The sequence below is a fragment of the Corvus hawaiiensis genome, chromosome 3 (genome assembly GCF_020740725.1).
Source record: "Corvus hawaiiensis isolate bCorHaw1 chromosome 3, bCorHaw1.pri.cur, whole genome shotgun sequence".
NCBI classification, from domain to species: domain Eukaryota; kingdom Metazoa; phylum Chordata; class Aves; order Passeriformes; family Corvidae; genus Corvus; species Corvus hawaiiensis.
This window is the reverse complement of record NC_063215.1, coordinates 57,563,018-57,849,309: the sequence shown is the minus strand read 5'-3', so window position 1 is coordinate 57,849,309 and position 286,292 is coordinate 57,563,018. Positions and strand designations below refer to the sequence as shown.

General features: G+C 40.9%; 10 protein-coding genes, 1 long non-coding RNA gene and 4 other non-coding genes across 30 annotated transcripts; 9 read left to right on the top strand and 6 right to left on the bottom strand.

Moving 5' to 3' along the window:
- Positions 1-53,116: 53,116 nt before the first annotated feature.
- On the bottom strand, positions 53,117-110,226 carry LOC125322877. 2 transcript variants are annotated; one of them, XR_007202259.1, is made up of 5 exons: positions 107,585-110,226; positions 88,829-89,461; positions 87,359-87,505; positions 58,844-59,014; positions 53,117-53,672 (listed from the first exon to the last, which is right to left on the bottom strand). It is a non-coding gene; the product is annotated as an uncharacterized LOC125322877 (long non-coding RNA). The 2 variants fall into 2 exon arrangements; XR_007202258.1 differs by lacking the exon at positions 107,585-110,226 and having other exon boundaries at positions 88,829-89,805.
- A 6,270-nt stretch (positions 110,227-116,496) lies between these two features.
- On the bottom strand, positions 116,497-116,581 carry LOC125324270. The gene has a single exon (XR_007202910.1). It is a non-coding gene; the product is annotated as a small nucleolar RNA SNORD100 (small nucleolar RNA).
- A 321-nt stretch (positions 116,582-116,902) lies between these two features.
- RPS12 (ribosomal protein S12) lies at positions 116,903-120,892 on the bottom strand. Its single transcript, XM_048297197.1, has 6 exons — positions 120,837-120,892; positions 120,646-120,697; positions 120,116-120,232; positions 118,315-118,417; positions 117,749-117,850; positions 116,903-116,992 (listed from the first exon to the last, which is right to left on the bottom strand). Exons 2-6 carry the CDS (start codon positions 120,657-120,659, stop codon positions 116,930-116,932), a joined length of 399 nt encoding a protein of 132 aa, XP_048153154.1. The 5' UTR covers positions 120,660-120,697; positions 120,837-120,892; the 3' UTR covers positions 116,903-116,929.
- On the bottom strand, positions 117,316-117,450 carry LOC125324268. The gene has a single exon (XR_007202908.1). It is a non-coding gene; the product is annotated as a small nucleolar RNA SNORA33 (small nucleolar RNA).
- Positions 117,918-118,004, bottom strand: LOC125324269. The gene has a single exon (XR_007202909.1). It is a non-coding gene; the product is annotated as a small nucleolar RNA SNORD100 (small nucleolar RNA).
- LOC125324260 lies at positions 119,314-119,386 on the bottom strand. Its single transcript, XR_007202898.1, has one exon. It is a non-coding gene; the product is annotated as a small nucleolar RNA SNORD101 (small nucleolar RNA).
- An 86-nt stretch (positions 120,893-120,978) lies between the features above and the next one.
- SLC18B1 (solute carrier family 18 member B1) lies at positions 120,979-143,607 on the top strand. Of its 3 annotated transcripts, none has more exons than XM_048297195.1 (14): positions 120,979-121,075; positions 127,661-127,800; positions 128,854-128,949; positions 130,642-130,715; positions 131,476-131,623; positions 135,046-135,202; positions 135,588-135,724; positions 137,407-137,508; positions 138,284-138,375; positions 139,516-139,611; positions 140,185-140,259; positions 141,709-141,802; positions 141,901-141,947; positions 142,755-143,607. In XM_048297195.1, the coding sequence occupies exons 1-14, from the start codon at positions 121,060-121,062 to the stop codon at positions 142,828-142,830; spliced, it is 1,350 nt and encodes a 449-aa protein (XP_048153152.1). In that variant the 5' UTR covers positions 120,979-121,059; the 3' UTR covers positions 142,831-143,607. The 3 variants fall into 3 exon arrangements, with proteins under 3 accessions (XP_048153152.1, XP_048153153.1, XP_048153151.1); XM_048297194.1 differs by lacking the exon at positions 120,979-121,075 and adding an exon at positions 127,109-127,229; XM_048297196.1 differs by lacking the exons at positions 120,979-121,075; positions 141,901-141,947 and adding an exon at positions 127,108-127,229.
- Positions 143,608-144,978: 1,371 nt separating this feature from the next.
- On the top strand, positions 144,979-150,884 carry LOC125322798 (pantetheinase-like). Its single transcript, XM_048296968.1, has 7 exons — positions 144,979-145,239; positions 145,326-145,456; positions 146,320-146,512; positions 147,021-147,312; positions 148,366-148,739; positions 149,914-150,084; positions 150,463-150,884. The coding sequence occupies exons 1-7, from the start codon at positions 145,027-145,029 to the stop codon at positions 150,580-150,582; spliced, it is 1,494 nt and encodes a 497-aa protein (XP_048152925.1). The 5' UTR covers positions 144,979-145,026; the 3' UTR covers positions 150,583-150,884.
- A 756-nt stretch (positions 150,885-151,640) lies between these two features.
- LOC125322797 (pantetheinase-like) lies at positions 151,641-162,682 on the top strand. 2 transcript variants are annotated; one of them, XM_048296965.1, is made up of 8 exons: positions 151,641-152,066; positions 153,855-154,096; positions 154,201-154,331; positions 156,095-156,287; positions 157,723-158,014; positions 159,172-159,545; positions 161,804-161,974; positions 162,353-162,682. In XM_048296965.1, exons 2-8 carry the CDS (start codon positions 153,884-153,886, stop codon positions 162,470-162,472), a joined length of 1,494 nt encoding a protein of 497 aa, XP_048152922.1. In that variant the 5' UTR covers positions 151,641-152,066; positions 153,855-153,883; the 3' UTR covers positions 162,473-162,682. The 2 variants fall into 2 exon arrangements, with proteins under 2 accessions (XP_048152922.1, XP_048152924.1); XM_048296967.1 differs by having other exon boundaries at positions 151,641-152,078.
- Positions 162,683-162,869: 187 nt separating this feature from the next.
- On the top strand, positions 162,870-174,560 carry LOC125322796 (pantetheinase-like). Of its 2 annotated transcripts, none has more exons than XM_048296963.1 (8): positions 162,870-163,943; positions 165,733-165,974; positions 166,079-166,209; positions 167,973-168,165; positions 169,601-169,892; positions 171,050-171,423; positions 173,682-173,852; positions 174,231-174,560. In XM_048296963.1, exons 2-8 carry the CDS (start codon positions 165,762-165,764, stop codon positions 174,348-174,350), a joined length of 1,494 nt encoding a protein of 497 aa, XP_048152920.1. In that variant the 5' UTR covers positions 162,870-163,943; positions 165,733-165,761; the 3' UTR covers positions 174,351-174,560. The 2 variants fall into 2 exon arrangements, with proteins under 2 accessions (XP_048152920.1, XP_048152921.1); XM_048296964.1 differs by having other exon boundaries at positions 162,870-163,955.
- Positions 174,561-174,747: 187 nt separating this feature from the next.
- Positions 174,748-186,529, top strand: LOC125322794 (pantetheinase-like). Of its 2 annotated transcripts, none has more exons than XM_048296958.1 (8): positions 174,748-175,821; positions 177,611-177,852; positions 177,957-178,087; positions 179,851-180,043; positions 181,479-181,770; positions 182,927-183,300; positions 185,559-185,729; positions 186,108-186,529. In XM_048296958.1, exons 2-8 carry the CDS (start codon positions 177,640-177,642, stop codon positions 186,225-186,227), a joined length of 1,494 nt encoding a protein of 497 aa, XP_048152915.1. In that variant the 5' UTR covers positions 174,748-175,821; positions 177,611-177,639; the 3' UTR covers positions 186,228-186,529. The 2 variants fall into 2 exon arrangements, with proteins under 2 accessions (XP_048152915.1, XP_048152916.1); XM_048296959.1 differs by having other exon boundaries at positions 174,748-175,833.
- Positions 186,530-194,964: 8,435 nt separating this feature from the next.
- Positions 194,965-203,296, top strand: LOC125322795 (pantetheinase-like). 2 transcript variants are annotated; one of them, XM_048296962.1, is made up of 8 exons: positions 194,965-195,129; positions 197,329-197,560; positions 197,665-197,795; positions 198,841-199,033; positions 199,635-199,926; positions 200,804-201,177; positions 201,325-201,495; positions 202,817-203,296. In XM_048296962.1, exons 2-8 carry the CDS (start codon positions 197,348-197,350, stop codon positions 202,934-202,936), a joined length of 1,494 nt encoding a protein of 497 aa, XP_048152919.1. In that variant the 5' UTR covers positions 194,965-195,129; positions 197,329-197,347; the 3' UTR covers positions 202,937-203,296. The 2 variants fall into 2 exon arrangements, with proteins under 2 accessions (XP_048152919.1, XP_048152917.1); XM_048296960.1 differs by lacking the exon at positions 194,965-195,129 and adding an exon at positions 195,374-195,469.
- Positions 203,297-209,927: 6,631 nt separating this feature from the next.
- On the top strand, positions 209,928-221,345 carry TAAR1 (trace amine associated receptor 1). Of its 3 annotated transcripts, XM_048299882.1 has the most exons (4): positions 209,928-210,093; positions 213,856-213,983; positions 214,599-214,779; positions 216,116-221,345. In XM_048299882.1, the coding sequence occupies exon 4, from the start codon at positions 216,151-216,153 to the stop codon at positions 217,219-217,221; it is 1,071 nt and encodes a 356-aa protein (XP_048155839.1). In that variant the 5' UTR covers positions 209,928-210,093; positions 213,856-213,983; positions 214,599-214,779; positions 216,116-216,150; the 3' UTR covers positions 217,222-221,345. The 3 variants fall into 3 exon arrangements, with proteins under 3 accessions (XP_048155839.1, XP_048155838.1, XP_048155840.1); XM_048299881.1 differs by lacking the exon at positions 214,599-214,779; XM_048299883.1 differs by lacking the exons at positions 213,856-213,983; positions 214,599-214,779.
- Positions 221,346-222,866: 1,521 nt separating this feature from the next.
- TAAR2 (trace amine associated receptor 2) lies at positions 222,867-223,902 on the top strand. The gene is given in 2 exon segments (XM_048299903.1): positions 222,867-223,447; positions 223,449-223,902. Coding segments are annotated over 2 exon segments (1,035 nt in total).
- Positions 223,903-238,521: 14,619 nt separating this feature from the next.
- Positions 238,522-270,594, top strand: STX7 (syntaxin 7). Of its 7 annotated transcripts, none has more exons than XM_048298426.1 (11): positions 238,531-238,600; positions 241,886-242,109; positions 245,026-245,166; positions 259,133-259,202; positions 260,757-260,847; positions 262,542-262,679; positions 263,334-263,386; positions 264,060-264,150; positions 265,465-265,537; positions 266,525-266,607; positions 269,195-270,594. In XM_048298426.1, the coding sequence occupies exons 3-11, from the start codon at positions 245,085-245,087 to the stop codon at positions 269,285-269,287; spliced, it is 774 nt and encodes a 257-aa protein (XP_048154383.1). In that variant the 5' UTR covers positions 238,531-238,600; positions 241,886-242,109; positions 245,026-245,084; the 3' UTR covers positions 269,288-270,594. The 7 variants fall into 7 exon arrangements, with proteins under 7 accessions (XP_048154386.1, XP_048154383.1, XP_048154388.1 ...); XM_048298427.1 differs by having other exon boundaries at positions 238,581-238,651; XM_048298425.1 differs by lacking the exon at positions 238,531-238,600 and adding an exon at positions 238,832-239,052.
- The last annotated feature ends 15,698 nt before the right edge of the window (positions 270,595-286,292 follow it).

Here is a 286,292-nt window from a genome sequence, read left to right as displayed (position 1 = left end):
TCTGTGTCTGTATTTTCAATTTGCTATGAACATACTTCATGCTTTCAAGACAAATGCAAAATGATGACACAGGCAGTTAAATAATACTCATAAACCATCTGTCATTCATTAGGTAAATGAGCACTACAGAACTTATGGTATAATAAATCTTCATAACACATTCCTGCTTTCTTTCTCTCCAACCTAAACTTGGAAACCATACAAGATATGTTGCATTGAGAGATTTTAATTATGAACAGAAAAGAATATCTCCAATTAATCAGCATAATGACAAGTGCTAAACTTCAGAAAAGTAAACAATATAGCAATTCAAACCAGCCTTAAAACTTCTGAGATGCAGAAGGTTTAAAAACGAATATTTCTTTTGGTGGGATACAGAAGTCGTGATGAGATCATTTTATATGGTCAAGTATGTGATTGCACAGAAATATTGCTTCATTTATTCACAATGGGAAACATCATTTTCAGTTAGAAAATTTAAAAGTTATCATTTCAAATATATGTTTGAGGAATACATTCATAATCAGTTCAGAAGTAATTTCTGATGGAGACAGATCTTCTGAAAAGACCCATTTCAATCATTTTTCTGCTATGTAAAGAGTTCAGTATCTACATATGACAATTAATTAGCTACATTCCATCTGACTATTCATTTTGTGGAGCTTGAAATAGTGAGGAAGGATTGTTGTGGGTGGACTTCAACTTTCCCTTAGAATACAGAGTTGGGGATAAAATTTTGGGTTTTTACCTAAAAAAGAGTACAAGCAGAATGAATATTTCGTCCCCTGCAATTAAAAGCTTGCTGTTGAGTATGATCCTATTCTCTCTCCTACTGCATTTAAAATCTTACAAGAGAAATTCAATTCACTACCAAAATAGTCTTAAGTAACACTTTGAGAGAACTATAAGCTGTCCTTCCCCATCTTCCATCTGCAAATGTGGTTGGAATATAGTTTTGAGCAGGATGAAGGATTAAACAAACAAAAAAATAATGAAAAGTGAAAATATACACATTCTGCCAAAGCGTGGTCAAATACATTTTGCCTTGTATAAACTTCACCCAGTCTACGTGGGTTTTAATGTATTTCCATGACTTTAAATAAGAAAACATCTTAAAGCACAGCCCATGGGAAACCCAAGCTTGATTAGTTTTACCTTTTAGTATAGCCTGCAGAGTGTAAAACACAGCACATCAGAATTGAATTTGTCATCTCCAGACCTCACAAGAATTTTAGGAACTAAATGGTTAGGAAGCATCCTGGTACTTCTCTTTGCTTTAATCATAGTAGAAGTTTCAATTTAAACATTCAGGAAATCTCCCTTATTTAAAGCAATCAACTCGTTGCTAACAGGGTCTGGTTTTACTGTGTTTAATTTTTTGGCATCATGCAAAACTTGATTGGTTACAGCCAGTGTGTGAACAGGTCCTCTCTCTCCCCCTTCTCCCTGGAAAACATTAAATATCCCCAGATCTTTGCTGCATCCTTATCGGCCCTATACATCCTAGTAACTGCTCAAACCAATGAGATATTAGTGCAAAACCTCAACGAAAAGTGCACTTAATAACTAATAGAGCCAAGGAAAACCTTGCTGCCAAATAGCTCTCCTACATCTTTCAGCTGCAAAAAACTTAGAATCCAATTTTTTGTCCAGTTATTTAACTTTCTTGACTGTGCTTCTTCTCATCTGCTTAGCTGTATATCCACAATACTTTCCTAAGATTGTGGCCTACTCTGGATGAGGGAACAAAGCAATCACCTTGCCTTCTTTGAGCTGTGGTGTTGGTATTCACAGAAAATAGGTTATATGCTCAGACAAAGAATCTTTGGTAAGCCCTGAGATGGCTATCAGGTCTAACATTTTAAGATAAGCACTGACAATTTACCACAAAATAAGATGTAACTCCCAGCTAAAGACAATCGGTAGGCTGGACCATAAGTAGAATTTAATATGCCACTTCCACGCTTACGTCATCATAAGTGTCTACAGTCAAATCTCACACAGAAACCACAGAATTTCAAGAATCCAGAGAGGTTGATGATGCCTTGGACCAGTCTCCTCCTACTCTGAATTTCACTTACAAGACCCAGGTCTGTGGATGTTAGTCCATCATAGCTTGGGTGAGCTCATGCTGGAAGAGCTCACACTCAGGGTCAGGGAAGGATGCCCTGAAACAGATAGGTTTTAAGATACCAAGCAGTAAATCAAGTTTGAGCTTTCTTCCTGGCATATTTTGCCACAGGACAGGGCAAAAGGTAATGGTACAACACACGGCTATTCCCAAAAGTGCAAAATCAGGTTGCCCACTAACTTTTGCGGGCAGCTGTTTGGAGCGGCAAATTCAATGTCTCACACAGGAAACCACTGATCTGCAGCAACCAAACTATGGCAATGTCATCTTTCCTCTTTCCCTCATGACACTTTTATTTTTAACAAGAATAAGGATTTTTAAATGTTTTTTTCAGCCAACATCCACCTTGTTTTGAATCCCACAGAGGGACAGAGAGTGATAAGCAGACTGTGTTGCTGCTCACAGTGACCATATTATGCTTCTATAACACTTGTCCCCTGCTGAGTTTTACTCAGGTAGCAACTAGGTTCAGGCAACTTTTTCTTTTTTCAGGGTAGGAAGGGATAATTGAACAGTTTTATTTTGTGTCAAAATGTTTGGGGTTTTTTTTCCCACTCATTTTAGTATGTTTTAATGTGACTTTTCTGATGCTGTTTAGGTAATTGGACAGATAGTCTCACAAAGTAGGAAAGATGCTGGAGAGGACATTAGCTGAGAAGTAAGCTAGTTTTCTGAAGAATATTGCTTCAATTTTATACAACTAACACTAATTAGAAATGATACTTAAATGTTCAAGTACTTAGTGCTTACGGATAAGGATTTCACTGGATGATGTTGTCCCAATAAAAAATGCACGTTTTCAGATTCATATGCAGTTTCTAGTATTTCCAAAGTCTAGAAAAACTCTGACTTGCTTCATTCTCACTTGTGAGCATACTTACCTCAGAAAGCTTAATGGGTATTAATGCTGAAGTACCCATCAGAAAGAAATCACTCCTTCTTCCTAAATATGTATGGACACTTTTGAGACCAAATTTACTCCGGGAAGTTGTTGCAGTTCCCACAAGTACTTCCAATACAGATTTTTTCATTAATGTATTGACTTATATTTTTCCTCAACTTCATCCAGACACCTAGATCCAAGTACAAAACCTAGGACCAGGAACATGGAAGCTATGTGTCTAACTTTGAAATACTTAAACTTGTATATGTATCTCTGAAAGCTACTTTCTACTACAGGTAGGAAAACTCTTGCCCTTTAGTTGTACTGGGATTGCTACAGATGCTACAACTTATAAAAGAATCAGCAGAATTAAAGTTAACATCATAAAATATCCATAAAATGGTAAATATTGGATTTATGCAAAGAGTAAGACTGTAGGCCCTATATCAGGAAAAGCTTTCATATTGACTGCTTAGGTTTATTTCTTTGGTACCACTTTCCCAGTCTAAAACTGAACCATCCTCGACAGTGCTTTGAACAGGGAATCTGTGCTTATCTGATCAAAGCTAAAAAGCTGATGTGAAAGTCAGAACAGCCCTTAGGCTTGTACTGAGGAGTTGACATTTCCTGGTGCGAAACTGCACCACATTTCTCACCTTGTAGCCGTTCCCTTGCCTACAGCTGCAGTCTACCAAAATGGAAGTAGTATTATGTATCCTGAGTCCTCTCACACTTCTGGAGTGGAGATGAACCCCCACATAAAGCTCCTGCTTTATGACTCTGCAGATCAGTGTTGCATATAAAGTCCAAAATCAAGAACAAGATGAATTTAGGTTCTTGTTTGCAAGAGGCTTAGCCTCAACTTCTGCTTCCAACAATTTGGTAGCTTGCTATTCTTTATTCTGGATCAGCAGGTTTTGGCCTTAATCTCATATAGGTAGTCATTTCAAATTGAAAGGTGTGAATCTGATAGAAAAAAACCAAATCTTAGCAGAGGTTTTAGGCAGGATATGCATAGTATGAGGAATTAAACCTGTATGGAATGAAGATTTGCAGTGTGGTGTTTCGATGAAGAAATATTAAATAACTTGAACTTTAGAAAAACCTTGAGTCTTAATGAAAGCTAAAAAACCCTCACATTGTAAAGATGGAAATCTCTCAACACGAAGACCTATGAGGTCAAATTCCAATGCTTTCAATAATTATTGTATAAATCTGGATTAAAGTCTTTGAAATTAATGGACTTGCTTTATTGGCACAACTGTGGAAAAAATTGACCCACTGAAAAAACAAGGTTCATAAACATCTATCTAGGCAATTTTAAGACGAAAGAAAGGTCTGAGACATTAGATGCAATCTCTTATAATGATTAATATATGAGAAGATTTATAGGTTCAAGCTTCTAGCTCAGATATCACATTTGGATTCTAGAATAATATCAAGAAATTTATTGCCAATACCCAAAGTTTCATATTGTTCCTGAAGATTGCATAGAGAATAGTATAACATATTTTCAAATTCTTTTGTCATATTCTTTGCTGTACTGAAAAAGTTGTTTCCCACATTACACAGGCAACCAGCAAGACACGATGCAGAACATTTGCAATCTACAATCATCCAGAAAGGAATGACCAAGTTGAGAGAAAGCTGAGAAAGGGTTAACACAGTGAAGATGTATATTAAAAAATCACCGCATAACTGGACCATGTTATGTCATTGGAAGGCCTACTGTAATACTTTTAGATATTTTCTGCCTTTTTAAAGTTTCCTTAAATATGTGTATAAATAAACTGATTTATTTACTGCGAGTTATGTAGTAAACATAATTCAAAACAAAAATACAAAAATCCATTTTAAACACAAAATAGACAAAAATATTTTATGCAATAATTTTTGTGGTTTTCATTTAACGCTTTAGGATAACAGCAGGGTTTCCTACTGTGCACGGCTGAATGTGTATTTGCTCGCTAGGACAAGAGAGAAATTAGAAATTCTTAAGTAACGTAGTAGACTTGTAACTTAAGTAGCTAAGTAGACTTGACTATCTGTGGAATTTATTTCTCTATGTATTATGTCCCTGCTGGAATTAAATTTAAAAATACCCTAACAAAATATACTTTTCCCTTTTTTTCAGATCTGTTTTTTTCTTTAGTTTCAGACTGTTGTGTCACACTTAAAGCTAATTTTCATAGACCTTGTTTAAGTTAATTGACCTTGCGGAATTTTCCACTGGCTTCAGATTGTAGCACTCAACACCTCCAAAATGCAGGCTCTGAGGGTCTTGCCTGAATTAAGTCATCTTCAACAGTCAGACATGAAAACTCCCTCGCATGAAAACAGAGGCTTTTCAATGGATTAAGTTAATGAGAAGTATCATCATCAGTGACCAAGTTTCTCAATTCCCTTAAGTGCCAGTAACAGTAAACGAGGTCCTGAAATCCTAGGATACCAGAGAGAGGAGGATTTCTGTAAGGAGCTGTAGACCTTCTTGCTGGAAACACCGTCAGAAACAAATTGGAGGTACATGGGTTTGTGGAAGCAAGGCTGGGGTGGGCATTGCTTTGGTCTAGAGGACAAATCCAGAAAGGGCTATGTCCTGAACCTCTGGGGATGGCAATTCCACAAACACTTAAGTTACTCAAAGGTGTCTTTTTTGACACTGCTTTGGCCATGAGATCTGAGCTGTATGGTTTTCCCTATGTGTTGAACTCAGAAAGCAAAGAATCCAAAAGATGGGGACACCTGAAAAATTTGGGTCATATTTCTCTGAACACAACCTTTGCCCAAGAGGTCCATATACTAATAATTTTCTTTGTAGTCAGACAATTTTTATTAAGGTCAAAATAGCCCTGGAAAAAAATATAAATCTTTCTCATAATGAAGAATAACGTCAAGCAGGGGAATAAATATAAACTGACACATAAATTACAATCACAATATATGTATAAAATCAGCAATACAACATGATTTATGAGTACAGCTTGTGATCCGAGATGCTGGTAGATCCAACAAGCGCACGTAATTATAATAAAGCCAGGTTTTCCAGAGTGGCCTCTTTGGAAAACATACATTATTATTAGGTTGCCAGTGCATTCACTGGATGTAAATCAATCTCTTCACTCGATGTGCTGACAATGGCAGCTCTGGACATGATAAAATTTTATGATATCAGAGCATCAGCACTCCCACCTGCAGTCTTCATTTATTATTTGTATGTTTGAGTTTTTGACCAAGACAGCTCCCAAAAATGTTAACTTTCTGCCATCTCAGTGTGGCCTTCCCCTTATTATACAGCCTTTTCCTTTAGCCCTCACTCTATTAATTCCTGCTGCTTTGCCTGTCATTAACTTTCCTTCTACATTAGACAAAATCACAGTCAGGTTTAAAAGACTTTTAGTCCTTTTTTTCATTACTGGCCAGAGAGGTTACAAATTTGTTAGCTGACAATGAAGCATGTAACCCTGCTATTTTACTACAATGAGACCTTGAGTCCAAGGCAGGGTTGGATGGGGCTTTGACCAACCTGATTTAGTGGAAGGTGTCCCTGCATGTGGCTGAGCGGGGCTGGAACAGGATGATCTCTAAGGCCCTTAGAGCCCAAACCAGTCTATGATTTCATAGAATCAAATTCTATAGAATCTATATTCTGTGTTATGTTTGAGAACGGCTTTGGGGAAGTTCTGTGCCTACGGTCATCTGAGGCAATGATGCAAATTATTCCTAGGAGGTTTTCTTTCAGCAGGGCACAAAGAACTAAAGTTTAGCCCATTCTGACAACCCATTTTGCCAGGATGAATGTCTTTGTCTTGCCTGAGTCATGAAGTTTTGGCAGGAAGGTTATGCAAAGGTGTGGGAACTGTATGGACATCTCTTTGTGTCTCATTTTTAGAGGTTGGGTTTTCAGGCAAACCACAAAACGCATCAGTTAGAGGGATGAAACAATTTAGCTATCATCGGCTTCAATCTCATCTATACTAGAGGTTTCTTAAATTGCTCTGAATTCCTGCCCAGTGCTTGCAAGTGAAACAACTCTGTGTACAGTTCAGGGGAGCAGTCATGTCACCAGTATCACTCCAGCGTGACGCAGAGGGCAAATGAGACAAGAGAGCCTGCAGCAACATCCAGGTAGGGATGAACAGGAGGAAGATCTTGGGCTTGTGATGGTGATTCCCAATGAGTTCATTGACTCAAACTGGAAAAGAAAGAAGTCAAAAAGGTCAGCCGGTATTGCTACTTTCCTTATTATCCCATGTCTCTGGAATTGTGATATTGTCTTCATGTGTTATGGTGAACGAACACAGTAAATTACTTATGTCATGCCCTAATTAGTGCTTCCAAAGGAGGCTAATTTAATTAAATTACAAGACAAAGACATAAAGGGGACACATCCTTCCCTAATTCAGAACAGTTATGAATTTCATTAGTAAGTTTTAGAATGGTTTAGAATTCTGTGCTTTCATTTGAAGTTCTGGACAATATCAAAAGTCAAATATAAAAAATATTGAAAGTCAAATACAAAAGCCATTTTCTCATCTGAATAGACCCTCATCTCAGCTTCCAATTGCACATCAAAAGATCCCATAATTTCCTCTCAAAAAAAAATTAAGATCTTAGGTGTAGAAAACATTTTTTCCCCTCCTCATGTCCCTATAAGCCCCTCACTGCCTCTATCGCTGGTTTCACTGTCCTCCCTGTACCTGGACCAGCTAAGCAGGGCAGGGCAAACTGCAGCAGCTTGCCTTTGGGGGGCTTGATAGGTGACCTATGGACCTCATCTGTTTTGTTTGGATCCTTTTAATTTTGTTAGAGGCTGTAGTGGATCTCCATCTTATTATTTTAGGAAAAAGGAGTTGCTCTTTTGTATTTCCTCTAAAGTTTCACCAATGAAATATGTGAAAACAGAGTGAATGAAGATGTAGATTGGGCAAACTGATAACGGAAACTCTTACATGACCCCACAAAGCTTCATTTTCTCCCCCACTCCACATTTTTTCTTGTTTTGTCAAATAAAAGAATTTATTTCTTTCTTCCTTGTTCCTACTTTGGAGTGCTTTTGATTATCTTTTTTAAAGGACAGCTGTTTGTCCTGTTTGTCACACTTTGAAGGTTGCAGTTGGACTTAAGCAGCTTACCCTGCAGAATGAAATGTGAGGATCTTTTCAGTACACAGACAAGTATTTTATATACTGTGACTTTGGTGGGAGGTTATTTTTTTGAAACAGTTCATAAAATGACTGCATTGTGACCGGAAATTATTTCTAGAAGTCAACTACTAGGTAATTTCTTCCTCCTGCTCTCATTTATATTTTCTTTATAAGTTTAGTGAAATTAATACTGTAGAAATAACATATTTTTGGCTTCATTAATAGGAACATAAGAACAAATTAACTGAAGGTCAGTGAAGTTTCACTGTGTTACCCATGGTTCTGTCAATCTTTCTAGTCTTTGGGTTTCCTCTAATTTCATTGTGGGTATTGTGATTTTCTTTACCTTATATTTAAATCTTACAGCAACACAAGCTGAAGGCACATGAACAGAACTTTGAATTCACTCTGAAGAAGGACATCTTGTTTCCATCTTTCTTTTCCTTTCTGATGATGATGATCTCACTCCTTTTCTGTAGCTGAAAACCACATTTGTGACTACCAATCAGTCACAGGCTTTAGGCCAAGTGTCACTCACATCTTCAGCCTTCTACGCCACTAAAGATCCCTAAAATCCCCCTGGGGTTGCAATATTTACACCTTCACAACTAGATAGCTAAGGAAAACTGAAACAGGCAAAGCCTGCTGAATTATTTTGGCATTTAAGCTACTTTCCAGCACTGGCACTGCAGGCATATCAGTTCCACTCTGAAGAAAGTTAGTCAGTAATGAAGTCATCAGTCTTGTGTCAGTGCAATGCACCAAGCTGTCAAAATGCTGTCTGCTGTCTCTTGCTCCTCTCTGTTTCCTTTGTCACTGTTCCTTCATGTTCTCCAGTTTCCTTTCCACTCTGATGATCAGGGCAACTCAAGGTAAAGGCTGTTTCAGAGACTCCAGCTGTGCTACTGAGAGGTTTACCATCTTCCATCATCCCAGACATTGAACTGGATGAATAAAAACATGATCATACAGCAAAGAGAAGAAAGGGAAAACCTCTTGGAAGGTTTGTGCATCTGACAGGGACAAAGAACTTGCATGCTGTCCATAATTCTCATTTAGTCAGGACTTGGTCTAGAGCAGGCATAGCCTCCTATGGTATTTTGTAATGCACAAAGGCACAGATCTACTATCTCTACCAACACAATCTTAATTTTTTTTTTATTTGGAGCAAAGAAAAACAACACATTTGCACGTGACTTTACCTAATTCCCTTGTAGAGAATTCTAAGGAGCTAATTAAAATTAACACAGAAAATTTTGAGAAAAAGCCAACAGAAAATAGAGCGCCAAGATTTAAAAAAAAAAAATTAGGAGGAATCTTAACTAAAGGAATTTTCGGTCACTCTGGAGTCATTTAACAGCAGCAAAACCAATTCTGTTTGGTAATTTTTAGACTTGGAGAGTTACTGTGCTTTGGGAGATAGGAAGCAGAAGAAATGACAAAATCATGTGCTTAAAATTATGTAAAAATAAGTGAGCAAGTCTTGAAAAGAGAAAGACACTTTCTACCTGCCATGTCCATAGTAATTTCCTAGATATGCTCTTCTGAGAAGGAATCAAGATCCACAGGGTGGTTTACCATGGCAAAAAAAAAAAAAAAAAAAAAAAAAAATTGACACAGACAGATACTTTGTTGTTTCCATTATATTATTAAATCAATTTAGAGCTGCTGCAACCCCCTTTGCCCAGGGAAGGATGTATTTCTCTGCAAGTCTTGTTTCCTAGTTTTATTAAACTGTGAATACAAGAATCATGCATGACCTGCAAAGGATATAAGGTCATCTGGGTTACATCACTTTTGGTATGCGAACCAGCTGTCAAAAATGCAATAACAGTACTCTCTGGGAGATTATGGAGCTGGAGAGCTCTAACATCAGCAGAGCACAGAGAGTGATTTTTCAAAGAGGTCTGTGCTGTCATCGACGTCGGAGAGCGAAGCAACTAAATTCCTTCAGCGGCTTTTGAAAACATACCTTGCAGCAGCAAGACGCACACAACATTCTTAGTTAAGTCTCTTCATTTAAAAATGGCAACTTTTGTAGGAAGTTTTTGATACTTTCAGCTTGGTAAGTAACTGAGCCCTGGTATACAAATTCTCTGCGCTTTTCAGGTCATACTAAGCCCTGTCTCCAAACTATTCAGAATTCTGTACTACTTCTGCCACTTTCATACTGTAACAAACTCAGCCAACATCTCTCTGCTAGTTTACCCAAAGTGTATGACAATTTGTGATGCATTTGCAAACTATTTTGATCGAACATACAAACCCCGTACAACCAAATTAAGAAAATTCCTCCTTAATACTTAAAGATTCAGTGTAGTAATAGCCATAATAATTATAGCAGAGTGGAGAGTTCAATGAAAATTAGGTGTGTAAATAGATAGTAAATGCATTAATTAGGCCAGAACCAGAAAGGTTTTTAGGGTCTTGCCACTGGCCAATCATACAATCATGTCAGCCATTCATCTTCACTGAGGGAAGTACTCCATGTGGGTGCTGGAACTCCAAGACGACTTTTCAGAGTTCTGTGTAAGACATTGTAATTTAATTTTTGCTATACATTAACCATTGTTTCAGAATGGGTGCTGTTACTTATGCCCTAAATCACCCATTTGAAATGGGGCTTGAATTTCTCAATTTGCAATCTGCTTCACCAAGCTGTTGTTTTCTGAGTTTCTTCTTGCAAATACAGTAAAGAGACTGAACAGCATACCTTAAAGTGTTATGCAACCTCTATTAAAATCCTGATCCTTTAGGGCAGTGCATTTTCTGTACACACACATGTATCTCACTAGCAGCTGTTCCCAACTATATTGAAGTCTCTTATTTTCAGGTTTTTCCAACTGCTTTCCCATGCCTTTCTTTTTTTTCCCTACTGACAACCATGTCACATAAAAATGTTGTCAGATTAGCTTCTAATGGCTTTGAAATGTATCATAAGAGTGAAAAAAAAAAAGAGCATTTCAAGAGACTGACTTGTTTCTTATGTTAGTCTGGTATTGTTGGCAAACAAGTTATGAAAAAACCAACCATGAATCTGAATTTTTGTTGCATGAATGACAAAATACAAACCTCTATAAAAAGTACGTATTTTTTGGGAAAAATATTTCTGCTACAAAATGGAGATAGAAGACTGTGTGGAGGTAGAGGTGTATATGATGAACTAAATTTTTAATAAGAAAAATGTGCATCTTTATCAGAGTATTCAGTTTAGAAGCTGCATAAATCAATAAATGAACACTGTTACCCCACTAATGATTTCCTGCTACAGGAAAGAGAAATGCCAAGTACTTTACCAACATCAACATGTTAGAAGTTTCAGGTCCTCCATTTGAATGAATGAATGATAATAAAACATAAGGCATTAGTCATACCAAGTACCTTGTAAATACCATGTAGAATCAATTGCTGGAAGCTCTTTGGTAAAGACTATAAACAAGAAATATATTTGTAGAAATTAGACTGTCTTACTGGAAGAAAGATGGGCTACATTTGTGGGTATTCTATTCAAAGGATCATTCAACCAGCTGTACCCTGTACATATTCAATGTTAGCATGTATCACTAATGTGTACATGTAGCAATGAAGTGTACTCTGGGGAAAATGAAGTTTTATAGAACATTTGCTGTTCCGTTTTCTTTGTCAAATTACTAAATGTGATTCACTCATTTTAAGCTCCAACTCTTTGCTAGAAATATTTGGATTATTTCAGCCCATTTCCCAACAGTAGTGATATTCCAACCAGATTTGTGAGACTGTAAAAAGTACCTAAGAAAAGTAAATGTAATGGCAGATGAACTAATTTTACTGTGCAGAAATTCTGTATTAGAAGATTTTGAGAAAAGATCCAAATATCAGAAAACAATGATTGCTATTACTGTATCAGTAAGACAGAAAATATATCCAGATCATAGTGCTGTTTATCATGAAAAAGTAAGATTGATTTGAGAAACTCAAGATGGATAGTTTCACCACAGAACAGTGGTGATTTTTTTCCAAGTACTTTCAAACACACTTTCCTCACAAACTGGACTATACTTTTCTTATTTTCATCTTATTCTTTCTCTTGGTTCTCTCTTCCATTATCACAGTATCTCCACTCTCTTCAGTGTCATCTCTTTTTCAGCATTTGCAGTATATTATCGTGTCCCCTGGTTAATCATTACCTAGACGTAAAATGCTGGTAGTATTTTAGGAGAGTCCAAAATTTCTCACTGTAGGAATACTCCCAGCTTCGTTCACCAAGAAAAAATCTTCAGGCGTTAACTCTGGGTTTGGCTTCCAAATCCTCTTGCCTTGTCACAGCTTTCAGAAGTGCAAATACCTACTGTAAATATTTCAGTATTTCAGTAGCGCAAATACTGATTGTAAATACCACCATCATTGTTCATAATGATAAAGGATTGAAGTCTTGAAACAGAGATGTTTCAGACTGGCCTCCAAATTACATGCCTCTGACAATATATTTCAGCAGACAATAAATTCAGTGAAATAAATTTCATTTATATAAATAAATAAATAAATTCAGTGAGGTTTTTTTGTACAGTGAGAAGTTTAGTGTCCAATTATGAGACTGCTTTTGGCCAAAATATTGGGAAAAATACAGCGTGTTAAAGCACTGAAAAGCTCTATGCACGGTATTTTTTTTTTTCTGAATTCCACCAATATTTATAACAACCATCAAGGAAGAAGAAGAAAAAAAAAATGCATTATCCTGGTAATGATACAGCGGTGAGCTGAAGAAAACTTTTAAGGTTTCTTATCTAAATAGCTGAGTTACAGTCCCTAAGTTCCCAAAGGAGACCTGATCTAGTGTCTATGTGTATATCTCTTGCATCTGAATGCCTCAGAAGCAGGAATGTGTTGATCTTCAAAGTTCCTGTGAGGAAGAGGAGTATTACTGCCCCTTTTTACAGAAGGGATGGTGGGGCAGAGAACACAGTGGCTCCTGGTTCACAAACTCTGCCAGTGATGGAAAAGCATCAGTCCTTCCTTCCTCTCATCCCACACCATTGTTGCCCTTCTCTGTGTGCCACCAGAAGCCACCATCAATCAAATCCTGAAATGGAGGTGTTCCTGTGTTAAAAATGAATTTTTTTCTTCTTTTGTAGTGGGGGAGACAGCTGAAAGAGACCTAGCACTTGCATCCCCTGCCTTGTGTCCTGGTGTAGCTGACTGAATTGCTGCTTTTGGTGGCAGCTCTGGACCTCCTTAGCACAGAAAAAGAAAATCCTGTGTTAAATCCTGGGTGAGACTCCAGTGTGCTTTGTGCAAAGATGACTCTGGTAAAGCAAGGAAGCTGCAGCTGCAGGTCCCAAACTTCAGGCAGTAACTAATGGCTGCATTAGCCTTCCCTTCAGTGCTGAGCTGGGAATTACCCTAACATAAAGTATAAGTTTCTAGAGCTACAAAGCATGCAGCAGTAGCCAGCAAAAATTTATTAAGTGCATAGGTAATATGAGTAATCTTATTAACATCCTTCCAGGGCTAACTCTTGTATTACTGAATTTACTCTATGCCAATAATATTTTAAAAAGTACCTTTAGCTGGTCCATCTTTTGTTTGTAAAAATAATAAAAAAACGCAAAAACCCAAAGGACAAAGGGGAAAATAGAGCTCATTATAGGAATTGTCACTGGAACAGTTTAAAAATAACTGAACGTGTAGCTGTGAGTATAGCCTACAATGTAAAGTAGCAGCAGTTATAATATTTCTTCCCTCTAGGGAAGATAGAAGGGTGGGCTGGAGTGAAGGCAGTATGTACCTGCCAGCATTTTGTTGGCACATACATATACAGAAACATCTTTTCCATCTTATCCTGAAACTGTGGGCATTTGGGAAGAGTGACTTGGCCATATAACAGCCTCCTGTAACAGTATGTCTTCGGAGTGGAGTTATTTTTTGACTCTTATTTCAGCTCTGCGTTTTACTTCATTTCTCATGCCCACACACAAACTCTGATGCTGTCAGTCTCTGAAGGATGATGAAATTGGAAAGAGAAGTTAGAGACAGCTTTTCACATTCATTCAGTGTTCTCCTTTTCCCTGTTTACTGATGAGGACCTAGCTCAAAGGAACAGAGGTTTTTCAGAAACAGCTAGACCTCGTAGAGGCGTCACATTTGTTCCTTGGTTGTTGGCAAGTGACCTTAAGCTATAGGAGCCCTCTCCAATGCTATGCCATGGTCATTACTACCCACTCTTTGTTGCTACAGATCCAGATAATGTCACTGATTATTTCATTATTATTTAACTGATAATTTCCTTGAAATGATTATGGTTGGGCTATGTAATTCAGCTATTCGAAAGGTGCTCAGGGTCTGAGACAAAATTACTTAGATTTGAGACAACTCCATGCACTGCAGAGAGAAAGGACTAAGTGAGATACCCTGTGAAGGCCAACAGAAACACCCAAGGGAGCACCAAGCTAATGAGGATTCATTAGCCCAAAATAGCTTGGCAGTCTGGCTCCTTGCACCTCATCTCAGTAAAAGCTGGTACTCAAAGCTGAGGGTCAATATACAGCCTGACTCTGCAGCGAAGACATGCTTAATGGGGCTATTACATTTTCCACATAAGGGAAATCCACCACTATTTATATCCAGCTTAGTACTTTGGATTCAGGCAGAATGCTTCTGAAACTACATCCATCCAATATTAATAGCATCTGTCTCGCAGATTAACTATCACATTGTGTTTTTATTTAAACATCATCACTGACCAATCACTCACTAAATTATTTAAAGGAAACAACAAAAAATTGTTTTAAGGTCACAAGAAGGATGTCAGTGAGCCAGTATTACTAAGCATTTTAAAACCTGGAAGATTTCATTTTAAGGAACTGTAATAATGCCTTTCTTTGGCATATGTAATTTTGTATTTTATATTTATGAAGATCGACATTTCTGAAATGTTTAATGAGCAGCAATATAGTTCCTCAGTTTAAATGCAGAGCCTTATACTATTTTTAATATTATCCAGTAAGTAAGTCAGTGCCATATGCTTCTGTAGTTTGACTGCCAAAGAATGCAGCAAGTTGCTTCGGAGGCTGCCTCCACACCCCAGCCAAAACCATGTTTGTGGTACAGAGCTATTGATGTCCTACCAGCGTGGAACTTAAAAATGGCCCCACAGAGAAGTTATGCAGAGGTTCTGCTAACTCCATTGGACAGGATGTGGCTTGGACCAATGCATGGAATCGGGGTAAAGCTTTAATACTAGACATGCTATACTGGAAAAAGACAGTACAGTCTGGCAAACAGCGAGGTGCTTACTCTGCTTGGTTGCCAGATGACTTCTGGTCCCCAAAGCATAAGCCACATTCTTAACTTTCATGCACCATCCTAGCGTATATTAAATATTTTAGACTGGGAAATGGCAAGAGAGCCAGTCCACTTCTAACTTCTGCTGCCTCCCTCTCATCTTGGGCAGGTATAGGTGACTGAGCTAGAAATAAATGCATGAAGGTTAGAGAATGGGAAAAGACAAAAAGAAATTATCATCAACAATAAAGTGTGAAAATGAATAGAAATTGAAGATATCTGTTGTTTGTACACATACCTTTACTTTGTTGTCCTGCTGTGCATTATATTGGCTATTTAGTACAACGTTTACCTCTTATGTTCAGAATGCAAATCCTTACTTTTTAATTGTTTGTCATACTTGCTCAAGATTAAGCTCTCATTTTGCACTGACTGGATTGCTTCCATAAACTGTAACGAGTAAGCACTTGCATTCCCATCTTATTTTCTTATTTTCTTAACACCAGAATAGTTCTGCTGTCTGGTAATCATGAGGATCTGCAAAAAATTCCAGTGTTTTCATTCAGCACATGGGTACCCATTGATCACCCCAGCACTAATGGGAGTCCCAATAATCTAAAAACCAGAGCCCAAGATGCATACCAGGACCTCCTTAAGGTGCAGCTCCCAAGGCACTGTCATCCTGTGAGGATTGTAAACATCAAGAGACTCATCAGAACAAGAAATTGCTACATTTCTAAATCAGTTCATTTTGTTGTAGTAGAGCTGATTTGATGGTAAAAGTTTGATGGGATGAGGACTCTGAGCTCAAAGCCTTGTGGTGTTTTTCTGGCTGCAATAACTGGTCTGTAAAAAGACAGATACTCTCTACAGACTTTGCTTTGTTAAATGAAGACAGATAAAAATATTTTCTCCCCTTTCCACAAAGCAGCTGAACTGCCTGTACTTAATACGACAGAAAACAACAATTAAAATAAAATTTACCTCACACATATCCCAGTCATAGCCTATTCGGATATTTTCTATACAATTTAATATTTTCAGCCTAAACAAAATAAGGGTTGAGAAGGGACATAAATGGAAACAAAGGAACAACAAATCTGAAACAGATGTTAGGAAGCACTCCCAGCACAGGAGAGCTGATGTGCTGAAAAGCTACCTGGGGGTAGGACATTAAAAGATGCCTCTCAAGAAAGCCTGTGAGGAAGAGCAGAACAATGGAGGAAGGCTGGATTCAGATACCTCCTTGTCCTCTACACCTCTCACGCCACCACCACAGGGAATTCTGCTTTTCTTACCCAGCACGATTCTGTGGCTCATTCAAGCCCCCTTTAAAACAGAAGCAAAAACATGAGGGAGAAATTTTGAGTGAATTTCAGGTTAAAAGAGTAAGAAGGAGTAAAATAGATATGGACAGAAGGATTCACCCCAAGATGGAATTATGTCCTCTATGCCAATACACATAAGTTAAAGTGCAGTTCATGAAAAGGTGTTAGAGAGAAGGAGAGCTGAATTCCACTGTTACAAAAGATATGCATGTAAGCTAGATTGTAGGCCAGTTCTTTATGAAAAACAGTGGAAAACTGTGGAATAACTGTGGAAAACACAATTTATTCACAATGTTGAGATGGAATAAGGGTCCCCAGAGCTCCCTACCTTCACAAGCTACCTAAATCAAGGCTGCAGTCCAACCAAAAATTAATTAGGATTTTCAGTGTGCCCCAGTCTCCATCAAGTTGCCTGTAAATATAGGGAAGGTGTGGAGAAGGATATGGGAGCGAATGGAACAAGCCCTAAATAAACAAAAAGATAAACAAGCCATTAAGCCTACGAAAGTAAAAACAAGTTAACGTGCAATGCCCTAAATCTGCTCTCTTGAGCAGGTTGATCAGTGATCTCCAGTTTTTCATGTTTGGTGCCACATGGTGTATGCAAGCCATGACAAGACTCTGAGGAATCAGGGAAGCTGGAGTCTGGCTGGCATATGAAATCATTCCTGAAGTGCCACTGCCTGTGACATGAGGGATCATTCCAACATCTTTGCTTGCCTTCAGGACCTTTTTCTGACAGGTGCAGCAGATGAACTTCTCTTACAGCCTTCCTTGCGAGCATGAGACCAACCCACCACCAGTCCAGGATGCCAGATGATGGAGGAAGGTGGCTTTGCTCATACTCACAGGACTCGTGACATTCTTGTGAATGAGCAGCAGGGACCTCCTCTTCTGCAGAGGGAAGTGCTGAGTGCTCTGATTTACTGCCAGCATGGGACCAGGAACAGGAAAAGCATGAGCTTCCCAGTCTCCCTCTGTCCTGACACATGAACTCCACGCTGTCCTCTGCGCCGAGAACCACCCTGAATTTCCAGGCAAAATGCTACAGCTGGGACTGGAAATCTCTTGCATCTCTGGAGTCATTTATGTGCCCCAAATCCTGTAGTGACCTCATTGATTCAAATAGGGGGGAAGGATTAGCTCCGGCTCAAATTGTATCTCTCATGGGAGGAGGCAAAGGGGCTGCTGAGTCAAGTTGGCCGGGGCAGTGGGAGTCACAGCTCTGGTCTGAGGTGGGTGGCAGGGAGCCAGCACCAGCCTGCAGGACCCTCACTCCTCTGCCCCTCACCAGTTCCCGAGAGAGAGAGACAGAAATTGTTCTGGTCTCTGAGGGGCAGCTAAGTCAGACTGTGGAGAGCAGGCTTAGGTAATGGTACATGGAAATGCTTCATAGTTCAGCTTTACAAAAGGTTGAGATAAAAGGGACAAGGCTGTGTAAGGACAGATAATAGCACTCCTCAATAGGCTGTGTGGATGGTTTAATGGATGCTTTATCTGTTCCTCAGTTTCTGTTAGTTGCTGGAGTTGTGACTTTAAAAAAATATGCACAAAGTGTTGATGACTATTTTGTCACTTGCTTTTTTAACAAAGACTTAAAACCAAGGATTTTTTTTGTAAAGAGGGGAAGATACTGAAGATTAATTGAGTTTTCTTCTTAAAAATCACTTGCACCAGAAGCAGAAAAGGAAGGAAAATGCCTATATTTTCTAGCTAGGAATAATATCCATAACTACAGCAGAAATCCAGAAAGAAGGGTTTGGTCCTCAGAAGAAAAAAGCCCATTCTTGTGGTTTCAATCATAGGGAAATAGTGCACACACACACAAAAATCTTTCATCACAACCTCAGCACATCTTGGATGTGAGAAACAACATTCGTTATTCAAATGTTTTGCAGCATTTTACAGATTTGGGGACTTATTTTCCCCTGTCCTTCCTGAGACCCTTCTGAGTTAAAATAATGGCTCATTATCTGGGCAGCAAAGTACCCCTGAAGAGTGTTTTCTTTCGTTTTGTTCGTGAATTACTGATGGAAATGAACAGCTAACAAATTAAGTCACCCTGGTAGTTGGGGGTAAAAAATAAGCCTTCAACTTCAAGTTCAAGATCTGTGTACAGGTCTTTACAAAGGGAATGGTTTCTCTCTACTGTTGTGTACTAACCTTGGTTCACTGTTCATCATCTGCATTTGTACTTTAGGACTCATCTGCATTGAAAAAAGGAGTGACAGAAAAGCCAAAAATATTGAGTGATCTGGTTACAACATTTTTTTTCGTAACTGTTTAAACATGGCTTTGCACCACAGCATGGACTAGAGCTAACCTGGTTGCAGCTTTGAGGCTATAATTGAAGATCTTTTCTACAGTAAAATACTGAACTATTCATACTATGGAAATAGCAGCTGCATTAACGTATGTGGGTGTTGTTGTTTAAAGACCAAACAGGTTCGATTCATGTGCTAGATGAAATGCAATTTTTGGTAACACAAGCCTACAGCTTGTGTCAGATAGATATATATTTATATAAAATATATATTCAAATAAATGACAATATTTGATGCTGGTGGTATATATTTGCAGTTGTTTTCAGTGGGAGTTAGTTTTTGAAGGAACACAGAGGAGCAATAGTGAGACACTGAACTCAGCCTGAAGGTAAACTAATACCATATATATATACTTCTTTTTCTTTTCCTCACTACTGCTGAAATTCAATAAATGACTCCTTATTAGCAGATATTAAGAACTGTTACAAAGGATACAATCATCTGGCGAGGCTGACAAGTGTGCAGTTGAGCCATCAAATAGCACTGAAACAGGTCATTTCTAACAGAAGTGTGGATCAGAGGCAAGCTCTGTTGTGAAAAAGGATTTAACCCTTTGAAGTGTCTCATCTCCCCCTTCTCAAAGACGAGCATGAAATTTAAATGAACCCAAATTCACTGCTATTAATGACAAGCTAGGTTTGGAAAAACTCTGAAAGATTTTTGTTTTGTTTTTTGCCTTTGCGTTTATCACAAGTTCATATTTCCCATGGTGAGATTTAGTCCTTCCGCTACAAAATAAGATACCATGGTAAAGAAAGAGGAAAAGAAAGAAAGAAAAAAAGGTTTCCTGAACTCCTTATAATATTCCCAGAGAACACCTCAGCATCAACTGGAAAGTTCCACAAGCTGTCCATGAACATCAGAGAGTAAAGGCTCATTTGAGCTGTGGCTTTGGTGAACCAATCTGCTCACACTTCATCAGGAGTGTCAGGGGATCCTGATAAAATGATAACGATGCTGTGCACTGGGAAGAGGAAAACATAAATAAGCTACTGAATTCCATTTGTTTTAGCATTTCTTTATATCCATATGCTTGAATCATATCACACCAGCCCAGCCTTTGTACTCAGAGAGTTCCTCTGAATTGTATTAGGTAATATATTGAAAGCTGTATTCCTTGAACTGCCTTTGGGTTTTGTGTGTGCGTGTGTACAATATTCCCCTGTGATTGTGTTTTTGTACATGCAGAAAACAATTAAACTATGTTTCTCCCAGTCACTTTGCTAGAAAGCAAGGTCATCCCCTGAGAGTCATTTACTGTAAAGGTTTGTGATGAATAGACAAATTTATGTGTAAAAATCTAGGAGTATTATGGAAGAGATATGTTACCATTTTATTTTGATGCAACAGACAGCACTAAGTAAGCAGTCAGCAGGCGGAGCATGGCTCCACGTTAAATGAAAGCTTTGTGATAACTCTTCTCTCCCACTGGGAAGACACTACGGACAGCCACCAGCCCTCACGCTGCTCTGAGCTGCTGAGGAGAGGGCAGCACGGGAAACATTGCACCTCTCCAAATGCACAGGAGACTACAGATACAACTTGCTTTAGCTTCAGAGAAAGATATCTGACTTTTTTTGTCTTGCCTAGCTGATGAGTATTAAAGGTAAAACTATCCCAGGGAAAGATTGTGTCCTTCAGCACCTTGAGCTGTGTTCCTCTTAGCCGTCATAGCACAGCAGACATGTTGCCCATACTTCTTACACTGAATAAGCAAGCTCATCATGGAAGGCTTGTTTTTCTGAGATATCTGTAAAGTATCTGATTTTCTTCCAGTACATGCTGGTGAATTAACAGTAGTCATTTTGATTTCCTTCTCCTTACTTCTGGCAACCAAATGCTTCCATACAGACAGGTATGATACTGTGTACCTGATGGTTTACATATTAAATAAATATCTGCAGATCCAATACCCTGGACATTGTTTACTACTCTCATTTAGTTGGCCCAAGTTTTTTCATGTATTATTTCATAAATTCATTTTATACAACTGCCTTATGCACAGCTCTGGCCCATGCTCTTTCCTCCCATGCAGTGCATACCCAAGCAGTGCAGTCAGTGAGAGGGAACAAGGGTCAGGCATATTGCCCTTGGTCCATGTACTTCGAACTGGCACTGACCTTGGAAAACAGAGGAAAGGAAAAAATAGGAAGATTTCTTTTCTCACTCCCAGAAACTGTTCCATAATTGTGCAGTTGCTAGATCAGATGCAAAGGGGAATTTTGGAAAATGCAGCTGGGGATCCCAGAAAAAGTGGGGCCATTCCTTTTGGGTAGCAGCCCATCGTTAGATCAAATTATGCTGATCATGAAACTGTATCCTTAGACAGGAACCCACAGCTGCAATTGCAGAGAGAGTCCTGGAGCATGCGCAGAGCAACTGGAATATTCTGGAAATGTAACAGGGAAAATTCAGGAGTTCACAGCTGAGCATGTGCAAAGTGAAGTGAGTCAAAGGTCTGAAAATTGTTAACACTTTGGGAGGATTTCCTGAGGAAGCCAAAATTAAGCAAACCACTAAGGCAAACAACTTTTTCTCTATCATGTTTCAAACTCTTCTTCCAAAGCATGGGACAATATATTGGTCAAAAAGAAATAGATATTTTGCCTAAAGAATAGCTGAAATAAAACTGATTTTTTTCACTGTAGCTTCCTAGGAATTCTCATCATGATGTTATCTCTTACATTGAAAACTTTATCTGGCACAATTCAGTTTAGGCAACAGAAGGCTGTAGAGAGAGAAGTGGTGGCTTGTCTACCTGCTTCCAGGTTTCAGATGCCACCTGCCCCATCTGCTGTGGTTTCTGGTTACCACTGGCTCAGGATTCTCGAGCTCCTGGAGGCCAAGAACCTCAATGGGAATAGCGTGCTACCCTGACAAGTCCTTCCCTTCCCCTTCAGACAATGAACCAAGACTCACAGAAAATCAGCTTTTGTCAGGCTTTACATTTATGGCAATTCCATTTTTCCTCATCTTTCTTCTCAGTTCATCATCTTCTAAAGCACCAGTCTAATATTATTTGATTGTGACCATGTAGATCCATAGTGATGGAATCATAGAACCATAGAATGTTTAGGTTGGGAAAAATCCTTTAAGGTCACTGAGTCCAACTGCAAACCTAACAGCACCAAGTCCATGAACAAGTCGTGTCACCAAGTGCCACAAATGCAAGTCTTTTATGTCCCTCCAGGGATGATGACTCAACCACCTCCCTGGACAGCCTGTATCAATGCTTGACAACCCTTTAAGTGAAGAAACACTGAACTGGACTCACAGCTCAAGGGAAGGAAAGAGGAATTTGGCACTTTTTCAGGATTTTAACAGATATTGGCCATGGCTGACCTAGAAGGCATGGTAGGACCAAGGCAGGGAGAGGGACTCTGCTCCCCAACTACTCTCTCCCTTCTTACTGTAGTTCTTTCCTCAAAACACACTGCTAGACTTGTGTGATTCAAATATTTTGGTGTCCTAATAGTATAAAGACAATTGTTTTGATGCCATTTTTTTCTTCCAGTCTGAATGGAGTAATGCAAAAGGAAACTCAGGAAAGGGGATCCGTAAAAAGATGATGAGCCATCGCCAAATGCAAAATGTCCTGCTCTCAGTTACAGTAGGATCCCTTTATGCCATCCTGCATGTGGAGTGAATATACTTGTGCAGAGAAAAGAAATTTCTTGGGAACAGAATTCAGGTGATTGCTCCTTATATCTTCACTAAAGCCTAGTTAAATCACATTTTATAACAGCCCAGACTCTTATATGTCTATTCAGATAAGTACCATGTTTTAAATGACTAGGATCTTACCCTCTCACCTCTTAACTAATTCAAGGGCAAAAAAAACCCATATTTTTTAAAAGCCATTTCTCACTGAAAGGGCTCTGTGCCTGGTCGTCACAGAACTCTGGAGTAACACACTGCATGATACAAATCTAGATGAAAAAATATATGGGCAGCAGGATAGAGGAATCAAATGCATTGCAAGAACAATGTGGATAAATGCTATTTCTACAGAAAATGTAGCAGGTGAATTTGCCTTAGTTAATGATAAATTAGAACTGAGGATTGAGCCAACATCAGTTGCGAAGTTCCTAAGCATACAATAATTTTTTTTTTTTTTTTAACAAAAAACCCACTTAAAATTCAGTGCTTGTTCTGCTTTTCGAATGATGAAAGACTGTGAAATACAAACATGCAGAATTTAGGATGTCTGTAGGTACTGTTGTGATTTGAACACCCTGGTGCTAAGTGTATCAAAATCCCATGGACCTCTATAATGGTTCTACACAGTCCATGTCTAGTATCTGTAGTACTTGGCAGATTTAGCACTGGTATATTCCCAGTATGCAGGCTGAGGTTTCAAATTACTGATGAGGCGTTCTGCTTCTTTAAATGTGGTGTTAAAAGTACATTAGAAGTCTGAGCAATATCACCCTTTTTTGGGTTTGTCCATTCATCATAATATTGTGCAAAGGTTTCTTAGGTAAACTTGATTGACAGACACCCATCTTTATCCTCTGCATGGCTGGAGGTCAGCACTGGTGGAAGGTAATGCTTTTTTAATTAGCTGCTAGGGTATTATATTTCCTTTGTGTGGATTGCATGTTGCATTCCTGTGAGTCACTATCTGAAGAGATAGTCTTTGCATTCACTGCTAAGCATAACACAGACAAGTGGAGAAGATTTGTAAAAGATTCATATCAAAGATGTTTATAAAAAGTCTTGGATCTAGGCAACCTCCAGGTTTTCCAGCAGTCACTGTAAGAAAAAAAACCCAATAGAATTGAAATGATGACAGAACCAAATCCAAAGACGCTCTTTGCAGTCTGCACTGGGAATCACAAAGCCAAAATACTGACTATAAATTGTGGATTCCACCTAAAATCCTTCACAGATATGACTTCTCAGTCAGAATCAAAATGATCGAAAAATTGCTGTGCAGATAGGGACAAGAAGTCATCTGTTCAAGATGACAGCAATCTGTGGAATACCTCTGTAACTGGATTTATGTTTACCTAAAATCACCCTGTGGAAAAATAGATTATGGCAAGAACTCTAAAAGTTTCCAGGAATCCTCTAATAATGTACAGGTATTTGTTTGAGGAAAACAGAGTACATGTGAATCTTTATACAAGACTGTTTCTAATAAGCTTAGAGTAGACTAGAGGTGAAGAGAAATTGCAGAAGAAATGGAAAGACAGGGCTTCCATGAAGATTTCACATAGGTAATCAACACGTTCTCCATGCTCCTAAAATTTATCTAGAGTCATTTGTCATCAGGCAAAGTAAAAATATGTGAAGTTCTGCTAGCAGGACTAAGCTAGGCCTATGACAAGGATTCTTGTGAGACTCCAAAACTCAGGGACTTCCTTAGTAGCAGTCAGTCCACTGCAGTTTAAGGAGCAGTAGTAGGTCACTGGGGACATCTAGTATTGAGAATACTCTTCAAAATGGGGTTCACTAGAACAGTTTACTTAATATATGAATGAATGCAACAGCAACATTTTTGCAAAAAGGTCCCCTTTCTTTTCTGGTTGGAACTTCCACCTATAAAATGTTATCATAACTAAGTACTTGCTCCTGGAACTAATTCAGTAAATCTCTCTCTCAGGCAGGGACTCATTTACACTTAGATTATCCCTGCAATTCAGAAAAAGTGGAACAAAATGAGACCATACATTCCGTGCACATAAACAGTGAGATCTGGCCTCGGTCCAGGTGGTGTTATATCCCATAGCATGTAGAACTATGTGCATATGTTAGGTGTAAACATTCATAAATATCCTTCAGTCTTCCCTTCAATAAGCTGACTCTCTAAGTGTTTTCACTTAAACTGGGGAATTGCTACTTGGAATAACACTTCCAAAGATAATGTCCCAGTGAGAGGCAGAGGCATAGGCTGATGATAAATCTTGCTTACACACAAATTGGTCTGTATGGAAAGGAAAGGGCATTGCAGACAGGACTGGAAACACTCTGAACTCTAGCTAGGCCCGGGTGGTCTCAGCCAACTTAGTAGCTACCTTGCAGAAGACTAAACAAAAACATGTAACAATGTCCAGGATAACCAAATAATGATGCAAACAGGTTATTTTGAATCAAACCTCCAAGGCTTTCAGATAAGTTTGTAAATTTCTCTGTTTCTCTGAGCATATCCTGTGTGAATAATGTCATGTGTTATGTGTCATGTGGGAAGACAAACTTTTGTAAAATACTGCAAAGTTTTATCTGAAGTTGAATCTGCCTCACATTTTCCTCTTTTTACACATGTACACACAGATTCCACTAATAATCCTTATTAGTAGAATCTGTGTGCAAAATTCAGGGTAAACTTCACTTTTGTGTATGTATATGGTGATGGGAGAGGAAGATACAAGTGGGGGAAATAATATCTATGGGTGATTGCCCTATTTTTTAATAATATGGTGATCATGATTTTCAAAACAAGAAGTTATTACTTATGAAGAAGAAAGAAATTAATAGAACTGTTAATTTTCTATTCTTTTATTTTTAATAAGATGTTTTAGAATTTTTAATTTATTTTTTATGGTTTCAGAAGTTTATTTCATTGATTTTCCTGCTACTTACCTTTCTAACCTGTCTGCTTTTGTACAGTATGATGACAAGTAATATCTGTCATAGCAGTAGGCACTGATTTCTGGACCTTTGGTTACCCTCAGTGTGTGTGTACAGTGTGCAAAACATGGTGTTTTAAATATATAATACACTATTCGTTTGAAGATGAGCATAGACTCCAAGACCAAAGGCAGCATTTCAGTGATAGGGCACTAGATTTTTTTACCTGTTCTTTCTGTAGTAATTCTAATTTGTGAGAGGAGAAAAAGAAAAGTTGTCTTTACTTTTCCATCACAGTTAATTGGCTTGTGTAAACAGCAGGAGTCCCGCTCAAGATTTATAAACAAATACACCATTATGTTCCTCATTAGTTTGAGGAATACCTGGGTAAGTGGTAGCTGTCAGATATACAATAAGTGCCCCCCTCCTTTTTTTCTTATATAATAATCCTAGCATTCAAAAGACTAATCACTACACACTGATCTACAAAGCATCTTATTTCCTTGTCAAATTTCTCTGCTGAGCTTAGCCATGCTTGTCAGCTTCCCAGATCCCCCTTTCAATAACTGGTTTATTCTTAGCATCTTGCCAAAATGCATTCCTAGGAGTAAACCATGGAAGAATGAAGTTCTAATTTCTTTATCTCAGTCAAGAAGAGGCTTCTACCCATACTCATGGGAAAGGTCAGAGGCAATTTTTGTTGCAGGTTCCCTTGAAAGAAGCAAGCATGTACAGCACATTGGGGCCCTTTGTCTACAAACACAGCTGGCCACCAAAGGAGACTGGGAATCACAAAGCCAAAATACTGACTATAAATTGTGAGAGGAGAGGAGAGGAGAGGAGAGGAGAGGAGAGGAGAGGAGAGGAGAGGAGAGGAGAGGAGAGGAGAGGAGAGGAGAGGAGAGGAGAGGAGAGGAGAGGAGAGGAGAGGAGAGGAGAGGAGAGGAGAGGAGAGGAGAGGAGAGGAGTAAGAATAAAATTAAGAGGAGGAAAAGGAAAAGAAATGGGAAAAAATGAAGAAAGAAAAAACAAGGAAAAGAAGGAATAGATGAGAAAAAAATGGAAGAAAAGGAAAAAGAAAAAAGAAAGAGGAAAAAGGAAAAAAGGAAAAGGAAAAAGGGGCAAAGGAAAAAACAAAAAGGGAAAAAGGAAAAAACAAAAAGGAAAAAATTAAAAAGGAAATGGAAAATGAATGATGAAATTGATCGAGGAACTACATGATCTTCTATTTTAGCACAAATGTCAGTTATAGCTCCTAGGTAGTGCTAAATTGAATTTCAAAGATAGAAACTGCCCTGTCCTCTAACCCTTAGCTTTTCTGGTGTTTTTCTGGTCAAAGTTGAACCTCCCCTTTCTTCCCCGGGCAGGGAACCATGGTGAACACTGTGCCCAGCTCACACCCAACACAATGCAGAAAGCCAGGCAGCTACACATAAATGGTCACGGTTTATCTTGATGCCTTTTCCTGGTCTTAAAATCAAGAGTCAAACACAGTTAGAAGGGGAAAAGGGATTTTACCTTGGTATTTATTTTAAGGATCCTTAGGTGCACACGTCCAGGTCAAATGCACCTCAATGCACACCACAATGCACACCCCCAAAAGATCGGGTATAACATTATAGGTTTTACTAATTAGCATATCTATCAAAGATTCCCCAATGAGAAACTCCAATGAGCCCCCCTCCCCAAGGAGCCTTCCCCTGGATGGTTCTATCTTAGTTTACAGAATGTGTTCTGGAGAGGACCTTGGGGTCTGGGGCACACTATCCTCTACCTACGAAGCTTCTATGATGTTTAGTCTCCTAGCTGAACAAACAAGTCCAAAAATGTAGGCAAAAAGCACTAAGAATACAGAAGTTGTAAAAAAGATATAAAAGGGGCACAAAAGAAAAGGCAAAAAATCTTCATGGCATCAATCTGTTCTTTGGATACATGTGGCTTGCAGGTTCTGATGGAGCAAGAAGCACTATGCCCCAGGTCTGTACTCATCAGCAAGTTTAAACAAATCTACATCATATTGAATGAGTACATCCGTTTGGAGCAAGCGCTGAAAATGAGCATTTACTGACTTTCTGAGCACTGACTAAGTGAATTAGGGATGGATTGTTAGATCCACTAACGAGAATCTGACTTGTCCTTTTTTGTAAAGGCTAGCAAACTTACCGATTTTACATTTTTGCCTATTCATTTCTGATGTTTCATTCATACTAAACCACTCATTTATTATATGTTCATATATGCAGTAAATGACCCTGTAAAGAGAACAGCAATCAAAAAGAAAAGCTATAGCATTTCAGTATTGTTTCACCTCCTGCTTGATGTCTGTCATGCGTTTAACACAGTAAGCTCTGCATCAGCTGAACAACCTGAAGCGCAGTCCTTAGCAGGGTAAGTCTAAGACACCATCCTTCCCCATAAATATGCCTGTGGTAGTTCCCAAGCCCACACTTTTCTGTCACATTGCAGGAAAAACAATGCAGGATTTCCCAACTCTGACATAAATAATATTATTTTCTCCGGGTGACAGATACAAAAGACAAAGCATGTTATGCTGCTGTATTTTTCTTTGTTCTCTAAGTTTGACTTTTACCTTAATTTTTTGTACTAAATTCCTAAGCAGGTCCTGTATATTAGTTCACTGTATCAGAAAATATATTACTAATTTTATCCAGTGATAATAAAACAATATTCTCTGCTTTAAACCTACTAAAGGAAAGGGAACTGTTTTCAATAAACCAAATAATCCTGGATTAGATTGGATCAGAACTTTGCTGTTTTACTCAGCGTGATTTAAAATTATATTCACGGTATAAGCAATGATCTACTTAGAAAATTAAGATGACAGGATTTTACAATCAGGGATTTGTGGTTTTCTATATAAAATTACTCTCAAATCTTGACATTTTATTCTTCAGTAGGATGAGTCTAGCTCTATGGAGATCATGGTAAAAAGGCCAGGTTAATTCACAGTGTTTAGACTATGTATGTGTGGATAATGCTTCTGGCTGCCAATCCATTTTAAAAGGAGGAGACAAGATAGAAAGGCTGCTTTACTGTTGTTGAGGTTGAACAAAAGAGCAGTACAGAGACAGAACAGCTCCTTCACAGCTAAAGACCATTCTCAATTCTCCCTCTCTCTTGTTCTTATCTCCCTCTCAGGTTACTGCATTTTCTGTTCCCCTCCTGCCATTGCAGTAATGCTGAGGACGTGAGATAATACTTGGCCCAAATCCAGGCAATCATTTTGGAGTAATTAGTTTAAGTACTGCACACCCAGCCCATACTTTTTTTTTCAGGTAGGTATCAAGTTGCTCACATTACCTGATTACCTGCCTGCATGTGGATGGCCAGCCCCAAGGTGCAGGTAAAGCTCATCACCAGTAGCAAGTGAGGGTTTAATTGAATGTATCAGTTTGTTCTGGGAAATTTGGCTCTGCTGCAATGACTTATTTTTCCTCATGCTGCTGCATGCAATCTCCCTTTTGCAGTTCAGCCTTTTTGGCACTTTTAGCCCAAGAGCATTGTCTATGTTGTGATGACCTTGGAGTTGTTGTTACTTCTGACGCTGCTTTTTTTGTTCCTCCATTTATTTGGAGATCTGGGAAGGAGCAGTGTGCATTTTTAGGGCTGAGCAGTTTCTCACCCTGAGAAACTCTGGGCACAAGCAGCTGGGTGTGCACTTTTCAGGTGGATGCTAGGCTTTTTAAAGATACACAAACTGCACATCTCCTGTCTTCCCACTGATTTCACAGAAATTCAGCAGTCGTGTGTCAGAAACACATTTAGTTCTCACACAGGAAATATTGGATAGAGACAGAGGATGACTGACATTGGCATGCACTGTCTGCTGATGGCTTCCTTGCTCAGGCAACACTTTTGCACCTTTTATTCTTTTCCTGCCCCATCCAGTGATTCCTGATCAACCCTTTGCCATGCCTCCCCATGCACCCCTCTAGCCCAAGGTCCTTCTGACCTAAACTCCTTTCCTGAGTGTACCTGGAACAGCAGTAATATCTTGCCCATGACTCTTTGGCTACGCACATGCTCCCTGACCATGGGGACCCTTCAAAGGGCAGGAAGGAGCTATGTCTCCACCTTGTCCTCACCTCACCTCTCTGCTGCAAATGTGAACAAGGGTGCAGCTTTATGCCAGCTGTGCAGGTAGCCTTGGGCTATGGATATATTTCCCCCAGGAATTGGTGCGAGGCTGCTAACAGCTTCACAAAGACAAGAAAAAAGCTAAAGAGCTGTTGGATGCTAAAGGCTTCCAGCCAATACTAGCCTGGATCAGATACATTTTGGCGGCCTTGAGGTGCATGGCTCCAATTTCCCATTACCAATTCCCCTGAGCTGCTCAGTCTCCCATGGTGAAAACTCTAATTTAGGAGAGATCCTGTAGGGCTGCCTTGTTCTTTTCCTCTTTGCTTTGTTTCCAATTTTTAGCAGCAAGTCCATGAAGTCTTGCAGCCAGATGCCCACTGGCTCTCAGGTGAATGTAAACAGGTGTCCTGAGAATAGTTAGCTCAAGACCTAAAGCTGCAGTCACTATTTGTATTCCTAGAAATCAGAGAAAATAACAGTATTCTAGTCCCATTTCACCTAGCTGATTAGCTCTGCAATCAGTGCGTGAAAGAATTTGAACTTGGCGGCTACTCAGAACTCTGAATAGCATAATCCAAGCAATGGGAATAAAGCAGTGGAAAGAAAATTATGTTCCTTTATACAACTGATTGCAAAGAGAAAGATCAAATATATTTTCAGTTAGAATTTGATTAAAATGTGGGCAAAGAGATTCAAGTTGTTCTTGCAAGAAAAGGTGACTATGTGCATACAATATTGTTCAGGAGGGGTGGTGTTAATTCAGTGTTATTTGATTTCTTTAGAAGAACGCCAGGTTCTGAACTGGCATGAACAGATTATTTCCTTCAAAGTTGGCAGAGCTGTGATGATTGCAACAGCTGAAAGTCTTGCTCTGCACTGCATCAGTGCTATTATAATCACTGTTTTCATCCAGTAAAACTAAGTAGATCAACATGGTCACGGCTGGCTCCAAGTTTTTCAGCAGCGTATCAGAAACTGGATGTCACTCTCCTGTGGACAAGGGTCTAGGAACAGGCTCCTTCTGCCAATGGAGGCATTAGGAGAAGAATGGCATGTTTAAGATGGAGAGATGAGGGAGCTGGGCTTCCTGCTGCCCTTGCAGCAACTGAAGGAATAAAGGGTGTGAGCCCAGGCAGTCTCTCCAAAACATCACTCCCATTATCTGTAGACCAGCACCAACTGGATGAGCACATTAACATTATAGAGGTGCCTTTGCCCCATGCTGGGTTTTCTGGGCTGTCTTTATAACTGGAAAAAATGGTGAAGCAGGCTCCTGGTGTTACACACAAGGCATCAATTTTGCTAATTTTTTCTAGCAAAATAAATGCTGATGATTTCTCTACTCCTTTGTCTCCTTTCTGAGCTCTTTCAGTTTTCTGAAGAATCCATGCAAATGCATTTGGTGGATGCATTTTCTGGCAGAATGTTAGAAAGATAAAATAGAAAGATACAGGTGCTGTACCTGAAGCACAACTAAGAAACATCAAGATAAGTGCATGGACCAATGAAGAAATCTAGAAAAGCTCAAAGACATATGGAAGTGTGGATCTCCTTGCCATCTAACCCACTACATGGCATGATGTCAAGTTAAATTAGTTAGAAAGGTAAGACCAGGATTTGTAGTTTAAATAAACAGAATTAGCAGTGGATAATCCAAATTTTGCCATTGATGTTAAGAAAACCAGCAATACAGTATTTTTTTTCTCACCAAAACCAGTGTTTGCCTGTGGGGAAGATATACTTCTTGACAAATAATCTGAATGCAACCAAAATATAATATATACATTATTTTGGATATTTATGATGTTAATATTAATGGCACATGGGTGGCATTAATAATTACGAGCAGTTTTCTAACTGCTTGTAAGGATATACTATCATGACTGAATTTGGTTTTGCAGCAAGTTTGACAGTCCAGAACATTATATTACATATATTTTACTTTTTTGTTAACCTACAATTCAAATAGGAGATTAGAAAGGAATGTAAAAATCATCCGACAGAAGGTTTGACAAACCATTCATCTTGACACCCTGTAAAGATAATTCTCAGCCATCTAAGATGGATACTGAAAAGGTTCTAGCAGATAAACAGAGTGGCAATAAAAATCTCTAGAGAAACATTGATTTCCCATCATTTTTAAAGAAACAAGGGATTACAGAGAACAACTGGTTACACAGGTGTACCATCTTCAGTACACTATTTCACTGTTGCCCCTGAAAAGAATGAAGTTTGTTGTTCCACAATAAGGGAAGTCATAGACAAGCATAGGTTTGGTCAGGAAAGAGAAAAATACAACTAAAATTTTGTATTTTAAAACCAGACACAAAAATACATTAGAAGTTTTCATGTTGGCTGAAAATGTTCAGAACAAATTTGATGGAGAAAAGAACTGTGAATAGACAAACACACTCTGAGACACTATTAATCACTGATATCTTCATGATGGGTTGGACTGCAGCTGCACTTTATACCTGGAGAGATGTTGTGCAGCATTAGGAGCTATATGGATGAAAAATTGTCACCTCGAGAGTTACAGTTTTTTCTGTGTGCTTTTCATTTGCTGCAAAAAAAGAACCTCACAGTTACTTGCTTGTGGTCCATATTTTGAAAATGGGATGGAGAAGGACTGCCTGTCACCTCCTGCCCATTTGCTGTGTTAAAGCAAAAGCAGCAGCTTCATAATGAATTATCTACTGCACTCCTGTCTCCACTCACTCATCAGCATCCACATCTCATATAGCTCATGCAGGGAGTATGAAGGGACTCCTTTTAAGCCCAATTTTAGCATGTAATCTGCCCATAGTTAATTTTTTTTTTTTTTTTATCTGAGTGTATGCAGTAGGGAGTTTTTGGCCACTTTTCAGTTCCTGTTCAGTTTTTTAAAGTTCAGAATTAATCAGCAAACCTGGGGAAAAGCAAAATTAGGATGCTTTGGAGCTAACTCAGTCATCACTTTGACAATGAATTAGTGCCTGCTCTGACAGCTTCCTATGCCTTCTGTCCTAAATACTTTATCTACTGCATTTTCCTCAAAAAAGTCATCTCATTTCATTAGTCCAATATAAACATGACTCTTCTCCTCCTTCTTAGGTCAGAGGGAAGTATTTAACTTGCTGGAACTTACCAGCACTAATTACTTTATTCATGAAAACAATAATTTTGACAGCAGAGAGAAATGGAGGAATCTTGTGAATGTTTGGAGTCATTAAATGTATACCCAGGCACCTTCATATCTACTATTACCAATTAACAAAATCCTGGCAGAGTACTGAGGAAACTTGCGATCCAATTCTGTAAATACTCACCCACATGGGAAGGGTTGCACAGCAGAGTGGCCTCAGTGAGTTTACTGCCAATACCCATGTGCATTAAAAGTTCCCTACATGCTTAAGTGCTTGTAAGAATCCTAATCTTTGCCTGTGCTGTTTGTAAGTGTCTGCTAGGAAGAACAGTTCTGAGACATTTCATCACTTGTCAGATTTTTGTAAATTATCCTAGGTTTTCATTATTCCAGTAGTTTCCATGTTTACATGTAGACACAGCAGATAGGTCATGGTATTTGACTTTGCACTTCTTTTTTAATTAGTTTTGCTGACCAGGGACCCACTGTTGTTGAAACAGATGTTGCAGCCCAATAATAGCTCTCAGCTGCCAAGAGCAAACTGCGGAACTCAGCCTTCACCATGCAGAACAAATGAGTGCAATAAGAGGTCCATGAGCTCCAAACAACAGGAACACTCCACAAAATGTGTGTTTACCAGCTCTATCTGAAGGCACATAAAATTTTAAAAATACTTCTCTTTCTCATCTAAAATGTAACAAATGAGGAACTATTTCTCAAAAATGCACATAGCCCCATAGAATAAATGCATTCTCTTTGTTCCTTTGTCTTGCATATTTGTTTCACTATCTTAATTTGGCTTTGAGTCACATGCAGCACAGATCAGACAGGCTCTTCTAGACCTGAGAAGATCTAGTGAAACTCAACCTGAGTTCTCAAATCAAGCTTCCAACCAGTCATGTCTGGTTCAGACAGGCACAAGAGGCAAAAATTAATTAGCTCCCCTATGAAAAAAATGTAGTTTTTCTTTAGAAGGACTGAGTTACTCAGCCAAAGTGATGATGATCTTAAATCAATATCCTCTCCTGTACAACAACCAGACTCCCCTTTTTTCTGTCTTACATATTAAATTATTACTGCCCAGCCCAGTGTTTCTTTGCAACCTGCCTAAGTCTTTTATACTATGTCTTTCACCTATGAGTTATTGAGTACTATTAACCCCTCTTCTGTATAACTCATTTCGTAACATTAATAAAAATATTGCATAGATCAGGCACATTGTTGATCTCTGGACATGTCTTTGTACCTATTTGTCTTTCAACAAGATCATTACTATCTTTCTTAGGTTGAATGGCTGAATGGTATATTAATTTATTCTTAGACATATTGGTGTTGTAGAAATAGTGCATTTCTGTAAAGATTTCTAGCCCATCTGCAGAAGTAGGACTGTCAGTAGGCATGGCTATTTAACAACAGGAGAAAGCAGTCTTGAAAAGCAGTGATGCTCATGCAGTACTGGTGGAGAGAAAATTAGGCAATAGCTTATGGTATAACATAGTGTAAAATTTCAAAACAAACCAAGAACCTATAATTCACATGGTTACAAAAATCACATCCACACAAAGTCTCAGGTATGGTTACTGTAAGGTTTAACTTAGGAAACTGTTCATTTTTTAATTATTTTAATTTATTTTGTATGTCACTGTAATTCATCCCAAAAAGTTTTCTGGGATCTCAACATTACTATTTAAAACTATCAGAAATATTTAAAGCAGATAAACATCAGGGTGAAGAAAGGTCACACAACACAGACCCAGCTAAAGGGATAAAGGGATAAAGGGATAACTCCATCATCCCATCATCTCTTCCCACCTCATTCCTTGTGCCCATGTTACCGCTCCATGAATGGCTGCTTACAAAGGATTTAGGCAGACCAGCAGCCTACCCTGGCTCACACAAAGACCACCCAGTCTCTGAGGACAGCATGAAGGGAGCACCTACACAAACAGCCAAAGGAACCATTCATGGGGACACCTTTCCCTGCCAGGGTGTCCTTGGTGCTCAGCAGCAACAGGAATTCATCCAACTGAATGAGGAGTCTGCTGCTTTCTCACATCCTCTGTAGTGGAAACAAGGTGGCAGTAATATTTGTATATCTATTAGATCTGTGAGATCCTGATTTTAATGGGCATTTGTGGGCACAGTAAAGACAATATGAAAAGAAAAGGATTTACAACAAATACTGGCTCAGGAACCTTCTCTAACACATATACAGTATATAATTCTCTCCAGTAAAGCAAGTACCTCATAGATTAAAAAGCTTGTTCAGTCCTGGTCTGGAAGAAGCACAGCAGACCATGGAAGCCACAGCCTTTCCGCTCTTCCTGACAGTTTTCCCTGCTCACAGTGAATGAGAATGCTGCTCCAAAGATCATTTGCCAACCTCAGTGTTTTGATCATGTTACAGTTGCCTCTCTTTTCCTCTCTGCCTCACCAAACATAAGCTAGCAGGCTTCATTTCACAGGCCACTCTTGTCGTGGAGTCAGCAGTGAGAGCTCAACTCTCCCCTAATTCCTCGGTTTTGAATTTTTTCATTTGTAACCAACCACATCTGTGTGACACCTGACATTGGGAAGAGTTTGCTGTAAACATCCACAAAGTCAGCTGTTTTCCAGACTTTTTCGTAAAACTCCTTTGCCCTTGTGCTTATGGCAGAAACCAGTGAGACTTCTGATGGTCTGAGACCTCTGCTCATCTGTCTGGCAGACCCTGCCTCCACTTGTGCTCCCTCTGCAGTGTCTTTATTCTGTGGTTCTTACACTTGATAAAACAGTCTTAACATTGGTGACAAAGCCAACCAAGGGTGCTCCTGCTTTACCCCAGACTTAAGCAGGAATGAGCTCCAGATCAGTCAAACAATGTAGTTTCCCACTTGTAGTAGCTTCCCAGGCAGTAGGAGCCTACAACCCCCTACAAGCCAGATCTCTTTCAGGTAGCCCTATCTGTAGGTCCCAAAGCATGATGCATTCCCTTGAGAGGGCAATGGCATTTAGACAACATTTTGAGACACTGGCATGGAAACAATCCGCACTCCATATTGTAGAATGGAAAGCTTTGAAATGAACTGTGGAACTTTCCACTCATGTAACAATTTTCTCCACTGTTCTACAAAAAGAAGCAAACTCGTTTTGCTTGGGAAAGACTGCATACATGCATGCTCCAAAAGAAAAAGAGTGAGAAGAAGAAAGGAAAAGGAAAGAAGAAAGGAAGAAGGTGGGAGAGAGGGAACGAGGTAAAGAAAGAAAAAGCGAAATTAAGGGTATCTTGCATATATCTGAATGTCAGGAAAGCATCTGGGTCATGTCTGTAGCAGAGAGAATAAGGATCACATTCCCAGAGACACAAAAACATTACTCTTAGGACAGAAAGTACGATTCATTTTTCTATCCAAAAAGGAAAGGTATCATTTGGCTTCCCTGCCAGCAAAGTAGACAAACTGTATTGCAGACATGTAGGTAGAAAAACAGTTTTCTTCATTTTGCTGATGCTTGCTGATCATGTGTGGGGATGGCTCCTGGAGCATCCCAGCAGATTGGCTGCTCCTGGAGTGGGCAAGCACAGAGGAATCATCGTTGCATGCCAAGGTCGAGTGTTGGACTGTCATGCAAAGTAGTTTAACACTGTAATCTTAGTCTACCAATAATTGGCCTACTGCTGGGCAAGTCTGACACAGATACTTGCCTCTGCAGGCACACTTCTGCAGTTTAAAAAGTGGTAAAGGATGTCAAAGGGAACGTAATGCAGCAAGATGGGAATGGGAATCAGTGTAAAATATGAGGGCAATACATACTTGCTCATTTTTGCTTTTCTAACACAGAGCTGCAGCAGCTTTTAAAGGTATGTAACTTGTTTCTGCATATGTGTGCTTTTAAGTGCAATATATGCTCTTTACATGCATGCATTGAGCAGTTAACTTAAAAATCCATGCATTCTTGTGTGTCTTGCCTATTAAAAGTGGTTTAGAAATGAGCTAAGCTTTCCTGCTTTGAGTGTTAAGACAGTAACAAACTGAAGGCAATTATGAAGAATTCTCTTTTATTGGCAAACTATTCCCTTAATGTCTTCCTTGAAGCTTTTGTTTTTTGGAGGGCCTTTTTTTCCTTCTTGCGGAGCATCTGGAGGAGGTCAGCCCTGCAGCCAGATTTCAGCCCAGAGAGTAGTGCAAGGCTGTTCTGAAAAGGCAGTCTCCCTGTTCCTCAGAGAATTGTCCACATTCTTCTGTGCTACAGCTAGGTGTGCAGTCAGGCATTTTTATCATTTTTCCCTAGCACTGTATTACAGAACTTCTGCATTTTTATATTTTGAAATCTATCCTGTTTCCCTGGTGCTGTTCCATTCCCAGTTGCTGGCATCTATGAACACATGTAATAAAACCCAGGAGATATTTTTCAAGGACACTTGTTTTTCTTCCCCGAACTGCACTCTTGCAATTATAAAACCTTCCTTTTCCCTCCTGGCTCTGCCATGATTTCACAATACATAAGGAAAACAGTGATATAAAAGCATCTTTTCATTCCAGCATTTTCTCTGCACGGCATGCCATGGCCAGCCAGAAAAAAAGCCAGAATTTTGAGTTTTTCCACCAGAGGCAGGCTCCAAGATCACTCTAAATTGCAGAGAGGGACTGAGCAGGAAGAAAGCCAACATTTCAACTGGAGGTGAAATCCCTCAGTTAGGTTAGAGGGGCATTTTCTTCAGGAATTTTGGTGAAGGTTATCTTGTAGGCATAATGACAAGAAAATTAAACAGATCATAAAGAATAAGGTGGCAAAGTGTCTGCACTTGGATCCCAACAATCCTAGGCAGAGCTATAGACTGGAGCAGAATGGCTGGAGGGTGGTCAAGTACAAAAAGACCTGGGGGTGCTGGTTGACAGTGGCTGAACATGAGCCTGCTGTGGGCCTGGGAGGCCAAGAAGGCCAAAGGCATCCTGGTTTGTATCAGTAATACTGTGGCCAGCAGGATCTGGGCAATGAGTGTCCTTCGGCACTGCTGAGGCCAATCCTCAAGTGCTGCATCCAGCTTTGGGCCCCTCACTACAAGGAAGACATTGAGGTGCTGGAGCATGCCCAGAGAATGACAGTGAAGCCTGGTGAAGGATCTAGAGATCTTATAAGGTCTTAAAAGGAGAATCTGAGGGAGCTGGGGTTGTTTAGCCTGGAGAAAAGGAGGCTCAGGGGAGGCCTTATTGCTCTCTACAACTGCCTGAAAGGAGGCTGTAGCCAGATAGGAGTTGGCCTCTTCTCCCGGGTAAGAAGTGATGGGATGAGAGCAAATGGTCTCAAGCTGCACCAGGGGAGGTTCAGGTTGGACGTCAGGAACAATTGCTTCCCTAAAAGGGTGATTAAGCATTGGAACAGGCTGTCCAGAGAGGTGGTGGAGTCACCATCGCTGGAAGTGTTCAAGAAAGACTGGATGCGACGTAGTTTAGTTGAGATGGTGGTTCTTAGTCAAAGGTTGTGCTCAGTGATCTTGGAGGTCCTTTCCAGCCTTAAAGTGTCTATGATTCTATGCTATTCTGAGAAAATTCTAAAGGATTTTCACCCACCCCCACCCTCCCTCCTCCAGTGCCCATCAGGGAAATGTTTTTATAAATCAACTATTTTTTCTTATTAGAAGTGACTTGATCTATAGAACATGTAGGCCTGGGGCAATGCAGAGTTATGTGAAAGTTGATATTAGAAAGCCAGGGAAAAGAGAAAATTAAAAGCAAGATGAGGGAAGTAGATAGGATGCCAACTGTTTATGTGGCATGCCCGGTGGAAGCCAATGGGTCTTTCAACATTTATCTAAACCATTTTTATTGGATTTTTGAATTAAATTAAACAAGCCATGTTTTGTTTTGGGGAAGGCACACTGAACTCACTGTCTCCATCATACCAGCAGAATTAATCATAATTAAAATTTAAACATGAGATATGGTCTCATATTAATTCTTGGAGAAATGACACGCAGTTTTCCCTTCTGAAAATGGAAGTGTCATACCCACGTCTATAGATAAATTTCTGTTGCACAGAAACACAATGCAGCAAAGGTGCTTCCTTTTTCTCTTCTACAGATCTCCCACTACAGCCTGTCCAGCACAGCCACAGCCATCACCTTGCATTTTGGTCGTTCTGTTGTGCCCACAGAGGGAGAGCCACACTCAGGTATCGCCTTGCAGAGGCACACCAGGTGGGGAATAATGCCATTAATCAATAATGCCATCCAGGAAAGAGCTCAGAATAAAATATTACGAGGTCCAAACCTCACCCAAGAGGAGGTTTGAGTGTGCTGTCTGCTGCCCTGGGCTGCCCTCTGAAGGCTGAAGTTGAATCCACAGCCCTGGATGAAAAGCTTTGGTCTGGCCCTGAGCACATTACTTGGAATGAAACTCCAAAGTTTTGCTGCTGGGGAACACTGGACAAACAAAACAAAGAGAGTGTCATTTGCAAAGGTTTTCAAGAAAAAAAAAGATAGCCTGAGGGGGACTGTATGTGGGGCAGCTGCTCTCTGCCCCTACATTAACAAAACTCTGTGACTCCAAAGAAAACTGAAATATCAAAAACTGTTTGTCTGACATACACTTTTTAAAAAGTGATTGTAGAGATTGTGAAAACAAGGGTTACTTTATAGAAAATGTTGGCACTTTATTAGTAAGCTAAAGTGTGCCATTCTGTTTTTTGTCTGCTTTAGGCTAAGACAAGTTGGCACTTTATAAGAAAATCTGACCTGTATTGCCCTGACGCTGTCCTTGCCTATGACTGCACTGCAGAGGAACATCAACTGTCCACCCTACAGCAGGTGCAGGCCTCTTTGTCCCTACCTACCTGAACTCATCTATAGGAAGGCTTTGTATACACTTACCGTGTTCATTCATCCTTTTTTCCATTCATGTTTCTCCTTATTCACATTTGTAAAAATAAACCATTTCAGCAACAGTCTGCTCATCATGAAAACAAAAGCACATATGTTTCAGTAGATATCACACGGGCTTATCCTCAGCCCACATTGCTGACCAGCTATTCTACGCTATTAGAAACATGACTGAAACCATTAGTCCAATTTTAATGAACTCCATGTGCAACTTGAGGTTTTTTTTCCTAGAAGAAAATGTCTATCATATAATCGTACACAACATAATTGAGATAAATCCCAGTTTGGGCCATTTCTCAAATTTTTGGTTTAAGAGAATCCTTTCTTAAAAGACATTTGTGAAAAATAAACACAATTCCATATACATTATTGGTTCTGCTTATTGCTTCCAGTAGACATTAGGAAAGGTGTGTGCATGTGTGTTCATTTATGCAGTGATGCTCACAGCTACAGTGAATTATAGCATATTGCAGCCTCGAGTGTACTCTGAACCCAACTGCTTTCTCAGCCTGATTTCCTAAGGAAATGAGTCTTATATCAACATGAGATACTTCAGTAACTTCTGAACCCTTCAGCCTACTTCAGCGAAATTTGACAAAGATGATAGAGATCTCAAAGGTAGCAAAGTTCCCACTGGTGTGGGATAACAGGTAGCAGGCTAAAAGGAAAACCTATTAATACCCTCATCCTGGGTATGCTGAAGCATGACCTTGCTGCATATTAGACTTCAGAGCATCCACGAGGGAGCCCAAATCCTGGGTTAGGCACCCAGTCTATTGGAAAACCCACCCTGAGTTTTGCGAACTACCTGCTTTTGTTTCAAAATAAATTATCAACTATCTTCTGGTGTTCTCTGTGACAAAGCCTTTTTTTTTCTCTCCATTAATTTATCTGCCAAAATAAGATTTCTACAGTTTACTTGCACCTCCTTTGCACAGCATGTAGGATTAAACTAGTGCTTCTGTTTCTGCACTATGTAGATGATACTAAGGTGCAGAGAGATTAAATGTGCCCCCTTGAAGTTTCTAATGGTTGACACCATTAAAAACAACATTAGAAGCTGGATCCCAAGCCAGTGATGTCTCTTCTGCCTAGTACAAGGATTTAAGCCTAAATGCTGTCTTCTGAACCTGATGGGGAAAAAGTAATGCTTTAGAAAACCGCAAATGTTTCTGGTTTGAAAAAAATCTCCTATTAACTTTTGCCCATGTGGATGTAATTTTACTTCCTCTCTAGTCCCATCAGCTCTGATAGCAACCCACTACACAAAATTGAACAGTTTGAAGTAGGTTTTATGTATAATTTCAGATGAAGGGTCTAGCTACTCACCGGTCTACACTACTGGTGAGCTAAACCCTCTTGTTTTAACCCTAAAAAACACTACAGTTTAAGATGCTCTCTGGGGCTGACAGGTCCTTCCCCACCTGGATCTCAAGGCAGGGGAGATTTGATCAGAGGAACAATATTGGAGCTGGTGTGTAGGAAACACAAAATAGGATCCTGCATTTTCTCTTCCCACTGTTGTTTTGTGGACTAGTATGGGGTACTACTACTCCTATCAACAAAGGCGTGTCATAAACAGCAGTTACAAGTCATGGAACTTAAACTACAACATGAAGCATGGTAAGACTCTTTTTCATGGGGTTTGGACCTTGATCTGGGTGTCTAAATGCAACACGCTTGAATTTCTCTGTTTTCAGTAGGATATTGTATTTTCCCTCTTCTGTTACAGAAATTAATAACTGTTTGCAAAAGGAAACTATCTATAGATAGCAGAGTCGTTACTAAAAGCTAAGGAGGGAGAAATGCCTGTAACTCTCTTAGTAGCCGACAGGTATCCCATTTGACATGTGAGAGCATAGATGTGTTCAGCTGCACATAAAACTTCTCCCTTAGTTAAGGTGCAATGATCATTTAGAAAGCAGCAGTCTGACCAAAGCTGTGCACTTGTCAGCTTGACCTTAAGGACTTGAAAAAATATTTTACCAGCAGAAGATAATGTGTCAGAAGGTTGTTATAATTCAGTATTTAACCTATTTTTTAAATTACTATGACTTCAATTGCAGTAACCCCAGCTGAGATGGGGCCCAGAGGCCAGGCACTATACAAACACCTAATAAGAAATTGCGGCTGCTCTAAGTCACATACATCCTGATCCTGCAAATGTTTAGGACTGTGTGTAACTTTACTACTGTCAGTATTAATGGAGTTGCTCCGAGAACTAAAGGTAAAGAGAAGAGACCAACAAGAGCCAGAGATTTAGAGACTGAAGTGTTTAGGTGTCTAATTCCCAATGGTCTCAAGATGTTAATGTGCATCTGGCCTTATATGACTTACTGACATTAACAAATCTAAACAGACTCAAAGTCAGTGCACACATTCACATCCTTGTCTTCTATACCAGTGCAAAGTCATTTCTAAAATGTCCTTTCTAAATGTCTCTGCATTAGCTTATATGGTAATTTTTTAACTGAAGCACCAAAAATACTTGAATACTTGTGTGCAATTTTCTTCAGTTTCTTTCAGGACAGGATGCAGTCGTGTCCCTAAAGCCATTTGCTCAGCTCTCCATGCCCTGAGATCTGTTGGTTACTTACCAAGAGAGTGAAACACTGCTCTGTTTTACTGTGCTTATCATTACCCAAAGGAAATACCTTCATTGCACTGAGGCATCAGGCAGGGGAGAGGCTCTCCCTTGCTAGAGCCACTGCCCACAGTAGTATTTCAAAGATCGCCATGGATTAAGACAGAGGAGATATTTCTTTCTCTTCTCCTGTTCTCATTCCCCCCTCTCCCTTCTGGTGAGGCTGCAGGCTGAAGTCCCCCTGCTAGCCACATTCTCCTCTGTTTGCTTCCTCTCTTCTCTCACTTTTTAAAAAATATAGTTTTCTTTCAAGTCCTCTACAGTTACAGTGTTTTGGCCATCAAAGTCCCCTCCCAGCCATTTTCATTTACCTTGTGACTCTGACCCTTTGTAAGGCTGAGGATTTTCAGAGTAAACCGATCCCTGAGGTCCCCAAGGATGTTATTCTCATTTATTCACTCAGCCCTTTGAATGGAGCAGCCTGGGGTTGGCAGCGGTTCAGCAGCCCTGCATTCAGAGAGCGCGCAATCCTTTTTCTTTCAGGGGCCTTTCAAAATAAGGCCCAAGGTTTGCCGAGGAGCTTGAAGGTCTCTCAGTCATGCAGCAAGCTGCGTTTCACTTCCAGCCACCACTGAAAGTGAAGAGCAGAGAAGGGATAAGAGCAAGAAGCCCACAGTAAATGAAAAGGGTGATCCCTCAGGACTATGCCTTCCTTGCCAGTGTGGCACGTTCTGGGGACATCTATATCTGCTGCTACCAAGCTCCCCACCAAACAGGCAAGGGCCCTGAGCCCCAGGACCTGGGCGGAGAGTGGCCCCTGCAGGACACCCCCTTTCTCCAGGTGGTCAGTGGGCTGAGGGAACACCTCCAGTGCCATCTGCACATCCACCGGCAATTATTACCTCTGACAGCTGGCCCTCCTTTTCGGGAGGGAAAAGGCCCCTTCTTTGCATTTTCATTGCAAAATGTTTGGGAATGGTCCCCTGGGACTGATAAGACAGAGACACGTCTGTGAGTGTCCCAGAGGGAGGGAAGGCTAATAGGAAAAGACTCATGGTTATGTACCACTGTACCTGCCAACTGGTGTGTCACAAACGGCTAAAATTACCAGCCGGTCAATTATCTGATTAAAGAGAGCCTTTCATTTGAGATTAAAAAGAAAAGAAGGAAAAAAAAAGAAAGGAAAAAAAAAAGGAAAATGAAAGAAAAAGAAAATCCTGGCTGAAAGCAATACCTCTGCTGGGTTACCAAACTTAGTAGACATTGCGTTCTTTGCTTTTTACTTTTGGCAGTGATGAACAGCAGAGTTTAAAAAAAATCGAGGAACTTGGGGAGAATAAATATTTTGCATTAATCAAACATTTTTCTACATCTCATTCCTCTAACACAGCATGTTCTCGTTTATCTCCCTTTTCACAAAAAGGCCTTATATTTTAAAAGAAAGAATGACTGCTCATTTTACATATTTCCATTTTAGTTCAACTGATTAAATAAGGAACCTTCTCCAGGAAAGTTATTCAGGTTTCATTAGTTTACAGTTGCCTTGGAATCCCTTTGAATTACAGCGAGCATAAATTAACATTCTGTCAGCTAACATCAGAAGTACCTCTTTAAGGCTCCTAGACTCAACAACGGCTGCTAAGGTTTGGGAATAAATGTACAATGTGCCGGGGCTTCACCAGCTGGTTAATGACCTGCCGCAGTAGTTATAGGGCCCAAGACGAAGCTGGGGAAGATTAACTAATCTGGCCAGTCACTGGTGTGCTGGCTCGGAGTGCTGAGCAGTGTGGAGTGCGTGATTGTAAATTTTATTGTTTGACCTCTGCTGAATTAGGAGCTGGGGTTTTGGGGAGGGAGAGAGGGAGGGGGCTTAATGTTTTATTAATAACGTTTCCAGCGTTTATCCTTTCCTGTTTGAGTAACTGAAAAGGTAATTTCCAAACACAGGAGTCAGCAAAGCTGAGTTTCTTTCAAAAAATGCCATTTTCTCTACACACAAATCAAACAAATATGGTTCAAGCTGCATATTCCTGCATTGCAACAGACAAAACTGGGGTCCAGTGTAGATGTTCTTTTTCTTTCATGTCTGTTTACACGGTTCATCCTTCAATTGCCAATCACCGAGCTACAGATGAAACCCTCCACAGAGTGCTACCTCTGCAAGCCACTAGCTCCAAAAACCCTCAAAGTTCAATAAAATCTGAAACTTTTCTGGTCTCACCCATCTCCATTGCATTTGATTTCCTATCCAGGCAATGTGAAAGAGTAACAGGAATGGAGAGTGTTCATACAAGATTGGCATGGCTATGAAAAAAAATAGGTATGTTATTGTAGTTACAGTGCAGCTAAAATGAACTCCCTTTTAACACATCTTAAATCCTTTCTCATTCATGCAACTGTTTACTCTGCTACCCAACCAAGGACACAGCGACAGTATCTCTTAAGCATGAAATATTTTTATAATGAAACACTCATCTTCTGGATTTCTTCATATGAAGGGGAAAAAGTATGTCTGATGTTAAACATATTTTCCTAGTTGGTTTCTACTTTGGATAGAGGAAAAGAATTGGCAGAAAATATATTAACTTTTTGGTGTTATTCAAATTGTTACAAATCCTGTCTCCTGTCTTTCCCATGGTACTGACCAGTACCAGCTTGGGTGGGCATCTGTGGGGTGACCCACCTAATGGAGAAATTGCTTCCAGTTCCAGGAGTTGGCTGCACAGATGAAACTTCAAAGCATATATAAAGCTTCCAAAGTTCCTGCATTAATATTTCCTATTCAAACTGAATGTTCCCATTAACTCTAGAAATCTGATTTCCTTTTTTTTTAATCCTTCTAAACTGTTTACGTTATGTTTCAAAATCCCCATGAATTTTAAAGTAACTAAATTCATGGCGGAGTGTCTTTAAGTCACATTCAGCTGCCTTCTCATTCTGGAAGGCTGAGTCTCAAATTTTAAACCCTTTGATGCCTGCACTGCTACTGGCAGACAAATACTCTGCCCTTCATCCTTAGTGCCCAGTGTTGTCTTGATGTTCTCTGCAGCCCAACTGGCTAATACAGTGGCTTAACCAAACCACAAGGACATCCACCCAACATCATGAATGTCAAAGCCAGGGGCTGAACTGCTCTCCTGACATAGGAAGTGCCTGGATTCAAATCCCATCTCCAGATGTCAAGATCCCATTCACCTTCCGTGTAATGTTCTTTTGTGAAAGGGTTTCCCATTGTACCTCCATTCTTTCTGTAAAAGATGAGGTGTTTTGGTGTTATTTACACAAGGTTGCTTTCCATGCAAACTGAGTGGAGAAATGCACTTAGCTCCCGAGAGTTCCCTGCTTGACACTTCCAGCTTGTTAACCTAACTGGTTTTCCACTCCAAATACAGATCTTGGTGTGGTTTATTCTTTATTGTATTACTCTGCCTCTGTGCTAATCTGGGCTGCTAATCTGGACTGAGCTCCAAAGAGAAATTTGTTAGGCTGGCTATTGCCAAGGTGCTTGAATGACGCTGTGAAGAACAACAACAGGAACTTGCAACACTGTCCTGCAACTGGGTAAGTTTAAAAATTATTACTAGCAGAAGTATAAGGTATGATATCAGTAGCCAGAGAAAATGAGAAATTGCAGGGTTTTATTTTTCCTTTTCCCACCCAGGATGAGTACTGTATTAGGGATCAGATGCAACTCCAAACAATGAGAGACAGAAGTGCTGATATGGATGCAACTAATGCATCTCATCTTTTCTAACTTGGGAAAGGGTGCACCACCCATCTGATTTTCACAGCTTTCCCTGTTAAGAAATGGCTGTCAGAGATATGCCATTTCATACTAGTGTGACCAAAAGCATAAGGCTGTCTTGTTGCTGCATAAACACAGACAGGCTTTTCAAATCCCTACTACAGAACTTGGGAGGGATAACCATATTGTGCATTGAGAAGAGTGAGTCGCAGGAGTTTAGAATCTTGGGCACTTAAGGGAAAGGTCAAGAGTTGTTTGCATGGTGAAAGAAAGAAGGAAGGGAGGGACAATTTAAGATCACAGCCACACTGTGGAAAAATGAAAGGTTCTCTGTTACTGGGTAAACAAACGGAACTGTAGAGGAGTGGGAAAGAGCATGTGAGCCCTTAAAAGAGGAACCAGAGCAAACTCAGGGAGTGAAGGGAGCTGCATGCAATGGAGATGAGGACCAGGAGCAGAGAGTTACCCAGTGTGAGAGCCAGATGTGCTATGGGCAGGGGCAGCTCTAGGTTAGATGAGAGGAAACTGTGGGAATACAAACAGCAATGAGCAGCACCTGCACATCCTTCCCCTTTCCACCTGCTACACACATAGCTAGAGAGAGGCAGGATAATGTCCCCCAGGCACTCAGAAAGAGTCACATGTTTATCTAAAAAGTGGAAAATGAGGCTGAGACAGCAAAAAGACATCCTTCCTTTCCCTGTCATGCCTACATTGAGCCCTGCTCCTCTTCTGCCTCCTTTTGATTTTTATCCAGTCTGCCCCTTTAAAAACTCAGAGAGCCCCGTCTGAAGCTGAACTGGCTGTGGGAAACTGAGATATTATAGAAACCCCTCACTGCCAATTTATTAATGTTACTGAAACGTCTACACTCAGAATAGATATATTGCTACAAGGGAGGCCTTCATGCAGCCAGAATCAGTACTCATGGCTCTGCTGAGATGTAATCTACCACTAAATGCACCGCTTAAACAAATGTTTGCTCTGTAGGGCAGGTCCCCGCTGCTGGCCACTACAGCAGTCCAAAAAGCAGCACTTTCAATCCAGACACCCATGGGCAGATCTGGAAAATGATCAACTACTTGGGAGTATTTAGTCATGGTTTTCTAAAGCCAAGCCCAGCTCTCTTGTGATGCAATGTGGCTGAAGGGTGACATGCCCATCCGTGTCACCATGCCATGGCACTGCATGCTGGAGTGTGCCCAGCCAGCTCCCAGTGCCCAGCTGGGGCAGCACAGGCAGTGCCAGCACCAAAGGGTGTCTGGAACAGGAATGGGCGCATGGTGCTGGAGGTTATTTCACAGCCTACCAAGGTGTCTTGGCTCTTTCATCTATGAGACGACTTCTGAAGAAGGCCAGGATGAGGAGAAAGAGGCTGTATCATTCTGTTACTCTCAGGGATGAACAGTTGCACAAGGAATTGGCTCAGGCACAAAGTGACTACCCAGGAGCTTTGTTTTACAAAGGAAAACTACTCTAAACTTCCCCAGTGGTAGTCCCTCACATCTTGGAACCATGAGTTAGTGGCAAACGCAAAACTGAAGCTCACTGAGGGAAAAAACATGTCCCAGTAGCGGCCAGAAAGATTATAAGATTTAAAGAGTCTTATGTATGGAAACATATTGTCAATTTTTCAAAGATCCCATGAAAAAGAGCAGGGCTTTATCAAAACTGGTTCTTTATAGCAAAACACCTGTTCCTCTGATCACTTCTTTTTATGACTCCCTGAGTTAAGCAGAGATTGTAAGTCCATTGCAGAGATGAGCATCAATTCTGGAGATGGATATTCATGCTCACAAACTGGTGTAGGATCAGGGCCTCTTTCTTGTCTCAGTTCTCTCACACTGTGCAACTTTTGCAGTTTCTGTCCAAGCCCTTTGATGTTTCCTCACTGATCTCTTGAACTTAAGACTAAAAGGGGTCATTAGATGTCTACTTGACTTCTTGACTATAGAAGACCTGAAAATTTTACTGCCTACATCTGGCTTGAACTCAGTAAAATGAATATGACTATTATACATTTTCCAGAAAATAAAGATCCATGCCTAATCTGAAGTTGGCAAGAAACAAACTCTTTCTTCCCTTAATAGCTTCTTTCAGTGGTCAATCCCCACCTTCCTTAAAAATCTCCTCTTGTTCCTACCTTCTTTTACTTTAAAACCATTGTCTCTTATCCTATCACAGCAGGCTCGGCTAAGGTTATTTTTTATAATCCTACAGTGCCATTATCTGCTTGTTCTCAGCTCTAGGTGTGCTTGGATGGGTACAGACACACAGGCAGTACAAGGTTTGTAAGTTGAAATGTGTCTTTCCTTAGGCAAACTACTGTAATCGGAAATGGCTGACAAGCCCCTCTTTGGTCTGAAATAGAAGCAGCAAGCTATAAAATTAAATGTAAGTTGAGAACAATTATCCAGAGCACAGGAGGAGTTCAGAAGTCCTTATGCATGTGAGAAGGGCACTTTTTCATATGGTTTATTTTCTTTTAAATATGGGAAAAATATGGAGCAAAGTAGAGTTATGTTACTGTAGCCCTCCCCAGCAGCCTTGCAATGCCAGAGACAAGGAAAGTCTCTACCTTCGGTGTAAGCCTACAGCGGGCTGTGCAGCTGGGATTTGTCAGCATGTCAAACAAAACGCAACCACACGCCTTTCAAACTCATTCCACGGGGGCCTTTGTCTCTCAGTGGCACAGCCACATCCAGGCAGGGTGGTTTGCAGGGGGAATAGTTGGCAAGCTTTGTCTAGGGCACACTGCTGAAGAGCCGAGTGCCATGCTGCTACAGGCATCTCTCGTGCAGCTCACTGGTATAGGATTACTGTTAATATGCTTATTCTGTCTCTGTTTCTCCTACAGCAGCCTTGGGATCATAACCAAAGCAATAGAGACAACACAGAAAGAGAGGATTTGGGAGGGCTTGAAGGGCAGAAGGCTGATGAGTTCAACATGGGAAAAGTCAGACTTTCAGAAGTGCTTTTGAAAATCTTGCTCACCATAGCCAATGCTGCAAATCATGTGCTCTCAAGGAGCTGGCCACATGTGTTTAAGTACACTGCACTTAACTATTTTCAGTCATAAATATGTTTAAGATTGGTGTTACAGTAGCCAGCACCACAGTAAGAAGATTGATCATTATGATCTTATGTATCTTAGGTAAAATATCTTATGTAAAGCACGGTAAAATCAATACCAATAATCAAGTATTCACACCAAGAACCTATAAATAGCGCTTTTGTAGTCTTTATTCTGTAGTAAAAGCAAAAGGTAAATTATCATGCTGATAAGACACTGTTAGCAGCTCTCCTTTCCTGATGAAATCAGAACTGAGAAGCTTTAATTCTCTGAGGTTCTTATTTGTTGTTTTTTCTTATTTTATTTCTCTTTTATTAACCTCGTCCAGCTGTCACAATTTATGACAGGCTTAGAGAAAGTCAAGTGTAACTAAAGGCTCTGCCAGAATTATCTCTGTTGGTCTCACTGTCAGTATGACACTTTTCACTTGATTTTTATCTGACACAACCTGTGGAATAGACAAAGGAAATCTCTAGCACTGAAATTCTCTGACAGGAAGTATCAAACTGCTTTTTTATTTTCAGAAGAGACTAACAGAAACTGTAGACAAACAAAAGAGAAATATTGTCCTATTAATTTATGCTAACAGAATCCAGTTAATTTTCCACTTAGATGGATTTTATTTTGCATGAAGGAGACCAAAGATTTATCTACTGCAAATGGACTTCTGATAGGATCTTAACCTGCTGAGACTGAAGATACTGAGAGGGCATATGATCCAAGGTAGTTTTATTGTTATAGCACAAAACATAGCTGGAAATGGCAAATGATTCCCTGTGAGTTCTTGCTGCACAAAAGTGACTTGACCACACATGTAAAAACTCGGGACAAGAGATAATAGCAAGTAACTCTCTCATATGGGTTTTTTTTCATAGTTTTTCATTGTGTTAACCTAGCTCAGAGAGACAATCTTAATTCCAGTATGGTTTCACAAAAGTTTCGTTAGCAGGCCAAGGAAAGGCTGATCTGCTGTCTCTCATAACCTCTGACAGCCTCCAAATGATAATCTTCAAACTTAGCTTCACTGCCACGGAAGCTGCATGCAAAATTTCCACTTTGTAAACATTTTTCTTCTGCAGATTAATATTAGAAGTGAGGCTGGATTCAAGAGCTGACCTATTTCTCCTTTTCTTGACTATTAGGGAAATTAAAGTCTGAACTTAGAATCTGTTCCCTTGACTGAATCAAAGCCACTGAACAACAACCACATGGAAAGTTTTTGGATATGGATGAAGATTGTGGCTCAGGCTCTTTCCGCAGAAAACTGAGTGCTAAGTAATTGTGCACAAATCTCCTTTTTCTCTTATCCATTCCATCAAAATACACTTTAACAATCAAAACTAATGTTTCATAACTACACATTGATGAAAGGCTTACTCCTATAAACAATATCAGGGAATATCAGGGAACATCATCAACAACATTGTTTTACTTTACAACAGATGTGTACATTCTAATACCTTTGGATGAGTCCATAACTCTCCTGAAAAATAAGAATATTGTTCTCTAATTTTAGGTTGCACTTCTTATTACCAAGGTTTTTTCTACCTTTGAGAAGATGAAGTCAGTCCTCATAAAGTTGTGTCCTTAAATGTTCCCGACTTTACACTTCAAGGAGATGCAATGACTCCTGTTAGAGCTTTGCAGTGTAAAGCAGCCAAGATACTGCTGTGTCCCAAACCTTACTGCACCTGTGTCAGGAGGCTACCTAGAAATTTCCAGGTGCTAGAGAGCTGATGGTTCCCCCTTCACAGTGTCTTAATCCCTGATGAATGTTTAGCTTCTAAAGTGAGTAAGAAGAATAGCTGACTCCAGCCATGGCTCTAAACCAGATGTGATTATGTCTCACTAAGATGTATGATGTGCAAGGTTTTAGCACAGTGTTTTGAGGGTATTCTTACAGAAGGAGGAAGGTAGAAGCCAGGAACACGTTATAAAAACCACAATAAATAAGTGAACCACTCTTAAGCAGGAGAGGAAAAGAAATGGTCTGGTCCCTTGCAAACACACTCCTTAGTAAACAAGGCAGGATCACTCCTCCCTGAGTAGAAAGGGAGCATGAAAGTGGCTGTTTCAAGTTGTTCCACTGTTAATAACAGAGACAGGAAAGATGTGACCAAAATCCTCCCAAATCCATAAGCTGCATGAAAAAGTGAAGCAGCTAAGGGGGAATCATCACTGTCAAACACAATCCTATCAAAACAGATGGGTAGGGACAAAGCTGATGTTATCTCCTTACACACACGGGCACTTGCACACACACATGTACATGCACACATGCACATGCACACATTCATGCACGCTCTGCCTTCCCCTCCCTCAGGAGGGAAGAAGCCACTCTCCCAGTCGGGATGCTAAACAGTGATCAGTACTCAGGGCTGCCAGCAGCTCCGGGTACAACCTGTGTGTCCCCCTAAGCTGCCATGCTGGTCTTCATCCTTAGGGGGCTGCCAGGCTCCACCTCAGAGCCAGCCTGAGCACTGATTTTTAGGATAACTAAAATTTTTTAATGTAACATTTTTAATATAACTAAATTTGGTCATTTACTTTGGAAAAGAAAATCCTTTGGAATAACATAAACAATGCCAGCACTATATATGAAGTATTGGTAATATGGTGACACTTACCTTAGATAACCAGCCAAAGAAAGGACTGACAGAGCTGTGCTGCTTGGTAGAAGAGTTTTTCTGCTACTCAACAGAGCTGAGTGAATAACTGAATTTTTGTTTGTCTGAACTCCTAATTAAAGCACTGCCGAAAAGGGGAGGAGAGTGAGAAAGGACAATATTTTCCTCCAAATGAAATTGATTTTTAGGAGATTCCTGCGAAATTGAAAAACTGAAAATATTTCCATTACAGTTTAGTTCTTTTGAACAGAAACAGGGCATTTGAAATAAAAGGCAATGTTTTGGCACCATGTATAAACATGCCTTTTTCTTTTTTCTGTTTAGTTCCATAGAAATTAAGGGAGCATCTTCCATACTGAAGTATATTAGGAAAAATTATTTTGGTGAAGTTGTCATCCCAAGGGAAAAATATGGGTGCCCTCACTCTGAGCATCTCAGACTCGATTCCTGCCCTTTGCTGAAGGAATGGGAACATCATCATTTCCCTGATGTGTATAGGCACAGTGTGGTGGAACTCGCCATAACCAAGGGAGACTGCTCCAAAAATCACCACTTTTCCAAACATTGGTACCATGAAGCTGGATACCAATGAACTTGTTCAAATAAGGCAGTTTAGCAAACTCAGATTAATAGCAGCAGAGTGACAAACACCCTTTTCTGGTTTATTGCTAGCAAAAGGAGACCCTGCCCAAGACAGCAGCATGTCCAAAGGTGTTGTGAGATGGTCTCTTCAGGTGGGTACCATCAAGTATGAGCCACTATCTGAGCTGTATTTGTTACACATCTGTTGCAAGTGATACTAACTCCAGTGTGTTTAGTGCATCCTGGAAGGGCCAAGGAGTTGTTTTTGGAGGCAGCTGCTGAGGCAAGCACAGTGTGACTCACCTGGCAGTAGGTTGGTGGATCCACACTCTCCTCTGTCCTTTTTCCAACAGCCTATGCTGTCCAGGCTTCCCCTCTTTTCCATCTCCTCTGTCCCTCTCACAGTGTTAGTGTGACATGAGAAAAGTGTTTTAAAAAGCTGGCACAGAGTGTGAGATTTTATTTTGTTTCTTGTTTCAAGGAATCATGACTATAATACAGCGGGAAAGCAACTTAAATTTTTTTTTTTATTAGTTCTCACTGGAAGACTTATTAAGAGCACAAGTCAGTAGAATTATTGCTTGTGCTGTGTAGACATCAGTCAACTAGACAGTAGAAATAGCTCATTTTACATTGGCCCCAAATGAAGCGGTGGCTCCATTCTGATTATATGGATGTGAAATATCTTCAGTATGGCACATTTGATTTTTAAATGTAGTGAATGAAAACACAAAGTAAGCTCAATACTAAAATTAATCAAGTTATTTTATTTGGACAGGAGTTAAATTCAGTGTGGAAATACTTCCCATAATACAGTAAAATATAAAAGGAGTTTTATATAGCAACATATCTTTTATGTGCATAAGCATATATGCACAAACATATCCAAAGAATGCATATATGCATATATAGATATAGATATAGATATATAGATATATATAGATATATAGATATATAGATACATACATACATACATACACATGACTGCAGAAATATATAAAATATTGAGAAGACAGGGAATTCTTACTGAACCTTAACAAATGCACTTTAATACAAATATAATTGCATCTACACTGGACAGCTTTGAATACAAAATCTACTTTCTAACATGGATCTCTCTTCTTGCCAATTAAAATGAGAAATCTTCTTTTGAAGAGTATCCATTTACACCTCAAGTTGCTAAGTTACAGAACAGAAGGGTACTGTTATACACATCTTGTTTTCAGAGGCCACACCTCTTATCCAAGGACACCAGCAAATATTGGTTTAGTTTTTACCTTTGAGAGCCAGTCGTTTACTGGAGATCTTGAAATCCTATTCAAGCAGGGGGAATTTTGCTATTAAAAAATAAAAAAAAAAAAGAAAAAATATTTTATTCACAATCTATATTGTATACTGGCTATAACCTAATTCTATCATTCCAAAATGCAACAGTAGAAAAACAAAAGTGTCTTTTGCAGTTGTTTTATTTTTTTTTCTACACAGGCTGGCACCCTGGTTCTGTCACACTGGTCCTGCTCTTTTCATTTCCCTAGAGCATTTCTGCAATGGTTCACACCTAGGGAATGGCTGACCCAGTGAACTGTAGCTTTGACTCCTGCTACCTCTTCTGAGGGGAACCAGAAGTGCACTTCTAGCCTATTAGCATCACTATTAGCCAGCCCCATAGAAGAAAAACATGACATACCTGTGGTTTTAAAAGTAAATCTCAGCTACAGTCCTTGCAGAATGATTATGTGAACAGCCCTATAGGTTTTAGTGTCTGCATCACAGAGAGCCACAACAATGTATAGGGTTCTTCCAGATTTCACCCCTAATTTACTGGGAATAATCTGCATAGATGAGGATTAGTGGATCTCACTCTGACACAGTAGCACAACTCAATCTAGAAGCTGTAGCAGCATGGTAGTATGTGATTCACTGTAACTTAGCTGCTTGCAATGAAACAGACATTTAATTTGTAGGCTAGAGGAAGCTTATTTGCCAGCTCGAAGGGAGGAATGGTCAGTCTGGCCCTCAAAGATACAATAATAGATTGTGTGTACCAGATCCACAGTCCCTGGGTACCTTGTAACTTCTGCTAGATCTGTGGTCCACACACAACTGATGGCTGCAGAGTATCTGCAAGGGTGATGGCCACAGCATTGCGTCACAAGGTGCTGCTTTACGTCTGTGTCCCCAGCTGCTAGACAGCAGGAGAAAACTGATAAATGTGGGTGAGATTTCTTCGTGCTCTATTTTCACTTGCTTTACTTGCTATAGAAGCAGTAGGTGATGAAAAGGGCAGGATGAAAAGTGATGTGTATGGTTGTGAAAGAGAGAGAAAAATACAGCTGGGCATCTCTAATGAGGTGCAGTCCAGTTTATTAAAAAAACCTAAAAATTGTTGGGCTGTGCGCCCTAGAGCAACACAGACCCAGATTCTTTGCAAACAGGAACTAATTGCTAAAAGCTCTCCAGAGGATTTTTTTTCATTCCTTTCAGTTAGCATTGGCAAAGATTTAGAAATTTCATCAAGAGGAATGATCTCTTATAAGTCCTTCTTTCTTAAATCTTTTTTCCCTCTTTACTGATGTGAGGATTGGCACCAATTTAAGCAACTTCTTTCATCTCTGAACATGGGCTTCCTTAAATTGGTTTAACAATTTAATCCATTTAGCTGAAGTCCAATCCAGTCAAATCCTTTCAAGAATTGCATGGAACAGACCCTCAGTGTTTTACCCAAACCACTGCTCCACTAGCAACTTCAGTCAACGAGCTCAGGTTGCTCCTTTTGCTGCTAACACACCCTGACACCCTCAGCTGACTCTGGGATGACTTAGGGGGTCTTTTAAGTTGGTTTACAGTGAGAGAAAACTCAGTGTCTCAGAGGTTGACTGTGGCTCTACAGGTATGCCGCCTTTACTTATACCTACATGAAAGCTGTTAAAACAGAGGCAATCACAAGTGGCCTCCACAAAATCTCTGTAGCATAGGGCCTGCACAGCACAGCAACACCACCATTCCAAAAAGTCATCTTCCTTCAGAGCTGTCCATAAATATCACCAATATTGCAGGATTTTATTGTGGGTTTTTTCCCAATCAATTGCTCAAATAGTAGAAAAGATGACTGTCACCCTGGTGTTTTGCCTGTGTTATAAGGAAAGAAAGAGAAGGGAATTTATAGGTCTGCTAATGTTTTGCCTGGTTGGGCAGCAGCACTCTGTGAGCTTTGCTGGGTGCTGAGGCACGTGGGAAAGCCCATTGTCACTGGCACAGCTTGGGACCAGGCTGACCCTTTGGCTCTTCCCATCTGCCCCTTCCAGCCTGCAGCCTGCAAATTACAGGCTGCTCTCCCACTGCAAAACACACATGCTCCCATCCCCCAAGCTTGTTATGTTATTTTTATGTTCATGAAAACATAAAAGTCAGGGTAAAAGGGACAAATAGTCCAGATTTGAAGATTTTCCATCTAGACCAAAAAAATGCTGCATGGCATGTGTGTTTAGCATTAGCAGGAAAATAAATGTGCTGTTTTCAAATTTTTGCTTCAGGGTCAGCCAACATCAGTCTACCATGTAACAGCTTTGAGGGGGGAAAAAAAAGCTTCACTTAAGGATACATCTGCCAGAGTAAACAGTGCCTCAAACCAGGGAAATCTAAAGCACATGCCTTATTGTCAAGTTTGGTTTAACTTGTTTTACAAATCAAAACAGCAGCTCAGTTTTTAAAACCTATTTTTAAGTCCACTAGTGTTTTATCAAGGAGTATAAAGACCTACATTACTGTTTCAGTCCTCATATTTTAAATCAAATATGATGTCCCAATTTCTTTTCCATGAATTAATGTCTTATCCCATTCTTACGTGCAGCTCTTCCTACCTCTTCATCCTTTCTCATAAATCAGAGGATAAGATTCCCCATTTTAACTGTCCTGATATACCCTGTGCTTTGTGGGCAATCTTTCTGCAGCCACTGGGGCTTCTCGTGAAGTATGTTAGTGCTCCCTGTAGGGTGAGAGCAACTGGTCCTCAATCCATGCTGGAAAAGCACAACATTTGCATGAATTTGTGTGAATAGGAGGAAGTTTGTGCTCATTATTGACTTCTCCTTAGGAAGCAAAGCACATATCAAATGAGAAACCTCCCGCACTTAGGGTATGTGCAGACAATTCTTCTGATTAATGTGGGAGTATTTGCATGCATATCTGAGGGAAGAATTTGGCTCTTCACAGTTAAAATAAAACACTGAAGAGTATTTAAGGAGCAAAACCAAGCCTGGAATGTTTTGAAGGCATCTCCAAGAACCCCTTAGAAAGGAAAAAGTCTTTGCCAAACAGAGACAAACCTCATCAAACCCTATAGCTTCCTTTCAACATTTATTGTTTCTGTTCCCCCACAAACCAAGCCTCAGCAGGTAATTCTGCTTTCTTGCCTGTGGCTGAAGTTCCATGATTATTTTATTCCAGTCTGAGCCATGTTGAAAGAAGGTGGGTAGGGTGGTCCCTTCCCCCTTTTTCATCTACCCAAAGCTACTTGTGCCCTTGCAGATGTGAGTAATTTTTTTGGTTCTGCAGGGAGCTGGACCACGGAATAGATCCAGCTAAAAGTCTGCTTTCCCTCACCCAGCCCTCCACTGTGCCTTGCTCCTCCAGCACTTCTGGATGAGCAGCAATGTGAGCACAAGGAAAAGATGTGGATATGTGACCAGATTAACAGGAAAAAGGAGCTGGCATTTTCTTCACAGCCCCTCTACACAACACTGGCTGAAGCAATCATACAACTTGGCCTAAATCTAAGGATAGTAGGTTAGTATCAGTCTCACTCAAGAACTGTTCTAAGACGAGTGGTGTTTAAACACTCTGCAGGTTTTCCTTGAATATAAACAAGGTCCTTATTAAAAAAAATTATATTTAAATATTCTATTTCTATGTCTGAAGTGTCAACAACACACACTGATGCACAATCAATAAGGGGAAACTTAAGTGGAAATATATTCCTATTTATTGGTGTATGTGGTGTTGAATCAGTTATGTGCAACATGGCTTAGCATATCTATTGGGAAAGACCAATTTGGTGATATCAAATTAAATTTTCTCTTTTTTTAGTGTAAATTTTTACATTTGTTAATTTTATATGAGTAAAATATACATAGTTATCAGGCAGTCTACTTCACTATGATTGTGTGTTTTGATGTCATGGTGGAGCACTGAGAAAGCATTGGATGTCACCAGAACAATAATAATTCAGTTTTAAAAAACCTCTAAATATCAATTATTTACTATAAAATATTATCCAAAGCAAGCAAATATAAAAGATGGCCCATTTTATACGAAAATCTATTAAAACTGAAGCCAGCTCTCTGAATATCCAAAGCATTACTTAACTGACATAAGTTCAAAAGGTAAAGAGAATAAAGCCATGCTTAATGGCCAAATGTTGAAGTTCATTCAAATCTGTGAGCCATTACTAACTCCAGCAGGGCTGGTTATGTGTGAGTGACTGCTCACCAATACCAATGTGTGTCCAGCAGGTCCCATATCTTTCAATAAAACTGCAGCAGATGCAGTCATTCAGGTGTGAAGCTGGAGTGAGATCAAAAATTTGGCTTCAGCCAGTATGTTAGCAGGAGTGGTAACAGAAGTATTGACTGTAGCGTGCAGCTGGGTGCAAGGAACAAATGCAATAAAGGATGCTGGCATTCTGTGAGATGTTCTATTATGTTGGCTGGCAAGGCAATAGCTGTGGCTATTGGAGTTTTTGCTGTGGATCTGACAAGTGGAGGATCTGATTCCTGCCCAACATCAGCCAGACTGTTCTGAGATGGGAGGAAATGTAACTTTTTAAAAAGGTTGGTGTTTGAAGTGTTTTGTCTCTCTTGGGCAGCAAGAACGACTGATTCATCTTCCCAGCATTCTTGTGAAAATTGCTTAAATGACACTTGTTGGGGCCTCCCATGAAGGAACTCAGGAAGGTACATAACTCTCCAGGAGCACCCAAAAATGAGTAACCTCACCAGGAAAGTTCCAGGATTTAAACAAAGGGGTCTACACAGACATGATTCTACGGGAGGGAAAGGGGAGATGGGGGTCACAGTTAAGTAGCAGTTTGGAAGGGGTGAACGCTCAGTAGGAGAGGAGATCACCACCTCCTGGGGCAGCTCTCGGCTCAGTGCTCCCCTGGCTGGCTGATGAGGTCACCAGCAGAGCCTTTTCTTGCCCCTGCTGAGGTCCCAGACAAAGCCAGTGTTGGGTGGCCATGGCTGGGAAAGGAAACCTCACCCGGCTTCTCGGGACAGTACCTGTCAGCCTGCATGAAAGATGGGGCCATGCCCTGCCCAAGCAGATCTGAGGTGGCCCAGCCATCACTCCTTATCACCAGGGCTCAGCATTTGGGTGGGTTTGGATGCTCAACCATGTTGAGCTTCTCTTGAGAACTGCCCTGGGTGTGCTTTGGCTCCCTGCAGAGGAGTGGGTGACCCTGAGCACTCACAGACAGTATTCATATTCCAAAATGAAGGTCATCCCTCACCAGTTCCTTTTTCCTTTTTTCTGTGTTTTTCCTTTTCTTCTATGTCTTCCAGTTTGGATCTTGTACTTCAGTCCCAAAAGCTGCACTTCCTGCCTGGAGGCACCATCCATCCCATGCATGGGTGAAACAGATGGTGGACACAGATGGTAATTTCACCCCATTATTTAGCAGCTGTAAAAGGAAAAATTACCTCAGCCAATTGCCTGCATACAAATGGCCCCAGCTTACCCACGCAGTTCCTTTTATTTACTAAAGATATTGGCAAAGAGCCGCTTCCCCATCCAGCAAGTCTCCATCCATCTGGAGGTCTGGGCTGTCCTCACACCTAGTGCTGACAGCAAGTGTCTCAGTCTTTCAAGGTTTCAGGCCATTAAGGACTCCAAAGAAATAGAAACTACTTTCAGGGCAGGCTCAGTTTTGTCTGTCCAAGAACAACACAAATGAGGTGTGGATCCGATCAGCTACATACATTCCCGTCATGATGGTGTCATATGTAAACAGCTTGTTCAAATCTACTCATTGACTGCAGTCTTCTGTCATGTTTGTGGAGGAGGCTGTGGAGAACTTGGACAAATGTCTTGCAGCAGTGCCTTGTGGAACAGGATAGCTGAGACACCAGCCCACTTGGATCCCTGTGCAGAAAGCCTTTGTTGTCAAGAGCCAACATCTCTCATTTTGCTTCAGACTCAAATTTAATATGCAGACATTCAGGTCAGAGGAAGCCTTTTAACAGCAGCTGGCCATTTTAATTATAGAAAGAATATAAACAATAAATTTCTAATATTAGATACATTTCTCACAGTCCTTGTTTCTGAAAATAATGTCTTAGGACCATATCCAAGCCCCACTGAATCAGTGGAAAGTGTCCCACTGACCTCATTGTGATTGGATCAGGGCCTTAGTTTCTTAAAATAAAATTTTACAAGGTACAGCCTAATCCTATTTCACATATTTTTAGTTAAATGGCTGAAAGGGTTTTTTTTCTCTCCATTAAGTTCCATAGAAAACCAAGACACAGCCACAATCTTGGCACCAAACATCCTATAAGGAATTTAAATACAAATAAGGCGTGGGGTTGAAATTGTTTTACACTTGGGCTTCAAAATGGTGGGTTCAGGGCACAGGTCCTGGGAGCAGCCGTGAGGGCCCAGGTGGCTGGCAAGGGGTGGCTCACCTTCCCCTGTAAAAGCAGCAGTAAGCCAAGAACAAAGCTGCAGGCTGTGCTCCAGAGTGCTTACCAAATTCCACCAATATTTCATTTGCTTAATTTTTCATATGTAGCCAAGCTCTAGGCAGCTGTAAGGAGCTAGAGCTACCAAAACACTGACAAGCTATGCCTGTGGTATGTCCAGCCACATCAAGCCTAGAAAGCAATAAAGCACTCCCAAGAACATCTGATTTTGTGACTTTCCAGCCCATAAAGTTTCAGATAAGCCTTAGATAAGTAAATGGGGGAGGCAGGAGGAAGATATCCAAACACAAGTATCAACCTGCTCCTTTTATTCTATCCCCATCCACTGGTGCAAACTGAAAAGGAAATGTATTGGAAAAAGCAGGGAGGTTGCTAGGAGCAAGCAGAGTCAGTCAGATGCAAAGAGGTTACCCTCCTTCATCCAGAGGAAATCCCCACCTTCATCACTGCAGTAGCAGCCAGGCCAGCAGTCAGAGACCCCCTGCACTAATATCTACAGCATGGCAAAAGTTGTCATTTTTAGAAGATTAAAAGCCATAAGGGTTTTTAAAGAAGAGAAAGCAAACCACATGAAAAAGAAAATCATGAAAGTGAAAAAATATAGGTGACACAAATGGAAAGGTAATGTTCCCAATACACCCAGTTACTGCCACAATATTTCTGCTTCGCTTTGGTTTGGTTTAGTTTTAACTCTATGATCTCATGTTACCTCTTGTGAAGTTTAAGGACCCTGTTCCTAGCTGTATGAAATCCTGTACCACCCTCCTGGCAACGCTGGTCAGCCCTGCACACTCAAAGGCAGTATAAAAGCTGGGGCAAGAGTGGTACTGTGCCCCAAAGCAGAGCTGCCCCAGTCAATGCCATCTTTAGAAGGCCTGGTACAACCCTCCAAAATGCAGATATTTTAATGGTATCTGGATATGGAGTTCAGATAAAACACAAGCAGCCTGGGTTGCAATTAAAGTGCACTCAAACCTGACACATTCAAAGAATATTTTGACACATTGGTGTGCAGATATGAATGCCATCGGTTAGACGAAAGAGAAGGGGCTAGAAAAACACCAGGAAGACAGAATGAATCCATGACAGCACCATCCAATTTCACCATCAGGAATAATGTATTTATTTTATTCCTCAGCCAAGATTTAAATTGCCAACAGCTTTGTCATCATACCCTTTCACCCCTGGCTCACTTTTGCATACAGCATATCACAAGACACAACAATTCATTTTCTCCTGTCTCACTTCCTGTCAAAACCTCCTGCATGTTGCGTAGGGATTTCTTGCCCCATAACTGGGGATTAAATAGGCAAGTGATCCAACAGTGCAGTCCAATGCACACTTTGTTTGATATTTCCAGCTTGTGTTAGCCTGGTCTTGCCTCCACTCCCTTGGCCTTATGAACACATGATCATATTTTAAAATCAATTTTAAGTTTGAAAAGTATTTTCCCCTAAGCTGAAGAAGATCTGAATGGCTGCTCCTAAACTGGGGCCTGTTCTAAAAGTAGGCAAGTCTGCCCGGGGAGCCCTCCAAGCATGAGATGCTCATGGGCTTTTTCCTCTGCAATATCTGCATAGACCCACTAGGGCCTAACAGAGGTGGGAAGAGCCCATCCTAGGAGCTTGTCTGCCCAGATCCTCTGAGGCAGCACTGAAGCAGCCCCTGCACTTCATCCTAAGATCTGCCTCTCCTAAGCAATTTAGGAAAGGAGTCATATAAACAGCAGAAGGGCTAAAAAATATCCTTTAAAATAAGATACACAGAGAACAGATTCTGTTGTCATCAAAAAGAATATTAAGGGTGACTCTTGTAAGATGAGGCACTGATGTGGGGGTTGAAGACAGAATAGATTTTTAGATGACCTTGCCTGGCAGCCCTAAGATTAGCTCAGCTGGTGATGGCTTGGTGCAAATAATGCCAAGGTTGTGGGTTCAACCCCCAATATGGGCCATTCACTTAGGCCTTAGACTCAGTGATCCTTGTGGGTCCCTTCCAACTCAGAATATTCTGTGACTTTTCTCTGATACTTCTCCTGAATCAAATTACCTCTCAAATTAATCCTGACTTTGTGTCAATGAGACATTACTATTTCCAAGCTTATTTGGGTGGTTGGTATTGAACAAACAAATTAATTAAGATGGCAAACAAATTAATTAAGATTTATTCTTGACACACATTCAAAGGTTTATTCAATGATCATGAACTTGTGGTTTCAGGAGAACAACTGGTCACTCCAGTTCCACTGTGCTGCCCCAGTTCTTGGATTAGGTGACTTAACCATCCTTAAGCTTTTTTTTCCATGAAATATTTTCATTCAGTTGACAAATACATGTTGCTATGCAAAAGAAGCAGGTTTGCAACTCTGCTAGAACTGACCCTCTGAAAGATTTGTGCAACCACAATATACATTTGCAGAGAAGTGCACATTAAGCAAATGAAGATGCTTGGAAATGAAGCCATGGGAAAAGGTTTCTAGATGTCATTGAAATGTCTATAAATAGGTTTTCTCACTGCTTACCCTAGCGGTTTAGCAATCCAGACTGTGGGTAACATTTTATGTCCGTGTAAACTATACCATTTCCATTGGCATCACAGGGGATGTGACACTGAACCCAATGCTAAATTTTGCATTTTTGTGTTTAGAATTTGCAAACAGGAGAACAGACATCTATTTGTAGTTCTACTCTAGCCATTTTTAACAACAATGTGCAGAAAATTTAAGCTATCCATATTCATCAGCAAGAGGAAATGCCTCATAAACTCAAAATGCTACACTAAGGACTCTTTCAGTTTTACTTCTCTAGTTCCTTAAAGAATGCTTTGTTTCCACTGCTGTCTTGTTACCATTTAACCCTGAGAAATACAACCTGCATGCTTTACCAGTCTGACCACCCCCAGGTACGCTTACAGCCAAATATTGCTTCCCCTTCCCTTTTCAAAACAAACATCCTCTCACTGCTCCCCGCTTGCTGCTCAGAAGACCCTACAGAAGAGACCAGGATACTTTGCAGATATTTGACAGCCAGCACAGCAGAGGCATGGTTTTTTCAGAGGAGAACCTACAGAAGCCTGAAATGTGCTTGGCACTAGAGTACCTGGCAGGATGGGGCTCCCACCAGTCCCAAGGGCCACTCTTGAGTGGAGGTTAACCTGGGACCAGAGATCCCAGAGCTCTCTTGAGCACTCTTCAGACCAGCCATAAGGGGAGCAGTGGGCAGCAGGGAAGGACAGCAATTCCAAGGGTACTTTGATGCTGCAGCCAGTAACAGTTTCTGCTGGGAAGGGGTGAGACAGGCAGGACTGACAGCCACCAGGCTGTGGATAGGCAGTCTAGGTCACCATGGTTAGGCTCACAACTAGCTAATGAGCTTCCTGCTCCCCTTAAAAGTATCTTGGTTTTCTGCTGTTTATTTTCCATGACCACACAAGCTTCTAGTTCTGTGAAATAAGGACCTCACACCCTTTTGTCTAGCTCAACAAGCTCAGTCCACTAGTTACGCTCATGAAAACTATTCCCTTGGCTTTTATACTTCTTGAGGTATTTCAGGTTTGCATGTCACAATTGCCATCCATACCAAGACGCCATTTTCAGCCCAAGAACTGAGTTGCTCACGTGTCCATTCAGTTATCAGTCTTAGAAGTGCTTTGAGGTTTAAAGGCTAATTACAGAAACAGTAAACATTAAACCAAACTGTGGGTGACCTCTCCATGAGATGTGAGCAAAGTCTGCCCATTGTCAATCCAGGTTCAGCTCCTGAGCTGCCCACCAGCAGCGGGGGTACAAGAGGTGCGTTCCTAGAGTCACAAGTTAAAAGGGCACCCAAAAATCAATGTTTAGTCAAAATAGACCACCAGAGTTTATAAAGGCCATACTTTTATTCCAAGGTTGGGATTTCTACTCTTTGAGGTCTTGCAGCTAAAATTTTATCATATGGACTTTCTTCTCTGAAGTCCCATCTTCAACAACATCTAAAAGAGTTGACTCTGAAGATAGGCAAGGGGCAAACCTGCATAACTATTGGAACTTAAAAAACAACAATACATGTTTGGTTTTATGGCTTTTGACACAGTTTTGAGCTCCTGAGACTTCTTGAGCTGCTGAGACTTTGCTCTTGAAAAGACTATCCAAAAATTTTTTGTCTTAAAGTTCATAACTAAAATACATTTTTCTATCAGTGCTGCATAGGGAGTTGGGTGGGTTCTACTTGTTCGGGACACGTAAATCATTCACTTTGATTGTATCACTGATGCAAGTGTTAATCTGTTATTTCCTAATTTGCCCCCAGGTTCCCCAGAACCACCTCTCCAAATGACAGGAGGAGCAAGAATGGTGAGCACCTGACACTGTTGGAAACCCTGGAACGTATCAGATCATGCAGGGCACACACCACTTAACAGTGTAAATACAGCCATTACCCAGGGTCACGCAGCTTTGGAGAAGGAACTAAGTGTATGCGATAGCTAGCAGTAAATACTCCCTTGTAAATGATGCCTGTTATATGTAAAACTTGATATATATGGCATTTTTCTCTTCCTTGCAAACAAAGCAGAAGGCTTTTTCCTCATTTAAATAGTTATTGCAATAATACTTAGAGCTGATGATTTCTCTGGTCTACCTCTAAATAGTCATAGAATGGTTGGGCTTGGAAAGGGCCTAGGGACCATCTAGTTCCAACTTCCCTGCCACGGGGAGGGACAGCTTCCACTACACCAGGTTGTTTAAAGCCCTCCAGCCTGGCCTTGAACACCTCTGATAATGGGGAACCACCACTTCTTTGGGCAACCTGTTCCAATGATGCACCACCCTCATAGTGAAGAGAACCCAGCAACTAAAAAGGAACTTAAAAATGAGAATTGGTTCAGGGAAATACCTATTAAGTCTTTAACAGACTAGCTGATGTCTACCTTAATCAAACTTAGCAGTGCATTTTCAAAAACTGTCCCCATTGGTATTTATAAAATGCATACCCATGAGGAAAATTTAGTCACAAGTATTCCAAATTTTCAGCAGCATTCATTTGCATCTGCAGTTCAACTAGAGGTTCAAAAAGAAGACATATATTTGGCAAATAAATAGCACATTTTCAGTAAATTTAACCTATAATATTGGAGAAGATCCCTTTGGATAGGGCATTTTGGGTAGGCTTACAAAACTTGGCACCAATTAATGCAATGAAATAATGTCTTCATATCCCACTCAGTTGACGATATCCTTTAAATACAGGTATGATGCTAATGATAATGAGCTTGGGAGACACATTTTGTTGATTTTCCCAGAAAATACTGTTTGTATAGGAACAAGATATTTGTTCTGGGCTGTTAAATGAAGGGGAAATTATTTACTTAGGTTTCTCTGTCACTTATGATGCCGCCCCTCAAAAAAATAAAATTTTCTGGAGCCTAGCTTAAACTTCAGAATTTTGGGGGGATTTGTTTTATAATTTGAGAGGATAAGGTGTGTACACCACTGATTAGCAGAGACTGACCTCTTTGCTGGCACACTCTGATGTGAGGAAGAACTGTCCAGGTTAAACACCAGCAGATGATATATCTACAGGAATGATCCACAAATCTATAAAACCTATAAGACCTGAGTTTCCTTCCTGGGGAAACTGGTGCACAGTGTAATACATTATGTCCTCTGTAGGGACACAGCAGAGTGTTCACACCCGATCTCTGAGCAAGGAAATTTATATATCAGCAGTAGTCCTTCCACTGAAAAATTCACATCATTATAGCCTACAACGAAGTCCTGTGTTCAGCCCCGGGCTCCCATGTATGAGAAAGACAGTGACATACTGCAGTAAGGCCAGTGAAGAGCTGGGATGACCCCTGGGATGGCCAGGGCTGGAGACCCTGCAGTGAGAGGAAGCGCAGGGAGCTGGGCTTTTTCAGCCTGGAGATGGCCATGGGACATTTATTGCTGGCTTCAGCTGCCTAATGGGACCGGGTGTAGAGAGGACAGAGCTAGGCTATCCCCAGACGAGCTCATCAGTAAGGCAGGGGACAAACAGCACTTGTTATAATACGAAAAAAAATCTAATTAGATAGTTGGAAAATAGTTTTTCCAGGAGGGTGATTAAACACTGAAACAGGGGCCCAGAGAAGGTATGGGATTTCTGATCCTGGTGATACCAAAGCTTGGCTGGATAAAGTTCTGAGCAACACAGTCTAGGTTGGCCTTGCTTTAAGATGGGGATCTGGACCAGGAGATCCCTGGAGGTCCCTTCCAACCTAAATTAATCAGCGATTCAGTGAGAATACATCTAAGTTATATCAGCAGAGCTGTGCCTCCACTATTAATTGTCAGGAATTTTAACCGTTACATGAGAATTTGGAATTAACTGGATATATAATCGTCACAGGAAATTAGATTTTCCCCTTTAAATTAAACTGTCATGGTAGGAAAGAACATAAACAGGAATTGATAGTGCTCTGCAGTATATTGTATAAAAGCAACTGCTATTGTTGTTTTTTCATTTCTGGGTAGAACTTTACCTTCCCAAGAGCAACAAAAAAAAGTATTTTAAAGCAATATAAAAGCAGACAAGTAAGTACTCCTTTTTATTTTCCTTTTGTGTCTCATAGCTCTGCCTTCTTCTATGAATTATTTGGTTTTGGATCACATGGACCTAAGAACTGTTGTCACTGCTCCATTCCCTCAAGCTGCTATATCTTCTTGTTCCCTTTTCTTTCACTGACCTGGTTCTTGCCCCTCCCTTTTCCGCTCTTTTGCAAATGACAGTAGCTGCCTTCAGCTGTACTTGATCTACAGAGAGCAGAAGAGCCAGAGGGTAATCTGAGTTCTTTTGTGTCTGGGGAATTAAACTCATTTTCTATATGAGTTGCTAGAAATAATGGCAGTCACTGTTTGAGACAAGATCACCAGGACCTGTCCAAAACCAAAGCAATACCCCAGGAGGGGCCTGGGACTTGGACTCAAACTTGGGCTCAGACTTGGAATCAGATCATAATTTGGGAACCAAGAGTCTACTTTTCAGCAAAATGGCTGTTTTGGTAGGCAGAGGAGCATTTGTGACAGTCAAATACTTGGGATCCAGTGGAGAGAGTCCTACAAACTATTTGCAAGAAAACTGCTGCCGTTTACTTTCCTTGCACTCCTCAAAGCAAGGTTTGCATGCATTCCTTGTTAATATGCTGAATTGCCACATCACTTCCTTCTCCCAATGGACAAAGCTTGACAAGCCCATGGATGTTAGCTAAATCCCTGCATTAGCATGGTGACAGAGCAAGTAACCAACACAGCAAGCATGTTTGACCTCTGAGAGAAACCTCTCCTGCAGCCAAAGATAAAATTAACAAAACACCAGTGTTTAATATTTAGCAGGTGTAAATGGGGTAATTCTGAACCTCAGTGCAATAAATCTGTCCTCAGATTATTTTCTATATGCTTTTAAACTTCAGCACTGCGATGGTTCTTAGAAAACTATGCTAAGCTCAATGCAAAATTCAAAGTATTTAGGTACATACTGGAATTAAAAGTTTAATTTTTTTATGAAACGCGTAACTACAGCATCACATTTAGAATGAAAAAATTTAAAGTACCGAAATCAGCAAACAATATAACAAAATATGAAAATTCAGCTGTGAGGAGTGTTTGGGTTACCTCTGCTGTCACAGTGATATCACTTTTTATTGACACAATCTACCTGTAATTCTAACTAAAACAAGGTTCACGTGTATGTGGTTTCACCTGTGTGTATAGGCACATACAGAATATATCTATGCACATTCATTTTTTCAAACTATCTGTGTTTAAGTGAAACCAAGATAAATTTTACATGTCTTAAATAAAGACATTAAACTTAATGATGAGCTAATCTGAGATTTACTTTTAAAATATCAAATAATCAAATAACGCATACAAGGGGAAAGATTCTGAGCACTAAAGGAATATGACTTTTGTGCAACCTTTTCCAAAGATAAATTCAAATCAGCTTTCTCTGTAGTGTATTTTGCTGCAGTTGTAACAGACCTCAGGTAAGAGTTAAAGCCAAGTTCCTTCACAGAGCTTTGCACTTAAACAGGTAATTATCATTTGGTAGTATGTACAGAAATAAGTGGAATTTTTATAATTTCCTGCTACAAAAGTTTGGTTTAACTAGAAATGGGAAAAAAAAAAAAAAAAGAGTAATCTTTGGTTACTATAAAACAGTGCAGTTAATAAGGGATAGAAAGTTTTGGTTCCTCACCTGAGATACTAAGTTAATATTGGCAGTTCCCAAGCTATTGCAATGCAGATTAAACATGTTAGCTGGAGCTGTCAGTGCCTGACAGGCGGGTGGGAATGCTCCCTTTCCTTGGAATTGCAAGGGAGGAGTAGGAAAGTTGTAGGAACTGCAGCACCTCAGCTAGATACAGGACATTCCTCAAATGCACTATCATGTGGAATTGAATAAGCAGGGCCTAAATTCGGAACACTTTCAAAGAAAACTCAGAGTGGCAAATAAATCTGAAACAAAACTTAATTTCCAGAACAAAAAGTTCACCTCAAGAAAACCACATAAGAGAAAGATCCTTGCTTTTACAAAACACACTCTGTGTGCATGCACGCACACATGCATGTGTGTGGTTCCTGTGGTTATGGTATAGGAGGCCATTGAATTATCAAACCAGTAATTTTGCCATTAGTTTTTCAGTTTGCTTCTTGCATGCATATTCTGTGGTCAAATCCATTAGTAAGTTAGAGTGATAAACACCTGGAGTCTATCAAAAACAAAGAGAGTCTTATTCTATACGTACAACCAGCCAGGCGTACATAACGAGCAAAGACTAACTGCATAATACAGAATTCAAACAGGAATATGTTTTTTATGATGTGCCAGCATAAGGGAGATCAAAGACTAAAGCCAAATAAATAGCAACTGGGTACCAGCAAAGGAAACATATTTAGAACTTAAAGTAATCAGAAACAAACCCAGTGTATGCCAACACCCCCTGAATTCAAAAGTAACATTTTCCTCCTTTTCATAAAAGGTTCAAGGGCTGGTAGATTTTATTTTCTTTTTCAATCTACTGTTTTTTATGACTGGAAGGGAACTTTCATTTCTCACAGACAGTGGAATATGAAGAATCATCTCCTCACCCCATTGTCTACTTCCTTCTGGTGTGTTTTGGGAGTTACCACACCACCACAACCTCCCTGCTGCTGTCTGATTGAATTTTCCTTGGCTGCTTTGTGGAATTTGCCAGCTTACATTAAGCATTTCTTGAGCTCAGCTCCTTATCTCCAACATCGCCTGGCAAACTGCAACAATCTGTCTGGCACCTGGGGATTGACAGGGCAAATTTTTCCAGGTGGTACAAACAGACACCCAGAATTACAGGCCAACACTATTTTGTGACACAGTTTCATCTAAAGGGAAAAGCCCAAATGACTAATTTCCAGTGTCCTGTTTAGTACCTGCAATGTATCTACATAAACAGTTCTAAACAATTACTAGTACTAAAAAAAACCACTTGCAAGGTGGGAAGGGTGGTGGAGAGGTTGGAGGAAAGAGCAGGGAAAAGATACAAGGGTGGCAGTGAATCGGCAAGCTGAGCCTGGGGGCAAACAGTTACATCTGTGCTTGATTTGTCAGGGATTTACATTAGTGAAACTTTAACTCTTCAGATGATAAGTAAGATTACACTTACAGAACAAGTTTATGCAAATAAAGCTTAGTCTATAGAGCGTGTGAGTCCAGACACAGTGGATTTGGCAGGTTTCACTGAGCCTGGTGGCTGGGTTTAATAAGTGCATTTACATAAAGGATTAGGACATCTGGAAAAGTAGCATGGTAGTTTACTGAGACATAAATAATGTTAATTGAGAGGTCACAATATGTAAAACACTCCATACATGTAAATGAAAATCATGGAAAATGATGGGGCAGAGACTTGAATCTTGCTCTTGGTTACGTCAAGCTAATCTTTATGTACTAGCTGATCCATGCCTTTCTTAATCCTGATTTTAGTCCTCATTACCTAACCCCACTTCATGACAGATATGACCAAAAACAGTTCCTTTTTCTTAAAATTCCAAACCCAGAATCAGTGGTCCACATAAACTAGCATCAGGAGATATCCAGAATTCAAAGAACCTGTAGGAAATTACTTAAATACTGTAATCTAAATAAGCAGTCTGTTAGATAAATCAGTTTTACCCCAAAGCCCAATAACATGCTCCCATAGCAACAAAAAACATCTCTTTTCAACAACAGAACTAACACTGAAAATGTGTTTATGCCTGATTCCAACTTGCTCTAAAAGTTGTGATACATACTAGTATTTTGGCTTTGCAAAGCAGCATACCTGTGAAGTGGTAAGAATGGGATACCAAGCAGTTTGCAAGAGCTATACAGTACCCCTGAATTAATTTATAGCTTGGTAGGCAATTTTAATTCATTTTCATCATTCTCAAAAGTATAAAATTACTGTTTCTCAGCTTATACAACAGTTCAACCAAGCACAGGCAGACCTTTTGCAAAGTACTATAATGTCCATGTGTTTATATTTCAAGCTCTTTCCAATAAACATTTTTTTAGAACAATTGAAATGTTGCTTATACAGAGCTAAAAAAAGCTTTCTTTGGGTTTTTTCCTGTCTCCAGGTTTTTGGTAAGCTTTGCTTAGTTTTGCTTTTTTTCCAAGCTATTGATTACATGGAAACAAAAGATTTGTCTCCATGAATGCTCATTGAGACATTGCACCACACACACCGCACTGAGGTGTACAAGGGAACAACAATGGTAAACTCATCTGCAGTAAGGTACTGCTCTTCTGGTTGTGCAAAAGCCCTCTGCAAAGAGACTTGGCCTGAGACCTGTTTAGAATTGCTGCAAAATACACTGAAGAAGTATATGTTCACAAAGCAAATGATTTCTACTGTCTGACCTCAAAATGGTCAGTTTTGCTCCTGTGTAATCCAATTATATCATTGCTATATTCAGATGGAGTGGGAAGCTGGTTGAAATATGGGCCAGAAGCAGCTGGGCTTGTGTAGTCAGAAGGAATGTTGTTGCTGTATATATTGACCTTATCCAAACAATTCAATACATAAAATGAAAAGCCAAGACATATAAGCATGAGGTATGAACATATCAGCAGCCATGTTCAAAAGGGATTAGGTTATGGAAGGGCCAGTTCAGCTGTATGCTGCTGCTGGCATCTGTTAAGAGCACGGGAAAACACTCCTCATGTTTTGGTCAGTGAGCCAGATGTATCACTTCATTCATCCTTGCAGTTGGATGCTGATAGCATCTGAAAGCAAACAAAGGTGATGATTTGGAGTGGCTGCTAGTAGGCACGCAGTTCTCTTTCCACTTATCCTGCTCTGCTTTGCTTGGATGTTTCCCAACAGACAAGATTATAACTTGCCTTAGAAAAGTGGTCATGTCCACTAAGAATTGCAAATTGTGATCACAGTCCAAGTGTAGATGAGGCTACAACACCCCAAGAAATACAGCTTAGCATAGTTCTGTTTGTGGACTTCTAACTTGAGGAAATACATGCCTAAGTAATTCCTGTTCCTCCTGGGTTTATGATAGACAAATGCCAGCACCCTTCGGCTATTCGGTTCTCCGTGTGTCTGGACTAGTCAGTTCCAGCCCATCACTGGCACAGTCTGAGGGGAGAGGGGTTTGGCCTCTGCTGCTCCTCTTTGGCATTCAAGCCATGACCCACTCCTGAGTCAGCTAGCTTAGTAAACTGAGTTCAATTCCATGATCCTTGAGAAACATTATAAAAATTATCTGCAATTTACCGTAAACCTCTCCATCAAATTCCAATTATTGTCAACCTATTAAACCTATTTTTAGTCCTCACTGCAGAATATTTATGTCTAAAGGAATTATTTAAATAATCTGCGCACTAACTACGCAGTAGTTTACAGAGAAAGTTGCCCTAGAACAGCAGCAGATGTGAGCTAGAGAGGTTTTGTTACACAGGGCAGAATATCTCACACCACTGTGAGTAATTTTGGTTAGGGCTGCCTGCTGTACAAACTTTCTCTTTTCCACATCTCAGGCTGTTTGTTGCTGAGGACACTTGGTGAAAACTGTCCCATTTCCCTTGAAGTGATGATACAGCATTTTCCTAACACAGTATAAAATGTACAGAAAAGCAGGTTATTATTCCCTATGACCAAGTTAATTGGATATTAGCATTAGAATCATGTTAAGTAATCTCTGTCAAATCCTATTAGCTCCCTTGCTCTCTTCCAGAGTATCTGCTGAATGATACAAAGCTTGCAGAAAACCTAATCCTTATATACCTTATGAGTGCAGCCAAAGTATTTTGTTTGTCAAAGTAAAAGAGACCTTCAGACTTCCCATCATCCACACCACAGGGAGAGCTTACCATTCTCCTGTGGCAGTATCAGCAGTAACCAGGAACAGCCAACTGGAGGCACTAAACTGTGCTGCAACCATAATTTTCACAATTGTTCATAACCTGGGTTGAGAATTTAAGTGCAAAAATATACTGAAATCCAAAGCTATAACTCCCACAGCAGCTATAACTCAGTCACGGTATTTGGACATACATTGTGGAGTATAGACATAGTAATGCAAAACACTAAAGCTACCTCTGGTTATAGTTGGCTGGGAGAACCATAACTCTGAGTTTCCTGACTTTTGTGTTAAGATCTCAACCATAAATATTGCTTTAATGTAGCTTTGTGCAGTGGGTTTACATTGGCATTGGGAGATGCTCATACGGAAACAGTAGAGAATTAGTGTGGTATGCTTATTAAATGAGTAATGCTTTTAGAATAATTGCTGGGGTGAAATCATGGTCCCAGTGAACTCAACAGAGACAGGGTTTTAACTCAAAAACATCTTATTCAGGGAAGAAAGCAGCAAATGTCCAAGTGGTTTTCATCTTTATTGAAAAGGAAAGAATTTCAGATCAGTTTCCTCTCTCCAAATCAGGGCTCTAAAGGAATAATCAGTTTATTCTAAAGAGTGATATGAACCTCAACTAGCAAATGCCTCCACATTGGGGGGCACATTGCCTCCACAGAAAAACTTAGAGGTTATTTGGTTTGGTCTGGTTTGTTTTCCTTTGCTGTTTTCCACATTAAATCCCCCAAAGTGACTATTCTTTTCATAGTTATTTTCTAACTAAAAGAATTTCTTACTTATTCTGACATTTCGCTGTTTATCACTTAACGACAGTAGAGTTAATGGTCTCAGAGGTTACTCAGCAATTGAAAAAGGGTCACCACTGAAAAACTTTCAGCAGGAAAGTTTCAAAGTTTCAGTCAATCTATGTAATTCAGTTGTTAATTTTTGCATGCCTATTTTGAAGGAGGGAGTGCAATACCATTATTTTCCTGATAGGATGCTAGAGGTTATTTTTCCTAGAGGATTGTTTTTTAGCTGATCATGATTTACTTGAACAAACCAGCCTATTTCATTATGAAAAAAAATAAAAAGAGAGATGTGCTAGTCACAAGAAGAAAAAAAATTGTATCTTGCAGCATGTGACCAGCCAGAGGAATTCTCCTTTTGTGCCAATCTGCCTTGTGTTTTCAGCTGGGAAAGACAGTGCGCAAACCAATAGCAGATGGTGGAGCTGAAAATAAGTGCTTTACATGTTTGATTCAGAGCCAGCATTTTGTTGTTTGCTTGTCTCACATCTTTGCACTGTGTTATGCTGTGTAATCACATGTGACACACTGAAATCAGCCTCACTGTCACAGTGCTTTCTGAAACAGGATTCTTGATGCAATGGGCAAGAACTTGGTGTGTTTACTGTTCTTAGAAAGGCTTCCTCCATTGGAAGCCACTCTTGGAGGAAAATTTCAGCTAGCTTATCCTTATGGGAAGGGCCAGTGGTCCCACTAGAAGAAATCTCTGCTCAAAGACTCTCTGGGGAAGAATTCCAGATGCCTTGGCAAAGGCTGGTGCAGAGAGGGAGTCTGTGGAGAGAAAGAGAGGGTGGTCTCTGCAAAGTGGTTTTGGGCCAGAAAAATACAGTGCCACCAGCTTGCCTTACAAAATGAAAATTTTCCAGCTCCCTGCCAGAAAATGTCATGTGGCAGCACAGTATTTTTAGCTGCAAAGGCAGCTATGAGTTTAGTTCTCTCTCTCTTTGCTGAGGCAAGGCTCTTAGATTGCTTTGCCATGAGCATGAAATGGTGTGTGTTGGTGAAGACTGATTATTCAATGACTAAATCTCAGAGTTAGCACATAATAACCCTATTTAAAGATGAGGGGTTTTATTCATTAATCTCAAATCTACCCATTTCCATGCCAGTCAGGCAATAGCTCCATTACAGTTCCTCATCTGAGGAAGAAAAAGGAGGTGGGAAAAAAAGGGCAGAAGACAAAGATCAATCTTGTTCCATGAGATGGTTTCCATAATGCTGCAGTTGCCTCTTTCTAGACTTTTCAGAATGTTCTTTGCATGGAAAAAAACAAAAAAACCCGAAACCATAATAGAGCTAACAACAGGAAAACAGGCCTCCAAAATTTCCAGATAGAAGCTAACAAATGCAGGTCATAAGCTTCATGATATTTTCCAATTTAGGCCTGCTGAGCTTGTCTTACCTAGGAGCCTCTTTCCTCAGTGATGTTTTACTGAAGTGTGATCTCTCCTTATTCTGCTTTCCAAACTTTCTGTAGTCAGTGGATGCCATTTCCATAATTCCACATTTAATGGCTCTCCCAAACCACATTAAATATTTTCCACCTTTGTTGTTGAAATCTGTGTTAGAAATGTAAAAGTATGAAGCTGAGACTGTATAGTCAGGATAATAAGCCTGACCACAGTGCTTCAAAAGTCTTTCGTGTACTTACTCTAGTAAGTACATTTGTACTCTCTAAGGTAAGAATCAGTGGAAAAAAATAACCATCAGCTCCAATATTGTCAGGTGTTGGGACAACATGATGCAAAAAAGTAAAAAAGATCTTTTATTCAGTCCATCAGATTTAGTAATCAGTGCCACTACTAGCTCAGTCCTCATACAACTCCTGCTTCCTTTTTCCTAACTGCTTATTAAGACTAGTTAGAGGAGTAGCTGGCTGGCATGGCCCCTTTGCTATCAAATTTACATTTAAGAAAAGTAAATATTTTGTTGTGATTAATTTTTTCAGTGAAATAATTTGACTTCTTTTGACAAAAATATGTCAGGGAATTATGGCAGCTCAAAGCAGCTGAGGATGTTCCCCCAAAATATTCAGTAGGACCCCATATGTATAGGCACACATGCTTAAGAGGGTAAAGAAAGCATATTTGATAGGTTTTTCTTTGAAGAACTAATATATTCATGGTCATTTTACTCTCAAAATAGGTGAAACTATGCCTGCTGCAACGCAATATAATATTCTCTAGAAATAAAGACTTGCTATGTTTTCTTAACTGTATATTAAAATAACAAAAAGCCTAAGCAACAAGATATGGTGATTCAAATTTCTCAACTGAAAGGTTTTGTATGCATATCTTTAATAGATGTTTCAACTAATTAAAGATACAGAATCAAACGAAGCTTAACATAAAGCCTCAAGAATATTAAAATTGCAAAAATGGACAGGAAAGGAACTTTCTCTAAAACAATGCAGTCTTCTGTGACATGGGCATTTTTAAAGAGGTTTTTACTTTGCATTTGACACAGCTTTATGTTTATAATTTGCTATGTGGTTTTAATTCTGTGTGTTGTAGTACTTAAGGTATGGGTATGGGTTTTATTTAATTTTTAAGCTACTCTGCTTATTTATTGATCTCTGATAGAACTTGGAAACAAAACAAAACAAAAAGATTAGGGAAGTTCTAGAGACTTGTTTAAAATGTTTGTCAGACCGTTAGCTAAGAAAATTACAAACATATTGTGCAAATGTTAAAGATGATGTATAAATTACCTATGACAGAAAAACATAAATCCTTCTATATAGTTCCAAACAGATTTTCCTTGAGATTTGCATCCAAAGAGCCCATCAGCTTCAGAGGCAATTTAGAGTGATATCTTATGGCATGATGACTCCTTCCCACTACCAGTTTCTGCCAGACATGCCCTTAATGGAGAAGCACGGCCGGCTCAGTCCCTCGTGGCCTCAGCTCCCAGGTAACTCAGCCTCCATGCCTGGAAGGGAGCTCAAAGTCCCTGTGTGGGATGGGCCCTTTCTCACATTCTTCTTCTAAGAGCTTTTCAGGCCTAGACTGTTGGGCTCCAAAGACCTTAAAATCAAGAACCAAGATGAACAAAATTATTGAATATGTTAAAAACTAGGCCTTGCATGGCAACGTAAAAGCAGACCTTTCTCACAGCACAAATCTTTTTGCAGTCACCAGTTTCACTTTAAAGGGAGCGCATTTAGCCATTACTATTTACTCCTTTTCTGAACTTTTTCATTGACATGTACTAGTAACTTGTCCAATACCTGTAGGTCCCATGGGACAAAGAACTGATACAGTTCTGTGGAAACTACTGAAATCAATAGAGCTGCTTCAGACCTGGACAGGTTTATATGGAAAAGAAATCTTGCCCATACTTCATACAAGGAATCTTTGTTGCTGAAAACTGTGCTATAATTGCAGGTTTGTTTGTTTGTTTGTTTGTTTGTTTTCAGCTTTCTTACTGGGGCAAGTGTAACATCCTGACCTCTCTCTTTCTTTCTCTTGGATGCTTTTTGCATGGTAAAGAAGTATTTGGCAGAGGTCTGCTTTCTTTCTTTTTATTTTTTTTAAGAACAATGGTCTTTCTCTAGGGTACATTTGGATGCTGAAGCAAATGGAATTCTGAAAAGCAACTTTTTCTTTTTTTTAAGGATATTTACAAGTTCAACCAAAGACAGGCTTTTATTTAAGAGGATAATTACGTAATGCTGAGCTGGAATGGCAAATGTATTATTTGCTAGGAGGTACCTTATACTGTAAAAAGAGAGAATTTTCTTTCTATAAAAATGCAGCATAAGACCCCGTGCTGCGTCAAGCAAAACAGAACTGATATCATGCATCTGATGAAAGAAAAAAATACACTTAACATATTGTCAGAGTAGTATTTTTATTTCAGCACAGAGATAGTGATGTTCACAGACCTGCATTCTCTCCTGTTTGCTTCCATAGTAAAAATGGGAGATTTCAATATATCTTAAAAGTCATCCAAAATTTGAAGGCCAAACCACTGCTGCAAAGGAATGTGAGCTACACCATTGTTTTGGAGATGTGGTGGTTGAGCTGTGGTTCATAATACTGTTCAGCTACACTGCGCATGGAAAAAAATCTTTCAAATAATTTATTTTTATTTCTCTGCCATGCACAAATCTGTAAATTCACAAACTAGAGTTTGATGAAAGAGTGAAGAGGATTCAGGCTGTTTCCTACAGTGTGCAAATCAGGAACAAAAAATTTTAATCCTTCCAAAATCTGAGGTAATGGTTCAATAGTCTCCAACAACCCTCCAGGACAGGTGGTACCAACACTCAGAAAATTCAGCTCATTTTGGAACCCACAGTTCCTGGTGCCTGCAATCAAGGTCCCAGGCATGCACAAAAGCACTTTTCAATGGATGACATGGAAAGCTTGGCCTCTGTGCAAGCAACATCACTGCTTGAGTCTGAGTTGGGGTCTCAACTCAGCCTTGTCCTGACTACTTGGTAGGTGGCAAAACTCATGCACTTGAACAGCAAGAAGCACAGTACAAAGCAAAGCAGGCATTGTTGCTTTTGTTCAAAATCACAAAAGAAAAATGTTAACAGTGCTAATCCATGCCTAGAATTTTAAAATATTGTAGAAGTTGTCATTTCAAAGCACCCTTGGGATGCAGTCAGTGTTCAGCATCAGCGGGGAATGTCAGGCCAAGATAAACACTAGCAAAAAAAGGATTCTCAAAACCAGGACACTCAGAGAGAAGAACTAGATCTCTACCTTCTCTGTTGCCTCCAGAAGTGTTCCAAAGTAAAAAGGATCCAGGACAGAGCAACGGGCAAGCTCAGTGGGTGCCCCATCTTCCCTACCATATGTATGGTGGACATTCCACCGGAAGGATGGAAGTGACCTCCAGCAGGCACCTCCAGTGGTGAGAATATTAGCAAATATGCAGCTGTGATACAAAAATTCTAATGTTCATATTCTAGTATTTGAGATATCTCTTCAAACAAACTTTCATACCCTTTGGTGTGAAAGTATAAATGAAATTCTGGTGGAGAGATTCTAAACCCAGGAGGGAGCATGGGTTGACCATCAATTCAGGCCTAAGCAGATAGTGATGAAGAAATTTTACAAGAGACTTGAAATAAAGATTCTCTTCATTGTTTTAAGTAGATTGCAGGGAAGTCAGAACAAGCTGAACCAAATGCAATTCTCAAATCTGTCGAACTTTACCTGCTGCTCTTATTAACATCCAGGATAGAAAAAAAAGTCTTGTAACTCATTATTTACAGTAACTTGTTTTCACCCTATTATCTTCCTCCTGTATATGTGTTTTTCTAACTCGTTATTTTCATATTTACATTTGTATTTTCACTTGCCTCCTTCACAGAGTACACCAAGAAACATATATATTTCCCTAAAATGTAAGGATATGAGAATACAAAGGCATTGATTCAGACGAATATCTACCTTTTCACTCATATTCAAAAGGAGGAAACTGAACATCATGTTCTCCTTGTGCTCCCTGCAAGATCACACCATCCTAACACAATGTCAAAGTCTGGAAATTGCATGTAATCAAACATTCATAGTGTAATAGTTTCCTTTTACAGTAACACAAAAAAAACTGGCAAAAGAGCAAAACACAGCTATGGTAAGGTCTGGTTTTCAGCATTCAAACTGGTGTTCATGGCTCTTGGGAAAGAAGGAAAACTTTGCTTTTGACATTTTGGAAAGGGGGTAATTTTAAATCAACTCTGCTAGTTTGTCTGAGAGCTGGCATGGATTTACTCAGATAACTTCATCCAAGTTGTTTTTTGGCCAAGGAGATCTTAAAGTTAAAAACCAGATAATCTAGTAAAACAAAATAAAAGGCCTAATTAGTGATGGTAGCTCTGGCCTCATAAGAAAATAATGTGATGGATTTGGAACACAGATGAGAGTACTAGCTCCACAGAAGTGTTATTCCAGCCACAGAAGGTCTTAAATACACCTTTTAAAACTTATAATATAATGCCAGATGGTTGAGCCACATCTGAGGTTTTCAGGGCATTCAGTATGCAATCAAAGTTAAGTAATCATTGAAAGAGAGTAAAATTGCTAAGAACCTGCCATTACAGTTAATGTGTTCACTGAAAAATTAATTCTTGATCTTGTTCAGTAAAACTCTTGGTGGGTGGCAGTTCTGTGAAATAGGTGTTAACTGGATTAGCTCAGTTTCAGGTCATGTTTTTCAACTGAAAATGTAGTCCTTTCCAGTACTTTAACAAAATAAAATTAATATAAAGCAATAGTTTGTCTAACTAATAGCCAAACTTCTGAATTCTCTTGTTATAGTCAAAATTACATTCAGCTCTTAATCTAAATCTGGGTAGTTTCATTCCTGAACATGACCCATCCCCAGCTGGACCACTCTGCAGGATCTGACCAGCTAGGTCTCAGAGCACATCTCAGGTTAGTACCTGCACAGCACAGATAACCTGGTGCAGCTGCTGCCTCACCACTCATCGCTTCTGGTTAAAAAGTGTGTGGTATGGGAAAGTTGTTCTAGCTGTTTCTACCAGGCTCTACATTATCCAGGGTTATGGTCCTCCTGTCTGTCCTCCCCAGGCTGCACTTGACATTTTCATTGCATGAAGTAATTAACTGGCCATTGAAGAAAGGAACCATCAAAGCCCTAGCTTCAAGATCAGTTGTTGGGACAAAGAGTTGGGAAAGGGAGACCTCTAGAGACTTGACCTGACTGATGATCACCACCATTAGGTGCTGTAATTATTGCATTACAAACACAACAGCTTCAACGGGAGCAATTACAAGAGATCCCAATCAAAATGCCATTGGGGTTTAGCATTTGGAGAGTTTGTTAAGGTGGAGGGAAATTCGTGTTTATATGTACTCCTCTGCCAGCTGAGGGCTAGGATGGAGGGGATTCTCCTTCCTTTTGTTGTCATTACTTCCCAGCGACCAGCTGATACTCTCAAGCAAGGAGCAGAGGCAGATATACAATCCACACACAGCAGAGAGGACAAAAGCCCTTGAGAGGGAAAATATCTTCAGAAAGACCACGTTCACTCCTGGTGGAGCCCCAGCCTCACTCACTGTGTGGTGAGGCTGCTCTCACCACACGCCACCACTCCATTTTCCCAGATCCAGCAGGTTATCTACTGATAAACAATTCTCCTGGTTTTCACCACCTTCAGCAAGCAGGAGAGTGAACCTAGTCATGCTGCAGCTCCTTCAGCCACACTCCTGACAGCTCTGGGTCTCAGTCCATGCAGCTGTATGCTACTTTCTCTGCCCCCCTTGAGATACCATTCTGCAGTCCAGTAGTCCAAGAACACAGGACAGTCTGCATCCATATAATTTGTGGATGTCCCTCAACATTCTTCTTCCTTGGGGCTTTGCAACATGTTTAATGAAGTCTGCAAACTTGCCAGCTCCTCAAGCCTCTCTAATTAGGAACTTGTGACATGACAAGCTTCTTAACAATACTATTTACTTTTCCTGAGACATAGCATGGGAAGGTTATGTTTCTCTCCCTGCAGAAACCAGTAGCATGATGGGTGAAACTTCAGGAAATATTATACTGGCTGGTTGCTTAGGTTTTAATAGAAAACATACTTGTGTCTGAGCTGGACCTGACTTTTTCAGCAATCTGAATTCCTGAAAGGATATTTTAATTTTCATCCTTTGATGCAATTAGGTTTTAAAATATTTCAACTCTTTTTTTCGCTAGAAGAAAAACACCAATCTAATTCCCACAGCTCCTTTTGATATCACACAAGGTGTAAGAGGTGAACCCTCTCTCCCACTGGTGGCATTTCCTCCAACAGAATGAAAAAATCCAAACCAATTCAACTAGTTTGTCAGCCATGTAGGTAAGTGTGCACACAGAGGGGAAAGAGAAGAGGACAGATACCAGGAAGAGGAGAAAAGGACCCTCAAGGATGACACCCTCTGCAGGGTATTTTTGTGGAGAGGGCAGAAACCCACCACCCCTCCCACCACTCCCTCTTCTACCCCCAGCCAGAGCACAGTGCTGCCTTGGGATGCTGGGATCTGCCTTGCTGGCACTTCCCTTGGCAGCTTAAATTTAGGACAAAGTGATGCTTTCTTCAAACAGAGAAACAACACTCTTTCCTTAAGAAAAGAAAAATGAAACCCAGCAGTGTTTGGGGATTTCCTGAGATGGAGCCAATCAATCTTCAATGTCCAGTCCCAGTTAGGGCAACAGCCACAGCATGTGAACCACAACTCTCCAGTGAAGTCTGGGAGTAATGTAGAGCTGCTTTCTGCTTACCAAACCAAGAGTCTCCACCAATACCAAGGAAATCAGCAATTCTCAGCCAGTCACCTCAGCTACAGCCTTTCCAGGAATTGAAACATTTGAGTATAACCTTTACCATGCTACTAAACTGCAGTATGACTAACAACGTTTTCCAACAGTATTTTAAGCTCAATCAAAATAGTAGCCCTAGGAAAAAAACCCAACCAACCAACCAACCAACCCCACAAAGTTTGTCACATTTCTCAAACCTAAATAAAAACGTAATCTTCAGATGACTTAATTTTACACCTATGGATCAACTTTAAAATCAGAAAGCACTGAGAGATGGTTTCTCTCACATTATTCTGGGGTGAAAAAGTATACACCAACCAAATTTTTACAGATAGATAGATAGATAAGTTAGGATTTTCAGAGAACCTAACACTTTTCAATACACTAATGAACCACCAGCCAAGCCAGTTTAGTTATGCAACAATACTTGGTTTCTCTCCTCTACAGCACCTCATGTCAAGGAAAGATTATAGCAACAGCAATTTGTTTCAGATTTACTCTGTCAGATCAGCTGCTGATAGCTCCAGACCACCCTAATCTGGGAGAGAAAATGAAGCTCTCTGTTGACAGAGGAGCCACTGGTGATTTTCCTGAGGCACTTCATTATTTATGCAAAACCATTAGGGAGGCTGGGGGTGATACGAGTTCAAACTCTTTTTCAAAAACAAAAGCAAAACAACTTCAGATTTATGATCCTGTCTCAGTTCTCCTCATGAGATACGATATTCTTCTTAACTAGGATTAAACACCAATTGTGACTACTACAAAATATTTGGTTTCTTCTCATAGAACACTAAACAGTGGCTTAGCTTAGGGAGCTGTAAATAAATGAACTGCATTTTGAAACAAACTGCAGAGTTTACATCATCTTAACTATAAATTGTAAATTAGGTGCAATGGAAGTTACAGTAGGTCTTTATATGCTACTTAGAGGTAAGGCTTTCAAAGACATCTAAGGAATTTAAATATCCAATTTCTAATAATTTTAGTAGAAAACTATACTCAGCTCCCTCAGGTAGTTTCAAAAACTTCATCTTAACAGACTGTGTTATAAACCCTAAACCTATTAGATCCTTGGAGAGATTCCCACTGAGTTTAGGAGAGTTAGATCATGCTCCTATTGCCTTTCCAGAACATGGTTCTCCTTCTTGGGCAGGCATCAGGGTCTGCAGCACAGTGACAGGGCCCCAGATGCCTCCCTTCAATCCCCTAATCAGTCATTGGAACTTTTTCTTCCTAGAAACAGAGTGAAAAAGGCCACTGTAGTGCACAAGCAAGCTTGGAAAGACTCCAGCAGCCACCTAAAGGGTCTGTAAATTTGCAGATTTTCTTGAATGATGAAGCCAGCAGATGCTGTAGCCTCTTCACATACCTGGAGAGAGAAAATAAGGAGATTTTTCCAGATAACTTCAATGCTGGAAAAGAGACCCAGGAGAGGGCATTACACTATTTTATACTGAGGTCAGCAAGACTGCCAAACTGCTTGCATCAATGGCAAAACTCCTATTGCCTTCCATGGTGCTGGATTGTCCCAGGCCAGCGTGTCTGAGTGTTGCAGGGAACTGCAAACCCCCAGGCACCAGAAGCACCTCAAGGCTGTGACCCACCATAAACTCTGACCAACTCAGGGGAGACAGCTCCTCACTGCTGAGCTGTGCTGACACACTGTAGATGTGCCAACTCAGGACCTTCACCCCAGGAACAAGCCCTGGCTGAGCAGTGTGTCCAATACCTACAGCATCACTTGAGGGAACTTGTTAATTCTCCTATTTTTCAGGAATGGGCTCTCTTTCCACAGCACACACTGGAAGCAGAAGTTAAACTCAAGTTTCTTTCATACACGAGATTTAAGTTTGCTTTTTCACCATAGAAACAATGGTGTTTGAGAGTTCAAATGGCATAATGCTGAATATTCAAAAAATGAGAAAATAACCACAGGTAGTTTCAAACCAATCACAAAATTATATTAGTTGCACTTCAACTTAAAGCCAAATTTTGATTAGGGCTCCATTTATTGGCAATTCTGGGAAAAGGTTTCAGTATAATCCCCAGTTAATGAAACCTTTGCTAGTGAATTTCCTTTGTCAACACTGCATTTAATGTGAGAAGTGCTTATACCTGCTAGATCATCAAAACCTGAAAAGCTAATAGACTCAACTGGAATGTAAAAAACAGGGAGGATTTTCATAAAACTTTAATAAAAGGGTTTGGCCTAGAATGGTGTAGGGTGATTCCTTTAAAAACAACTCTACTATTACTGTTCTCCAGTTTCCAAATACTTCTTTGCCATGAAAATTGACAGACAGCTATGCTAAATATATATTTTATATATATATATATATATAGTAAAGTATTTCTTGGAAATGTTGCACAAGTAAAATAAAAAAATTCAGTTGTAAAATCCCTAAAAATCTAGCCAAGCTGGGCCTGAACTTTAGATCCTTTTGGTCTAGTTCATCACTTACAGAGTCAGACAAATGCCAAGACCCAAATAAACTGGCCTGAGAGAAAGGCAATCTTGACCACTGCTAGCAAGCAGCCAGGGGAGACACTGGTTTACTTCACTGAAATGATGCAGCTTTCTTTCAGTTTCAGGACACACAGTGACTGACAGGAGCATGACATAGTTGATCTAATCTGATCTCCATCCAGCGTATCCACCCCGCTCTGCCGCAGGGGCAGTTTGTGTTTAGCTGGGTAGGGTTATCTGTGTCAGAGGCATTTTAGAAAAACTATCTGTAATGAAAGAGCTGTAGGGTCAGAGGCATTTTAGAAAAACTATCTGTAATGAAAGAGCTGTAGGGTGGTGTCAGAGGCATTTTAGAAAAACTATCTGTAATGAAAGAGCTGTAGGGTGGTGTCTTCCTGTGTATTTTTAAGAGATTCCTGTGCCAAAGGTGAAGTTGTTGGTCCTGGTTTTGTGTCATTCAGAAATGTTTAGGGGCTATCTCTTGCTGGTAGAATTATTTATGGTATAGGTGTTTCCACTTTCAGAAATTTGACAACCACTGCATTTCAACTTCCCACAATTTGAAAAACTGTAATTTTGTAGTCAGCCCCAACCCTGGTTTGTTTCCTCAGGTCTGATGAAATTATTCTTGCATTACAGTGTCATTGCCATAACTGCTTATCCACCTGAACTTTAGGTACTCCCTTCTTCCTTCATGAGTCTTGACATGAAACCACAAGGACTGGGGATCCAACAGTGAGAGAGACTTTTAAAGAATTCTTCCCACTGCATGTAGCATGTGCTGAGACAGAACTTTGGAAATTCAGTTAATGCTTCCATGAACACAAGTAATGTGTGAACGTGCCTGTGGCTGTGTACTTCCCTATGAAACCTTAGAACTAGGATTAAAGTGACTTTCAGGTCAAGCCGGATGATTGTGCTAAAAAAGAAGCGCTTTATTTTTCTTTTAAAATTTTAAACTCTTCATTTCAACCATGTTGACTTTGTGCTCACAGAAACAGGCATGCTCATGGAAACAGTATTAAAAATATTTTTAAATACTCAGGAAAAGCAAATTTTGAAGCCCTACAAAAAAATATTTGCAGGGGAAATCTCATTCCTCTCATTCAGTCAGGAAACACCATATACACTGCACAGCCATTACAGCTGTTTGAAGTGTGCCAAGAACTACTCATAAATTAACTACAGACATAGAATACTGTAAATAAGTTTGATGACTAACTAATCAAAATCTTCTCAACGGCAACTCAACTGAAAAAAAAAAAAAAAAAGAAAAACCCCTTGTTAGAAATTAAGGTATCACAGACTGTATCTCTAGCTTGTCTGCCCAGTTAGACGAACAACTGTGTTACATTCTGTGAAGCATACCCTAGCTGATTGGTAAGAAAACTTTTTGCTTTATGTTTCTTCCCTTTTGCTTGCCATATTCCTAATTGACTCTCTCATGACAGTGCTGCCTGAGTGGTATCTGTGGGACTGCACAGTGAAAATCCCAGGAAAACAAGGGAACTGCCCTTCACCAAAGACATCCTGGGTACCAGCACACAGACCTTTTCCTGATTTGTTGCAAAATCCCCTTCCCATATTTATGTTTGAAGTCCCCATTTTCAAAAACACCTATGCCCATGTGTAATTTTTTTTCTTTGAAATGTGCCTTAATGTAGTGCAGACCTGTGACTGACATTAAGCACACTGTAAGCTTGCTTTTCCATAGAAATGCTTTCCTGAATTTGAGTTTAGGCACCCAGTTACCAGACAGAAAAACAAATTCATGACCTCTTCTGTTTCTGGTTTATTAATTCCTGGTTGTATTCATTCTTTTAGCACTGGGTAGAAGAAATGCAAGCAAAACAATGGATTTCAGTGACAGATGATGTGCTCATCAAACTTCATACACATTCCTTGAAACATGGACTCATCCAAACCCACACCAAAGCCTGTTTAATGTCAATGAATTAGGGGTTTGAATTCCTCTCCAGAAGCATCACTCTCTTGGTTGGTGAGGAGAAAGAACCATTACACCTGCTAACAGTGCTACCTAAAAAGGAAAATCATTATCTATCTAAATTTTACTGGAATCCCAAGGTGCAAAATTTTTCTTTCTTTCCCATGTATGAAATTTTTTCATTGAAGCATTAGGGTTATTTTAAAGTTTTTCTACAGCCTTAAAGTTCAGCAATAGTGTAAACTTCAATTTTAAGTTTTGTTCTGGTGAATAAAATTAAATTGGTTACCAAACTAAAAATGAGAAGTTGTCTCAGAATAAGTTTACATTTCACAAATAGGGTTGATCAACCAGAAAAGAATAGTTTTCACAAGTGCTTCTTAAAATGTTCTATTATACTATAAGAGAAAGGCTCAAGAACACTATTGTACAACCAAGGATGACAACAACAAGACTGCAAATGCTTTTTTCACTCCATAGAAAAGAGAAGAGGAAAATCACAGAAACAGAGTCACATGTAGCAAATCCAAGACAGAGATACAAGAAGCAATACACACTACAAAGCATGGAAAATTGATAGAGAAAACGTAAGATGTTCACCTGACTGGACTAGCAATAAAAATTTTTTTTAAAGAATCATAATAAGCACAAAAGCAAACATAATGTAGAATGAGATGGCAGAGCTTAGAGTATGCAAAAAAATGCTGAAAAAGCAAAAAAAATAATTTCTTCTGTATTTTAAAAAGATGTGATTCTTTCCAGCGCAATTGACAACTCTGAACACAACTCCGTGTGGTCCTTGGAGACACAGCATGAGCCCTCAGGCTGATTTTATAGCAAAAGGAGTGAATATGGGGGTGAAGTATAACATGGCGATTAAAAAACCAAATTAAAAGAGCAGATGAAGCCACCAAAGCAGAAGGTACAAGGGGATAGGGAGCAGAAGACAGTCCCAAACTGTGACCATGTCTCACCAGGACAGTAGGCTAATGTGGGCTTATGTGCTCATGTGCCCTCAGCACTGGAAATGTTTATGACATTTTAAAATATTAAGAAATACAATAGTCACAAGTATAACATAAATAAATTTAAATATAACAGACTCCTCTTGCTTCCAGCCAACACAAACTATGAAATGAGAAACTCAGGGACAGTCTGCCTGAGGAAAAAAAGATTATATACACTTAGACAAAATGGAAGGCAAGAGATTTCTCCATCCTGGGGAATGTTTTGAGGCTTAACCCCTTACACCAGGAAAAGCTTTCTGCAATGGGTTCAAAGCAATCATTCTTGTTCTGAAGCCCATCACAGACGACCCAAGTGAAGGAAAGCACACCCTCAGACAATGCAGAAAACTTCTACTCAACGCTTGGCCCAGGAGGAGCCGTTCCTAAGCACTTAGTTTGTAACCCCTGAGGCCTGACCTCAGTATTTCCCCTGCTCTTCTGATATTCCCCCCATTAGTGTCTGTCTCACCATTTTGTGCTCTGTCTGCAAAGTCTCCACGGCACCTTGGTTTATGCTGGCATCGCACTGGCGCTTCGGGACCACAACCTATGAGCCCGCTCTCCAGATGCTGCCATAAGATTGGAAAGTGAAGTCTGCAAGTGTAGTACTGCTGCCCTGTGTAGGCAAGGAACATAAGGAACAACATCAGTATAACTTGAATACTGGCTACTTCAGAGGAAAACATAAATTACAAGCATTTAAAAGATCTGCCATGTCTCCAACAGAGAGAAATTATACAAAATGATACACAACATTATACCAGTGGATCAGAAACACCAAGAGTTAAAATTGGAGAAAAAATACATCTCAAGAGGTTGAGGTAGTACTGTAAAAAATTATTTTCTAGGGAAATAATATTGCCTTCAGTACTATGTTCAAATTTTATTGGATAAAACCATTTCTAGATACACAAAAACAAACAATTTTATATTGTCAAAAAAAAATAATAGACGATGCAGAATTTTCCTCCTCGGGATTTGATGAATGTAAACAGCTATGTCTTTTTTCCTTTTATGTATAACATGATATGAATCTCACCCTCCTTTGAAGCTACTAATTATTCAGAAATATTGTCTAAAGAGTCCAGATATATTTTCAGCATTAAAGTTACCTGTTAACGGCTCGCATTGACTATGCTCAAAAACATAACAAGAAATTTCTTTGCCTCTACTTCTATTTGAGGGGAATATTTTGCACTTAGGAAAAAAAACGAATAATATTTATTCTTTAACATGAAAAAATTATTCTTGGTTACCTAAACAGTCCACCAGGTTTTTTACCCTTATATCCAGGAAATTTGCAAGAATCACTGACATTTACATTCATACTTTTAAGGCACAGTTTGGCTCAAGGAAAGAAGCAAAAAGTCCTGTCTTTTCTTATGAATCATTCAGACCTACATTTATTTTAAGTTCTAAGTTTTGGTTTCTATAATCATGATTGCTTTCATCACAGAGAAGTTAAAAAGAAGCATCTCAATATCTGCAGTCACACCAGCAGAACACAGGAAAACAGGACACCGGAAAATACATTAAATCATGCATTTTCTGACTTGAATACTGACATTTGATTCTTCTGAATTAAATTTACATAGTGCACACCTCAATGCAGTTAAATCATTATTCAGCTCCTTTTAAAATCTAGTTTTGGTGATCCGTGTGAACAATTTCACCATTAGATTAGAGAGCATTAAGCTTGCCTCTGAGCACAGGACTAGCACAGAGCATAAATCCTTTCCAGGCTCTGAAATACTCAGAAAGGGCTGCATGTCTGCACAGCAAGCTGTGTATCACAGAATTTCTTTGTATCCAAGCATTTTTAAATTTGATGGCTTATTAAAAAAAAACGCAAAAAAAAACCACAAGAAAAAACCCCAAAGCCCCACAAACAACAACCCTTTATTACTTTGAAAAATGAAAGCTTTTATTAGTAAAATACCTTCTTGCAGTGCTCGAGTCCTGGAGTTCAAGTCCAACAACCTGAACTAACACTCAAAGCTAAGAATGTTCTTGCAAGTACCCAAAGAAGTGGTTTGTGTCTGGCTGAAAAGAACCTATTTATTAGAGTGAAACCTAAGCCAGATTTGTTTTCTTCTCCATAAAGGAGAAGAAAAAAATAATTCTGGCATTCCTTTCTCCCAGTGTATAAAAGTGTGCAAATAAGTTCTCATCACTTAATTTTGCAGAAGTACAAATAATTCTTCATAGGTGAGTTCATTTATGTTCAGCATTGCATAGAAGCCTGTCTGGGTTCTGGCCAGAACAGGGGCAATTTTTGCATTAGGCAGGAGGGGACATGGCCAGGACCCAAAAGTTATTCTTCACTACTTCATATCATTTTCTGAGGATGAGAGAAGGGCTCTCTTCCGAGTTGGCATAGCGTGATGAGGGAGCAGTCAGGTATTGTTGGGGGTTTCCTGTGTGAATCATTCTTCTCTCTCTTGTACCCTCTGTCATTAGTATTGTTGCTGTTACTCATCGTTTTCTTATCTTATTGCTGTTTCCAGTAAATTGTTCTTATCTCAGCCAGTGATCTTCAGGTTTTGTACCTCCAATTGTTCTCTCCATCCAGCTGCAAGGGAAGGAGGGCACACATGGAGAATCAGTGGGAGAATCAGTGGGAGCACTAAATTGGGGAGTACCATTCCTAAACCACAACACAGCTCCATTCTGTTTCATGCCACTGTTACAATATTGAATCAAGTCATGGTTCACTAAACGTCATTTCAGAAAGACCAGGAAATACTGCCCAGTTCTAAAATCAAACTATTTTGCCTGGTAAAAGTAAAATAAAAAAGAAATACAAACAAACCCTGGAAAAGATCTCTGTGAAACTTGCAGAATTTCAAGGAAACTTCACAACAAAATTATTTTCTTTATATTGTATATTTTTTGAAAATAAAAAACTAGAGAGCTTCTAATCTATAATTACATTCTCAACAAAGATGACTTCACATTACAACAATAAATATATTAAAATATTAATAAAAATATATTAATACTTGCTACATAAAATTTCATCTCTGTGAAGAGCGGATTTTCAAAAGAAAATAACTTGCGTATGAAATATTTTTACCTAGCTAAAATAGAAGGTAAAAATGAAGACCTGTTGCATTACAGCTGCTTGCTTATTTGGAGCCAGCCTCACTGTCACTTTGGTCCCATCAGGTAGTACCTGAATTCCTTATGTAATCCCACTGAATCCAATAGGAAAGCTCAAGGAATAAGGTACAACTCTTCTGATTAACAGTGGCAGAATCTGACCTTAAGGTCATTTTAATAAGAATACTGGTGACTTGCTATTTCCTAAGGATCCCTTTTCATAATGCATTCCATAAAAATAAGCTCTAGAAAGATATGGTTTCTCCTGCTCCAATATTCCAGACATTTGGAAATCCTGAAGAGAACAAAGCACTGCCTGCTTGTTGCAGAAACATAAATGATAATGTCATAACCTGGATCAGGTACCCACCATGAAGGACACCCACAGGGAGTTAAAATCCCTGTCCCACAAGTTAAAGACCCACAAGACCCAAACACAACCATTCCCCTTCAGTATCTTTACTGATGTGTCTAAGCACAGATGTTGAAGTCTGAAGTTGCTCCTGGTTATCAAATTCCTTTTGCCCAGTGTCATGAGGAAGTTTATATTCTGAGATAAAGACAAACACATAAAAAGATCAAGCTATTTCTTAAGTACCAATTTAAAGTTCTTCTATATCAACAAAAAGTATCTTCCAAAGTGTAGGAATATCTTATGCAAACAGAATTTTTTTTGAAAAGTAGAAAATAAAAATGTGGTTTATTCTCCCTCTGCATTATCCTCTAGTTGTTGTCTTTGTACAATAAGAAAATAGCACATGGCTTATGCATGGACCTGTCTAGCATAGAAGAAATGGAGAAGATGCAAACCAACTGGTGCTGTCATTGAAAAAATACTTCAGGTCTTGAATGCAAACTGTAATATCCTAGAGAGATTAATATAAGCATGCCAGGCTTATGGTTATTCATTATTACACTTCTGGGAAAATAGAACAATATATCTTGATAATTTTAAATACATATTAGATCCTCTGAGTCACTGCTGATTATTTAGCCCATATTTCTGTCTCTGTACTTCAAAATTACCTTAGAGGGAGCATTCTGAATTTGTAAAGTTAGGAGAAAAAATGACAAAAATAACTTTCTTAGCCTTTAAAAAGATAGCTAAATGCTGACTGAAGCAGTCTCTCATCAGGAGACCAGGCAGAAAAGGGAAAGCAGGAGCAGGAGACAGCTAGTGATAACTTTGAACTGACCCTCAAGCCTCAGCTACCAAATGATGCTCTCAGGATCTCAGTGAATGTATTTCCCATAACAGGAAATAAAAGTCCATTGTATTCTGCTCAAATGAATGATTTGCTTTGGTCACAAGACTCAGAAGGTAAATATTTCTAGCAAACACAGGTACTTACAAAGTCTTCTTTTGAAGTGTGCTCTTATTTTGGCCTTGGGAGGGCAAGAGCAACTTGGCCCACCCCATTTAAAGTGTAAACAGATTTCTCAGTAGCTAGAGAGGAAAAGGCAAATTAATTAGCCAGCTTTTCTTTTGTCCTACAAAGTTGGTGGGGAGGAGGAAGGGGATGGAGAAACAAAACTTCCCTTGCATAAGATCCTTTAGAAACACTCCTGAGTAAGAAAAGATGCCAGATGAATTCAGAGAAGTAGTCTGCACACAAACACTGAGCAGAATTAGAGAGCAATTCATGTTAACTGAGATAATTTTTAAAGCATTTCAGAGGAGCATGTCATGGCCTGGTTTAGAACATGGAACAGGCATTATCCTGGTAGGCATTGAAAACACTGCTGAGGAGGTTAGAGTTTCAGTAGAAAGACAGAGAATGAGGAAGGGAGTATATAAGATGAATTTTGCAATGAAAAATAGAGGATTAGGCAGAACAGAGATGGGTGGTTCAGAGGATGATGAGACACAGGTACAGGTGGTTTCCCAGCACATTTTCCTCTTGCACTGTTTGGGCACAATGGGGTCACCTGGGGTATCAGACCCTGTTCTGGTGAAACCCTCTGGGCATGCAGCCACCTCTGGAAACCTGAGCCTGTGCTGCCTGCAGATGCAGCTGTGAAGAAAATGAGGTACAGCCTAGTGACAGCAGCAGTGAAAAGGTAAACATTTCTTATCTATTGCCTTATTTTTGAACTCACCCCAGATAAACGACCTTCCCTGGTTCTTGAGGAAGATTTATATGTGATAGCTAAATAACTTATGATTATTTTGTTCACCACACACAGCAGCTCTCATTGCAGGGATATAACCAGCATCCCTTGACTCCAGTTCTCTGGGGATTTGTGCTGCTTCAGAGCCCTGAAGCTCTCCTCTTTCAGAAGGCAGGACTCCCAAGAACTGCATGTCTTATACCCAGCATCAACACTGATAAAGCAGTCCACCAGCAATTTCCTCCTGCATGTTTGCAAACTCATTAACCACAGCAGCTTTATTTTTATAATTCAGAAATTCTGCTGAAAAGAAAAAAAACAAACAACCCAACACAAAACCTGTGTAATGTAGGTCAGACTCTGAACTCAGATGGTTTTACGTAGCTGTGTCCAATATCAAACTGTGATTTCAACACATGAGCTTCAAAAAAGGTCCCACTTGAGGTGGGACCTGCCAGTAACAAGAGGGCTGAGAAGAACAGAACTCACTGAGAGATCTGCTGAAAATGTCCCTGCAGGTAACCATGTGCTCAGATTTCCATCAACAAACACTTAGATTTTCTGAATTGTTGGTGAGGTAGCCACCAAAGAGGAGGAGGAGGAGGAGGAGAAGAGAAAAAAGGAAGGAAAACAAGGGAAGGGAAAAAAAGAAGGAAAAGAAGGAAAAGAAGGAAAAGAAGGAAAAGCAATGCTGGGTTTAAAGTCTCTTAACATTTCAGCCTGGAAATTGCACAGAGGCTGATGAATCAGCCCAGGCCCCCCTCCATCCTCAGCTAGATCTGCATCCAGCATTCCTCTCTATGTTTACAGCTGGGAAGAAATTGAATTAACTACATAGTATTATTTTAGCATAAACGAACAGGAAGACTGCACCAAAATTGATGACCCAGTGGGTGTTGCCCCTCCCTGACTGTACTGTATATGCAGGGCTTTCTAGACTCAAATTTATTGGTTTGTCAGAAACTTTGGTTAGTTTCATCAAGTTGAGTTTTACATTAAACATTCCCCAACTTAATTGGAACCATGCGGACACATTTGGGCAGCATCCATATTCCTGCTCAAATAAAAGGGTTACTTTGTTACAAATTCAGCATATTTTGCTGTTAAATTATATTTTGCTAGCAATTACAATTAAATATGAAGTTCACACTTAATAGTAGACCTTGTAATCGTGTGGGAGTAGTTCTCCTTCCGTGAACATCATGTGTGGGTGGGAGAAGGGAGAGCCCTGTAGCCTCATTTTAATAATGAAATAAACAGTTGTGCTGGTGAGTAATTCAGGGATTTTAAGACAGGGCATTGGCAGGATGGAAATTGTTTAAGGAGCTTATTTAACCCTCTCACCTGCTACTTCTAGCTCACTCAGGAATCCCCACCACCCCGTTGCAGACAGAGAGGAGATTGCAGGAGTTGCAGCATCAAGAGATTTGGGAAGGCGTCAGGGGTTGTGTCATGCCTGTTTTTTCTTGCTTTTAGTCCCCTTGTGAAAATTGTTAAGGACAGCAAAATGAAGTCTGCACAAAGATTTTAAAGTTCTCTCTTTTCCACCAATTGGTTTCCGAATTTAGTAACAACAATTCTCTAAAAATTCTCAGCTTTTCTGGCATTTGTCTTGAAAAACAGGTTAATGTTGTTCAGCAAATTGAGATTTCATTCTAAATTTCATTTGTGGTTTTATATTTTTGTGCTTGTTCCTCTTAGCCATAAGCATGCCTGTTATGAAAGGGTATAGAATGGTTTCATTAGAAGATGAAGAGGCATTTTGTTATGGAAAAGCAGATTTGATACGACAGTCAGTACAAAGCAGGCTCTTTCTATTATGAAAACAGAATGTGAAATATTTCAACGATTACATGTTATGGTGGTATTTCAACTATCTTGAAACATGTTTCTACTGACACCTCATGGAATTACAGAATACAAACAACAATGAAAAATACAAAATATAAACCTTACAGGAAAACTTTCCCATTTCTAATTTTTTTTTCTGAAAACAAAGCTTTAAATTTGGATTTGTACATGAGGAAAACATGAATGATGCAGGGGTGTAGCCCTGAGGAGACACTGGGATGAAATCTGCTTTACTAAAACAAAGAAAACCCAAGATTAAACTAAAGAAAATAATTCTGCCCAGCTCAAGCTAATTTCCTAGTCTTTGCCCTTAAAATCTCTTGCTGTCTTGCAAACAAACTTAATTTCCACCCTGTCCATTTGTAGGCATCTGGAGCTTGTCCTTGATGTGGCTGATGCTACCCAGCTGCTGTCACCCATAAGTGGCAACCCAAGGCATTCACTGCTTTCCCTCTGCTAAGCCAGGTTCAGTATGTTTGAAAGAAACCTCCATGCATGCCCAGCTCAGAAGAAAAGTAAATTATGAGGCTGATGCTCTGTCAACAATTCAGAGAAGCTGCCCTGGCCAATGACGGCAACTCCTTGCATTTGTGGACATACATTCATGGCAAGCTGGAAATGTGCATTATCCTGGTTTGGGCTGGGATGGAGTTATTCTTTTCCTAGTAGCTGGTACAGAGATGTGTTTTGGATTTAGCATGAGAATAATGTTGATAATAAAATAATATTTTTACTTGTTTCTAAGTACTGTTTATGCTAAGTCAAGGACTTTCCAGCTTCCTATGCTCTGCCAGCAATAATGCTGGAGGGGCACAAGAAGGTGTGAGGGGATACAAACAGGACAGCTGACCCCAACTGGCCAAAGGGATATTCCATACCATATGGCATCAAGCTTGGTACATAAACTGGGGGGAAACTGGGCAGGGGCTGCTGCTTAGGAACTGGCTGAGCATCTATTGCATTGTGCATCACTTGCTTTGTATTTTTTACTACTGTTATTGTTATTACATTCTTCCTTTTTTCTCTTCTTAAACTGTCTTTATCTCAACCCACAAGTTTTCTCACTTTTACTTTCCCCTATTCCACTGGCAGGGGATCGAGTGAGAAGCTGGGTGGTGTCTAGTTGTCATCTGGGTTTAAACCACACCATGCATGTGTCACATGGGCCATGGGAACAGGATTTATGTCCCCAGACACACGTCTTCCACACTAAGCATGCTGCAGAAATCTGCACTGAGCATCTGCTAGCTGAGGCATGGAATTTTTTCCATGCCTCAGCTAGCAGATGTGTTTTCCTTCTCCAGCCTACACATGTATCCTGTTTTTTCACCATTGTTGTTCCTGCATAAAGCACACCTGGAGAAGCCAGCTCCATGCAGGCATAAGTGTCTCAGTTCCCTAGGATGGGGGAATTAAATAACTCAGAGCTACAGAAGGCACCATCCTACAATGCTATCATCCTACTTCTGGTATTGCAGCAGGGAATTAAACCCACAAGAGCCCATTGTTCTCACAGAGCCTGCCTTCTTGCTTCCCAGGAGTGACCCACTGAACTCTCCTGGTCAGCCCCAGAGCTGCCATCTCTCTTGGTGGATTGGTCAACCACAGTGTTAGCATCTCTCTGGAGGGTCCTGGGACATAGCAAACCACTGCTTCAGTTCAGCCTTTTCTGCTTTTACCTCTCCTCTTTGCCCACACAGCCATTATAGTGGTAAATACTGGAGAGTCCATCTACTTCAATTGTAGATGAGAGAACCTTGTGTTGCTTGAAGCACTGAGGATCTCTTCAAATACTTTGGGGGTTTCCAAGCTAGCTCCAAGTCAGAAAACACTTTTACTTGGTATAATTTAGCTTCATTTTTGTCTCATTGCACTGCTTTCCAGTTGCAATTTCATTTTAAGATGGGAATTTTTTTTTTTATACTGAGGCTTTTCTAAAAAAATGACAAACATCACTGCACAAAACCGCACATTGAACTTTGGAATCTGTACTGTTTGACTAGTTTTGAACTTTTACAAAATAATGTCCAGGGACTGCCCCCTCTCTGTTACAAAGTCCCAGTGGGTTCCAAAGGACTTCCAAGGCCAGAACCTCGTGGTTTATTTCTCAAAGATTCTCATTGCCTTGCTCCATCCAGCTCATGCTTTCTCTGAAGGTGGCCACATTTCCCCAAATGTGGACAGCACAAGAAAAGTGCATATGAAAAGACAAAACCAGAAATATTCTGCTGACCCCAAGGCACTGTATTTCTTTCAGGATTTGAACCTAATTCCCCATCATTCTGCAAATATGCCTGAAAAGGCAGTGCACGGAAAATGAGACTGCTTTTCAGCAAAAGATGCCTTCTGCTCTTTAAACAATCCCTCTTCAACAACACATATTCTCATCTGTGCATTTTTAATAGAAGCATAATTTTTGTCATATGTTGTAATGAATAGCATACAGCTAAATGGTGCGTATAAGACTGTAATTCCATCTGGGAGTTTGTTGACATTGATAAACCACTTGGGTTTTGCTTTTGTGGTTCATGCCATTACAGCAGCTCAACAGGATTACAATCCTGTTAGATATAGCTGGTTATAGGCATTATACCATATGATAATGATTATATGTTTTATTAAAGAAAGAATTTAAAAATGCAATTGAAAATTCCCATCAATGGTCTGATAATATGGCATTAAAAATTATATTCATGTTATTACCTGAGTGGCTGGTTTAGTTTTTTTTTCTAAGATTCTTCATCTCAGGCAATGAAAATACTTTATTTGGATTTAATTATATCTATGCTGTAGGACCAAAGCATTTCCCTTGCAATTCTGTGGCATCACTAGTTTCATAGGATATGAAAGCCAGAACACTGCACTACCCATGAAGAAAAGTGAACCAGACAAGTCTAGTAATTTCATAGTTTAAACCGAGTCAAACAGATACAAATAGAGAAAACTGCAGGATTACTTTTTTCTATAATTTTCAGTCACTAGCAGTGATAGCAGTGGCAGTGCTAAGGGTGGTTTAAAATCTGTAGTAACATTTTCCTCCAATTCGATTATAATTAATAGATCGGCCAATCCATGTATGCATTTGCCTGAAAATGAAGCTTATGTTAAGACACATTTCCCTCTTGTCCACAACTAAATGTGTGAAACCTGTGTGAACAAGAGCTTTCATTCTTCTGCACTTTACTCCCAGTTTGTCTAGATCACCATGGGTTTTAAAAATTTCAGTCATGCAGCCCGTTTCTAGCATGGCTTCACTCTGCTAATTGCATTTAGTTATAATAACTGCACTTAATGAATTCAGCACTCTGCTAATTGCATTTAGTTATAATAACTGCACTTAATGAATTCAGCAAAGCCCAGATGTTCTAGGTTGGATGGAAGGGAAATATTTCTGATATGAACTCTTCCACTTACACAAACCACTGGAATGGGCAACACTGCCTGACAGATAACTGGAGGCACTGTTACATCTGATGTCCTGCTGTGTGGCTCTGCCCACTGTTCTCTGTGGAAATGTGTAACAGCATGTGTAACACCTGCTGTACTGGATTTTCAGATTTTGCTTTTTACACCAAGCACCAGCAGCAGGAAAATCACAGAGATGGGTGTCCTGGGTTGCACTGTATTCTATTGCCATCCTCATGAGCTATTGGAACCAGGTGGGGCAGTGTTTCCTTGCCTCTTCCCTCCAGACTATCTTCTGTTAATGAGCCTGATCAGCGCCTGGCCTCATGACTCATCATCCCATTGTGAGATGCTCCACCCAGAAGGAGGAACCAAGCATTCCATCCTGGATATAATCTGAGATTCCAAACACCACCAACGCCCTTTCCACTGGATTCCCAGAGGGCAGGAGGTACATAGCCACCACTGGACCTTCCAAGGAAGAGCAGACCCTTTCTACAGGATCAGTGCTTCAACAGAACTACATCCACCACTTCAGGAGGACTGCAGCCACCATTTTATTGGGGTGTCAGGTTGTATCCTGACTCCACCAGTTTAAACCAGTGTTTTCTACCTTTTTTTTAATTTCCCTATTAAATCGTTTTTCTGACTTGGTGCCTCCCACTGGTTTGCTTTCAAACTAGTACAATGGATCACAGTAACCCACAGGCACAGGGCTCATCGGATGCAATGCAGCTACATTTATTGGACATGGGGAACTTTAAAAGTCCCTTCCAACACAAACTATTCTATAATTCTTTCCCTTCCCACTGCTGGCTTTAGAGAGCTGCTGCTCACCCAGCACCCAAACATCAGTCTCAGGTGCCTCTCTGCTGCTCCCAGGTGTTTGCTCTGTTCACACACAGGAACTCTTGAACACTGTGAGAGAGCAGGGGCACTCACACCATCTCCAGGCAGCAAAATTAGGGAAAGAAACTAGAGGATAAAGCTGCCCAAAGAGTCAGTGGAAGTTATTCTGCTGAAGCCTACACACTGGATCATTGTCTGGAGGCTCCACAGGTGATGAGAAGCTTCCAAGCAGAGGCAATATTCACAAAGCAACTGCTCTAAAGGCCAAGCTACCATTTAAAGTATTAGGAGATACTGGGGTGCATTTGCCTGCTTATCCCCATTTCATGCAGTTTCAGACTCCACTATAGACTAGGAAAACTGAAATTTCGCATTCAACATAATGGCACTCCCACCCTGTGGCTAGGACCTTCTCCGTAGTACAAAATCTTTGCAGGCACAGCATTCACAACAAACTCTCCAAGTGGAGATGTGGTGCATACTGGCAAGAGGTGTTTGCTAGCAGTGTTTATACCAGCTACCCACATTATAGAAGTTATACCTCTCAACACAGCTTTTTGCTGCTATGAGGACATTGACCAGAACTGATGGTTTAATTAGTGGCACATTTCCTTTCTTCTCTTCTGGTGCTCGTAGCTGACAAAGCTGCACATGCAAAATGTCTGAATGCAGACAAATCTACTACTTCTCGGGAAGCCACACAATGGCCAGCAAATGGTTGCAGCATTGATGGGGGAGTGGAGGGGGCTGAAGCAATACAGCCGTGACATGCTGATCCATTCTCATGGATCCTGGGCAACATCCAACAGCAACATACAAGTATCTGGGGTGGGATTTAGGGTTGCAGGTTGCTCCTACAGAAGTTCTCTGGAGCCAAGGTAGAAGGAAACAGAAGACAGCCACTAATGAATCTAGTTTTGCAGTGATTTAAGATGCCTAAATCCTTTCACTCAACATGTGTACTAAATTCTCATTAGCCTTAAAACACTTTAATGATCAAAAAAGCTTCAGTATATGGTACCTTCCCACCAGATTCTGTCTTTCTCATCCATGTATACCTTCTCATTTGACTAAACAATACAGGTTTTTCCTCTGTTAACACTCTACAATTACAACAATTCCTGTGAGGGCAAGACAGAAAGGGAAGAAGGCTTGAAGGGCCAATCTCTCTTCCCTCTTGCACATCATTAATAACACTGTCAGTGAAATAATGAAGTCATCCTCATTATAAATGCAACAGAGAAAGAACACAATGTGATTCAAGGTGGAATCAGTGGACAACACCATCAATTTTTTAAAATAATGTTTAAAGTAGGCAAATTTGATCTGAAGCCATTGAAAGAAGAAATTTGGGAGACCACCAGGTCATTTTCACAGAATCCCTTTTGTAAATGTAATGGCACTTTGCCTTGGGTTAGGATAGGATAGAGTTAATTTTCTTCTCGGTGGCTGATGCAGTGCTGTGTTTTGGATTTAGGATGAGAAAAATGTTGGTAACACACTGATGTTTTAGTTGTTGTTGAGCAGTGCTCACTCTAAGTCAGAGAGCAGCAAGTGGCATTGGGGCACTTAGTTGCCAGCTGGGGTTAAACCCCAACACACATTAATGGAAGTTACACTACATACACACATAAAATAGTGAAAATTAGTGTATATAAGTTATTATACTATTTTCTGATGAGTACTGAAAAATTCCTGGAAAAACACTTAATAACTATGTAATGTTTCATAATACTGCCAGCTGAGTGATTTCCTGCTCTAAGGGGAAACACAGCCCTGCAGTTAATTTCAGTGGGTTTAGAGAAAAGGCCATAGAGAAGAGTTTTGGTATTTGTTTTTGAAGCTTAGTTTTATCCTAGGATGAGGAAGCCTAAGCATTTTTACAATAGCTGAACCAGGAATGCTCCAAACTTTATTGGTAGCATCACTATGGGTAATGAAGCTACTAATAATTTCTTTACTTCAGGAGTCACAAATTAAATAATTCAGAAAAAATTAATCAGGAGGCAGAAAGTTAAGACTGGGTAATTCAGATGGCAGGGCAGGCACAGTACAGCACATCTACCAGAACTGCTGAGCAATTTGCAGCTGGAGCTGCCAAGAACAACTAGAAGGTGGTGTTCTGGAAGAGGTACAGCAAACCCCCTTTAGCTCCTTCCTCCTTTCCCTCATGATCAGAGCTGCATCTTCCCCATACCGTGCTGATCTTGGCACTGATCTGGAGTGAAAAGAGTTTAGGCCTTATCTGTTAGACATTTTATAGAATCGCTTTGTTACCTACATTTAGTGAAAACAAAATTGTGCATCTTTCTTTGGGTTAGACACATTGGTGTGTTTGCCCATATTATAGATTGCTATGGCTGGATACAATGCCAATTCCTAGCAGCTAGTTTTTACAAATGCTGGTTATATGATTCTGATTCCTTTTTATGAAGGAGGGAAGAAGTGTGTCTCTATGTCTTTCAGAGTTATTCAGAGGGAAAGAAACACCTAAACAATAACTTTTTTAAAATGTACTATTCTGAATAGACATGCTGTGGAAGAGATGGCAAGGATATTTTGTTGTATTAGATGCTTTCATTCCAAATAATTTTATTTCTAGGACTAAATAATGTCCAGGCCTGATTTAAGAGTTTCCATATCACCTTCCACTGAAGCCAATAAGAATGAAGGGCCCAACTGTGTACATCTACTTGCTAGTTCTTTCTTTAAAAGTAGGGGCAGCTACAGTGTGCTCACTCTTAATGACATTCATTTAACTGACTTTCAGCATTACCTACTGGCCATGTGGAACAGCAGTCTCATGGATTGCAATGTGAGCTTTGGGATATATTCAGCTTGCACACTGAGAGCAAAACTGCAGCTTTGGACAGTTTTTAGGTGTCTGTGCTAAGGCTAAAGCAGCCATTTGGTACTGCGTACACACTATTTTTAAGCACTGACCTTGCCTTTGATTTCCTTCCAATGCCTTCCCCCACATACAGCTCACAAACCAAGCACAATCCACTTCTTTCTATGTGGCCGTTCCAGATGTTTTGTTGTTGGTTTGTTGGGTTTTTGGAGTTTTTTTGGAAGGGAGATTCTCCCTATTCTTACCAAATTTGGAGAACAGACAAATACTAGTGGCTTCTAGTTAGATTCCAGCAGACAAAACCACGGAGCAAGGAAACAAAAGGTTGTTCAACTCAGGCTTTTCCTGTAAAATGTTAAGTCAGGCCTACTTAACTGGGGTACCCTGACTTAGCACTGGCCTGAGGTGTCTTTGTTCACAGTACCATGAGGGTCTATGCTGGCCCCTGGACCAGTCATCAAAGTCTCCCCTTCCAGTTCTGGAGGAATAGGTGCTTCATTTCACTCATCATTTAAATATCTGCTTTATGATGAGATTAAGTGATCCCATTTGTGTTTTCTATTGACCATAAGGAGAGTCAGGAGTGCTTACTGTACCTTGTAGACAAATAGATTTGATAAATCAGTCCTGAAGTCATAAACAGAGACAGCAAGGGAGAGATGAGGGTCCTTATCAGAAAAAACTCAACAGCCTTCCTAGTATTTTGTCCCATGGACTGCTTCTGCATTTTACTTTAGAGAGTCATTGAAAAAAAAATGCAAAGTCTCAAGAAATTACTTGGACATAAAGGACCAAATTTCTTTCTCCCCATTGCCAGTTCAGGATTGTACACACTGAACTACAGATCTTCTTGCCTCCCCTCCTTCTTGTTTCAAGATTTCAATATTTACGCTGCACAGGTCCAATTTCAGTAGGACTGGGGAGACACTGCCTACACAGATGAACAGAAAAGGCTGGATTAGTTCAGAAGATAAATCAGGTTAAAATCACTATTACAGAAACTTCCTAACACAGGAAAAAACTAATAGTATGGATATTTCTTTGCCAGAATAAAAATATACCAAATTAAGGCACTCCACATTTAAAAGTTCTTAAGGACTTCAGATTTTTAAGCACAAGGGAGTGAGAAACTCTGACATCATTATTATTAAAGTCAAAAAACAAATGGGTAGAGATAACCTGAATGTTTGCAAGTACATTACCTTCTTGTGTATACACATGTGCACTTATATGTGTGCAAAAACATGCAGTGGAGGAAATGGAAAAGGAAATAAATTTATTTTCTTAAACTCACCAGGAAAAAGGAAAAATAGGTCATGGCGTATTTTTCCTGAAATAAACAAATTAAAAGTTGCAAAATAACAATGTAGAAATTTCTTCTTTGTATCAGCGCAGATTTCTGAAGTGATAGGCTATAATGTATTTTATAATATGATGAATTTGTAAATGTTTTCATGACTAAAACAAAGACTATTATCTTAATCTAATGGAATTTCTTTTTAAATACAGCTAAAAGCAAACATTAATTGCTAGATGAAAATGGCAGCTGTTGTCTTGACTTTACGCATACAGCAAATTAGCTCATATTTAAAGCTTTGAGGATTTGTTCATATTTCTCATAGTCTTCCTGTTTGCCTTAATGTTATCCTACCATATTATCTTCTAAATATGGGAAGTTTACTTGGGAACTTCTATTTATTTTTTTCAGTTCAGCACAATTCCTTGAGATAATTGTTTTAACATTGTCTTTGTGGGTGGGCTGTTCCAAGTCAATGTGGCACATCAAAATTATCTTGAGAGAACCTGCTGAATTTTTTGGTGACTTTTCTCCCAGGACCCAAAACTTTAAAAATGCTGTTCTTTTCTTCCCTGAGGTAATTTTCCAGCAATGAGAGCTACTAGGCTTCTATGCAATCTACGCAAAGCTTCTTCAAGGCATTTTCTTTCACTGTGTTCTTTATGAGTTTTTTCATAGCCACCCAAATAATTTTCAACAAGTTTCAGCACAAAGTTTCACTAGTGGTTGCTCAACAACTATCAGTGAGTGGACTCCAGGTTTTCCAGGCCTCTCAGATGCTGCAAACTGCCTTCAGATCCAGCAACCACTGCAGCAAGAAAAAGCTGGCTCCTTGGAGATGGAGAATGTGCAAGACCACAAGGCTTCCTACAGGGAGCAGGGAGACATTGCATGGATAAACCTTGGTAGGTCTGAAGAAAATTAATTCATGATCCAGTTATAAATTAGCTCACCTTCTACATAAACCCGTTTTAGGAAACCAGAGTTGGTACACACTGACACTCCCAAACCCAAAAATTGCAGTAGTCACATCAAAACCATGAATCTCTGTTGGTAAATCATATGACTCTCAAAGTAGAGGATGATGGCAAAGTCATTTGGAGGTTGCTTTATCAAATATTCTGATTAAAATAGATTAAACTTCTGCTCTATTATTACCAGTAGATGGTGAGTTTGTGTACAAATTTTGGATCCATGATAGATAAATCTAACACAATGTAGTCTGCGTCCTTAAGTTGTGTAGAAGAAACACACCAGAGAAATAAAAAGCCACACTACCCTCACTCTTTGTAGCTGGCAATTTGAGGAACAGATTTGCTCTACACTTCGCAGCAGTCACTGGCAAAGCTGGGAAACTATTCAAGACCTGTGTCCTAGCCATAAAACCATGCTTGCTCTCCTGGCATAGAGAGAAATGGGAACATGCCAGAGATGCAAAGCAAATGCCAAGCTGTAGAATGGGCCCCTGAAGTATTTTTCTCCCTGGAGAGAGATTAAAATCTTGCAGTACTTATAAACACCTGCCTAATGATGACAGAACTGAATTTATTGCTTCTTGCAGTAAAAATGCTTCAGAAATAAGATACTAGATGCCCTGTTGAGATCATCCAAAACAGCATGTGTTGTAGTTATCACAAACTTCAGGTGGTAGCCTAAAACATCTGCAGTACATGTACTATTTGGTGAACACTAAGGCGCAGCTTGTAGAAACTCTGCCTGGGACCCTCCAGGGATTGTAAAGTAGCTGAGACATGATAAGACTTGAAAGATCACCTCACTGCACGATCCTCCATTACTACCCCTACACAGCACCTACAGTGGAAGCACTGCCAAATGCCTAAGCTGTGCACCTTCTCCTTCAGCTTATCACGCTCTTAGGTTAGTGAAAACACATTTCTGAGGCTGGGACAATAAGTTTGAACAGAGATCTTAACACAGAACTGCTGCACCTTTTCCTTTGGGAATCAACTATCCTCCAAAAGCACTTATGTCACAAACTATTTTGAAAAGAAGATTGGACTTCAAAAATGTTAATCAAATACAAACTTCTAAACAAATCTTTCTAACCCCTCTTGACACATCTAAATGGTCAAAAACCAAGGCTGTGCCATAACCAGCATCTGTTGGAACAAGTAACATCCAGCCCATACAAAAAAGCTTTCCAGCTCGACCATGTTTAAAGTTGGTATGAGTAAAGGCAATGTCCATTAAACTAAATTTGACAGCTATGTTAAAGGTGAGGAACTATAATTTATACATTACCTGTAATATGGGCAAATTCCTGGAAGAAATGGCAAAACAATCTAAACCACAGTCACCTGATATTGTTGGATTTCTTTTCTCTTATAAAAGAAAGTGAGTTTTCATGACTTTTTATTGATAGAAGATGTAATCAAAATGGTCCCTTTTGACTGGAGAGATTTAATCATGCAGGTTGAGGAGGAACCCTATTTGCAGGTCATAAATTAGGTGAAAAAGATCCATGTTTATTTATTTTCATTTCTTCTCCTCTGGAGAAAAATCCCTATTTTATTATCTGGGACAACTGGCAAATATTTTAAAATACGGTCCTTACAAATTTAGCTTCACTCCTCAGATCTCAAGCCAACAACATCTAAAAGAAAAAAAAAAAAACAAATAAATCCTTGCCCCATTCACCCTTTCACCACCTTCAAAATTCTGTTCCTCTCAGAAAAACTTGAGAGAACTGGTGAACACTGCAGTGTGCCAGAGAAGTCAGTGCACACAGGCTATTTTAGATCAAAAGGAGAAATGCCTTCTGAAGTGCCAAGAGCTTCCTCACTCCTATACCAAAAAAGTGCCAGCTCATCTTTTCAGATGGATTAAATATTATGGAGAGAGGGTGTGTCTAATAAGGGCAGAGCTGGGTGATTAAAGACATTATGGACTGGACAAACACAACTTTCAGCTCCCTTTGGAAATAGCCCATCCTGGCACACAAAGGTGATATACTTGCAGGGCAATAGCTTCATGTGCCAGCTTCAGCCCTGGACCGACTTCAGCCAGTAGTAGATAGGTAGATCCAAGTGAAGAGCAACGTAATTCCCAGGACGACAATGGCACAGAAGGTACGTCCACTGCAAAAACAGAGCAACCTCAGAAAGAAAGAGCCTCAAGAACATTTTAATACAATTTCCTACAAGTACCCAGAAAGCTAACTGGATAAGTATCTTCATGGTTCTCATCTTCTCAACTCAAATGATAATAAAAAAAGCTTTTTTGCTTCTTTCACTTCTGAGCCATCTTCAGTCTCTGCTAGTCTTCACCTTTGAGCTGGCTGCTAATCAACCAGATTCCTAAAAAAGTCTAACTTCCTGACTTCCAAAGGATTGAAGCAGCTACCTTCTCTTGACTTGCTTTCTCTTGAAGTGCTGATTTCTTTCATACCTTTTTAAGTCTGTGACCTTGAGCAAGAGGCTTTAGGCAGCAATTTGAGCTCTTTTAGCACTCCTGAGAGCATGCCCATCTAATCTTTGTCTATCAGAAATGCCCCATGTGGCGAGACCAATGTCCATCCCCCAAGCTTCTGTCTCCCACAGTGGCTGTTGCAGAAGTGGCTTAGGGAGAACACATGAAACAAGCCACTATCTGAAATCTAATCCTCATGCTCCTCCTGCATCCTGCTGTTAGATTTCAGATGTTGGAGGGAATACAACTGCTTTCCCAATAGGATCTGGTTCGCACCTTTTACCCATTAATTTGTCTAATCCATTTTGAAACTCTTGATGTGTTCTGACTTCACACTTTCTTGCAACAGCCAGTTGTAGGAGTTTATTACAGGCTTTGAAGAAAGGCACTTTTAAAAACCTGTTTTAAATTACATCTGATCAGTTTCAATACATGTTCTCTGATCTAGTACTGTAGGATTTGGTAAACAAGTTTAGCACTCATCTTCTGCACTGCCTTCTTGATGCCATAAATCAGCTTCATCCCTCTTCAGCTTTCTCTCCAAACTGAAGTGAAACCATAAGCCTACTCTTACCTTCTTTTAGCAAATTTACATGTCCTTTTCCATAATTTTACGGGTTTTTTTAGAAAAAAATATGCTCTTCCTGAGATGCGGAGACCAATTGTATGTGATACTCAAGGTGTGGAGGCACAAAGATTTTTCTACAGTGGCAAAATATCATCTTTGGTTCCTCATATGGGCAATTTTAGCTGCAGGTACACATGGAATCGGTGCTGATAAAGAACTGGTAACTCAGCATGGATTGGGCTATTCTAAAACACCACAGAATGGTTTTGGAGATGCTTAAATTAACTCCAAACAAGAAGCTAGATCACACAACAACACAGGATAATGCCATGCAGAGATGCTTGCTTAAGCCCTGGAGGATTTATAACTATATGAAGGCAGTGTGCAAACTCCTCCTAGATTTGGCAGCAGCTTGTCTATCTAGGATGCCTACAATCATGGTGCATCAGATAAAGAAAGCAGGCCAACAGCCTTCCTGTGCATTTGAAATGTCTTCAGAACAGCACCTCTCTTTTTGGGAGCCTTGTCCTCTCTCCCCAAGCTCTGTATCTGATGTGAACAACATCTGCAGCCCATGTACTACAGAGCTAATAATTACCAGAAAAAATAAGTGACTAACAAATTCTCCACAATTTAAGACTTGTTTTCAGTCACCAAGAAAATTTACCAGTGTCCTGTCTGAAGGGGAAGGCATAGCTGTTATGTGACAGCAGAGGATGGAAAGTATGAACTACTTCCTCTTCGCCCAGTGCCACACGTCTTCTCCCTCCCTGTGTATGCCACTGATGTACCTCAGAAAATATTTATGAGTTCTCATTCAAATACTTCAGCTGATAAATTTAATATCACATTCCCTGGGGTAAGCAAAAAATAAAATATTGCATTGGCCTTCACACATGTGGAGATTATATTACTTTACAATGAAACCCAGCAAGCTGCACATTACAGTTTTTACCACAATCTCCTTGGTAGGAATGTTTCAAATACATTGCATATGTGTGAATACAATACAAGCATACTGAAATGCTTTGAACGCTGTAATACATCAGACACTTGAGTCAGCGAGGGAAAAAAAAAAAGCCTTCACCTATCTTAGCTCTTATCTCAAGTCTGTGCTATCCTTTATATGTTTGACAACGATGTTCTTTGGTCTGATGGATGGCGCTACTTACAACGTATAAAGTGAACTTCCAAACAACTGGATCCTTGACCACATCCCCAAACCCGTTACCTTGTTCATTAAGTATCTCTGTGAAGGAAAGCAGACGAGAGTGCTTGCCCTGTGCGATACAGCTCCCAGAAAAAAACAGATTAAAGGTGTCGCAGCTGTACAACAAAGTCCATGGGTTTAGCAAACACATTTCTACACGCCGTAAAAGCCCCAACATCTGACGTGCTGGGGTTTTACAAGGCTGCAACGCTGGAAAGTGGGCATAGAAACCGAAAGCATTCAAAGGCATTAAAGAGTCAATTCCACATTTGCTTCCGGCGCTGCGAGCCCGCCGGGATCAGCGCGGCACCTGCTGCCGCCGGCGTGGGCTCCCGGCCGGGGCTCGGCTGCCACCTCCTGCCTCGCCGGGGAAGCGCCGCCGGTTCCCTGGGAATGTGCCCGACACCGGCACGCCAGCCAGCCCCAGCACGGTACCCGAGACAAGCAGAAGGGAGTTTGGGGTCCCCGAACTCCCAAACGGGACTATTTCCCCATTCTACACTTCTGGAAATTACAGCTCATAAACTACAGGCACCCATGAAGTCCTGCCAATCTGAGACCCTTCTAAACTGTATTTTTCAGGACGACAGCACGCTTGGTAGCTTTGTACGCCTAAACCAAAACGTCCGTATGTGTGAGAGCATTAATCATTCCCAAAGAACATAGCACTAGCAAGGTGGTGCATCCAGGGACTGAAAACAAATCATCAGTGAACATTTCCAAGGAACTTACCAACCTCCACACAGGAACTTGGTGGCACAGACAAATCTTCGTCACCAATTTTAACTATAAAGCCACAGTCTTCCTCTTGGTTTATTGGGGTTTGTTTTGAGGGGGAGGGTGGGTTGGTTGTTTGGTTTGTTTTATACACAGCAAGCTTCAGCCCAGTAGAACATTCTGTAGATATTCTTAGGTTCTGCTGGTTTGCCTTTGAATTTCCTCAGACAACTGTAGAAACAACAACATATGACTGCATGCTTAAATCAAACACACTTGCCAAGAGACTTGAATAGGATGGCCTACACAACTTTCTTTTCCCCCTAATACTATCTTGAGCTTTGTAATCTACCTTTAAAACGGCACATGGATGTGTATGAGTGCATGTATCTTCTTTCTTCCACTCTTGTCCCTTGATAGTTGTTCTACCTGTACTTTGCCACTCATTTTATGGATTATTATTGGCAAGAAATCAAGGGTGAGAGAGGGTCATCTCGAGGCTCACTACCAGATTGTCTCTGTGTCACTGACTCAGCCTCTTGCAATTGTTTCTCTCCCTCTACCTGCTATTAACCATGGTGACCAGTCTGCCTCTACTTTCCCACACAACCAATCCTCTCCTTTCACCTTCATCTGGAAGTGCTCCTTTTTCTCTTCCACCACTTTCCTATTATATCACAAATCCATGAATGGAAACACACAAATATCCCAATGAAAATACTATAAGAAGTTGGCTAAGGTTTAAAAAAAAGAAAAGTAGTAAATAAACCCCTATCAAACACCTCAACAAGTCTCAGAAATAATTACGTTGCTTTAGCTAAAGTTTAAAAAAAATTGAGACGGACACTCTACAAGGAACAATTTCAGGACATGGAAAAAAAGCTTAGCAAACTTCTCAACAATGTAATTGGGATCTTATGGGAAGGGCTGGCTACCAGTATCTACACTCACAACCATACCAGCTCAGTCGTCAATGGCATGATGGGATTCATCATAATGACATCCAGAGGGCATTGCAATTTCAGCCCTGTTCCTTGGTTGTAGGCTAGTTTGACTAAAAGTTTTTCTTCTCTTCTTAATAGAAGAAAAATCACTCAAAGCTCATGTCCAAACAATAGTTTTAAGGGTGTTTCCACACAATTACAGGTAGATGAGGCATACATATTGCCAATAGCTTTTATCTGAAAAGGACATGTATATGGGCTTGAGGGTCAGATAGAATGATAGTGCTGTTCACAATGATCAAAAAAGGATCAAGACATGCTGTTTTTAACAGAAAATGTTAAAAGCTGTCATGCCAAGTTTAAAACAAGGGGGTAGATAACCATGAGGGAAGAGTCAGAACCAGCTGAGATTTTTATTTAGAGCAGTGGAAGTCAGTCTCTGCAGAAACAGGATTTGAATTTACATGTTTTTTTCAAGTACAGTAGCTTGCTAAGTTCCATGCATGTGAAGGCAGTTCTTGTACACGTGCTGACAAACATTCTATTTTGCTGCTCTGCAAACAGCAAAGATGAAGGGTGTTACTTGAATTTTGTCCATTCAAATAAATGGATGAAAAAGAATATATACCATAGCTCTAGTGACATATGTACACTTCTATATATATGGGTATCTGAGGGTGTTTCATTTTTTTGTGGAGAGGTTCTACAAAACATGACCTCAATTCCCTTAAACACATAGTCTTAAAACTAGAAACCTTTTTGTACCCCCCCTCCACCCCATTTGCCTTACTAAACCTGTCCTAAGCATCTGTATTATGTTATCCAACACTCTGGCTGCTAACAATACAATCAATACAAAAGGTTATTTAGGGGTCACAGCTTTTTTTCTGTCCTTGAAATACAAAGCTTATTTTAACAGGGATTTGAACTTTTTCACTGAAGAAAATGTCTTCAAACCACTCAGGTGAGAAGAAAAAAAAAGCATACTGGAATTACGATTTTTTTTTTTAGTATGAAAAAAGGTAATTTAATAAACATTTTTCTGCGCATCTACATAAAATACATTTTTTCAGTTTCACAACTTGATTGTAAAATTTTATAGGGCAGGAACCTGGCATGCCAGGCAGTGACATAAATGCTTATTTCATCACTTTTGAAAAATAGTATCTGTCTGCTTACACATTAGTATATTTTAGAACATCAACATACAAACTCTACCGTTCTGCTTTAAAGAGTAAAACTTAGCTTATCTTAGACACTAGCCTTAGTCAGACTACAGCAAAGACAGATTCCTGACACTGACTGAGCTAGAGGACAAGCTAGGTTGATTTGTACCTAAACATTTTCCCCCTTGTAGGAGGGAAATTGTGTTGCTCAGAGGTCTCAGTGAAAATATTTTAAATACTTCTGCTTAGGTACTATAAAAAGTACCCCCAATTGCTTTTGAATTGGAAGAGGGGAAAAGCTCCTCAAGACAAAGTGATTTTCAGATTAGTTTCCATTAGTTCATATAATATAACACAACTTGGACACTTTCAGAATGAAAAAGAGGAAGCATGGTAACCAATGGCTGATAGGTGTATCAGATATTTGTATAGTGATTTACGTCCATAAAAGATTGTATCATAATTTAGATTAGATCAGGTACATGAAGCAGTTGATGTGCACTTAGAGATTTTTGTAGTGGACTTTCATACAAAAATAATGCCAGTGCACCAAAAAATTATGAAGGTATGTGGGATCATTACATACAACACATACTAACCACTCCATCTGCTCAATTTATTAAAGAGAATCTCAAAACAAACATTTGCTTGCTGACCAATGGCTAAAAACATTTCTATTTACTTAAATGTCTAAAACCATTGAAAAAATAATTTTCCATTACTTCTGCTTTCCTTAAGGCTAAAAAAAACAAACCACATCTGTGCTCACCTAACATCCGCTATCTGGTTCAATGGTCTTGATGCCTAAGATTTTTAGCTTTTTATATTTTTCATATATTTGTAACTTTGTAGATTACTAATGCATGGCTGTAGCTCCTAGTACTTTTCCTATCTTCTTTCCCTACATTTAGGAACAGTAAGCTAACCTTCTAAGCACATTCCTAAAATATTGTTTAGTCTTATTCCAAGAAGAGAACCAACTACAAGGATGTTCTGTTTTCCAACCAGAATCTGCACTAGACATAACAAAAGTGGGAAAAAGAAGCCCCCAGGCTGCTTCCAGTGGGGCAGGACCCCAGGAATTATTCCCAACCAACTAACCTTTTAATTGGATAATATGATAGGTATACTAATCAACTAACCTTATAAAAATTGTAGAATTACTGTTCTATGTGCGGTTTTCACCATACTGTGTACATGAAAGCTTTCAAGTAAAAGTTCACTTTTATATTATCACTCTAACGCCGTTTGGAAAGATCAGTTCTATTTTCCAGACAACAGTCTAACAGAAATTACAAATCCTACTAAGGCTTCACATTCCAAACACATCATCTCCAAAAGAGGTCTTCAAGGCTGACAAACTGATGTATGTTCAGTTCCTTCACATCACTGGATGAGAGACCTTTTCAAAGTCTCCAGGAAAGGGAGCAGGTTTCAGGGATAATGCTTGCACCAGCTTCAGGAACACAGACACATGAGGAACACTGGGGTGCAGCTGACATAGCCAGGTTTTCCAAAACAAACAAGGAACAAAACCAGACAGGTAGAGGCAATCCTAAACCAGAAACATTATTAAACAGAAAATATTGGGGCCTATGCCTAACTTTTTACAGGATATTGTGTGGTTTAATATTAAATGTATTTTTTCTATATGTGGGATTAGTTCTCACCCTTCATAAAGTACTTAATGCATTGAATAAAACAGGAAGATATACTCTTCTCTTAGCAAAGCAGGCAAAGTAAACAATGGTCTCCAAATTAATGGCTGAAGCCCACAAAAGTGCTTGTGCAGCGTGGAGATTTGCTGCTGACAAGCCCTGATCGCCCAACACTTGTGCTACTGCAAAACACACCAGCATGTTACAACAGGACCCCACTGTGAGCGAGCTGTCCTAAAATGAAATGACCTTCCAGTGAGCTCTCAGGCCCACACATCAGAAACACACCCTCTTTTAACCAGAACCAGCACAGAGCAGACTCCAAGGGGCTGACACAGTAAAATATGCACTGTCATGGGAAAGAGGGGGGGTCAGGTATAACCAACTCCCCTACAGGAGCCACAGTCAGGCCCATGACTCCATCAAAGTAGGAGCTGTGCAAATGTGGTGGTGCTGCTGCTGTTCAGATACTCAAGCTTTGTGACCCACAGCAAAATCCATAACAGACAGAAAACCAGCAGTGGCCCAGATGACACACAGGTGGTTCTAAAACAAAATGAGCTTAAATGTTTTCAAGACTTTTTTAAATTATCACATAGGATGTTCTCCAATGCTCTCTGGAAGTCTCTACTTGACACCTTCACAATTGACTTCCCAGAATTTCTTCAAAAGCCTTCATTTGCATTCTACTTCATGGTGAAACATAATTTAGGTCTGAAAACAACTACCCTTCCATACAAAACCACCCAAGCCCGCTATTTTAGTTCAAAAAAACCCCTAATTCTGATGCTTCTGCCAACCAAAAGCCACAAAACATACATCATTGAGCAAACCATTCTGTATTATCCCACTTTCAAAAGGAAAACATGCAAGTGACATTAAATATGATCAACAGCAGAGGAAAAGTCAGGGTCAGTCCTGCACCACTAACTCCAAAGTCTCTAATTTCCATTCCCATGTTAATGCTGTCTAACCACACCAACTCAGGAGATCAGTAATGTACCTTTTAGGCAGGGGGGCTGCAACCTCAAGCAGAATCCCAAAGCCTACATCTCCAAAATCTTATCTAAAATCCTGCAGGACATATCAAAATCAGTAAGTCTTCTACAGTTAAACATCCTTGATCAAGAAAGCATGGAGGTACTGGATCTCTTTAGTCTACAAATCAGAGGCCTCAGGGAAGCATTTGCTGAGTGATGCAGTATGAAGAACCACCAGCAATCACTCCTTTGCCTCAGCCAATTTAAAAATAAAATAAACTTTTACCAAATACCAAGGTGAATTGAGGCTTGGGTGGAATTTGGTTCTCAGGAAGTTTTTGAAAATAAATCAAACACTTGGGATAATCTTAAGTAAAAAGCCTAAAGCAAAATTAATCAGTTCTCCAATGCTTACCCTGCAGAGGTTCCACAGTCACTTCCTGTAATGTTTCATTTCCTGGAAAAGCCCTAACTTGATACTTAAGCATTTTGATAAGAAAATTTAGATTTCAACCTAATTCCTTCTGACAAAAAATGTTTAGGAAGTGTTGATTCTATTCCAATGAAAATAACTTTGCATGAAAAGATGTCATTCCCTAGTATTAATATTCATTGCTATGTAAAATGGTAAGGTGACATTTAAACACAAGAAACATTCCTGAACATTTACTGCACATTTAATGAGGTATCATTCCACTGCAGCAAAAGAAAACACTGCCTAACAAACTTGCTTGCAAACTACAGCTCTCCCTACTTGAACCCTACTTGAAAAGTTCCTAGGAGTTAACTGGTCATACTTCATAGTAATTCAGAGGAACATTGCCATTCCACTGGCATAAATCAAGCACAAAAAACATTTTGATGATGTTATTTTTCTCACACCAAGCTAAAATGTGTTAAATGGCTATTTTGTAAACCTAAACAGTTTGTGTGAGCTGGACTCAATTTACTTGCAGGCTTAACATGCATGAATTAAATCATGGAATAAATTAGGTTGAAAGAGATCATGGAGTCAACTGCAAACCAAACACTGCCAAGCCCACCACTAGACCATGTTCCTAAGTGTTACATCTTCAAGTCTTTAAACTGCCTCCAGGACTGCTTATTCCACTACTTCCCTGGGCAGCCAGCTCCAATGCCTGACCATACTTAATACCCAGTCTAAGCCTCCCTGGCCATTTTCTCTTAAACTGTAACTTGCTACTTAGGAGAAAAGACCCCCACCTCATTGCAACATTTCAGATGGTTGCAGGGAGTGGCAAGGTTTCCTAAGCCTCCTCCAGGCCAAACCCCAGCTTCCTCAGTGGCTCCAGACCCTTCACAAGATTTGCCATCCTCCTCTGGACACACTCCAGCACCTTACGGTCTGTCATCTGAGGGCCCCAAAAGTGAACTTCATGTGAATGTTCACAGAACATCTTTTTGCTTACCCAGCATATCCTGCCTCTCCAGAGCGCTAAGAGGTGGATAGGAAAGCTAGTAATGGTACCAAAATGTGTATTTTGAATCAGATTTCTCCATAAATATTGGGGAAATGAAAAAGGTAACTACCTCAGGTATTACAGTAGGCATAGAACATTCCACATGCTCTAAGTAAAATACTAACAGCCAGACACCTTCTTCAGAACTTTTACTGAAGGCTATCCACTGTTTACTCATCCATTTCAGTGGCAGTTCCTTGTCTCTTCACTCCAAGATCATCATCCTAGAATTACAATTCACCAGAACGTATACATACCTTCCAATATCCTAATTTTTTCAGTAGCAAATCATAAAATAGTCCCCTATGTGTTGGTATGAAGTGCTTCACATCACAAGACATCAATAGTAGGTGTGTGAGAAAAGAGATGTGTCTTCTCCATTCCACTAGGTAATTTTTTGTCAAAAATAACAATGAAAAGCCATATATTTTTGCCAAAAAGCCAAGCATTTCAAAAAGCCATTTGCTTGCATCTTTTTACCCACTATTCAGGAGAGGCTTATTGAATCACACATTTATTACACTGCATCCAGAGATGCAAGGAATTAAAACTACTCTCAACAGGTAAAAAATGTTCTAGTAGAAGCATTTTCAGGTAAACAAATTTTAACCTCAGCAACACACATGCCACTGAACTCAAGTACTGAGCTCCACTTTTAGATCCCAATTCCTTTTGTGAATTAAACTGAATGTAAAAGCCAGACAAGGAAAAGCAAACTATAAATCCCATGAGACTCCTACCACACCTTCAGACAATTCTTTCTACAGAACGTAGATACAAGCATTGTAAAAATATGAAGAACAAATTGCAAAACTATTTTATCTAAAAATCTTTGGAAGATGCAGTTTTTAAGACCAGACAAAAGATGAAGCATGCTTTGGTGTGCTTCTGTATATGAATCATATATTCAAAATTATTAACCAAACTCACCTGAAAAAGTTCTTTCAATATTTGTCTTTTAACTCTAGTCAAGAAATATTCTTAAAATTATCCCTATTCTCAGTATTGAGAAGCCTCCAGTAGTTTAATGAAACAGGATCTGCAACTAAGACTCCTCTCTAGAGATTACTCCTGTAACTTCAACTAAACATTTAAACAACTATAGATTCAGCATTCAAGAAACATGTGTACATTTGAGCTAACTTCTCTTAATTTGCAATACTAGCTCGACATTAGTTGTAGAAACTACCTTAATGGAGAATTTCAGAGATGAGACTGAACATACAGCTTAGCAAAAGGATATAGACCTTGCAGACTTGAACAGGTGACTTCATTGAGTATACCTGAAAATATTAGAGAAACCTCTCCCAACAACCCAAGTCACCAAGATCAAGTTACTATAAAGCTGGGACAGGGCAAAAACTAAGAGACCCTTCAAGAGCCTAAAGAAGTGCTGTAAGAGAAGTGCATCTGAGCCCAGCTGGAAAACACGCCTGTCTTCACTCTCACACTTATGACCAGGGATATCACAAGGGGTTACAAACCACAATTAAAATTTAAGTGCCTGAAAACAGATAAACATTCCCATCTGCTCAGCCACAGGCGCTCAGCCCCACATAACTCACATTCATATCTTACACATCAGCACAACAGAGCAACTCCTTATGACTCACTTCACTTAAGAGCTGCTCTGCAGAAAATTTAAGACATATAAAAGAACTTGCAGGAGAGAAACAAACCATACCTTCCAGTCTAAATCCCTTGTTTCTAAAAAACAAAAAACTGACAGAAACAAGTTTTGAACATCAATTAACTACTACAGAAACCAACACTGGGCAAGTTAGGAGCTCAACACTGCCTCATCTGAGCAAGTGAGAACTTAACTACTTGGCTACCCTACCTACAGAGAACTACAGAATCAATCTACATGACAATACTAGTTAGAAGATGCTATCACTCACAGTTCAAGGCAGAGGAACAAGTAGAACACATCTTGTGTCCATTAAGTTCCCTAAATAAATTAAGAAAGCATTTATAGAAATCCTGCAACATCTCAGAAGATTTGGGTGACAGTTAAGGCCGTTATCTTCATTTGTCTCAGCAGAGGGAGCCAAATTTTTATCACGGATGCAGCAATACTTTAGACAAGTTACTCAGAATCCTAGAAATACAGACCAAAGCATTACCAAGCAAGGACAGTAATCAAATGTCTGCATTATTGCAACTTGAATCTGTGCCATGCTCTAGCTGGTAACTTCTGGGGTAAGAACAGCAAACAGAATTACCCTAAAATAAGAATGGCAGGGATCCCCACAATCTTTTCAGCAAACTGACAGAGTTAAAATACTAATAAACTACACCAACATTTGCTAAGTTCTTGCATCTTCTGATGCTATCCTTTGCAACTCAAAAGAACTGTTCCACAAACACCGAATCATTAATCACACATACACTAGACTGGTTCAAAATTTATTTGTCATTCATTTCTTGCACTTGAAGTACTCTTCGATGACATCTTTGGCCTGAGATTCCTTGCCATAGTCCTGTAACACAAAATAACCCATTAACATACAGACCCATCCTAAATTTTACAAACTGATTTTTTACAAGAACAAATGGGATTCTGACACTTTATCACAAGGAATTTCCAAAATTCCACACAAGTAAGCTCAAGCAATCTGCCAGTTTTTCCCTTGTTCTTTAGTAAGGCTACTCAGATAAAGCACTGTTCTATTTCATTCAAATATAACACCCATTGACAGGGATGCAAACAAAACCTTTTCGGCTTAAAGAAACTCAAGCCAAGTATGTGAAAAAGTAGCATAATTATGAAAATGCATGCAGAAGACACTAGTTTTGATTGTGAAGATGTAGCCATCTCTTGGGACCTCAGAGACCACAAAGTCTTCAAGGCTCGTACTGTGGCTTTATTTTGCCAGTGTTATTGTGAAATAAGCTCCGCAAAACATTTTCAAGTTGAGCGGACATGCTGAACTGGCATTTTTTTCTGAAGCAAAGCTTCCTATCCTCTAAGGTAGGACTTTGCTTTTAATGATTATTGGCAGGTAGGCACAGATACTTTGAGGACTCAACCATTAACTCACAAAATGTATATGAGTATATAAACACAACAGGGAATATAAAACATGAAAGTGGCTTATGTTCACTATCAACAATATAAAGCAACTGTTTAAAAAAAAAGATTTAGGAGCTGTATTTAACGGTTCCTTACGTAAAGCAACCTTGAGTACACTACGTACTTCAGAAGTCAAGAAATAAGACATAATTAGCAATCTTACCTTGACAACCACACAGCTGCAGCCCACCACTTTGCGAGGCTTTCCTTCTCTGTCGATCTTGCAGAGACCCACCCATTCGCCCAGCTTCTTGTTGTCATCAACCTGTGCAGGGCATCACATCACATGAGAACTTGCCATTTCTGGCATACCAGGGTCCAGCCCAGCAGCTGCTGTACTGTCAGAAACATTGGGTAACGGATGGCTGCTTTCCTCACAGGCATCAGCAGAGGGAGCCAAAGTATCATCATCGTACAGCGTGAGCCTCCCTGGAGTCACAGGGACCCTCCTCCCACACTCCCAGCAACAATTCTATTTCTTATTCAACAGGACACCAGAATTCACTTTTAACTGTGCAAAATAACCAGTCTATACCCCTTGCCATTTACATCCACAGGTTTTTACTGTGCCAAAATGGCAATCACACAGAACTAGAACAATCTGCTGCTAAGGGCAATTCTGCCTAGGTAAGCCATACGCAGAATTACAGCAGTGTTCTAAAGGTTCAGCTCTCTACATACTGAAATAAGCATAACTGTTCCAAACTTGTGTCTTAAGTTGCCACTCACCTTTATTAAGTTGATCTGATGTTCTGCACAGAGTGCTTCAACTAATTTTACATATGTGGGTTCATCACAATTTGAAGCCAGAACACAGAGATGGGCTTGGCGTCTAAAAGAAAATGAGAACTGACAGATGTTACTTCAGATACTACCTGAAGTTTCCTGATCATCAAAACTGAAAATAACTGAATTCAGCACATGCATTTCTAGAGAACCACTTCCTAAGTTTTAATTTTTGGTTACAAGACACCATAAGCTTCTGAAATACTAAATATACTTTTGATGTGATTTGTCACTTTTTATGTTTGTCATACATATCTAACAGGTTATCCATACATTGTTAGCTTTATCCTCAGATTCTATTCTCATTTTGAGAGCTTCTAAAAATCCCACTAAATAAATTCTCAGCCACTGAAAAAAGATCTAATGACTGGATAAACACCAGGTCCCCTAGAGAACTGGTGTCATTGCTACAAAGCAACCAAGTTACAAGCTGCTTTTTCTTATTTACCACAGGTTACAGTAATTTAACATTAGAATTGTAAAAACTAAAAGCTTGAATTTCCATGTCAAGGTGTTATAAGTTCTTCAGAACAATCTTTTCTACTTACGTTCAAAGAAGCTGTTATGACAGGGCCCCAATTCTAATTAGGATCTTTGTACACTGTGGTACAATCTTAAGATACCAAAGGGATACCTGACAACAGAGAGAGCTGAGTAGGTCTTCTATGCTTAACCTAATGCAATGTGACCTCTGCAAAGTCAGTTTTTCCTAAAAAGACCTTCTTTATCAGGAGTGTCACCAGAATGCCAGAAACGTTCTCAAGCAAGAACCATCACACACAAACGTGTACAACCTCATACATACATCATCCTTTTTAACACAATGTCACTTATGAAGCTGTAGCTGAACTCAGAAGAACTCATACAAACTGGTTGTCAGACACACAAGTTGTATTTCTCTGCCCTTGTTTAGTGCCTTGTCTCAGAGGTTTCTGCATACAGGTTTGTCAGACAGCAGTTATCACTCATAGGACGAGTGCAGGGGTATCCGACATACTGAAGTCATCACCCAAACACTGCAGCTTTACATTTAAGTAGCTTTTTCTCTCAAGTAAAGTATAGATTTGCACATAAACACACAGAGGTGTGTATGTATGCCTATATATATAAAGATATACTTTGCCCTTTAAAAGACCATAACTAATTACCCCATGGCTGACACCTAAGAAGCTCAATACTGTTTCGATACTGCACCTTGACAATTACTTACTGTTGCAACATACCAAAAAAAATTAAAAAAAAAACTTAAAGAGTATAAGAAAGCTATGAATTTAAGGCTTTTTCATAAAAACATAATCAACTCTTCCAGGTTAAGTGTGAAATACATATTAACCCGATTCAAATTTTACAAAGCTTTGAGACGACTTTATCACTTCTCAAAACGTAAGGTTCCTGAGCCCCAGATTTTCATAGCTACAAACAGCGAACACCATTCCATTTTCTTCACAAAACCCATACACCCACACAAACACTCGATGGCACTGGGGCCACAAAATGACAGAATGTAATACACCAGATGCTGCTGTTCTTGAATCATCGAGTTTAGTTCCTATATTTTAAGATCCCACTTTAAGACCCCAAAACAGAGGTTACAAAAGACAAAAGTTACTGGCAGAAAACTATAATCTTAAGTAAGTTTTAAACTGAGCACCTGGACACCACTGCAGGTGTTCAATATACCCCATCACAAGGTCTCACCCAGTTTTACTATTCACAGCATAGAAACTGGTGACACCACACTTACTTGTCCAAGGCTTTGGCTGCTTCACGGATACCGCGAGCAAGGCCATCATGGATAAGTGCGGTCTTCAGCACTTCTTGCAGAGCCGTGTTAACATCCATTACACCTCCAGCAGTAATGCTAAAGAGAAGACACATAATGTTCTGATCGCGCCAACACGTTACAACTAAAAGCAAAAGCTTCCCGTTCACCCGCAAGCATCCAGCCATTAAAAAGTACAGATAAGCAAGTTAAAGAACAAAGCCAAAGCGATAAGTGACAAAGGATGAACGGGAAAGAAGCTAAGGCATTAAATCCTCCTGGCGAACCACCGGGCCGTCCTATCTCCATGCTCCTTTAAGAGACACGAGGGCGCCAGGCGCCCAGAGGCCCTGCCTGGCGGACCCAGCGCCCATCTCCCGGCCTGCAAGAAGCATGCAGCACACCACGCCGGGGCCTGTGCACATGGCACAGCCGGAGCTCCCAAGCCCGACGCGCAACGGAGCGACCCGGCCCCTCCGCCCGCCGCCCCCGACGGCCCAGGCCCTGCTCACCCTTCCTCGGCCATGGCGCTCTCGGTGGGTACGGTCCCCGCCCGGGTTCCTGCTGCAAATACAGACACAGGCCGCCCCGGTGAGTGGCGCCGGCCGCCCCGGGGCTCCCGCCCGGCCCGCTCCCGCCGCGATGCCCCGAGGGCCGGGGGGATCCCGCCCGGCCGGGCCCCGGCGCCATCGCGGACACTCACCCGGCACCGCCGCGCGCCGCTGCACAGAGAGGGGGCGTGCCCGCCGCCGCGCGCTCTTATACTGCGACAGGACCCCGACCTGCGCGCCTGCGCGCGCCGGGGCTGCCCGCCGCGGCTGCCCGCCGCGGTGCCTGATCATCAGCGTGCTCGTCCCGTGTGCATGGGAGATTTGTGCGCGTTTGGAACCGCGAATTGGGAAGTGGTGTGCAACAGCAATTAACGGATGAAAGTGAATCGCTGTAAGCAACAACTGCAAATTGGCTTTGTCAAACAAATACTCTATGGGAGGTACCTCTGCTGTTATCAATGACTTGACCCCAGCCTGCAGCCACAGCAGGATCTTCAATCAGGATTAAGTAAAGCTTCGCAAGAAAGTCGGTTTGTTATTTTGCAGGGAAAGAGTGGTGCAGGTTAAGTCTCCGAAGGAAAACTATCACCCAAGAGGCTCCTTAAAAAGGAACATTGTTCTTTAATGAAAAAACCACTTTTAAGTGCTAAGCATCCATTTGATTTGGGGGAGCAGCCTCCGGGGGGAAAACTAACTGCGACAGCTGGACAGGGGTCACCAGGGCTGCTTCCTTAGAGAAGGAAGTACACCTGGTGCTGCCAAAGCAGTCCGGCTTCGCCTGGCACTGTTCCTCTGTCGCTGATGGCCAAGAGATGGGGAGGAGCATGGGGAACACACCTTAATTCCCTCCTCTGCTAGCGGGTCGCAGCACTGAGCTGTAGCTCGGAAACCTCACAAGTACGACTGCTCACCCCTGTTCCTGCCAGGGACTCACACACACGGGTGATTCAGCTGATTGAGAGGTCATCACAGCCACCGCGTTGAAACGTGTTCCTTGTGTGGGTGCTGTCAGTCTGACACGGGGCTCTGTCCATCCCAGCTGCCTCAGACTGGATGACTTGACTGTTGGGGATGCTACATGTCACCATCTTTGTAAAAAGTACATAGTGACAAAATATAAGAGAAATAGGTAACAAATATCAATAGCCATGGTTTGTGGCTAATGCAATCAAACACATTTGTCACCAGCATTGTCAGCCACCTTTTCCACAATATGTTCTTCTTAAATCTTCCTGGTGTTGCCAAGCAGCAGGATGTAGGCTAAATCCAGGTAGGGAAGAGACACTGTGCACAAAGCGACTCACCAGAGCTGGGCAGGGCAGGGGAGGACAGAGAGGGAAAGTGGAACCTGCTCAGCCGTCTCGGTGCCACCCCACTTGCCTGCAGCTCAGGCAGCACAGCCTTTCAGAGCCTGCCTGGGGGAAAGGCCTGGCTGGGGGCTGCAGGAATTCCAGGCTCCAGCTCAGACACAGCTTATGTCAACTCTGAGGCAGTCACATACATTTGCATTACAGAGATCTAGAAGGGGCAGAAGCCAACCTCTGAGAAAATCATGGAGAGAGAAGCACAGTACAGAGGCTCTCCTCTCCCTGCAAGCAGAGCTACCAAGGACAAAATGGGTAGGAACGACGCTGCCCACTGCTAACGCGGGCAGCCTCTGAGGTGCGTTTGGCACCTCCAGCCCTGCCTTATCTTGCTTGAAACTCTGAACTGCAGCTCCTGTTGCAATACCCCAGTGGGTTGCAACCACTGCAGTCCCAACACAGATACTCTAATTTAGCAGCTCCTCTGAGACATGTGGTCCTCACTTCTTCCCTCCTTCGTCCGCAAGAAGTGCGAACATGTAATTTCTTTTATTCTGCTCAGACCCCAGAAAGCATGCAAGCACACACAAATTATACTGCCCACTTTTTTCCCCATCTCTTCAGGGGAGAATGTTTTTCCCTATATCCATCCATCATTTAATCTTCTTGTGCCCTTGAAAAGCCCCAAAGGCACCTTATCTATAGAGTAGTTTTTGTACTGAATGGAACAATATACCATTATCTCCTCTAAAGGTCTTGAAAGGATAAGAAGTCTGTATGCAGCCTAAGACACATCAGTATCTCTAGGAAGAGCTATACACATTCAGCCCAGGAGATGGAAGTATGCATGTCTGAAAGCTTTGTGTTACAGCAAAAATGATAATAACAGTCAAAGTATAGTTTGTTCTAGCAGCAGAACATTCAAAAGCAGTTTTCCTTGCACAGTTGCAAGAAAACAAAGCTGTGCTGAGATAAAAGCTATGTATGTGTAGAGAGGAGGTTTTCACTGACATTGAACTCTGTGTGGAAATGTTGGTATAGCCTAGTAGGAGCATGTTATTTGTGTGTAATAACTAATGGAAGTGTGTGATCCTGTTGGAAGGTCTGCTTCACTGCACAGTGTAAGCTTAGCAATCATGTGGGTGTTTTGCATGCTGTTGGCACTACTCCACCTGCTCCACCTTTCTGCTCATATTCCTAGGAGTAGCTAGTTTCTTAAGCTCTGCATTTTCCCTTGGAGTTATGTTCATTGAGCACCCTGCAGTTCAAATGCCAGCATACAGCCATGGGGAATGACATGTTTAAGCCAAGGATTGCAGTCCTGTGCTAAAAGTACTTCTAGTGCACTTGAGGTTGGGTGAGTGGTGTAACCAGAGTGCTAGAAAATGAGGAGCTGCCAGATGCAGGGCAAGAGCCTGCCTGGGTTCTAAAGGGCTGAGGTGGTGTCAGTGCAGACACTGACCTGCAGCTTCACTGAGCAGCTAGCCCCAGAAGAGGAACTTGGTCCTCTCACAATTTGGTTATATTATAAACAGCATAACATGCTACCTATAAACTTGGATTTGGGGAGAGGAAGACAAGCTACTGTCACATGGCATTCAAGAATTTTGATTCTCTCCAGCCTGCTGTTCTGAGTGATCCATTTGGACTCTTGCTGCATATATTTAAAAATCCCTTGATTATAGCTACTACCCTTTGTGCTTGCCATTCAGCTCCTTGACTCTCCCTGCCTGTCTCCCTTTCCAGGCTGGCAGCCTTCCTCTTTTTTTCCACTCTGATCAAAATGGGAACTGAACTTGGGGACTTTTTCAGAAGAGCAGTACTGCAGTGAGGCTATAATAGTTCACTGTTGTCTCAGCGATCCTCTTCCTGCTCGTTTTCCCCATTATATATTTCTCTCCTTGTCTTTTGCTCTGGTAACCTTTACCTTTCCCTTTAGCTCACCCTGGCAACCACAACCCATATTTTCTTCAAAATGTCAGACTTCAAGGGTAGTTTAAGTGCCATATTGTAAATTGTGGAGACTCAGTAACTGAGTAATGAGCAGTACAGACAGTGGCACAGTGTGGTGAGGCAGCCACATAGGCAGATGAAAGTATCAGGTATTGCAAACTCCCAAGAGAGGTCCATGACATTGCTAAACTGAACAATCAGTTCTGAATTTCAGTTCTGAACAATCCTTGCAAAAACGTACTTTCATCTGACATCTGTCTCTAGAAATACAAAACACAGGCATGTGCAATAAGTAAATGTCATAAGAAGAATTATTTCATTTTCCTTGCAAAACAGAAATGATTTCTCAGTCTTGTGGAAAATCAAGCTGGAAGTCTTCTTGTTCTATATCCACAGTAGTGCTGCTCACCAGCCCAGAGGGGAGAGATATGTATTTCAGAGTGCCTCCAGGTGCAGAAAAAAGCAGCCACCCATGTGCAAGAGATGTCTGTGTCAAGTTTCAAGTGCTTGGAGGAATTATGGAAAGACCGTTCTGGAGTCTCAGAGAGAGGACAAGCTATGGTATTTCAATACCAATTTGAAATTAAGTAAGGCCTTGATTCATGATAACGGAGCAAAACAGCTTGCTGGTTTCTGTTGCCTTCCACAGATTTTGCATTAGATGTTCAAAGGATGTGGTTATCATGTGGTCACGTTAGAGTAATTTTAAACTATTTCCCAATAACATTGTGCAGCTGCTGACAAAAAAATATTAATATGATGTAAATATGCACTAAGGATTTCTTGATTGCAATGCAAAAGTCTTTCTAAGATCTCTACAACTATACAGAGCAATAATAAGGAATATGTATTCCCACATGTGCGATTTCATAATGTCCTGGATATCCAAAAAGGAAGCCACTCTTAAAGCAATTGTCCTTAATATGTTTTCACCTTGTGAACATAAGCCATGAATTTGACTCTATGTCTAGTAGTTATAGAGAACTAGTGCTCTAAGCCTTGAATTCTACATACAATTTGGGATCTGAAAAAAAAAATACATTTTATTAAAGTTGTTGCAGATGTGACATAAGCAAGAAAGGCTTGTATGCTTTTAAAAAATATATATTTTTGTTAGACTTGATAAACTGTTGTAATAGGCTGGTAACAGGTCCTGGTGCAAAGGTTAGCAAGTATTTTTGCTGTACTAGTTTTGGCTGGGGTAGCGTTGTCTTCACTGTAGCTGCTATGGGGCTGTGTTTTGGATTTGTGCTGAAAACAGTGTTGATAACACAGTGATGTTTTAGTTACTGCTGAGCAGAGCTTGCACAGAGCCTTTTCTGCTTCTCAGCCCACTGCAACAGTGAGGAGGCTGGGGATGCACAAGGAGCTGGGGGGGATTCAGCTGGGACAGCTGACCCCAACTGACCACAGGGATATCCCATACTGTATGGTGTCCTGCTCACCATATGTAGAGCTGGGGGAAGGAGAAGAAAGTGGGGGACATTTGGAGTGATGGCACTGTCTTCCCAAGTAATGGTTAAATGTGATGGAGCCCTGCATTCCTGGACATTGCTGAACACCTGCCTGCCCATGGGAACTGGTGAAGAAATTCCTTGTTTTGCTTTGCTTGCGTGCATAGCTCTTGCTTCACCAGTTAAACTGTCTTTATCTCAACACATAGGTTTTCTAACTTCTACTCTTCTTATTCTTTGTCCAATCCCACTGGGAGGGAGTGAATGAGAGGATGTGTGGGGCTGAGTTGCTGGCTGGTGTTAAACCACAATGGTAGGTTACTAAGAATATGTGAAGAATTAACAAGTGTGTTCTATCAACAAGTTTCTTTTGGCAATAATTAGCAGTGCATGAGCAAGGAAGTTCATAGCCATGTTTCATTATTGGAGTCATGCATCACTGCTACCTCCCACACTTCAGCCTTCTGCGCACACTGACTTTGTGGAAATCTCACTCCATGGGCTTTGTTGGATTACTCACATGTAATTATTAATGAGAGGAGGATTGGGTTTTGAAAGTAGCTGGAAGCTGTAGAGTTAAGAGTCTAGGCTGGAAAGAGCAAGTAGTTGGAGTAAGAACTCTTTCATCTCCTGAACATAGTTGACTGCATCTCTAGCCACAAAAATGCATGCTTTAATCTCTTGCCACAATTTTAATCTTTCTCTACAAGTTTCTCTTATTCACTCTATTTGTGTGTCATACTTTGCATATATGATGTTTTTGTTATTATCCTTTTGTGAACTCATGATGACTTGCAAGTGCTCTTCCTCTTTTTTTTTTTTTTTTTTTTGTGGAAGGGAGGTAAGGCTGCTCAAGAAGCAATATCTATGGAAAGGATTTACGTTTATGTCTTTTTCTAGAGGCAGACAGGAAAATATCACAGTAGTTCTTAGGGACTTTTCAATACCCATAATATATGCCACACAAAATATATTGTCAAAATAGGCTTCAGCAAAGGAACATGTTACATGTTTGTGGCTGCTAAATAGCTTTTAAGTTTCCTAATCTTGTGGTAAGAAAGTAGTTCTGCTTTTTTCCTGTCATGTAGAATGTGAGATTCTAAAGTTAGGTACATGGCAACATTTGTTCTGAAATGTCCTTTTTAAGCATCTTAACACTGTAACTAGTGACTAGATAGAATACTGATAGCTTAGTTAAAATAGTGCTTTTAAGATGTAATTACTGCTTTTTCTCTTCAAGCAACAGGCAGTCTGTCTCTTATTATTATGTTTGGAAGTGATCCTCAGCTCACACCTCGTCTCCTTGCTTACTTTCCCACCCTGTGGATAGGAACATGTGCCAAATACACTGATTATTACACCTCTTCCTCATCTCCAGCTTGAATTTACTCCTGGCCAGTTTACAGCTATTAATTCTTGTGACAACGTTGTCGTTAAGCCGTTGTGTCTCTGTTTCACGAGTCCCGCAACTTGCTGGAGGCTGTGTAATAACCGGCGATCCTGCTTAGTCTACCAATCTTAACAGTGTATCGTGAATACCCTGAGCCAGGTGTGCGTTCCCTGGGCCAGGTGCGCAGCGCACCCCGGCACCCGGCAGGTTGTCCTCGGAGCGCCGCACGCCCGGCGCTCTCCCGGCCCGTGTGGGCAGCCCCGGCGGCAGCTCCGGGCCCGGGGCGCGGCGGCCGCTCCCGCAGGCCGGGCATGCTCAGTGCCGGCGGCCGGGCTGGCGCTGGGCCCGGTGCTCGCTGACCCCGCGGCCGCTGCCACACGGGCGGCAGGAGGTGCCGCTGCGTTCCCATGGGCAGCCGGGCGGCTGGCGGCGAGCAGCCCCAAGGTGCGAGGCGGGGGCGCCTCGCGTTCCTCCGGCGGCACGGCCCGGGGCGGGGGCAGCTGCTCCGCCGCGGGCTGCGGCCGAGCCGGGAGCGGGAACGGGAGCGCAGGGAGCGCAGGGAGCGCAGGGAGCGCAGGGAGCTGTCCCGCTGAGGAGGAGCGCGCACGGCGCGGGGCCGGGCCGGGAGCCCAGCGGGGCAGCTCCGGCTGCAGCCCCAGCGCCTTCCGAGTGGGCTGAGGGGCGGCTGCCGGCACCCGCGCCACGGCCAGCTCTGCGCTCCTGCACGGGGCAAAAGGCAGCACGGCTTCGCTCAGTTCTCGGAGCCGGGGGATACAGGTTTTGTGGGGGTTTTAATTTTCCAACCCGATTTGTAAATAGTTCCCCTATAAATCAGCTTATAATACTTTGTTATTATTTTTATTTTGTGTTTTTAGATGATGGCGTGTCAGAAGCAGTTGGTGAGGAACCAAGACGGCTTACCAGAGACCAGCTTTTTACAATAGTTGCGACAGCTTCTATAAACTTCAGTTCAATGATATGCTTCTCAATCCTGGGACCCTTTTTCCCTTCAGAGGTAAACCAACAACTTAGTCAGCTACTCTCTACATTACTTTTCTGCATGTTGAAGCTTTTAGAAATATCTTGAACTCCATGGGACATTTATGGCTGGCTGTAATTTCTGAGTTAAGACTTTTCGGTTGTGGGAATTCAGTGATAGTGTGATGCCGGTGTAGATAGAGTGCATAAAATGGTGGCCTGGATCTTGTCCACGGACTAATCCTCCCTGTGACTGCAGAGGAGACAGCAAACTAATGAGGTGAGATAGAAGTCAAAGTGGATTCTTGGTGAAGTGAAATAATTTTTTGCTCTGCATTGCATAGTAGTTTTGTAGAGCTGAGATTAAACTCTGCCAATGTCCTGACTTGCATTCCTGTGCCCTAGCCACTCCATGACTTTTTATTCATAGCTACCTCTGTTAACTCATTCTGGGCCATCATTAACTGTACTGACTTCCTGACCTAGAAAGGGGACAAAAAGTCTCTGTTTATGTTGAATGAATACAATGTTTAAATATAGGATGAAAAAGATGGTCCTGGTGCCTTTGTAGCAGAAGTCCATTTCTCTCATGACCAAACTGTTACAAGTATTTACAAAGATGTATTTTTTGTCTAAATATTCCTATGTATTGCTTGTGCCCAAGTGAGTGTATTTGGCCAGACAAATAAGTAAAAAATTGTCTGGTGCTTGTTATGGGGCGGCATGATACGGTGAAGATAACAGATATGTCTGTTTACTGCCCTCTCACTGTGCAAGGGATCAAATATTTGTAGCTAGTGCCCTTGCACACCAATTGAAGGCAACTTTACATAGTCTGGCCTCCTGATCAGCAAATAACATAATGTTTCCATTCACTGACAAATTAATGTTGCTTTTCCCTTGATTACGTATTAGAAGCACAACGTGTCTTTAAATTGTATTGTTACCTTATGAGCCCCTACTGCCTTTGAGAAAGGAAATTGTTTTCTGACTGCATTAATAGACAAAAAGATTCAAATGTGCAAGGCGTGAATGTTACTCATCTCAAGAATTTGACTGTATCTTTACATGGTTGTGATCTTTTTTGCAGGCAGAAAAAAAAGGTGCCAGTAACACCATTGTTGGCCTGATTTTTGGATGTTTTGCTTTGTTCAATTTCTTGACTTCTTTAATATTGGGAAACTATGTAAGTATAATTGAAGCTGTAACTTTTTTCTGTGATGACACAGGTTGGTACATGAAGACAGTTCTGCAACGCTGAGCAAAGAGATGTCTCTTCACTAACGCTCCTGCAAGTTTGTGTCTGCAGTAACTGGAGTCTGGCCAGTCAGTCTGAATGTGATCTAAGTCTTGTCAGTACTCTTCTGTTGTTCCTGAGGGTAGCATAGGGCGATGGACATGTAACTGTTTTGTTTCTCTGGTTAACTCTTCTGTTTGCTTTAGCATAATCTGCTGATCAATTCTGCTTTCTATGACCTCCTTTCTCCTACCCCCATTTTATTTGTTGCACTTACTTATATATTCTGTTTGCCTTTGGCGACATTCTTAAGGTGTTTTGTTTTTGTTTTGTTTTTTCTTTGGTTAGCTGCACCTCTTCTTCTTTCCTGGTATGTTGTCTCTTTTTTTTAGCGTTTCCTCCTGTTATGACTCTCTGCTGCTTAACTCAGTTTCCTGAACTTCCAACTTCATTCTATAGTAATGTGAGATAAATGTCTCCAGTTCTTGTAATTTGAGTTTTCCCACAGATTCAGGTTTTTTCTCATGTTGGAGAAATCACAAACTATAGAAATGTTTGATTGTTTGTTTGTGTGCTGGGGCACTGCTGTCTATGCCTTATTGGCTAGGGCTGCTCAGGATCATTCCCTAAGCTGGGGCTATTGCAGAGTCAGAATTGTCTCTGTCTTTGGCTTGGCAGCCTCTTTGCTGACCCTATGGTGAGTGCTTTTCTCTGGTGCTGAGGTGGCTCGTAAAGTGTCACACAAGTGCCATTACTAAATCCAAGTCTTCATGCCTGTAGTGGCATTCAGCTACGGCACAAGCCTCACCAGGTACTTCACAGGGGAGAGAGTGAGTGTGCTATCCTCACTGCAGACAGCTGAAGTGAGCATCAATAGATGTGGGCAATGCAGCAATCAGAGATCCTGAGGGTTTCAGTGAAACTCAGCAAAATAGGGGCTTTAGTGATAATGGCTGAAAGGCAGGGACTTTGTCCAGGCCTGAACACAAAAGGAGCCTGAAATGCCTACTGTCCTTAGGGGAAGTTGCATCATGGAATTAGAAGCTCAGTTGTACATTGTTGCAGGATTGAGTTTGCTTTATGGTATGCCTCACATTGTCCCTTGCTCTGGTGATAGAGTCTGAAATGAAGAAAGATGGGGTCTTCCCTGATAATGAATGGAGAGGCCTGAAACTGCCATGCTTCCCATGCCAAAGCTTTGTGCTGCTAAGGGTTGTGATAAATTTGCTTAAAAATCAGCTTGCATTGACTCTGGCTAGCTGGATACATGACAGGTATTGCTGGCCTTGCCTCAGTGATGGTGCTGGAGGGGAGCTTTGGAAACAAGCTTTCTGCTTGTTTATAGTGATGAATGCTTCTGTAACCTGCTGCTCTGCAGAAGCTGCAGCATGCTGCTGTGAAATAGTTAACTGCAGCACTGTCTTACCTTTCTAAAACTGGGTTAAGTCACTTAACTGTTCAGAGTATTTTTAGGTTCAGTATTGAATGGAGCCACACCAGCAGGAGCAGTGTTTCCAGATCTTTTAGCTACAGGTGCTATAAAGTTCCCATAATTTTGGGATTTCTTAACAGTAACGTATGTTGAAAATTTTTGATCTTTCCTTGGAATACTAACATGTAAAAATGGTATTTAATTTTCAGCTTTCACAAATTGGAGCAAAATTCATATTTGTGGCAGGGATGTTTGTTTCAGGATGTGTGACTATTCTGTTTGGGTAAGTAATTTCTGTTGCTTGGTGTTGTTGCATTTGTCTTCTGATCGTTTTAATCCATACGAAAAGATGGACACAAGTGTAGAAACCCTTGGGCATCTTTTGTGTGTTGGTTAGGTCATCTAACTTCTTGCATCTTTAATTTTTATTTACCCCTTGTAAAGCAGAATGAACACTTCTCCCTTTCACTAGGTTTCAGAGTCTGTTTACTACTTTGAAAGCAGAGGAGGTAGGTTCTGTGTATTTAAATAACTACTACAGTTCATGGACAGTGAGAGGCCTGTCAAAGTGCAGCAATAAGAGAACTATTTCTGCATAATGTTTTAATTATTCTTTTCTTAAAACTATTTGGCTTAAATGGGAAGCTTTGCCTGGCAGGTGAAGAGACTAAGTCACTCAATTTAGCAAAATAAAGGCTTTATTAACAATGAAGGAATCTCTTATTAGTTAGTTCTAACACAGTGCGTCAGACTCCTTGCACAGGTGCTTGGAAAAGCTGTGAAATACAACAAAGGTGGCATTGGAGTTTTTCATGCTCTTTTCACTGCCAAACAAAGGGGAAAAGGAGAATGCTGCCAGAATAGTTTGGTAGAGTTTTAGTGATTTCACTGATGTGGTTCAAAGATAAGTGGTAATAGAAAGCATTGAGTGTCTTGTAACTGTGTCCTTTAATGAGTAAGAAATGATGCTCTATGTCCTTTAGTAGATGGCTTCTTCCATCCTGACAGAAGTGCAATTTACTGTTGGGATTTTTCTTTTCCAGAATGCTGGACAAGGTGCCAAGTGGACCAATGTTCATAGGTTTCTGCTTTTTAGTAAGAGCAATGGATGCAATAGGCTTTGCAGCAGCAATTACAGCATCGTTCTCAATTCTTGCAAAGGCATTTCCCACTAATATAGCTACTGTCCTGGTAAGTTCAAAAAGCAGTGTTAGAGCTGAGTACCAGCAATATGACAAATTGCCAGTAGGCAGCCTAAAAGCAGGAGGAGAAAAATCTGTTGTCTCATATGCAGGCTTATTTGAAACCATCACGTCATGTTTTGCTTGTAATCTAGAATCACAACCCTAGAACGAGTTTAGACCTTAGCACAACTCTGGTTAAATATAAATTAAGCAGTATATGTTGGTTGCTTGTGCTTTGAAGACAGCTGACCATTAGTGGCAGTAGTTATCTCTTCAGTGAAAATCAAACAAAATACTAATAAAATACTAGTACAGGTTTTAGTGACTACTGCTACCTGGATAGTAAGGATCCATGTGAATTGATTTTAAAAAATGATAAATTAATTCAAATAGTGTTGATTTAAGTGACTGAAAGCTGCAAAACTGGAAACTATTTTCGCTTAATTTTTCTGATCTGCTGATTATAGTTATGTATGAGAAGATGAGAGCTAGAACGTCTTGAAATCTGGAGGGCAGTATTTCTGATCATCAACAATTCATTTCAGCCAGAGATATTACCCTTACTTAACTGGAGTTTTATGGTGTTAGGAAGAAAAGTTTTGTGTTTAATAAAATGCTGCTTTGTCTTTCTGTTTTTCAATAAATTCTGTTTTCAGTCCAAATACAAACTTGCAGAAATAACTGGGTTAAATTTTAATGAGTGAACAAATGTTGAGAACTTACTTGGGAACATTAAATAAAATTTGAAGAGTTGCTGCCTTTATTAATATTGTTGTTAAGCTGTTTAATTGCTTCTATAAATTAGCATCTGTAAAAATATGTCCTTCTAACTAGAAAAAACCTACTAAATTGTATCAGCAATGATTAGCTGGCATTTTAATTGGAGAGCAGCTTTTATATTGTAATCATGTTTTGGATTTATTCAGTCAGTAAGGTTAAGATTTCCTATTTGCAAATTTTAAAATGTAATTTAAATAGGTAAGTAAAGTAGACTTAAAGGGACTTAGCTACACATTTTATAATCAGAATTAAAAAGAAAAGAAATTCTGGTATGGCAGCACAGTAACCACGATGCATGGCTGAAAATGGTATGTGGTGGTGAAGGTCATCTCAAGACCACAGTCAGAAATGCTTCACAGCTGTGGCTTGGCAGCTGCCTTTGTTTGAAATCTAGAAAGGGTGCTGTAAAAAGACAGATGACTTCTAAATGTTTGTCTTTTTACCATATTGTGCACTCTAATATATTGTTCTGCATGAGAATAAAACCTCTTCAGATTTATTAATGTGGATTTAGTGTCCTTAAATGGACATGATGGACAGTTCTTATTACTGTGAGTTCTGAGGCAGGAGGCAAAAGAAAGAGCTGATTGTTTGAGCAAGGTGCATCCTAGGGTAAAATTGGAAAGCCTGAAGGAGTGTATGAGGCATTTTTAGCTTTGTTCTCCATTGTCTTTCTTGATAGTGCTAGATGCTGAAAAGCACTTTTCCTCTCTTTACCATTTTGGTACCAGTTTTCAGCCTTCCTTTTACTTATTGAGTACCCCAGAGAATGTATGGGGAAGTTATCAAATGTAGGCACATCAGCCTTGTTGTAGTGGGAAGTTGAACGTCTGTCAATATGATCCCTCTGTGGGAGGCACTATGGACTTCAGAACATAAGCAACCTCACTTCTCTTACAGTATCAGGTTTATCTTGTCCTCTGATCCATACTACTGCAATGCCTCAGCTTCCCCCCCATGCCCTCCCCACTTCATTAACTTAGAAGGGCTAAATGATGTACAGCCCCAAATCATGTAAGTTATCTGAACCAAAGTCTCTCTCACAAATGAAATATTTTTTGTGGTTGGTGAGCAACAAAAGTGAAAGCATTATGTGGATGCAGTGATGTTAATGGCAATTCCACATAATCAGAGTTTATCAGAATGTCTCAAATCTATCTGAAAATTTTGAAACTTACTAGTCATACGTCGTTACTAGTTATTTTCTTTGCTAGGGAAGAAAAAGGTTGCAATTCTAGACTGACCAGGGATAAAGAACTTGGCTATTGCTGATTCTGCCTGTTTTCAGGACATTTGACCACTCTGACTTGTATCAGTAACACTAAAGATGAGGATGAGTCCCTATAGTATCTTTCTGGGTACCAGAAGTATTGCTTCCAGAGAGCCGGGGGGTGGACAACCTGGAGTGCTGCGACCTTCCTAGAGAGAGCATCCTGCAAGGAACAACTCTTCCAGGGCAGTGGCAGGCCTCCCTGGGCAGTAGGTGATTTCAGCAGGTGTAGTGATTTCTCTGCTACAAGTGATACCAGCTCTTGTGATTCAGCTCTTTGTGAAATCACCCAAGGCAAACTCGGGGACAGAGAGACAGGAGCCTCATATGGCTATTCCACAGAGGTGGGTTTTACCGTCCAGCAGCCCCGGTGAAGGGAAGGCCACGGACAAGGCTCCCTCTTGAGGGGCAGAAACAGGGGGCTTTTTGTGGGAAAGGCAGGGGGTGGGGTAGAAACCAACTAGCCAACTGGGTACAGGCTATTCCCATATAGAAACAGGGCATGCTGGGGGTGGTTCACTTTCTCACCACGACCTGAGGAAGGTTGCTTATCTCTGGGGAAAGTCGTCTTGCCCTCAGGCTTCTCTCCTCCAAGGGAGTGCAGAGGGCTTTTGTGCCAAGGGCTCATAGCCCTCCACACAGAAGTTATCAAAACTTTATCTGTAAGCAGTTATTACTGCCAGCTCTCACTGGTGGTGTAAGCATTGATTAATTGAGTGTTGAGGCAGATATTGACAGTGGTGACTACGATGTTGTAGCACAAGATGTAACTGTATTACTGTCCTTTTACAAATTAGTATCTTATAAAAGATACCAGATTATTAAGTTATAACCAAAACAATCTGAGTTATCCCCACTGCAATTTCATTATTTTTTCCTACCCCTAGGGAGTGAATCCAAACAGTTGGTTATGAAGAGAAAGCTTTAACTTGGCACATGTACTTCGTCCCATGAGATAATGACCCATCTGAGTAGGTTTGTTTAGATCCTTTCCCTCAGGCTGGCGTGTAATGGCAGGTGGGGGAGGTGATCCCTTCAGCCTGAGTTGTCCTGTGGATGCTTTCTGCCACTGGAGCATTTGCCTTGCCTCAAGACTGGGATCTGTTAGGTGACAGCAGAGTGGTGAATGCTGCAGTACAGGTGGTTCCCTGTAGCAAAGCAAGAGAAGTCATGGCTATCACACAGATAACTGTGGAATTCCTTTTGCTATCCCAGCTTGAGAAGGTCACTCTTAGCTCTTGTCCAAGCGATGTCCTAGTCTTGCTTTTCACTACCCTGGCTATGTTGTGCTGCTCCTTAGACACGAGGTTTGCTTTTTATTGTTGCATTGTATTTTCTTAACACACTGACTTCCTTTCTGCTTGTTTTTTATCCTTTAGGGCAGCCTTGAAATTTTTACAGGGCTCGGACTGGTGCTGGGCCCACCTTTGGGTGGCTTCTTGTATCAATCATTTGGTTATGAGGTCCCTTTCATTACACTGGGATGCATAGTGTTGGCTTTGGTGCCTGTGAATATATGCATATTGCCAAAATATGGTAAGCTTCCTTCTACCTGCCTCCCTTATTCATAAAACCTTAACTTCTCATGTATTTAAGTGTCTTTTAAAAAGTGTCAGCTTCTGGAGTCTGATCCGAGTCACTTTTTTCACATAATTGGAGTAGTACATCCTTTAGTTCTTTTCAAGGTGGGAATTTGTTGTGTTGGAATCTAAATTGTATACTTCTTCACCTATCAAATTTTGGTTTTTACTATAAAAATAGTATAGCATATAATAATCTACTATTGACTTTCATCTGTTGTGTAACTGGAGTTACAAACTAACAAAAGGGAAATACTGTTTCTTTTCTAAAGCAAGAAGATCAATCATGAGCTTATGCTGCTGAAAATAATGCAGTTTCCCCCCCTTTTGTATTGAAACAGATTCGTCTCCTAGGAAGGAATCATTTTGGAAGCTTATTCTTCTGCCAAAAGTTTTAATACTCTGTCTCAGTATATTTTCCCTAAGTGCATGCTTAGGTTTTTTGGATCCCACAATGTCTCTATTTATCCTAAAGAAGGTAAGTCCTGCTAACATGCAGTGAAGACTTAATAAATAGGAAGTAACTGGTTATAAATGTAAATATCCTAAACAAAATTGACCTTTATCCAATTAACACTGCTTTAGTTAACTGTTAGTTGTATGAATTCCAAATAATTTGATTTCCACAGTACTGACAAGTCAATATCCATTGCACCATCTCTTCCTGCTGGGTCTCAATAACTTTGAGAATGAAGAAATGTAAGCCTTTAAAACTGGACTTTCTCCACTTAAATGTCTTTCAGCTGCAAAGTACTGTCTCTGAATAGGGCACAGAAACAGCTTTTGTAAACAAGGGACCTTTTTCTTCCTTCCTGAAATCAAATTTTTGAAAGCTGCCACAGTCACTGACAGTGTTACATCTCTTGATGTGAACCCATGCTTTCCACAAGGTGATGTCACAGCTCTGCATTCTCTTACAGCTTTGCTAAAATTAAAGTAATTGCAACTGTGTAACCTGTCAGCTGACTTCTTCACTCACTCCTTAAACAGGCAAATGCCATTTTATTTATTTTTAAATTTATTTTAATGCTTATTTATTTATTTTCCCAGTAGTGTTTAAGATAATGGATTTGAAGTAAGCAGTTTAATATTCTGTTCCTGTGTAAAATTAAGCAATGGTCTTTGAGGGCTTTATTTATTAATTGTTTTTCCAAGGCACAGTGTTTCACAGATGGCTGTACTACTTTTTGTCTGTCTAGTCTGTCCTTACAGCATTTGTCCAAGGTGGAGGGGACTTGATGATAACCTCTTTCATCAGTGGAGATGTGAATGTACATCTTTGATCTCCCAGGAGGGATCTGAAATTATCCCACTGTAGAATCGGTGTGCTTCTATGGCTCTTCTGCTTTCCCTCTGCCCTGTGCTAGCAGATACTTGCTGTGAAAGGGCTGTAGCCCTCTTGGCAGGTATTCTAACCACTAAATTAGAGTTATTATCATGTACTTGCTTATGGAAAGGAAATAGTGAATATTTATGTAGTCTATGCCACATGAAACATCTTGGAATACCTTCTAACTCTTAGTTAAGGCACTCATTTGAGAAACTAATATGTTTTTGATTCATTTCACATTCTGTTTCAATACAGAAATGTGTGTCTGCATTAGGAAAATATGGGCCTCAGGGTGTTTTCAAAAAACCTCTTATTCATTATCATAAAAATTACCCTTTGGTTGAAAAGTTGGAGTTGATTTTTATAGCACTATTTACTTTTAAGATGTGCTGATTAACAATGGATGAATACAGTACTTTGGCTTTTCTAATGCAAATAAAACTAAAGATTGGAGAGGTAGAGTCTAAATACATCTAAATTTCAGTGTCTGAAGTGTCTGTTTCAAGTGTGTCGGATTGTAATGTTGAAATCCAGCATGCAGGTGTAGGGGACATAGCATAGTGCTTCCTCCTGACATTATTTAGGCTTTATATGAGTACAGTTGTGTCAGGTGTTTCCACCACTTCATGCTTAAAAGTGTTGCTGAAAGCAGTGAAACTGAAGCTCTCTGGATGATTTCAAATACTTGAAAAAACTCTGTATGGTATCAGTAAAATGCTTAAAATCACGCATTTCAGTATTTTGACTTAATTTATAATTCTTGAATTGTCCTTCAATGAATGTAGCATATCTGGTTTGTCTTGGTTTTTGTTTTGTCTGCCTTTCCATAGTTCAAACTCCCAGCTGGTTATGTGGGCTTGGTGTTCCTTGGTTTGGCACTCTCTTACTCCCTGTCTTCTCCCCTCCTTGGACTTGTAAGCGACAAACTGCCGGTGAGTCCTACCCTGCTGTGTGTGCAGGGTTACTAAAGCACTCTCTGCATTTGCTTAAAGGTGGAGAGCATCTCATACTGAAACCCTGGATGCAGGCCTGGTCTTGTAAAGGGATCTGCCTTTCAAGACCTTGCACATGCACCCATTACTGCCACATGGAAGGTGTCTTTTGCAAGGTCCAGGATAATTTAAGAGTGCCCAAGTCAGTAAAGGACATCAGACAAGCAGCTGAAGTGTGCTGAGCTTTTCTAGTGGACTAAGCACAGTCTTTTTCCACGCAATATGGAATAGAGAGTGGGAAAATATGTCCCAGTTATCCATGCTTTTAACCACATCTAATTCTATTAGCTTTTGAGAAGAGGAATAAAGATGTTCTGGTTAGCTGTGTTGACTTTATCTCTTGAAAAGCACAATATCCAGATCAGATCAGCGCACTGGCCACCTATCCTTTAGCCTGGTCTTTTAGCTCTTCACAGCACCATAGAAAGAGCCTTTGACGGTGGGACACCTAAAACTGCCTGTTTGATAGCCAGCGCTAATTGATCAAGAAAACCTACACTTTGAATGCTGTGCCTGAAGGACAGTGACAGTTTTCTGACACCTTTTTTCCTGACACAAACTAGTAATGCCCATTGGTCAGTATCCTGAAATCTCTGTATTAAGCAGCTGCTGCCAGTGATGGCATCTGGGGTGAGGAAACATGAATTTATTGTTTCTTGATGTACATGACAAATTCCCAATTTTAAATTGCATAGCTTTTCCTTTTCTTACACAGTACATCAGGAAGTGGCTGCTGATATCTGGAGACTTAATGACAGCGGTGTGCTTTTTCATGCTAGGACCTGCTCCTGTACTGCACATTGAAAGGTACTGCCTCTTCCTGAGCCTGTCCCCTTATATGATGTTTTCAGCCATGGTCATGTATGTCCACAAGTCTGTAATCTGACCATGAAAGAGATTTGGTTTTTAACTTCTACCTTTGACCGTGAAACATGGTGGTTTTTTGATGTCTAGCATGAGACTGGGAATGTAAAACAGTGAAAGCATCTAAAAATGGAGATTTTACAGCTTCATAAAATAGATCCTATTCTTTTGCTTTCTACTGTTACTGTGTTCATGTTAATGTGTATGGTAGGAAGAATGTTGCTTTTTATTTTCCTTCCTTTCCAGTTATGTGGCGTTTCCAGTTCAGCAAAACAAAGTTCTCGTTTTGTCTTAATTTCCAAATTTTTCTATTTCATCAGTGTTTTTAAACTATGGGGTTTATTTGCATGGCAGTGCAGCAGTACTGATTTTGCTTCTCTCAGTATATAGCCTGTTGAGAAAAGTGGCAGATTATAGCTTTGTTTTCACTAGCAAAGTAAAGACAATATCTCTTGCACCTGAATGCTGTAATGCCATATTTCTCAAGTTAATTCACAGCAAAACACACTGCTACATTTACAAAACAACTGTACAGTTCTTTTGTCCTTGGTTAGACACTGCTGAAGATGATAATAGGCTTGTTAATGCATACAACTCCTGCTAGGCTGCTAATTTTTAAAGATCATAGATTTGAAACTGGTGCAGTGACACATTTGAGCTGGGGAGAAAAAGAAATCAGTCAAGTTTTCAAGGTTCTTTAGCTAAGTCTATTTGGTTGTAATATGTTAGGCTACAAAATTTTAACTTCAAAATCCTTCACTTCTGCAACAAACCAAGTCTGGTGCTTGCACATAGGCATTGCTGAGTTAACCTCATCTGTCTACCTCTTCCCTATATGCGCCTCATAAAATGAACTGCATTTGCTAAGAAAATTTATAATTTGAGCACAGGTTTTTCATAGTCCTTTACAAAGTCTTTTTTTTAAAGCATAGAACTGGATTTTTCAAGTCTTAGTACTGGCTTCAAGACGCATAGTTTGCTGATCAGTCTGAGAGAGCTAATATAGCAGCTTTCAGTCAAAATGGAGTCCTTGCTTGGAAAGAGTCTTCAGCAGCTAACTTCTTGTAAATGCCTCTCTTTCAGTCAGCTGTGGATGTTTGTGCTAGTGTTGGTTTTGATTGGCTTTTCCCTTGGCATGAGTGCTATGCCCTTGTTTCCAGAGATCCTGCAATGTGCGTAGTAAGTAACTTAGTCCAAACCTTCTTTCATGTTACTGACACTAGGAACTTGAAACTGTTTTTCAGGGGTGAATATGAAGCATGGCTTTTTTACCCCTTTTTGAGGCAAAGGCAGATAGTAACACTTAAATGCTTCCACTACTCTATTGTCTTAGTTTTTTCTGACTGAGCACCCCAGTCATTATCCTCCCAGTATAACTTTGTAAATGTGTACCTCAGTAATGATCTAGAAGGGTCTTGATTTACTCTTATTATTATGTTCCTTTTGGAACAAGGTCTTTGCTTCTAAAAAGCCACTGTCACAGTTTCACACTTGCCATATGAGACATGAGGAATTAGTGCGATGGTGTGATCTTACTTGGGAGAAATCAGAAATGAGGAGTAGCACTACAATCGCCCGGAGAGGCAGCAAAGAAGAATGTACTGGGTAGACAGACATTCTACTGGACACTTTTGCTTGTTAACTATTTATGTGGTGTGCAAATTAAAAGGAGGGGAAAAAGTCTATAGGGAAAGGCTACAGACTGAGACACAGTATGTATTGTACAACTCTAACTGGTCTGTCTTTCTGCAGTGAGAATGGATTTGAAGAAGGTCTGAGTCTGCTGGGATTGGTTTCTGGGCTCTTCAATGCCATGTGGTCCCTTGGGTAGGTGTACCCCTTTTTGTAAGCTGTGAGAGTTCAGCTGTTCCACATTCTTGCCACATGGAAACCTGGCTGCACTACAACCAGAACCCTTGCATTGCAGTCACAGTGTTGACCTTGTTTCAAAAGTTTCTTGCTTGACAGGTGCCTGATAGACATGTTAAAACAAAGCTTTTTACCCAACAAAAGGTAAAACTTTTGTCTTGACAATGCTCTGAACTTGTCTTCCTTGAAACATACTGTTCTGCATATCAAAAAATTGTAGTGATTAAGTGGATGTTTGCTTGCACTTCTGTGTGGTCACTTTTCTTGTCACTAAAGATATCTAATGCTCAGTACAGAAAGATGTGGACCTTATTTTTTTACAAAGCTAAGTCCACCCCCATAGAGTGAGCTAGGTGTCTGCTCCTGACTAATTCTATTTTCCTTTTTCCATTTTCCACATTTCCTCATGTTGTTTGGGATACCTTAGGGTAGAATCTTCTCTTCTTTTTCAGCCACAGCAACTATGTAAGGTCTACGTTTGCACAGCTTAGCAGAGTGTGTCTGTGTTTATTAATCAGGGTCATTGTCACAAAAACAAGTGAAAGGTGCTATTGGCTCAGTGACCCTTCAGAGTTGTCACTCAGTGGGAAGTGACAGAGTGCCCCTATTGGCAGCCACTTACAGGATATTTTTATCTGTCCTTGTAGTCCTCTGTGGCTGCAGGTATGTTTCAGTGGCACAAATTTGCACCATTTTTTTTCCAAGCTCCAGCTGTCTAGCAGTCCTGTTTATTTCAGTACAGACACAGGTATTATAAAGGTACCAAACCCCAGGTTTATGCTGCTATCGAGCCTGGTTTTATAATGTAACTTGCTTCCAGGAAGTCTCTCTAGTTTTACACAGTTTTGTGCCTTTCTGTCATGAGAGACCATATCATGTAAGACTTTTCATTAGGAGACAACATAACCTTTATAACCTGCATTTTCTAGACAGACATAAAGGTGCGGGGCAGTTACAGACAGCTCAACTTTGCAATGACTGTGTCTGTCACAATGTGCCTCCCCACCTGCTTATATTCATCAGTCCTTTGTCTTGAAGTTTGGAAACTTTGTGTTCAGAGGGATGCGACTTTGAATTTCTCTTATGATAGAATTGATCAATGTAGATATTTTCTTAGAGCATGGTCCTTAATGGGGTCTCTCTACTGAAGAAGACTGCATTCAGCTGTCTGATGTGGATCTTGTTTCCAGATGAGGAGGTAACTAGATTTACTGGGGCCTTGGCAAATAAAAAATTCGTACTTACTGTGAATTTTAGGAAAGTTAGGTCTCTGGAAGAAAATCTCTTTGTTGTCAAAGATAAGAGTCTATGAAGGAAGGCCACAAAACCCAATAAAACAGTTCTCTAAGAATATGATATGTACCCTTTTTGTTTGGGATGCCAATACCTGATTTTGATTTGATGCAGGGCATTTGTAGGTCCAGTTCTGGGAGGATTTCTAAATGAAGAGCTGGGTTTTGAATGGGCTGCAGCCATCCAAGGAGGATGGCCACTGTTAAGTGTAAGTAATTACACTTTTTTTTTATATCTAGTGCAGTTATGAGCTACTGCATAAGGTTGTTATAATTACTGCAATTGTAACTGGCTGTTTCTTCAAAGGGTCTTGCAACTGGAATATTTTACATCATTGAGGCAATAAGAAAAAGGTATGCTGAGATATTTATTCTTTATTTTGCTTGCAGTCTTATAAAGCAAACCTTTGAAATCTGTGCTTGCATTTTTTCCTCACTACCAACCTAATAAGATAAGCAATAAAAATATTGCTTAAATAATTTGTCTGTATGGTTTCCTAAATCCCTACTGACCTAAACAGACAACTAAACCAGGCAATGCCTATTCCATACCAGCAGCAGGACCATAGCATGAATGAGTAAACCGAACTGATGGTTCCTCCAGGAGGGTGTTTGTGAGCTGGAATTGGTTGGATGGTCACATGCAGAGAACAGTGGTCAATGGTTCAATGTCCAGATGCAGACCAGTGATGAGTGGTGTCCCCCAGAGGTCTGCCTTGGGACCAGTACTATTTAGTATCCTCACCAACAACTGAAAGAAGGTAGATTCAGACTAGATATGAAGAAAAAGTTTTTTTACTATGAGGGTAGTAAAGCACTGGTCCAGATTGCCTAGAGAGGTAGTGGAAGCCTCATCCCTGGAAACATTCATACCCAGATTGTACATGGCTCTGAGCAACTTGGTCTAGTTTAAGATGTTCCTACCCACGGCAGGTAGCTGGACTAGCTGACCTTTAAAGGTCCCTTTCATTCTGAACCATTGTGTGATCATGGGAATGAACAGTACATGGTTCTGTGCAGTAGCAGGGAACCAAATTCAGTGATCCATGTAGCTCTTTGCATGTAATGTAATATTTTGCTTATAATGTAGGTATCGCATAGAAGTATCTATGGAATATAAAATTTGTGTTATCTCTCCTGTTCTTTTTCTTATGCAAACAGTTCCAGTTCCAGCCTGCAAAATGCTCCTGATTTTGATAATGAAGAAAGGACTCGTCTAATGGGCAATGAAACATAGCCAGACGTACTTCGAATTCTCTGTTTGCTATTGTAGTTTACCCTGGTATTGAGGTGACTGGACTTAACAGTGCTTCATTATTCTGGAGCTGGGACATGATCCCTTAGTGAACAACCAGTTGTGGTTTAATTGTAGAGGCATTACTGTTTTGAAACACTAAACAATGACTGCCTTTCTTTTGGAAGTTCTCCTAAGTGATGAGTAACCCTCAGCTGTCAGCCTGTTTAATTGTGTTCCATGTACAGTGCACCACTGTATGTGAAAAGATGTGGTTTTAAATGTCTGGTTTCTATACTTGTGTGTGCTGTGCATTATTCTTTGGTAAAGGTACTATTTTGCTGCCATGATTTTCTGTACTTTTTTAAAGGAAGTTCATTATCTTGTAAAAACAGAATTCGAAATTATAAAGGACTAATATTGTTTTCAATAAATATAAACCAATTTTCAAATCAAGTTTCAAATATAAAAACAATATTGTTTTCAATAAAGCAACTTTTTCCTAAGTTTTGTTAATTTTCTTAGAAAACAAGAGTCTAAAATACTTCTTGTCTACCAGCATTTATGTTACCTTGAGAGTGCCTGAAAATGAGAGGCAAAAGTAATGAGGAGAAAAGTTGCCATGTCTACACAGAAAAAACTGATCTTCAGCTCTGGAGGAGACTTGGCACGTTGTGTATACATTGGTATACATACACACACAGATGAGTGTTTGTATTATATATGAAGACTCAGCTTGGTGGTTGTGAGATTTATTTTGCTAATAAATGCTAGTTGGAATGTGTTGTACTAATTGCTTCTGCAACAGCAAATCTATCGAGAGTCTAAGGCTACTATGGGGAAAAAAAATCTCACTTCTTCCAGATGGTCAGCTAAAGATCCTCAAGGGGACAGGGACACTCCTGACAAACTCACACTAGTCTTCTTGGTCTAGACAACCTTGGTTGTGGCAAAAGTCTTTTAATTTGTCCTTGAGCCCCTAACTGGCTTCTAGAAGGGGTTCTCTGTGGTGCCTTTTTTCCCACAAATAAGAAAAGTGGTCTGTCTAGAAATTTCCAGTCAGTTTCTTTTGTGAATAGTTCCTGGATTTTACATCAGAAATACTTCTTTCTCTGGCAGAGCTCTTTTGGACTAGCAAGAACAGCTGCTCTGGTAGCCAACTGAGCTGTGAAACTTCAGGGTGCCAAAGGGCAGGCTTCCCCATGGGACATCTTGTTAATGCTTCCTTCCTTTTTGTATCAGGTGTTAGACTTTACTGAAACCAGGAATGTATACCTCAACTTATTTGGAAAAGCTGATCATGCCAGTGCTGATGATGAGCCAGGTGAGAAGGAGCTGAGAGGACTAGAGCTGGATGCAAGATACAGACATGTAGACATGAAACTTCGCTTGTTTTGTGCAATGACTTGTTCACTTAGCTGATATGTGCTGTTAGGACTTCAGAGGGGCCAGGATGACCAGAAGGGGCACAAATGCCACTGGAATTAATGAACTGCCCTGCAATGTGTGAACTTCACCAGACCCCCAGTAGAAGCTAGACAGGCTTAACCAACACCTCTAACTAACAGAGCAATGGGGGCTTCTGAGGGAAGCTAAGCCACCCCCTGGTTAGTGCTGTGCTTGTCTCATGTAGTGGCAGGTCTAAATATCCACCTGCCACTACTGACACAGCTCTAGAAGACTATGTGTCACCTATATGTGACTGTGCCAGGTATAGCCAAACTATAATTGGCTGGACCAGGGCAGCCCTGAGCAGGAGCCTGTGTGGGAGCACTGAGCTCTGGATCATCTGCCTGCCTGCCTCCCACAGCCATGCCTGTGCCCTTAAGTTTGGGCAGTGCTGGTCTCTGCTGAGATTTTCCAAACTTGTTTTCCTGCTGTGACCCAGGCTTGCCTTGAGCTGTGTTACTACCAGCAGTGCCATGCCTGGCTGATTCACAGGTCTGGCAGATGATGCTTGTCTTTGGCTGCAGCACATTGGTGATTTCCCTGCCACAGTGTAAGGCAGCATTGCTCAATGCTGGCAGCTCTCTTGCCTTTGATATTGTGAGACTTTCCAGGCAAGGTGATTGCATCTCCAGGTGTCAGCTTTCAGCCAGCCTGGGGAATTCCCAGGTTTTGTGCAAGACTTCTTCTTTTTAAAGCCCCCTGCCTTTGCCTGCCTGAGGCCTCCTCTTGGGTGACTTCCAGGCTCCAGACATGGAGCTTCCTAAAACTTGTGCCTCTGCTGTGCTTTTGGTGCTGTCTGCTCTGGGGGCCTGTGCCATGGACACCTATGTTGCAGCTGTCTATGAGCACAACGTGGTCTTGTCAGAGGACACTGAAGTGCCAGTTTCTTCTGAGGAGGCCTTGATGCTGATGGAGAAAAATATCGCAATTTTGGAAGCAGCTGTCAAGGAAGCAGCCAGACAGGTATTATGAAATCATTAAGAGACATTCCTTTGAGTGAACGCTGACCATTTTTTATTGTCTTAATGGTGTTTGTATGTTGGTACCAGGGTGCCAATATCATTGTGACTCCTGAAGACGGCATTTACGGATGGGTCTTCACAAGGGAAACAATATACCCTTATCTTGAGGATATCCCAGACCCACAGGTGGACTGGATTCCGTGTGCTCATCCTGGAAGGTATCATCCCTGTTATACATGGGGGAACAGTCTGAAGGGAAAGACAGCTAGGAGTGGTTGTTGATAGTTTTAAATGTCTTGGAGCACGTTCTGTGAAATGAAGCCAAGTTAAGACATCATGTAGTTGCCAAAAATAGCTTTGGACAACTTTCTTCATAATTTTTCTCTGCCATTTTTTTCTTACTGTAATTCTTTTTATTCTAGTTTAGTATACCAGGAAGGTTGAGATTTATTTAAGAGAAAAATAAATACACAGAATCTACATTTTAGTAAGGTATTCTATGCATGTTGTAGAAAACGTTTAAAATACAGGAATATTAGGAATATTTGTGAATAAAATAACAGATACTACTGAAAGAGTATACTGCTCAATTTAAAACTTGCATTTTTGAATTGTGTTATGGTAGCCTTTTTATTCTGTTATTTTCCTTAATAAATTGCACCATTTTTTGAAGCTGCAGTAGACAGGTAACAAAACACACCACAGAAGAAACAAATCCTAAGCTACCTTGGCACATCAGCCACATGGAGAGCTGGAGCAGAACGGCTGAAATTAGCCCATGTGTGGGTGTAACTTCAGCGCTGTGCCACACACCGGCACTAGAACGGAGACTTGAAGGTGTGAAGATTTGCTTCCACTGCAAGGAAGCCCCTGTGTTCCTCAGTTAATGTGAGGTGATGGGAGCATTTCAGCTGCTAAGCTCTGAAGCAGGGCTCTCCTCTGTCAAGTAACAAGAAACAAGTCTCCTTTCAGATATGACTATAAGATCTATTGGTCTGGTGATCTGTGGTCTTAACATTGGAATATTTTCATTTTGAATGGTTTTGATGTTCTACTTCTGTCTTCCTTCCCTGCTGATTAGGTTTGCTCCCTCACCTGTGCTGGAAAGACTGAGCTGTCTGGCGAGGAGTAACTCTATCTATGTGGTTGCAAATATGGGGGACAAGAAACCATGTAATTCCAGTGATCCGAGGTGCCCAAGTGATGGCCACTATCAGTACAATACCAATGTAGTCTTTGACTCAGAAGGGAAACTGGTGGCTCGTTATCACAAGGTGAGAGAATTTTACAATGTTCAGTTAAGTGCATGATTCTCAGGAGATTAAAGATGTGAACAGAAGATGCTTCCTGGGCTTAAATGTATTTCTACATAGAGTCATAATAGACCAAGTGTAAGAGGGCAGGTGGAAGCCACTGCCACTATTCTGAATTTAAAAGCAAGTAATTAAATGAGTAGTAAAGCTCAATAAACTCTATTTTTTACTGCATCTCTATAGGGAGTGACACATAAGATATTTAAACATTAACATCCTAAATAAACTCATCCTAACTAAATACAAATCCCCTTTACTGGTCTAAATCAAAAGCACCAGATATTTGTGGTTGACTTCTCTTGCAGTGGTAGGAGTTCTCCTATTTGAAATTAACATATAGCACATGCACAAAACATATTTTCCATTACTTGTATTTATGGGAATGATTCAATGTTCATTTAACTCAGATGGTTTGATTTATTTTCTAATATTTTATTTTCTCCATTCTTTTTTTCTTTTCCATGAGCAGTACAACCTTTTTGTGACAGAGAAACAGTTTAATTACCCCAAGGATCCAGGATTTGTGACTTTCAACACATCCTTTGGCTACTTTGGCATTTTCACTTGTGCAGACATACTCTACCATGACCCAGCTGTGGTCTTGGCAAGCAGATTTCAGGTTGACACCATTCTGTTCCCAACTGCTTGGGTGAACACCCTTCCACTGTTATCAGCAGTCCAGTTCCATTCCGCGTGGGCCATGGGAATGGGCGTCAACTTCCTTTCAGCAAATACGCACAACTCCACTTTAGATATGACAGGTAACATGACAGTGCTCTCATTGATCCTCGTTCTCATGGGCAACACTTGTATCTGAGTAGTGCAGCTGACCTGAGCAGAAATTGCCATCAGCTTTAAGCATGCATACTCGTGTCAACAGGATTAGGACAAGAGAACTTGTAAAGTTCTTGATATAAAGGAAATAAAATTGTGCTGTGTAAGAACTTGGAAATGCTTAAGTTGACTACAACGCCTCTAGTCTTTGTTAAATAATCAGTCCTGTGAGTTTATGAGTGTTACTTTTCATCTTCTGACCCTGATGTTTATTGATGTTTTGGCCACGTGAAGACCCAAACTTCGTTTTCTCCACTAGATGGAACCCTAACTCTGAGAAATGTTCCTTTGAGTTCTGCAACTAGTACTTCTGGGCTGGGGACCTTGTGTGTCACAATTTCTTGGCAGGCTTTGTTTCCACTGTAAATTTTTCCTGAGCAGATGCTAGAAGCCAAGCACAAATTTTGTGTGCATCTGTTTGCAGAATTGGGAGAAACTTACTGCTAAAATGTAGCTTTAAACTTTGCCATCCAAATAAAAGGAGATATGAGCCATTCCTTTAGTTCTCACTTGTTGATGACCCTATGTCATACAACTCATACTCTTTACAAATAGGTTTTACTCTGGACTTTAAAGATTTCTCTAGTTATGTAAAGTGCTTGCATAAAGATGTGAATTTTGGTAATATCTTTTCCTTACAGAACTTTTTGATTTGACAGTATTACCACCCATTTTAATCAGAACTACTGATTTCTAATGCAGTTAAAGAAGAATGCAAAACTTCAGCCACTTAAATCATATATAATCAGGACACTAATCTTGTCACTTACAATACATGAAACATCAGAGTTTGTCCTACTTTCCATTGATGGCAAAAAACATTAGGTTAAGATTGCAGTCTGTGAAGGGTCAATTTAGTTTCAAAACAGTCTGGTAAATGTTAGAATTAAATTTTGCACATACATAATTAGTGACTTATGCTTACCTGTCCCATATATTTGCTTTCAGATTAGAAACTTTCTGGTGTTATGTGTTTGCAGGGAGTGGTATTTATGCCCCAGATGGTCCAAAAGCATATTACTACAGTACTGAAATGGATAATGGTCACCTTTTGGTGACAGAACTGAGTTCACGCCCACGTCTCTCTCCCGACTATCCTGCTGCTGTTAACTGGACATTGTACGCCAGCCAGACCAAACAGCTTCCATCAAATAAACACTCTTTCAGTGGGGTCGTTTACCATGATCTCTTCTCCTTTACGGAACTCACTGAATCTGAGGGAAATTGTGCCATTTGCCAGCCCGACCTCTGTTGCCATCTGAGTTACAAGATGGTAGAGAAGCAGCAAGACGAAGTTTATGTCCTGGGTGCCTTTGATGGTCTACATGTTGTTGAAGGAGAATATTATTTGCAGGTAGGAATTTTTTGCTCTTACTTGAACAGTGGGAAGGCTGCAATACTCTCTTTGCAGTCTGTTTGCATTTGTTTTATTTTTTTTATTTGGGGCATTTAAGACAAGGCATTTTTCAGCCTCCCCCCCCCCCCCCCCAACATTTGTTCTCTTCATGATACATTTTTACTTCATTAGGGGTGTTAATCTGCTTTTCTGTGTTATAAATGATGGAAGTGTAGACCCTGGGTTGACCCTATGCTGTAACACTCTTAAAGGTGAGGTCACCCAGCAGTTTTGGCAAGAACAGGACAAGATAGGTATGTATGCTTCTCTGTGCTGATTGTAATTTCTGCAACACATCTTTCAGAAGTTGCTCCTCAGGTTTTTCAGGTTGTAGGTTTGGCAGGATTCATTTATTGCTGAGGAGAGACCTTATTGCTCCCTGCAGCTACCTGAAAGGAGGTTGTGGCGAGGTGGAGGTTAGGTCGGTCTCTTCTCCCAGGTGACAGGACATGAAGAAGTGGCCTCAAGTTGTGCCAGGGGAGGTTTAGATTGGTTACTGATAAAAATATCTTCACTGAAAGGATTGTCAAGCATTGGAACAGGCTGCCCAGGGAAGTGGTTGAGTAACCATCCCTGAAGTATTTAAAGAATGTGTAGATGTGGTGCTTAGGGACATGGTTTAGTGGTTGGTTTGGCAGTGCTGGGTAATGCTTGCACTTCATATCCTAAAGGTCTTTTTAACCTAAATGATTTTATGATTGTAAGGAGGTTTCTGTATATGTGTACAAAAAGGAGAGAAGAACATATTGCTCTCTCTGTCTTCATAGGGATGCTCTTGTAACAAGAAAGCTGTTTTCTGCTCAGTGGTTTGTACCATTGTGCTGATGTGATTATCTAAAATGTGGTTATCTAAAAAAATTAAGACAATAAATAAGGATATACCATTTGTATTCACTTGGCTTGGCAGTGTATTGGTTCTTCAAAATTATGGTTAGGCTTTTTTTTAGTGTGATATAAATCTTTTCTATATACACAGAAATATATATAGAGAACTATATGGACTGTATAATAAATAAATGCCTAGATGTATCAGAGCATTTTTTCATCATGACAGCTTTTCTTCTATCAAATCCAGCTCTCAGTTGCTGAAAGCTTAGTGGTGTTTTACCTTCCTGTCTCCCCCTCCCCGCAGATCTGCACACTGCTCAAGTGCCCAAGCACAAACCTGAGCACGTGTGGGCAGCCCGTGGAGATGGCTCAGACCAAGTTTGAGATGTTCTCCCTCAGCGGCACGTTTGGCACCAGCTACGTCTTCCCAGAAGTGCTGTACAGTGGGGTGCAGCTGGCCCCTGGGGAGTTCGAGGTAATGGGACACCCTTGTGATTTGTCAGACATCAGTGGTCAGAAAGCCACTACAAGACACAGGAGCAACTTAGTTGTTATCAGTGTCCTCTGTCCTCTGCCTTGAGTTCAAGGCAGCTTTATTTCTGTCTGATTTTCCTGCTTGTATTCATACAGTAAGTCCACCCTGGCAATTCTCTTCTTCCCTCTTCCCCCAAATCCTCTAGAACAAGATCTCCCTCAGCACAGAAATGTAGTTCTTCTCAGGTGTCCTGCTAGCTCCAATTGAGACTGGAGCTCTCTCAGCTAGATCAGCATTAATGAAGATAGGATTTTGTGTTTGCCATGCAGTAGTGCTGCTGTGATGATGCTCCTGCTTATTTTCCTTTTTCATAACCAGGTGCTAACTGATGGACGTCTGAGAAGTCGGGCTCCTACATCAAAGCCAGTTTTGAGTGTAACACTCTTTGGGAGGTGGTACGAAAAGGACCTTCCACACACACATCAAGCTTCACCATGATTTCACTGCAGATCCTTTAAGACTTCATCTGCTTGTTTCTGTAATGCTAATTAATCACAAATAATGGTAATTATTACTAACAATGGTAATTAATACTAATATTCATATTATAATGGCATTCTATTTCTCAAGTTGCCTTATCTAACAGCATAGTCACTGCACATTGATTTATTGACTTGATTCTGCAGCAAAAAGAAATATTCCACTGGACTCTTGTGTATGTGTTTTTATATGATAGCTTTGGTCAGCATAAGCTTGGCCTTAACACTGGGAACCATAGAAAATAAATTCCTCTGACTTTAGTGCTGTAGAATTCAGTGGATTGTGCCCCAGTAAAAACCAGCCTTTAATTATTTGAAATTTTTGGTGGAATATTAGAAGCCATTTCCACAACACTGTTCCCACCCCACTTCTGAGCACTCACTTTTGTAAACAGGAGATTAACAGAACCTTTGAGGATTCTTATTTCCTTTGGAAAAGTAAACAAGTCTCAAAAACATGTTCCTTCGAGAAACAGTCCTTCAGCTCGGCACACTGTAGCAGGGTGTTACCACACCCTGGCCTGACTCACAGCTGGAGGAGCCTACTTAAATCTTTCTGGTGACATTTTTAGGGTGTGGAAAATTTCCCTAGCACAGAATTGTTGATAACTGTTTGAGCATCAAAAATGCTCAAAACAGGGAATTTTTCAGGAGCATGTCTGTCTTCCCATTGAATGGTTGCTCGTAGCAGTGCGAGGGAGAGTTGGGACTGTGCCGGCAGGTGTTGGGTGAGGCGAGGGAACAGCTGGAACAGGTGGGACACGCTGGCACGTGTGCGGATGTGGGCAGGGCAGACTGTACTTCTTAGGCAAGTGGACTGGATTACTTTGTGTGTCCCAGCTAAGATTTCTATCCGTGCCTAATTCTGTTGTTTGATCTGCAGGTTTGTTTGGAATTACAAACATTGTTTGATTTAATCTGACCAAAAAAATTAGGAAATAAAGAAAAAAAAAAAAAAAAAAAAAAAAAAAAAGACTTGTAGGAGGCAAAATCCATCTCTTTTTTTGTTTGTTTTTTAACAAAGGGAATGTTTTAAATACAAAGTAGAAGTATCAAACGGAAACCCTCTGCAATTCACATAGTAGACGTAATGGGAAACATTCTAGAGTTTGGGCAGGAAAAGCACCGTATCTTTATATCTGCGCCCTAGAAAAGGTGTCCTGTTACGGCGTAAGTAACACCAGTAAGCGCTGCTGCCAGAAGTGAGCGCCTTCTGACTTCCCGACTCCTGCTCGCATGCGCTCAGTGCCCGGCAGTGATTGCGTGGCTGCCGGAGTGACCTTTCACACAGCCCTCTCCAGGGCAGGCTTAACCCTTGGAATGCGCACCGCTCTTCCTCACGCTCCCCCTAAGCACAAGACAAGAAGCAGGACCGCACTCTGACGCCAGACTCCCTCTGCAGCTGAGCTCATTTAGCACCAAATCGCATCCTGTGTTCACAGAGTAAGTGCTCAGGTAACCCCCACCTTCAGGCAGTAGCAGGGATGGGGGCAGGTGCAGTACAGGCGTGGGAAGAGTGGAGTGGGAGGAGAGAGGGGTGGAAAGTAGGCGGAGCTCTAGATAAGTTTCCCCTTACATTGTCCACAGGCGCGTATAAGCCGGCCCAGGGCAGTTTTCTTCAGTTTGTTCAGTGGATTTGTTTGGTGAACTGGTGTCAGTTCCTTGTTCCTGGGTGTCATAGGTTAGCAAGCATAGTCCCGGAAGGGATGTCCTTGCTAAGGGGTGCTTACAGCTTCCTCTGGGATCTGATAGAACCTGCGAGAGGGAGCGAGATCGTTGCCCGCATTCTCCTGATTCTTATCTCACAGCAGATAAACAGTAATGAGTATTTTGGACCAAACCACTACACTAGGCGAGCTCCCAGCTCTGCAGGAAGGAGGCAGCGGTGCTTGCTGGTGCAGAGGCAAACAGGGACAACTCCCCTGCACCTTGTCCCAGCAGTGGGACTCGGATTTTGTGGGGCATTCCCCTAGAACTGCGTTTGTAACTATTTCTGCTCAGCCCTGGCAGGGCAGTCACCTTTCTGGCTGGTGTCCTCACTAGTGCTAAACCAGGCAGCATTTGCTACTTTTCCTGCACGCCGATATCAACCACTGACTGTGGTTGATGTGATTCAACCTATGTTTGATTTGGTAAAAAAGTGAGGCAGAGAGGGAGGGAGGAAGGCTTCAAAGGTCCATTAGTTCAAGTGTCACTGAAAGCTCTAGTGCAGCCTTTAAAAGGCTCGTATTCATTGTACTGACTGAGCATGCTGTATCTAGTAATGTGTGTGGAGAAGTACTTCGGGGTGAACATCACCATTGATAGAAATCAATGTTCCGAATGGTTGAAACTCTCAGTCAGCAGTACTCTGTGAGAGACCACTGTGGTATCTGCATTCATCCGCAGGTCTGTCTTTTCTGAATCAGCTCTCCAGTGACAGTCTGCTGTAGCTGAAAGCAGCCAGCCTGTTCTGCTTCCTGCTGCTCAGATAGCCTTTTCCAAATGAGAATACTGCAAATACAAGGAAGTCAAAAAATGGAAAATGTCTCAGCCAGAAATGGATTTGAAATGAATTGAAGATTAAAAGTGAGCAGAGCATGTTCCTGGGGACAGGAAGGGTGTGCAGAGGAGCAGGCATGCTACTGCACCAGGTGAAATAGCCTGCTCTTTTGCTTCAGGCTAGCAAGAGCCAGGCAATGAGGTACTTCCATGCCTTATTTCAGAGGAAAAATTCTGTCCAGATTAATATTTTCTGGTGGGAGGCTGTTGGAAAGTGATGCACAGCTAAACAGAAATGACTGGGAGAGACACTGGGATTAACTCAAGGGACAGTTCTGTTGCTGGGGTGTTGAGTGTATGACATCTAGGTACAGTGGGATGCTAATGCAATTTCTTTGGTCTAAAGAAACTCAGAAGCAAGCTGCACATACTGACACATAGCACAGGAATTGAGGAATATGAAGATACTAAAATAAAGACGTTTTTTAGACACCCTTGAGCTCTGTCATGCTAGGTCCTCTGCAGGATAGCAGTGGAGTAAACTGTCTCAAAGCAGCCAAAGTGAACTTGCTCATAGTGATTAATCAGACCTATTAAATGATTTACTGTGTGCTGCAATACTTTCCTATACGTCACACTTGGTTCCAATGCAGTGCTTTAACAGACCTGCAGTTCATTCCTCCCTCTCTCAAATTAAACTTTGTCCCCTTTCTCTTTTCTGTGCATATTCCTTTTGCACTGTTTGTCCAGAGCACTGCAGGAGCTGGGAGGTTCCAGCCATGCTCCCTTCCCAGGCTCTCCTGCCTGCTGTGGTGCTTGCACTCACAGCCCTTCAGGCCCTTGCCTCCGACACCTTCATCGCAGCCGTCTACGAGCATGCCGTCATCCTGCCTGATCCCACCGAGGAGCCCATTTCCCCCGATGATGCTTTGGCCCTGATGAACAAAAACATGGATGTCTTGGAAAGGGCCATCAAGGAAGCTGCCCAGAAGGTATGGGGGTGCCGTGAGGGTTGTCCATCAGTGTTTTTCTGCTCCTGCTGACCCTCCTGGTTGTCTGTTGATGGGTGTCCTTTTAACGGAGCCTGTTGTGACAGGGTGCCCACATCATTGTGACTCCTGAAGATGGCATCTACGGCTGGCGATTCACAAGAGAATCCATCTACCCTTACCTGGAGGATATCCCTGATCCAGTGGTGAATTGGATTCCCTGCACTGACCCCTCAAGGTGATTCCTTCTGCAGTGCTTTATGTGATTTCAAACTATTATCTCCTGGAGTCTTGAGCAGCTCACACTAAATGACTGAGAACTGCTAATGCCTGTGACGTAAGTTTTAATTAAAATTGAGTATGAAGGTAGTTACATGGTTAAATATATAGCATGTCCATGACTAATTGATGAGGGAAACATTAAATTTTTTTTTTTTAATTAGACACTTTAAGGAGAAATTCAAACAACATACAGACTTTGGGTTACTAAAAGTTGAGTAAATGTCTTTTTTCAATGCCAGAATATCCTGCTTCTCATTCTGCTTTTGGTTTTTCCACACTATTTTGAATAGAACTGACCGTAAATTATTAACACTAGTATTTCTTTGGTTTTCTGGTTTATTTGTCCTTTACAAATGACGTGTTGAAACAAAAGCATACAGACCATTTTTGTGGGCAGCCAAGAACTAGTTTCTGAGCAGATAATAAGAGGTGATGAGGTCAGTAGTTAAAGTCCAAACTTCTAAATGATAACAACACAGAAACTTTTAATCTTGGTTTTCCACAATTAAGGCAAGATAAAGTCTGAACTGCTAGAGTCTCTGTGCTGTAAAACATGATCTGTCATTCAAGCAGCATATGCCAGCAGTGACAAACCAACCTATAGCTGAGCACTGGACTCTAGACTTCTACAGCAAGTAATAACTGTTCAGCCATGGAATTACAGCCGTGGTCTGCCCTTTTCACCACAGCTTTCTACACCTGCTTGATGAGGAGGAGCTTAGAGCATGTTATTATATCTGTGAGGATATAATAACTCAGTGCTTCCAAGAAGAAGAGTCACAATGGGGAGTAGCGTAGGATGTGCAACCTTTTTCTGAGCTATAAGTAGCTAAAATATACCATCTTTCACTGAAGGTGGAGTGTGGGGTGGCAGTGTGTCTAAGCAGGTCTTTATTCTAGCGCATCACATGGGTTTTGCAGAGGTGATCTGCATGCCTCCTCTGTTCCAAATCAGGGGTTTCACTAGCGGCTTTTGGGACTATAACACTTGCCATCAGTGTCTGGCATGCCTTATTCCTTGGTGCTGTATGTGTATCTTGCATGGTGGTGCTCCTTGTGCGACCCACGCACACCTTGCAAAGCCGTAGGCATTGCCACACTACAGAGGGGGATGGCTGCTCTCTTTATGGCCTGGTATGGGTGCTTCAGAGGTGCTGCCAGTTTCTGGCACATGGACCCTGACATATCTTGAAATTAATAGCCCACTGCTCTTCATGCCATGGTTACAGGTCTGTGTGCTCCTGTCCATGGGAGGAGATGAATTGCTGAATTGCCTTGACCATAGCATCTGCACTATTCCACAGCTCAACTCTGCTTAGCGTGCTAAGGGCCCAGAGCTGCAGTCCTCAGGTGTCAGTATGCCTGATCCTAAAATATTCGCTTGTGTGACACCAAGCTAGTGTCTTCCTCTGCCCAGAGATGTCTCTCCTGCCCTTGCCCAGCCTGAGGTTTATCTGTTTACTGCAGAGCATGTTCCAGGTGCTGGAGGGGACTGTCAGGCATGTCCCTGCAGAGGCCAATGGAAGGTCTCCAGGACCTACCCCAGGGTGCAGGAACCAATCTGAGGAAGCACTGCAGCAATTCTGTCTATCTGCCTACCCTGCCGTGGCTGCGGGGTTGGAGGTGCTGCTGGTGTGACCTCAAGCACCCCGGAGATGGACACCACTGACAGCACAAGTTCTGTTAATTTTTTTTTTCTCCTTCCCTAAAATACATTAGATTTGGTCCAGCACCAGTGCAGGAACGACTCAGCTGCATGGCCAGAAATAACTCCATCTATGTGGTTGCAAATATTGGGGACAAGAAGCCCTGTAACTCCAGTGATCCCAAATGCCCCAGTGATGGTCGCTACCACTACAATACAGATGTTGTCTTTGACCCACAGGGGAAACTGGTGGCTCGTTACCACAAGGTAAAGTGGCCTTGGAGAGACAGGAACTAATTTCCCACTACTTCCAAAATGTGTCAATTTGGGAAGAGAATTAGATGCCAGTCATTGTCCTCTGCCAGAGTTTTGCTTCTCTTTATAATTTAAAAGAATATCTCTCTTGCTATGAAACATTGATGCCAAATTTGTGTTTGCTGTCATGTTTCTCAGAACAGACTGGAATGAAAAATGATTGCTCTGGTGCAATTTAGGGGCATATGGTTTTGATTGAGTTCCTCAGTTCATTAACTCACTACTACTGGAAATTCTGCTGCTTGAGCAGCTTCAGTTTTTAGTGCCAGCTTTTCACCAGGCTACCACTTCATGTTCCAGGGTTTCAAAATGTTCATCTGTATTTCATCATAGATGAGTAGTCTGATTTCAGAGAGGCAGGACCTTTTTTTCTTTATGCTGTTTTGGCACAGTTTTTGCACAATGGGAATTACTTGAACAAAACAATGGATAGGTGTAAAAAGAGATAAAGACATTAAAACATTTGCACCCAATGACAGTTCTTCTTTCAGTATTAAGTGTCTACCTGCAAATTCCATCAAAGCTGTTTATGAATCATGTGCCAGATAACATGCCAATGTGGCTAGAGTGAAGACAGTTTATTTAATGCACTTTGGGCCCAGTATTTCATCTGGTTGTTCAGAGATGATGCCAAGATACCAATTTGTGAGCAAACTGGGTGAGTGAAACACTGATAATGCAAGTCTGTCCCCCAGCCTGCCATGGCCCAGGTGCTGAATTACAAGTTAAGTAAACTTGAACTTCTTTTCTGGCTTGGCGTCCATGTTTACTTCCAAACCATCTGGACATGGATAAAGGACTCTTAGTAAACATGTATGTGTAGGAAGAAGGAAAATGTTGGAAAGCTGAGAATGGAGAATGTCACAAACTTCAGTTTTTCTGCTGGCTGAGATCATCTGCCTTTCCCCCATCAGCACAGCCTTTGTTTTCTACTCTGCAGTGTCCCCAGTACTGCCTTGTGCTTCATGCTGGTGCTCTGCACTTCCAGTGCTTCTGGGCATCTCCACACCAAGGTCACCAACTTTGTCTCTTGGCACCAGATCCCCCATGCTTCTCTTACATTACTATTTCTCTTCTAGTTGCATTTGGGTCACCAGAAGTATAAACTAGGTGGGGGGAGTGGAGAGATTATTCTTATGCAGATGACACCAACAGACCTGAAGGCAGCTGGCTGCTTTCCTAGCTAGATGCCAGGGCAATATGCAATATGTGTTCCGTATTTTGGGTACTATGATCATACAATTTTAGCCTGATTTCCTACCTGTGAGGGCTTCCAACACAGGTCAAAAATTTTCTCTAGTCATTCTGAACAGCTTTAGGGAATGACTCCAAGACATATGGTTAGTAAGTGCCTCTAACTGGTTTCTCTATTTTCCTTCCCCTGCAGTATAATCTTTTTATGGGAGAAAGTCAGTTTAATTACCCAAAAGAACCAGAAGCTGTCACCTTTGAGACTCCTTTTGGGAAGTTTGGCATTTTCACTTGCTTTGACATCCTCTTCTATGAGCCTGCTGTGGTCCTGGTGAGCAAGATGCAGGTGGACACTGTGCTCTTCCCAACAGCTTGGATGAATGTCCTGCCTTTTCTGACTGCAGTTGAGTTTCACTCTTCCTGGGCTATGGGCATGCGTGTCAATGTCTTAGCTGCCAATACTCACAACACCAGCATGGCAATGACAGGTAATTTAATTTTCGTTCTGTCGAAAAATCTTTATAACCATGAATCTCTTATTTCCTGTTCTACAAAGTGATTTTGCAGAGGAATATAATGTATTTATCTGGAAGGTGAAGAGTCTAGTCACCAAATTTTAAACCTGATGGATCTCGTTCCTATTGCTTTCATACAAGACATAGCAAAACTCGTAGTGTTTTCTTTGCCCTAGCTTCTTAGGATTATCCTTTCTTTTAATGGCTCTAAACAAGTAGTAGGTTACTGCCCTTATACCGGAACAGAAATATTTGAGGCTTTTAAGGCTCTTTTTCTCTCCACTTCTAAGTCTATGAGTGAATGCCAAACTGTAAATATACTCGTAAACCATATACATGGTTGCATTCATTCTGGCCAGATGAAAGACTTATTTGTATAGCTATATTTAACACTGTTGCGGAAAACCATTAAAAACACATATTCAGGCCTGTTGTAGTAATGCTGCTAAGAAGTCCACATCTTCATTTTAGAATGTAGCATTGATTTTTTTAGACTCAGCTTACGGAATAGTATATTTCAGTTAGAGCAGTACCTTCAGTGAGATGTGCAACCACAGCACTGTCTTGGGACTTCTCATTTGAAATGCCTGCCAGGCTTCTGCAGTGATGGGTATGACAGACCTTTGATTCCCTCTGTTGCTTGGTACTGCTCAGATGTGAATCACCCATGTGGGGAGGAGTTCTCAGCCAGTGTAAAGGGGCTTGGATAATTGCTCTCTGCTTCTGTTCACCAGGACAGGCTTGTGATACTTGCCTGTGTTGTGTTTTGGATCATCTCAATCAGTAGATGGTCCTTTCACATCAATCAGCCAAGAAAAAAGGAATTATCAACTCTATTGCATACAGGAGAAAAAAAAACTGAGGAGGCCACAAATATAATCATAACATAACATAAAAATAACCAAACATTCTCTGCCTTTGGCTATACTGAGCAGACCTCATCTAAGGGAATAAATGCTATTCTTTGCCAAAGCATGAGCTCTGTGTACCAAATTACTAATGGTCACCTTTGATGAGACTAAAATTACTGTAATCTGTGTAGAATAGTGGATAAGCCATCAGTAGAGCCACTTAGAAGGACAACATGATTTTTTAAATTCTTCCTGGACTGACTATTGCGCTCTCCTCAGGGAGCGGCATTTATGCACCAGCTGGAGCCAGAGCATACTCCTACAACATGAAAACTGAAGACGGTCACCTCCTCATTGCCGAACTGGATGCACACCCTCGTCTTTCTCCTGCCTCCCCGCCTGCTGTCAGCTGGAACTCATATGCTTTGAGTGTTGAAAGATTCTCACAGAATGACCATGAATTCACTGGAATCATCTTTGAAGACCCCTTTACTTTCACTGAGCTCACTAAGCCTGGGGGGAATCTCACTCTCTGCCAAAAAGACCTCTGCTGTCACTTGAGCTACAAGATGGCAGAGAAAAGAGATGATGAAGTTTATGTGCTGGGTGCTTTTGATGGCCTTCATGTTGTTGAAGGACAGTACTATCTGCAGGTAATTCCTTGGAGAGGGTTACTTACTTTAGGAAGCTTATTTACAGGGAGAAACCTTCAGCTCTGTGATGGAAAAAGAGAAGACAATGATCCTCTTCTACACTGGAGTCCTAGTGCCCTGTTTGTTAGTAATGGAAAGAAGCTGCTAAAACTTCCAAGCCTATTTACCTTCAAATCCAACAAATGCAGTGGAGAGGTCTCTAAATGTCTTTTAAATGTCCAGAGTGCACTCACTATTTTTGGGGGTGTGAAATATTGGCTAAATTTAAGTTCTCTTCTGTGAATATCTGCAGTAAATGTTCTGAATCTCCTCTGTTCACAGAATCAGAGAATAGTTAGGGTTGAAAGTGACATCTGAAGATCACATAGTCCAATCCCCCTGCCAGGGCAAGATCACCTAGAGCAGATTACATAGAAACGCATTTGCATGGGTTTTGAGTGTCTCCGGAGAGGGAGGATCCAAGACCTCGCTGGGCAGCCTGTTCCAGTGCTCTGCCACCCTAAATGTAAAAAAGTTCTTTCTCATGTTGAGGTGAAACTTCTTATGCTGGTATGGCCATTGCTCCTCACCCTGTTGCTGGGCACCACTGAAAAGAGTCTGGCACCATCGTCTTGGCACACACCTTTGAGATATTTGTATATATTGATGAGATCCCTTCTCAGTCTTCTCTAGACTTAACAGGCCCAGCTACCGCAGTCTCTCCTCATAAGAGAGATGCTCCAGACTCTTCATCATCTTTGTGGCCTCGGCTGGACACTCTCCAGTAGCTCCTTGTCTTTCTTGTACTGAGGAGTCTGGGCACAGTATTCCAGATGTGGTCTCACTGCATCTTCATCAAAGAGTTACTGTTAAAAATCAGTTGATCATAGCTATCTTTATGAGATGCTCTGATAAGTTAGAGTCACAGAGATGTTAATTTTTTGTCATTATCCAAATCATAGCAATGAAGCTTACTTAAATGGCTTATGTCTTTTAGTGGAAATATCCTCTCTTCCTCTCTTTTAATCAAATATGTGGGAAGACAGTGAGTTACATCCTGGTTGTATTTGCTTAAAGCCATATTTGAAAACATCCTTTGCCTTCATAATTAAGTTATTGTGCCAGCAGATTATACTTTTTTTTAGTTACTTCTGTCTGTCAGCATGGCCTTTGTGTACCAGATGGTACAGACTCTGGGATGTGAGACAAGGTGTTATCCAGCAAACAGCTCATCTAATGCTTTTAGGAAGGTAGCTTGAATAAATTCAGTTCTTGGTGAGCTTAGTTGTAAAATTTATTTCAGTGGTTATGGAAGTTGCCAGATAGTCTCTGCCAGTATTGAAAGTTCTAGAGAATACAGGAATTTCTACTCTTCCTTTTTCCCTCAGTATTTTTTCATTTCCTCAGAATATATTCCTTATTTCTCTGCTTATTTGCATTTCAACACAAAACTGTATTTGCTGATGAATAATACTTTTGATTTTTTGCAAATATGCTTCTTTCCCCCAACACCAGACAACTAAAAAACTCTGTCACCTATGAGCAAAACCAGCCAACATCCTTCAAATCATTCCTGAAACAAAGGAGTGCTAGCCCTATTTCATATTTCCTCATGAAGACCATAAACATTTATCAGCTGGATAATTAGCTCTCAGGACAAAAGGGAAACAGCATTTTGATTCCTATTTTCCTCTGTGGACTGCAACTACTAACACAAAACTGTAACAAAAGATGCTAACTTCATCTCCTTGGCCTATATTAACTAGGATTTGGACACAGAACATCTAATTCAGACTTCCCATAGACACCAGGCCATCTAATGAAGTGTCATTAGCAACATGTACAAATATCAGTAAGAGGGCCTGGGTGTACACTTGTACTTGTGGAGGATTTTGTTTCATTTGCCTAAAATTTCCATTCACAAACACATCTTACTAAGACATGTGGGAAAGAAACCTTCAAATAAGATAACTGGCAATTGGAAGAATTAGTGGAAGGGACAGGATTGGGCTTCAGAGATTAAATAAAGTGCTCTGGCTACACTTACATCAGAGACAATCTATTCATAAAATAAGACTAAGGCAATGCAGGTCTGGGATACTCCCAATCAGATCAAAGGGTGAAAAAATAAGCTACAACTGAAAAGAAGTCGCCTAAGGATTACGAAAAAGATCCTGTGACTCTCACCTACTCTGACACACATTAGCTTTGATAACGCAAGGCTTTCCTACCAGTGTTTCTGTCTTGCTAAATACCTTCCTGTCTCCCCCTCCCCGCAGATCTGCACACTGCTCAAGTGCCCAAGCACAAACCTGAGCACGTGTGGGCAGCCCGTGGAGATGGCTCAGACCAAGTTTGAGATGTTCTCCCTCAGCGGCACGTTTGGCACCAGCTACGTCTTCCCAGAAGTGCTGTACAGTGGGGTGCAGCTGGCCCCTGGGGAGTTCGAGGTAATGGGACACCCTTGTGATTTGTCAGACATCAGTGGTCAGAAAGCCACTACAAGACACAGGAGCAACTTAGTTGTTATCAGTGTCCTCTGTCCTCTGCCTTGAGTTCAAGGCAGCTTTATTTCTGTCTGATTTTCCTGCTTGTATTCATACAGTAAGTCCACCCTGGCAATTCTCTTCTTCCCTCTTCCCCCAAATCCTCTAGAACAAGATCTCCCTCAGCACAGAAATGTAGTTCTTCTCAGGTGTCCTGCTAGCTCCAATTGAGACTGGAGCTCTCTCAGCTAGATCAGCGTTAATGAAGATAGGATTTTGTGTTTGCCATGCAGTAGTGCTGCTGTGATGATGCTCCTGCTTATTTTCCTTTTTCATAACCAGGTGCTAACTGATGGACGTCTGAGAAGTCGGGCTCCTACATCAAAGCCAGTTTTGAGTGTAACACTCTTTGGGAGGTGGTACGAAAAGGACCTTCCACACACACATCAAGCTTCACCATGATTTCACTGCAGATCCTTTAAGACTTCATCTGCTTGTTTCTGTAATGCTAATTAATCACAAATAATGGTAATTATTACTAACAATGGTAATTAATACTAATATTCATATTATAATGGCATTCTATTTCTCAAGTTGCCTTATCTAACAGCATAGTCACTGCACATTGATTTATTGACTTGATTCTGCAGCAAAAAGAAATATTCCACTGGACTCTTGTGTATGTGTTTTTATATGATAGCTTTGGTCAGCATAAGCTTGGCCTTAACACTGGGAACCATAGAAAATAAATTCCTCTGACTTTAGTGCTGTAGAATTCAGTGGATTGTGCCCCAGTAAAAACCAGCCTTTAATTATTTGAAATTTTTGGTGGAATATTAGAAGCCATTTCCACAACACTGTTCCCACCCCACTTCTGAGCACTCACTTTTGTAAACAGGAGATTAACAGAACCTTTGAGGATTCTTATTTCCTTTGGAAAAGTAAACAAGTCTCAAAAACATGTTCCTTCGAGAAACAGTCCTTCAGCTCGGCACACTGTAGCAGGGTGTTACCACACCCTGGCCTGACTCACAGCTGGAGGAGCCTACTTAAATCTTTCTGGTGACATTTTTAGGGTGTGGAAAATTTCCCTAGCACAGAATTGTTGATAACTGTTTGAGCATCAAAAATGCTCAAAACAGGGAATTTTTCAGGAGCATGTCTGTCTTCCCATTGAATGGTTGCTCGTAGCAGTGCGAGGGAGAGTTGGGACTGTGCCGGCAGGTGTTGGGTGAGGCGAGGGAACAGCTGGAACAGGTGGGACACGCTGGCACGTGTGCGGATGTGGGCAGGGCAGACTGTACTTCTTAGGCAAGTGGACTGGATTACTTTGTGTGTCCCAGCTAAGATTTCTATCCGTGCCTAATTCTGTTGTTTGATCTGCAGGTTTGTTTGGAATTACAAACATTGTTTGATTTAATCTGACCAAAAAAATTAGGAAATAAAAAAAAAAAAAAAAAAAAGACTTGTAGGAGGCAAAATCCATCTCTTTTTTTGTTTGTTTTTTAACAAAGGGAATGTTTTAAATACAAAGTAGAAGTATCAAACGGAAACCCTCTGCAATTCACATAGTAGACGTAATGGGAAACATTCTAGAGTTTGGGCAGGAAAAGCACCGTATCTTTATATCTGCGCCCTAGAAAAGGTGTCCTGTTACGGCGTAAGTAACACCAGTAAGCGCTGCTGCCAGAAGTGAGCGCCTTCTGACTTCCCGACTCCTGCTCGCATGCGCTCAGTGCCCGGCAGTGATTGCGTGGCTGCCGGAGTGACCTTTCACACAGCCCTCTCCAGGGCAGGCTTAACCCTTGGAATGCGCACCGCTCTTCCTCACGCTCCCCCTAAGCACAAGACAAGAAGCAGGACCGCACTCTGACGCCAGACTCCCTCTGCAGCTGAGCTCATTTAGCACCAAATCGCATCCTGTGTTCACAGAGTAAGTGCTCAGGTAACCCCCACCTTCAGGCAGTAGCAGGGATGGGGGCAGGTGCAGTACAGGCGTGGGAAGAGTGGAGTGGGAGGAGAGAGGGGTGGAAAGTAGGCGGAGCTCTAGATAAGTTTCCCCTTACATTGTCCACAGGCGCGTATAAGCCGGCCCAGGGCAGTTTTCTTCAGTTTGTTCAGTGGATTTGTTTGGTGAACTGGTGTCAGTTCCTTGTTCCTGGGTGTCATAGGTTAGCAAGCATAGTCCCGGAAGGGATGTCCTTGCTAAGGGGTGCTTACAGCTTCCTCTGGGATCTGATAGAACCTGCGAGAGGGAGCGAGATCGTTGCCCGCATTCTCCTGATTCTTATCTCACAGCAGATAAACAGTAATGAGTATTTTGGACCAAACCACTACACTAGGCGAGCTCCCAGCTCTGCAGGAAGGAGGCAGCGGTGCTTGCTGGTGCAGAGGCAAACAGGGACAACTCCCCTGCACCTTGTCCCAGCAGTGGGACTCGGATTTTGTGGGGCATTCCCCTAGAACTGCGTTTGTAACTATTCCTGCTCAGCCCTGGCAGGGCAGTCACCTTTCTGGCTGGTGTCCTCACTAGTGCTAAACCAGGCAGCATTTGCTACTTTTCCTGCACGCCGATATCAACCACTGACTGTGGTTGATGTGATTCAACCTATGTTTGATTTGGTAAAAAAGTGAGGCAGAGAGGGAGGGAGGAAGGCTTCAAAGGTCCATTAGTTCAAGTGTCACTGAAAGCTCTAGTGCAGCCTTTAAAAGGCTCGTATTCATTGTACTGACTGAGCATGCTGTATCTAGTAATGTGTGTGGAGAAGTACTTCGGGGTGAACATCACCATTGATAGAAATCAATGTTCCGAATGGTTGAAACTCTCAGTCAGCAGTACTCTGTGAGAGACCACTGTGGTATCTGCATTCATCCGCAGGTCTGTCTTTTCTGAATCAGCTCTCCAGTGACAGTCTGCTGTAGCTGAAAGCAGCCAGCCTGTTCTGCTTCCTGCTGCTCAGATAGCCTTTTCCAAATGAGAATACTGCAAATACAAGGAAGTCAAAAAATGGAAAATGTCTCAGCCAGAAATGGATTTGAAATGAATTGAAGATTAAAAGTGAGCAGAGCATGTTCCTGGGGACAGGAAGGGTGTGCAGAGGAGCAGGCATGCTACTGCACCAGGTGAAATAGCCTGCTCTTTTGCTTCAGGCTAGCAAGAGCCAGGCAATGAGGTACTTCCATGCCTTATTTCAGAGGAAAAATTCTGTCCAGATTAATATTTTCTGGTGGAAGGCTGTTGGAAAGTGATGCACAGCTAAACAGAAATGACTGGGAGAGACACTGGGATTAACTCAAGGGACAGTTCTGTTGCTGGGGTGTTGAGTGTATGACATCTAGGTACAGTGGGATGCTAATGTAATTTCTTTGGTCTAAAGAAACTCAGAAGCAAGCTGCACATACTGACACATAGCACAGGAATTGAGGAATATGAAGATACTAAAATAAAGACGTTTTTTAAGACATCCTTGAGCTCTGTCATGCTAGGTCCTCTGCAGGATAGCAGTGGAGTAAACTGTCTCAAAGCAGCCAAAGTGAACTTGCTCATAGTGATTAATCAGACCTATTAAATGATTTACTGTGTGCTGCAATACTTTCCTATACGTCACACTTGGTTCCAATGCAGTGCTTTAACAGACCTGCAGTTCATTCCTCCCTCTCTCAAATTAAACTTTGTCCCCTTTCTCTTTTCTGTGCATATTCCTTTTGCACTGTTTGTCCAGAGCACTGCAGGAGCTGGGAGGTTCCAGCCATGCTCCCTTCCCAGGCTCTCCTGCCTGCTGTGGTGCTTGCACTCACAGCCCTTCAGGCCCTTGCCTCCGACACCTTCATCGCAGCCGTCTACGAGCATGCCGTCATCCTGCCTGATCCCACCGAGGAGCCTATTTCCCCCGATGATGCTTTGGCCCTGATGAACAAAAACATGGATGTCTTGGAAAGGGCCATCAAGGAAGCTGCCCAGAAGGTATGGGGGTGCCGTGAGGGTTGTCCATCAGTGTTTTTCTGCTCCTGCTGACCCTCCTGGTTGTCTGTTGATGGGTGTCCTTTTAACGGAGCCTGTTGTGACAGGGTGCCCACATCATTGTGACTCCTGAAGATGGCATCTACGGCTGGCGATTCACAAGAGAATCCATCTACCCTTACCTGGAGGATATCCCTGATCCGGTGGTGAATTGGATTCCCTGCACTGACCCCTCAAGGTGATTCCTTCTGCAGTGCTTTATGTGATTTCAAACTATTATCTCCTGGAGTCTTGAGCAGCTCACACTAAATGACTGAGAACTGCTAATGCCTGTGACGTAAGTTTTAATTAAAATTGAGTATGAAGGTAGTTACATGGTTAAATATATAGCATGTCCATGACTAATTGATGAGGGAAACATTAAATTTTTTTTTTTTAATTAGACACTTTAAGGAGAAATTCAAACAACATACAGACTTTGGGTTACTAAAAGTTGAGTAAATGTCTTTTTTCAATGCCAGAATATCCTGCTTCTCATTCTGCTTTTGGTTTTTCCACACTATTTTGAATAGAACTGACCGTAAATTATTAACACTAGTATTTCTTTGGTTTTCTGGTTTATTTGTCCTTTACAAATGACGTGTTGAAACAAAAGCATACAGACCATTTTTGTGGGCAGCCAAGAACTAGTTTCTGAGCAGATAATAAGAGGTGATGAGGTCAGTAGTTAAAGTCCAAACTTCTAAATGATAACAACACAGAAACTTTTAATCTTGGTTTTCCACAATTAAGGCAAGATAAAGTCTGAACTGCTAGAGTCTCTGTGCTGTAAAACATGATCTGTCATTCAAGCAGCATATGCCAGCAGTGACAAACCAACCTATAGCTGAGCACTGGACTCTAGACTTCTACAGCAAGTAATAACTGTTCAGCCATGGAATTACAGCCGTGGTCTGCCCTTTTCACCACAGCTTTCTACACCTGCTTGATGAGGAGGAGCTTAGAGCATGTTATTATATCTGTGAGGATATAATAACTCAGTGCTTCCAAGAAGAAGAGTCACAATGGGGAGTAGCGTAGGATGTGCAACCTTTTTCTGAGCTATAAGTAGCTAAAATATACCATCTTTCACTGAAGGTGGAGTGTGGGGTGGCAGTGTGTCTAAGCAGGTCTTTATTCTAGCGCATCACATGGGTTTTGCAGAGGTGATCTGCATGCCTCCTCTGTTCCAAATCAGGGGTTTCACTAGCGGCTTTTGGGACTATAACACTTGCCATCAGTGTCTGGCATGCCTTATTCCTTGGTGCTGTATGTGTATCTTGCATGGTGGTGCTCCTTGTGCGACCCACGCACACCTTGCAAAGCCGTAGGCATTGCCACACTACAGAGGGGGATGGCTGCTCTCTTTATGGCCTGGTATGGGTGCTTCAGAGGTGCTGCCAGTTTCTGGCACATGGACCCTGACATATCTTGAAATTAATAGCCCACTGCTCTTCATGCCATGGTTACAGGTCTGTGTGCTCCTGTCCATGGGAGGAGATGAATTGCTGAATTGCCTTGACCATAGCATCTGCACTATTCCACAGCTCAACTCTGCTTAGCGTGCTAAGGGCCCAGAGCTGCAGTCCTCAGGTGTCAGTATGCCTGATCCTAAAATATTCGCTTGTGTGACACCAAGCTAGTGTCTTCCTCTGCCCAGAGATGTCTCTCCTGCCCTTGCCCAGCCTGAGGTTTATCTGTTTACTGCAGAGCATGTTCCAGGTGCTGGAGGGGACTGTCAGGCATGTCCCTGCAGAGGCCAATGGAAGGTCTCCAGGACCTACCCCAGGGTGCAGGAACCAATCTGAGGAAGCACTGCAGCAATTCTGTCTATCTGCCTACCCTGCCGTGGCTGCGGGGTTGGAGGTGCTGCTGGTGTGACCTCAAGCACCCCGGAGATGGACACCACTGACAGCACAAGTTCTGTTAATTTTTTTTTTCTCCTTCCCTAAAATACATTAGATTTGGTCCAGCACCAGTGCAGGAACGACTCAGCTGCATGGCCAGAAATAACTCCATCTATGTGGTTGCAAATATTGGGGACAAGAAGCCCTGTAACTCCAGTGATCCCAAATGCCCCAGTGATGGTCGCTACCACTACAATACAGATGTTGTCTTTGACCCACAGGGGAAACTGGTGGCTCGTTACCACAAGGTAAAGTGGCCTTGGAGAGACAGGAACTAATTTCCCACTACTTCCAAAATGTGTCAATTTGGGAAGAGAATTAGATGCCAGTCATTGTCCTCTGCCAGAGTTTTGCTTCTCTTTATAATTTAAAAGAATATCTCTCTTGCTATGAAACATTGATGCCAAATTTGTGTTTGCTGTCATGTTTCTCAGAACAGACTGGAATGAAAAATGATTGCTCTGGTGCAATTTAGGGGCATATGGTTTTGATTGAGTTCCTCAGTTCATTAACTCACTACTACTGGAAATTCTGCTGCTTGAGCAGCTTCAGTTTTTAGTGCCAGCTTTTCACCAGGCTACCACTTCATGTTCCAGGGTTTCAAAATGTTCATCTGTATTTCATCATAGATGAGTAGTCTGATTTCAGAGAGGCAGGACCTTTTTTTCTTTATGCTGTTTTGGCACAGTTTTTGCACAATGGGAATTACTTGAACAAAACAATGGATAGGTGTAAAAAGAGATAAAGACATTAAAACATTTGCACCCAATGACAGTTCTTCTTTCAGTATTAAGTGTCTACCTGCAAATTCCATCAAAGCTGTTTATGAATCATGTGCCAGATAACATGCCAATGTGGCTAGAGTGAAGACAGTTTATTTAATGCACTTTGGGCCCAGTATTTCATCTGGTTGTTCAGAGATGATGCCAAGATACCAATTTGTGAGCAAACTGGGTGAGTGAAACACTGATAATGCAAGTCTGTCCCCCAGCCTGCCATGGCCCAGGTGCTGAATTACAAGTTAAGTAAACTTGAACTTCTTTTCTGGCTTGGCGTCCATGTTTACTTCCAAACCATCTGGACATGGATAAAGGACTCTTAGTAAACATGTATGTGTAGGAAGAAGGAAAATGTTGGAAAGCTGAGAATGGAGAATGTCACAAACTTCAGTTTTTCTGCTGGCTGAGATCATCTGCCTTTCCCCCATCAGCACAGCCTTTGTTTTCTACTCTGCAGTGTCCCCAGTACTGCCTTGTGCTTCATGCTGGTGCTCTGCACTTCCAGTGCTTCTGGGCATCTCCACACCAAGGTCACCAACTTTGTCTCTTGGCACCAGATCCCCCATGCTTCTCTTACATTACTATTTCTCTTCTAGTTGCATTTGGGTCACCAGAAGTATAAACTAGGTGGGGGGAGTGGAGAGATTATTCTTATGCAGATGACACCAACAGACCTGAAGGCAGCTGGCTGCTTTCCTAGCTAGATGCCAGGGCAATATGCAATATGTGTTCCGTATTTTGGGTACTATGATCATACAATTTTAGCCTGATTTCCTACCTGTGAGGGCTTCCAACACAGGTCAAAAATTTTCTCTAGTCATTCTGAACAGCTTTAGGGAATGACTCCAAGACATATGGTTAGTAAGTGCCTCTAACTGGTTTCTCTATTTTCCTTCCCCTGCAGTATAATCTTTTTATGGGAGAAAGTCAGTTTAATTACCCAAAAGAACCAGAAGCTGTCACCTTTGAGACTCCTTTTGGGAAGTTTGGCATTTTCACTTGCTTTGACATCCTCTTCTATGAGCCTGCTGTGGTCCTGGTGAGCAAGATGCAGGTGGACACTGTGCTCTTCCCAACAGCTTGGATGAATGTCCTGCCTTTTCTGACTGCAGTTGAGTTTCACTCTTCCTGGGCTATGGGCATGCGTGTCAATGTCTTAGCTGCCAATACTCACAACACTAGCATGGCAATGACAGGTAATTTAATTTTCGTTCTGTCGAAAAATCTTTATAACCATGAATCTCTTATTTCCTGTTCTACAAAGTGATTTTGCAGAGGAATATAATGTATTTATCTGGAAGGTGAAGAGTCTAGTCACCAAATTTTAAACCTGATGGATCTCGTTCCTATTGCTTTCATACAAGACATAGCAAAACTCGTAGTGTTTTCTTTGCCCTAGCTTCTTAGGATTATCCTTTCTTTTAATGGCTCTAAACAAGTAGTAGGTTACTGCCCTTATACCAGAACAGAAATATTTGAGGCTTTTAAGGCTCTTTTTCTCTCCACTTCTAAGTCTATGAGTGAATGCCAAACTGTAAATATACTCGTAAACCATATACATGGTTGCATTCATTCTGGCCAGATGAAAGACTTATTTGTATAGCTATATTTAACACTGTTGCGGAAAACCATTAAAAACACATATTCAGGCCTGTTGTAGTAATGCTGCTAAGAAGTCCACATCTTCATTTTAGAATGTAGCATTGATTTTTTTAGACTCAGCTTACGGAATAGTATATTTCAGTTAGAGCAGTACCTTCAGTGAGATGTGCAACCACAGCACTGTCTTGGGACTTCTCATTTGAAATGCCTGCCAGGCTTCTGCAGTGATGGGTATGACAGACCTTTGATTCCCTCTGTTGCTTGGTACTGCTCAGATGTGAATCACCCATGTGGGGAGGAGTTCTCAGCCAGTGTAAAGGGGCTTGGATAATTGCTCTCTGCTTCTGTTCACCAGGACAGGCTTGTGATACTTGCCTGTGTTGTGTTTTGGATCATCTCAATCAGTAGATGGTCCTTTCACATCAATCAGCCAAGAAAAAAGGAATTATCAACTCTATTGCATACAGGAGAAAAAAAAACTGAGGAGGCCACAAATATAATCATAACATAACATAAAAATAACCAAACATTCTCTGCCTTTGGCTATACTGAGCAGACCTCATCTAAGGGAATAAATGCTATTCTTTGCCAAAGCATGAGCTCTGTGTACCAAATTACTAATGGTCACCTTTGATGAGACTAAAATTACTGTAATCTGTGTAGAATAGTGGATAAGCCATCAGTAGAGCCACTTAGAAGGACAACATGATTTTTTAAATTCTTCCTGGACTGACTATTGCGCTCTCCTCAGGGAGCGGCATTTATGCACCAGCTGGAGCCAGAGCATACTCCTACAACATGAAAACTGAAGACGGTCACCTCCTCATTGCCGAACTGGATGCACACCCTCGTCTTTCTCCTGCCTCCCCGCCTGCTGTCAGCTGGAACTCATATGCTTTGAGTGTTGAAAGATTCTCACAGAATGACCATGAATTCACTGGAATCATCTTTGAAGACCCCTTTACTTTCACTGAGCTCACTAAGCCTGGGGGGAATCTCACTCTCTGCCAAAAAGACCTCTGCTGTCACTTGAGCTACAAGATGGCAGAGAAAAGAGATGATGAAGTTTATGTGCTGGGTGCTTTTGATGGCCTTCATGTTGTTGAAGGACAGTACTATCTGCAGGTAATTCCTTGGAGAGGGTTACTTACTTTAGGAAGCTTATTTACAGGGAGAAACCTTCAGCTCTGTGATGGAAAAAGAGAAGACAATGATCCTCTTCTACACTGGAGTCCTAGTGCCCTGTTTGTTAGTAATGGAAAGAAGCTGCTAAAACTTCCAAGCCTATTTACCTTCAAATCCAACAAATGCAGTGGAGAGGTCTCTAAATGTCTTTTAAATGTCCAGAGTGCACTCACTATTTTTGGGGGTGTGAAATATTGGCTAAATTTAAGTTCTCTTCTGTGAATATCTGCAGTAAATGTTCTGAATCTCCTCTGTTCACAGAATCAGAGAATAGTTAGGGTTGAAAGTGACATCTGAAGATCACATAGTCCAATCCCCCTGCCAGGGCAAGATCACCTAGAGCAGATTACATAGAAACGCATTTGCATGGGTTTTGAGTGTCTCCGGAGAGGGAGGATCCAAGACCTCGCTGGGCAGCCTGTTCCAGTGCTCTGCCACCCTAAATGTAAAAAAGTTCTTTCTCATGTTGAGGTGAAACTTCTTATGCTGGTATGGCCATTGCTCCTCACCCTGTTGCTGGGCACCACTGAAAAGAGTCTGGCACCATCGTCTTGGCACACACCTTTGAGATATTTGTATATATTGATGAGATCCCTTCTCAGTCTTCTCTAGACTTAACAGGCCCAGCTACCGCAGTCTCTCCTCATAAGAGAGATGCTCCAGACTCTTCATCATCTTTGTGGCCTCGGCTGGACACTCTCCAGTAGCTCCTTGTCTTTCTTGTACTGAGGAGTCTGGGCACAGTATTCCAGATGTGGTCTCACTGCATCTTCATCAAAGAGTTACTGTTAAAAATCAGTTGATCATAGCTATCTTTATGAGATGCTCTGATAAGTTAGAGTCACAGAGATGTTAATTTTTTGTCATTATCCAAATCATAGCAATGAAGCTTACTTAAATGGCTTATGTCTTTTAGTGGAAATATCCTCTCTTCCTCTCTTTTAATCAAATATGTGGGAAGACAGTGAGTTACATCCTGGTTGTATTTGCTTAAAGCCATATTTGAAAACATCCTTTGCCTTCATAATTAAGTTATTGTGCCAGCAGATTATACTTTTTTTTAGTTACTTCTGTCTGTCAGCATGGCCTTTGTGTACCAGATGGTACAGACTCTGGGATGTGAGACAAGGTGTTATCCAGCAAACAGCTCATCTAATGCTTTTAGGAAGGTAGCTTGAATAAATTCAGTTCTTGGTGAGCTTAGTTGTAAAATTTATTTCAGTGGTTATGGAAGTTGCCAGATAGTCTCTGCCAGTATTGAAAGTTCTAGAGAATACAGGAATTTCTACTCTTCCTTTTTCCCTCAGTATTTTTTCATTTCCTCAGAATATATTCCTTATTTCTCTGCTTATTTGCATTTCAACACAAAACTGTATTTGCTGATGAATAATACTTTTGATTTTTTGCAAATATGCTTCTTTCCCCCAACACCAGACAACTAAAAAACTCTGTCACCTATGAGCAAAACCAGCCAACATCCTTCAAATCATTCCTGAAACAAAGGAGTGCTAGCCCTATTTCATATTTCCTCATGAAGACCATAAACATTTATCAGCTGGATAATTAGCTCTCAGGACAAAAGGGAAACAGCATTTTGATTCCTATTTTCCTCTGTGGACTGCAACTACTAACACAAAACTGTAACAAAAGATGCTAACTTCATCTCCTTGGCCTATATTAACTAGGATTTGGACACAGAACATCTAATTCAGACTTCCCATAGACACCAGGCCATCTAATGAAGTGTCATTAGCAACATGTACAAATATCAGTAAGAGGGCCTGGGTGTACACTTGTACTTGTGGAGGATTTTGTTTCATTTGCCTAAAATTTCCATTCACAAACACATCTTACTAAGACATGTGGGAAAGAAACCTTCAAATAAGATAACTGGCAATTGGAAGAATTAGTGGAAGGGACAGGATTGGGCTTCAGAGATTAAATAAAGTGCTCTGGCTACACTTACATCAGAGACAATCTATTCATAAAATAAGACTAAGGCAATGCAGGTCTGGGATACTCCCAATCAGATCAAAGGGTGAAAAAATAAGCTACAACTGAAAAGAAGTCGCCTAAGGATTACGAAAAAGATCCTGTGACTCTCACCTACTCTGACACACATTAGCTTTGATAACGCAAGGCTTTCCTACCAGTGTTTCTGTCTTGCTAAATACCTTCCTGTCTCCCCCTCCCCGCAGATCTGCACACTGCTCAAGTGCCCAAGCACAAACCTGAGCACGTGTGGGCAGCCCGTGGAGATGGCTCAGACCAAGTTTGAGATGTTCTCCCTCAGCGGCACGTTTGGCACCAGCTACGTCTTCCCAGAAGTGCTGTACAGTGGGGTGCAGCTGGCCCCTGGGGAGTTCGAGGTAATGGGACACCCTTGTGATTTGTCAGACATCAGTGGTCAGAAAGCCACTACAAGACACAGGAGCAACTTAGTTGTTATCAGTGTCCTCTGTCCTCTGCCTTGAGTTCAAGGCAGCTTTATTTCTGTCTGATTTTCCTGCTTGTATTCATACAGTAAGTCCACCCTGGCAATTCTCTTCTTCCCTCTTCCCCCAAATCCTCTAGAACAAGATCTCCCTCAGCACAGAAATGTAGTTCTTCTCAGGTGTCCTGCTAGCTCCAATTGAGACTGGAGCTCTCTCAGCTAGATCAGCGTTAATGAAGATAGGATTTTGTGTTTGCCATGCAGTAGTGCTGCTGTGATGATGCTCCTGCTTATTTTCCTTTTTCATAACCAGGTGCTAACTGATGGACGTCTGAGAAGTCGGGCTCCTACATCAAAGCCAGTTTTGAGTGTAACACTCTTTGGGAGGTGGTACGAAAAGGACCTTCCACACACACATCAAGCTTCACCATGATTTCACTGCAGATCCTTTAAGACTTCATCTGCTTGTTTCTGTAATGCTAATTAATCACAAATAATGGTAATTATTACTAACAATGGTAATTAATACTAATATTCATATTATAATGGCATTCTATTTCTCAAGTTGCCTTATCTAACAGCATAGTCACTGCACATTGATTTATTGACTTGATTCTGCAGCAAAAAGAAATATTCCACTGGACTCTTGTGTATGTGTTTTTATATGATAGCTTTGGTCAGCATAAGCTTGGCCTTAACACTGGGAACCATAGAAAATAAATTCCTCTGACTTTAGTGCTGTAGAATTCAGTGGATTGTGCCCCAGTAAAAACCAGCCTTTAATTATTTGAAATTTTTGGTGGAATATTAGAAGCCATTTCCACAACACTGTTCCCACCCCACTTCTGAGCACTCACTTTTGTAAACAGGAGATTAACAGAACCTTTGAGGATTCTTATTTCCTTTGGAAAAGTAAACAAGTCTCAAAAACATGTTCCTTCGAGAAACAGTCCTTCAGCTCGGCACACTGTAGCAGGGTGTTACCACACCCTGGCCTGACTCACAGCTGGAGGAGCCTACTTAAATCTTTCTGGTGACATTTTTAGGGTGTGGAAAATTTCCCTAGCACAGAATTGTTGATAACTGTTTGAGCATCAAAAATGCTCAAAACAGGGAATTTTTCAGGAGCATGTCTGTCTTCCCATTGAATGGTTGCTCGTAGCAGTGCGAGGGAGAGTTGGGACTGTGCCGGCAGGTGTTGGGTGAGGCGAGGGAACAGCTGGAACAGGTGGGACACGCTGGCACGTGTGCGGATGTGGGCAGGGCAGACTGTACTTCTTAGGCAAGTGGACTGGATTACTTTGTGTGTCCCAGCTAAGATTTCTATCCGTGCCTAATTCTGTTGTTTGATCTGCAGGTTTGTTTGGAATTACAAACATTGTTTGATTTAATCTGACCAAAAAAATTAGGAAATAAAAAAAAAAAAAAAAAAAAGACTTGTAGGAGGCAAAATCCATCTCTTTTTTTGTTTGTTTTTTAACAAAGGGAATGTTTTAAATACAAAGTAGAAGTATCAAACGGAAACCCTCTGCAATTCACATAGTAGACGTAATGGGAAACATTCTAGAGTTTGGGCAGGAAAAGCACCGTATCTTTATATCTGCGCCCTAGAAAAGGTGTCCTGTTACGGCGTAAGTAACACCAGTAAGCGCTGCTGCCAGAAGTGAGCGCCTTCTGACTTCCCGACTCCTGCTCGCATGCGCTCAGTGCCCGGCAGTGATTGCGTGGCTGCCGGAGTGACCTTTCACACAGCCCTCTCCAGGGCAGGCTTAACCCTTGGAATGCGCACCGCTCTTCCTCACGCTCCCCCTAAGCACAAGACAAGAAGCAGGACCGCACTCTGACGCCAGACTCCCTCTGCAGCTGAGCTCATTTAGCACCAAATCGCATCCTGTGTTCACAGAGTAAGTGCTCAGGTAACCCCCACCTTCAGGCAGTAGCAGGGATGGGGGCAGGTGCAGTACAGGCGTGGGAAGAGTGGAGTGGGAGGAGAGAGGGGTGGAAAGTAGGCGGAGCTCTAGATAAGTTTCCCCTTACATTGTCCACAGGCGCGTATAAGCCGGCCCAGGGCAGTTTTCTTCAGTTTGTTCAGTGGATTTGTTTGGTGAACTGGTGTCAGTTCCTTGTTCCTGGGTGTCATAGGTTAGCAAGCATAGTCCCGGAAGGGATGTCCTTGCTAAGGGGTGCTTACAGCTTCCTCTGGGATCTGATAGAACCTGCGAGAGGGAGCGAGATCGTTGCCCGCATTCTCCTGATTCTTATCTCACAGCAGATAAACAGTAATGAGTATTTTGGACCAAACCACTACACTAGGCGAGCTCCCAGCTCTGCAGGAAGGAGGCAGCGGTGCTTGCTGGTGCAGAGGCAAACAGGGACAACTCCCCTGCACCTTGTCCCAGCAGTGGGACTCGGATTTTGTGGGGCATTCCCCTAGAACTGCGTTTGTAACTATTCCTGCTCAGCCCTGGCAGGGCAGTCACCTTTCTGGCTGGTGTCCTCACTAGTGCTAAACCAGGCAGCATTTGCTACTTTTCCTGCACGCCGATATCAACCACTGACTGTGGTTGATGTGATTCAACCTATGTTTGATTTGGTAAAAAAGTGAGGCAGAGAGGGAGGGAGGAAGGCTTCAAAGGTCCATTAGTTCAAGTGTCACTGAAAGCTCTAGTGCAGCCTTTAAAAGGCTCGTATTCATTGTACTGACTGAGCATGCTGTATCTAGTAATGTGTGTGGAGAAGTACTTCGGGGTGAACATCACCATTGATAGAAATCAATGTTCCGAATGGTTGAAACTCTCAGTCAGCAGTACTCTGTGAGAGACCACTGTGGTATCTGCATTCATCCGCAGGTCTGTCTTTTCTGAATCAGCTCTCCAGTGACAGTCTGCTGTAGCTGAAAGCAGCCAGCCTGTTCTGCTTCCTGCTGCTCAGATAGCCTTTTCCAAATGAGAATACTGCAAATACAAGGAAGTCAAAAAATGGAAAATGTCTCAGCCAGAAATGGATTTGAAATGAATTGAAGATTAAAAGTGAGCAGAGCATGTTCCTGGGGACAGGAAGGGTGTGCAGAGGAGCAGGCATGCTACTGCACCAGGTGAAATAGCCTGCTCTTTTGCTTCAGGCTAGCAAGAGCCAGGCAATGAGGTACTTCCATGCCTTATTTCAGAGGAAAAATTCTGTCCAGATTAATATTTTCTGGTGGAAGGCTGTTGGAAAGTGATGCACAGCTAAACAGAAATGACTGGGAGAGACACTGGGATTAACTCAAGGGACAGTTCTGTTGCTGGGGTGTTGAGTGTATGACATCTAGGTACAGTGGGATGCTAATGTAATTTCTTTGGTCTAAAGAAACTCAGAAGCAAGCTGCACATACTGACACATAGCACAGGAATTGAGGAATATGAAGATACTAAAATAAAGACGTTTTTTAAGACATCCTTGAGCTCTGTCATGCTAGGTCCTCTGCAGGATAGCAGTGGAGTAAACTGTCTCAAAGCAGCCAAAGTGAACTTGCTCATAGTGATTAATCAGACCTATTAAATGATTTACTGTGTGCTGCAATACTTTCCTATACGTCACACTTGGTTCCAATGCAGTGCTTTAACAGACCTGCAGTTCATTCCTCCCTCTCTCAAATTAAACTTTGTCCCCTTTCTCTTTTCTGTGCATATTCCTTTTGCACTGTTTGTCCAGAGCACTGCAGGAGCTGGGAGGTTCCAGCCATGCTCCCTTCCCAGGCTCTCCTGCCTGCTGTGGTGCTTGCACTCACAGCCCTTCAGGCCCTTGCCTCCGACACCTTCATCGCAGCCGTCTACGAGCATGCCGTCATCCTGCCTGATCCCACCGAGGAGCCTATTTCCCCCGATGATGCTTTGGCCCTGATGAACAAAAACATGGATGTCTTGGAAAGGGCCATCAAGGAAGCTGCCCAGAAGGTATGGGGGTGCCGTGAGGGTTGTCCATCAGTGTTTTTCTGCTCCTGCTGACCCTCCTGGTTGTCTGTTGATGGGTGTCCTTTTAACGGAGCCTGTTGTGACAGGGTGCCCACATCATTGTGACTCCTGAAGATGGCATCTACGGCTGGCGATTCACAAGAGAATCCATCTACCCTTACCTGGAGGATATCCCTGATCCGGTGGTGAATTGGATTCCCTGCACTGACCCCTCAAGGTGATTCCTTCTGCAGTGCTTTATGTGATTTCAAACTATTATCTCCTGGAGTCTTGAGCAGCTCACACTAAATGACTGAGAACTGCTAATGCCTGTGACGTAAGTTTTAATTAAAATTGAGTATGAAGGTAGTTACATGGTTAAATATATAGCATGTCCATGACTAATTGATGAGGGAAACATTAAATTTTTTTTTTTTAATTAGACACTTTAAGGAGAAATTCAAACAACATACAGACTTTGGGTTACTAAAAGTTGAGTAAATGTCTTTTTTCAATGCCAGAATATCCTGCTTCTCATTCTGCTTTTGGTTTTTCCACACTATTTTGAATAGAACTGACCGTAAATTATTAACACTAGTATTTCTTTGGTTTTCTGGTTTATTTGTCCTTTACAAATGACGTGTTGAAACAAAAGCATACAGACCATTTTTGTGGGCAGCCAAGAACTAGTTTCTGAGCAGATAATAAGAGGTGATGAGGTCAGTAGTTAAAGTCCAAACTTCTAAATGATAACAACACAGAAACTTTTAATCTTGGTTTTCCACAATTAAGGCAAGATAAAGTCTGAACTGCTAGAGTCTCTGTGCTGTAAAACATGATCTGTCATTCAAGCAGCATATGCCAGCAGTGACAAACCAACCTATAGCTGAGCACTGGACTCTAGACTTCTACAGCAAGTAATAACTGTTCAGCCATGGAATTACAGCCGTGGTCTGCCCTTTTCACCACAGCTTTCTACACCTGCTTGATGAGGAGGAGCTTAGAGCATGTTATTATATCTGTGAGGATATAATAACTCAGTGCTTCCAAGAAGAAGAGTCACAATGGGGAGTAGCGTAGGATGTGCAACCTTTTTCTGAGCTATAAGTAGCTAAAATATACCATCTTTCACTGAAGGTGGAGTGTGGGGTGGCAGTGTGTCTAAGCAGGTCTTTATTCTAGCGCATCACATGGGTTTTGCAGAGGTGATCTGCATGCCTCCTCTGTTCCAAATCAGGGGTTTCACTAGCGGCTTTTGGGACTATAACACTTGCCATCAGTGTCTGGCATGCCTTATTCCTTGGTGCTGTATGTGTATCTTGCATGGTGGTGCTCCTTGTGCGACCCACGCACACCTTGCAAAGCCGTAGGCATTGCCACACTACAGAGGGGGATGGCTGCTCTCTTTATGGCCTGGTATGGGTGCTTCAGAGGTGCTGCCAGTTTCTGGCACATGGACCCTGACATATCTTGAAATTAATAGCCCACTGCTCTTCATGCCATGGTTACAGGTCTGTGTGCTCCTGTCCATGGGAGGAGATGAATTGCTGAATTGCCTTGACCATAGCATCTGCACTATTCCACAGCTCAACTCTGCTTAGCGTGCTAAGGGCCCAGAGCTGCAGTCCTCAGGTGTCAGTATGCCTGATCCTAAAATATTCGCTTGTGTGACACCAAGCTAGTGTCTTCCTCTGCCCAGAGATGTCTCTCCTGCCCTTGCCCAGCCTGAGGTTTATCTGTTTACTGCAGAGCATGTTCCAGGTGCTGGAGGGGACTGTCAGGCATGTCCCTGCAGAGGCCAATGGAAGGTCTCCAGGACCTACCCCAGGGTGCAGGAACCAATCTGAGGAAGCACTGCAGCAATTCTGTCTATCTGCCTACCCTGCCGTGGCTGCGGGGTTGGAGGTGCTGCTGGTGTGACCTCAAGCACCCCGGAGATGGACACCACTGACAGCACAAGTTCTGTTAATTTTTTTTTTCTCCTTCCCTAAAATACATTAGATTTGGTCCAGCACCAGTGCAGGAACGACTCAGCTGCATGGCCAGAAATAACTCCATCTATGTGGTTGCAAATATTGGGGACAAGAAGCCCTGTAACTCCAGTGATCCCAAATGCCCCAGTGATGGTCGCTACCACTACAATACAGATGTTGTCTTTGACCCACAGGGGAAACTGGTGGCTCGTTACCACAAGGTAAAGTGGCCTTGGAGAGACAGGAACTAATTTCCCACTACTTCCAAAATGTGTCAATTTGGGAAGAGAATTAGATGCCAGTCATTGTCCTCTGCCAGAGTTTTGCTTCTCTTTATAATTTAAAAGAATATCTCTCTTGCTATGAAACATTGATGCCAAATTTGTGTTTGCTGTCATGTTTCTCAGAACAGACTGGAATGAAAAATGATTGCTCTGGTGCAATTTAGGGGCATATGGTTTTGATTGAGTTCCTCAGTTCATTAACTCACTACTACTGGAAATTCTGCTGCTTGAGCAGCTTCAGTTTTTAGTGCCAGCTTTTCACCAGGCTACCACTTCATGTTCCAGGGTTTCAAAATGTTCATCTGTATTTCATCATAGATGAGTAGTCTGATTTCAGAGAGGCAGGACCTTTTTTTCTTTATGCTGTTTTGGCACAGTTTTTGCACAATGGGAATTACTTGAACAAAACAATGGATAGGTGTAAAAAGAGATAAAGACATTAAAACATTTGCACCCAATGACAGTTCTTCTTTCAGTATTAAGTGTCTACCTGCAAATTCCATCAAAGCTGTTTATGAATCATGTGCCAGATAACATGCCAATGTGGCTAGAGTGAAGACAGTTTATTTAATGCACTTTGGGCCCAGTATTTCATCTGGTTGTTCAGAGATGATGCCGAAGATACCAATTTGTGAGCAAACTGGGTGAGTGAAACACTGATAATGCAAGTCTGTCCCCCAGCCTGCCATGGCCAGGTGCTGAATTACAAGTTAAGTAAACTTGAACTTCTTTTCTGGCTTGGCGTCCATGTTTACTTCCAAACCATCTGGACATGGATAAAGGACTCTTAGTAAACATGTATGTGTAGGAAGAAGGAAAATGTTGGAAAGCTGAGAATGGAGAATGTCACAAACTTCAGTTTTTCTGCTGGCTGAGATCATCTGCCTTTCCCCCATCAGCACAGCCTTTGTTTTCTACTCTGCAGTGTCCCCAGTACTGCCTTGTGCTTCATGCTGGTGCTCTGCACTTCCAGTGCTTCTGGGCATCTCCACACCAAGGTCACCAACTTTGTCTCTTGGCACCAGATCCCCCATGCTTCTCTTACATTACTATTTCTCTTCTAGTTGCATTTGGGTCACCAGAAGTATAAACTAGGTGGGGGGAGTGGAGAGATTATTCTTATGCAGATGACACCAACAGACCTGAAGGCAGCTGGCTGCTTTCCTAGCTAGATGCCAGGGCAATATGCAATATGTGTTCCGTATTTTGGGTACTATGATCATACAATTTTAGCCTGATTTCCTACCTGTGAGGGCTTCCAACACAGGTCAAAAATTTTCTCTAGTCATTCTGAACAGCTTTAGGGAATGACTCCAAGACATATGGTTAGTAAGTGCCTCTAACTGGTTTCTCTATTTTCCTTCCCCTGCAGTATAATCTTTTTATGGGAGAAAGTCAGTTTAATTACCCAAAAGAACCAGAAGCTGTCACCTTTGAGACTCCTTTTGGGAAGTTTGGCATTTTCACTTGCTTTGACATCCTCTTCTATGAGCCTGCTGTGGTCCTGGTGAGCAAGATGCAGGTGGACACTGTGCTCTTCCCAACAGCTTGGATGAATGTCCTGCCTTTTCTGACTGCAGTTGAGTTTCACTCTTCCTGGGCTATGGGCATGCGTGTCAATGTCTTAGCTGCCAATACTCACAACACTAGCATGGCAATGACAGGTAATTTAATTTTCGTTCTGTCGAAAAATCTTTATAACCATGAATCTCTTATTTCCTGTTCTACAAAGTGATTTTGCAGAGGAATATAATGTATTTATCTGGAAGGTGAAGAGTCTAGTCACCAAATTTAAACCTGATGGATCTCGTTCCTATTGCTTTCATACAAGACATAGCAAAACTCGTAGTGTTTTCTTTGCCCTAGCTTCTTAGGATTATCCTTTCTTTTAATGGCTCTAAACAAGTAGTAGGTTACTGCCCTTATACCAGAACAGAAATATTTGAGGCTTTTAAGGCTCTTTTTCTCTCCACTTCTAAGTCTATGAGTGAATGCCAAACTGTAAATATACTCGTAAACCATATACATGGTTGCATTCATTCTGGCCAGATGAAAGACTTATTTGTATAGCTATATTTAACACTGTTGCGGAAAACCATTAAAAACACATATTCAGGCCTGTTGTAGTAATGCTGCTAAGAAGTCCACATCTTCATTTTAGAATGTAGCATTGATTTTTTTAGACTCAGCTTACGGAATAGTATATTTCAGTTAGAGCAGTACCTTCAGTGAGATGTGCAACCACAGCACTGTCTTGGGACTTCTCATTTGAAATGCCTGCCAGGCTTCTGCAGTGATGGGTATGACAGACCTTTGATTCCCTCTGTTGCTTGGTACTGCTCAGATGTGAATCACCCATGTGGGGAGGAGTTCTCAGCCAGTGTAAAGGGGCTTGGATAATTGCTCTCTGCTTCTGTTCACCAGGACAGGCTTGTGATACTTGCCTGTGTTGTGTTTTGGATCATCTCAATCAGTAGATGGTCCTTTCACATCAATCAGCCAAGAAAAAAGGAATTATCAACTCTATTGCATACAGGAGAAAAAAAAACTGAGGAGGCCACAAATATAATCATAACATAACATAAAAATAACCAAACATTCTCTGCCTTTGGCTATACTGAGCAGACCTCATCTAAGGGAATAAATGCTATTCTTTGCCAAAGCATGAGCTCTGTGTACCAAATTACTAATGGTCACCTTTGATGAGACTAAAATTACTGTAATCTGTGTAGAATAGTGGATAAGCCATCAGTAGAGCCACTTAGAAGGACAACATGATTTTTTAAATTCTTCCTGGACTGACTATTGCGCTCTCCTCAGGGAGCGGCATTTATGCACCAGCTGGAGCCAGAGCATACTCCTACAACATGAAAACTGAAGACGGTCACCTCCTCATTGCCGAACTGGATGCACACCCTCGTCTTTCTCCTGCCTCCCCGCCTGCTGTCAGCTGGAACTCATATGCTTTGAGTGTTGAAAGATTCTCACAGAATGACCATGAATTCACTGGAATCATCTTTGAAGACCCCTTTACTTTCACTGAGCTCACTAAGCCTGGGGGGAATCTCACTCTCTGCCAAAAAGACCTCTGCTGTCACTTGAGCTACAAGATGGCAGAGAAAAGAGATGATGAAGTTTATGTGCTGGGTGCTTTTGATGGCCTTCATGTTGTTGAAGGACAGTACTATCTGCAGGTAATTCCTTGGAGAGGGTTACTTACTTTAGGAAGCTTATTTACAGGGAGAAACCTTCAGCTCTGTGATGGAAAAAGAGAAGACAATGATCCTCTTCTACACTGGAGTCCTAGTGCCCTGTTTGTTAGTAATGGAAAGAAGCTGCTAAAACTTCCAAGCCTATTTACCTTCAAATCCAACAAATGCAGTGGAGAGGTCTCTAAATGTCTTTTAAATGTCCAGAGTGCACTCACTATTTTTGGGGGTGTGAAATATTGGCTAAATTTAAGTTCTCTTCTGTGAATATCTGCAGTAAATGTTCTGAATCTCCTCTGTTCACAGAATCAGAGAATAGTTAGGGTTGAAAGTGACATCTGAAGATCACATAGTCCAATCCCCCTGCCAGGGCAAGATCACCTAGAGCAGATTACATAGAAACGCATTTGCATGGGTTTTGAGTGTCTCCGGAGAGGGAGGATCCAAGACCTCGCTGGGCAGCCTGTTCCAGTGCTCTGCCACCCTAAATGTAAAAAAGTTCTTTCTCATGTTGAGGTGAAACTTCTTATGCTGGTATGGCCATTGCTCCTCACCCTGTTGCTGGGCACCACTGAAAAGAGTCTGGCACCATCGTCTTGGCACACACCTTTGAGATATTTGTATATATTGATGAGATCCCTTCTCAGTCTTCTCTAGACTTAACAGGCCCAGCTACCGCAGTCTCTCCTCATAAGAGAGATGCTCCAGACTCTTCATCATCTTTGTGGCCTCGGCTGGACACTCTCCAGTAGCTCCTTGTCTTTCTTGTACTGAGGAGTCTGGGCACAGTATTCCAGATGTGGTCTCACTGCATCTTCATCAAAGAGTTACTGTTAAAAATCAGTTGATCATAGCTATCTTTATGAGATGCTCTGATAAGTTAGAGTCACAGAGATGTTAATTTTTTGTCATTATCCAAATCATAGCAATGAAGCTTACTTAAATGGCTTATGTCTTTTAGTGGAAATATCCTCTCTTCCTCTCTTTTAATCAAATATGTGGGAAGACAGTGAGTTACATCCTGGTTGTATTTGCTTAAAGCCATATTTGAAAACATCCTTTGCCTTCATAATTAAGTTATTGTGCCAGCAGATTATACTTTTTTTTAGTTACTTCTGTCTGTCAGCATGGCCTTTGTGTACCAGATGGTACAGACTCTGGGATGTGAGACAAGGTGTTATCCAGCAAACAGCTCATCTAATGCTTTTAGGAAGGTAGCTTGAATAAATTCAGTTCTTGGTGAGCTTAGTTGTAAAATTTATTTCAGTGGTTATGGAAGTTGCCAGATAGTCTCTGCCAGTATTGAAAGTTCTAGAGAATACAGGAATTTCTACTCTTCCTTTTTCCCTCAGTATTTTTTCATTTCCTCAGAATATATTCCTTATTTCTCTGCTTATTTGCATTTCAACACAAAACTGTATTTGCTGATGAATAATACTTTTGATTTTTTGCAAATATGCTTCTTTCCCCCAACACCAGACAACTAAAAAACTCTGTCACCTATGAGCAAAACCAGCCAACATCCTTCAAATCATTCCTGAAACAAAGGAGTGCTAGCCCTATTTCATATTTCCTCATGAAGACCATAAACATTTATCAGCTGGATAATTAGCTCTCAGGACAAAAGGGAAACAGCATTTTGATTCCTATTTTCCTCTGTGGACTGCAACTACTAACACAAAACTGTAACAAAAGATGCTAACTTCATCTCCTTGGCCTATATTAACTAGGATTTGGACACAGAACATCTAATTCAGACTTCCCATAGACACCAGGCCATCTAATGAAGTGTCATTAGCAACATGTACAAATATCAGTAAGAGGGCCTGGGTGTACACTTGTACTTGTGGAGGATTTTGTTTCATTTGCCTAAAATTTCCATTCACAAACACATCTTACTAAGACATGTGGGAAAGAAACCTTCAAATAAGATAACTGGCAATTGGAAGAATTAGTGGAAGGGACAGGATTGGGCTTCAGAGATTAAATAAAGTGCTCTGGCTACACTTACATCAGAGACAATCTATTCATAAAATAAGACTAAGGCAATGCAGGTCTGGGATACTCCCAATCAGATCAAAGGGTGAAAAAATAAGCTACAACTGAAAAGAAGTCGCCTAAGGATTACGAAAAAGATCCTGTGACTCTCACCTACTCTGACACACATTAGCTTTGATAACGCAAGGCTTTCCTACCAGTGTTTCTGTCTTGCTAAATACCTTCCTGTCTCCCCCTCCCCGCAGATCTGCACACTGCTCAAGTGCCCAAGCACAAACCTGAGCACGTGTGGGCAGCCCGTGGAGATGGCTCAGACCAAGTTTGAGATGTTCTCCCTCAGCGGCACGTTTGGCACCAGCTACGTCTTCCCAGAAGTGCTGTACAGTGGGGTGCAGCTGGCCCCTGGGGAGTTCGAGGTAATGGGACACCCTTGTGATTTGTCAGACATCAGTGGTCAGAAAGCCACTACAAGACACAGGAGCAACTTAGTTGTTATCAGTGTCCTCTGTCCTCTGCCTTGAGTTCAAGGCAGCTTTATTTCTGTCTGATTTTCCTGCTTGTATTCATACAGTAAGTCCACCCTGGCAATTCTCTTCTTCCCTCTTCCCCCAAATCCTCTAGAACAAGATCTCCCTCAGCACAGAAATGTAGTTCTTCTCAGGTGTCCTGCTAGCTCCAATTGAGACTGGAGCTCTCTCAGCTAGATCAGCGTTAATGAAGATAGGATTTTGTGTTTGCCATGCAGTAGTGCTGCTGTGATGATGCTCCTGCTTATTTTCCTTTTTCATAACCAGGTGCTAACTGATGGACGTCTGAGAAGTCGGGCTCCTACATCAAAGCCAGTTTTGAGTGTAACACTCTTTGGGAGGTGGTACGAAAAGGACCTTCCACACACACATCAAGCTTCACCATGATTTCACTGCAGATCCTTTAAGACTTCATCTGCTTGTTTCTGTAATGCTAATTAATCACAAATAATGGTAATTATTACTAACAATGGTAATTAATACTAATATTCATATTATAATGGCATTCTATTTCTCAAGTTGCCTTATCTAACAGCATAGTCACTGCACATTGATTTATTGACTTGATTCTGCAGCAAAAAGAAATATTCCACTGGACTCTTGTGTATGTGTTTTTATATGATAGCTTTGGTCAGCATAAGCTTGGCCTTAACACTGGGAACCATAGAAAATAAATTCCTCTGACTTTAGTGCTGTAGAATTCAGTGGATTGTGCCCCAGTAAAAACCAGCCTTTAATTATTTGAAATTTTTGGTGGAATATTAGAAGCCATTTCCACAACACTGTTCCCACCCCACTTCTGAGCACTCACTTTTGTAAACAGGAGATTAACAGAACCTTTGAGGATTCTTATTTCCTTTGGAAAAGTAAACAAGTCTCAAAAACATGTTCCTTCGAGAAACAGTCCTTCAGCTCGGCACACTGTAGCAGGGTGTTACCACACCCTGGCCTGACTCACAGCTGGAGGAGCCTACTTAAATCTTTCTGGTGACATTTTTAGGGTGTGGAAAATTTCCCTAGCACAGAATTGTTGATAACTGTTTGAGCATCAAAAATGCTCAAAACAGGGAATTTTTCAGGAGCATGTCTGTCTTCCCATTGAATGGTTGCTCGTAGCAGTGCGAGGGAGAGTTGGGACTGTGCCGGCAGGTGTTGGGTGAGGCGAGGGAACAGCTGGAACAGGTGGGACACGCTGGCACGTGTGCGGATGTGGGCAGGGCAGACTGTACTTCTTAGGCAAGTGGACTGGATTACTTTGTGTGTCCCAGCTAAGATTTCTATCCGTGCCTAATTCTGTTGTTTGATCTGCAGGTTTGTTTGGAATTACAAACATTGTTTGATTTAATCTGACCAAAAAAATTAGGAAATAAAAAAAAAAAAAAAAAAAAAAAAAAAAGACTTGTAGGAGGCAAAATCCATCTCTTTTTTTGTTTGTTTTTTAACAAAGGGAATGTTTTAAATACAAAGTAGAAGTATCAAACGGAAACCCTCTGCAATTCACATAGTAGACGTAATGGGAAACATTCTAGAGTTTGGGCAGGAAAAGCACCGTATCTTTATATCTGCGCCCTAGAAAAGGTGTCCTGTTACGGCGTAAGTAACACCAGTAAGCGCTGCTGCCAGAAGTGAGCGCCTTCTGACTTCCCGACTCCTGCTCGCATGCGCTCAGTGCCCGGCAGTGATTGCGTGGCTGCCGGAGTGACCTTTCACACAGCCCTCTCCAGGGCAGGCTTAACCCTTGGAATGCGCACCGCTCTTCCTCACGCTCCCCCTAAGCACAAGACAAGAAGCAGGACCGCACTCTGACGCCAGACTCCCTCTGCAGCTGAGCTCATTTAGCACCAAATCGCATCCTGTGTTCACAGAGTAAGTGCTCAGGTAACCCCCACCTTCAGGCAGTAGCAGGGATGGGGGCAGGTGCAGTACAGGCGTGGGAAGAGTGGAGTGGGAGGAGAGAGGGGTGGAAAGTAGGCGGAGCTCTAGATAAGTTTCCCCTTACATTGTCCACAGGCGCGTATAAGCCGGCCCAGGGCAGTTTTCTTCAGTTTGTTCAGTGGATTTGTTTGGTGAACTGGTGTCAGTTCCTTGTTCCTGGGTGTCATAGGTTAGCAAGCATAGTCCCGGAAGGGATGTCCTTGCTAAGGGGTGCTTACAGCTTCCTCTGGGATCTGATAGAACCTGCGAGAGGGAGCGAGATCGTTGCCCGCATTCTCCTGATTCTTATCTCACAGCAGATAAACAGTAATGAGTATTTTGGACCAAACCACTACACTAGGCGAGCTCCCAGCTCTGCAGGAAGGAGGCAGCGGTGCTTGCTGGTGCAGAGGCAAACAGGGACAACTCCCCTGCACCTTGTCCCAGCAGTGGGACTCGGATTTTGTGGGGCATTCCCCTAGAACTGCGTTTGTAACTATTTCTGCTCAGCCCTGGCAGGGCAGTCACCTTTCTGGCTGGTGTCCTCACTAGTGCTAAACCAGGCAGCATTTGCTACCTTTCCTGCACGCCGATATCAACCACTGACTGTGGTTGATGTGATTCAACCTATGTTTGATTTGGTAAAAAAGTGAGGCAGAGAGGGAGGGAGGAAGGCTTCAAAGGTCCATTAGTTCAAGTGTCACTGAAAGCTCTAGTGCAGCCTTTAAAAGGCTCGTATTCATTGTACTGACTGAGCATGCTGTATCTAGTAATGTGTGTGGAGAAGTACTTCGGGGTGAACATCACCATTGATAGAAATCAATGTTCCGAATGGTTGAAACTCTCAGTCAGCAGTACTCTGTGAGAGACCACTGTGGTATCTGCATTCATCCGCAGGTCTGTCTTTTCTGAATCAGCTCTCCAGTGACAGTCTGCTGTAGCTGAAAGCAGCCAGCCTGTTCTGCTTCCTGCTGCTCAGATAGCCTTTTCCAAATGAGAATACTGCAAATACAAGGAAGTCAAAAAATGGAAAATGTCTCAGCCAGAAATGGATTTGAAATGAAGATTAAAAGTGAAGGCCTCTCAATACAGAGCATGTTCCTGGGGACAGGAAGGGTGTGCAGAGGAGCAGGCATGCTACTGCACCAGGTGAAATAGCCTGCTCTTTTGCTTCAGGCTAGCAAGAGCCAGGCAATGAGGTACTTCCATGCCTTATTTCAGAGGAAAAATTCTGTCCAGATTAATATTTTCTGGTGGGAGGCTGTTGGAAAGTGATGCACAGCTAAACAGAAATGACTGGGAGAGACACTGGGATTAACTCAAGGGACAGTTCTGTTGCTGGGGTGTTGAGTGTATGACATCTAGGTACAGTGGGATGCTAATGCAATTTCTTTGGTCTAAAGAAACTCAGAAGCAAGCTGCACATACTGACACATAGCACAGGAATTGAGGAATATGAAGATACTAAAATAAAGACGTTTTTTAGACACCCTTGAGCTCTGTCATGCTAGGTCCTCTGCAGGATAGCAGTGGAGTAAACTGTCTCAAAGCAGCCAAAGTGAACTTGCTCATAGTGATTAATCAGACCTATTAAATTATTTTAATGAAATCACTAGTTTCAGTAAAAGATACGGTCTGAAGTACCTTCTTCCTGTTTTGTCTATTTTTCTGAGCTCTTAGTGTGTTCATATGGGTACTCCTCTAATAAAATCCTTCTTTCACCTTTTTCAATCAGGTCCTGAATGATGGATGCTTGACTAGTAAGAAAAACCCCTACGGAATTAGTCATTACTGTGATGCTTTTTGGACAGTGGTATGAAAGGGATCATCTGAAACAAGACCCACAACCAACATACCTCGCCATGATATTTTCATAACTGAAGCTCTACACTGTTAATCTTATGTCCAAATGAGATACAGCATCATCTACAACACCAATTCCAATTATGTTTCTCATTTCTAGATACAAAAACTCATCAATGTGTTTGGTTTTGTAATAATGCAGCAATATTATTTTCTTACTAGCATTTGTTGAGAAGAATCTATTTCTATATCAAAAGATTTCTAATATTTTAGTAATTCAAAACAGCAGTTGTTTTTCTGTTTTCTGGATTTTCATTTTTCCAACCCTCAGAAAACCTGAATTGCAGTCCAGAGTATACATTCCTATTAAAACAGCATTGCATATTTTTTCATTGCAGATTATTATGGGACCAGTAAATAAAATAGTGAAAGATGTGATGTGTGGCAGGTCTATACACATGCTCAATATTTCTTTATCTCTGGAATATGACTTGTGCTTACCTATGCCAGTCTGCTCTTTTACCACAATTAGACCTTTTTTTCCCTGTTTGTGTTGCTTTGGTTTTATATCCTTTATGCCATTGGTCCATATAGGAAATGGCAACACATCATGGAAGCATCATGGAAGCTGAATGATGACTCCAGTCAAAGAGCCCTCCTGAAACAAAATGTGCCACCACTTTTTGATGAGAACATGATTTGAATCATTATTCATATAAAACCTCTGTTGAAACAAAACTTGGAATTGAAACCTCAAATTATTCTGGTTGTCACTTCTGAAAAACAGCTTGATGACACCTCCTGACTGCACTAGTTGCTATTCAGTGATGGAATTGTTACTGCAACCAGTAAACAAGCCACTGACTGACCTGGTATCTCATAGCAGCTCCTCCCTCCCATCTTCTCTTTTCTTTCTAGTTACGTAACACCAATGTATGTGAAATAAGCCTTGCCCTTCGCTCCTTCCTGTTCATGCTGGGTGGTGCTGCCCTGCAGATGAGTTTGCTGTAGGGATTAGGTGGTTTAGAATTCTATTTCAGACCAGCTAGTGTTGCAGTGGGGATCCTGCAACACGCATATATCAAACCAGGAGTCCCGTGGAAAGGAAATATATATGGACAGACAGATTCTTGATAGCTGTTTCAGAGAGATGTTTATTTCTCCAGCCGCATGGCCGGGGCTCTGCCCAGGAACTGTTCCAGTCACGGGACCAAGGGTCCTTCTGCCCGCGCAGGGAACACAAACCAACCAATGGGAACGAGGCTGAGCAGGGACAGGGAAACCCCGTGTCTGTGCCCTCAGGGCCCCTCTCCCAGGGCTACACGGCGGGGGAGGGACCCCAACACCTCACCCGTTTTATTTTAATAAAAGGAGAATGAAAACAACTGGATAAACATAACAAGAACAGTTTCAAAACAAAACAAGCCACCCTCCTGAGTCTTTAAATGTCCAAACAGATTCTCTGGAACATCTTAGGGCTGACAGAAGGGAGACAGAATTCTCTGAGCATGCTTTGTGGGGAAACTGAGGCAGGAGAGGGTTTAACTTCTTCCCTCCCCCTTTTCATCCCCCACTCGGCATTGGAAAGGGATTTTTGGGGAAACAATTGGCAAAAGCATGGTTTTGTGAGGGAAACCATGGATGAAAAAACGGATTGGGAATACACTGGGGGTAATAGGACATAGGGTAAAAGGGAAAGGTGGGATTAGGAAAGGGAAACTGTAGGGGGGGCTTACAATGGAGATACTGTCTAACATGACTACGATTTTTTGCATATATACTGCCTTTTACAGGAACACCATCAGGCCCAGTGACCTGCGATGCTTGTAACCCTTTTCTCCCTAGTACAATATTAAATTCCACCACCTCTCCATCTCCCAAGCTTGGGATGCATTTTTCAGGGTTATTCTTTTTAATAGCAGTTCTATGCACGAATATGTCTTGCTGGTTGTCACACCTTGTTATAAAACCATAATTTTGCTTAACATTATACCATTTTACTATCCCTAAGGTCTTAGTTACTATGATCTTTTCGTTTTTTCGAGTGGCTGCTGTTTTCTGTCTCGCTGCGTCTTTGTTCTCTCTTTCGGTCGCTCCCGTGTTGGAATTCTCGGGGCTGCTGGTGCCTGCGCGCTCTTCCCGGGGTCGCGTTCGGGGCTGCGCGGGCCGGGCTGGGCCGTGCCGCTCAGTTCTCCGTGCGTCGCCTCCTCTGGTCGCAGCTTCGCTGCCGCTGCCGGGCGCTGCACCCACGTCTCGGCCGGGCCCCCGAGCGACGACTCCCCCGCGCCCTGCTCCAGCGCGTGTCTCGGCTGGGCGCGGCTCCGTTCCACCGCCACCGCCGCCAGCCGCCGCCCGCGTGCCGCCCCTCTCAGTCGGGCGTTCACGGGGCTCGCTCCACCACGCGCTGCACAGGACCGAGCAGGCACCGCCGGGTCCCGCCGCTCCTCGCTCCGCCACCGACACTGCGGCTCGCGTGGCTCCGCCCGCGCGCGGGAACTGCCTCGCTGCTGCTCTCAGAGCGCTCGGTGCACGTGGCCTGGGCCGCACGGTCCCTGCGCCACGCTTCCCTTCACCAGGACACAGCTGACATTGCTCAACAGTCTCAGTAACTAAATAATATTCACGAAAATATTCTTCCATCGGCATATATTTTGACTCCAATATTAACTGTGTCCAAACGGTTTTCCAAAAGCCCTTGGTAAGAATTAAATCCCAAGAAACATAGAAAAAGTTCTTAAACAACCATGCCAGGAAGTGTTTCAGTTCTTTTTGAGCTTGAATCAAGCTAAAATTTACAAATCGTTGTTCAAGAATCATTTTAAGTTTAAGATAAATGTCCATATGCGGCTCTGAGAGCCAAGAGTCTTCCCACGGTTCCTCCATAGTTTAGATACGGAATAGCAAAGCAAAACCAAGAAGAGGAATCCAAAGTTTCCAGGGTTTACTCACACAAATCAGTCGCTTAGGGATCGGGGATCGTTCTGCTCACAAATCTCCACCATTTGTTGCAGTGGGGATCCTGCAACACGCATATATCAAACCAGGAGTCCCGTGGAAAGGAAATATATATGGACAGACAGATTCTTGATAGCTGTTTCAGAGAGATGTTTATTTCTCCAGCCGCATGGCCGGGGCTCTGCCCAGGAACTGTTCCAGTCACGGGACCAAGGGTCCTTCTGCCCGCGCAGGGAACACAAACCAACCAATGGGAACGAGGCTGAGCAGGGGCAGGAAACCCCGTGTCTGTGCCCTCAGGGCCCCTCTCCCAGGGCTACACGGCAGGGGAGGAGACCCCAACAAGCTAGTCCTGGTGAGACAGCACTGTTCACATTTTTGCTTCGTCTTCTCCCCAGTGACCTATGTTCTTTTCCTGCTGCTGGACCATAGTGACCTTCTTTCAGCACATCAGTGTATAAAGATGTGCGTGTTCTGTGACTGCGTCCTTAAGAATGGTCAGAGACCTCTGTTAGTCTAATTTCTCCTTCCTTCTCCCCACAGTGCTACCATTCCTGGTTTCACCATAGAATCATAGAATCTTCTGGGTTGGAAGAGCCCTTTGAGATCATCCAGTCCAACTGTAAACTTGGCATTGCCACTGTAACCCCTAAACCACTAAGCCATCACACAGTGGCAGATCCAGACCCCTCTTAAACATCTCTGGGGCCCCACCACCTCCCTGCACAACTGTCTTGGGTTTTGAGACAAAACTTCAGGAGGAAACACTCCGGAGTGAGTGTCTCCTCTGAAGGGAAAAGGGCCTCCCCTTTTCCTCCATCAATGAGACAAATGGGTCACAAGAAGCGAAAGTGGGAAAAAGAAACCACACTGTTTATTAGCACACAAACAAAACAGGGTAGAACGGGATAGAAAAAACCTCAAAATACAACAAATTCCCAGAGAGGAACAGACACACGGGCTCAGACCAGCTGGGGCCACCCCACAGGCCCGCTGGGGCCACCTGCAGGCTCCCTGGACTGGCGAGGAGGGAAGGGAGGCAGTGAGGCAAGGGGAAGGGAAGGGAAAAAAGAACAAGAAAAAAACAACAGAACCTTTTTACAGCTAGCTGGAACACAAAGGAAACCCAAAGAGCAGCACAGCGCTCCCGGCACACTCCCTCCTGAGCCCTGCCCAGCCCCAGAGCCCCTGAGCCCTTGGGCTGAGCCGTTCAACCGCCCCGCACTCGGTCCTGCGCAGCGTCCTTGGGCATTGAGCAGACGGTTAAGGAATAAAGCGGCTTCATAACATCACCCCAGGACACCAACCTATTCCAATGCCTGACCACCTGAACAGTGAAAAAATTTTCTGATATTTAATCTGAATCTCCTCTGTCCCAATTTAAGGCCATTCCCTCTGGACCTCTCACTGCTGGCACATCAGGAGAAACCAGCCCTCACCTTAGTGCAAACTTCTCTCAAGGAATTGTAGAGAGTGATGAGGTCCCCCCTGAGTGTCCTCTTCTCCAGAATAAACAAACCCAGCTCCCTCAGCTGTTCCTCATAATACATGTTTTCTAGACCTTTCACAAGCCTTGTTGATCTTCTCTGGACAGGCTCCAGCACCTCAATGCCCTTGTTAAAGTGAGAGTCCCAGAACAGAACACAGTATTCAAGGTGCAGCCTCACCAGTGCTGAGTATAGTGGATGATCACTTCCCTAGTCCTGCTGGCCACACTGCTCTTGATACAGGCCCAGGTGCAATTGACCTTCTTGGCCACCTGGGCACACTGCTGCCTCATATTGAGCCAGCTGCCGGCGCTCCTAAGACCCTTTCTGTCAAACACCTCTTGAGCCACTCCTCCCCCAGTTGCTGTGACCCAAGTGCAGGACGCAGCACTTCACCTTCTTGAACCTCCTGCAGCTGTCCTTAGTCCTTCGCTCGAGTCTGTCCAGGTCTCTCTGTAGACCCTTCCTACCCTCAAGTAGATCAATGCTTCCATCTAACTTAGTGTTGTCTAGCCAGATTTTTACCCATCAATGTTTTTTATGCTCTCAAGGTCCTCAATCCCATGTACTTCTGTTCTGGAGCTGGTGAGACACTGGGAGTGCAAATACTCTCCAAACTCCAGCGCTGATTATCACTGCTGTGCGCCATATGGCCTTTTTTGTTTCCATATGTAAATAGATACTCACATGTGACATAACATAGTGTCATGTCTCACCTAATTACATGTTTATCATAAGCTCCAGGCAATGTTCTCTGACTCAATGAAGCTCAGCATTATTGCTTCTAAGGCCACATTGTCTTAAAACCTTGTTCACTGCTGGAGTCAGTTACTGGGTGACCACAGACTGATCTCAGTCCAGCAAGGGATTATCCAGTGTGGTCCTCTTCCCATGCGTACAAACTCAGTGCAGACACTGTACTTGTTCTCAGGGCACCCGGGGAAAGGATCTGGATTTAAGGGAAGTTATGTCACCCAGGAAGGTCTCATCTTGCAGAAAGGATTCAGCAGGAGTGTGTGGCCAGTCTCAGAGCTGAGAGGTGGCTTCTTCGGCTTTGTTCACTGCTGATGCCGGTCTTCTGGATAATGGAATATGTGTGCAGGTACTGTAGGATCCCAACCCTGAATCTGGTGAGTATCTTGAATCCAGGATTTAGTTCAAGGCCATTGTGGTTTGGTTAAGGTGTATTTGTATGTTGAGTGTGTTCCTACAGAAGACTGGCAGAAGCCATAATGACACTAAATTCTTTTTGCTACAGAGATTGCATAACACTTACCATTGTGAAATATGTTATTGTGAGAAGTGAGTCAAGCGTACAGAAAGCAATCCTATGCAAGTCCACCCATTACCCACATACCAACTCACTCTGTATAAAGACAAGGCCACCGATAACAATGAACACTTCTTTGAGGGCAGTGCAGCAAAAACCCGTTTAGTTTGGTTCTGACTGCTGAAACAGAACCAAAGAAGGTAAGAAACTTGGGCAACCAGATACAAGTGATTTTTGTGAACGTGCATCTGTAGCTGGAGTGATCTAAGAAAGCACAGTGCAATAGGCAAAATCTAGAAATTGTAGCTCCTATTCATGATGGTCTTCCTATGCCTTTGGGGACCAGAGATCTTCAGAGCTTGGTTATTGAGTGGTGGGTGTGCTGATGGTTTTGCTCGGACAACCAGCCTGCCCAGCATCTCCCCCAGGATGTGCAGCAGTACCCAAATTCCCTGCAAGTCTGAGCTGTGCTGAGCTGGGGTGGCATAGGTATTACCCATGCTGGGGGCTGGCCACCTCCTCCCCCAGTCGTGCCTGTACCTCATGCCCTTGAGTTTGGGCAGGAATGTGTCTGTGCTGGTCTCTGCTGCAATTTCCCAAACTTGTTTCCTTGCTGTGACCCAGGCTTGCCTTGAGCTGTGTTATTACAGCAATGCTATGCCTGATTATTTTGTATATCTGCTAAATAACATGTTTCTTCAGCTGCAGCACAGTGGTGACTTCTCAGTGACTTCCCTGCTGTTGCTGCAAGGCAGAGTTGCTCAATGCTGGCAGCTCTCTTGCCTTTAATATTGAGTCTTTCCAGACAGGAGATTGCATCTCCTCCAGGTGTCAGCTTTCAGCCAGCCTGGGGAATTCCCAGGTTTTGTGCAAGACTTCCTCTTTTTAAAGCCTTTGCCTGCCTGAGGCCTCCTCTTGGGTGACTTCCAGGCTCCAGACATGGGCCTTCCTAAAACTTGTGCCTCTGCTGTTCTTTTGGTGCTGTCTGCTCTGGGGGCCTGTGCCGTGGACACCTATGTTGCAGCTGTCTATGAGCACAATGACATTTCAGAATCATAGAACTGATGAAGTGTTGGCTTCTCCTGAGGAGGCCTTGATGCTGATGGAGAGAATCAGTCTTTTGGGTGACACTACATAGTGAAGAGGAAGATTTCATGAGGGTAAAGAAAGGTTTTTTGGTTTCTTGCTAAGTGGTAAATGATGAGTCAGGTTATGTTCCTTTACCCTCATGGATATACCACAGGTTCTAACTAAGGTTTTTCTAGGGATCATCTGAAACTATAGTAGTTATATTCTATTTACGAAACACTATGCTAGAAATTGATTTCCATGAGAAGAAAAAACCTGCTTTCCATGAGTAATTTCAAATTGCTTATTGTGCAGAAACATCCCTTTGAAAGGACAATCATAAAAAAAAAAAAATCTATTGTTGAATTCTTCTCACAAAACAAGCAAGTCTCTTAGATCTAGGCAGAGAGGTCAGCACAATTCAAGGGATATTTTATATTGCAGTGTGAGCCCAGGGGGGAGGACACTCTCAAGGCACCCACTCCAACTATAATAAGCCATTGGCCAAAAGCAGGAGGTATGGCAGGATCACGTGTCTCATAAGCATTGCTGACCTATCTGCACTCTGAAGCTAGAGGGGGGTACCCCACACAGGTGGTCTGCCTTCAGCACTGGCTGAAGTTTTCACTGATGGCAGCCATGTGCACTAAGGTGATATGGAGTAGTGTGTCCTAACCAGGGGAGTCTGGGTTTGCCCCAAGATGGGTTTAAAAGCTTGGAGAGGGATGTGTAAATGAAGTAAGTGCTCCTTCCATTGGAGCCCCTTGTAGATTAACATTGTTTCTGACAAGCTCTCTTAGCCTTTTGCTCTCCTTTTATTTAAAGCATTTCATACTGGAAACAAGATCAAATTCTGAGAAAAGTTTCTTTGATTTTTGGCAGAAATATACTGTACCTTCTCATATTATGCAACGGAAGATAATTTCCAAGACAAACATTAGTTTTTACTCCTCCTCTTTCCATCTGGTTTATATTCCCCATGCTGATCCAGGAGCTGGGAGGTTCCAGCCATGCTCCCTTCCCAGGCTCTCCTGCCTGCTGTGGTGCTTGCACTCACAGCCCTTCAGGCCCTTGCCTCCGACACCTTCATCGCAGCCGTCTACGAGCATGCCGTCATCCTGCCTGATCCCACCGAGGAGCCCATTTCCCCCGATGATGCTTTGGCCCTGATGAACAAAAACATGGATGTCTTGGAAAGGGCCATCAAGGAAGCTGCCCAGAAGGTATGGGGGTGCCGTGAGGGTTGTCCATCAGTGTTTTTCTGCTCCTGCTGACCCTCCTGGTTGTCTGTTGATGGGTGTCCTTTTAACGGAGCCTGTTGTGACAGGGTGCCCACATCATTGTGACTCCTGAAGATGGCATCTACGGCTGGCGATTCACAAGAGAATCCATCTACCCTTACCTGGAGGATATCCCTGATCCGGTGGTGAATTGGATTCCCTGCACTGACCCCTCAAGGTGATTCCTTCTGCAGTGCTTTATGTGATTTCAAACTATTATCTCCTGGAGTCTTGAGCAGCTCACACTAAATGACTGAGAACTGCTAATTCTTTAATCTATAAAAAATCACAAGTACTGTAGAAATGAGATGCATCAAAAACAGTTCTTAATTAAATGGTGATGGGAATATGTCAGGTAAAAAGCATTGAGACAGCTTTACTCGCAAAAGGACAAAAATGAGGACATTTTGGGCAAAATAATTATTTTAAAAACATGCACAACTTTATCAATTCAAATCACTTGTGAAAGCCTTGTGTAAGTATAAGCTAATTTATTATCATGTTAGATGCATAGATCAGACAAGCTGATTCAGTCCTCAGTTCAGATGTCTGAGTGATTTCTAAACCAAATTGCACAAAATATTAATCTAGATCTGAAAGAAATGTCTTTTGGAAATCCAGCCACTTGCACAGTCTCCTGTGTTACACACAGAGGTGGTCCCAATGTGTGTCAGCTGGGGACACCAAAAAGACCAAGTTCATGTCTAAGCTAAGCTTTTTTGTTCTCTTCTGAGGCCTTATGAAGCTAGATTTCAGGAGTCCTCGGTTCTATAAAATGCTTTTTAATAAAGGCTTACAGACAAAGATTATTTTAAAAGGCTAAAATCGTCTTCTGAATCAGGGCTTAGAGGTGCTTGATAATTTGTTTTTAAGCTATTTAAGATTTATGTCTCTGCACTGATTTATTCTCCTCTTTGCTTTATGAGGCTCTCCACATCTTTGTATGCAAGTTAGCTGGGAATTCTGTCCACACAGAAAATAACATTGTAAAGGGTACAGGAAAGAAGAACACAGGGAGACTATTTTTTAAAGATAAAAGAGAGTGGCAATTTAAAATGATGCTATAAACAGAGAAGAAAATGAACAGAAACTATGATTTGATCTATTGCTTTTTCAGCATCTGGGGATGTGCTATTAATGGAATAGTAATTTTGAATGCATTTCTTCTACATGGGCACTTAAACTTCTAAAAGATTTTTTTTCTTTCACTAAAAATGCAATAGATTTGGTCCAGCACCAGTGCAGGAACGACTCAGCTGCATGGCCAGAAATAACTCCATCTATGTGGTTGCAAATATTGGGGACAAGAAGCCCTGTAACTCCAGTGATCCCAAATGCCCCAGTGACGGTCGCTACCACTACAATACAGATGTTGTCTTTGACCCACAGGGGAAACTGGTGGCTCGTTACCACAAGGTAGGGAGGTGTTTCAGCATCAACCTCTAATTTATTATCAAGATTTTTTTCAGCTCTCCGGCACCGATTTCGGATGGTTTGTACAATAATTTTACATTATTATAAAGTGACAACCACTCCAGGATGATTTGATGAAGGGATCTTATGGCCAGAAGAAAAACCAAGCAATTGCCTGACCAGCCAGACAAATTATTCCCAGGAGCACTGCAGCTGCAGAGTGCATGCCAGCTGCCAAACACCTGAGGGCTACATTTATGACAGTAAATGGTAAAGAAGTAGTGACAGAATTTTCCATACTCAGTGAATGTTAGCTTTTCCGTGATACGTTCCTAACCAAGTTAGACGGTGCTTTGCAAGGGATGTCTTGGATCTTGAAGTTTAGCAGCTAATATTGGATGGGCATTGCTTCCAGGAGGTAGATGGGGCACAGCCACCCCTTTTTTGGGTGGAGAGGGTCAACTGGATGGATGCAAACCAGCTGAGCCAGCCAGCTCAGGTACCTCAACTCCCAGTTATGCATTAAAGCCTATCTCAGACACAAAAGCTGTTCATAATCTTGCCTTATTTTCAGTTTCTAATATGCCATTTTCTTCACCTGCAGTACAATCTGTTTAGAAGAGAAACTCAGTTTAATTACCCAAAAGAACCAGAAGCTGTCACCTTTGAGACTCCTTTTGGGAAGTTTGGCATTTTCACTTGCTTTGACATCCTCTTCTATGAGCCTGCCGTGGTCCTGGTGAGCAAGATGCAGGTGGACACTGTGCTCTTCCCAACAGCTTGGATGAATGTCCTGCCCTTTCTGACTGCAGTTGAGTTTCACTCTGCCTGGGCTATGGGCATGCGTGTTAATTTACTTTCAGCAAATACTCACAACACCATCATGGCAATGACAGGTGAGTTGCATTCAGGAACAGGGAAATTGTTCCCAGATTCAGAAGCAGGCAGAAATGTTTTAGACATAGTGAAGTCTCTGAAAAATAGTGTTTCAACTGGACTAAAGATCTTTGTGATGTGGTGCTGAATGTAACAAACAACTTCAGGTAAGAAAATGTTGAATATTCTGAAAAAGGTAGAATTAAAAAGCCCTTGGTAATAAGTTTTGATAACTTAAAAGTGAAATTTTATTTCAAAAAGATCACAAAATTTCACTTAAAGTTTCAGTGTCTCATTTAGAGGCAGCATTTTCTGTTTAAAATTCAATCAACAGTTAAATGGAGAAAAAATGTTTTAATCATAATGTAAAACCAAAAGGAGGATTTCTCTTGTATACTGACTAAAATATGCTCCTTTTTTTTTGTGGCTGCTGAAGACTTAGAGATATTATGTTTTGCTTTGCTCTGAATATATATTTACTACCTTTTTTTTTCTCTTAACTGAAAAATTTACATAGTTGCATATGTTACCCTCCCCTGAAGCAAAGTGAAAACCAGAAAGGAACATTTTTGCCTGCCCTAAAGAGACTGAGCTGAGTTTAGGCCACAGCCCTGTGTTTTCTTCAGTGAAACATAACTACCCCCATGACTGCCTTCTTTGTCAAATATGCTGCTCTGAGACTTCTGATTTGTTTTTAAATGAACCTCCGTTTTAACACTAGGATGCGTATTTTAGCTGTTCTGTGCTTTGAAATTCTTCCAAAACTCTCAGTAATGTATTGAATAAATAGAGTATCACTGAAAAACAATACCAGTGTGGCGTGGGAGGGCGACTGGTGCCCTTGCCAAGCCGTGCTCTGGGTGCTGGCTAACAGAGGGCTGGTGGTGTCCTCGGCAGGCAGTGGGCTGTTCACGCCGGAAGGACCTGCCGCCTACCACTATGACAGTGCCACTGAGGAGGGACGTCTCCTGCTAGCAGAGCTGAGCACTCACCCCCGTCTTTCTCCCACCTACCCTCCTGCCATCAACTGGAGTTTGCATGCCACCAGCATCAAGAAATTTCCTGGAGAAAACGACACTTTCTTGGGAGCTGTCCGGAAGGATATGTTCACTTTCGGTGAACTCAGAAACGAGGCTGGAAATTACACTGTTTGCCAAGGAGACCTTTGCTGTCATCTGGTCTACCAGATGTCAGACAAGAGGAAAGACGAAGTTTATGTCCTGGGTGCATTTGATGGGCTTCATGGTTCTCTCATAAAATACCATTGGCAGGTAATTGCATTTTTAGAGGTGAGTATGGCTACATGCCAACCACTCAAAAACATTTGTCCATTACTGCATCCTGGGAACTATTAAACCTGTCGCTTGGCTGCTGAAAGCTTAGTGGTGTTTTACCTTCTTGTCTCCTCCTCCCCGCAGATCTGCACACTGCTCAAGTGCCCGAGCACAAACCTGAGCACGTGTGGGCAGCCCGTGGAGACGGCTCAGACCAAGTTTGAGATGTTCTCCCTCAGCGGCACATTTGGCACCAGCTACGTCTTCCCAGAAGTGCTGTACAGCGGGGTGCAGCTGGCCCCTGGGGAGTTCGAGGTAATGGGACACCCCAGAGATCTTTGTTGCAAGGTTTTTCAGTCTGTGGTGCTGAAAACTGATCTGGCAGCAAAGTCCCATCCAAGAGTTGCTTTCTTTGGTTCTGCAAGCTGTAACCCAAGGGGAGAGATTTAAACAGATGGATTGAATCAATCCTTACTGATGAGAACATATCAGTCCTGGAGCTGAAAATCTCTTCAGTGCTTCCTTTAGCGAATCTGCCTTCCCACTTCAGGTCACAAATCAATAAACCACAGCTTTCAAGGAGCTATTTTCTACAGGTTTCTAATGATGGGAATTTTAGGAGAAAAAGAAATAAAATACTCTGAGAAATTGTCCAAATGAGAAAAATTACTTAGGAGTATCACATGTAAGAGCAGAGATTCTGTGCAATTAAGAATGTTTTCAGGGATTTTAGAGGGGTTTGTAGGGTTTATTTAATTTTTTTATTTGAAACTTCATCTTTTATTTTTGCCAAAACATTTTTTCATTCAAAAACCTTATATTATTTTAATGTAATAGGCTAGATGAAATCATAGTTGATTTGGAAGAAGTATTTAACAGCTTTCAAGAGACAATGAAGACAGTGAAAAAGACCTGAAAAATTTTAGGGGAAACAAGGGTGATTTTTTTTACAAGGTAGGAAATTGAAAAACATTGTTCACCCCGCATACTTGTTTTTGAATGGGACTTCTGTAAAAATATATTTATCAAAGAATGTATTGGTATGCTAAAGATATGATCATGGTCTTATTTTAAAACAAAATGTTGTGTTTTCTTAACAAATACATGCTTACCTTTTGTCACAGAGGCAAAAAAAGTTGTTACAGGTGTTCAGAGCTGATGAACAGTGATTTCAAATTGATATGTAAAAAGTAACTAAGAAAAGCTACATATGGTCAGTAGCCTGAAATTTTCTATTTCCATCTGAAAATTGTTTTGGGGCCTACAAATCAAAAAATGTATCAAATATGTCCTAGATGTGTATATAAACTTTGTTGCCTTGTATGAGTAACTAATGAGAACCTAACAAACTAGTTATTCTCACTCTCACCTTCTTACGAGGTAGAGAAAATGGTCTTTTTTCCAAAGATGGTTTGGAGGAGGCTTTAAGGACTTCTTGGTCCAAGGAAATGTGGGAAGGCTATAATGGGGAGGCTGTGGCAGTACCAGAGGGAGTTCTGTTTTCTTTCACTCTCATGACTGTTTTTAAAAGTGTTGCATCAAAATATTCAGCATCTATGGCCTACTCTTTCTGTGCTATGCAATATTGCCACTCTGTTAGAGGACTATTAGTGTCCTTCTTTCTCTTTTCCACCAGGTGCTACGTGATGGGCGTTTGAAAAGCAAGCATGCCACATCGAAACCGCTCGTAACAGCGACACTTTTTGGAAGGCTTTATGAGAAGGACCTGCCACATCCTCTGCGAACTTCCCTGTAACACATCTCCTTATGTCAGTCACCACAGAATAGAGGGGAATTTCCTCCTGAGCCATAGCAGTTACCCTGTATGATTCTTATCCTACAATACTGCACTTCTGCTCAACAGCGGTGGCAGTTGGGCCTATGTGGGAGAGAGTGATGTGTTCACTCTGCTGTGCATGCCTTTCTAACAGTGCTTGAGCCAGTGCCATTATTTTTTAGTATGCAAGCTCTGTCACATGAAACTTCTAATTAGAAATTCTGTTTCCCCCAAGATATCATATAGATTGCTAGGATTACAGTAGAAAGAACACTAATACCAAAATCTGTGAAATGTGATCTGTCATTTATTGCAGAATAAATTCTCTCCAAGAAAGCATTTCTGTCCCTTTTGCCCCTTCCTGTTTTTCAGACTGTATAATCACTACATGTCTGTGGTTTTCAGCCTTCCACCACAATCAACAGGGCCTCCCTAATACTCAATGAGCCTTGGCTCCTTCCTGACCAAGGCACTGTACAATAAAGAGAAAACCAGATTTGAAATTATCTTAGGTGTAGTCTTAGAGAGAGAAAAAGTGGTCCTCCCACACGTGCTAAATCTGGCTGAGCTCATAAAGTACATCCATTTCTGCAGTCCCTCTGATCTTGCACCTCTTTGTACATGGCAGATGGGTGTTGGGTCCAATGCATTTCAGCTCAGACTTAGCATATATATAGTACTGCAACACCTTCTCCTAGGTATGTGGATAATTTCTGCAAAACTGTTAAGACTTATGAAATAGGCAATATGAAATAGCACCTCAAACACATTTCACCCTGTAGTGTGGGAAATGGGCATTATTTTGGATCTCTAGCAATGATATATCTAGCTTGGCAGCCCTGGGCCTGATTTCTGTCTGTCATGTTATGGAGCAAATGAGCTTCGTTTGCATCAAATATGCCTTGGAGTGATCCCTACCTCCACGCTTATCCAATAGCATTTTGCATCTACTACCATTCTTACAGCCTGCTCCATGCTCAGCACTGAGCTGTGCTAAATGCAGCATCTAAGAAACACTTTGTGGCTTCCCACCCCACGCACACTTACATATGTTATCCAGAAGTTGTTGAAATCACATGATTTTTGGTTTTCCCCGTGCTGCAGCTTCTCAGCACTCAACTTTAGGGGCTCTTTCTGGGAGTTTTTTCATCCTGGAAATGAAACAGCTGAACTTGCGGGCAGTGGAGGAACTGTACCACTTGGGAGCAGTTACTGAAAACAGGCAGGGATTCTAAGTCAGGCTTGCTGGTGCCTTGTTCAGCACCTCACAACTGAACACAAAAATCTCTCTCATATTGCTTGCTGGCATTTCTGAAGTTCTGGGTACTTCCCAGGTACATGCAGAGCTGACTGTCTCGGGTTGTCAGAGCTGGACACAGGTAGGATACAATTCATATTGCTGTTTTAATATAGGATATCAGGAAAAGACTCTCATATCTCATTCATTAAGGGTGCAGGTGTCCAGGATTCTCTGAAAATTACACTAAAAGCAAATTTGAAGAATGACTGACCTGCAGTTTTTGGGATGTGCTGCACAAATTTTCTCTTCTGAGAGGATTCCAAGGGTGCCATACAATGGCCTGCTGAGGAGTTTATTAAGCCCTTTCCCCATTCCTGATGACAAAGCAAGACTTTAGACAAGCAGAGGATGAAGTTACATGAACTCTTGCAGCAGCCTCAGAATAGCTCCATCATTTCAATACACAATACACATTTCAACACGACCCCTGCTTTTGGGAGAGGATTCCCTGAAGAGATTGCAAAAACCAACCAGATCTTCACCTCAGTGATGGGTGGTCACAAGTGACTAGACGAAGTTCAATTTAAGGAAATGTGAGGTTTTGTAATAAAAGGAAGTTTCAAATGATTCAAATTACAGAAACATTCAGAATAGAGAAGTAGAGAGACAATGAATGCCCGATGCAACGAATTGCGTTTAACAGCAGTATTTACTGACTCTGGGACAGATATGCCTGGGTAGAAAAGTCAAATTAATTTATAAGTAATTCACGTCAATGACCCTGCCCCAAAAGCTCCTGCAGATGGTATCTTAATAACCCCATCATTCTCTGAGCTGGAAAAGCGTGCTCTTCATACATCGATATTTCTTTCTTGTACCTTGATGCTGGCCAAAGCAAAAAAGACCCACCTGTCCCCAGTGTTTCTGACACACAGAAAGAAAAACAAGTTCTTAATAGATTTTATTGATGCAAGACTTCAGATGTAGGTAGAAAAATACTCCATTTGAACAAATATGATCCAAACCTTGCAGCTAACTTAAGTAAAACTTGTAACAATTTTGGGGAAACTTTTGAGTAAAATCTAATGTACTTTATTTTACATACTGAATTAAAGTAAGGAGGCCTTGAGAAAAAATAGAGAAACAAAATCTTAATAATCTGGGGTTTTTAAACAGAGAAGGACTCTTCAGCCATGTCCTTGCACATATATTTAAGTAATTATAACCTCAAGTTATTCATTAAATACTGTGGTACAGTGAGGTACAATCAGAGATTGTGCGACTTTTAGACCAAGTAATTCAAAGCTAAATGTTTATGAACATGTTAGCATGGGTGAATTACTGGCAGTATGGGACACCATTCCTAGGTACATTGAATCAGTGCAGGTATAGTGAGTGATAAACAGAATGACAATGGCCTGAGTTTGAATTGCAGAATTTCTAATTAACCAACAATTGAATTATAACCCCACTTCATCCAAACAGTGTTTGCAATGCCACTGTCCACCATCAGGGCAGCAAAGTTGAAAAAGAGAAATAACTTGCTTGGGTCAATAAAGGCAGCAGCAGTTAATATAAGGCTTACTGCAGCTAATACAGGAATGCTTCTCCGGGGCTTGTGATGGACCATGAGATGTCATGGACCACAACAGAGAAGTAATTCTAGTACACCTTCTAAAAATTAACCTTTTTACCTGTAGACAAACACCACCTCCTACTGAAGCCACAGATGAGCATGACAACATTACCAAGGGCTGTCTATCTGTGAACCAGCTAATTGGTGAAACAACTTTGCATACTGACAACACTATGTCATTTTCTCTCAGTCTGGAAAACAAAAAGAATTAGCAGCTGTCAAAGTATCAAAATATTTCTTGTAGCCACTCATTACTATAAAGTTGCAAGGGAAATAATCCATTGTCTGTTCAGGTATTCTCACGGCAGCAGGGAATTCCTACTGCAAATATGTACAATATAGGAAATGCATTGTAACTGCTTGGTTTTAACTTTGTCTATCCATCTTCATTTGCTGCTTCTAATGTTAAAAGTTAATTTTGGTGAACTCATAGTCTGGGAGCTGTGATAGTGTCAGGATGCAAGAGAGCAAGGAGTATGCAAAGCAGGGATAGATTTTAATGTCAAACATATAGTCAATCTTCAGGAAATCCCTTTTCAGAAAAAAGGGAGAATAAATATTTGCGTACAGTTGGTTGCCCAGCTTATGTACTGCAAAACATAATAACATAAAACTAAAGAAAATAATTTGAATACCTTCAAAATAGTCCTCATGATCAAATGATGACTTTTGTAACAGCAATTTTGAACATTTACTTCTAAATGAGTGTTAGGAGTATGAGACATACTTGAACTCATCAAAGTCAAATACATGAAAACATTAAGGTCAGTTTTTATAAGATGGTTATTTTTCTATTCTGCAATTCACCTTGCTGTGTTTTCTAGCCATCTGAGATTGGGTTTTGTACGCTGAAAAAGGACAATCAGTTCAACATTAGAGTTTCTCTAAGGAAAATGCACTGGGGGGTTTTTCAGGCAAGACTTTCTTGTCAAACTTATGGATGAGTTTGGAAAAGTCTAAAATTTATTCTGCAATGTTTATGAAATTCTTAGACAAAATATAATACAGACAGACAGCTTCCATTAAGTTGAACAAAGAAAGTACAGTGAACTCTAGGCCTGTGCCGTTGCCATGTTACTTACAGACTCTTTAGGATACGCTCTCCCATGCTTTTAGAGACCTTTCTAAGTTTTCCATATATAGCCTTTATTCCTGTGCTGGCTAAGTGACCTAGAGCTCTCCCTTTCTTTCATTTTGTCTCCACTAGGAGCCAGAAATCTTGACTTGGCGCTCTTTTCATTGACAACCAATAAAGTCAAATGGAGGTAGGTGAGTTTGCTATACTACCACTTAAATCAGTGATGGTTACATCAGTTTGCATCTACTGATTGTGCATCTGCAGGAACAGAGCTGTTCTACATTTAGCTTTGAATTTAAACAGACATAATCTGTGGGTTTTTTCAGTCCCTCTGCATGGAGGGTCTCACACCACTTGACTGGGTTTAGTTGTAGTTGGAATTCATCAACTCTGCCCTGAAGAGTTCAGAGGTAGTGACAGATATAACTCCCATCCTGACAAAAGTTAGGTGCACTGATCCTGTAAAATTCCCCAGTACCTTAGTTTGTCACCCAGCTGACAAAGTGTACAAAAATTGACCAAAAAATGTACAAACCTTTATTTTCTTCCCATCCCCTTCCTGGTTAGTAGTTGTCTTCTCGAATTTTCTCAGAGATGTTCCTATGTCAAGTTGGCTGCAATAGGTACCATAAACGAATGGTGAAAACACATTGTAATTCATTCATGGGAACATGTTTGTAAAAAGAAGAATTATTCTTGCCTAAGAAGAAATCAAATATATCTGACACTGAGATACAGGAGGGAAGAGCAAACTGAAAACATGGCCACTAATAGGTAATGAGATACTTCCTGGTAGCTAGGCTGAACGACAGAAAGCTTTTGGCAGATGTGGGTGAAAAAATATGTGTGGTCTTTTCATAACTGATGTCAATTAGCCATACCTCAAGAGTATCAGATGGCTTTATGTATAAGGACTGTGTATATATAAAAGCCTAAGTTCGATCAATCATCCTTGCCTAGCAACAAAGATCTTAAACGTTTATTTTGTTGAAGAGTTTCTGAGATTATCTTTAATGTAACACTAGGCTTTTTAGTTGTTTATTCATGTTAACATTAACCTCTGCTTGCAGGAATTCTTCCAAATTCAGCATTAGACTAATCAAAACCAGAAACCTCTTGTACTTGAGGGTTGAGTAACACTTAATGCAACCACTCCTGTATTTTGCCAAGGGAGTCTTACAACACCAGTTGTTTTCTGCTTAGTCTTTTCTTATAGATCGTTTTCCCTTCAGTCACCAAGGATGTGACCTATATTCCTCCCTGATTTGTCAAGGTTCATCATTAGACCTGGATGGCTTACAAACATTTGCAAGTGGAAGGGAGAAGTGGTAACAATTGCAGATAAGAACAAAACAGGCTACAGAGGGTAAAAAAGGGAGAGAGGAGAAGAAAGAGATGCTTTCTCTTCACCAGTCCTCACCTGCATGCATAAAAAGTTACCTAAGCTGGTAGAAGGACGTTTAAACAGCTGAACCTCCTGTTGCCATCTGTTCCCTCTCAGTGTCATGGGTACTGGACAGGAGCTAGCTTGTCAGTGAGAGCTTGATAGCAAGTCATAAATCAAATTCAAATCGACTTCAGTGCACCCTTATCTCTTCTTCAGTGACCCAATATTCAATTGATATACAGCACCTACTGACAAGATAAATGAAGCTTTTCTGGTGAAAAAAATGGTCTGCTTAGGCATGTCTTCCTGAGACTGAGCAGCAGAGGGTCAGCAAGAAAGGGTACAGCTTCTGACACTGGTAATTTCTGCACTAATTGTGTTGCTGTTTCTGCAATGCCATGATACCACTGATGTTCATGCACAGCATCGCTGCTTCCTGCAGCGGCAAACAACTGCAGAAGCAAAAGACGGCCTTGGCAGGTTACTCCCTTAAAAATGGCCCACAGTGCAGTAGCACTGGCATCTGCAGCCTTGTTGGGCTTGCAAATGGACTATTAGAAATTGTCAGATTCAATATTTCTGGGAAAATAGTATGTGTCTGCTGTAGTCAAGTCCAGCATTTGTGAAAGGAACAGAGAACAGTCAATGAGAAAGGAAGCTCCGGGACATTTCTTATTGACAAATAAGCCTTTATTAGCAATTTTAGCTCTCAGTGGCTTCCAATAGAGTAGTCACTCTTCCAGACCAGAATGTGATATTTCAAGACTTTCATTTCACCAGGAGTTGTCCTTCTCATTCAGCCTTATGTCCCCTTGTGCCACCTTGCCAGTGCCATACTTTCCTACTTCCCAAGCTTATCCTAACCCCAAATACCCAGGGAAGAAGTTGCAGCCTGAGCCCCACAGGTCCTGCTACAGGCTAAGAGAAACCTCTGGGGAGCAGGAGCTGAAAGGCCTGGGTCTTTACTGATGGAGAGCCCACAAACTGACACATACAAACTGACCCAAAGTGGGTCAGTTCTCCTCTCTGGGACTACTTTTTTCTGGAAGGATGCTCCTTCTTGGGTTCCACAGCAATACTAAAACTATTGCTTGAAGATGATGGATGCTGCTAATGAGTTGCAGGTATAGTTATCTGGTATGGTAAAAGGATATAAATAGGAAAGCAATGTCTCTTAAGTCCCTGCTACAAAGCATATCATATAAACACCTGAGCACCATAAATAAATGGCTAGTAAAATTTTTCATTCAAAGGAAACAATATCTTTTATTCAGTCTTTTTCTCAGACACTGTCAAAGTATTGTTCTTAGAGTTTTCAGAAAATATCCAAAACAAATTTTTAAAGGTAATTGAAAGTGTTAAAGTTTGTTAAGGTTATACAAAACTAAAAGTAGGAAGTGAAATATCAGGCAATCTTAAAAACAGTTCAGTGCTATTACCTCCATCGGTACCTTGACCATAATAAACATTTCCTTCCATTTGCATGCTTCTTTTCATGAAAGAAGCCTGGCTTTAGCTTACTTCAAATTGATTCTACTTTGCATATGCTAGTGCTTTTTGTCAGAATAGATTTATTACATGCTTATCTTTTCTGGATATTTAAGATTTACGTTATCCTGTTGATGAGATTTTCCCAGCAGGCTGTAAGCAAGTCAGACCAAGCATGCAGGCACTTAGTTGGGAGAATTGGTGTGGGATGAGTCAGTACTGGGCTGTCTCTGCAGCCTGCGCCGGTTCGTGATGAGGAAATGACTCCTGTGCCGTACCATCTCCGAGTCATGCAGTCTGGAATCTGGTGAGCTGCTAATATGCTAGTTTGGGATATTATTTTCTTTCAAAGATGAATCTCCTATGGTTAGCACTGAAGATAATAGTTGTTGTTCTGCACAGTTCTTTCTGTAGTGAACAGCAATAGCACCAACAGCAGTAACTATGATTTAAAGTATGATTTTAAAAGCCATTCATTCCCAATAGCTGAAAGAGAAACATAGCTAGGGGGTAAAGCTCTTTTCACACACAGCTATGAATTCAGAGTAAAGCTCTTTCCTTTCTGTGAAAGTATTAGATGGCCATAAGGATGCAGAATGGGATTGTACTTTTTTACTACGCGTGCTTCCCTCCTCTGTGTTTGCCTTCTTTTTGGAGGTGTTGATCAGATGCCAGCAAATATCAACGAAGCAGTTACAGTCCTAAATTAATTCCTGTTGGATTGGTGGGTGCAGAGAAGCACTGGAAAGGCACAAGGCACCTGCCCTGCTGTGCCTGTGCCTCTGCTCAGCAGCCACAAGGATTTACTCACCCTACCGGAGCGAGAGACAAGGGACTGCTCCTGCCCTCGGGAGAAGCTTTTGCTACTGAGTGAAGGCAATGGACCATGTTATGGCACTCCTCAGCAAGGCTACCAAATATGTAGAATCTCCCCACCCTGTACAGAGAGAGTTTCTCAGCTTTGGATGGATGTGTTTTGCTTTGCTGTGGAATCTCTTACTCCTCTGTGAATCTCCGAGATTTGAATTTACATTGGGGTTTGGATTTATATGTGTTTATCCTAAGCACTATACTTGTAGAAAGCACTCAGACATTGCATTACTCTGTATAAACAGCTGGTTTTACTTGGCAAGGAAAAGAGATGTTTTCCACTAAAAACTAGGAATAGAAACCATGGGAAAAGATCTAGAGCTCAATCATCTCATATATTCTCTAAATTCCTCTGGTAAAAATCTGGGCTAATTTCAGACTGTCTTCAGTGGAATTGCACTGGTGGAATTGCAGAAATAGCATTGAGATTAGTAGTTGCCAGATCTTGTTCTTCTTGATTTTCTCCTACAAAGAAATAATTATTTTGTACTAATAGCTTATTGGGAATTTGGGCATTTCCCCCTACATGTCAAACATATGAATGGAAACTTAAGAAGTTAGGTTTTTTTGTAATATTGTGGGGTTTTTTTTCCTGAGAACTGCATAAATGATAAGTGGAGTTAGACTCTTTCAAAATTCCTCTCCAGCCATGGGGTCACCATGCAGCCTCCAGTACCTATAAATCCATGGTTCCCCTCACACAGAAACAGTTTTTAAAATGAACTGTGTGAAAATGAGAAACTTTCTGCTGAATGACCAAACTGTACCCATAGAAAAGCAAGCTAAAAGAACCATGGTAGAAATCAGTGCTGTCCTGACATTTTTTTTTCATAGTAACAGTTCTCATTCTCGAGTCCTTTTCTGTTGCTTCCAATTTCCAGCATCCCTTCCACAATCCTGTGTAAGAAGGACAGAGTAACTTTTCAACACATTTTTCAAATAGGTTTGATGTCTGACAAAAGGGCTATTTCCATTCCCTTCTGCTGTTTTCCATTTTATTTACTTTATGTTTTAAAGACAAACAAGGAGAGTAGGTGACCCAAACTATTCTAGACACTGTGACAGCTCTCTTTCTTGGTTTTCCAAAACCTGAAAACTACTTATTGCAGAAATAAAAATTTTTTCAGAAAAAAAAACTACAGCAGTAATTTTATAGAAAGGTTTTTGCTTTGAATTTTTGTTTTACTTTGTTTTACTATACTACAGACTCAAAAAACTGTTAAACACTGACAGTGTGCTTTGAGTTCTCACAAAAATAGAGTTTGACATATTTCTCTTTGATATTATAAGTAGCAAGTCTGAGAATATTTTCATGATCCACATGAGCATTAAGGCACAAGAAAATGCCTGTTTGAAGTGTCTGCACCAACACAGAGAAAGCTTGTTAAAAAAGTGTTCCTTTTGCTCTAAATTAGTTGACAATTTGGCCTGCTTAATTACTTAATTATCTTGATATCTCAAAACCTCCTGCTTTACTTTCTTCTCAGCAAACACACCATTAAATACCACCCTCCCCATGCTCACAGCTTCCCCTACATCTGTGGTTCACTCCTTTCCAATGTGTGTGGGTCTTGCAGTACAATTTTATTGCAAGCCAGCAGCTGGAAGGAAACGGTTCCTGACCAGATGCACAGCCTGGGCACAAGAGGAAGGAAAGCAAAATCCACACTCCACAGCTGGCTGCTGCCTGCCCCTCTACAGCAGGGCAGACCTGCTCAGGGCAGGGGAAGGCTCCCCAGCCCCAGCGGTTCCCCAAGAGGTTTTCACGTTGCTGCCAGGGAGCTGCCTCTGGAACAACACTTGAAGCAGAGCTGCCTTTCCAGATCATCCCCTTGAGTTTTGGTCACCGTGTTACTCGAGGGAGAGAGCATGGAGCATGGTGGGAGAGCAGCGTGTGCATGCATGGATGGCCTTGGACTGAGTGCTCATAATGAGGTCGCTGCCAGACTTCTTTATAACAATGAGCTGCACAGAGTAAGGTAACACAGCTTTGTTCCCCTAAATTTTAACTTCATATAAAATGTATATGTGCCAAGAGAGTAATTACCCAGGGTTAAACCTTCACTCCTCAAAGAGAAGTGCCTGGCTCCAAGGAAGAACACAACATCTCAGAAGGGTGAAGGCCTCCTTCACAGACCAGTATTTGGGTACCTAAATATGTCTTTTTCACATTTCCCCAAATCTGAGCAATCGAACCTCACTTCTCAACATATCCTCTCAACTCTCTCCAGTGGTTTCCATTCAGCCTGATCATTGTTTCTGCACATTTTTTAGTCATCAAACTCTCTTGCTACCACAAGGAGAACCTTTTAGTGCAACACAGACCCCCGTCTGTCTATGAGTGTAGCCTCAAGAAAAAGAAAAGAACTGAATTGTATGCATTCATTTTGATTTTTGTGCACATAACATAATAAAGTAGCTAACCCAGGTCATCAGAACAGTTTGCAAGAAGTAGTATCTTAACCCACCTTGTTGCATATGCCCCTGAGGCACCCAGCTTAACTGGGGTTTAGCTGATAGTAACCACAATACCAGTCTTTTACATTCAGCAGTATCACTGTTTTAAAAGGCTGCATGGTCCCTAGTGGAGTAAAAAATTGATCTTCCTCATCTGTGACTCTGGTACAGCCAATAATAGGTGTTTACTTAGAACAATTATTCAGTAGCTATATCTTGCAAATAGCTGTTAAGTGGTGAGGCTGTTAGATTAAACCTGTTTGTTCAGCAATCATAACTAGTCTCGTAAAGACACATTGTGTCACTCTGTTCACAGTACACCTTTCCAAGGAAATCATACATGCTGCTGTAACCAACCTATACTTATGTATTTTGCCATGTTTTGAAGGCTTACAGGAGGTAGACTGCAGGGTGTCTTTTGTTCTTTGCTTAGATAATACTGGGCTGCTCACAATATGACTGTAACATTTAATCAAACAAGTAAACATACTTCACATTAATTCAATTTACCTATAAATAAGGCCCATTAAACAAGTATGAGTGCTACAGCCATGATTTTGTTCTCTACGTAGGTGACAAAATAAACAGTGTGAGCTGAAATTCACATCAACAGCTGATACTGAATCAAACAGCCAAGAATGCTATTCAGCACACCAACATCCCCCAGTAATACGTGGGGGTTTCTGGACGCTGCTCCAGCTGTGGATTAAAAGCCTGTTCTCTCAAAATTTGTGTTACCCAGAACTGTAATGGTGGTGAAGAGGCTCAGATGCTTTTCGAGATGATCTTTAAAAGGAAGAAGTGCCACTCAACCAGCAGAAAACAAATGAGTGTCAAGAGCAGACTTCTACACAGCATGAAGGGACAACGGTAGGAGAACAGGTTTTTAAGAGTATGCTTCTTCATATTTCCATTTTATTACATTTTAACCTTTGTAATTATTTATGGAAGGGAAGCATTCTGCTTTCATCTTGAAAACTTCTTCAGAGTTCAGCTCACTTTTTGCCACGTGTTTTGACGTATTTATTTCCCTGTAATGCAATGCCACACACTTGATCTCAGTGTGCTCCATCCTTTGGTTGGAGTTTCTTACTTACTTTTATTACAAAAAAAAAATCCTGAATTTTTGGGTTTTTTTAAGAAAACCTGTTTTCAGAGGAGATCATGTTTCTTTAGGCTAAGCAGTTTATCTATCAGAAAACAACAGAGAAGTTATTAATCTTTTAAATCTTAAGGAAAACTAGAGATAGGATGTTAATTCATTTTTATTGGCTTTATAGACTGCTTTACCACAATTGTTTAATTTATTTATATTTTTATACAGAACAAAATTCAAGATGTGACACATTTACAACCTGAATGGGATTAAAACCTTTATAATGATGCCCAGAATACACAGTTAAATTGGTGTTTAATTCTTTCTACTGTGAAAATTGAAAATTTGAGTTAATTAATATTCATCTGGCTGTGCTTCCTCTGCCTTAGGTGTAAATGTGCTGAAAGAAGGAATGACAGGCAGGAAAAGAAACCTGAAGAGACTGACAAAAATTGAAGGAAAAGATATATGAAGTGATAATTAAAATGAGGTGAAAAGAGCAGAGATGGTGTTAAATATTAGTAGGCAGAAAAAAAAAAAAGGGGAAGCAAAAAGCACCCCAAACAGTACGTAAGCAGACTCCCTATGTCCCTTACTGCTGAGAGTGCCTTTGGGTGCACCTCGTCCCTGGCACTCGGGTGCCACTGCCTGGCCCCACTTGCAAAATCCCTCTGCATAACCCAGGGTGCTGGTTGTAGCTGTCAGGGTTTTGCAAGCTGCAGTTTTTATCATCTACGTTCATTTAGCTTCCAGTGCCATGGTGTGTTTGTAATAACACTTGGTTTCATATGGGAAAGAAATTATTTCTTTTTATTGTGTTCTATCCAGAATAACCAGAGGCAACTAAATCCCAAAGCAAATGGCTTAAATCAGTACTGGCTGAATTGCCATGTCTATGTTTTTTTGACAACCATTTTAAACCATGATGATAGTACTACCGAATAGCATATGCAAATCATCATTATTTTTCACAATAACACTATCTTTCTGTTATTTAAAGGAAAACAGATTTTTCAAAAATAAATATTGCTTTCCATTGCTTGCTTTCATTAAAACTTTTCATAAAAAGAGCAACTTGCAAAAGGGACACGCTACTTCTTCCACAAGAGGACAGTGATATTTGTGGCCTTAGATGCAACCTAAACCTAAGTTCTGAAAATGTTTCTCTCCATGTTTGTGTCTTATCTAAAAACAGATTAATATAATCAATACTCATAGCAATGCTAAACTACTAGTACTGAAAAAAAATTTGCTTATACAGCAGATAATGTTTCAGATTAGTCAGATTCTTCCACTTTATTTTGTCAGCAAAAGAGCAGAAATTTTTTTTCTCCTCTTAGATCTTTTCCTTACATCTCTATTTACAGCTAGAGTCTGCAAAGATTTTCCAGTAAAACTGGAACTGCTCGGTCATCACTATCAGGACAGGGCTGGAGGAGAGGTCGAGCATGGATTCCTCAGCTTTAGCCTTCTGTTTTAGACTTGTAGGTTTTAGACTCACGTATCAAAAAAAAAAAAATAAGTTGAGGGAGCTTCAGAATTTAAAATGACTGATTTTCAAGTGCAACATGAGATACAGGATTCCAGCCAATATTGATGAAGAAGACCAGGACTGAAAGCAGAAAGAGGAAATATTGAAAAGGGCTTCTCCTCTGTCCACTGGACAAGGCATTGCCCAGTGCAGGCCTCTAAGATTCACTGCTGTCCTGATGTGAGGATACCCCGTTAAACAGTTTATTTCATCAAAGGAGATTCCCATTTCTAGGGAAGTCAGATGATGAAAATGTCATTCTACTAAATGTAATTATAAAATGGTTTCATCCTTCATAAATAATGAAATGTGAATTTCCTATGCATCCAACTAAATGAAGGTGTTTACAGTGCCCTTTCATTTTCCTCTCTGCAGCTCTTCCCATCTAGAAAATGGAAAACCCATTGTAAATGTACCTCAGAATTAGGAAAAACAGTACCTGTGCTGCATACCTATGTGGATTTGGGACCCCAGTAAGGATGCAACTGTGCTGTGAATCCGTAAATAGCTCTTGCATAAGGAGCAGCTGGTCAAACAGTGTCCGTATTTCCATGTACATCTTCATGGTTTGCATTATTCTGGCCACAGTGGTTGGAAATTTGACAGTTATCATCTCAATATCACATTTCAAGCAACTCCACACACCTACGAATTTCCTGATACTTTCAATGGCTACCGTAGACTTCCTGCTGGGATTCTTCGTCATGCCTTGCAGTATGGTGCGCTCTGTTGAGCACTGCTGGTATTTTGGGGAGTTCTTCTGCAAGATCCACACGAGCACGGACATTATGCTGAGCACAGCTTCTATCTTCCATCTTTCCTTCATATCCATTGACCGTTACTATGCTGTGTGTGACCCTTTAAGATACAAATCAAAGATAAATACTTTTGTCATCGTGGTCATGGTGTTCATAAGCTGGATGATCCCTGCTGCTTTTGCTTTTGGGATGATCTTTCTAGACCTTAACTTGAGAGGCGCAGAAAAGATTTATAACCATGTCCATTGTGCAGGAGGATGCTTTCTCATTTTTAGTGAAACTTCAGGTATTGTGGCCTCTGTAGTGTCTTTTTACATCCCTGGATTTGTTATGCTGTATATATATAGGAAAATATACTCTGTAGCCAAGAAGCAGGCAAGATCCATTGATGCAATTAGCAAAAAAAAGATGCAATTTGAAATGAAGCACCACATTTCATTCTGCAGAGAAAGGAAAGCTGCTAAGACATTAGGCATAATAATGGGAGCGTTTCTCATCTGCTGGACTCCATTCTTCTTCTTTACAGCTACCAATCCACTTATGAATTATGTGATACCTCCTGTTCTCATTGATGCTTTGGTTTGGTTTGGCTATTTAAATTCTACACTTAACCCAATTGTTTATGCATTTTTTTACATGTGGTTTCGCAGGGCATTGAAGATTATTCTGTTTGGAAAAGTTTTTCAACAGGACTCTTCCAGGACTCATTTGTTTTCAGACTAACATGCTTTAAATGGTTGGATTCATCACTTTCTGGAGGCTCAACTGCCAGACATAAGAGCTGTGAAGGAAGGAAACACCTATTTGTTTGCCTATTTACCAAATGTAGTTCAAGCAGATAAACAACCATTGTGCTTTACATATTCTTTCATTCCAGACTGGGTTTTGCATGTGGTGTTTTGATTATATCTATTTATTTGCAATGCACAGAAGAGCAAGACCTCCATTTAAAAAACTTACAGTAGTTTATATCGCTGGTCTTCATAATTAAAAACCTGTTCTGACACAACAGATTAATTTCTTGAACAAGGTGTGTTTATATCACAGTATTTGTGTTCATTTGTGTTCTCCTTTAGAAAGAGCAGAAAAACATTTTCCTTTGAATTTCTCGGCATCTTTGACTAATAACCCAAAGCTCTCTAAGTTTTGTCCTTCCCCTTCCATATGTGTGCAGAGCTCAAAACAGGCCAATAACCAGCCCTATGAGCTTCCATGGAGGGAAGGTGAGGCAGAGAAAAGTTGTGCTGCTCTTTCTGTTTCCATTTCAACTAGTACTTGTCACTTACGAATTTGTCACTTAAAGGCTTTGCTGCTTGGTGAGATCAAAAGCATGTTTAATGAGATCAAAGACAAGAAAAAATATGAAGTGAAAAGCAATTGCAAAAAAGCTGCATTGCACCTGAGAATGCCAGAAAATTACGTCTATCTAATGAATGTTTAGATGCAAAACATTATTTGCTACTTTGCATCTTAGAGAACTTTTTTTTTGCTTGGACGTACCATTATTTTGTCTCATGGCAATGCTGTGACAGCTTTCAAGGAAAGCATATAGATAATTGTGAAGAAATCCTGTGGCTGAACTCAGCTGCATTATGAAAGAACAGTACTGGGAGTGGGTGGGAAATTATTAGTTTCTCAGAAGAGACCATGGAAAGAAATTTTTGGCTCTGTACTGAAGTAAGAGCTATATTCAGCAGCATATCCTCCATTCGTGTTGCTTGTAAAAGTGCATCATATGTGTGTCTTGTCTTTGTTTTCTGTATTTTGTAGAGCACTGAAGCACTCTGTGCCAAAAAGCTTAAAAGTTGAATGATGATACATTTCAGCAGGGCAAAGTATCAGGATCTGAAATTGTCTCTTTTACTGTTTCATTGCCATCTTGTAAAGTTTGCAGTCCTAAAAATGACGTGAAAAGGAGCAATGAAACCTACACATCAGCACTTCTACTGTGGATCTTTGCTAATGACAATATGACTACTTTAATACTTAATCTTACAAAAATAAAGCAAGATAAAAATTTAAAAAATCTCTTTCTGATACATAATGGGTATGTATCTGGTACATAATTTTCTTCCTTCATCTCCAGTGAGTCTGGCCCTGATGTAGGTAATATTCTCATGCTCAGTGTTACTTTCTGAAATAAAATGCATGATCACTTAGACACTTTGATCTCACTTGAAGTAACAATTTCAGAAGCGCTGCCAGATGATACCTCTTTTCGTCTGGTCGTATTTTAGATTGAAGGAAAGATAGATCCTCTATGACAAATGATGCCCATCTAAGGCATTTAAAGTATATTTAGTAAGGTCAGCACATATTAACGTAGTCCCTTCAGGAAGTCAATGAAGTTGTTTCTTTTCCCTCATTCCTTATATCCCTGTCTATCTCCCTGAAAATCTGGAAACATTACTGTGTTTCCAGACAATTCCAGCTCTACCAGAGTCTACATTTGGTAATTTTCTTTTCATAACTTGTTCTGGCATCTCTCAGGCATTGTTTTCTGTTTGTAGGAGGAGTTTCTAAATTAGTAGGATTCCAACTTGCTTGCAGGACAGACTGCAGTTCAAACAGAGCATGTCCCTGCAGACAGTGCCTAGACCCTACTGCAAAGCTAATTTTTATAAACCCATAGAAACCAGAGCCCGATTCCTGAAGTGAGAAAAATTGTGAATAAAGACATTCTAATAGGTAGGCCAGAAGCCATGCATGCAAGTAAAGCAAATTAAAGAATTCATCACTTCTTCCGGTCTGCAAAGCAGATCTTCAGCCATTTCAAGGAAAGCTGGGCTCCACCACGTGTAATGGTTATTTGGAAAAACAAACACTGTAACTTCCAATGCTCCAGTTCCTCCTTCTTCCGGTAAGGTTTTTACTGCTGAGCACAACATTTTATGGTGTGGAGTATCTCTCTGGTCAGCTGGGGTCAGATGTCCCCTCCCAAACTCTTGCACACCCCCGGGCTACTCAAAGAGAAGGCCTCAATACTGTGTAAGCACAGCTCAGTCTTTCTTAAATGGGGGTTGTGTATGCGTTATCAACATTGTTTTCATCACTAATTCAAAACATAACACCACACAAACTACTACAAAGAAAATTAACCCTATCCAAACCAAAACCAGTAGAGAGGGCATCCAAACATTGTAGCTGCATGAGGTCACCATAATCTATTTAGTGTTAATAGAAATAGTAAAAAAATTTCAGTGTACAGATCAACAACTCTCTGGGCAAACCAGTCTAGGCAAGGTGTCAGCAATATTTATTCTCTGCAGAATTAAGAAGGAGTTTCCACACACACATTGCTGGTGACATTCACCCACACCCAGAAGGTCACCCTCCTTGTTCTTAATAAACTAAAATATAAGCCAGCTTTGTGCATGGCCCAACTCGGAAAGTTTCAGAAATAACTTTTTCCTCTGGTGTCCTATTACCTAAAGGTGGCACTTTCCCAAAGAGCCTCCTTGCCTTCTATTTACAGAGAACCTTCTCTAGCACAGTGGCTGTAATGAAGTCCCAGGTTACTTTCTCTCATTAGCTCTAATCACAGATGGTGCAAAGCTATTTCTCAGTGTGAGGGTGATGTGCAAATGAGATGTGTTAATGAGGCCACAGGGACTCTATTTGAACCCAAGACATGGGTAAATTAGGAAAGCATAAGAAAAGTGCCTCATGCTTTTGTCCAATCAGTTTATGAGTTAGGTCTGGTGGAGCAGAATATACCTCACTGAAAGCTCAAAGTATCATAATGCAAATGAAATGCAAAGGGTATTGTCAAATTCCTTATCAACACGTTTAATTAGTGACCTTGTTAAACACTTTCCACATGGCTACGTTTTGCAAAACAAATTATTCCCCTGTGGGTAATTTCAGATGTTTTAACTTCCCTGAAAACTTGTGCAAAGCAATTTCTCCAGTATGATGAAAGGCTCTGTTTCACCAGTAAACTTATGTCTGTTCCTTTTGTCACCAGTGAGGACCATTTGCAATGTCACCTTCACACTTTGTACAAAACTGACAGCAAGTTCCAGAGTCCTGAACTGCTGCCTGTATCCTGCCTTAGTGCCTGATGTTTTGGTGTAGTGCCTCATGCATGGTGGTGCCACCTGTGTCCAAATCTCATGGTCTCTCCGATACCAGAGGCAAGAGGATGGGAAAATAAGCGCACCAACTGTCCAAGCAGGACCCTTCTGGAAACCTCACAAAGGAGAGTGTCACTCCAAAATGGAGTATTTCAAACTCCTAGATAAAAAAATACATTAGTGTAGTGTCCAAACAGAAAAACTGAGCTGTCAATATGTGTAAATATTGAAAAATGTGTGGATTTTCTTAAATCATTAACTCATTCAGGCAGTGCACACTGTGCACTCTCTGTCCTCTACAATGCATTAATATCCATTCGACAAGGGAGAAAATACTGGATGCAGTCAAACATAAGACAGAGTGTTCTACAAAATTCTTCTACTTCTGCAGATTTTCTGGTCATCTTCATTACCTACGATGCTACTTCCACACACTGCACTTAAAGACTTAATTCAGAAAAAGACTGTCTACTTGTAAGCACTTTTTGACTAATCTCTTTTCATTAGACATAGACTAAAGTTTATTAACTTCTGTGATGAAATGACTGGCGTGGTAGACAAAGGAAGAGCAGTTCTTATTATCTACCTAGTCTTCAGGAGGGCTTTCAACACTTTCTCTCATAAGATTTTCAGAAAGAAAGTAATGAAGTATGGGCTAGATGAGAAGACAGTGAAGTGGATTGAAAACTGGCCAGGTCCAGAGGGTGCTGATCATTGTCATGAAGTCTGATTGAAGGCCAGCAACTGGTGATATACCCTAAGGGTTAATGCTAGGTCTACCTTAAGTCACCAAAAGAGCTCCCCTATACATGAGGGTAAAGGAATTAATACAGCAAACAAAAATAATGGTGTTGGGAACACAGACAGTTGGCTTTCTTTATCTCCTGTTGGTGTAAATCCTTAAATTGCATACATATGTTTAAGTCAAAATCTACTGGGAATTAAATGTAATGTCATAAAAGAAAAATAAATCCCCATCTTTCATTAATCTGAGCCAGATTATTGAGGGGATCTGCCTGTTATCCACATTGCAGTTTTGCAGTACAATAGCAGATCAGAAAAATATCTACTTAAAGAATTTATTTATGGTATTATTAAGAGATGCAGGGAGGATTAGCCTATAAAACTGGCTGCCCATATCTGTTTTTAATCTTTTGATGCACAATTTCTGTATTTTCTTCCTTCCAGGGTGATACCTATTGGAAAAAAAGATCAGTGGTCTGAGCTGCATCCTATGTTCCTTTTAAGTGGTCAAACTTCTGTGGAGAAGAGTATTTCTTTCTGCTTCTAAATTTGCTCTTTGTCCAAAACAAGTTATCAGGAAAAGAGGTGGAAGAAATGGGTCCAGTTCTTCCCAGAAAAAATGAAAGGAATTTTTTGCCCCTTGAAATTATTCACTAGTGTATTCCTTTATAATTACTGCAGCTGGACCACAGTCTATTACAGGAGATAAACCTCAACCTGTCTCCACACCCTTTTAGTCAGTGGGATTATAATGATAGAAAACAAGTGTATATGTAGGGACAGAAAAGAATATTGGTTATCATACCAATTTTACAACTGATTTCCATCAAATGCCTTCATTGCTGGTACTTTGTAGTGCACAGCAGGTGAGTTTAGCAGCATAAATAATTTGGTAAGTGGGTGTTTGGCAACTGATTTTTGACCCTTAAGATGAGCATCTAGGTGAGTAGCTCGTTAACTGAAATCTCAAGAAAGCTGAGGTATACCACCTTGCATAACATTTCTCCTGTGGAAAAAAATCAGTATTCTAAGACACACAGAAATCCTGTGTAGTATTTACAGACTGAAGTCACTTAAGGGGTTTCTTTTTCTATGTATGTTTTTCTTCTATCACTTTAAATTTACTATTATTATGATGCATACAAAATACAAGAACCATATTTTACAAAATTCTCCAGATACAAATTAAAATGTATATTATCATATGGCTTAGTTAATTTAAGAGGTAATTAAGTTTTCAACTTAACTCTTTCAACTTTCAACTGCTTTGTTTTAAGTATTATTTGCAATTAGTTTTATAATAGCTTCCAGTTACTAAATTTCAGGTACCATTTTAGAAGAATAATTAGTTGTAGTTGGTCCCTATTTAAGCCAAGAGAAAATTTTCCTCTGAATTACTGCATTTCATTTAGTAATAAAATTCATGCGCTTGACTTCCCTTATCTTGTATTCTCGTGTTAGGATTTGGAATATTTTGGAAACTTATGAAAATTAAATCTGCTGAATGGAACTGCACTTCCAAAAGAAAAATCTAATAAAGGATTGATTATGATTTCTCCAAATATCTCAAAGGATTTGACTGATTGCTCTGAGTTTGGAATCAGATCCTGTCCTGAGAACTGTAGGTCAGTGGGAGTACGAGGGGTAATGTATCTATTCATAACAGCAGTCTTCATTTTCACCATCTTTGGGAATCTGGCCATAATAATTTCCATTTCATATTTCAAGCAGCTTCATTCTCCAACCAATTTCCTCATCTTATCCATGGCTGTCACAGATTTCCTACTGGGCTTTGCCATTATGCCCTACAGTATGGTGAGGTCTGTAGAGAACTGCTGGGATTTTGGGATTATATTCTGCAGGGTTCATTACAGTTTTGACCCGAGGCTCAGTTTAGCTTCCATTTTGCATCTTTGTTGCATTGGTGTGGATTGGTTTTACGCAATGTGCCACCCTCTGCATGACTCCAGCACCATGACTCCCATGGCCTTAAGGCAAATTGTAGCCGTGTGCTGGCCAGTGCCCGCTGCTTTTGCTTTTGGTGTGGTTTTCTCAGAAGCTCACGCTTCTGGAATTGAGGGTTATGAATTGCTGATTAAATGCTCGGGCTTGTGCCCGATTGTGTTCAACTAACTGGGGGGCTTTTTTGTTTATAGTTGGTTTATTTGCTCCTGCTTGCATTATGATAGGGATTTATGTTAAAATTTTTACAGTCTCCCAAAGGCACACATCAGAGTTGAGCCTGGAACACAGGCTCTCAAAAAATAATAAGAAATATGAGCTTTCTAAGAATAAAGACGGGAAAGCTGTTAAGACTTTGACTATTGTTATGTTGGGTTTCTTAATATGTTGGTTTCTCTAGTTTTTTGCAATCTTAATTGATCCATTTTTAATTTTTTCTACTCCTTTACATCTGTTTGATTCTCTAAACTGGCTTGGGTATCTAAATTCTTTCTGCAATCCATTACTACATGGATTTTTCTATCAGTGGTTTCAGAAAACACTTAAATATATCTTAAGAGGCAAAATATTTAATCCACATTTTCCTACAATAAAAATTTTATCTGAAGATCAGTCACAGTAATAGATTCTACTAGTGAGAGTAGCTCCAGAAATGAAGAAGAAACAGTCAATTACTGAATAGTCATGTTTCCGTATGAGTGCAATATGGATTTTATGGGTCAGTCCTGTAGAATTATCTCATCTAATAATTCTTTAATAAATTAGACTCATATGATCTTTATTTATCACTTGTTTTCACTCTTGATGCCTTGATAGTGTTTCAGAAATGTAAGTCCTTCTAGAATCTCTTAATGCATTAGTTTTTCTTTTTAATTTCAGAAATATTTACATACAGCCCATAAACTCAATATTTCACCTAATCTTGTAGTTATACAGCTAATCTTTCTTAGGGTTCACTCTTAATAACCCTAAACTGAACATATCCCAGGCACACATAGTGAGAATTTGTCACCCTTTTATGAAAGGGGCATTAGCAGATGTATAGTCTCCTGCTGTTCCCAAGCAAATCGAATGGGAGAGTTATTTTGGCTTGAAGTTGATCTTTTCCCCTGAAAACCCTGAATCAGATTTTCACCCTTTATCTTCCATGTGCTTCATACTTGGGAAGGAGTACTCGGGAACCAGAGCATGGCTCACACTCAGCTCCGTGCTTGTCTTTGTTTAGATGTCAGGCTCCAGATGTTATAAAATATGCTTGGTGAGAGCTCACCACACCTTCACACTGAACTGGGACCTCTAATTTAGCTCCTTGCCATGCTGAGCTCCCTCTGAAGTCAGAAAGAAAGAGGTACTGTCAACATTCACATCAGTTACACGTTTAAAATAAGCTTAATTGAGTTTCCTTTACTGAATGCAGCCATGACAACATTTTTATTGCGAGTTGTACCTCTAACTTACTTTTTTCTCTATGCATACAGTGTATACTCTACTCTTATTAAAGAGTGAGTACCAAAAAGCCATCCATGTTTATCCACTTGTTGGCTTATCACATCTATTCTGCCATGCCATGCCAGTGATGGCTGCTTGTTTTGTTTGCTGAAAACTTTTTAATAGATCTATGATAACATGAACACATGCTATTTTGGATCTGAAGAGTTCCAGTTTCATGCCAACCTTGAAACACTTAAGACAGGAAAGATCTGAAAGGTCACAGACTTGTCTGAAGTGTTATGTAAGGCTCTCACCTTTCCCAATAGAAACATAACCCCCCGAGGTCTTTAAGTTGACACAAATACTTTCTTTGTGCACAATTGTCACTAGCTGAACAGCCAGACCAGGGAACAGAGCAGGGCTGGATGTAATAAAGTCTTTAGGCAGCTGGAAGGTGGATAATATGTTGTCCCATACCATTGCTCCATGCATGCCCAGGAGGACCTCTGGATTAAACATGAGGGCTGCTGGAGCCATGCTCAGAGAGAGCAAGAAAACTGAGAAGCAGGTTGTTTGCAGCCAGTGACTCAGCCCTGGAGAGCTCGATCTCCAACACAGCCTAGCCCTGACTTTCAGAGCCTGTGTTGTTGCCTCAGGTTTGCCTAAACTCTTCTTAATCTGTTTTTGCTCCTGCAGTGTGTTCCTGGAGGCCAGCTCTCTGGAGAAGCAGAGGGCAACCTTTGCATAAAACACCTTTCACACAACACTATAGGGGCCAGGGTACCATCTGAGATATCACCAGGAACTTTCTGGTTCCCCTTTTGGAGCTGAGCCATGTGAAATACAGAGTGTTTGGAGGTGATACATAGAGCCTGCAGTGTGTCAGCTATGGCAGGGAGAGGTGAGCTCTCTGCAGCAGAGATGGTATTGCAGCCAGCTGTGCCAGGTATTGTTTGCAAGGAGCTCAACCTGGCTTCTTCAGAGAAATTTACATGCCAATAGATTTGTCTTTGTGTTAAAACTGCTCCATGATGGGTTTTTATTGAAAGTTAACAAATTATATATGGTCCCTGATATCCTCCCAGCAGTGAAATCATGAGTCAAATGATGGATCACAAAAAATTATATATAACACTAATCTCGGACACAACTACAGGTCCTTTTTAAGTGTCTTCATGTTTGCTGCCAGCAGTATTTTCCACTGTAAAACTATTTTGCAGAGTTTAAATCCATTCTGTTAGTTGCACAAGAATGTGCTGCATTAATGTTATGTGTCTAAGTCTCTAAATACACAGGTATTTCCAAAAGCTCTTCTAAGTATTAAATGTCTAGCCGGTGACACACAGTGCAATTGGAGACATTTAAGTAATGATTAAATGACTCCATTAACATACAGCATAAATAATTTAGAATCAACCCAATACATTACATCTCCTACAATGACAACTTTTGTCTCAGACAGCACATCTTCAGGGAACAATAGTGACCCGTCTGTGAGGTTTCAGTGTGTCATGTCCTTCTGTGCATTCAATGTGTGCCCTTGGATGTTAAATGAGTATCTACTTAGCTAGTTTTGCTAAACAACTTGTAACCTGTCAGTAGGTCTTTAGTAATTCTTCTGGCCAAGGGCTCTTTCAGATCTGTCAGATCAGTGTAATTTGGCTCCTGAGTGACTCTGTGGCATGCCATGTTGTTCTCTCTGCTGTTAAGCTTGATGATGGTGCTAAACTTGCTGCTAAAAAATACTCCACTGCTTGGCACAAAACCTAGCACACCAGAATAAAAGGGATTTTTTTTCTGTGAACCACACCTTCTGGTACACTGGAGAACCTGAGTGTTTGTGTTGGTTTTTTTGTTTTTTGTTGGGGTTTTTTGTTGGGGTGGTTGGGGTTTTTTTTCTTGAAACACATACTCATACAGTAATGTATTTTTCCAGACTACACAGTGGACTGTTTTAGCATTAATTCTGGTCTATATCAAATGTAGATGGTGTTCTTATTCCTCAGGGAAACAGCCAGAAGGGTTAGGATGTCTTGATTCCAGCAAGAGCTGATGTTGCCCTCAGAGGAAGGGCAATTCTGGCTTCAGGAGGAAGTTCAAGCTTCCACATCCAGGCGAGGGCAACAGTCTGAGAGCAGTTCCATGATCCTTTTCCTTTCTGGTACATCCCAGTCTGAACATGCAGAACAGCTAGATGTGGTTAAAATCATCCCAACCACGAAATCTGCACTCAGCCTCCCTCTTACAACGCCTCAAACAACAACATTCAGAGTTCTCTTCAAAGCCAGTGATTTTTATTCAAAAAAGTGCTATATTTTTATTCTCAAATGATTTGCAGATCAGGAACTTGTAGGTATATCTGCAGTGCCTGCTTGTGGTCAGAAGAGTTAAATTCTATTCTTTTCTTTTAATCTTTTTTTGTCACAGCCTAAATATTGAGGAAGGATTTCCTACCCTCTTGTGGAATCCACAGGCAAAAGCAGCTTTAACAAAAAGGGTCAGCAACACCTTGTAACAAAACAAGGGTAAAAAAAAAAAAGGTTATATCCTCGGGTTGCAAAAACATCATCTGAAAACTGAGAAATAGATTGGTTTACTTTTGCAAGCTCTGTGTTTATTTTTATTTTACAAGCTCCAAAATTAATTATACAATATTTAAATTAAAAATTTTGGTTTACAGGCATTAATTTTTCTACTCAAAACTAAAATATGCCAGAGAAGTCAGAAAAGTCCAGGTGAATCAGTACTTAATAGCATCCATTTTTCAGTTACAATGTTTTTTAACAAAAAACCCTACAACATTTTAATCAGCTTTAGTGAAAATTAAGCAAATGAAAGTAACTGCTCCAAGAAGTTCCTGACAAAAAGGCATATATAGCTATAAAAGTAATATATTACAGTAATTTATTTATTCTTCTGTTTACATAGCCTAATCAAATTATCTTCCTTCTGGATCAGTTGCGTGTCAGCCTTCATGGCTGCAGCAGCAACAGAGCATTTATGAGATTTTGCAGGGAACACTGACATAAAAAAAGATGTGCAGTTTCTCAAAAGACAGCCATGAATCTTTTTATCTGTACGTAAACCAAGAACATTCCAGTTTTCCCTGTAAGAAAGGAGGAATGTTTTCACTTTTATTTTTAATTACTCATTTCTACCAAAATGAAGGATGGAGAAAAAAGAGGAGTCCAAGCTGCTTTAGGTTTTATTTAATAAGAGAAAGGATAGTTAAACACACACAAAAAAGCAATCTGTTAGTGCTTTGAGGTGCAGACTAGACCAAGATGGAGAAGAAGAGAAAGGGAGCCTTTTGAAGCACGAGAGGAAATAAAAACAGGCAAATAGGGTTTTTTACTCTGATTTAGCACAGCTTTCTCTTGCTCTGTGCCAGCATGCAGAGGCTGTCACTGCAGCAGGTTGCAGGTGACACCAGTTGGGAGGGAGGCAGCTGGCCTCAGCCACCAGCCCCCATCAGGACTGCCCTCCATCCCGCACTTGGGATACTACCCCCAGACACTTTAGTTTCAGAGCCTGTGCATGACTGAAGTGTACTGACACTGCAGGTACCCAACACCAGCAGAGCCAAGAGCCAGGTTTTGTCCCCTCATCCTTCAGATCAGATGTTGATTGACAGAACTGTCACAGCACGTGTGACTGTCATATTTGTCTGTAGACCTGATGTAACACTGTAATCATGATGGTTTAAAAGATCTTCTGAAGGCATAGAGATATGTTCTAAATAAATCAGGAGAGGCAAGATTTGACTCAAAGAAGGGATTGTGTACTAAAGGACCTATTTTTCCCAAGAAAACTTTCCCCAACAGATCTTTTTCTTCAATGTGTAAGTAATTGTTTTATCTGGTTTTCTTCCCAAGGACTGATTGTGTTGCAGTACTTTGTTGAATATCTCAAGCTGCCAAATCATTACTTCATCCAGCCTCTGGACCTCACACCTGGTGTAGTATTGGTCTGACTTCGTTAAGATTTCAGGGCCCAGAAATGCAAAGCATGGGTTTAGTCCCTGTGCTATGTGCACGTAGAGGTGGGGAACCATCCTGTCCAAAATGGTGGGAAATATGTCTGTGGGTGCTTCCATCCATCATCTCCAGAAATCCACTCTCCCACCAAGTTTCTGGCCTGCTCCATTGTCAAAACTGACATTTCCTCAGTGTTATGCTATGGCCCACAGCACAGCCGGCTCCATAAAATCCAGCTGGTACCTTGGGGCTTCCTCCTGCAAACCCTGCACATCTTGTGAAGCAGTTGTGTGTAGCACCTCACCTTCCTGCTGGATTTCTCTCTCGACTGTAATTATACCATCTTTCACCCATTGCATTAGATCACCAAAACTGGCGTCCCTATGAAAGAATTTTCTTAGCCTGTCAATTTTATTCTTGCTCACCTTTAGCTTGGTTTTCTCAGGGTTAAACACTAACTGGTTTGGCTTTTTTGCTGTTGTTGTTGGTTTGTTGGTTGGTTTTGTTGTTGTTCTTGACTGCCTTTCTCCAATAGCTGATATTTTTATTAACTCCTCAGCACCTAAGGACTTGTGCAATGCCACCTTCTGGACGGGTTATTTCAGTTCTGCCTGCAGGTCTATAATTTATGCTTTATCATTTGATTAAAAAAAACTTTGAAAATAGTCATTGCAGTTGCAATACTCAGACTGCTATTTTCTGTGTACTTTACTGCCTTCCTGTTGTATTCATTATAAATTAATTAGCAACTTCTGGAATTACTTTCAGAAAACTTTGCAAATACTTATATAGGTTCTTCTAAGTTTTCAGTATTTGCATTTATACAAATATTTGCCACATACAGTAACAGGTAACCTATGAGTGGACTTAGATACAGCAAGATAATAACCTAAGAAGTGTCTTGCCAGATTCCAGGAAATGACCCAGCGCACTGAAACATGTACAGGATATATTATCCAGATTCTTTGCTGTGCGTACAGAGTCACAAGTTACATGGCCAGGACACTGAAGAACCATTGTATCCATGAGTCAGTGGAAACACTCATGCTTAAGTCATATGAGGTAGTTATTTAGTTATCATCGCCTGAAAATTAGCACCCTAGTCACACCAATCTTTCCAAACAAACTAGGGGAGGAGAATGGAGCCAAAACTTTTTCCAATTGAAAATACTCCATCATCTTTACCGACTCACAGGACTGCAGACATGGTAAACGTACCTCAGTCTGCTTTTATAAATGTAACTTTTCATTCTGTAGCTGAAAAATATTTTAAATGTGGGTTGATTTATGGTATGATGGTCTACTTTCTGAAAAACTGCCTGCCTCTCCATGTGCTGCGCTGCGCTGCTTCTGCAAATGTTATCATTAGGAAGGTAGGTACATTCCCTCAGAGGAATTAAAGGTTAGATTTTCAAAAAGGGAGTAAATGAAATATAAATAAAAACCCTATCATACTTGTCAAATGTTGCATGGGCAAAGCTTCAGCTCTGTCTTCCCAGTGGTTACTGCACTGTGCCCCTTTCCCACTGAAAAGATGCCAAAGTGACGGCTGGGTGCTGCCATGCAGCTCCTCTAGCGTGTGAGTAGAGAAGGAAGATGACCCTGTTTGGTGACGTAGGACATTCTGGTGCATCTGGCTTTTCTGATATTGTGGGCTGATCATTTTTTATCAGCCCATAAGAATAGTGATAGTGATTTTTATTTCTCATTGTGACAATTTAGCAGAAATCAACATCTCATTCAAGCAATGCGACCAGCAGTGCAGCATGGTCCACTCAGGGAGGAAGAAGATACGTTTCTACAGAGTTTGAAAATTATGTTTAATGTCTGTGGAGCAGCACTGGACCAGAACATCACCTCTAATCTCGCAGACTCACAATCAGACAAGCAAGGAAGGAATTGCAGGCAATTATATTGGCCATTTCTGCTTTCTTTGATGGAAATTGCAGGGAGTGAGTGATATCTGCACAGCCTGGGACCAGTGGTCTGGCTGCAGGTCAGGGCTGTGCAGGTGCCTGGAACCAGCAGAATATGGGTGGTGGGGAGGTCTGCTTCAACCTGCCTTGCTCTCTCCTGCCCCTTTCCCAGGCCAGTTCAGCCACCTCTGCCCTTTTTCTACCACTAAAACACTGCTCAGTGTAAAAAGGCAGCTTTGCATGGGCCATGTCCAGGTAGCTGTGTTTTGGTATATGGTGCTTTCCACAGGCTGGACTACTTGATGGCTTGTATTTATTTTGTTCTGCCAGTGCTGTGAAGCACACCACCTTACCTTCCCCTCTCCCTTCCTTTTCTGTCAGCTCAAAATATCCTTAGTTTCTAATTTTTGTTCTGAAATGTGAATTAACAAGTCCTATTAACACCTTGCTTATTTTGGTTTGATTATTCCCAGTTTACTTATGTTTTGCTCACTGCAAACAACAGCAAAGGAAATTGGGAACTCTGGAGAAGGGCTGTATTGGTTGTACCTGCAGAACTCTTGTGGAGTTTTGGCATTACTTTTAACACCTGCTATTAATTAATTCTTCTGCAGGGAACTATTGAACCAGAGGCTGTCACGTTCAACTATTCAACTCTTTTCTATGTGTATTTTGGCATTTTCTGTCAATATTTTGCAATTCGTGTACTTCATCACTAACCACTAAAAACTGCACTTTGGGGCCACAATCAGAAAAAAAGTCTGGACAGAAAAAAATTATGAAATAGAATGTTTTGAATATGATGAACTATTGGGATTTTTCACTTTATTATGGGATTAATACCTGCAAATTTGTCATAAATTAAAAAAGAGACAATGGATAACAAGATCAATAAATTGAAAGAAAGAACACTTCTTTTGTATCAAGACAACCCTAGAGTGAAGTAAATATAAGAGTTCTTAATTTCAAAGATAAGAGACAAAATATCTGAATTTATTCTTTTTATCGACTTTCTGAACTAAATTATTCTGGTTTTAGTCCTCTAGTTTCTCAGCTGACTAATTTGGACAAAGATGCTACAGATGGGGAAGGCAGTGATTTCTTTTCTCTCCATATTCACCTTTAAATATGGTTTAAGTTTCTACAGTTCGCTTACCGAGGTGCTGCTTCTAAAGCTGATCATACAGGTCTGTCCTACATGAGTACTTAAATGGATAGAACACAGACCAATGTAACTAAAAGCAGGAAAACATAAAAGAAAAAGTTACATAAAAATAGGATGCAGCAGGTGGAGGAATTTGTTGCGAGTGCTTTAGACCAGAATTTTCCAGTTACAAAGCTTAAGGTTAAATCTTGCCATTTGTGCAAGAAGTATGAAGAGAAATTACACAGCACACCCTATGGAGACCCCCTGTCTTGGAGGAGGAGTGTGCTACACATAGCAGGATTTTAAATGGAACTGAGAGAGTGTTTACTTTACAAACATTTCCACCACTCTGCATTAATGATAAAATACTCAACTAACTACTTCAGAGGTGCTCACTGCTTAGGGAGAGAAAAAGCCAGCACTATGGGCTATAGGGCTGTAATACACATGACAGAAGATTTGAGATATGAGTGTTCTAGCTCCGTTTAGGTAATTTTAATAAGCCCATAGCCTTCTCAAAATATTATATTCTATTTAAAGATCCCAAATCAGCTCTTGTGGTAGCTGTGAGGAAAAATATTCACAGCAAAGGGGCACAGATGATGGCCCTTTTAGAAAATCAATAATCCTCTGAAATTGTCTTGTTCTATTTTAAGGAACTCAGATTCAGAGGTTACTTAGAGATATTTAGATCTTAGATGTTATGTGCAGCAGTTTCAATAAAAAAAGACATTGGCTATGCATGACTTCACTGCAGATTGAGCCATATCAGATAACACACCCTATTTTTGGGGGTTTTCCTGTGGATTGCGGGGCTGCATAGCACACTCAACAAAAGTTCAGTTTAAGACAGCAATTTTTTCTGAAGAAGAAAGGGTAAAGAGAAGGAACAGTATGATGGGCATTTTTAAATTTTGTGATAGCATTCTTAACTTTGTAAGTTAATATGTGTTAAAAAGCTCTTCTTGCTCCAAAGTAGAAAGATGTAAATTGTCATTATTTGAGCCTTCTCTTAATCATGAACTGGTCTCTTTTTCCATGGCCAGATAAGAAGAGAGGGGAAAAAATACTAACACTAGAAGAAAAACAGCTATAGGAAGCATGCAGCTAACAGTAAGAGACCTACAGATGCCTGACAACTTGTTGAAAAGTGGTCAGTTTTTCACTACGTGCAGCAGGCAATTGAATCAGGCTCTACATGTGTAAGAATTAGAAAAAGGAATGGCACAGTAGATATTCTGTAGGACACCAGTGCAATACAGTGATTGTTGTAGCTGCTACATGTTTTAATATATGCAGTAAGAAAAATGGTAAAACTCTCTTTTTTTTTTCTTTTTTTTTTTTGAATGGCAAGAACAGTTTCCTTTCCTAGTACAATTTAGTTACATTGAGATGATGTAATATGTTCTCACATTTGTTTATTTCAAGTCCTTTTTGGTTTTGTCCATAAGGTTACAACAATGGTGAGAGAGAAAATATGGGTATTCAAAATATTTGAAACTAAAGAAAATATCTGGAGGAAGGAGACAAGAAAGAATGCTTATGTGATATTTTGGGAGATTTCCTGAATAGAGAATGATCATAAAATTTTGGTGGTTTTAAACTGCAACATATAGGGAGCCTTGTGCTTGGAGTTGCAATGTAATTTAATCTTGCTTCATTCTCCCAGTGTCTGATGTCTCCCCAGTTTGCTAAATTAATATACACTGTTTCTTGGAACAGAAGCCAAAGCTGCTTCTACTGTTCCTCTGTCTATTCATGCTGTAGCAGAAGGTAAAAACCTGTCCCCTCTGCACATATTTGCAGATTTTCTATACTAAGGTTACCAAACCCACAGGATCAGGCTAAAGAGTGAAGGGCAGAATAGGATTCTTATAAAAGTTCTGGTGCCAAATTATCACAGAAAGACATAGGAAAGCTGTGGAAGACCTAGACCATTGGATGAGTTTTGAGATTAAGACTCTTAAATTTATAGGTAGGTGTTTATAATTCTGGTAAGTGTCTAAGTCCTGATTACAGCTACAGTTGGAATGGCTGTTTAAGTTCAGGGTGTAGTGGTCAGTGACTATGCAGAAGGTATGAATCATTTGCCAAATGCCACCTAAGATGTCATTAGGAACCTGAGATGCCTACACTGGTGCATCCTGCACCAGTGAAGCAGTAGCTGGGAGCCTGATGGGACACATCTGGACATCTAAAATGGCACTAGATGCTTATCTGTGGGTCATCAGACTTAATCGAGGCACTAACAGAAGTTTTGACATTTAGCTGTGTAGAAATCTGCAAGCCTCAAACTGAGTCCTGTCCTAGAGGCAACTTAACAACATCTTACATTGACACCTTTTACTCTGAACTCGCTGCAGCCAAGGTTTTAGAGAAAGGGAATGTCCACCAAGTTGCTGGTTGGTTTTTGAGATATTTTCTACCAGTTCTCAATGGATTACAGAGGGTATATGCCATGAATGCATTCAATTAGTCACTTTTTTTTTTTTTTTTTTTTTTTTTTTTTTTTTTTTGAGTCCTGTTGAATAACCTGTATTTATAGGTTTCTTCTGTGGATGAGCTTTAGCCCCTCAGTGGGTGACCACCATCTGTGCTGCCATGTAAGGACTGTGCCATAACATCTTGTGATTGTTGCTAGATCTCCTTTTTGGCTAAGCTGCAGGCTGGAGTGATGGAGAAAGGGAAAAGCAGAACTCAGAGTAATGATATGTACAATAGCAATGGTAGAGCAGGCAAGCAAGGAGGAAATGCTGCTAAAATTCTGGGAGTAGCCAAGATCACTTTCCCAATTTTCTGACACTACATTTTGGAAATATCATGAAACAATCTTTTCCTCATCTTTATAACTCTGCCCTGTGCCTCCTTACATTTGATGTCTGCTTGGTTTACCTAGCCAAAATCTGTCAGGATCCCTTTGTGTGAGTTTCTTCTTCTATTTTGCATAGTTCCAGAAAGAGATTAAGTTAATTATGAATTGAAAATGAAGAGGAGGACAAAGATGATGATGAGATGAAGATGATGATGAGCTGTAAAATAATGAATATTGATTGCTCAACAATGGCCTCATTTTCCAAATAAAGACCTACTGGATTCTATCAGAGCTAGCTGCTGAACTTACAGTGATACCATGATGTCAACAATCCATAGATTCTTTTATTTTTATTATTTTTTCTTCTGTAGGTTTGTATTTCTATATCTGAACAAAGTAATGCTGTTTCATTTTATGCCTTTTATAAATGTGTGTTATTTCAAAACGGTCTGTCTGAAGCTACAGGAATTATGTATTTTCAGGTACTACTTAATTAAACCTTGGGCTTTGAAAAAATAATGCCAGCTCATTTCACTACTGCAGATGAAAGTATAACATGTCTTTGAAAATTAAACCGAAAGGCAAAGAAAGATTTGAAAATAAGTTGCAAGTGAGTTTTTTCCTTTTTTGTAGGAAACATTATCAATATTGAGAATAGAATTCTCTGTTTATTTAAAACATATGATACTTTGCTAATTACTCTTGCTGCAGAGCAAGTACCAGCCTAAATAACATGCAAACAGTCAATGCTTTTCTTTTTTTTTAAATAAATAGGTTTTACTGGTCATTCTGCAGAATAATTAACCCATAAATTTGTTCAAGCTGGAAATCATCATCCATCATAATTATGTACAGCACTGGGTATAATAGGAACCTAATCTCATTTCAGGTTCTGGAGCGGATATTTTTATTACATTAGCAAACAGAGATGACAGCTATAGTAACAGGAATTCTTGCTGATGGTGGAATGCATCAGTAATAACTGTCTGGGAAGCTCTGCCAGACTCTTTGCCAACTACTGGCAACATTACTCTTCCTATGTAAAGCTAAATGTGCGCAAGTGAGGTTGTGATAGCAGAGAATGAAATTGGCCCATACGGTAAATTACACACCACTTACACACTGCTCATGCCTTGAAAAGAGGACACTCATCAGGAATATGAGGCCACTGTTGGGCTGCTCCCCTTCATTTCATCATACACTGTGCAGGCCCAGGGAGCTGCACAGAAATGAGTGACTCGTTTCTGCGTCACTGGGGCCCTGGAGCTTGTGCCACCCACGCTGCTGGGCCCGTGTGTTTGCTGGTTAGGGGCCAGGGCAGGAGCAGGAGCTGGGAGGCAGAAATACAGTCAGGAAAGTGGGTCCTGATGTGGATACTGGGCTAGGAGGAAGGTGTGCTTTTTCAAAATTGCACTATGCTGGTGTGGCTTAACTTCCATCTCTTTCAGACATTTTACACCACACTGGGCCTGGATCCTCAAACAGGACATGGTTGAAGTGACATCCCTTTCATTTCAGTTTTACACACACAACAAGAATATAAATGACAAATACTCTGACCTTCAATCAGTAAATATCCAGAGCATCCTCCATGGTATGCAGTGACTGTGCATAGCAGGGGCTCAACCATTTCCCCTTTTCTTCACCCAGAGCTTTCCCCATTTAATTCAGTCATTTGAAATCTGATCATGCTCAACAAGAAACAGCAAAGGTAGGTGAATGATGATTCTGAACTCAATCCCTAGGTAATGCTGGTGTGAGAGCTCTAGAAAGGAGCCAGTGAAACGCATTTAGGGACACAAATGCATAGCATCATTCCATCAGCATCTCTGATGAGAACACTTAGAGATGGCTTCTTTACAACTCCTGTCCATGCACCATTGCTAGTAGAGGAAACTGCAGGAATCTTGCTGTTTTATTTAAAAGGGTGAAACAGTGCATGTTCTCCCACTCAATGGCTTATCTATAGGAGTTAACAAAAATATTCTGAGGGTGTACCATGCTCTTAGCAGTTCTGATCAATAAATATGATCAATAGTCTAGTAACTGTACCTTCATAATTATTTTATGATTCTATTAAAAAGGCTATGTAAGCATTTTTATAGAACAGACACTTCAATGAAAAGCTTATTTTATAATCCATTTTTCACTCTCAGGCTGTAACATCATTCTTCAGCTGGTTACTTTAAATAATCCTATCACAAGGACTTTTAGATATTTAACAATAAAAGGTGCATGCTTCTGGTAAGTGAGCTAACAGCAGGTGAGGACCAGGATTTTCTTCATAAAGCACACAGCTTCATTAGGAAAGCATTTTGATACCTTGTTTTCATAAAATGAGAATGCACATTGATCAGTTATGATTGTGTCTTACCTCTAAGCCTAAAAGAAAAGTACCCAAGTGGTGATCCGCAGGAAAAGTTTTCTCATTGATGAATGGTCACTTTTTTAATGGGAAATACACTTTGGAAATTACATAGCAGGCGATGTACTGTTTTCTGGAGGAAAACTGACAATGATCTCAGCTAAAGTTTTATAAAGCAGGAGTGACTGGGTCAGTCAATGGAGTTTACATGACAAACAGAGATAATCAAGGCGGGGCCTTCATTTGGAAGGGATTTGCATTATACTCTTATTAGTGCACCATCTAGTGGGATCGTGAGGGAAACACCTGCACATGTAGCAATGCTAAAATAAATCACTAATAAAAATAGCCTTTTAAAAATAGATTGACTATGTATTCAGCATTCCTGCAGCAAAAAGGCATATCAGAATGGCTTTTTTCCTTAGTAACTTTAATTAATGAAAGTGAGAAAATGACATTTCCAACCATCAATTAACATAAGAACTCTATGTAGGTGTATAAGTCTCGGAGTCTATGTTGTCTTTCCTTTCAGCGTGCTTTGAGACCCAGGAAGAACCACTCATGTAAAGTAAAGAGTAGTCTTGCCTATTTCAGGCCTTTAACTTTGCTCCATTCTGTTTGCAGTTTATTAGACTTCTCTATTATTATTGGGTTAGGATGCCTAGTAAGTTTTTCACTGTTTTAGCTGTTTCTAAATCTTAGCAACGACCAAGGTCTATGACGAAGCAGAATTAGACTTGCACTTCCCAGTTTCTGCAGCTCTTCCTCAGGCGAGCCTGGGCTATGTGGAGGAGGTGGCATTCCCAGCAATCGGGTGCTGTGGGCTGTTTGCTCTGTGGTATTTAATGCGCATGGGGGTATTCTGCAGATATATGAAGCGGCTCAGCCCCGGGGCTCTGGGGAGCATTTGGCCCTGTCATTGTCCCTTTGAAGAAGCAAGGAGGACGCAGAAATGACCCAAATGCCGTGCAGGCAGCCTGGAGGCTCACCTGTCACTTCCCAGGGAGCTGGGCCAGGATGAGCCCCGCTGCCGCGGGTACCCCATCCTCCTTGTCCCCCGAGCCCGGTACCGGCAGCGGTGAGAACGCATCCTTCATTTCTCGTGCTCCTGGCATCGCTTGGCCCCTCTCCCAGCTGTATATTGTGTATCTGTGCATGTAAAGGCACCTTTGAAGAGATCTACAGTTTCCCACTCATTTTCTTTGACTTGTCCATTCCCATTTAGAGAAGAACTGACCCAAGCTGAAGGCAAGGCTGGCAAAGCAGGCTATCAGCATAGTAACGTCGTATTTTTCACTGTAATATTGTATCCTTGCCCATGTTTTCCCCTTGCTGGCGGATGCAACAGCATCTTTTCCCTAAATGACACTCTCCCCACCCTTCACCCCCACTTTTTCTATTCGCATACGGCTGCGGCTGCCGGGGTTGCCCCGCTCCCCTCGGGAGCCCCCGGGGTCCGTCAGCAGCGATGTTTCCCCGCAGGCCCGGGCGGAGCCGCCCGTCAGAGACCGCCCGGCCCCGCTCTCGCAGCCGCCCGGGCGGGGCGGGGCCGCGCCTTCCCCCACCTCTCCCGTCACGGCGGGGCGGGCAGGCCCCGGCCCGGCCCGCCCCTCCACGCCCTGCACCGCCCCCGCCCCCGCCGCACCCCTGGGAGCGGGCTCGCCGGGGCCGGGTAAGAGCCGCGGGAGCTCCGCCGAGGCGCCGGGGGTGTTGCCCGCTGCAGGTGGGGGTGACCAGGGCGGTGTCCGGCCAGCCGGGAAGGGGCTGCCAGGCGCAGGGAGCCTTTCAGAGGGCGGCGGGAAGGGCCTCGCCAGGGCCGCCCCCCCGTGCCCGGCCGTGGGGCGAGCGGGGCGGCTGCGGGCGAGGCGGGGGCCGGGGCCGGGGCCGGAGCCGCGGCCGCGAGGGGAGCGCGGTGTTGGAGCGCGGTCGGTCGTGTCAGCACCAGCCCCTTTCCCCGCACCCTTCCCTGTGACAGCCCCGGTGCCAGGGCTTTGGGCTCGGCGATGCTCTCGGGGGAGAGTCGGGGCCTACAGCGGGTGTTTTACAGCAGCTGATGTGGAACTGTAGGGTAGGACAGGCACCCCCGCCTTGTGGAAGTGCTCCCCTTGCTGTTCCACGTCCGAGGTGAGCATGTCAGCGGGAGGGGGGGACATTATAAAAGCGGCCGATGTAAATAGCGAGCCCGGGCCTGGCGCGCCGGCCCCCGGCCCGGCGTTATCGCTGTTTTCCTGGTGAATCGCTCGCCGCCGCATCAGGAATGGGCGCTTCTTCAAACTCAGCAATTCAGTGGAAGGTTTCACTCCGCTTTGCATACAGTGCAGGGCACTACATCTTAATTGGAGAAGCCCAGTGATAAAATCCCAGGATACTTTGCCAGAAGCAATGTGCTCCTGTGCTGTGATCCCCTCCACAAGCCGTTCAAAGGCAGTGGGCTGTGCCAGCAGGGCGACTGGAACCCTCCTGTCAGGTGATTATCCAGGCTTGTGTTTTGCCGGCAGTGCAGCCCTTCTGCTTGGAGCTTGGGGGTTGTGCAATTGCTCTTAATAGAAAAGAAGGAAAAGGGGACCAAAAAGAGAGTTAAAATATGTCAAAATTAGAAGAAAGTGGTGCTGAATGGTGGCATTGTTATGAGCTGTATCTGTGTTTGCTTCATGAAGACGCCTTCCGTAGTGTTATGGAAGAATATGAGGTAGCACTCTTCTTGGTGGCTTACACTGAAGTGAAACTCTTGGAAGAGGAGAAGAAAAGAGACCATGAGCTGTGTGTAGTCATTAGCACCCTGATAGGCCTCAGAGAGGCTCGGCATCCATTGCAATCAGATTTTGTGCAAAGGTAACTTTTCACTCGGTGCGCTTGATCTGAGCACTTGGTTCAATGTGAACAAGCTACCATGAGGGAGAATTGAGTGAGACTATCTAGAGCACCACATATGTTGGGCTTCTCATCCGTCTTCTTTTTCCCATGAGATGTTGTTTGCCTACCAGCAGCACAAGAAACTGGGCACTTTGAAATGGTCGTCTCAGGTCCATTTTCAGACTTCCCATTCCCTCTCTTCCCCAACAGTTCCAGTTCCCAGTGTTCATTTTCCTGTTCCTGCTTCATTGTAAGGCCTTTAAATGCCTTGTGAGCTCCTAGGGAACATAATTCTCTTACTTAAGGCATTTTGCCAAGCAGTAATATGTTCTCTTAGGCTTGTGAAAGCTATGCGCTTCCTTCACCTAGTTCATCATAAATATCAGTGTGAATGAATCAGACAATTGTAAGCATGTTAATTTTTATCCATATGTGCTAAGCGTTGGTGATGCATTAGGCCTAATAGAATTTCGAGCTTCTGTGATTTAGTTTTTCATGCCGAGCAGTTAAAATGTCACTGCTTTAAATTGCATCTTTGTTCAACAGAATCATTTTTAGGAAAAATAAAACACTGACCAGTGACACAATCTAATAATTATTTCCAAAAACCCCAAATGTAGAGCTGTTAGACGATGTAAGCTTGGTTTTGGTAGGTTTCAGCATCAGTAATGTGACAAGGCTGAGAGAATTGTGCAGAGTGGATAGGAAGTTACCCTTTGACAGGTCTTATGTTAGTGTTGATGCAGTTTTAAATAAACTTTTCTTGCTTTTTCCTACCCTATATGGATTTAAGTTTGACTTCTACCTGAAAGTAGAGGATTAAAAAAAAAATCTGGAAACTTTTCTTTTAAGAAAGCAAGAAGAATTTAATTTTACTGCTACTGTGTTTGCATATTTGTTATGCTCCACAGTCAGTTTTGTATTATGGGGGCCTAGAGCCTGCCTGTGGACCAGGATTTCAGCACATTAGGAGCTGTAAAAGCGCAAACTGGTAAATGTAATATCAGTCTCTAAATATTTTAGCTTAAGTATAAAGGGAAAAAAGACATAAGTCCAGAAAAAAATCCTCCCTCATCCACTAACAAAAATAATGACAGATTTAATGCTCACCTTTAATGCTCACCTGTATCTTGCTAAGTTAGTTGCTATGAGTCAGTTATGAGAATCCCTCAGGTGCTGTAGCAGGAGGTCCTTATCTTTTATGCAGCTATCATTGAGACTTGCTGAAATTTTTCCCCAAGTCTTTCAGCAGTTCATCACTTTTGCCTGTGTTTTCACCCTGCTTGAAGGATTTTGCACTTCTTTTTTTTTTTTTTTGAGAGCGGCAGTAGTTTATAAAGGAAGCCACATACTGTTTAGGAGAAGCTTTGTTACTGTGACTTTTATTTAGGAGAAAAAATCCCATAAGGAAAGCCCCATGATTTGTCTCTGGATACTTAAAGGCATAAAATCAGATTTAAATTCAGATCAGATTTAAATTTTCAAGTGTTCTATGAAATGCAGTATGTACTTTTTGCTTTCTGAAAGTTAAGGGTCCGTGTAAACATTTCTATGTCCTGATGCTATAACATTGCTCAGACAGTAAAACTATTGCTTAAGGGTTCTTATCCTAATGTGTATGGGCTAGATTTCTGGGAGAAGGAGGATTCTTTGGATATCTAAATGAGAAAATACAAAATAGATTAGGTGCTTATTAACTGTAGCTGACTGGAGCCTGCAAGATATTCGGGTGACTGCTGTGAGATCTGACATGTGCAGTGCTTGTCATACCGCTTCCTTTTATCCTGATGGAGCTTTCAGGAATGACACTGGGGAGCTGTGTAGATGTAGGAGTACCCACTTTCCTGTCTCTACGTTCATAGCCAATGGAAAAGTGGATTTTTTCTTATGCCTGACAAACACCTTTCTAGAAAATATGTTGATACTAAGGTTCATTTTTTGTTTTGGTCTGGAATGACCGTATGATGTAGGAACCAGTTAATGCAGAAATTGTGAAAAATATGTAGCAGTCATTTGAATTCTTTAAGCCTCAATGTACAGTGAGGTCCTGCTTCAGTTCATATTAATGAAATGTTCTGATTTTTCATTTCATTTGTGCCCATAGACTCAGTTCCTTGGACTTTCTTCAGTAGCTTGACAAGCTGAATTGCCACTAGGTGTACTCGCATTCAGAGGCAGAGACGTTCAGCAGAAGATAAAATAATCAGAAACTCACACCTGACTGAAACTTTTAGAGGAACTGAAGACTACCACAAGAGCAGCTCCATCCCAGTTTGAAGGCAAAGTGTACTTCCCGCAACTGCAGCAGGCTTTTAACTTCCCTGTTTTGTAAGTTGTGCAGCCAGTAATACCAAAATACGTCACAACAGAGTAGTTAAATGCTGTGAAAGTGAAAAGGGGAAATTTCTATGGAAATTCAGTGTCTTGATGAATGCTCCTATCACCCTGGATGGAAGGAAGTGCTTGGTGCATGCCTGTTTTTTTCCTGGTGGTTGAAACCCTGACCTTGTCTAGGTCATTAGCAGTTGACTTTCCAAGGGCTCAGCTTGTCTGTGTTTTCAGAGGAGCTTGAGTAACTCAGCACTAACAAGTGAAGGGGATGTGAGTGGAAGTAGGGTGCTCATCTGGTTCAGATGCCCGTGTTGCTGTGAGAACTAGAAGGAGAAAGTGTGGCAAAGATTGGGAGGTGATGACAGCTGATGGCTGTCCTCTTACCTCTCTGTCTGTCTGTTCCCTATGCCAGTTGCTTACTCTGTCACCAGCCTGTATTATTAAAATACTTAGGAACAGCATTGTTAGCAGAAGAATGTGCATGGAGTAAATCAGCTGTGAATTTACATGGCTGTCCTACAAATTTACTATAAATCTCAGTTCTTAAGTATGTGAGTTGATACAAAGAATTCTGTCAACAGTTAGAGAGATCTACATGTGCAGATGAAAAGCTGAACTATATCCTGTGGACTTTGCAGTCTGTCATCTGAACATCTCATTATCTGTTGCATTTGGCTGTAGTAGAAAGTTGAAAAATTCTTAAGTCTTATGTGTGGAACAATCTGTACATTTGTCAGTGTCCTGGAGTGTAACTTGTTTAAAGATACTTACAGTTAGCAATATTTGGTGTGTATCTCTAGATTGTAAAGATGTTCCTGAAAACAGTGTTTCGGGGAGCTGTCTGGTGAATACAAATAACAAAAGGAGAAAAAGCAGTCATGAAATACTATTTCAGTTAGTTCTACACAAGGTAACTTGGTCTTTTGCCATCTCTTCTCCTTAGCAGCGGCATTTTAACTTTAACATTAAACATATGTTTAACTTTTAACATTAACTATAATATTTAACTAAAAAGTTTTTTAGTCAGTAGCATTGTAGTTAGCATGCTACTCAGGTGTCTAGAAATAGCCATAACTTTTAAGAAAAGCCTGTCAGCAGTTCTGAGAAATCTTTTTCAAACTTAGTTTTTAGGTGGTTTCTTTGGATTCTATGCCTATGATTGTATTTTTCACTGAACTGGTAGATTTCCTTGCTTAGTCAATGCACCAAGGTATAGAGCCATTAATTTGCTGTAAAGTTTTCATGGGTTTGGTCTTACAATACAAATTCAGTGCAATGTTGCCTGGAGTTTCCAAAAAAATCAAGGGTTGTAATGCCAGCCTTGGCCCAGATAAGTGGGATTTAGGCTGTCTGGCTGGCTGACTTCAGACTTTAGTCAAAATAACTTGAATCTGCATGTGGTACAGACAAAGACAGGAAACGACACTGCAGACAGCTAGCATGACTCGCGGGCGATAGTGCAGCAAGTAGAAGAGTGCAAATACACTCCCTGTTGGCTTGTCTGCAGCCAGGTTGTTCATTACTGGGGGATACCTCAGGGTATGAAGCAGGGTTTGGGATCATAGTGAAGCAGCCATTTCAAAATCATGCAGGGCTTGTCTTCATGGTAGCAGCAGCTTGTTCATGTGGCACAGGTGATGTCACCTGCAGGGCAGCAGTGGTAGGCCTGACCTCTGTAGTTACATCCCCGGTGAAGTTTGGGAGGGATGTACGATGTCGGGACCAGTACAGTGTCTTGGCTCCACTAGAGACCATTTCATATTATAGAGGTATGAAAACAGTCATGTTTTAAAACAACCAGGGTACTGGTGCCTGTATTAATACAGGCGTTTCCAAAGGTGAAAGGAAATCATATTTGGCAACAGGGGCTGTTAAATGCTTGTATTTAAAAAAAAGTTCGTAAGGACTTGAGTTTGCAAATTGTAGCACAGCTGCTGTCATACTTGACAAAGCAGTTGGCCTTTTCATTTCCTTCTTTTCACACATTAAATGTGCTTTCTTTTTCTCTATACCTGAAACTGAGTTTTAGCAGTGTCTCTTAACCAGAAGCTGACAGGCCAGGAGAAGAGGTCATTGCTTGGAAGGCACATGGTTTGGGTTGAACAGTGGAAATGTGGGGGACTTAAAATGTTCAGCCTGTGAAGGTGATGTGCAGGAGACAACAGCCTGGAGGAAATTGTGGGATTGTGTTGGATGTGTGTGTGCTTGATTATTCTGCATTCTCACTGCAGAGCAGATAAACTCCAGCTTTGATTTGCACAGGTATTGCGATCTATGTCTTGTTAATTTCAATTTAGAATATGAGCACATGAACTTGTGCTGAAATTTGATCTGTATGGATGGAAAAACACCCCTAAAAATGTGTTTGAATATCTAAACTGTTGAAAAATTAATTCATATTGACAAACACAGTAGCTGAAACAGGATAAAGTAGTAATTCATAGAACTTATGTGATACTGGGTTAAACTAAAACTGAAGTTGATACAAATGATTGATGTTTAGAGGGTGCCGCCTTCTTTCTGATGTCTTGTGTGATACCTGCTGGGATTTTTTTTCAGTGGTTACATATGCTGGATTGTATTGGTGGGATGGGTGATACATGGTATGTAAATAACAATATAATTGGTTTGGGATATAATTCTTTAGAGGGTTTGGCATTTTCAGATTAAATATACAGCTTTTTTTTTTCTGGAATGGCAACAAATTAAAATTATACTCTTTCTTTGATTATGGTGGGGAAAATACATAAGAAGTTTGACAAAGAATAAACTCCATCCTTGAAGTACAGTGCTTTTGGAGAGGATAAACATTAGTGTATGGAATTTTCTTTAATCTTTTCCCATGTATTCTTCTTTAAGATGATGAAGACCTTTATAAACCAATGACCAAAACATAACTATTGTTTTCTGTAGGTAGAGACTATCTGACTTTCTCCTGTTGTGGATGACCTTGACAGCACATCTACTCAGCCATGTCGTACGGACCGGGTTTTGGGGATCCTAATCAGCTAGCCCAACGCATAACTTCTAACATCCAGAAGATCACACAATGCTGTAAGTTGCATTTGTGCATGTTTTATGTAAAATTTTAGTAATGGGATGCCCCCATTCAAGGTGAGTTTCTCAGCTTGATCCATGGGAATTCACTCTGACTTCCCTACTCATTTGGCAGATTTGTGGCGCCCCATCCAGTGTGTGCAGTCCTTCCTTCATGTGTATGGTCAGCAGTGATCTGCCACAGCAAGTACAGATAGTGTCACTCTGTATTCACCAGTTTTGTCCTGGCCAGTTAAGGGGCACCTTAAGATGGTAGGTTGAGGTGTTTACTGAGCAAGGTTTGCATCAAGTATTCACTGAAGCTTGAATTGTTTAGCAGAGACAGAAGCTGTGGCCTTGCAGCTTCCCCTTGGGCGTATGTCTTAGATATGTAAAAAAGATTCTGCAAGTTTTAATATACCAGTATGTAGTTTCATGCCACCTGTTTTTTTAGCCGCCTAACTGAGGTATTCAAGTTAGAGGTTAGTTAGGCTGCTGGGATTTTCAGTCCTTTTTCTCTTTTCCTCCATTTTCCGTTTTATTTTTGTGTGTGTATGAAGCAAATACAGCTTGATTCACAAATTATGCAAAATGTATGGTTCATCAGAAGGGAGGTAGTCATGAACAACATGTGGCTGGTTTTGGTATGTGTGTTTTATGTTGTGCAGGATGCAGAGTGCATGCAGAAATGAGTATTTTAATGTTAAAACTTAAAATGAATTCTGATCAGTAAAATATGTCAGTTTTTATCAAATTTTGATTTTTGTTTACAAGGCAAGTTCTAGAAGTTGGTATTTGTAGCACAGATTAGTGGCACAGATTGGTTTTTTTCCTATTTTTTCGGTTACATTTTGTATTTTCTTCCAGAAAGAATTTCTTAAGATGTCAACGGACAGGAACAAAAATTGCAATTTTGCCTTATTGAAAAGTTTCTGTACATCAGGGCTGTGTTTCCACAACCCAAAATTAACAAACCAACTCTTTAAAAGTCCTTATGCTTTAATTCCTAAAATCTACTCAGTGAATTCATTCGGTCTGACGGTTTCTAACTTGGTCTTCCAGAGGCAACTGCCAACCTGTGACAGACACTGAGGCTCCAAGATGTAAAAAATAAGGGGTTTTTGTCAGGTGAAAACATAAAGCAAAGTCAGTGCTTGAAACTGGAGTATTGTGAAGGCTGCTGAACATAATTAACTGTCTTGTGCTGGACTTAGTGATTCCTTAATCTCATCTTTACCCTTCCGTCTCTTCTGCTGTGTGTCTCCTCCCCAAGGCACGTGAACAGCAAGCTGTCCATGCATAGATAGGAGATATGCCAGAACAGTTATCTACAATCCTGCTGTCTTTTGTATTTTGAAATTTATGTTGCTAAAGTCTGAGCAACAGGTTCTACTGCCTTTCCAAGACCCAAGTCCAAATGTCTCCTAGCGCCACTGCTGCATGGCTTCAGAAACAAGAGCTTTGCCCTGAAAAGCTCCAGCCAAGCACTTTCCTAGTTCTGGTGGGTACACAGCTGGGTTCAAGCCCTTGCTCTTCTGTAGATCTGACTGAACTGTAACCACTCAATTACTCTTGCAGTCCATTCTCTGTTAGATTTTATGAGAATCTGGATCCTATGGACATACTGAACGTGCTTCCTGAACTGAGGTCTCTAAGGGCTTATGTACCTTTTTTGTAACTTTTTTATTTCCCATGTGTAATACCTGTCCAGCTTTCTATTGGAATGTGTGAGCTGCAGGAGCTTCCAGGTTGAATGGGCAGAAACATGCAAGCTTAGGCACCTATAGTGCTAGTCAGATGCTGAACATGTCTCTTAGACTGCAATTTATGATCTTGGTTAGGGAGGAAGGGGGAGAGACAGAGGACTCTTGACCCTAAATGCATGGTTTTCCATCTAAGCAGTTGACTTGATTTTGCTAAGCATTTGTGAGAGGTGTCAACACGTTTGAATTCTTCTGGAGGTGTGTAGATACTCTGGTTTTCAGAGTGAAATTAATAGAGGAAGAGAATTTCATTTCAGATCACCAGACTGTTTCAGGACTAATTTACACTTCTGCTGACATGCAAGCAAAGTGGGAACACTACTACAGAGATGCAGATGAGATACAGATTAGGTGAAAGGAAACTGGCCTTTCCAGCTACAAGCTGGCCCTTTAACTTGTTGGAGAAATACAGAAGAACTTCCTATATTAGATAACACCATGCTGCCAAGGTTTCATAATACACCAGAGTTTATAGGAAGTAGCATGGGTGAGAACAACAATCTTTGCTGTAACATTTCTTCAAGGCTGAAATATTACATACTCACCTTCCAAGTAATAAATCTGATCTGTTTCAAGATAAAATACGTATATTGAGTAACTCACACTTCATAATGCATGGCTGCTGTTGTATTAATACCCTCCCTTCTTTCCTAGTTCATGTAGCCCACTGTTAGTGATTGTCTAGGAAAGCTCCTCTCTATGCTGGTTTAACACACTACTTCAATAATTATATCAGTTGGAAGATAGTATTCTTTCTGGTTTGGGTTGTTCTGTGTTAATGGAAGGACCTAGGTTTGTGTTTGGTAACATCTTGGTTAGCCTTTTAACTTTGAATGACAGATTTTATTATCTGTTGATCCAATCATGTAGTTGACTGTTTTGTTGAAGATTTGTTGAGAGCTGTAAATCACTTCTGCCTTGTACAAACCTTTGTTCAACTACTGCAATAAGTGCTATCTGTAGTGGGCTGTTTGAGTCTCTTTGGAGGAGGGGGTGTTGGTGACTCCTTTTTAGGACCTTGAAGATTGAAATTGAACTAGCTAATGGGAAGCAGCATATGCTGCTGTCTGTACTGTGAGTTCTCTTACACCCGCCTGTGTTTGAGATCCCGAATCCCAGAGCATTCTGTGCATAGAAGCTTCTTTCAGCTGTTCTTTAGAGAAGGATCTGTGCTTTCTTTCACATTTTCAGCATTTCTGCAGAAATAAGTGATTATAGCATCACTTAACAGCATCTAGAGAATAGAGCCTGCTTTCCTCAGCCTGCAACCCACGTTTTATCAGCAACATCTCCAAGCTGAGATTTAGGGAACTAGTCTGTGGGGTATTTCTCTTACTTTTGTTACAACTGTTTCACTGAGAAGCTGGAGTTGCAAAATGTAAGGCTGCTCTTGACATCCGAAGAGAGCAGCAGGCCTCAGGCAGGAGAGGGAGAGTTAGGCTCTCAAACCCACTCTTAGAGTTTTTAGCATATCCATGTGACTCTGAGCAGTGCTCTGAAGTCTGGGGAGTCTGAATCACATGTGCTCAGATGAGCTGCAGTGTTGTGTGCTGAACCTCGGTGAGGTCAGTGATGCCTGCAAGCCATGTCTTGCTGATTTGGTTTCGGGTCTGTGTTAACAGTGATGAGAAGCAGATCTGCAAACAGCTAAGGGAACTTCAGATTTAAATAATAAAGACAAAGATGTGTATAATGAGCTAGACTTGGGCAGCTGCTAAATTTCTGTCTTGCTAGAACACAGATAATGATTAAGGTTTGATAGTCTGTCTGAATTCTAGCCCAAAGTAACTGTAATTCTCATTCCAGGCCTATCTTATATCAGATTATAAAATCTAGGTGACCTACATTTCATATTTTAAAAGTCCAATGCATTTAAAAGTGGTTGAGGTTTGTTCCTAATTTTCTGAATATGAAGAATGAGAATATGTGGAAGAATATATGTAGGGTGTAAAGCTCCAACCTGTCTGGCCTTTGCAGACAGAAAACCTATTATCAAGGTGGTTTAATCAGTGTTTACTGAAGGAGCAGTTGTTCTAGAACTGGGTTTCATAGGTTGCACTCTCACTTATGCGGCAGCTTAATGGTAGCTGCTATTAACTTGAGACAAATGTAAATGCGTTCCTTCAATATTTCCTTGAAATATTTCCTCTTGGTCACTCGTTTACAGCAACTGGATAGACAATGAGTGTGATGCACAGATACAAGATGAGCTAGCAAAGTATATTTCTCTGGGACAAAACAAATCCTGCCTGCTTACAAATCTGTTTCTATCAGGCAAGTTCATTTACCCTACTGGGATATGCCTAGGAGGACAAGCACATTGAATCCATATGTAATTGGTTTTTTTCTTTTTTTTTTTTTTTACCTCCATCTCTTTTAGAAGGGCATACAATTATATAGATCTGATCTTCCAACAAGTGGAAAGATGAAAGTAGATTAAACAAAACAAACAAAAAGCCTCATTTAAAGGCTTTAAAATACATAACTTTCAGACTTCTCACAACTGAAGATGAGGGGGAGCAGTTCTTTGAAATCTGTCCATTTTCTGCATTTTAAAGAATTGATTCTTTAAAGAAATTTAAGAATTGATTTGTGTGTGGCTAAAAGAGGGAAGGCATTTTATTTAAAAAGGTGTTCCCAAGAGGGAGAAAAATGAGAGTTGCATTCCTCTACAGGAACAACTCCACAGTTATAAATGTAGGAAGGATGTACTTAAAGGAGTAGGTGCCTCTTCTGCTCAGCTGGAAAGATTTGACGCATGTCTCTGTCAGGAACTGTGCAAGAAGTAGCCAGCTATGCTTTTCCCTTCCCCCACACACTTCTTAAATCACTCTGCTGTGTGTGGGTCATTGAGGAAGCAGGCTAGTATGCCTTTGTTTTGCTTTTTAGTTAATATTTTATTTGTAGCTACCAAATATGTTACTTGGAGGAGTCCCTGAAGAAAAGTGAGAATGGTGCAGGCTGGATATGTAACTATCAAGTCTCCACTGGCATCGTGAGCTGGGCTTTGGGAGGTGTCCATTTAGAAGCTGTTTAGAATGCTGCCTTTTGCTCGGGAACACAGACCTAAGCCTGATATTGGTAAAATACACCCAGTCTTGAGGTTTAAAACATTTTGTAATAAAACACTTTCTTTTTTGGTTTGCAAACAGTAGTCAAGCAGTTAGAGAACCTACGCTGAAGTAATGTATTCATATTCCTTCCCTCCCCAGCCCTTCCTTCACTTCCCAACTCCTCCAGGTTTTGTCAGTATTTTGTGCAGAGTTGGTTGCAAAGCCAGTAAGAATGGCATAATCTACCCTTGCTCAGTATTGTCAAGGTGGGTCAGTGATAGAGTGTTTGACTTGCTCATGCAGACTAAAGATCAGCCCAGCTCAACAAACACATTGTCTGCATGCTGCAAGATAATAAAAGTAAAATAAAATAAAATTCAGTAGCCACAATCCACATATGGCTGGACGGACTTTCTCATAGGGACTTCTGCTTTCTGCTGACTTCCTTTGCTGTTTGTTAAGGCAGCACAAGCATCAATTCATATACAGCACATTCCTGGAAGGTCAGCTTAAGCCAGCAGAGATCCCTCTGTCATGTGATACCTGTCCTGTGAGAACACTTTTGCTCAATTTCTTTTGCATCTCAGGTTTTGTATAAGCTACTATTCTCACTGAATGGTGTTAAAATGGGAGTTGAATTAGATCATATGACTTTGCCTGTAACTTTAACTGTAGAAAATCATAAACCCTGAAAAATATTAAGACTTTGGATAGATGCCTTTATGTTGTGGTTTAAGCCCACTAGGTAGTTAAACTGTTCATCTAAAAAGACCAAAACATTAGTGAAAAGCTGTATCTGTCACTATGTTTGTAACACCAGCAGGTTCGCATGATTAGTCTTGGCTAAAGAAGAACACAGAAGGGCACGTGAAAAGTAAATGAAGTCGCTGAGGTGTTGAAATCAGAGCCTGTATGAAACAAAATTCTGTTTTGTCTATAAAGTGTGGTTTTGTACAGGTGTGGTTCTAGAGAAAACAGGCTTCCAGTAGAGCTTGTTGAGACTTCTAACGGTGGTATTGTCAGAAATTTCCAGTTAGCTGCAGTTAACCGGATATAACTTTGTGGGAACATACCAGCTGAAGCAATTTTTGTATTATTATCATTGCTGTTGTCCAGAAGACTTCTGGGTTTAGAATGAAGTTTCTATAAAACCTGGAAAAGGCTGGTTACTTAGGGATTTTAAGCACCATTATGTCCTTTCACCTTTCATTTTGTGGACTTTTTCCAAGGCTGAGGAATAGAGGAGAAAGTTAGCTAATTTGGGTCTTTCTAAATGTCTGTCTTTCTGCAAAGAGGTGAAGTTATGAAGCCCACAGTTATTTTAGAAATAAACTATTTCTCAATACTTCAAGCCTGAATCATTTGCATGCAGTTCTTAAAGGCTTTGTTCTATATATACTTATAGATATAATATATATATAGCATATATATTTAAGGTAGCATGCCTCACAGATTTGTTTATGAATCTGGAGAGTTTGTTAATATTTTTCTGTGTTTTGTCTTGTTTATTAAAAGTATTTTGGTTCTATGAAAACTTACATATGAAACAGTGTCTTATTTGGATGATATTGCACAAGAGGGACAGGGATTTATTTATACTAGCAGCAGAATAGACTGAAAAATGAGTTTTCCATGTACATTCCACCACACTGTTTGTGTCAATATGTGCAGAAAAAGCCAAGTTTTTCCTTAACTGACACGGTGTTGCATTACAAATATTACAAATAGCAAGGTATCCAGTGAAGACATCCACAATTTTACTGCAACTGTTGCTTTTGTTGATGTAGTAAGTATAAATGGACTCACCTTGGCAACTTTTGCAAAATGGCCTGCATTTGAAGCAGAGGAGAAGGGATGTGGCCAGGGTCCTCATGCTTCTGCATCTCTCTAGAGAGTTGTATTTCAGGCTCTCTCTAAGGTACTTAAAGAGCCTGTTCCAGCTCAGTTCTGCTGTATTTTCCTCCTTGTGGGCAGGAGACTGCATAGCAGCTTGATCATACAGAGAGCCCTCTATCAAATCTCCTATAAAACTGCTCTGCTGGGAGCTGGACTCCTGTCAGGGCTCAGAATAAACTGAGGTCAGTGATCGATTGTGAGTGACCCTGGCAGTAGCAGCTACTTGCTTGTGTTGGCCGGTCTGTGGTGCGTTGTGTCTCCTTCTGTGTCAGCTCCTGAGGTAGCTGCAGTAATGACCTGGCCTCTTAAAAAGCCAGACTTCCTTCGTGTGAGTGGGTTGGGTTATGGTGTTTGTGCAGCTACTGTTTACTGCAGAAATATGCTTCATTTTCATAAATTAATAAGCTACTGGTATTCTTTAGGGAAATATTCAAACTTCCAGGTTTCAGGAAGTTACCAGGGACACTTTAGGGTAAGAATATAAAGTGATTGATTTAATGACTTCCCCTTGGCTGAGCTATAATAGTTGATCACATGATCAGTTACTGTGCACTTAAACAATGTGTATTTAGTGTGTTCTACACCCACATTAGCAGAACAGGCAATACCTCAATCCCACTTCATTGTGTCCTTGAATGACCATTTTAAATGGGAGTACACTAGAATGAAATAATGATAACATCACTGAAAAAACTGAGGGCAGGTCCTGAACTCGAGACATTGTTGCTGGTGTTCCTGGTCACTCTGGGGCATGATTCTATTTAGAAATGCCAGAAGCTGTAACAAAATATAAAGAAAAGGTTACAAGACTGGATGTTTACCTACTCTTCCATGCTTACTGAGTCTTTAGTCCTTAGAGCGCAAAGGACAATCTTCAGGCCTGTCCTCATTTTATTTTCTTCTTCCCACACATATATCAGTTACTGTTTTTCTGTGCTGATGCATTCTTCTCTTTTAGAATAATCAGTGTTATACATTGAGTTAAGACAGAATAAAGTAAATTACTTAAAACGAAATTACTGAAGTTTTTTAGATATTTGATTCCTCTTAGATGAGCTCTTGGGGATGCTTTTTAGTGTAAGCTGGTATCTTTTGACTAGTGTCCTGGATTTGATACCTCTAATAAACTGTCACTCTTGGTTAAAGTAGGGCTAGCAAGACAGCACTGTGGCATTGTGATTTGTGTAAATCTTTAGTGAGTGTGAACTAGACTAGTAGCTTTAAAGAGGCTCTTACACAGAAGACTTTAATCTGATTAAATTATTGCAACTAAATCAAAATCACTGAATCATAGAAAGGCTTGGGTTGGAAGGGGCCTTAGAGAACATCTGGTTTCAACCCTCAGCCATGTGCAGGGATGCCACCCATTATATCATGTTGCTCAAAGCCCCATCCAACCTGGTTGTGAAGATTTCCAGAGATGGGGCATCCACAGCTTCTCTGGGCAACCTGTTCCAGTACTTCATCCCCCTTACAGTAGAGAATTTTTTTCCTAAACCTATTCTCTTTCAGATTGAAGCCATTCCTCCTTGTCCTGTCACTAGGTGCCCTTGTAAAAAGTCTCTCTTCATTTTCCTTGATCCAGGAATGTTTTCTGCAGCATCTCTTCATCTTCAGTCAAGTACCCTCAGCTGAAGTGCAGAAGGAAAACACATTGAATTGGATTTGAATAAAGTGAGGAAGTCTGTTGTCCCCAGGCAAAAGCAGTTTGAACTGGTGTAATTTTAACGAATAATTCTTTTGTTCCAGTAACCTGCTCTGAAGCGCCTCTGAAGTTTATTAGATTCCACACGAATTAATCAGTAACTGAATGTGCTGTTTGTTGACTCACTTGTTCAGCTGGAAAGAAGTAGGAGATTTCTTCATAGTTACCCAGCCAGTCTCAGCGCATGTGAGGTGTTTGACAAAGCATTTCTGCAAGGTGACTGTGCTGGTGCTGTAGTCACTGCTTATTTGCCTTCTGAAATCATAGCTGGAGCATAAGACTCACATGGAGCAAATGTTGCACTTGGTGTACACAAAGGAACACTTTGCTTATTCTGTTTATTCTCCTTGGGCTCAGGAATAAGGAAAATGACTGAAAAGCAATGTCTTTAAATACCTGTTGTTGTTTTAGCCCTGTGAACCTCAGACAGTTACTAAAACCCTGTCTGTCCTTTAAGTATAGGATGGTGACATAGGTGGGACCATGACAATTAACATTCAGGAGGGGCTGTTCTGCTCCTTCTTCCTGTGAGATTCCAAGCCTTGCTGTTTTGTGAGGCAAGTTTCATTGTGCTTGCTCTGCCTGCTTGTCTGGTTCTTGTCCACTGTGGTGCAGTGCCTCAGAGTTTGTTGCTCATGTTGCTGTTGGTGTTTCTTCCATGCACACCCAGTGAGTGCTACGTTTTCTGTGGAAGCATTAGACCATAGCTTTATGAAACTGGGCAGTGTGGTGGGTCTGGCTGAAGGAAACTGAAGGAAACAGCTGCTGGATGTCTATAAAGCAATCTTGTGTGATCCAAATAAGAAGTGAGGTTACTGCAATGCGGTAATAAGCAACACTCACTAAACATATTTGCCCCCAGTTTCATGCTTCTATATTGAGGTATATTTTTTAGAACTCTCTGGGCTATGTTGTTGATACATGTCATTCTCCATCTGTAAAGCTACAACAAGCTTGGTCATCGCCACTTGAGGTTTTCAAGTTTGGTTTTTCAAATGTGAAATAGAATGGAGTTTGAGGTAGGAAGACAGCTGATTGTGGCTAACTTGAGAAAGTTTCTCTCCTGTAACTGGAGTTACTGGTAAGCATTGCAAAGTAGAACCATCCTCAGTTTCCTTTGGCTAATGCTGTGGATAAACATCAATAACAGTGTTTGGATGCTTCTCACCCCTGCCAGAGAATGGGGGTGACCTGCAGTCTGTTTTTCATTTCCATTCTCTTAGTTGGTGCATTGCCTTTCAAACATTAGGATTTTACTGAAGGGTTTGGGTGGGGTTTTTTCACCTTTTCTACTGCAGCAATGCTGTGGTATTGCAGCCTGTACAGCGATTACTAATTCACAGTTTGGGATTAAGATTGTTTGCACCGACAATCTTAGAGGCAAGAAGTTGTTTACATTTTAGTCTTTGTTGTATTCATTTATTTGTGTCTTTAAGTTTAAAACTTCCTATCCCATCTTTTAAATGTTCTGATTTCAAGGACCAGAACCAGTAATTATTTCAACACGGATTTACTTGTAGTAGTGAAACAGCTTTGCAAAGCTGGCTGAAAAACAATACAAGATGAGGAGCAAGGAGATGAAACTTTCTTCTTTGCTAGCCAGCTCTAAAGCAAGGGTAGTTGTGTAATCCAGTATGTGAAACATGGTTTTATTTATGAAAAAATTGTGTGTATTACAGTTCAGTCAGCAACATGTTAAAATGTAAATATTTCCACTGCAACTATCTCTACTTCTGTAATTCTTCTAGAGAAAACGAGATCTTTTATATCAGACTACTACTTTCCTTTTTCTGTGCCTTTTTTGTTTTTTGGGGGGTTTTTTTGTTTTTGTTTTTTTTTTTTTTTTTCTCCTTAACTAGAGGAAGAGCTTCCACTGACTAGAAATGGAACCACTGTTTGGCTTAGTGAAAATAAACATGAGCTGACTCTTGAATAATTTTCTCTGTAGGAATTCAGGTTAGATCTTAATTGTTTCTCTGGCTTATCATTAACCATGTCTGACCTGTTTCTGAGCATGTGACCAGCCTTAGAGTAGCTGAGTAGCTTTTATCAGCTAATAGTTGTGTATTGTGAGATCTAGATCAGGAATGCTGCAAAGACATGAAAAGTCTTCTCAATGTTTTGGTATTGCTTCTTTCTAAGACAAGCCTAATTTTCAGGTGAAAAAAATGAGGTTCCTTTGCAAGCAAGACAGCGGTTGCTTGGAAAAAAATGCTTTCTGCTTGCATGGTGTCATGTACCCAGCTTCCTGTTCTGCTCAGTTTCCAAAGTGGACTTGCTTTCTTTTATTGCCAGCTCACAGCTGGCAAGGTGCTGTTCCTGCAGGTATAGTGTGAGCCCTAACAAAGCTGTTGATTTTCATTCTATGCACACATCTACCCTGCTGTGCAGTGTGAAGTGGCTGCAGGAGTTTGCAGCCTCTGATGCAGGCTGTTGCCATACCCAGGTGACTTTGGTGAAGAACGCCTGCATGCACACGTGGTGTGTGCCCTTGTGCAGCTCCTGAGCAAAGTCCAGCAGCCATGTACGTATGCCCAAGGAGCCTAAGTGCTCACGTGAGCCAGTGTCTGACTTTGCATTAAAATGGATTAAAATCATGCACAAGGTGCAGTCAGTCTCTGTTGCAGGACTGGTAATGTCCAGGAGAGCAGGGAGCTTAGATTACTCCTGTCTTTTGGAACTCCTTGGGATGTTTGAAGAATTGGGAAACTGAGGAAGGGGAAAACCATAAAGAGTGAGGTAACCTAGGAAGCTGTCAAAACTGTGCTGTGACCTTTGGTTCCTGACTGTTACCGGTATGTTTGCAGTGCAGAGCTACGGCTTTGTGAGCTAGGCCTAAGCCTTTGGGTCTCTGGGACATTTGAGTGTTCCTGATGGATTGAGAGGGCCAGAGATGTGATCTGCCAGCCTGAACTCCCTACACAGGCTGAAAAGCTGGTTAAATGAGGGAGACAGTACCATTATAAATACAGCCATCAGCAGTGAAACCGGGAATTTAGGAACTTCGGTTTTCCAAAGAGTAATCCCAGGTTTCCAGCAGTTTTGCTCTTCAATGCCTGCTTGGTTCTTCTCTCTGCTTGTTTCACAAATGGAGCAGTAGAAGGAGCAAGCAGAGGTATTTTTGCAGTCTAACCTTTAGGAGGAGACACTAAGGCTACCCTGCTTTTCCTTTGAGGAAAGGAAGGAAGGGATATTGTCTTATGATCTAAGAAGTTACAAAGCTAGTTCTTGCTTTTAATCAGATTCTGTGAGATCTGTGAGTACATGTGAAGGAAGAAGACCCTTTCCTTCTGTGATCCTGGAGGTAATGTCTTTAAGCCTGTTTAAAAATTTTGTTTTGTTCATGAACATACGACTATAGACTGAAGTTCTATAGTTTAGGTGGCTTTGTGATTATAAATATAATATTATATCAAATGTTTGAATGAGAAGTAGCTACAGTGAGAAATCAGTAAAAAAACAAGCCAAACCAGAAGAGTTATAAGACTATAAAGAATGTATTTTTTGGTCTGTATACACTTCAGTATGTTTATATTAATATGAGGGGGTGCAAAGACTGGATTTATTTAACTCATCAACCTGCAGGTGTATACTGTAAATCAAGATTTCAGGAAGGTCAGCTTCTCTACTTCCTTTGTTATACTGCTCCTACCAACTTGTTTTTGGCTTTTTTATGAAGCATCTTCAGGAGTGCTGAAGACTATTGGCCAAAATTTACTTTTTCTGCTCTGTTTTTTTTTCTGCTTACTTACCTGAATAAGCAGTGTTTCATTTTTCTATGCAGTCTACTTCATATAAACCACTAATTGATTTTTTTCAATAATATCCATTATTGTGGAAGGTTAAGGAAAATACTAAATTACAAGAAGCACAGAAAAAATGGTGTCAGTTCAGTCCTTGGGGTTTTTTCCTTTACTTTATTTTTTCTGTTTGTGATTTGAAAACCCATTAGAATTTTGCTATTTTGATGCATACGTAAAGACTTTTTGGCGAAATGTGTTTTAATTTTATGCTAAATTTTTGAATCACACGACCTGAACTGCCATGAAATCTGCCTCTGGAATTGTATATCTGCCCAATTTTGCAGCGCTGGCTTTTAATTTTCACTCAATTATCTACTTTTGTTCAGCTTCAGAAGTAGGATAAATATGCAATTAACTTGGAATGGAAATATTTTAAGTATAGGCCTTGTTTCAGGGAGCCTTTATTGAAAACGCAAACCTGCATTTTCTGTGCTTGCAGTTAAATAATGCACCTCTAGGTGGCGGTAGGACACACCGGTACTTTGGTTGGTTTTCTTTCCTTTTAAAAGTACATGCGGAGTAACTGAGCTCCTCGGCTCTGGAATCAGAAGGGAGAGCGCCTTGGAACAAATACAGGATAATTAGTGTTCGGTTTTATAGATACTAAAGCTCTGTGTTGTTGAAGATAACACCAGCCAGTTATCTTTTTGTTTGTTTGTGTTAAAACAATACATTTACTCTGACCATAAAAAGGAAGCTTAATTACCGCAAGCTTCTGTTAATCAGTGCGTGTGAGCAGCTGCAGCTGCCCAGGAGAAGTGCGGGCAGCCAGACACTGCCTTGGCCGGCAGGCAGGAGGCAGGGAAGGGCTGTCCTCAGTGGCCAGTGGTGACTGCAGGCAAAAATCAAAAATCTTCACTTACGTTTTGCTGGTTTTCAGCTCAGTTAAAATACGACCTGAATGAAACCCATCTTGCAGTGCTATTCCCCACAGAAATTCTGTTAGTAGTTTATGCCGTTCAGTTCTCTCAAAAACACCTGCCTTAAATATTTGATTTTTTACGTATGTAAATATAACTTCCCCATTTTAATGTTTTCATTACCTAGGTGTGCACAGAAAGAATTGGCTGTAGCAGTTGTCAGCACTGGGATGTTTTGTTAAAGTAGTGTGGATAATCCAGTATCATGTACAACATTCACTGGTGACTTGTTATGAAGCAAAGATCAGAATTAATATTATTGCTAAAACTGCTTTAAGGAATTCCAGTTTTATCTAAATGGTTAATGTAACTCATAGCTTATTTTCTTGTTTTACCCGAAGTTCTATCTCTTTCAGATCTCTTCTATAGTATATGGAAAAATCCTTTTTTTTTTTTTTTTTTTTTAATTCATTATGTGGAGTTGTCACTTACTGAATTTTTAACTGTGTTTACTGAAAAAAAGAATAGGTAGTGAGCTAATGAAATGAGGATCCCACATAATATCTGTCTGTGGTACACCACTCTGCCTGGGCAGAGCCACAGAAATACAGGGAGGACAAATATACTTCTTTAAATCTTTAAATTGCCTGTTTCTACCTAAAGATTTGAATACATTCCCATCCTTCATAAGAAACCTCAGGTTTTGCCTCTGACATGGCAAAAATCATTCAGTAGTTGTTCTGGGACTTAAATGGAATCTTTGTAGTAGGTTGAAAAAGTCCTGCATATCAGTTTCTGTCAATTTATTTATTTATATGGCTTTGGAATTGCCAAGCAAAAATGCATAAAACTAAATAGCAATTTTCTGTGCCCCATTTAAATTTTTCTTCCTCTTCACAAACAGCTGCTGAAATACAAAGAATACTACATCAGCTTGGAACACCACAGGACACGCCTGAGTTGAGGCAACAGCTGTGAGTACTTCACATAAAAACACTTCATTTCATTGCATTGTAAACAATCTCCTGGTAGGTGGTGAGGTGGATTTTTGTTAGGCAGAGTGCTTGATTTCCTGAGAAAGGTGAATATAGAGAAATATTTGAAACTTAAATGTTGAGATGTGCTTTCTGAAAGTAGGATAGTCTGTAAACTCTAATCGGCTGGTTTGCCTGTGCATGTTGCCTGCAGTATCAGTACATCTATAAAACCTGTGCTGTTTGTCAGCAAAGGGAAAGTGGCACAACCAGAAAGCAATACCACTGCTCAAAAACGTACACCTACATGCCTCCACTCCAGTCAATGCTTCCAATCTGTCTGTGTAAGTGTCACAATATATTCACAATGAATATATTGGGGTGTGTTTTTTATGAGGTGGGGTACTGGGAGAGGAAGGGGAATGTCATTTTTAGTGATGAAAGCTATAGTAAGGGATGACATTATAGAATAACTAAGTACCAAAAAATAGTAACATAACAGAAGTGAAATCAGACTCCAAGGCAGATGCTCTGCTGGAGTTCAGTCACCTAAAGGTGGACTTTCACTAATATGCCTCTAGCAGAGAAAGCAGCTGCTCTCCACTTCTCTGCATGGTCTAATGAACCGGTATGATTTTTTCATTCAACTCCTTTACCACATTGATCTCAGCATCACAAATGCATGTAAGCAACATGTTGAGCTCACCCTGGCATTTTCAGTGTCTTTCATGCTGTGCTGTGGCCACTTAATAGTAGCAGGAGGTGTGTATTTGACCAAAGTCATGATTTTCATTTTGTGTGAACCAAATTGCTTCATAATAGCCTGAGTTCAGGGCCCATAACATTAATAACATTAGCCAGGTGCAATCCACAGTGGATATTCTGCTGGGCACTGGAAATGGGTGAAGACCAACATACACAGTTATGCAATAACCCAGCAGGATCTAGGCATAAATTCACAATTAAATAGCACAGAAACTGTTGTGAAGGACATATTCCAGACCCTTTATTGGGATAATTTATTTATATATAGTAAGCTTGCTTGAGGTTTTATCTATTTTTCACTTGTCTGAATATTTGGCCTTTCCAAGAGTTATATGATTATTTTAAATATTGATGCTGATGGCTTGATAATAGCATTCCAGATAAAACCTTTTCATATAGACTGGGCAGGGAGGATGCCAAAGCAGGTAAAGAATTTGAGTTGCTTCAGGAAAAAAAAGTGAATATTGGTGAAGGACTATGTGATAATATCAGAAGTATATTCATGTATTCATAATGACTACAAATGTATTGCTGCACATGAGTAAAATAGAAGAAACCTAAGGGAAAAAAGTGAGCAATTATTAATGATGCTGTCACGCTGAGGAACACACCTTCTTCCACACCTGTCCTGCCTGGAATCCATGATTTCATGCCTTTACAGCAAAGAACAGAATAAAGATGGCTTTGTGTGCTTCAGAGAAGCTTTTAGTACTGGTGTTTTTTTGAGAATCAGTGAAATTCAGCAAAGTAACCTAATGGTCTCTAACGAAAATTTGCATTTGATTTTAGGCAACAGAAGCAGCAATACACCAACCAACTTGCCAAAGAAACTGACAAATACATTAAAGAGTTTGGATCTTTGCCTGCAACAAGTGAACAGGTATAAAACCAAAGAGCATGGCTTGTTTGACTATCATGTTGGCTCATGTAAAGTATTTGAGTCACTTCAGTTCTTTATTCCTGTTTTCAAAGCACTGTTTAGTTAGTCAACACATTTGCACAATGCAGGGATACTTAAAACATAAGAATATTTTGTTGCTGTTCAGACTTGTCCCAAAGTTGTTTTTATGTATCAGGAATGAGGTAGTGCGACTGGAGTAGTGGGAATCAAGGCAGTATGCTGTGCCTTTCTGCTACTTCAGGTAGCTGGACACTTCATAATCCATGGCAGGGATGCTGCGTCTGACTCTGCCAGCACTCTGACTGCTTCCAGGGTCAAGGAATTGTGTGCCAAAATGCTGTTTATTCACTGTCTGAATAATCTGATTATGCACAGTATGTCTGTTCTGCATCACTCCCATCAGCGTATGTGCTATGTCTTGTCCACAGGCTTTTCGTTTCTGAAGAGGAGTAGACAGGAGCTGTTTCTAAAACAACCTGTGCAGTCTTGAAACTGCTTCTTTCTGAGGTCTGTGTAAAATCTTTCAGGCAGAAACATGTGAAGTGGCTGTTGTGATTAGCACACTCCTGTCTGCCCTCCTGTGGTTTCTTATCCTAGCAAAATCTGTCACTTAAATAAGGGAAGAACAACAGGATCCTAGAAAACATGGATTTGGGTTATTGTCACTTAAACAACTTGCCTGGTCTGTGGCTGGTTACCAAGGAGCCTTTGGGGAAATGAATAGTCTTGAAACGCTGAGTTCAAATGGCAGGCCATAATCCATGTGTGCTCATCTTGTCAAGCTGTAAACTTCTAACAGCGATGTTAAAACTTGTTCTTGGTATATGACCTCTAGTTCAGCCAAAGTATCTTTCGTTTTTTGTCTTTTTCTGTTTGCTTATCTTGCAGCTGAAAAGTTCACAGTGAAATGTTTTACTGTTTAATTTTACTCCTTTTATCAAAGGTATGTCTTAACAAAATGCATAAATAATAGATTAACGAATGGCAAATCACAACCTTTCAGAAATTTGTAAGGGTTGATGTATGTATATATTGAAGAAAATATGGTAGAGGGTCTCCTGAGTGCCCAATATTCCTCTTCCCTTTACTACATCTTAAAAAAAAAAAAACCCCAAAACAAAACAAAAAAAGAACCAAAACAAAACAAAAAAAAACCTGAAAGGTTAGAACAAGTATTTCTGGACCTGTTCTAAAGCACTTCAAGGGGTATGTGAACCCACTTCTGGATTCAGTTCAAGATGTATTTTCAATTTTATGTAAAATACATATGAAGTGCCCTGTTCATTCTTTTCTGCACCCTTCCTCTCCATTCAGTCACCTCTGCATATTTTAGCATTCAGTGTCAAAATATTTCACACCAAAGCAGTAGATTTTACAATCAGCAGATAATAAGGAGGGTAGAATCTTTCTTATCCCTGCTCATTTTTGATTTCCAGCGGTTAAATGAAAATAAATACATTGATTTCCTCTTTAAATGCCGTAATTTGTGTGGTTATGTGATCCCAGAAGGAAAGAAGGTTTGTCCATGGAATTGCAAATGGTTTTGTTGACAGCCTTCCCTTACACCAATTTAGAAGAAAGAATATATATGCCTTGGTATTTAGCAGACTGGAAATAGTAAAGCCTTGAAAAGCATGAGCTCAGTTGACTTGGTAAAACTTTTTCTCCTATAGCGTCAAAGAAAAATACAGAAAGACCGTCTTGTGGGGGAGTTCACCACAGCACTAACTAATTTCCAAAGACTCCAAAGGCAAGCTGCTGAGAAGGAAAAAGACTTTGTAGCCAGAGTAAGAGCCAGCTCAAGGGTGTCTGTAAGTATCAGAAAACGTGCCAATATATTCTTTACTTTGGTGTTAGTGGTGTTCAGTGTCAGATTTGCCTCCACAGTGCTATAGCTGACTCTAAATGCTGCAGAACATGTGCTATATGATTTTATAGTAAAGGCTGCATTAAGTTGTAATAACCTCCCTGGAGAACTGTTACTTTTTCCTTGCCTTTGTCACACAAAGTCATGAACTGCCCCTGTGTTCATACTGTAATCTTGCAAAAGCAACTTCTAGTAGATTTGGAAATGCTTTTGCTCTACCTTTTGATATCAATAGGTTTTTTCCTATGGGGAAGAATGACTTGACAGATTTCAATGGAGTATTAAGGTGGAGAAGTGCTGAGTAGCTTCAGATGTTGAGCTTTTCCTTGTCAGTATATCAATTTTGCCTTTTCACTCTGTGCCAAATACACATTGCTGTACTTGTAAATTGTAGCAGGGAGTTTACTGAGCTGAATGCTTCTGCTTGTATTTCAGCCTTATGCGTGCATAAAGCAAAATCAGGATGAGAATGTGTTAAATCATGTTTCAGTTTGACTTAGTATAAACTTTCTAGTATTGACTCCTTATAGAAATGCTGACAGTGCCCTTTTCAGGGCTATAATGTTTAATTTGTGTTTTTTAAACACTGATCATGTAGGGTGGGGCTCCAGAAGATAACTACAAAGAAGGAACACTTGTCTCTTGGGACAGGTAGGTCGAATTACTTAATAGGCTTTAACATAGCTCAGAATAATAAACAGCCTGCAGGGAAGCAAGCTGCCCATGACTTTTTGGTTTTTAGCATAGAGAAGATACTTTGATGGCATAGATGGGAATAAAAAGAAGCAGTTCACACAATGCCCCTGCTTTTGGTCCTGATGCTTCAGCTGCAAGCATCTTCTTAAGCTGTCCTAAGCTGCATTTGGGTTTTCTGAGACCCAAACTTAGGGAAGAAGAGTCCAGCTTGAATGAAGTAAAACTGTTATGATAAGGGGATCCCAGTGTTTACTGGGAGCTCCCATTGCTTCCATACTCTCCAAGAACTGTTTCTCAGTCTCAGATTCTTTTTTGTTACTCAGATAGATGTAAACTCTGCAGTTTATAATTCAGAAGGAACTTTGACTTTGTATTCGTACTTAGAATTTCCAGTCAGCCACCTGATCTGTGCAGCAGTGCTTCAGCAGCTCTGCTACACGAAAGCTGTGATGGTTATACCATCTGTGTTAGCCAGGGATAGGCAAGGGTGAAAACACACATTTTATTAACTTGTAATGTAAAATGTGCTATGTACTTAACTGTGGTTTTATCCTTCTGAATAATTTCTCATTGTGTTTGTTCAATTCTGCATGGGTTTTGGTTTTGGTTTTGTTTTTTTGCCTGATAGTCAACCGCAAGCACAAGTGCAAGATGAAGAAATTACAGAAGATGACCTCCGTCTTATTGAGGAGAGGGAATCTTCCATTAGGCAGCTTGAAGTAAGTACAAGTGGTTTTACAGCAGAATAGGCTTTTAATGTTCCAAAGAAATGGCATTTTAAAGGAGCATGAGCATTAATTGCAGACATGAATCTTAAGGTGTTTGGGTTTGTCTGTGGGTGTGGTTTTTCCCTTCAAAACTGCAAATACTGTCTTTAGATGTGAAATGTACATTTGAAATCTACTGTATGAAAGCCATATTTTGGTATACTTTCTTTAACTTCAGCTATGGAATAATAGAATGCTCATGTGATTGCAAGAAAAAGTACATATGATTTTTTTCCAATATGGTCATATTACAGAAACATTTTAAACAGTGAATATAAATGTACCAATATTATACCTCTCCTCACATGTCTTCCCAATATATTCTTCAACATGTTCATTTTTAAGTGGAATTTTTTTAACATTTCTGGAAATGCAGAGATACTCTGTTTCATTGGAACTTTTCTAAATAAGGGCTTCTTAAAAACTTTTAAAAACAAGATATAAGCAACATGAAAAATTGCCATGTGTGATGAAGTACTGACATAAGAGACTTCTGTGAAGACAAAATTAATTTTTCCAGCCAATCTGTAATCCACATCTCTACCACCAATACGAAAGCTGCTGGAACTGGGGTTTGTTGGGAAGTCTTCCTGATGCATGTGACAAAATCCATTCTATGTATAATTTTTTTCAAAAATCTCTCCCTTGCCACCCATACTTTCTTACAGTGAATTGAAGTAAGCATGTATCAGTCATTAGTTAAGAGATCATATCCACAGTTGCTAATGTGGCATCTATCACTTCAACATAACCAGGTGGTAGTAGGATAATATAGGTGCAGAACCCCGACCATATTATAGAGGTAATTTCTGTAAACTGTGGTGCTTAGGAAAATTGTTGTGTTTAAAATAGGTGTACTAAAACTAATGCAATATACTTCCTGTAAATGCTTTTATTAATTTTGTTTAAATGTCTAGCTTTTGAGAAATGTTGGCATGGGCTTTTCCCTGCAGTTAAAGTAATAATACAAGTGTGTGTGTGTAGACAAGCCCTCTGCAATGAGAGGTTCTGTTTGTGATGTGTTTTGAAGTATACTCTCTGGACATGATCATCATTTGGTTTGATAGATAGCTTGCTTATGATATACTTGATCTCAAAGTACCAGAAAAACCTTCAAATCAAGTACATTAAGGGTGTTTTTTTTATCCTGTAGTATAAAGAGTCATGGGTGCATACCCTGGAGGACAAGAAACAGTATTTATATCTAAATGCACATTGGTACTAAAATGTGTGATGTCCATTAATAATTTGACTGGGTTTTTGCAGGCTGATATTATGGACATCAACGAAATTTTCAAAGATCTGGGAATGATGATTCATGAACAAGGTGATGTGATAGGTAAGTCCAATTCAAATATTACCTGAAATTTTTTTATTCAGTTTTTCTGGACAGCTGCAATATAGAACTTCCTTTTGCTGGAAAAATTCCTCTAATGACACTATCAATGCTAAAGCAAATCAGGTGCAACCTAATAATAATGGGTAGACTGGCTGAGATGACTGGGAATACAGTAAGAAAGTGTGCTTAAAATCTAGTTTAAAACATGTAATTTTTCATGTGTATAAAATGTCTTTAAGGTAGTTTTTTGAACTATTTGTACATGAAATTGGAGTTTATGTGGGGCATTTTACCATACTTGCTAATGGATCTAAGTATGCAGATTCAGCAGAGATACATATTTTGCCTTTCATGCAAACAGGTTTATTGTTTTAACAAAATGTGATTGGAGAATCCGTTTTCTGAATCAGCTGCTAAGTGATGTTGTTGTCTATGTCCAGCATATATTTTCAGGGCTTTTTTTATCACCTTGGCCTGTAATCAGTCAAGGTTTTCCACTGAAAAAAATAAAATCTGGGTCAATATGGTAGAACACCAAACTAGATTCATGCCTCTCAGAGTGTTGTTTGGTCTGTTGCCTCTGTTTCATAAACCTTAGGACTTCTTTTAATCTGAGCAGAGAGTAGTCAGTAGCAAGTTGGAGGACAAGTAAAAGGTAATTTAAAAAGGTGAAAAAAGAGAAAAGGTAGAAGTACTGACAATTTTTATCCTGGTTGATATCTAAGTTTTAGCCCTGCATGTAGAACAGGGCAGCTATAACCTGACATGAATTCAGCCAGTCATTGCCTGGGCAGTTCTGAAACGAACTCAGGCATAAGTGTAGGATGGGCCAAGCTTTCATAATACAAGGTACATTGATGAATACTTATGAAGACACCAGCATTTGGGGGCAGCTGTTATATATGCTCTCAAGTATATTTCAGCATCCCAAACCTTTGTCTGGACTATGACTAATCAAAATTTGAAATCTTTCCTTTCAAAACAAAGACAGCATAGAAGCCAATGTGGAAAATGCAGATGTACATGTGCAGCAAGCAAACCAGCAGCTGTCAAGAGCAGCGAACTACCAGGTAATGCCAGCTGTGTGAAGCTGTCCTGCTGCAGTAGTCCTGACTTACACCTTCTTCTGCAGTTCGGATTTTGCCTAGCAAGTTCCTCAAGGCTTGAAGAGTTCAAGGTTTATGTTAGACTACAGTGGTATTTCTAGGTCACTATAAAACAAAAGTCAGTGACTTCTTAAAGCTTTGGGTTTCCTGTGAGGCTGTTTCCAGCCACACAGTTTCAGAGCCTTCTGAGATTCTATGAGACCACCTGGAGTTACAGCTTTACTTAAAAAAAACAAATGAGCAAAAATCCTCAAACCAACAAAAAAACCTTACACAAACAGACTCATCCTTTTATAATTCAAGAAGTTAAAGGTTCCTGTGTATGGAAGAGCAAGCCTCTGGAGATCACTGGAGGAGTAGGGAAGATAGGCAGGAAAGTCTTCTGAAGATGTGGCCAGTTAGCACCAATTTTTGCTGTCTAAAATCTTCCCAAAGCTGTATATATCCCACTTTTGTTATTTGCTACTGTGATGCTGAAAACATCTTGCAAACTGTCAAACTTTTTTGAAAAGCCTTTTAAATACCTTTCAATGCCACTTCTTTATAACATTTTTGGAACTTATTAGAAATAATCTTATTAGTAATTAATCTTCCCCTTTGAGTTAGAGTTAGTCCTTAGACTTTTTTTTTTAAATCCTCTTATGTGTGTTAGTAGTAGCTAGGACAGTAAATGAGTGACAGAATGTCTGAAAGACTGCCTGCTGATTCCAGAAGTGTGGGAGAGGGTGCATCCTTGAACTGTATTCTCAGTGGGACTAATTGGCGCATTAAGTATGGTTGATGGCTCCTATTTTGATACTTTAAAAGTTCAGGAAAAAAAATAGTAGCAGCCAAAATTTTCAGTGTAAGGTATTAGTTTTCTGGTTAAAATTTAAAATTAAAACTTCATGTTTTATTTTGAGGAAAGGATCTTCTGATCTCAAAGGAAGGTTAAGGAGACTTGACAAGCTTCTGTTCAGTGGGTCTTGCAGGAGAGACCAAACACTGCAGGGTTGCCCTGTGTTTGGCTGAAAGGACTGTGTAGTTTGCTTTGGGTTTGAACTCTCTTTTGTTTGAAAACTCATACTTGTTCCAAGGTGCTGAAAAATTTCAGAAACTATTATATCTGGCCTGACCCCCTCAAGAAAGTGTTAGAGGCCAAGGTGTGCTGGGGGCGATGAGGCTGTGGATATCCTCACAGCTCCTGATTGTGGTTGGGTGAACTCTGCATCACTCATCTGCCATGTGGAGTGCATTCACACAGCAGAGCAGTTTGAGCAAAGCCAGGCTGCTTCAGCAGTTGTAGAAATGATGATCAATTGTATGTGGAAGTAAGTTTTTCATGCCTTGCTTAAGTAGTATTACGGGGAAAATGTTTGACTTCAATGCATTTCTGGTAAGAGGGGGGCAGCAGGATGCAGAAGGAAGAGATTGTGAGTGTGAGGAGAGAATGGCCACAGGAGGAAGATACTCCAGCAAACAGATTGAGTTCTAGCAAGTAAAACAATGAAATGAAGAAATCTTAGCCTGATGGTGGGAGAAGTGGCAATGAGACAATAAAACTAGAAGAGAATTGTTAAGAAATTTGGTGGTCTGAGTGTCAAGAGAATTGACAGCTTCAAAGAAGAGCTGACACAGATGCTGCTCTTCAGAGAGGAAAATTAAAAAAGCCCAAAACATCAAAACCACCCAGGCAGAAGAATTTTTGCCAAGTACAGCACAGCCTGGCTTTACTTCTGGTGCTGTGGCCTAGAATCCCAGTATCTGAGTGTTGTTATTCCTTGGCTATCAGCAAGAGCCCAAGAAAACCATTGGTAATTTTCTTTCATCCTGTGAAGAAAACCTTCAGATTCCATATCTTTCAGATAAAGGATGACAGTCTGCCTCTGGTCTTGAGTGCTTTGGTATCTCAAGTTACAGACCTGTATAGGAAATGTGAATGTTCTCAACATGCTCATGATTTCATGATTTGGATTTTATTGTAGTGACATCTATATAAGTGGGTCTCTAGTCATGCCTCTTGGGTTTGGTTTTTTTTGTTGTTGTTGTTGTTGGTTCTTTTTCTTTAAGAGTAAGTTGTACCTAAGAAACTTGCCAAAAAGACCTTTAAAATAACTGTGAATGGATACACAGCAGTCTAAAATTATAATCTATTGTTCCCTTCTGTATACACATTAATAGTCTTTCTAGCAGACCATTTCTACCTCCTCTGTTGTGCAACTGATTGTCCATTTTCCTCTCTGTGCTGTCATCTGTGCTCTCATGTTACTTCCCCCAGAGTTCTAATTACATCCATTCATTACACTACTGTGTTTTCTTTCATTAATTTATCACGTGTACCAGAAAATACCACTGAAATCATTGTGTTGAATAATATAGCCATAAAGTAATGTAGATAACTTTGCTTTTCTTTTTTCCTTGAACATCTTTATGTGACTTGAACATCTTTATATGTAAGGACACAATTTAGTTAGATTGCACAAGCAGTAGGACCAGAAAAGCATCTGAATAGTTTTCTGATGTTCTGATGTTGCACAGTTTTCGATCAACTTGTTTTTTTCTCTGTTGGCAGCAAAGATCCCGAAAGAAGATGTGCATACTCATTATTATACTTGCTGTTGGAGCATTGCTTATTGGAATCATCATATGGTTATCTTCAAGATAAGTCTCTGGAGAAAGCTTTGTACTTTGTATTTAAATTAGGAAAGGAAATTCCTAGTCATGGTTTGGTCATTGTGAAGCTGAGTAAAATAGTGGTTCTGTACTTCATCACACTTTTTTTATAAGACTTTTTGTTTTAACCTGAGAAATAATGTTCTCAGTACTGCCATCAGTATAACTGCCTGCCCTCTCGAATGTGAGTGCTGTCTTACCAGAAATAAACAGTCAAGGTCATAAACTGTTCTGTTAACTTAAAACATCTTAAGGTTTAGGGGGCTAATCAAAGTGATGATAATTTTTGTTGACAGGGTGAGTAATTATCTTTTGGGATATTGCTAAATGTTGCTGCCAAAACAAACTCCTGAATTGTTGCTTGAGGCAACAAGTTCACATCTCAGAATTTAAGTTAGAAATGTATTTCTTCTCTCTTTCCCTTCCATCACATTCAGCGACCCATTTGATATGGGTGGTTCAAAATTAAAATGTAGGTTGCTGAAGTTGGTGTGATCTCTCTTTTATACCTGAAGCCTGTGAATTAAGCCTTCAGTTTGCTTGAAATCTTTTAGATGCTCCATTTTTCTCTGTATCTGGCAATCGAGTATGGTTATGTCTGGAAGCCTCCTGCAAAGGTATGTAGGGTGAATGATGTAATTATGTGGATTTTTTGTTCCAGTTCTTGCATTAAGAAATACTGTGTTTTATTGCACACATCTGGTATCTTTGCATCTGAAGTGCGCATGAGTGGGTTTGGCTAGATGAAAATATGCTCTAGTCTGTGACTTCTTCGACTTACTGGGAAGAACAGAAATTCCCAATCTTCTAGCTGCACTTGAATGTCACTGTTCTGAAACTGTTGTGATTGAGTTTCCATGAACAGGTCCAAAGTTGTATGTGATGTCCTTCACACAGCTTAAGAAAAGATTACAAGTTCAATTCCAAGTTCAACACTGGTATTTGAAATTAAGTTAAAATCGGTTGAACTGACTGAAAGTGTTTAAAAAGTTTGATGCTTATAGCCTTTAAAATGAACTTTTTTCCTTTTGTGCCATTTTGTACTAATATATTAAAAATGTAAAAACACTTTTTTGCCAATTAATTATTTGCCTTTTTACTTAATCTTGATGAACTAATCTGAAAATTTTACAGATGGAAAAGTCACTTAATCTGTATTTTATAAAGTTCTTCCACACCAGACTGATAAAGAATGCACTGTGTACATGGTGAGCTATGAAATATTATTTGGGAACAATCTAACTGTAAGCATAAATGAATTGTAACCATGCAACCAAAATAAAGGTCTTTTAAAGAGTACACTTTTCTAGTAGTTGCTTTTTTTTCAGAATCCATCTTTAAAAGCACAGCTCTTGTCTTTGCCTTTATGTGAATGACTGAAACTTCTTTGAACAACTCCAGAGAATTTTACCTCAGCTGGTGAGGCCGCCATGGGGAACCTCTCTTCCTGTGCTGTACTTCACATGGTTAATGAAAATGCTCCTGGATCTTGCATTCCCAGCTAGTGATGCTAATGCCTTGGGTTTTTTGTTTTTAGACTACACTAGTCTAAACTAGAATAGCAGTCAGCATTTTGGCTGGGTAGCTTTCTTACCAGTGAACTGTCTAAAACTGATTTGGGAAATGTCCTGGCTTTAACGTTTAACAAGGTCTTTGCACTACTGCAAACAGGCACAGAGGAACGACCTGATCCTATTTGCCCAGGAGACTCTCTTCTCTGTTGCAATATGTCATACCTGCCTCTGTCAGTGACTGATTCCATTGACATGCTGAGAAAGGAAAAGAGCTCTTTGGCAGCAGATCTTCAGCTCTGACTCCTGACAGATCAGAAATTCTCTCTATGCTTCATACTTGTTACATTGCATTTGTCTGCTTGTGTGGTTTTCTACTAGGAAGGTTCTCTATTAAAATGCTTACCACCTCGAAGAATTTTGTTTTTGGAAAGAGATATTGTATTTACTGATTGTTTACCTTATAAAGGGATGAAACCCTCTTTGCTGAGGTTTTTTTTTCTTTAAGAAAACTGCTGCAAGGTGGGATAGCCAGTACATAAAAGCTTCAACTGTCAGGAGCTGGTGAGAATCAGGCTGGGGCAACAACACCAAATGACTCAGAAATTCTGCAAGTTTCACAGCATTGCATTTCCCAAACCCCTGCTGCAACCTGCGGCCTCTGCTCTTCTGTGTCTGATTTGTGTGCATGTCTTTATTTCCCACATGGAATTGTCTCTTTATTTTTGGAGTCATGTGCCTGTTCAGCTGCTCTCTGGTCTTAGTGGTTGGGGCACTCTGAGGGAGAAGAGTGCTGCTGAGAGTCTCTGTGGGTGCCTTGCTTGCTTTCATTTGTGATTTATTCAGATAAAGCCCTGCTTGTCGTGTGGGGGTGCCTCAGATGAAAGAATTCTTCCTTGAATCCCAGTGGAGGTGGGACACTGGAGCCCTCTACCTCTGGACGAGATGAAGGGCCAGCTCTCAGAAGTGACAGGGATGGTTCTGGCAGGCATGGTGGCTCCTGCTGCTGCTGCTGCCCTGTCTGTGAGGCAGGGGCTGGTGGAGTGTTTGCACACAAGCTCCTGTACCTGGTGGAGAGACCAGCCTGCAAGGTCCTAATACCTCATTAAGGATCTTGGTTCTCTTAATTTTCAGACTTGATTAGGCAGAAACAAAGTTCTGGGATGGGTTGTATTTAGAGTGTCCATGTTGGGGGGCATAAATACTCCTTTCTAAGCTGCTCTTAATGGAGCTTCTCTCTATCATTTCCCTCCCCTACATGCATACACTCTTAAATGTTTGAAATGCAACTTCCAGGTATTTAAAGGAAACTTTGATATCTATTAAGAACCCAATAAAACATCTGCGTGTAACATGTATGAGTCAATGTTTTTAGATCAAAGATTTTGGCTGTTCTGAATTATCCATCAATATCTGCCAGATTAGCAAGGCCAAAAAATGCAATCAAAGCACCCTTCATTTTACTGAAGGAACCTGCTAAGAATAGTTCCTTTGTAGTTATCTTAACCACACACCAGGGGTACTTTTCTGTTCTTTCTTACTTTTTCAAAGAGCTGAGAATCACAGGGGCACACAGCTTTTAAGAGGTTTTTCTTTTTTTTTCCCCCCTGCACCTCCCCCCTTGGAAATTGTTCTGGTAATCAGCAGGGTGTGCAATATCCCCAAGCTACCTTCATACCTAGGAGCCTTCTTAAGTCACCCACCTGCACACTGTGTGTGTATCGTCAGCAAATACGTTTGGTGTCAGAGGTGTGGGCTGGATTTTGAATATCAGTAGTTTGAAACCATAAAAAAGAGATGGAGTAGGGGTCTAAAGGTGGGGGGAGGGAGAGAATGATGTAGTTGATCACTGTTTTGGGAAGTTTTGAGGACTGTGTTGTGGGGCATCACATTTGAAAGAAATTACTTGCTTTGCTTTTGTTTAGTTCTGATTGAACCTATTTGATGATTTCAAGAGCATCAGTGAGAGAAGAAAGTGCAGAGATCTCCTTGCTGCTGGATATCAACAGTTGATGACTTTCTGTTTTTTACTGGACCTGCAGTGCTTAAGTGGGTACCACGCAGCTTTCCCTTTCAGTTTGCAATTAAGTCCAGAGCTCTCACCCAAAGCTGTTGAGGAAGGAGGACTAATTATCCTCTGATGAGGTGCCCACCTGCAGAGCCATTCTAGATGCTATTGCAATATAAGGGCTGCAAGAATAAATATCTGAAAGCAATCAGCTTCCAGGCATCTTTGTCCTTGTAGGGGTCTCTGATGGTGCCCCTGATGCTACGGAGGTTTCTGTAGCTTAAGAGTGTAGATAACAAAGCATTTACTTAATTTGTGTTTCCTGATATACGATATCCTTCTGTGATAAAGGGAATCATGTGCTTGTATAATACTAAAGAACTCCACAAACCCAGGAATAACCAGAAAAGGTAGCAAAATGTTCATTTTTTAAAGGCAGAGAGCAACAAATGATGCTGTAATTTGCTACTTAATACAACCCATTCCCAACTGTTCCCATTGGCTGTATTGAATGTCTAGTCTTGAACACAGCTGCAGTGATTTGGTTTGCTCCTATCCCAAGTATCTCTATTTCAAATATCAAAGAGGTACTCAGGGTAAGCGAATGCACCACACTTGTGGGTATGGTGTGGGGACAGAGGAGGGCAACAAAATGATCCCAGGGCTGTAGCACCTCTTTTCTAAAGTCTGAGAAGGTTGAGTTTGTTCAGCCTGAAGAAGAGAAGATTCCAGCGAGCCTACATTGTGGTCTTCTCCTACTTGAAGAAGTCCTCCAAGAGAACTGGAGAGGGACTTTTTGCAAGGGTGTGTAGTGATAGAACAAGGGGGAATGGTTTTAAACTGAAACTGGGTAGGTTTAGATTAGATATAACAAAGAAATTATTTACAAGGGTGGTGAAATGCTGGCATAGGTTGCCCTGAAAGGTGGTGGATATTCCAGCCCTGGAAATATTCAAGACTAGGCTGAACTGGGTTCTGAGTAACCTCATCTAGTAGAAGATGTCATTGCCCTTTTCGGGAGGGTGGACTAGGTAACTTTTAAAGGGTCCTTCCAATCCAGACTATTCTATGATTCTGTATTTGCAAGAATATTCTAAAGAAGAAATATTCAGTATAAGTGTCTACTCTTTAATAGTCATATCTATGTATATGAACACAATGCTTCTTTGCTACTGCTAATATTTTTCTGATTTAAGACAAAAATAACCTAGATGAAAATGCTTGTTAGCACAAGAAAACTAATCAGTTTGAAGCTTTTTCTTTTATTACTTACTATAAAAATATGTCTTACATATTTTTAAAAAAAGTAAAAGGGGCAAAGTAAAAATAAACACAAAAAATTGGAAGTCACTAGCAGCACTGTTCACCCTTGCTTCCCCCTTCAAGATTCATTCTGGAGTGACTTGTAACTGTGTTTTTCCTTTATTTAATGTTCATGCAGAAAATGTTTGGTCCTTGGCAGTACAGATTGAAGCCTGAAGAGGTAATAAGGGTGGTAAGGAGTAGGCACACTGCCTAATCCAGGCAGTATAAATGATAATCTTCCTTCCCACTTTTACTCATAAAACCTGCTGGAGCTCACTGTAGCTGCCAAGTTTGAAGCTTAGGAGGAAGGACTCCAAGACCCACAGGGAATTCCTCAGCAACAGTTTCAGCTGCTCCCAAGTCCTGTGGGCTGGGCTATTAGGTCCACATCCTGTGGGATGGACCTTTATCTAAAGGAGGTAAGCAGGGGCAAGGAGGGGATCTTTTCTGCTCTAAAGGAGACTATCAGCCAGCAACTTGTGGAGAAGTGCCAAACCGGTACAAGAAGGTAGATAAATATACTCCCTGCACCATGTTTGCTCCCTATCTCACCCCCCCCACACACCCCTCTCATACACCCAGATGTTCTCAATGCAGAGGAAACTGAAAGCCCAAAATTGGGTCCACAGAGCCCAGCACAAGAGAAGAATTAGACCTTCGTATCTTGTGGTCTTCTAAAACTTCTCTGCCACAGTATTACTGAAGATGCCTGATTGTCTGATATGCTGTTCTCCAACAGCTTTTCTTCAACCAGATAAAGAATAAATATGATCTTGGAGACTAGCCAGTGTGTTGTCAGGGAGAATTAGGCTGAAGGAGTTTGGGGGGGATTAGAAATGCTTATTAAAAAGTAGATTTGAACTGTCTTTGTAATGTGACAGAAACAAGTTGAGGCTTTCTTATCCTGTATTGGCCACAGTTTTGATGTCTTCAGCAAACCATTATTTAAAATAGTGAGGACTATAAATAGAGAAATAAAGTAGACCCTTTGTCCCTGATTTGTATTGTTTCTGTTAGTTTACAAGCTATCCTCTAAATTCCCAAGCAAGCCGTGAAGCTCTAGGGGAAGGGGAGCTGTCTGCAGTAGTGAGCCACTATCCTTCATCTACTGTAACCCCACAGTGGCATCCTTGGGAAAGGGCAATCTGGCAGCTGAGTGGCCATACAAAAGCACAGGGCATCACTAATTTTCGGTTATCTCAGGTCCAAGGAGAAGTAAACAAGGAGAAGCTGGGGGAGAAGCATGTATCCACAAGGAAAGTCAAGTCAGCAGCTGTCCTGAAAATCAGCTCTGTCTGGTTGTGGCAGGGGGAGGCCATAGCCCACAGACTCATTTGCTAAGGCCAAGTGTACACACTCTCCCCCCAGCTGAGGGGGAGGAGGAGAGTTTTGGGGTGTTTGGAGAGTTTTGGCTCAGTTATGAAGGTGGCAGCTGTCATGTCTTAGAGGGGGTCATAAACCATCAAAGACCCCCCCAGCTCATTTCTGAGGCCTTCCACCAGAGGTCTACTCCCTGCAGGGGAGGTGCTTGGGCATTCCCACACACACCTGAACATATAATAATCCATTGAATTCCATGTTTCCTGGGACCCCCACCACTGGGACCAGGGTGAAGAGGAGCAACAGGATGCCACTGGATCCATGGAGTTGGTGACTATTTTCCTACTTAAGCTGTTTCTCACCCTCTCCTCTCTTTTCAATTTCTTTCTGTCTCTACCTGACATTCACTGTTAAATAAAATCTGTACTATTGACTTTGGCACATGGTCTCACCTGCACTTCAGTTTGGGCAGAGGCTGAATCTCTCTAATAAGTGTAATAATCAGATGTTAACATTGTGTCAATTCACCCAAGAAGGAAGTCATTTTTTTAAAAAGCAACACCGCATGACTTTTCCTGGTCTTGCCTTTTTCACTGGCAACTTATCCTCTGCTCCAGCCTTTGCCTGGCAGCCTGTACAGGCAGAACCAGCTCTGCTTTGAGGCTCTGCCTACTCCACTGTGATGACTTCCTTTCTGCAAATAAGGTCAGGTTGGCTACATGATTTCTGTACAAGTCAGTAGTTCTAGGCTGGGAACAAACATTCTATTCACTCACTGTCAAAGGCATTCAGTGATGAAGCAATTTTACATCATCAACTCAGAAACTTCCATGAACTTCTCAACCAGTTATAGCCTTGCTGTTAGTGTGCTCTTCCCAGTAAACAGGAAAATTCAGATTGTTTATTCTGGCAGACACTGGAGTGAGAATTTTTTGTTGTTTAAGCCCTGCAATTCTAATTTTATGATGGAACTGCACCTGAAAACAATCAAATACCCAGTGAGCCAAGCATTTCCTTGCAAGTCAACCCTCCTCCCATCTCCTGTGCCCACCCCCAGCCCCAAATTTACTTCTGAACATTTCCAGGACCATAGAAGTTTGACCTCAAGTTTCTCTTTCCCCTCAGACATAAGATATCCATAAACACTCTAGCTAAACTGCAACTCCTCAGCATTTTAGGTAGAAATTATTTCTCAAAAAAAAAAAAAAAAAAAAAAGAGGTATATGATTCATCCATTTGCAAACACAGTTCTACCAAAAAAAAAAAAAAAAAAGGCTAAAGGAATATTTTGTAAACCATGCACATAGACTAGAAGAGTTCTGAAAACCCAGAAATATTACATAAAGACCACAAGACTAAATGAAAGTAAGAAAAATATTTGAGAGGAGAAGATGAGGTAAGGGAACAGAAAAGGATCTTTCTATAACTTGTGCTACAGAGAAGGGCAGAAACAAATGTAACAACTGCAGGTCTGGGAAACGGGAGGTGACTGTGGAGGGTTGAACTGAATAACACTGTACAACATTGTTTTGGGCAATAAATGGTGGCTGACTGTCACACTGTACAGATGTCTCAAATTTTGGAAATTTCTCTTCAATGAATATCCTTCTGAAGCTGGCCTTCTCTACAGCCAGAAAAAACATCTTTGCTGTTGTTGTTTTACAGCTTTCGGAGGGCAAAACCAGGAGATGTTCTGCATGTTGTGTTTCATTTGATTCCTGAGAATTCAGCAGTCTGGTGGAGTCATTTTGGCTATGACTCTAGGGAAGTGGTCAATTCCCTGAACTTTTATTGACTTGCCAGTTATTTTCTTGTTTTCTGGGAGGGCTGCATTTGGAGTAAAAATGCAAGGAGGGCTGGAGCAGAAGCAGGACATGCTAGGGAAGGTTTGCAAAAGGATTAAGAAGACCTAAGTATTGGCATCATAGTAATATGAAGAAATTGAGCTATACAGCCATAATTCAGTCCGGCTATGCATGAGTTGCTATGAGACAAATGCATGTCAGTCTCAAAAACTCAAACACTTAGCAAGTCAGATATTTTATTAAATCGTATTCGTAATTTCAAGAAGGCATAAATATTTTTGCCTTGATAACATCCTTGAGATTGCAAAGTTAGAGGGTGTTGTATTTTAATTACTTTTTTTTCTTCATTACTTTTATGCCTCTTCATCTATGCCCTTTTGTTGGAAGGTGCTGTTGAAATATGAGGTGTTCCTATGCAAGTTTGTTCATTTGTTCTTTTCAACATGATTCCTTTGCACCAAAATCATATCTGGAATACTCCTGTTCCATTCTCTTGGGATGTTTCTAACAAGAACTCTGCCCCAAGCTATGTTCTCTGCTTGTATGCAGCAATTCCAATCCCCAAAGGAATGCAAGGACATGACTCTTCAAGACTGATATAATTTGAAAGGTGTATACAAAATACTACAGCTGGTATGGAGGATGTAGTAAAATCTTATGCTAATCTGACTTGCTGCTCTTTGATGCTAGGGACCCCTTGAATATTTTCATCTGGCAACTAAAGTTTTGGTTTTTGTTTTGTTTGGTTTTTTTTGGTTTTTTGGGTTTTTTTTTTTTTTTGAGACACAGATTTGGGCTGGCCTTCAGAAATTGTTTCTAGAGGGAGAAGGGAGAAGGTTCCTCAGCTAAGTGCTGTGTCTTTCCTCATTAGGCTTTGCACATGGAGGATCTTTTGATGAGGTCCTTAACAAAATCAGACCAAAAGCATTTAAGGAAGGCAAAAAGTACATTATCAAATGCTTTACCAGGAAACAATTTGTCTGATAAAAATTTTCTGACTGACAAAAAAGAAATCATATGGGGTTTGTAAATCAAAATGAGAAAGGAGAATTCAAGTTGTTTAAAAAATTGTTTAACCGAGCTCTAACATGAACTCCTTTTAGGATTTGCTTGTTTTGTTTTTTCTGCTTAGGTAGGGTTGCAAAATTTTCCATGGATGCTCATTATAGAGTACTTCCCACTGTGCTGAGTAGTGCCTAATGACCATTAGTCATTATGGTGCTAATAGTACTGGTTTGCTTTTAATGGGTGCCAAGGTAACCTGAGTGTTTATTCCGTGAAAGATGCTGTGGGCAAGGGGATGAAGAAGACTTAACAGGATGGCACAGGACTGGGGCTAGTCTGGGCTGCTGCGTGGGAGTTATCTTGGATGAGAACAAGTAGGTGACAACCGCACCTCTGAACTGTGCTGCTTCTGAGTAGTGATGGGGAAATCATTTATTTAAAACACCCAACAAGCCAACAAGGCAAATCAACAAACCCAAAGTGTCAGCTTGAAACTCAGACAACAGCCTAGCAGTAGAGTCTGAAGCCTGAGATGCTGTGGCATTCCTACTTAGGCTGTCTTCTCCCTCAAAGAGGATCAGAACAACGTGGACAACCTCCACACCAATCACCCTATTGGTGTCTTTTTTTCCCACCAGCTGTAAGAGCACAGTTTGGTAACACACAGCGCAAGATCTGCCCAAGATCTGCTGCAAAACCCTCAAGAATATTTTTTCAGATAATTAGTCCAGATGCAGGTTTTCTGGAAGAATTAAACAGGTGGCTGTGGCTGTTCCTTGAGTGATGTACTTCACAGAGGAAACTCTGTCAAGAGGCTGTGAGCAATAAACTAGCAATTTGCAGGGAAGTCTGGGTTTGGACTGCAACCTCACATCCTACCAGGGATAACAAGAGTATGGTGCTAAAATAACACAGATGCTCCTGAAAAATGCTGAGGAGTCAGACTCTGGTCTATACTTAGCACTGTGAAATTGCAGTACACCACCAACAAACTAAAACTCATCACATGTAGACCTTCTATTTAATTGAAAACTGAGAATTTGGCTATTGCAATGTCAGTCTTGTAAGAATGAATGAATGAAGCCAAACAAAAAAAGTCATTATGATTTAAAGTCTGTGAAATGCTGCTATGTACTGAAAATGTACAAACCCCAATACATAGTGTATCTGGGTTGGAAAGAAGAGGTCAGCAACAGCATTGGTATCAAATGAGCCTTCTGAGGTTGTGACCACAGATGGATGTGTGCTGTGACCGCCTTCTCCAGCTTCCAGAGTGTCTGGGAAAGGTGCTGAATTCACTGTTTCCTTGAGGAACTCTGTTTCTAAAGCAGAACCATTATGAGTCCAGATATGTGACCTCCAGAGTATTATGCTGCCAGAAGAAAATGTTGATCTCACTATGGTGATATTTTTATCCTGCTGAAGGAAAAGGGAAAGAAAAAAACAAAAAAAAAGCTTCTTTTCCTCATAGACTAGTGTATGAAAACATTACTTGTCTTCAAAATGCTGTATCATAAAGAAATCATGGACTGGGGGAGAATTTTCTGTTCACAAGGTGCTTCACAGGCTCCATCATCACACAGCAATGCCCAAGTTAGCTGCTTGAAATCTTGGCACCAGCAAAATCCCCCAATCTTTTGCAAAAATGCAGTTTGGGGAGGCCTCTGACTTCCCTTGGGAGGGACATTTGAGAAGGATGGTTTGTGCACATGTATTCACATATCTGGGTTGCACAGAAGCCACTGCTCTTATATTTTTGCTGTTAATGGTTTGTATGTTTTTTGCTGCTGAATTCTGCTTTGAATACATCGGAGCCACTGGCTTTGTGAAAGGAGCACCCCTGTTAGTTTACAGCTTGTAGGCTAGATCTGACCCCACAATCCTGCAAGAATGGGGGTCAGAGCTGTTGTCCTGTCTTTATGGGTTTTTTCTCACAGAAATCTTTTCTCTTTGGCAGTGGGAAAGGACAGCCCCTGCTCTGGTATTTTTGTAGAGGAGCAAAAGTGGAACAGGGGGGCTCCCTTTCTTTTTGTGCAACCTCTCCCCTACTTTCTTCCACCCCAATCACAAGATAATCACAGAACCTGAGCTGAAGTAAAGTTAGGAATCAAGTAATCAGTCTTGATCCTCATATTCAAAGTAAGTGTTTACCTAAATTAAAATTAATATTTAAGATGTTTTAGGGTATTTTTGTCACCTTTTCATAATAAAAAGCTGCAGCTCCTGGAAGTGCAGAGCAAATTTGGTTACCTAAAGAGGGAGTTTCTTTTTTCCACAGCCCATCAATTTTTTTTCAAAATGGGATTAACTGTGTTATTTTGTTAATATCATGACTTGTGGCTAATACAAAAGGAATTAAAGCTTCAGTTAAAACAAAAGCCAGCACAGAGGCAGATGCTTCTGCATGATGTTTGTTCTCCCCTCACACCCACGCAGCTTAGCATGCCTGGAGACACATGATGGCTTATAATGCAAGCAAGGACCCAAACTGGTATCACCAGCAGAAAGTGTTACATACAGCTCCTTGCAGAAGTCCCCACAAATAGTCCGTGGTTATTGAGCTCAGCTGGTACAGTCACATGTCGAAAGGTTGCTTATATAAGTCTGAGTTTCAGGCTACAGCCTCATGGGTATATTAACAAACCTGTCATCACCAAAAATTGAAATAACATGTATTCATGCTTTGGACTGGTATTGTGTGCTCCAAGAAATGATTTGTTTAGTTATGTTTGGAATACTACAGCTTTGGTGAAGTGAGCCTGAATTTGAAAAACTTTGTGCCTAGGAATGTTAGACAGCTGCAAATCTGTACTGTAGTGCTCATATGGAAACATCAGACAGCTGCTTTCCTCCTGATGTTTAGAAGAAAAATCTGCTGTGGTCTGGACTTCAACTTTCTCAAAAAGTCTGGGAATCTGTCCATCATACCTACTGTTTTTCTGCAACACTTGCAGTAATGTCTTTGAAAAAATGTCAGTGATTTGTAAAATAATGTGTATTGGTAACACTGTACCCTCAACATAGTTGTTTAATAAAAGGAATAGAATACAAATGTATAAATAATTCTATTAGAGTATCTCCTAAACAAACTGAGCATCAACATGCCTTTTCAGCGCATGGATCCTGGCAGAGGGGACAGAGCACAGCCATGCCTGTCTTCTTCCCTGGTGGCAGAGCCAGTTCTACTCTGTCTCGTTCTTTCACACTGGAAGTCCCTGCTCAGTAGATTATTTACCAAGATGCTTTAGTCTCTTTCAGTATCACAGCTTCCAGGCTACTTTTTCTATCATACACCTGTGACTTCATTTTTTTTACCCTTGATCTTATAGTCTTGCATTTTTTTTTTATTCTTTCTTCAAGGCTGCTGTATCCCAGGAAGTTATTGATCAACTGATGACAATATCAATAGGTGATGTCATTTGTTAATTTTAGGGATTTTAATTTCATTGCTTTTTGTCATATTCCTTTCACTTTCATAGTAAGAGTGCTTGTCATTCTAGGCTGTAAACTTGACAAAAACATCTATGACTGTGACAAGCAACTCAACAAATTCAGGAGAAAGGTCAGACATTGTAATGATGACCATGTTGAGTATCATCTCTTGGAAACCTTACAGTAAACTTACCATCAAGTCAGCAGGCAAGAATCTCATCGTTTAACCTGTGTACATTTTATATGCACACACGTTATTTATAAACTCTGCATTTCAACAGACTTTTCTTTGCTTCAATACAAGCCATCTTGTTTGTGTGTAAGTGCCTGAGCGTGCAGATGGGAGTGTTATATATACAGGAGCAAAATATGTTGCATCAGTTTGAAGTAAAAAAGCTCAGCAGAATGCTTGAAAGTTTTAGAGATGGGTGTTTATTTCCACCAAAAAATGTTTTCCTTCTCAAAAGAAAGGTTACTTCTCCTACTTGTGTCAGGAATTTACCACTGACTTCAGTGATAACAGGTTTGGGTTCAGTATTTTGCTGTGTTGAAAAATTCTGGAGACATTTTCATTAGATGGAGTAACTGCGAGATAATTTCTGGGGAAGACAGATGTTACTACTGTTGTCCAGAAGATGAGGAGATTTGGCATCCTCTTACTGCTACATTTTTTCTTGTGTGTATTCATAGCCTTGACTGGCTATGCAGGCTGTTTGCACAGAAGGTAGGGCATGGGGATGCTCTCCTTTTCTGCAGAGCAACGCATCCCCCCAAAGGCACCAAGTTCCTCCTCCAGCTCTCCTTCTGTTTTGTGTTTGTTCTGCCAATTTTAACATTATAAATAAGAGGGGGAAACTAAACCCAGAGGTCAATTATGCTCTCTGAATCCATCTGTCCAATTAGGGAAAAAAGTGGAGATTGTTCATTTAGATTTAGAAAACTGGATGCCTATTGAGCTTTGTGAAGGCTGCACAGGAGGGATGCTCTTCAGTTTCTTACAAAAGTCACACAGGCTGAAAACCTATATCCACCAGCTGCTTTCTGAATGAGATTGAGACAGACAACAAGGCAGTGAGGGGTAGGGACCTGGAAGTGCCTTCCTCCCCTCCAAAAGCAGCCGTTGGCTTCCACACTGTCAAGTAAGTACATAAGGTGCAGAACAGCAGTTATGGGCCTAAACTGCTGCTTCCAAGATCAGCCACCTAACACAGCTTTCTAACAGGAAGAATGATGATGGATCAGAGTTAATTCTATCCAAAGGGAGAAGGAGAAAGGAGGAGAGAAAAAAAATTGCACTGATAGACATCGTAATTGGAAGGCTAAACAGACATCTCTCAGGTCTGATACAGCAAAAATGTGATCCTGCCTGTGAGTCAGGGTTTGGCTTAGGTGGTCTCAGAAAGTTAATTGTCACCTGGGAAGTGCATTAATCAGACAAAGACTTTTAACAAGTTCTGGGAAGTGAGAGATGCACTTGGCTTCCTGGTTTTGCCTTATTGAGGATGCTCCCAGATGTTGATAGGAGCTGAGGAGCAAACAGCAAAGATCTTAGATTCATAGAACGGTTTGGGTTGGCAGGGACCTTAAAGATCATCTAGTTCCAATCCCCCTGTCATGGGCAGGGACACCTGCCACTAGACCAGGTTGCTCAAAGCCCCATCCAACCTGGCCTTAAACACTTCCAGGGATGGGGCATCCACCACTTCTCTGAACAACTTGTTCCAGTGCTTCAGCATTCTCACAGTAAAGAATTTTTTCCTAATATGTAAGTATTACATATCTATATCTATATATCTAATATCTAATGCCAAAAACCATTTAAACTGTCTGTGTCCTTGTGACAGATAGCTGGACAGACAGCGAGAAGTTTAATTACCTTAGCAAAGATATATATGAAGCATAAGCAACCATTTTAAAGTGGTACTTATCCTTAAAAGTATATGTATTAAAAGCTATTCCTCTTCACAGATCATCAGCACCAGAGCAGATACACTCAGTGAAAAGTAAAAAAACTGAAATTAGGTTAAATTCAAATGAAAGGAAATGAATTCTTCTCCACACCTGAGGAGCCATGACTGTGTAGAAATTCCATTGCTGAGGTATCCCCTTGTAGGACTTCCTGTGAATCAGTGCCCAGGATTACACTGCACCACTGACTGCAGCTAAGTGCCTCCTTTAGCAGAGGTGCTCGTAAAAGAGGGGAAAAGACAACACCCACAACCGAGGGAAATGAGAAACTCTTTGCTGTAAAGCCTGCTGGCTTTTCTAACTGGTCTAATAAAACTCTTGCCCTCCAGTTTTCTCTCCCAAGAGAAGTAAGAAGTTTTTATGAACTTGAGACAAGGTATTTGGAAATTTGGCAACGTCTGCAGAAACCAGCCTGCTGATGAGGAAAAGAAAGCTAAATCATTCTGCTTTTGCCCTGAGCACAGGGCTGGATAAATATTCTTTTTTTAACAATGATTTTATTTTTGTCTCCTCAGGCAAGTAATTTAAAACATCAACAGACATGACTCCAAACTCATCACAAGAATAGCTGAAAGCATACTAGTCTTTATTTATACTAGTTTGAGATCAACAGAACTTTTAAAATGTAGATTGTAGGCACCACAGCAGAGCTCCAAAACTATCCTAACTTGAGCCAAAGTCAGGCTGCATCAAGAAAGAAAGGTAGAAAAAGGTCTACTTCTGTACTCACCAGTCCCAAATTTTGCTTCCAGCTCTGGTGATTAATGTATATTACTTCATGAGAAGAATTTACATGTCCTTAAGTATGCCTATCTGAAAGCAAAACCAGCTGTGTCTTCTTCTCTACTACTACCTGCAAAAGAAAAGAAAAATTCAAAACAAACTCATAAAATGTATTGAATGAGAATTAAAAATTTCTAAAAGCCTTCATGCAGTTACTCTGCTTACAGTGATCAATTAAATTGTAGGCATTTTCCACTTTAAAATGTAAGAATAATTTTCAAGTATTTGGAAAACAGATCAGGGGAAGAACAAGAGAGGAATAAAACATTAAAGATCAATACACAATTTCTGGTACATTTACATGCCTATATTGCTATTCTTCCCAGTGCATCTTTAACCAACATTAATAAAATAAGCATGATTCTTTGTCCTCCCACCTTAGTTAAGGAGGTTAAGACAACACAAAATTTGAAAATTTTTTTCTTTAAGATAAATGCCTTAAACACATCTTTAAGAGCAGCCAGGTTACCATGTGTGCCTGAGGGCATGTTTGATGCTGATGGAGGTGTGGGTGGAATGTGTCCACCTTGCTCTTCTTGAAGAAACAGACTTGGATCAAGACAGAAAAGTTTTCCAACTCCTTCTACCTGTGCTGGCAGTAATGCTCCCGAGGAGCCCATCCTTCTGGCTCAGCATTCCAAAGACAACATCCAGTTCAACCCAAAACCTTTCCTGCTCTCAGTTCCCTATCCACATTGAACACAAACTGGATTGTCAGTGGAGCTGGTTTTATTCTGCACAGGCATTATTCCACTTTAAAAAGGTTCCAACTGGATCTGCAAGCTGCTTCTCTAACCCTTTTGCATTGCATTGATGTCAAAATCCAGATTCATGCAGGTCATTCCAATGACAAAAATCATTACATTAAAAGGGTAATAAAAGGTGTTTTATTTACATTTCACAGGTGGGAGCAGAATTCTTGTTGCCCTCTACTAGCAAGTTGATGTAGCCAGTGGCTATCTACTTTACAAAAAGTTTATAAAAGACTTTGCATTAATTAGTGTATAATCACTGTTCAGCATTCATGAATTTTCTGCATGGAAGCTAAATTGCATAAGAGAAGAGCCAGCAGGCAACTAACTCAAAGCATGCCCCAGACCACAATGTACATTAGAAATAGGCTGAAACCAAACCTTTTTATGCCTCTGAGAAATCCTGCTGCCTGAAAATGGACAGGGCACACATGCTAGGCTGCTCCCTAGCAAGAACACCTCAATGCCAGAATACACCAGCAGGACTAAATCAGGTGTTAGGTCATTACCCATGATCAGGCTAAACCTTTATAATTAATTGACTCGTTAAGGAACAGTAGAGAAGCACACACTTGAAAAACAGGATGCCATCCCGAGGGATCTGGGCAAGTTCAAGAAGTCAGCTCAAGGGAATCTCATGGGGTTTAACAATTCCAAGTGCAGGATGTTGTATCTGGCTCAAGGCAACCCCTGGTATCAACACAGGTCAGAGGATGAACAGATCAAGAGTGGTCCTGCCAAGAAGAACTTGGGGGTGCTGGTGGATGAGAAGCTGGACATGACCCAGCAATGTGCACTGGCAGCCCAGAATTCCAGTTGTATCCTGGGCTGCATCCAAAGCAGCCAGGAGGGCCAGCAGAGATGAGGGAGAGGATTCTTCCCCTCTATCTGCTCTGGTGAGACCCCACCTGGAGTGCTGCATCTGGGGTCCCCAGCTCAGGAAGGACATCAATCTGTTGGAGCAAGTCCAGAGCAGGCCAACAAGTTGATTCAAGGGTGGGAGAATCTCTCCTGTAAGAAAAAGCTGAGAAAATTGGGATTGTTCAGCCTAGAGAAGAGACATCTTAGGGATGACCTAATTTTGTACCTTAGGGATGACCTAATTTCC

What these genes read in the sequence shown, in the direction of transcription:
- RPS12 (XM_048297197.1), bottom strand. An exon ending in GCAGCCAAAGCCTTGGACAA is followed by an intron (nt 118,418 to 120,115) that starts GTAAGTGTGGTG and finishes ATTTTCTTTTAG; the next exon opens with ACGCCAAGCCCATCTCTGTG. An exon ending in GCAGCTGTGTGGTTGTCAAG is followed by an intron (nt 116,993 to 117,748) that starts GTAAGATTGCTA and finishes TTTGTGTTACAG; the next exon opens with GACTATGGCAAGGAATCTCA.
- STX7 (XM_048298429.1), top strand. Translation starts at nt 245,085, where the DNA reads ATGTCGTACGGACCGGGTTTTGGGGATCCTAATCAGCTAGCCCAACGC. An exon ending in CCAGAAGATCACACAATGCT is followed by an intron (nt 245,167 to 259,132) that starts GTAAGTTGCATT and finishes CTTCACAAACAG; the next exon opens with CTGCTGAAATACAAAGAATA. An exon ending in TGCCTGCAACAAGTGAACAG is followed by an intron (nt 260,848 to 262,541) that starts GTATAAAACCAA and finishes TTTCTCCTATAG; the next exon opens with CGTCAAAGAAAAATACAGAA.
- LOC125322796 (XM_048296963.1), top strand. Translation starts at nt 165,762, where the DNA reads ATGCTCCCTTCCCAGGCTCTCCTGCCTGCTGTGGTGCTTGCACTCACA. An exon ending in TGGTGGCTCGTTACCACAAG is followed by an intron (nt 168,166 to 169,600) that starts GTAAAGTGGCCT and finishes CTTCCCCTGCAG; the next exon opens with TATAATCTTTTTATGGGAGA. An exon ending in TGGCCCCTGGGGAGTTCGAG is followed by an intron (nt 173,853 to 174,230) that starts GTAATGGGACAC and finishes TTTCATAACCAG; the next exon opens with GTGCTAACTGATGGACGTCT.
- LOC125322795 (XM_048296962.1), top strand. Translation starts at nt 197,348, where the DNA reads ATGCTCCCTTCCCAGGCTCTCCTGCCTGCTGTGGTGCTTGCACTCACA. An exon ending in TCAAGGAAGCTGCCCAGAAG is followed by an intron (nt 197,561 to 197,664) that starts GTATGGGGGTGC and finishes CTGTTGTGACAG; the next exon opens with GGTGCCCACATCATTGTGAC. An exon ending in CCCTGCACTGACCCCTCAAG is followed by an intron (nt 197,796 to 198,840) that starts GTGATTCCTTCT and finishes AAAATGCAATAG; the next exon opens with ATTTGGTCCAGCACCAGTGC.
- SLC18B1 (XM_048297194.1), top strand. Translation starts at nt 127,193, where the DNA reads ATGGGCAGCCGGGCGGCTGGCGGCGAGCAGCCCCAAG. An exon ending in CTAATATAGCTACTGTCCTG is followed by an intron (nt 131,624 to 135,045) that starts GTAAGTTCAAAA and finishes TTTATCCTTTAG; the next exon opens with GGCAGCCTTGAAATTTTTAC. An exon ending in ATTGAGGCAATAAGAAAAAG is followed by an intron (nt 141,948 to 142,754) that starts GTATGCTGAGAT and finishes TTATGCAAACAG; the next exon opens with TTCCAGTTCCAGCCTGCAAA.
- LOC125322794 (XM_048296958.1), top strand. Translation starts at nt 177,640, where the DNA reads ATGCTCCCTTCCCAGGCTCTCCTGCCTGCTGTGGTGCTTGCACTCACA. An exon ending in TCAAGGAAGCTGCCCAGAAG is followed by an intron (nt 177,853 to 177,956) that starts GTATGGGGGTGC and finishes CTGTTGTGACAG; the next exon opens with GGTGCCCACATCATTGTGAC. An exon ending in TGGTGGCTCGTTACCACAAG is followed by an intron (nt 180,044 to 181,478) that starts GTAAAGTGGCCT and finishes CTTCCCCTGCAG; the next exon opens with TATAATCTTTTTATGGGAGA.
- TAAR1 (XM_048299883.1), top strand. Translation starts at nt 216,151, where the DNA reads ATGTACCTCAGAATTAGGAAAAACAGTACCTGTGCTGCATACCTATGT.
- LOC125322798 (XM_048296968.1), top strand. Translation starts at nt 145,027, where the DNA reads ATGGAGCTTCCTAAAACTTGTGCCTCTGCTGTGCTTTTGGTGCTGTCT. An exon ending in TGGTGGCTCGTTATCACAAG is followed by an intron (nt 146,513 to 147,020) that starts GTGAGAGAATTT and finishes TTCCATGAGCAG; the next exon opens with TACAACCTTTTTGTGACAGA. An exon ending in CTCCACTTTAGATATGACAG is followed by an intron (nt 147,313 to 148,365) that starts GTAACATGACAG and finishes ATGTGTTTGCAG; the next exon opens with GGAGTGGTATTTATGCCCCA.
- LOC125322797 (XM_048296965.1), top strand. Translation starts at nt 153,884, where the DNA reads ATGCTCCCTTCCCAGGCTCTCCTGCCTGCTGTGGTGCTTGCACTCACA. An exon ending in CCCTGCACTGACCCCTCAAG is followed by an intron (nt 154,332 to 156,094) that starts GTGATTCCTTCT and finishes AAAATACATTAG; the next exon opens with ATTTGGTCCAGCACCAGTGC. An exon ending in AAGGACAGTACTATCTGCAG is followed by an intron (nt 159,546 to 161,803) that starts GTAATTCCTTGG and finishes CCCTCCCCGCAG; the next exon opens with ATCTGCACACTGCTCAAGTG.